Genomic DNA, 243,793 nt, shown 5'->3' on the forward strand with positions numbered 1-243,793 from the left:
ATCTATAACATCAGTACATATTTTTGCGTATATTATATGTTAGTTTTTACAGCAGGTAATCTTTTAATTTTCTGAACAAACTCAGGATGGGTGATAGAATATTGTGGAAAATAATAAACATCTTGCATTTCATTAACTTGAAAAAAGATACAACATTTGAAACCCACAAATTAACATAAATTGCGCACATTTCAGAAGAAAAGCTGCCGATTTCCTCGCCCTTTATTCCACCAATGTTAAACCTTTTGTCATATTTTGGAAAAAAATATACCTTACAAAATTTCGACTATTCTGTTCAAGTTCTGCTCTATAATATTTTCAATAATTGGCTTTCGACCGTATAGTTTTTTATGTAGCAGATGAAAATAATTTCATTTGCACGTGTTTTGTCCAATAAATCACCATTCTGTAACATCACACATTGTACTTCTGTTAATATCATGTATAACTTGTGTAGACTTTCATTTTTAGTAAAAAAAAATATTTGCTATATGATTTTTAATTTCCTATTATTCAAAGGTCATACGGTCACATCTAGATTTCAATTTCATTTCAATATTGACGGTTGGTTGATCGGATGCTTTCCTCGTGTTTAGCACAATTTAGTCGATCGCATTAACGATTCCAATTTTCTGCACCAGATGCACATTTTCACAAAATGTCTCTCCAGTAATGCTCGAGGCCAAACTATTTTAAAATCCAAAACCTTTTACAAACTTTGATTGATTGATTGACTAATTGGTGATTGCTTTAAGCCGCATCAGCACAAAAAGGCTATATCGCGGCGATACAAACTTTGAAATCCCGATATAATTCATACATTCAAAACAGTATGGCCAAACTGGGACAAGGTGTCAGATATGTGCATGAGGGAGATGCATTCCTTAATTTAAAATGTACTTTTATGATTTAAAATAGCAAATAAAATACAACACACTATCCTTATTATCAATTCTAAATGTTTTTTAACTCTCCCTTAGGGACATATATTTAGATAATAAAGATATGTCTATTTTTTGTTTTTCTTCAAACCAAACAGCTGTGTTGGTATTCATGGCAATCAAATCCAATATGGTATGTACGTAACCGTAACAACAATTTAAGCGCACATGTGAAAAAACCAAATAAAATGTTTGCTTTCTCATTGACGTATACCCTACAACCGTTTTCCCCTTATCTAATGGACGGTAAATTGTATCATAGAATAAGAAAAAAAAAAACATTATACCTAAGGTTACATATTGAAATAAATTCTGTATGTGCCTGTCCCAAGTCAGGAGCCTGTATTTCAGTAGTTGTCGTTGGTTCATGTCTGTCAAATTTGTTTTTCGTAAATTGTTTTGTTAAAAATTAGGCCGTTAGTATTGTTTTATATTTTTCATTTCGGGGACTTTTATAGCCGACTATACGGTATTGGTTTTTTCTCATTGTTGAATGCCGCACAGTTGCCATACATCAACTTCATTTGAACTGATGGATAGTTATTTCATTGGCAATCATACCACACCTCTTAATTTTATAGTGAGGTACAAAACCGAAATAAAGGCAAAAGTAGTTTACCGAGGTTTGAATCTCTGCATGAATAATACACAACTCAACATAAAAAAAATATCTGAAGGTTTGTTGACTTGGTAAGAGTCTCCTTATATGTATGCATCATCGAACAAGTGAATACACACTCAGCTTCAATGTTAAAACAGGGATTAGGACACAACATATAAACTTTTTACATTCTTTCATTGTAATGCGATACGCAAAAACCCTTTCAAAATAATGTATTGGTGAAAAGTCTTAAAATAGAACGGTACTACTTTTAAAATACAATTCAGTGCATGGAAATTCGTATCAATGTTTAAAAATTAGTAAGAAATAACTTGAAGAAATTTAATGGAAATCGATAACGTATCAAGGATAAACAAAATAAACCATTGCTAACTTCAATGCATCTCACTACAACGTTTATTTAACTATGACCGAATTATCTGTTTTAATCTTACATCATCAATTGGAAGAAAGAGCAAAGTGTTTATTTTGATATGTTTCTGTCTCAGCAAGGGTTAGTAGATTCATATGCTTTAATCTGTTATCTTTACAGTCTTCTATTACTTTACTGAAGAAAAGAAAGCAACAGAGGGTAATTTCAAGGAAATGTAAGTACAGAACTAGTGTTTAAGACCGTAATACAAGAGCGACTTCTATAGCAAACTCATAATGTATAAATATAGGCTTTAAAAAGTCAATGAATATAAACTTGCAGTTTTACATGCAGGTCACAGGTCAAGGTCATGTTCTAAATTTTAACTTTTGTGAATTATCACTTTTACTCAGAAACGTCATAGGATATCGACAAAACATATTTACTAAATTGACATGTCGTAACATTTTAATTTTGGTTGAAACGGTACGTTGATATTTAATTATAGTTTTCTCCCGCCTTGTGTTTAAAATTAACTGTATGGTGACATAATTTCTTAACTTATAAAGTAGAGACATAGTATCTCTTGATTAGAGTTTCTTGCTTTTTGACCTTGAAATTGACGTCAACTCCAAAGTTTAATTTGACGTTCTAGAATTTAACCTTTGCTCAAATTTCATATTGGTACATGATAAATTCATAGAGTCTTTTGCATTAAGGTTATGAAACATGACAATGATAAAGGTCAACCGGGAGTGACTTTTGTTAACCGGACGTAAAACTTTTTTTTTTAAAAGAATTTCATTTAAAAGTGCATATAATTATATAAATTGGAAATCAAAATAACATATCATTTGAAACAGTAAGTGAAATTTTCTGAACTGGAATTAGCAACTTAATTGCCTTATTTCAAGCAAAAGTTTTAAAAATACATATATTTTTGGAATCAGTGGGAAGTAAGCTGTTATTTGACACCGGAAGTGACTCTGAGTTTACCGATTGAGTGGTCTATTCAATCTCGTATTTAATCAAATAGGTACTTTTAAAAACTACATATCTTTGGAATTAGTGAAAGTGGATAAGCTACATTCTGACACCGGAAATGAAGTTAATATTTTCCATTCAAATGATGGTGCATTTGAGGTGGAATGCATGCAATTGTAAGATTGGGTTATTATTATTATTATAATTATTATTAATTTTATTATTATGATTTTTATTATGTAATTTTCTAACGAGGTCAAAAGGGCGTGTATTATTAGATTTCGTTTATTTTTTGGCGTATGTGTTTCTGTTATCTGCTTTATCAGTCACGATCAAAGTACAAAACGAATACGAAAAGGTGAGAGGTGAACATCAGAAACAACCTTAACAGATAGACCGAAATGTGAGGATTTTATTTTACAGAAATCTTAACTGTACTTGAATGGAGATGAGACGTAAATTCTTTTACAATATTCAAATTAAATCGTAAATAGACTTCATCAGGTATAAAGTAAAATAACAAAAATACCGAATTCCAAGGAAAATTCAAACGGAAAGTGCCTTCTCAAATGGCGAAATCAAAAACGCAAACACATCAAACGAATGGAAAACAACTGTCATATTCCTGACTTGGTACAGACATTTCCTTATGTAGAAAAATGGTAAAGGAGTCCAAGGTAAGTTTTTAAATATAGTTTGTAATGCTTTACATCAAAACGCTTTTGAAGAACTAGTTTTCGTTTTAGAAAACGTAGCCTTTATAGATGAAGGTTTATCAATACGATTGAAAGCCTGGACTATGGCATCATAAATAAACTTATCATAGATACCACATGCGCATTTCGTCTACAAAAACTCAACAATGACGCTCGAATAAATAATAAAAGTTAAAAAGGCCAAATAAAGCTTTAATTTTATTAAAACCGTATTCTCTGAAAATATCATGAAGATGAAAAATATGTTATTCATCAATAATAATACCCCCACGACTTTTATATATGTAAGACTCTGATCGACGCCAAGACAAAATTTGCGGAAACAAGACATATTGATTCTATATTCCGTCATCGGAGTCGGTGTCAGCGTCGTTATTATTTCAGTTCAGGTAGTAGTTAACGTTTTTTTACATCAATAACTCTATTATAATTTTGCTGAAAAATACTTACGGATGAAAATGGATTTATGTGGTACTGTTACACCACTGTCCTGGGTTAGGTTTGGGAGGGTAAGGCGACAGCAAACATGTTTAACTCCGCCACATTGTGTATTAGCCTGTTCCAATTCAGGAGCCTTTGATTCAGTGGTTGTCGTTTGTTGCTGTATATCTTTTTCGTTTTTCGTTTATTGTTTTGTACATAAACCAGGCCTTTAGTTTTCTCGTTTGAATTGTTTTACATTTGTCATTTTGGTGTCCTTTTATAGCTCACTATGCGGTATGGTTTTTTTTTCATTGTTGAAGCCCATTCGGTGAACTATAGTTGATAACTGCTATATCATAAAGTCTCTGGTGGAAAGTTGTCTCATTGGCAATCACACAACCTTTTCTTTTTTTTGGAAATTAGTTTTGTTTTCACTTTTTTGCATTAAACTATTAGATACAGTCTAAGGTTTAAGTTTTAACTGACAACATTGGCTTTTCAAACCTTAATGGAATTTGACGACACTTAGACAGAAACTTCTTCTTTTTCAAAAGACTCTATACATAAACAAATGTTGAAAATATTTCTTTTCATTTACCCGTTTATTACTGAAAAATAGATTTTTTTTTTAATTTAACATTTTGATACAGGCTGGGGTAAATTGTAGAAACCGATAACTGTGTACTCATTCGTGGATTGTAACGAAACTTAGAAATCATGGCCTCTAAGCAAAATTTAGATTTTGTTTACACTGATAGTAGCAATCAGAAGCAAGGCACATGTTTACGTGGAACCAATCTCGATTTTTTTCATTTTCCCTTTCTTTTTTCCCTAAATGATCAATGTTTCATTCCATTTGTGTATATGGTTTTGTCATTTGTAGAGCTTGAATCCCGAGTAGATCTATTGCATGTCGGTCCCAAAAAGTCTCTGCGTTTGGATATTTCTTCTTTTTCTGTCCAAGACACATATTTCACTAACACTTGTAGCAGAACTGCGTCATTGCAACAAGTCGAGAAATTTGGTCTCGATTGGAAAAACCAAAAATTAGACGTCGATTGGTAGGGCAAAGAGGACTTCGATTATTGGATGATGAGAATCGGCCGTCGATTAGAAGTCTTGTTTTTTTATTATAACTTTAGATTGGACTCCAATTTTAGAAATAAATGTCAATTTGAAAAAGGGTTTCGATCGGAGTCTAACATAAATGACCCAAATAAAATTAATGCGCTGCTTACGGCATTACTTTTACGGTTATTGTTTTCCACAGTCATCTGATTACGTTTTCTTATATCAGTAATATGTATTGTATAAGAGAGGTGAAAATACCAAAGGGACATTAAATATCATAAGTCGAAAATAAACTGACCACACCCTGCCAAAAAAAAAAAGACAAACAGACAAATAGCAGTACAAAAAAACACAACATAGAAAAATAAAGACTGAAAAACAAAATCAGAATTATGTATCGTACGTTTGAAAAAGTGACAAACGTTATTTACATTTCGACCGAGAGAGTCTGCTTTCTACAGGTTTTTAATAAAAGTTAACTGCAACAGTTCTTTAAAATATTGTAATTTGTTAAATAATCTATGTTCTATGACAGACAAAAGAGACGGAAGATACCAAAAGAACATTCAAACATAAAAGTCGACGAAAGACTGTCGATGCCGAAGCAAAAGACGAAAAACAATATAAAAGTAAGACGATGTGGTATGATTGCCAATGAGAAAACTCTCCACCAGAGACCAAATGACATAGAAGTTAACAACAATAGGTTACTATATGGCCTTCAACAATGAGCAAAACCCATACCGCATAGTCAGCTATAAAAGGACCCGAAATGACAAATGGAAAACAATTCAAACGAGAAAACTGGCGGCCTGATTTATGTAAAAAAAATCTACATATAAACTAAATACTAACCAACAAGAATGTTTATATTACATGTTTTACATAGGGCTAATTTATCACTCATGACAACTGAATATTTAAGTTGGTGGAGGAAAAGTAGTTTTTTGTACTTAATTACTGAACAGATTCAAACAATTATATGATATCTTCTAACTTTTATGTTATTCTTGAATTTAATTTATACGAATAAAAGGGGATATTGGGAATAGGTAAATAAAACGGCAGCCGATTGAGAACTAAGGAAACATACGCTCTTCGACAATATATAGGTTTTAGATACTATGGCAAGATCTAAAGCGTCCCAAGTCATAAAATACAATGAGAATATTTTATGGAGTCTAACAGAGATATGCCACTAACATTAAATTCCAATAATGTCATCGTAGTCATTTCAAACATTTTAGTTAATTTCTATTTTCGAATTCAGACATTGTATGAATACCCTAAAACAAATAATGGATATACGCGAATTAAAAGAATAAATCAGTTAGATTTTTACCTGAAAAAATTGCATTTGTCAAACTTTCTCACCATTGTTTTAAACCTTTGGCTTTTAAACGTACTGAATTCGGTTCTATAGTTTCTATTGCCTGTGTAATCTTTAGTTCAAATTGAACCTTTGTTAAGGAGAAGACATTATTTGAACTACACCTTAAAGTTTTTTCTATTTGTACCAAAATGACAAAAATATCCAAAACAAAAACATCATTCAAATCACATTGTTAATCTAAATGTTTTCAGGGCTAGAATTCGCTAAATTATATTGAAACATTAGGTATGGAAAAGAAGCTGCTTTGAACAGTAGCCATTTCTAAAAAGGAGGAAGAAGAAACCAAGGGGATATACAAAAGTCATATGTCATAGTTTCTCTTGATGTTATATCATTTGAATTGTATTGGTGGAATACTTATCTATTTGGTATGCTATAAATAAAAATATGAACCAAATATGCCCAATTCTAATGCAATAATCTTTTTCATCAAAGATTTTTAGAATTAAAATAGCTTTTTTGTTACACAATTGAATGAAAACAGAATAAAAAGGTTTTGTGGCGGAAACTTCAGTTGGAAAATTTTAAAGAAAGACAATGTTAATGTTGCCAAAAAAATTCAGATTTTATCAGAAAAAAATTGAGAAAATATACAAAACATACAGCAAGCCCCTTTAGAGTTATAAAAAAACGGATAAGTGTCACTGTAAAACGGACAAGAAATAATAATAAACTGTTAACACAGAGATATGTCTCGCCTTTTTGTTATTTTGATAATGCAAATGTTGAAATTAAAATAGCAATACTTTAACATGCAAGTTATGCAAATATTCAAAGTCAATGAACCATGACTGAAGGTATATGGCTAAACAATCTCCTTGGAAATGAGATGTGCCAATGCTAATACAACTCCATACCAAATACCGTTGACCTATCATAAGTCGTTCCCTTTAAACAAACCTAAGCACAAACATTAACTTGAAAACTATGTAAAAGTTTCAAAGTCAATGAACCATGATGAGGGGGTGGGGCTATATAATATCCATGGAAACGAGACTTGCAAATGCAAATACATTTGCATACCTTATATCATTGACTTAACATTAGTGGTTCATCTTGAACTGATCTAATCACAAACTAATACATGTAAATTAAGCAAAAGTTTCAAAGTCAATAGACCATGACTGACGGGGCGGAGCCAAATATTCTCCATGGAAGTGAGATGTGCTAATGCTTATACAACTGCATATCAATTAAAATAGGCCTACCATTAATGGTTCCCCTTTAACTGACCTAATCACAAACTCATACATGTAAACTAAGCAAACATTTCAAAGTCAATAGACCATGACTTAGGGGGCAGAGCCAAATAATCTCCATGAAAATGAGATATGCCAATGCTTATACAACTGCATACCAAATATCATTGACCTAACACTAGTGTTTCCCCATAAACTGACCTAATCACTAACTAATACATGTAAACTAAGCAAAAGTTTCAAAGTCAATAGACCATGACTGAGGGGGCAGGGTCAAATAATCTCCATGGAAATGATATGTGCCAATGCTAATACAATTGTATACCAAATATCATTGACCTACCACTAGTGGTTCACCATAATCTAGACCTAATCACAAACTAATACATTGTTGACGCCGCCGCCATCGCCGGAAACAACATACCTATGTCTCGCTTTTTGACTCCGTCAAGGCGAGACAAAAACAGATATTGAGATAATTGTCGCTATAAAAATAAGAGATGGATTAAAACAAGAAATGGACTGATCAGCGTAAACAACATGACACCTTTAAATGTTTTCTCAATTCTAAAAAAAAGATAACGATTACTAAATCCTAAATAATTTGTAAATTTAAGAGGTTTGATAGAATTTTCAGCATGCCTATTGAACTTAAAACTAAATTGTCAATACACACTTGTCATAGAAAACATTTGAAATAAATAAACTAAAAATCAAAGTGTCCTAAACCAGAAAAACACAGATTTGTAGTCTTATATACAAGGTCTCAGATTTAACTAACTATAAAAAGTAAAATAGCAAAAATACCGAGGTAAATTCAAAACGAAAAGTCATTTATCAAATGGCAAAATCAAAAGTTCAAACACATCAAACGCGTTTCTTCTACATAAGACTCATCAGTGGCGCTTTAGTCAAAACTATTGGAAAGTAAAATCAAATATAAAAGAGCATTAATAACCGAAAATCCCGAAATGTTGGATGAGGTAATCTATACCAGGGATAGGAAAACCTTATTGTTTTCATTTTTCAAACATTGTATGAACAGTGAATTTACAAAAAATGAAAAAATAGAAGAAAAAAAATTATCATACAAACAAAATCACAGAATGAACAGAAATTGATAAAGATCACAGCATTAGTGCTGCATTTTTTTTTTTTTTATATTATGTGATATCTATATTTTTGATTACAACTAATCTAAGCTCTTTTATTTAAAACGACTTATAGAGTAACTAAAACTGAATTGATTATAATTTTGATCATGTTGATAGTTTAAGAATGACCATAGCATTTACATGAATTTTCTTCATATATCTGCATATAATTTTTACATATGTACAATTAATTAGTCATCTTCTGGAATAGTACAAAATATTTGATCTAGATTACAATAAATCAGTATTTCAACCGATTTTCTGACACATACAATGCTATTGATTCAGTACTCGTTTGATGCTTTGCTTGCTGTAAGTTAACACCAGTTCTTTTTTTTTCAGAATTTTCAGTAGCTTTCATGTTCCTTTGCAAAACATAGTAATGAAATGTCGAAAACAATTATAGAACAATACTGAATTGACTACAAACGACTTGTTTGAACAATATTGAACTTACTTTGAGGAAAATATCTAAAAATTGAGATAAATTCTATACCAAACATAAGATTTTGTGTTCAGACATGTCATTTGATATTTAGATTTAATAACTGTTACTTAACTGTAACTGTTTCTCTCCAAACTCAAACAGCTCAAAAGACGGATTTTTTTTCTCAGAAGTTCACAACTAATTTCGGAAGAAGATAAAGGTTAAATTGGACATTTGGGTATCTCCCTTTGAAACTTCATGAACACATTTTAGCTTAATTATTTTAACGTGAACTGCGTAACTGTAAAGATTTTTTTCATCATGGAGAAGTCATACATCCTTGGCTTTCAAATATTTGACTTTGAGCGGTCTTGATGAAATAAATACAAAATAGCTCTTCGGACGCATGGAATTTATAAAGTGTTGTTTTCATTTTTTTTAAAGTTCAGAAATATTAGATTGGATATTACTGTGACATCATTAATATGTTGCAATTTGACTGAGAAAAAAAGACTTTTACAATTCTATTTGGTTTTTTTCGGGGGGGGGGGGGGGGGCAATATATTCTGGAATATGAGTAGAAAATCATCTGTTAATTTATAGTGATGATGAAGTGGTGAGTATCATAACTTCTTACGCTAGGATTAGTAACATTTTTTCAATAGTCAGAGTTTCACATTATCATTATAGCACTACCTTACCAAGCTCCATGTGTCACATGTTTTTAAGAAATATAAAAGCAAATGACTTTTGTTTTCAAAAGAAAAGAAAAATATCAATTATTTAAAATTTCTTAATATCTCTCTGATTCTCTAATTAATTCTATCTCGCTCTATCTCGTTCTGTTCTTTTTCACATTCTTTTTATAACTAAATATATAAGGAAATTGAATAGAAAAATATTGCTTTTTTTATATTGCACGTTGTTTGCTCTGTCCACATAAAGGTGTAAAAAGATATATGTTAGATACAACATGGTTGTAAAACTACCTTTCCGATTCGGTAAAGGATAAAGATTTGAATAGAGTCCTTTTGTTGTATTTCTTGTCGTATGTAATTCTACACAACAAAAATTGTCGGTCTACATTTTTAATTTAACTACGTGAGGAAGCGATTCTTTATGTTGCAATTATATATTTTGGCAAAATTACAAGAATATTTAAAAATACACTTTCTTTTACAAAACATAGTAAAAAGTTGGGTTTTTTTTTGGGGGGGGGGGGGCCTGAATTCAATGTTTAGTTACAAATGTTTCAGACAAGCACGAAGCATTTACACAAAGAACATATCATAAGTGTCTTTATTTTGAATTATAATCAAAATGCATTTTAGGAGTAATTTTATGTAAAACTCCAATATGGGAATTTGCATAAATATGTATCTCTGCAATATTTCTAACGTATACAAAAATATTTTGACCAGTTTTGAATATTAGTAAGTAGTTTATCTTCCCATTTTGAAAATTTCACAAGCGAGGGATAAGCATGCCTACGATAAGATTATTATATATGAATTTAATATGTTTGCTGCTAGTAGTTTGCTCAAAACAATATCATGTCGGGTAAAATCATTTTGATACGTACCATAATGTTTTCCTGAATACACTGTTTTACCTCAAAAGGTTATTTAATATCAAATTGTAATATCCCATAAAGTTATCTGTCTGAACTTTATGTTTAATCTGTCAAATGCTTAAAAAATGTTTCCTTTGATAGTCAACGATTTAACGAGGTTTTGTACACCAGCAGGGTGCAATTGTTATGATATTGTAACTACCATTTTCATTTGGTTGACCTAATTTGTTTTGAGTGGCCTATTATATATCATTACGTTGTGTTCAAAATAATACACATTGTGTTACAACTATGCAGTTTAGAAATCACTGGAACAATCATAGATACTCATGGAATGATTACAACTTTCTATTTCACTTACATCTATGGGTTTGACTGTCCCTCTGGTATCTTTCGTCCCTCTTTTACATAACGTTTCCAAAATGATCATAACAAAATATGCGTAATTTAAATTTCTACAGTTATCTAGAATTTTCCATTTTCAAGTATTTAAATGCAGACCCTTAAGTTAGACACAGCCATAGAGATAGACATAGACATCAATAGACATTAATATTCTCAGCAGTTGGATTGACACTTTTATTTACAAACTACATCATACTTGATTGTGACCTATTGGAGGTAATACTCTGTGTGGATTCCCGAGAAAATTTCCTGATAAAGAAAAGATAAAAGATTGGACTCATATTTTGACAGTTAAGTTGACATTACTATTTGTGTAATACTTCTTGTAAACTTGTGTATAATAAATCTTGTGAAATTTTATTATTGATTTGAGTCTTTTGTTGGCTACAATTAAAATATTTTTCTGTTCGTAACACAATCTATTTCAATATTAGAAATCTGCTGTTTGTACAAAATTCTAAATATAAAGAGAGAAAGACATTCCTTGGGATCACGTTTAATATATCGTTAAGATGAGTATAAAGATTGAAAGACTTTCTTCCAAAAAGCATTGTAGAGTTTATTACTGACCTCGACTGGTTCGAAACTTTGAAGAAGAAAAAAGATCGTGAACTTGAATATGTTTTCAATGTCACTTTTATAACTCAAAAGAGAACCTTTTGAAAGACTAAAAAAATCATCTTGCAACATTCAGTAATTGCACTGTCAGATATATTGATGAGATCCTATCACTCAATAACCCACATTTCAATAAGTGCTTACATCTCATATACAAAAGGCAATTATGACAAGCGTGTTGATTTCAACCTTCCAATTGTCACCTACCCATTTCTTAACAGTAGTATACCCTCTGTCTCATTGTATGGTATTTGCATATCTCAATAAAGACTTGATGCTCGTGTATGGTCACATTATAAGGAGTTCTTTAACAGTGATTCGCTCCACTAAAAACTGCTCCAAAAGAGTTATAAGGAAGAACAAAATCGACACTCTATAAGTCGTCATCACGAATTTGTTGACCGATACGATGTGTCGGTATCTCAACTCACTAGCGACACGTTTTCGCGGTATTCTACAGATACCAGTAAAGTCGTCTGACCTTTTTACCGACTGTGACATTTTCACTGAGTGTTGATTCGCTTTGCAGGTGATGCATGCAAGGCAAGAGACGCTTACCGTGTCGACGCACTCGGTCTCGCTCCTTTTGGATTTCATGCGATTCCATTAGTTTTTGTTTTTTGTTAACTTGATTTGTCATTTCTTAATCGATTAACGAGATTTGAACATCGGTTAAGACTTGCGCTAAATTAGAATACTTTCCCATTGGCCTATCAAATTAGCCAAAACTCTCCTCACCCGACACATTTTTAAATAAAGGTTAAAAACTGTAAATGAACCATTTTTAATCTATTCAATGCTTTGCACAAATGACTAGACTGTGGTGTCTGAGCAGAAAGTTGATGAACCAGGGGTATGTCAAAGAACGTCTCGTCCTTTTTCTTAAAAAGTTCATCGGAAGTTACCAAGATCTTGTTGATAAATATTCCGTATCAACTTCACAAATAATACATGATGGTTTTGAAGTATAGATTCTGCGTACTGACGCTCTTTATCATCTTAATTAAGTGTTCTTTTATTTGTCTTTATAAATATTACTTTTACTGTTTGGTCTGTTTTTGGTGATATACATTTGACGTGGCTCTGTACTTATGCATCCCGTCATTGTGTTTTTTGTATTATTTTTCATTTTTACTTGTGTGCTTTGTCCGTGTGACTTTTTTTGTTTCTTTGATACATATGACGTGTCTCTGTACTTTAAACATCCCACAATTGTTTTATTGTTCTATTATAATTTTTGCATACTTTGAACGACAAAATTATTTTATATCTCTACCTGTGTGACGTTTACATTCTGACGTCAAACACGCTATTCTACGCCAGAGTTAATGGTAAAATTACGATTCGGTCCCAGAGCTTTAAATCCCTCGATCCTTTATAGGTTGATTTGGCATACATAAATAAAATACAAAAATAAGTAAGCAATGAACGATGTTGTTAAATGTAATATATGCTTTTTTGTGATTCTTTGTTAAATATTTGTTCGTTTTTGTTGTGATTAAGATTGTGACACGGTGTTGACTGCTGTACCCCTATCTTACATTTTCACTTATCTTATGTCTGTTGGTTTTATTCACGCATCGTTGTCAATATAATGGAATTTGATGCTACTGTCATACAAGTGAGAGGTTTAGCACTATAAAACCAGGTTCAATCCACCATTTTCTACATAAGAAAATGCCTTTACCAAGTCAGGAATATGACAGTTGTTGTCCATTCGTTTGATGTGTTTGTGCTTTTGATTTTGCCATTTGATTAGGGACTTTCCGTTTTGGATTTTCCTCGGAGTTCAGTATTTTTGTGATTTAACTTTTTTCTTGCAGCAGTTTGATAAAATGTATAATCAGTTGTACAGTATGTTTTTATGAAACAAATTGCAATCATTATGATGAATAAATTGCAATATGTTGGGTGAAACACGCAGAAAGTTGTAGAATAAAGTTCATTCACAAGGGTATATACATCATTTGTCAAACACTTAATTGCCCGTAGTGAAGGTTACATGCAAATAAATTTAACCAACTACCAATTATTTAAAAGATAAAGAAAGACAGGTACTGAAGAGGTATTGACTTGGAAAGGCGCTTTAACTTGTGACAGGATTAAACTTGTTATTTTCAGTACTCAACCTCCCCCTCCTTTTTTACATCTAAATCAGTATTAAAATGTATAAATGGATGGCAAAATTTAAAAGTGAAGATAAAGTTTTGTAAGAAAAAACATTTTTAAAAACGTTTAAGTATATTAACTAACATTATGCAATACTAAACATATTTTAGAATATAGCAAAGCGCTCTCGACCAATGAAATTGTAGGATTTAGTGTTTCTTAATTGTGAAGAATGAATGAAATCATGTTCTTAGTAAGGGATTATACTATTGCTTAGGCCTACTTACAGTTCAAAACAAAAAGTTCCTATAAATGAGTTACAAATGGCCCGAAGCTCATTTATCAGCTTTAAAAGAATTTGTGTTTAAAATAGACTAAAAGTTGAATTTTTAAATCAAAATAAGATAAAGTTTACTGTTGCAGTTACATTGGTACCGTTAGAATATTGATAACTTCAAATTACTAAAAAAAATACTCAAAAGTTTTGAAATTAATTAAAACCTAAATTTTTTGCGTAAACTCTATCAAAAAAAAACAGATTACTGGATCCGCAATTGGAGAGAATAGTAATTTCCAATATTCTGATGAAATTTGAAAGAAAAAGGAATTTAGTTTAACTTTTGAATATATTCTTAACTTTACGGTGGATAGGGGGTCTTCATTAATATCCATAGAGTTTTTAATAATTTGTCAAAATGTAGTTTATATCATGCTTTAATCAAAAATTTAATAAAAAGTATGGGTCGGCTTTTTTCACGCTACAGGTTGTGCAAAATTGTCAGATTTTATATAGAGTATGAATGGAAAACACAATTTTGTGTGATAAAAAGAAAACTACACTATAGAATTGTAAGATAAAATATGAGAAGATAGCTCTAATAATATGTTAATAATATAAGATAAGAAAAAGAAAAAATTGGGTCATTGGACTCGTTTTCTTGCTACATAATCAAATAGGTAAATTCACAACACATTCTATTATAAAAGTTACTTTATCTGAGTTATCTCCCCTTGTGTGGCAAAGTTGAAAAAAATGAATTAAACAAAAATATTCTGTTTTTTTGTAAAATACAGCCGTTAATATCATAAAACACATAATTTTTCTATAGTTACACGAAAAGTCTTACACATGAATAGATACTACTCCCGAAATTTGCACATTTCATTAAAGATATAGACCGATTGTTATCTGCTATTTCAAAATCCAAGATGGAGAAAGACACCCCAGCCACCTTAAAAGGCATTGTATTTAAACATTTCCCTGACATAATGAATTAGTATTTGATGTAAAGGACTGGGCTAAAAATATTGCCTGTAAAATGAAATTTAGTTGTTACTCAAAATTTATTGATTTGAACTGGAAATAAACAAAAAAGATGATTCCTCGCTAAAATATAACATGATTTACTTTCATACTCACAATCAGGAAACAGTTCTTACAATTTCATTGTTCTGTTGTGTCATCTACTGTCTAAAACACAATCTATTATATTTTCCAAAATTATAAGAAAGTAGTTACATCACTAAAACTAATCCATAAATGAAATGCCTAAAAAGGAAATCCTGCATTAAATACAAACATTGAACTGACAATGAAACTAATTCTGAAATACAATCAATCAAAAGATCATTTCAGCCTTGGGCCCTTTACAATATCCTAAGTTTGTAAGAGAATGATAATCCCTTTCTTCGTGAAAAGTATTCGCTAACGCTCATACTTAATCATGAAGAAAGGGATTATCATTCTCTTACATATACTTAATCGAGCGTGTCCTTACTTTTCAATAGTTAAAAGCCAGTCAGTTCTTATACAAAACATTTGAATTTGTGTTTAAAATGCATGAATATATGAATGCTAAACTTAATTTTATACGTAGTTATTTAGACATAAGTTAAAATATTTGGATATGTGATACATTTCTATATATCGCAAACACATAAAAATTCACACACGGACTGAATTTTCAATGACATATAATTCACTAGTGTTGTTCTTCTTATTAGCTAATATTGTTGAATTTATAGTAGTTTGCGCCCTCAACCGAGACACCTACATTAAGGAGCAATAGCTATACGATTATTTTTTACGATTTTCATATATAAAAAAGTTAAATCACAAAAATACTGAACTCCGAGGAAAATCCAAAACGGAAAGTCCCTAATCAAATAGCAAAATCAAAAGCACAAACACATCAAACGAATGGACAACGTCTGTCATATTCCTGACTTGGTACAGGCGTTTTCTTATGTAGAAAATGTTGGATACCATTTTACTTTGTACTTTAGTAACTTCATGTCTTCTGTTCATGACATCTTCCGCCATTCATATCGAAAGTCTCGAAGCAAACAATATGACAGCGGCTATTTATAGGATGTTTGAAATAGTGTTCGACATTTTTATTTCATTCTACAGTCTTGTTGTATCAAAATGTGAAATGACCGAGTTTGCAACAGCTACAACGGTAATAGCTTGTTTTGATATTATTCTCGAACATTTTTCTGTGTTTCAAAAATTGTTCTGATGTTTGGAATTCCGATCCTTGAAATAAACGATATGATGTGAAAATAAGAATATTGCATCATTATTATAAAGAAAATGTTTGGGTTTTTTTTCAAAATTATTTTTATCAATCTTGGAAGTTTGTAATGTTACAACAGTTGAACTAAATTAATTAGTTTTATCTGAACGAAATGATTGAAAATATATAAATGCATTGGTTAAATAATTTCGATAACATTGTAATTACTAGAAACTCGTTTCATATGTTTTTAATATTGCAAAAAAATGACAAATGTAATAGTATGAGTATTCTAGGACAAAACTTTTTCTGGGTTTTGAATTTCATATGAGTTTATAAATTTGATCCCAATATGAATGATCATTATTCGTTTGGTTTTAATATACACGCAAAATCTGAAAATTATCATTATCTTGTTGTAAGTGTTTCAATTGCTTTATTACCTTCTTCAAACTTTTTTGTCTTCAAATTTCCAGTTCATAAAAGTGTGTCATTGAGATACAATACAATTAACTCTCTTGACAAATACGACCTTAAACAATATTGGCCGTTTTATTTCGGACCTTTTATATTATTATACGAATTTACTAGAAATCATACAAAACCATCTTCAAACCTAAAAGAAAATACATCTTAAAGAGTTCCTTAATTGCACTTTCTGACAAATTGATTATGCCTCGTCACTAAATAACCTACATTTCAGTTAGAGCTTGCAACTCATATATCCAAGTGAGCTTGAGATAAAGGATATTACCGAGCTCAAAGGTTTGCTTCAAATCTTGATCTTTTTCTCGATATTGACGCAGATAGACTTAAAAATAGAATCCATAACAAACGTCAACTTCTGAAATCTAAGCAGTAACATACCATATGCTCAATTGTATGGGGATAACATTTCAATTGTAACCCTACGCTCGTGCATGTTCACACGGACTTCATTAGCAGTTGTCTGATCCTTACACAAAAACCGCTCCAACAGAGGTTGAAGGAAGAACTACTGAAATTGACACTTCAGGGGTTTCAATGCCATCATTAAAATTACTTGACCAATACGAAATGTCTGTGTCTCAACTCACTAGGACATGTTTTGCTTTAATCTTTCATTTTAGCGATTGTGTCCTGTTTCCGATGGTGACATTTTGACTGAGTGTGGATTCGCATGCATAGCGGAGGACTATTACCCAGTCCACACACCATGTCATCCATCTTTTGGAGTACATACGATTCCCTCAGTTTTGGGGTTTTTTTTTACCTTATTTTGTCACCTTTATCGATTTTATGAGATTTGAATATCGGTAAAATACTACTGCAAACTCTATAATTACAAACATTTTACATTTTTAATACTCCAAACTTTTGGATACAGAACATCAAGAGGTTTAGATATATTCCTCAGCGATTGAAAATATCTATGTATCACAGGGAAATAGATTTTGATCTGAAACGACATTTGTTTTAATCTTAATGATTTTTATAGATTGATAAATCAGTCAGTCAAGTTCATTCAATTTACAGAAGTATCTACTGCAGTTAATTCATCGCTGTTCAGACACTTCGTGTACAGTTAATTTATTACTGTTCAGACATTTTTTTTTTGCAATGAATAGTTCAGTCTACTTTCAGAACGTTAATAAGCAGTAATTTACCTGTGCAATAGTAATAGATACTGATTGTCGGTTATTTGGAAACTGCTAGATTGAATTTAACGAAAATATTTGAAAATAATTTTAATCTTATTTTTCTATTTAGAACTTGAGTTCAAATTGCTTTTCAGACTAAATTCATAAACTTGTGTATAAAAAAATTTGATCGACATCAACACCAAATCCTTTAAGAATCTCGATTAGCTAAAAACAAGATAATCACTATTGAGGCTTTGTCTTGGACATCAGTTTAACTTTTGGTTGGCTTATGCTCGCTTTTTGTAAAATAATCAGTGCTATAACAAAAATGAGCAAGTAAACTAAAAGTTAAAAAAATATGTCTTATAACAATACAGCTATTCATAACGCAAATCCCGTAATGACATTTTTTAGTTCACACATTTAAACATATCTTGTACTTACATCAGATCTCTTTATTAAAAGTTTATAAACCAGTCCATTCTCAGACAAAACATTTTAAATCTATCTTTTATGTGCAATGTAATGTACAGTTTTTAATGTATGTACTAATAAAGAAACGTTTTAAAGTTTATTGTTAGAAGAAAATTAACGACAAGAATTTGTACCAAGAACTATAAATAATTGTGCAAGGTGAACCTTTGTATATAATATGGATATAAATGAAATTGCGTTTTCTTTGTTTTAGTCATTTTTGTGCATGGTTTAGTTCGAAATGGTTTGTGATGCAGGATTTTACCTTGATATTGTATCAACTTTTCTTCTTAATATGTATGAAATCTGTCATAGTTCACAAGTCGGCGTTTCGGATGAGCAGAAAAGTAAAAGATACATATACTTAATTGAGCGTGTCCTTACTTTTCAATAGTTAAAAGCCAGTCAGTTCTTATACAAAACATTTAAATTTGTGTTTAAAATGCATGAATATATGAATGCAAAAACTTAATTTTATACGTAGTTATTTAGACATAAGTTTAAATATTTGGATATGTGTTACATTTCTATATATCGTAAAATCATAAAAATTCACACACGGACTGAATTTTCAATGACATATAATTCACTGGTGTTATTCTTCTTATAAGTAAGTTAATTACAGCTAATATTGTTGAATTTATAGTAGTTTGCCCCTCACCCGAGACACCTACATCAAGGAGCAACAGTTATACGATTATTTTCTACGATTTTCATATATACCATTTTACTTTGTACTTTAGTAACTTCATGTCTTCCGCCATTCATATCGAAAGTCTCGAAGCAAACAATATGACATTGGCTATTTATAGGTTATTTGGAAACTGCTAGATTGAATTTAACGAAAATATTTGAAAATAATTTTAATCTTATTTTTCTATTTAGAACTTAAGTTCAAACTGCTTTTCAGACTAAATTCATAAACTTGTGTATAAAAAATTTTGATCGACATCAACACCAAATCCTTTAAGAATCTCGATTCTCAGACAAAATATCGATTCTCAGACAAATTATCGATTCTCAGACAAAATATTTTAAATCTATCTTTTATGTGCAATGTAATGTACAGTTTTTAATGTATGTACTAATAAAGAAACGTTTTAAAGTTTATTGTAAGAAGACAATTAACGACAAGAATTTGTACCAAGAACTATAAATAGTTGTGCAAGGTGAACCTTTGTATATAATATGGATATAAATGAAATTGCGTTTTCTTTGTTTTAGTCATTTTTGTGCATGGTTTAGTTCGGAATGGTTTGTGATGCAGGATTTTACCTTGATATTGTATCAACTTTTCTTCTTAATATGTATGAAATCTGTCATAGTTCAAAAGTCGGCGTTTCGGATGAGCAGAAAAGTAAAAGACGTCACAAGATTGAAACTAAACTTCTATTTGTTCGAATAGCAGTTGGATTTACAGCTAATATTGTTGGATTTATATTGGTTTGCGCCCTTAACCAAGACACTTACATATCAGGATCTACAGCTACAGGATTATTCTCTACGATTATTGTATATACCATCTTACTCTATACTTTAGTAACTTTATTTCTCCTATGGAGTATATATTATGAACATGATGGATTTACACTAACCAAACAAAAAAACAACATAATGACTGCTTACAGGGTTTTTGAAATTGTGTTTGACATTTTTATTTTTTTCTATAGCCTAGTTGTTTCAAAATGGGAAATGACCGACTTTACAATAGCTACAACGGTAATTGCTTGCTTTGATATTATTCTCAACACAACTCTGTGTTACAAACATTGCTATTGTTCTGACGACGATGACTAAAAAACTATTTGGTAAGAAAAAAAAACATATTGCATCATTGTTAAAACCATCCTTTTCCGAAATATATTTTCATCTTTCGAAAAACCTCATTGAATGGCGTTCTCTCAGCGAAATGGCGATCGCGGTTCCTAAGATAATTCGATCCAATAGGCAATGGAACAAGAGCATAGAAATGTTTGACTCTCCTGACATATTTTTACTTTTTAAAAACGTTACTATAAATTGCTATACATATTATAATAACGATAAAGAGGTAACAAGACAATAAATGAGATAATGTGATTACATCTGTTTGACTCACAACTTGGTATCAATCGGTTGATAAATCTACATGAAAGAAAATCACCAAGACGTGAAAGATCAACTAGTATGATGATTATGTACAAATTTTCTTCTGAGGGCAAAATTATATTTGGAATAATTCAGTCCCGGTTGTTTGTTTATCAAAATTTATCAGTCTACTGTAAAGCAATGTGAAGTCTATTTTATTAAACAAAAAACAGTTCTGATCTTTTTAGTGTTTGGAAATTACACAGGAATTTCGTAGTATAGTGCAGTCAATTTTTGAAAAACCATATTCATCATCTTATTCGTCCTTTCAAGATAGCATATACTTAACATCATTGGCAAAATGTATATCTCCACATAGAATTCATCTGTTATTGTGTAAGGAAAGTGTTTCACATGCTAGATATCATGCAAAGTTGATCGCAAGATTTATAGAATATATTTGGATCTATTTGCACCAATGAATAACACTCCCGGAGACAAAATTTCTAAATGACAATATGTCTTTTGAAACCTATATAAAACATTTTTTTTCAGTAAAGGAGTTAGCTATTTTCAATGAATGATGTTCTTTTAGTTTTTAGCACTATTTATCGTAGAGTATACAAACATTATTTTTTGTTTGAACAAGGTTGTTATGAATAAATTAAAATATCACATTTAGAAGAAGAACATCTCAAACCAGTCGATTAGTCATATCATATTTTTTATGAAATGTACCATTATCTTAGATATATATCGTAGAATGTACTCTAGGTTGAAGTAGATTGATTGTTAAGAAGACGGATTAACACTTGTCTATGGACACTTGTCTATTGTTGGAAATATTGTTTTTTTTCTGTTTTCTTGTGTTTATAGTTGCAGTTTCATTGACGTATAACTCAAATTTATGTTTATTCATAACTCTTTGTCGGGTAGTTAAATCATAAAAAAGGGTAAAACAGATACATAGAGAAAACAAATAGGACTAGTTTGGTTCAATATTTTCCAAACATTATGATAGATGAAAGGTTTAAGGATAACGCCCCTAAATTGTGTGGTATTTTGGCATACCAAAAAAAAGGTAATTATAGACATTTTAAACGTTTGAATAACTCTATTGAACAAAAAGAAATCAATTTTCACCTTTCTAAAAATGTATCACAAATTAAAGTCAGCTTTTGCTTTTGTGTTGTTGTTCATTATTTTTTTTCTAAATATATTTTTCCTTTCAGATCCTTTAATAAGAATTTAGTTTCATTTTTTTAGTGAAATGATACAAAATGGGACCTAACAGAGAATAGATTCCGTTCTGAGGGTTACGAATAATGGAATGTGAAACGAAAATGTAGCATAAAATAGTTAATACTAATTAATAATTCATTAGACAAAGGAAGTTATATTCGAATCTCCTTGATTAGACTGACGAGCAATACCGTTAATTCTGACTGAATATTTTGACTTTCTCTTGTGAATTAAATTATATCTGTCAGGTAAAAGTAAATTAATACTCTTGACCTCATCATCACCTTATAGAGGTAATAGTCATAATTCGATTAAACAAAAACAAATCCGGGAAACTAAAACCGCGGGAAACACATCAACTATAAGAGGAAAACAACGGAACAACAGAAACACTGACTGCAACAAAAACAAACGCCAACATAATAGAAACATGAACTGTAGATAGCAACCGCCGTATTCCTGACTTGGTCCAGGACATTTTAAATGGTGGGTTGAACCTGGTTTTATGGCTAGCCAAACCTTCCGGTTATATGGCAATGTTAACAAATGTTAACTACGTGACAGGAATACAGTACAAACAAACGCAAGAACACTCAGCACAGAAAAATACATAAATAAATAATATAATAGTATTACAACATGTAAACCGCAGAATAACAACGGACACCTCCCATGAATTTACGACAGCATACCAGGACACCACAAACGAAATCTAGACTGCGCGTCACATGAATAGATCAACGTCACAAAAAGTGACGTATTTTTGTGACGTTTATATTACTAGTATCACAGGTAAATTTCCAAAAATAAAATAGATTTGTATCATAGCCACGTACAAGAATATTAAATGAGGATTGAGTTTGCAATGGTGTTATTTTATGTATTTTCTTACCATGACAAGAATATTAAATTGAAATTGTGTTTGTAATGGTGCTATTATTTGTATTTTCTTATCATGTCGGTTTTTCTTCTAAATCAAAACTGTGTATGAACAAAAAAATCCTATGCATATATTTGCTTTAAACTGAAAATCATATAGATGAAGTAGCTGATTTTTTATCTTAACTTTTACATACATATAGAAAATAAAAATAAAATAACTGTAACATAAGGCAAGATCATGTAAGACCAAACAGTTAACACACATGAAAACAAACAACATAAAGAAACAAAAACCCTGTAGACGAACCACGGGTAACTCGACTATACTGACAAATAAGAAATATGTGAAATGTACCAAAATACAGAATTAAAACCACAAACGAAATAAACAGACAACAACTCAGCACAATATGACACACCGGACCCACACGTATTAGAAGGTAACAACAAAATGCCCGAAAGCGGGATATATAAATACCGAACCACGTCGTCTCCAACAGCGAACATAAGACATAACAAAATATCCAACAAGACTTACAAAAGAAACATCATAACTAAATACGTGAATGTTAGATATATAAATACCGAGACACGTCGTATAGCAATGCGAATTCACACTCGGCAAAACAGTCATATTCGGGAATATGTCACGTTCGGTACTAAGCAGACCAGACGACGTAGATGGTAAACCACAATCTAAGACGTGGTAAAAACGTCGTTAGTTAGTTTAGACACAGACACATCGTATAGATCAACCAATTCGTGATGGTGTCCATAAATAAAGGCAACAGTAGTATACCGCTGTTCAATAGTCATAAATCGATTTAACTGAAACAAATCCGGGTCACAAACCAAAGTCGAGGGAAACACATCAACTATAAGAGGAAAACAACGGAACAATATAAACACTGAACTGCTACAAAAACAAACGCCAACATACATAGAAACGAACTATTTGATAACAACTGCCATATTCCTGACTTGGTACAGGACATTTTAAGAAACAATGGTGGGTTGAACCTACTTTTATGGCTAGCCAAACTTCCCGCTTATATGGCAATGTTAAAAATACAGCTAAAATGACATCATTACGTGACAGGAATACATTACAACTAAACTCAAGAAGATTCAGGACAGAGACATACATAAATAAATAACATAATAGTACTGTAAGCCACCCGAGAGTATCCTGTCCTATACTGGGCAGTTTACATACGAACACTCATAAAATGCAGTATCTGCTCCCCGGAGCACCTCAGTTTGTGTTTAAATATAGTTCCTCTGTTTGGTTAAAGTATGTGTATTAAACGGCTTCCTTTGTATTTATTTGTTACTGTGCTATTTGTGTTGCTAACGGCTTTCCATAGTTTTTAATTTCGAACGAGCGTCCTCCAGCTCAAGTTGTTTTACCAGTGTAAATGCATATACTTTTTGAATGTATCCAAGTTTGATAAAATAAAGTGATCTTTTCAATGCTAACAGTTTTATTTGCTGAACTGTTAAAAAAAATCATATAACATTATATGATTTTATATAAATAAACAATAGCGTTCAAGTGTACTGAATAATAAATCCTAAAATACATATTTGTGGTGTCCGACGTGGTGGGAGATAGCTTACTGTACAAAAGACGGCTATTTAAACTTCATTATGTTATCCTAATTCTCACCTAAAGGTTATTACTGCTTTATTTGGAAATTTATTGTTTTCTAGGTTCAAACTTGCCGCCAGCAAAACTTTGGGCTATCTGCCATTACTGAATGCTCACGCGTTTATATACTAAATTGTAAGTGTCACGTGACATACTAATCTAATGGTTACTTGTCCTTTCCGGGTAGCCGGAACTATACAAAATTACGATATTGAAAAACATAGAATTGAAATCATCTTGAGTTGTCCTATGATTGTCCTTTAAAATAAAACATTAAACTAAACAATAGAGCTCATAATATCAATAAAATAACTTGAAATATGCAATCGGACACCACTGCGTGCGCATTAATTTAGCAGACGATATTCGCAAGTACATATAAGTAAATAACATAAAACATAGTTCATCACAACCATCTAAATATTTACAATATATTTGTGTCCGGCAGGGTATAACCATAAAATATTAAATGTGTGGTATTAAAAATACAATATTAGATCAATTGTCCAGGGGACGAATTGGTATTAAGAGAGATAAAATCAACGTTTCATTCCCCACAAAATGGCAGACGGCAAAATCGCCGGTCAGTAAACAATTGCAGTTAAAGTATTCCCCTATGTATACCAGGCATATCAGACGTTTAAATATGAATATTTGGTTACCAGAAATGATCCTTAATACGGGAATTATATGATATATAGCATGAAGAAGGTAACCCATGAGTAATTACATACATTCCCTGCCGTAACACTTGTACACAAAAAAAATGTAAACAATGATAAACTCATTTCAAATTCCAGAGCTTTCACATAAAATCAGTTGCTTTACTGGATATATAACACCCTAGTACCAACATATGTACACACCTAACTTGTAAAACTATGTTTTGGCTAATGAAATGCCCCCCCCCCCCCCCCCCCCCCCCTTGTAATTTATTGGCAAAAAGTGAAACTTTGGCCTGTGAAATCCATTAAAAAATAGTAAACTAATGCCATATCTTTGATTACAAATGTAAAGTGTTTCGCTTGCTCGCTGCGAGCCAAGTTACTATGCGTAAGAACACAACCGTTAAGTTTAAAAGATAATATTTGGTAAAAGCTTGAATTTTGACTTGTGATCATAGTAATAAGTATACTGGATTACTGCCACAATTGTAAAAAATCATTATAAAATATTTGTCAGTCTTGCCACAAATTAAGTATTTACTTATAGATTACACCGCACAATTTAATACCTATTTGTTTCAATATAAAATTCCCCAGTACCTTACACTTTCCCCACCTTTAAAGACAATGAATTCTCCTGAATTGAAAATTTTAGCACATAATTATAATGAAGTTTGAGATCTAAAATGTTAGAGTTCAATTGTCTTCTCCAAGTCTCAAGGGAATATCAAGAGCATCTATTCTCTTTATCACATCGTCTGTGGAGTTATCTCTCTCCTTCACTGCAGTTTCTAACATCTTTAATGTTTGTACAGTTGATGCGTCTTCTTTGTCACTCTTTATTATATAAGCCAAAGCTTGATATAAATAAAACCGAGATTTGGTTGCCATTGTGTTTTCTTCACTTCCTGTCGGTGTTTTTGTGCCTGGTGATGCCAAAAAGTGATACTTGAGTAGCAACTCTTCCTTTGTGAATTGTAATTGCTTTCCCGAGTTCAACTCCTGAGCAATACTGGCAATTTAAATACTTTTGCTCTGGAGTCATCTTTTTCCAATTTTTAGGTGGCCAACTAACAACTGCTGGGATGGTAATCAGTGGGATGACTTCTTCTTGATTCCACTCCCTTCTCACTGCTGGGAAAAGTGGCATGCCACCTTTCCCGTTCACTTGCGGTAATGATGCCGTTTAGAGTTGTACAATCTGTGCCCCGATCTTCTGATGCTTCCAGTTCCTTTCTTTTACTTTCTTCATTGTGTTTTTCTTCTTTTATCCTCTTTTCCTCCTTCAACCTTTCTTCTTCGTCCTGTTTCTGTTTTTTCTGCTTCCTTTGTTCTTCCTCCTTCCGTCTGATTTCAGCCTCCTGTTTCTGTTTTTCCTTTCTCTTTAGTTCTTCCTCCTTTAGTCTGACTTCCTCGTCCTGTTTTCGTTTTTCCTGCTTCTTTTGTTCTTCCTCCTTCAGTCTAATTTCCTCCTGTTTCTGTTCTTCCCTTCTCTTTTGTTCTTCCTCCTTTAGTCTCATTTACTCATCCTGTTTTTGTTTTTCCTGCTTCCTTTGTTCTTCTTCCTTCCGTCTGATTTCCTCCTCATATTTCTGTTCTTCCCTTCTCTTTTGTTCTATTTTCTTAGCCATCTGTTCCTGGTGGTTATTCTTTTTCTTTCTTTTCTCTCCATTTTTCTCTCCTTCATTCTCTGTCTTCTTACTTTTCTTCTGGCTTGTTGCTTTCTCGTTCAGAATCTCTGGTTCTTCATTGTCGCTGTCATCTTCCAATATAATATCTGAGGTTGATGGTGTTTTAAGTGGTGATAACGGATTTGTGATGGCTTTTGTCTGTTTCCCTGGGAAGAGTTCATCTGACGTTTTTATGTCTGCTATATATTCCTCTGATATGGATAGTTTCCTAGCTACTACCGGCGTCACTATAGACTTTGATTTACCGTCTATCGAGGCAGAGAAGGTATGTGATCCTGCATACTTTGTGTTTACCAGTGCCGTCATCCTCCTTATTAAAGCATCAAGCATTTTGTGATCTCTTAGAACCAAGTCATTCAAACTTATCTGATAGAATCGTATAGACACTCCAAGGTCTAATTTGAAGATGGCTGTCGAATCCCCAAGTCCTAATGTAAGTTGCTGGAGGGCCAGCCCTTCATAGATGGTGGGGCGTGTTGGTGAATATGACCCATTGGTTTTCTCCTGCTCAACCTCTTCCTCCTGCGTACCTCTAACCATTTCCCTAGGACACTTCCAGCCTTGAGTCCAATCCTCCTTCTTCCTGTTGGTGTTTCCAACCCTGTTTAGGAATTCTAGGACCTCAATCCTGGCTTTCATGGCCTCTTGGGAGTTTTCATTTGATGGTGAGATTACCTTTGCATATGTCTCTGGGTAATTCGACATCCAAAACCCATTGTTCTCACTCAAGAAACTGTACGGCATGATCTCTATTTTGCTGCGGTGGTTGGCCATGATGTGCTCCTTCAGGTCAACCATCCTCCTGTACGACTTCTCTTCAGGACACCAAACACAAACGACTGAAAGCCGTTTGTGTGGGGCAGCTGCCAGATGGTTCTTTAGTTGTCTCCTTGTCCTAAACGTCATGGGACACAGCCAACACTTCACCTCCACTTGTGATGATGGTCTCATTCTGAAATCGAATCAAATCTTTAAAATCCCTCCACCATTTATATAGCATATACAATAAAAGATATGTATGTAGTGTGCTGTTGTGTGACTATATTTGCTTATGTGTTTAAAATCCTCCCCCCATATGACATATGCTGGTAGTAAATGGATCAGCCTACATTTCAATAAAAATATGATATCCACCCCCTTGGTCTCCCTATTCAAAAAAAAATCTCAAGCCTCCTCAAGACAAAAAGTTGTCGTTAATTGCTTTCTGCCGCGCAGCTTGCGCATACAATAAAATGCTTGGCAGTACAGTTTAATCTGCCATTCCCCTGGCAGGAAGGATCATCCTTCCCTTACAGCCAATAATATGTCCTGAGAAACAATGGCCATTTGTCTCCCTTACATATTCTTCCAGAGTGGATCCAACTCTAGGAATTCCAACATGACTTTCTCCAGTCTGAGATAAGTCATACAGTTACTCTTAAACTTAGTAACTCATCAAAACAATTAAAAACGTAACAACTTGTACAACTAATTTCGGCTATTCAAACAACAACTATGAAAGGCATCTCAGGCTTCCTACTGGAGAACCAAGTGGGCGGATTTCGTCCTTGATAGGGCAGTAGTCTATCGATGTGGTAGACCTTCCCTGGCTGTTTCTTTGACCTTTTCACAAGGTAAGTGATGTCATCAATTTTCCTTGTGACAACATATGGTCCTTTCCATTTTAATGTCAACTTATGACAAATTCCTTTTCTCTTTGATGCATCATAAAGCCATACAGCTTGACCTATTTGTAATTCGCGCTTTACTGCTTTCAAGTCATAGTGACGTTTTTGATACTCAGAATTCTGCTTAAGATGTTTCCTAGCCAGTACATGTGACTTTAACATAGCGTCCTGTAATTCATTTATATATTTATCCGTTTCAGGGGTAGTGGATTCATCTGGTCCATCAGGACGTGGAATAACAGCTTCCATAGGAAGAAATATGTTTCTTCCAAACATCATCATGTTAGGGGTCTGTCCTGTGCTGGCTCGGACTGATGATCTGTATGCCATCATAACCTGTGGCAAAATCTCATCCCAGTTTCTCTGATCATTTTGACAATAAAATGTTATCATGCTTAGCAGTGTCCTGTTAAATCTTTCAACGCTTCCATTAGATTGGGGGTGTTGACTTGTACTTCTAGCTTTGTCAATTTTCAGGAGATCACACAGATCTTGGAACAGCTTTGCCTCAAAAGACCTTCCTTGATCAGAGTGAAGCTGTAATGGTGAACCAAACCTACAAATAAATTCATTCACGATGGTACGGGCAATGGTCAGGGATTCCTGGTCCGGAATAGCATATGCTTCAGTCCATTTAGAAAAGCAGTCACAAAGGACAAGAACATAACGGTTTTGTCGTTTTGTTAACGGAAGTGGACCAAGAATATCAATCGCAACACGTTCCATAGGCTCGCCAACCAAGTATTGACCTAATGGAGCCTTGTTTCGTTTTAGTGATTTCCTAGCAGCACATTGGTCACATTCTTTGCAGTACCTTGTTATTGAGCTTCTCATAGCTGGCCAGTAAAAGAGCTGCTGGATCCTACTTAGCATTTTATCTGGTCCTAAATGACCTGCAGATGGAACGTCATGGAAATACTTAAAGACTGTCTTTTGGTGTGATTTTGGTACCAGGAGCTGAAGTTGTCTACATCGTCTTTATCAGAACAATAAAATTTTCTATAAAGCATGCCATTGTTTATTGTCAGCCTATCCCATTGTCGCCATATTGTTTTCTGGTATGATGTTCCTTTTGATACTTGGTCCCAGTCAGGTTTATTTTTCTTTTCTTGAAGATATGTCACAATGAGTGACATGTCTGGGTCTTCCAATTGGCATTGTCTAATACTGTCAGGGTCCCATCCTTCTATGCAATAGCCACTTGGTGTAGCACTAGACTGATTTCCTGTCTGACTTCTTGTACATATTCGTACTATTTCTATTCTTGGTGTTGGCTCCTCATTTTCATGTAACTCCTGGTTAACAAAATCAGATTCTTCAAGTTTAATTTCGTCTGTTTCATCGTCACTTGTGTGGTTTCCAGATTCTTGTTTCTCGCATGATTTACAAGGTCTTCTGGACAGAGCATCGGCATTTGAGTGTTTCCTTCCAGCCCTGTGTGTCACTGTCAAATTGTAAGTTCCCAGTTCTTCGAGCCATCTGGCTGTTTGACCAGAGGGTTTCTTTAGATTTTTCATCCATGATACAGCTGCGTTATCTGTGCGCAGCAAAACTTTCTGGCCATATAAATAATGATGAAATGTCTTTAGTGCTATAATTACAGCAAGTAGCTCTTTTCGAGTTACACAGTATGCCTGCTCATGTGTGTTCATAGATTTGCTCATGTATGCAATAACTCGTTCAAGACCATCTTGAATTTGTGACAAAACTGCCCCGACAGCCTTATCACTTGCATCTGTGTCAAGTATGAATGGCAAATTTGGAAGAGGGTAGGCAAGCACAGGTGTACTTGTTAAAGCATTTTTCAACTGTTCAAATGCCTTTTGACACTCGTCATTCCAAGCAAAACGGCTATTCTTTTCGCAAATTTTGTGCATTGGTCTTGCAATTGCTGCAAATCCCTTAACAAATCGCCTATAGTAAGAACAAAGTCCTAAAAAGCTGCGCACCTGTTTTGCAGATTTGGGGGTTGGCCAGTCATCTATAGCTTTTGTTTTCTCTAGATCGGTGGAAATTCCATCCTCAGACACGATATGTCTAAGGAACCTGACTTGTTTTTGAAAGAAAATGCATTTGGCAGGTTTCAATTTTAGATGTGCATTTTGTAGGCGTATAAAGATTCTTTCTAACCTTCCAAGACCCTCTTCAAATGTTGAACTTACTGATATGATATCGTCCATATAGAGTAATAGTTCTTTCTACTGTAGCCCTCTGAGAACATTTTCCATAAGACGCTCAAAAGTAGATGGTGAATTTGCAAGTCCAAAGGGCATGACAGTGAATGATATAACCCTAAACTTGTCAGAAATGCGGTCTTTTCCTTGTCGTCGGGAGCCATGCCAATTTGCCAAAATCCTGAATTTAGGTCCATTGACCCGAAGAATTTTCCCCCAGCGAGCGAGTCTAGGCACTCGTCTACCCTCGGAATCGGGTAGGAATCCTTTTTAGTGACGTCATTCAAAATTCTGTAATCAACACAGCACCTAGGCCTGCCATTTTTCTTCATTACAAGAACAATATTCGATGCCCAAGGACTAGAAGATGGTTCAATGATTCCTTTGTCCAACATCCGGTTGACTTCTGATTTTTCCATCTCTTGCTTTCCAAGTGGCATACGTCTAGATCTTTGCCTAAAGGGTATTGCATTTTCTGTATTTATTCTATGTGTTACAAGGTCTGTCCTCCCTATGTCATCATCTGTCCGTGAAAAGACATTTTGGTACTGTGAAAGGAGTCTGGAAAGCTTTTGTCTTTGGTCCTCATTTAAATAAGTTGAACTCCTTTTTAATAAGTCAATAAGATGTTCTGGTATTTCTTCACTAGCTGTAAAGCAATCTTCTTGTAGTGTTCTAATCTGCTCTGATTTCAAATCATGCTCAGTATATGATTCACATGTTCCTATTGTTTCCTTTTTATACAGTTTAACTTCGTCGTCACCATAGTTGACAACATTAACAAAGTGTGCTTGATCTTTTGTATTTATAATCCCAGGTATTGCTAATGTAGACTTTGCTGTTCCTGTCGTGCCCTCTATTAATCCGTATTCTGTTAAATGATTTACACCCGGTATTTCTACAGGCATCATAGTACTCGTCATTGGAGGAATTGTCATGTTGTCTTTAATTTCTTCTCTGCAAATCATATTTGCCTTCCCTCCAATCCAACATTGTATTTCCTGGTTATGGATCGTGTGTAAGACCATGCGCTGATAATTAACTTTACTTACTTCCTTAAGTAAGAAATCCTGTCCAAGTATTCCATCCTGATTTATATTACATATCATAAAATTTTGACTGAAAATTTCTAGACCAAGCTTTAGTTCTAATGTGATTGATCCAATAGCAAAAACTTTGTTGCCATTAACGTCAAATACTTCGGACATGTTTGGTACTAAAGAACACCAAACATTTGAAGGCAATTTTTCGTAAACCTCAATAGATAATATTGACGCTGTTGAGCCACTGTCAATTAAAAAGTTGACAGGAAACCCATAGATTAACCCATTTGTATAAAACCCATTATCCCAATTATCATCTGTTTCCCCTATATGTCCTGTCCGGACATGTTTTTCTCCCTTTATATCAGGCATTTTATCTTCTGTCACTAACTCACGACCTATTGAGCCAGCGTTCTGTCGTTTCCCTGGTTATTATTAAAAGAGGTATTGTGTCTTTGGTTACCCTGGAAGTTCCCTCTTACTCTTTGGTTGTTTTTGTGTGGACAGTTCCTCATAAAATGGTCTGGTGAGTTGCAACTGTAACATCTGCCAGTATTTGCCCTCTTTGTGTCCCGATTCCCATGTCCTTGTTCCAGCTTTGCTATCCTATCTTGTAAAGCCTGCAAATTGCTCTGATAATCCTTTTCACTCATGTGTCCTTCGATGTCCTTCGACTCCACAGCTCTGATTGTTGATTTCTTTTTGTCTCCATCCCCGAGTATTGACTCATATCTTTCTATAACATCAACAGCGTCTGCTATTGTTTGACATTTCATTTCTACAGGTATTACCTTAAACAACTGGTTTAATGCTAGAGACTCCTGCGCTGCTAAGTCAAGGTCATAGTACGCCTTTTGCGCTAATTGCCTTATTTCATCCCCCACTTCAGCTATGCTTTCTCCTGGCATGCGCCTGCGCATCTCTAACTTTGAGAGCCAACGATTTTTGTGTTTTGAACTCCCAAACCTTTGATCTAACTTTTGTGTTAGCATTTGGTATGTGCGCCTGTCGTCAGGAGACAAGCTCATGTAGTATGTCCTTGCTTGACCCCTCAAGCTAGCTGCCAAAATCAACAGTTTTGTACGATTTCCCCATTGTCCCAATTCAGCGCAGTCCTCAAAATGCGACAAGTATTCCTCCAAACAATCCTTCCCAGAGAAGGGTTCAGGTTTAAGTGTTACCTTTGGTGGGCCAATTGGTTGCATGTTATGATTACCCCTATCATTCCTATCATCAAAATTATGTCTCTGATATTCATCCCGTCCTTTAGGTCTCTGAGCTATTTCATCACCATGACCTTGTAAAATAGATTCCCTATCAAAGTCGTCATTGTCATCAGTATGTATTTGGTCCCCTTGTCCTAAGTCATCTAAATCCCTTTCCCTACGGAAATTTATTTCAGGGTCTGGGGAGTTCCTACCAGCATCAGCCATATTCTAAATAAAGACTTTTAATTTTATTTGTTGTTTCATATTTTTTTTTTTTTTAAGTTATAATTAATTTTTGTACAGTAAATCCACCACGTCGGGCTTAAACCACATTGTTAAGTTGACAGGTTATTCTAAGGTTCGTATCCTGGATGCTAATTAGAATTTTAGCATCCCACTTCTGACACCAAATTGTAAGCCACCCGAGAGTATCCTGTCCTATACTGGGCAGTTTACATACGAACACTCATAAAATGCAGTATCTGCTCCCCGGAGCACCTCAGTTTGTGTTTAAATATAGTTCCTCTGTTTGGTTAATGTATGTGTATTAAACGGCTTCCTTTGTATTTATTTGTTACTGTGCTATTTGTGTTGCTAACGGCTTTCCATAGTTTTTAATTTCGAACGAGCGTCCTCCAGCTCAAGTTGTTTTACCAGTGTAAATGCATATACTTTTTGAATGTATCCAAGTTTGATAAAATAAAGTGATCTTTTCAATGCTAACAGTTATATTTGCTGAACTGTTAAAAAAAATCATATAACATTATATGATTTTATATAAATAAACAATAGCGTTCAAGTGTACTGAATAATAAATCCTAAAATACATATTTGTGGTGTCCGACGTGGTGGGAGATAGCTTACTGTACAAAAGACGGCTATTTAAACTTCATTATGTTATCCTAATTCTCACCTAAAGGTTATTACTGCTTTATTTGGAAATTTATTGTTTTCTAGGTTCAAACTTGCCGCCAGCAAAACTTTGGGCTATCTGCCATTACTGAATGCTCACGCGTTTATATACTAAATTGTAAGTGTCACGTGACATACTAATCCAATGGTTACTTGTCCTTTCCGGGTAGCCGGAACTATACAAAATTACGATATTGAAAAACAGAATTGAAATCACCTTGAGTTGTCCTATGATTGTCCTTTAAAATAAAACATTAAAACTAAACAATAGAGCTCATAATATCAATAAAATAACTTGAAATATGCAATCGGACACCACTGCGTGCGCATTAATTTAGCAGACGATATTCGCAAGTACATATAAATAACATAAAACATAGTTCATCACAACCATCTAAATATTTACAATATATTTTTGTCCGGCAGGGTATAACCATAAAATATTAAATGTGTGGTATTAAAAATACAATATTAGATCAATTGTCCAGGGGACGAATTGGTATTAAGAGAGATAAAATCAACGTTTCATTCCCCACAAAATGGCAGACGGCAAAATCGCCGGTCAGTAAACAATTGCAGTTAAAGTATTCCCTCATGTATACCAGGCATATCAGACGTTTAAATATGAATATTTGGTTACCAGAAATGATCCTTAATACGGGAATTATATGATATATAGCATGAATAAGGTAACCCATGAGTAATTACATACATTCCCTGCCGTAACACTTGTACACAAAAAAAATGTAAACAATGATAAACTCATTTCAAATTCCAGAGCTTTCACATAAAATCAGTTGCTTTACTGGATATATATCACCCTAGTACCAACATATGTACACACCTAACTTGTAAAACTATGTTTTGGCTAATGAAATGCCCCCCCCCCCCCCCCCCCCCTGTAATTTATTGGCAAAAAGTGAAACTTTGGCCTGTGAAATCCATAAAAAAATAGTAAAGTAATGCCATATCTTTGATTACAAATGTAAAATGTTTCGCTTGCTCGCTGCGAGCCAAGTTACTATGCGTAAGAACACAACCGTTAAGTTTAAAAGATAATATTTGGTAAAAGCTTGAATTTTGACTTGTGATCATAGTAATAAGTATAGTGGATTACTGCCACAATTGTAAAAAATCATTATAAAATATTTGTCAGTCTTGCCACAAATTAAGTATTTACTTATAGATTACACCGCACAATTTAATACCTATTTGTTTCAATATAAAATTCCCCAGTACCTTACAGTACATTACAACATGTAAACCACAGAATAACAACGGAAACCTCCCATTTACACCACAATAGAATTATGAACTGTCGCACGAATGTATCAACGCCACAAAAAGTGACGTCACAGGTAAATTTCTAAACAAAGGCAACAGTAGTGTACCGCTGTTCAAAAGTCATAAATCGGTTGAGAGAAAACAAATCAGGGTTACAAACTAAAACCGAGGGGAAAACATCAACTATAAGAGGAAAACAACAGAACAACAGAAACACTGAAGTCCAACAAAAACAAACGCCAACATACATAGAAACGAACTATTTGATAACAACTGCCATATTCCTGACTTCGTACAGGACATTTAAAGAAAAAATGGTGGTTTAAACCTGGTTTTATGGCCAGCCAAACCTCCCGCTTATATGGCAATGTTAAAAATATCGCTAAAATGACAACACTACGTGACAGAAATACAGCACAAACAAACGCAAGAACACTAAGCACAGAGAAACGCACAAATAAATAATATAATAGTCGTTACAACATGTAAACCGCAGAATAACAACGAACATCTTCCATTAACGACAGCTCATGATCAGGACATCACAAACAGTGACGAATTTTTTTAACGAATATATAATCTTCAAATTCATACAATTATTTTCACAATACTAGTCCAAACAATTATCATGACTATGACAGTATTGAAAGGCTATTTTAAATAAATGCTGTGACAACATCATAATTATTTGGACTAACACAATACTTTATCCATGGAAAATGGAAATTAACTCGACTATACTGACAAATAAGACATATGTGAAATGTACCGAAAATACAGAATTCAAACCACAAACGATAAGACATAACACAATTTCCAACCGAAACCACAACAGAAACATCATACATAAATACATGAATGTTGGATGTATAAATACCGAGACACGTCGTATAGCAATGCAAATTCACACACGGCAAAACAGTCATATTCGGGAATAGGTCACGTTCGGTACTTAGAAAACAGACTAAAAATAGAATATAAAATTTGGATTGAGTTTGTAATGGTGTTATTTTATGTATTTTCTAACCATTACAAGAATATTAATATAGAATTATGTTAGTAATGGTGTAATTATTTGTATGTTCTAACCATGTCAGTTTTTCTTCTAAATCAAAACTGTAAAAACAAATAAATCCTGTGCATATAGTAGCTTCAAACTAAAATCATATAGACTAGCTGATTAATTATCTTAACTTTTTCATACATGTAGAAAATAAAAGTAGAATTCAAACCACAAACGATAAGACATAACACATTATCCAATCAGAATTATAAACGAATCATCATAACTAAATACATGATTGTTGGATGTATAAATACCAAGACACGTCTAATAGCAATGAGAATTCACACTCAGGAAAACAGTCATATTTGGGAATAGGTCACGTTCGGTACTTAGCAGACCAGACGACGTAGATGGTAAACCGCAATCTAAGACGTGGTAAAAATGTCGTTAGTTAAGTTTAGACACAAAATTAACGGAGTGTCATTTTTAATCTTTCCTCCTCATAACTCCGTTAGAGCAGGTTCTGCATAAGGAGCACACTCCTGTATATGAAGTCCGTATAGTGTGAACATGCACGAGCATAACGTATCAATTGAGACATGTAAACACCATACGACGGGACAGAGGGTATGTTACTGCTGAGAAATGGGAAATTGATAATTGATAATTGGGAAGTTGAAATCATCCCGTTTGTCATAGATTTTAGTCTGAAGTCGTCAATCTGTGTCAATATTGAGGAAAAGATCAAGGTATGAAGCAGTCCTTCTAGTATCAGTGGTATCCTTAATTTCAAGTTCACTGGGATAATTGAGATGCAAGTACTGACCGAAATATGGGTTATTCAGTGTTAGGACGTGATCAATATATCTGAATGTAAAAAAAAAGAATTTCGCAAGGTGCTTTTTTCTTTTTGTCTTTTAGAAGGTTCTGAATGAATTCTGCTTCATACGGGTACAAAAGCAAATCGGCCAGTAGGGGTGCACAATAATTACCCATTGGAATACCGACTGTCTGTTGAAATATAAAACCTCCAAACTCAACACATATATTGTCGATCAAAAATACACAGCGAAAGTAATCCATAAATTGGATGATTTAATGTTACCATCTTCCGAGGGTTACACTTACAATGTTGACGTTCTACACTTGTGTGTTGGTTATTTTGTTGTACTTTTTAAAGTGTCGTTTTAGACCTATACTTTCTAAATTGTAACATGTGATAGTTTTACAAATTACTTTTAACAAATAAATATCTAATAATTACAGTGATAGAGCATCATCATTATATCTGAAAAATCCAATGAAAGAACGATGTTTTTTTGTGTCTTTGAGAATATTCTGTATTAATTCTCCGTCACATGAATACAAAAAACAACGAGTCTGAAATATCAATCCACGAAACTCACATATATGAACAAAAATTTCAGCATTTTGATTAAATCAACTTCGTCGTATTTGTAATTGGAATTTGTGTGGTTTTTCACAAAGTAAGATTTTTGATCACCTAAAACATTATTTGAATCTACGATTCCCCAGTTCTGTAGTAAAAGCTCTAATTATTGAGACGATGTAGTCGATCTTTCAATTGAGCATGGGGAATAGTAGTATAAAGAATACAAAAATCAGGTTTTGATAGTACTGCAAAATTGTAAAGATTATAATTTAAGATTTAGGAGTATATCGTTAAAATTTGTAAGAATTGACATTTAATTGACGTCAATGGTTGAAAATACATCATCCCAATATTTCTGCAGGCCATCTTCTACTGTAGAATGAATGGTGGTAAGAACTTTAGAAAGTTGTCGAAAATCTTGACTACCAGGGATATATATTACTTTTTATTCGGGTATTTGTGACGTTAAATTATCCACTTTAAAGATTTGCATTGTTCTTTTTTTATGTTTATGTCAAAGGAGAAGAGGACAGATTTTCTAAAAAAATCCCCTCCTTCGTGAATGGTGTAGGAATATATTTGGGATTTCCAGCTTTGCCGTAAATTTCAGGGTTTTTTTTGTGAAACATACGAAAGAATGAATTTTACAGAATAACAAGATCCATTTAAGATGAACTTTGCTTAAGGGAGTTGGAACCTTAGTTGTTTTTTTATTTTTTCTCAATTTCTATCTGATCTCTTATATTTTCTATGCGAGTTTGCATCCTCAAAAACATTTACCATTGGTTTAAAAGTGGAAGAATATATATATAGGGGCAATAATAAACTACATAAAAAGACAATACATAGACAGAAACAAACGACGAAAAGACAAACGACTGTGAATTTTGACCTCTTTTACAATTAAGATAAATGTTTATAAAATTATTTATTATGAGTCCTTCAGTTTTCCATAATACTAACATAGTATGAATATGATTGTAACTTTTAATACAGTATTGAGTCTGCTTCAATTTTTAACAAATGCTTTCCTGATAATGGTTTTTATAGTGAAAACTGGGCAAAGAAATCGTGCTTTTAAAGTTCGGTTTTATCTTAGGATAAACCTTCCAGCATATAATGGTGCAAAGAAGTCAAATAAAAACAATTATGATGGGGTTTCAGTAATTAACATCGATACGACCCTACATAGACATCATAAACCATGGCAACCACCCATCAGTGCCTACAAATGTAGTAAATATCTCCCAGTTGATACGATATTCCAGAGATTGCGGTTTTAGGTAGGGTTAGTCTCGCGCAGTCTAAGGTTTTTGTAGATTGTTGTTTTTCTTCTTGTTGTTTTTGCCATCGTATTGTCGGTCTCTTTTCGCCTTACGAGTTTTGATTGTCACTTTGGTATCTTCCGCCTCTCTGCTTTTTTTTTTTTATTGCTTTACCTTATTTTAAGAATAAGGCGTGACAGATGCAATATGTATATGTATATTCTAAAAATCAAGATGCATATGTACTGTCTAGTTTTAGGGGGAATGTTTTCCAACGATCCTCTTTGGAAATGTTGGCGATTGACCGTCGTAGTTCTAACTTTGTATATGTACTTTTGTTTGAACGATGTTAACTAGTCTGTAGTTGAAGAACTTCTAGTACCTAATACAAAATAAAACACAGCAGTAAAAGATGGCTTCCTTTTATAAAAAGTTATTATCTAGCACATTACTTAGGTATTTGCTTCATATAATACCAAGGCTGGTCGGCTTTAAATCAGAATAATTTGTGCCAATCGGAAGACACAATTTTTTCTCTGGATTGTTACCTTGTGAGCTACCAAATAAAAAAAGCGTATATGTCTAGCACAAAAAAGGGTTTATGTTTAAAACTATTTGACGTGTTCTTGTTATAAAATCCATGCAATATTTGCCACTGGACACTAATCAAAGCATATCAAAATGATTGGTATATTGTATAAATGAACAACACAGTTGTTAAAATGAACAGTAAATTTTCATACCAGTTTGTTAAATTGATGAATTTTAATACCTAATCCTAAAAATGATTGTTTATGACACTAATATAAAAAAATAGAGTAATTGGAGAAAATAACATACGGAAAAAAGACACTTTATCTTATTCGAATACAATAGCCTTGAAAAAAAATGCCACGTATATGAAATGTGCATAACTGTACTCTTATTTGTCTGTTTATATTTTACATATATAGTGTATATATTGAAGAGTAAAGTGTATCACTGGTAATGCTTTAATGAGCAAGGAATAATATGTACATATACAATGCATTTTCATAATGTAATAATGCTTGAAATGCAGCTTGCAAAGAAAGGGAGCAAACAACTTCTGAAAGAGAGGCGAAAGATACCAAATAGACACTCAAACTCATAAGTCGAAAATAAACTGACAACGCTATGGCTAAAAAAGAAAAAGACTAACAGACAAACAATAGTACACAAAACACAACGTAGAAAACTAAAGACTGGGCAACACGAACACCACCAAAACTTGAGGTGATCTCAGGTGCTCCGGAAGAGTAAGCAGATCCTTCTTCACATGTGGTACCCGTCGTGTTGCTCATGTTATTACAAACCCGGTATAAGTTTAATTCGGTAGGTCACATTCGGGGGAATGGTGACGGAATTGTAGTTACGACATTGGGAACATATCCGCTATCATCTGTGAAACGGATATTCCATAACGGTCAACCAACTCGTGATGGGGTCCGTAAAATTTACGATGGGATGCTTTCAACTTCACCACTTGGAACTCTTGGTTTAATAGCTTCCTTGTGTGCAGCAACCTGAACTGCTGAAGTGGTACCTCCTTGTTAGCCTTAACTTCAAATATTTCTGAACAAAAACAAATATTTTGGAAAAGGGGATATGAATGAATAGGTCCGTAAACCTCATATATTATTCAATATTACAAAAAAAAGAACATTATTTTTTTTAAATCTTATGTTTCTTAGGTAAAACAAAAATTGTAGGGGTTGCATTTAATTCATGAAATAATAATTGCAATATTTTGGCCATTATCACATAGTATATAACATATACAGTGATGTTTTTCAAAATAAAGAATTACTTATCATAAATTGAATGGAACTCGGAGTAATTTAAATGGATTATGAAGTAATCTTATCCTAATTTGCTTAAAGATTTCACCGTAAAAAAAGTTTTTTAAAAGAAAGCCCTGTACTTGGAGTATTTGCATTTAAACGGTTTCTCCACTAAAAGTAGCTTTTTGATCAATTTAGAAAGTAATTGTAATTCATCAGATTTATACAATTGCATATGTTAACAGTTGTTTCAAGTAATCTAAAATTGAATGGGACGATTGGCCTAAGTAATTACTGAGGTTGTAAGTTCGAACTCCGCACGTGCAGGTGCGTTCGACTGTAATTTTAATTGACAAGGATTGTCAGTTTTCCTGCTGCAGGTGGTTTTCTGCGGGCACTCCGGCTTCCTTCACCAATAAAAACTGACCGCCACGATATAGCCAATAGTGCTAAAACTGGCCCTAAACACCAACGATCAATCAATCAATCTAAAATTGACAAAAACATTCCGGCAAAATCTTATAAAATTTACAGTATCTATGGCCTTTACAATTCTAAAAACTCATTCAAGTAGAGAACGCATACAAAATAATCTCTTACAAAATTTAAAGACAGAGTATTTGGTATTAATTTGATATCAGGAATTTAATAAGTGTCTGTCTGTATACACCAGCGACAAATTTCACATGAATAAAATTGTTGAACATAATAAACAGTAGAAAAAGATTTTGTATGGAACGCCGTAGCTGCCTGATGTGGACATATGTTTATATATGCACATACTTTTCAATATATGCACATAGTTTACTTTATATGCACATACTTTTCCTATATATGCACATAGTTTACTTTATATGCACATACTTTTCCTATATATGCACATAGTTTACTTTATATGCACATAGTTTTTCTATATATGCACATAGTTTACTTTATATGCACATACTTTATCTATATATGCACATAGCTTACTTTATATGCACATACTTTTCCTATATATGCACATAGTTTACTTTATATGCACATAGTTTTCTATATATGCACATAGTTTACTTTATATGCACATACTTTATCTATGTATGCACATAGCTTACTTTATATGCACATAGTTTACTTTATATGCACCTAGTTTTTCTATGTATGCACATAGTTTACTTTAAATGCACATAGTTTTTCATGTGCATACTTTTCTATGTATGAACATAGTTTTTTTCAATATGAGAATTACCATCATATGATACTTTACCGAAAGTGCAATTGATAGAAAAAACGAGAAAGTGCAATTTAACAAAAATCAACGTTTCAAACATTTCGGAGGAAGATTTAGATCCATTAATACAGGAGCTAGTTGACAAATTTCCCTGTTGTGTTGAAAATATAATAAAACACTTTTTACTGCAAAAGACAGCTTTACCGGTATATTTATTCCCTCTTTTATAGTGCACGGTTAGATTCAGCATATCAATTTTTCCTCGTCCTGAACATGCATGAAATATTTGCCACTGGAAGTTAAGCAACCAACAATCAATCAATCAATTTTTCAATCAATCATCCATACCGGTATAATAATGCATGAGTAGAAAATTTTATAGTTATTGTTATGAAATACTTTTTTAAAATGACTGTAAATTTAATTGGTATAGGAAATGAATTAAGATAAAGAGGCAATTCAAAAAGACGGAATAAATATACCGGTGAAGCTGTCTTTTGCAGTAAAAAGGTGTTTTATCATATTTTCGACACAACAGGGACATTTGTCAACTAGCTCTTGCAAATCTTCCTACGAAATGTTTGAAACGTTAATTTTTGTTAAATTGCACTTTCTCGTTTTTTCTATGAAATGCACTTTCTGTAAAGTATCATATGAATGGTAATTCTCATATTGAAAAACTATGTTCATATATAGAAAAGTATGCACATGAAAAACCATGTGCATATAAAGTAAACTATGTGCATAGTTAGAAAAACTAAGGGAATATAAAGTTAACTATAAGCATATATAAATACAGTACGTGCATATAAAGTAAACTATGTGCATATATTGGAAAAGTATGTGCATATAAAGTAAACTATGTGCATATATAGGAAAAGTATGTGCATATAAAGTAAACTATGTGCATATATAGGAAAAGTATGTGCATATAAAGTAAACTATGTGCATATAAAGGAAAAGTATGTGCATATATAGAAAAAGTATGTGCATATATTGAAAAGTATGTGCATATATAAACATATGTTCACATCAGGCAGCTACGGCGTTCCATAATTTTGGAATAATATAGTATTATGGTATTATTGGTTGTTGTACGACTTTGCCCCCAGCAGAGCTAAAGAAAAACAGTATAATAACGGGCGACACTTTTTATGAATAGAGTCACTCGTGCATTCAGTGAGTTCATAGACACTTTATAGTACACTTTGTGACCTAATTATCTTGTTTTATAAATATGATTTATATGAAAAGTGTTCATAAAAATTATATTTATAAAAAAGCTAACTATGTTCCAAAATGCTGAAATCAAATAAAGTGTCTTCGAAGTTAATGACTGCAAGAGTAACTGTAACCATAAAATGTTTCTATGTACAAACCTCTCGTGGGTTTGCTTAGCAGATAAGCTGAAATCTTTTAAATCGTCTAAATCGAACTATATGGAGGATTTCTCCTTTTCTCTCCATGTTTAAGGAATTTGCTTAGGTCGAATTGTGATAGCACAAAATCAGTCTCAACGTCAAATAAACTACCCACCATTTGGATATACGGGATGGAAAATGAAAAAAAAATATTGTGTCACGTCATCAATACTTGGGTCTACTCGAATATCACATTACTGTAATGAGCATGAAATAAACCCCAATTTTTTTTTCAAAATAAATGGATCAAATAAATTTCAAACGAGACAAAATCAATTATTTTGCATTACATGTTATTCACCATAAAACAGAAAAGCAGAGTTTTTTTTACATCTATATATTGTTCTTTATTTTATTGATTTTTACAATATTTATACATGGTGTATTTACCTTTGTCTGATTACTCTTTCTTGTTTCATTTGCATACTTCGTTTTATTTTTAAATGTCTTAAATTTGATATTCATATTCTTGTTATTTATTTTTGTTTTTTGTTGTTGTTTTTTTTGGGGGGAGGGGTTATGAGTCGGGGAGGGGGAAACTCCCCTCTCCTCTTTCAATATGAGGAGGGAGGAGGCAAAACATATTTCTTTGTTTGGCTTTGTTTGTTTGTACGTATGTATGTTTTTTTCTTCGTGTGGAGGGGTTTATATAAATGCAGGGGCGTAGGAGCCGGGAAAGGGGACTGTTGTGAATTAGTTAAGTCATATCCGCATTACACACTTGCAAATTAAAGGTAAGGGGCAAAAGTATAACCCCCCCCCCCCCTCAACGTTTTGCAATTATTTTGTTATTAAAATATGAAGTGACTACGAAAGAGGACGGACATTAACTTATTTCTAGAATATTAGACTATTATGATGGAAAATATAGATTAAAGGTTTTTTTTTTTACTTGTCACTTTAAGAAGCCCCCCCCCCCCCCTTCCCCCTTCTCAACTTTTCAATCTACTCCTACTTCACTGATATGTATCAAAGGAATAAGCAATAATTTTACTTGCACACAGCCAATATAATTGAGAAGCGCTAGTGTTAATGCAAAATCCCTAATTTATTTAAGACTAAAACATCTCCAAACATCGTGGTACATAAACGGCATGCAAAGCGAAATGTATTACTTTCTAATTGAAAACGTCGTACAAGTCAGATACAAAACAAAAGTAACAAAATAAACGGGACGGTAACAACCAGTCGTATAGTTTGTCTGCACTTGTAGTCAGGTCAAGGTCCTCGGCTATCGCCTCGGACTTGACCTGAATACTCGTGCAGAAAAACTATACAGCAATGGTTGTTACCGGCCTGTTTTTTTGTTATCTTTGTTCTGTATCTAATTCTTGTTGAATAAGAAAATGGTCTGTATAAAGCATTTGTGGTTAGAATACGGAAGAAAAACACGCTTTACTAAAATTTTACATTTTAAAGACAGAGATGAAGTAAAATATTCAAAAAGTACCAAGCTTCATGTTGCCGAATCATAATTATCATGTTTAAGTTGAAAAAAAAACTTAAAATGATATTTCATTTTTAAAAGCATCCAGACACTCTAAATTAAGTATAGACATATATGTCCCATACATAAATACATAAAAGTTTTTCTCACAATGTCGTTATAACTCCATAGCCTGAAAATGTCAAGGCGGGTCACATTTAGATGTTTACTTGATAAAAAAATTTTTTAATAAAAAAGACCTTTTATGTGTGACTGTCGTGATGAAAGCTTTTGTTGAATATAATGCAGAAAGATTTTGTTGTAACAGTGCATACCATTTTTTTTCTATGACCTAGAATGATTTATCAATTGTGAAATAATTCTCCATTCTTTCTGAGCTTTAATTGCTTTCATTGCCATGTTTGTCAATCTTTAATGGTTTAGGCAAAAACTGTTCATATCAATTGTAATATGTTTCAAATGAAAATGCTATGCTTGTTACAGTTTACGATTATTGCGATTTTATATCAGGTTAAAATGCGGTTTTTGTAATCTGATAATTCCGTACATCGTAATCACTTCGGTAACAGATATACCTATCAAATTGAAACTAAGACTTTTTTTTCAATTGATTGATTTTTGCTTGCATAACGTTAAATGGCATATATATCATGCAAATTACGAGACGAGAAAAAATTAACAATTATTACAATATGTAGGTCTTGGAATACGGATCGACCGGGAAGATGGTCGCAAAATTTGGGCTTCAACTGGAGAATGTTGGATAAGGGTAGAAATTTTGCCTTGCAACAATTCATCTATGAACCAATCTGAATATTGATGCAAAGGTTCTTTAACGTGAAGATATTGTGGCTTTCACCCTAACTGAGGCATCGAATATAACGTTTCCGTTCCGACCAGATTTTTCAGCGTTTTTGCATCCCGCAAAGCCATACGGAGATTTGGAATTTGATATAATTGTTTATTTTGTTCACGAGTACAAGGGATAAAACAGACGTTTGCAAGAAAAATTGGAAAACACACGATATTGGATAAGGAGAATGTAATCTGTTACAGAGAAAGATTAATTTCAAAGTAAATATCAAATTGCGCTATGGCCCATCATATTAAATATTTTTAATATCTTTTAAACACAATTTTATGAAGAAAGGCTTAATATTTTTTTTTATAATAATAACTAAATCATAAACAAATGCGATACCGTTACTGACATTTTTTTGTATTGAATCAATCTTTCTCAATTATCACTCGATGCATCTGCAGCAGTATGAGTAATGCCCATTATTCTTAATTAAAATACTGACCATTCAACTGAAAGATTAATGTTTTAAAGGAATTATTGCATTGATAGCCATTTGTTCTAAGATTGGTTTCGAATGCTATGACGAAGTGTTCTAATTTGAAATACTAGCAAAATCTAAAACAAATGCTATCATCCATTGTGAGCATATATCCCAATAACTTGAGAATGATACTGCCGAAATTAGAAGATCTGCTACATAACTTGATCCATTCTTGAGTATTGACACAAATGAACGACTTTAATATTGAATCAATTCACTAGCGACATATTTTCGCGGATTTAGATCTTAAGATACCAGAATAACCGTCTGCGACTCTTTTCACAAAAAATCTTACGATTAAAATTGATCGTAAGTTATACTGAAATGTGTAGGACTTACGAGTATTTTTACTCAAAAGATTTTTTGTGAAGAGAGCCACTGATCCGTAAATTAACCGATTACGTCGTATTTCTGGTTGTGACATTTTGGATGAGTGAAGATTCGATTGGCGGTCGAAATGTGCATGCTTAGCAGATGACGCTTACCTTTCCGACGCAACCGGTATCACTTCTATTGGAGTTCGGATTCCTTCACGTTTTGTTTACCTTGATTTGTATATATTTAAATGGATTTATTAGATTTGAACATCGGTAAAGTACGGTTGACTCTAATTTAGAGTAGATATTTTGTTTTACCTTAATATGAGTTACCATGAGATAACAAATATTTGATTTTAGCCTGATTGTTTTGATTCGAGTGCCATGCTGAGTCTTATGTAGACGAAACGCGCTATTGACGTACCAAATTATAACCCTGGTATCATTGAGGAGTTTGTTTTTTTAAAGAGCTTGGTCTTGAAAAAAAGCATTTTGTTTTATATCGAAAAGTTTCCCCAAGGAGAAAATGTCGCCTTGTGCAAAATCCAGTGTATGTTTGAATTTATCAGATTAAAATCAAAACCACCTCTTATTTCATGCAATGCAAATTTGTGTACTTGTAAGAAGTATAATTCATCATGCAGGCATAGCAGAAGATGCTTACCTTGTCGACGCATCCGGGTTTTTTTTTTTTTTTTTTTTTTGCTGTTTTTGGAGTTCATGCGATTCTGACAGTTGTTGTTTGTTTGTATCGATTTATAACATTTGAATATCGGTGAACTACTTTTGACTTAATATATCCCAGTGAATTAAAACTTATTTCTTAGTATCTATTTTACAACCAAAATGGTCACAATTTTTGTTCTTAAGAATGTCTCATATCATTCATATTCAGCTATAATATATCAACAATAGGAACACAAACTTATACAATTTGAGAATCTCGTGTGTGATAAATATGTTTTTAACTTTTGAAATACATTAAACTGGTCTGTATTTATTATATTCATTTCTGATGTGGCAAAACACAAGTATCACAAATAGCTTCTCTGACATGGGTAATAATAGAAAAAGTCAAGTTTAGGCAACAGTAGTTTACCGAGGTTTAAATTCCACTTAATAGATTAAGAAGATACAAATAAAGATAACACACATAAATGACGGAATCGCAAGAACTCATAAAGGAGCGCGACCGATTGCGTCATTGGCTTTACCATATCCTGCTATAATAGAAAAAAAACAAAGAATATGGGGTATCCATCCATGACACAAAATCAGTACATCCACAGCAAAAACACACACAAAAAGCAAAGGAACAGCGCTTTTATTACTGTTCTTCATCTCAAAGTCACATTGAGGCCTTCAACACGGTGCGAATAAACAATCTCAACTCACTTCAAGTTTAAGACGGTCCTAGCACCGGTTTGAGCTGAATTATTTGCAAAATGATTTGGAAAAACTACGTAGGATGTAACACCGCCAAATCGGGCCCGGTCAAAAAACATACTTGAAAGGAGTACATATTCAAAACAAAATAGTTCCTACGCATAGGTGTTAATATCAAACTATGTAGAATATATTTTAGTAATTTAGGTATCAAATGAAAGGTGCCGGAAGGACTGGTGGTCCTTGTAGAATACATATTGATTGATAATTTTGAATAATACAAAAATGTATGATTGAATTCTATAATTGAGGGCATATATAGCCTGTTTCTCAGATATAAAGTGCCTGATTGGGTGTTACCAAAGTTCCGGTAACCAGTACGGTATATGCATGCATTACCGGCCATGCGAATCTACAATCAGTATTATGGTATCAAAGATTTGAGACCGCTAAAACATGTCGATAGTGAGTTTAGACGCAGACAAATCGTATCGGTCAGTCAATTCGTGATATTGACCGTAGAACGTATGATGTGTTGATTGAGGTCGTCTCCCTCATAACTCTGTTGAAGCAGTTTTTGTGTGAGGAGTTTACCCTGCATAGCGTAAACGTGCACCACGAGCGTTACGAAACGTATCAATTGCAATATGTAAACTCAAAACGATGAGACAGAGTATTTGTTACTGCCCAAAAATGGGAAGCTGACAATTGGAAAGTTGAAATCATCACGTTTGTCATAGATTCTAATCGTCAATCTGTGTCAATATCTAGGAAAAGGTCAAGATACGAAGCAGACCTCCTAGTTTTGTTTGTATCATTTATCTTAAGTTCACTGGGATATATGAGAAGCAAAGACTTACTGAAATGTGGGTTATTGAGTGACGAGTGACAGGACATTGTCAATTTATCTGAAAGTGAAATTAAAAAGCTTTTTTTTTTTCTTTGAGAAGGTGCTCGGCCATTAGGGGTGCACAATACGTACCCATTTGAATACCGACTGTCTGATAAAATATCGATCCACCAAACTGAAAGACGACTATGCAAATGAACGATTCACAAATTTAAAATTGAATGCTCTTTTTTCATCTATTCGAAATGAGTTCAAATAAAAATAACACTTTATGAACAAGTTTCACTTTTGCAAATATATGACCTTGCACTGAATCCAACTTTATCATAAATTGTCAAAAAGGTAAAAAAAAAAAATAATAAATCACAATTTGGTTCTTACTTCAAAATTCTAAATGCCAAATAAGATAAATGTCTACATAAAATTATATTATAAGCTTTAAAATCATTTTGGAGATGTTGTAGAGAAAAAGGCTGATTTGTGCATTTTTTCAGACATAAAAGCTTCAGAAATACCTTGGGCATGACCTATGATCCAAATTTTGTCTGTGGTCAAAAGGTGTATAAACTTATATTGAATCCCTATACACAACCATTTTCTGGATCGTAGGTTACCGTAACAACCAAAGTTAACTTTTCCAAAAACTGTAATAAATTGTGAAAAAATAGACCAAACATGACATTACAACACAAATAGTCCATAACTAATGGTAATAAATTCGAAATTTATAATGTTATGTTTCCAAAACAAATCTTGTTTGTATTTATAGATATATCATAAGTAAATCTATATCAAATTTGTTGTATTCTGGGCTGTTGAAAAAAATATAAAAATTTAAAAGCCAATGTTAACCCATCGCGAACCTACTCCTTTTGAGCTTCCGAATGGCTTTCTGTGTTTATCGTCGTCATGAACGATCCAACCTAAACATTTGAAAGCCAGGAATGTATAAATACGTAGAAATGTTAGGAGCTATATATATATGACCAAATATTATTGACAAGGAATGAAAGTGACAAATCACATTTTTCACTAAGAGAATAAGTTATTCAGTTGGATACCCATTTCTACGCCAAGAAATAAAATTGTCTGACACATAATGTCGAACGATTTCTATCGGAAAATCTGGAGAAACATTTATCCGCCAAAAGAAATCACTTTCTATGTTATATTAAAGCTACATATAAATCAAAAACTATACTGTGACCAAACTAATTGGTACAAAAAAGTATTACAAAAATACCGAACTAGGTAAATTCAAAAAGGGGAAGTCCATAAAATCTAAATAAAATCAAATGTTATCAACCAATGGAATGAGTGGAAAACAAATGTCATATTCCTGACTCAGAAGAAAATAGTAGGTTGAACCTGGTTTTATAGCTAGCTCAACCTCCCACTTGTATGACAGCTATTTAAAGTTCTCTTATATTAACAAACGTATGTGAGCAAACTCAAACAGATATAGTTAATGTGAGAATAATTGAGCCAAACCACCAAGACTATAACATACATCACAGATATATAACACAAACAACTGATTAAAAATTCAAACAAACATACAAATAAATTTAACATGTCTAATAGTTACATGTCGGATATGATTATTAATGGAGATAGTTTTGTGTCATCATTCTGTCACTGATTCCTACGTCTATCATGACATTGACCACAAAATATGCATTTGCTACCGTTTAAATGAAAAAAAATAATAACCGATATAGCAGATGAATCGATATAGTTACTTAAAGAACAATATAAAAACAATACCGTGTCCAGTTACCTTGTCATTCGGTTTATAACTAAACCGTTCAAATTCTTTTAGTCTTTTCAATGAACTCCTAATGAGCATTTATATAGGAAAGGGCAAAGAGTAGAAATTTGACGATGCCTTTAATGCATATAAGTTGATGCTATATGATTTTAGTTTTTATACAGATTGAGCGGAAATAGAAACTGTGTGGATGTGAATCCATCTCCATTCTAAAGATAAGTAAAAAAATAAATTGAAGGAATATTCTTGTGTATTACCGATTTCAGTAACAATGATAACAGCCACACGAAATGTCTTTTTTGTATCCGAACGCCTTTTGCTAATAACCACAGTAAGCCAGACGCGCATCTGACTGCTTGGCTAGTGGTACGCTCTGGAGACCCATATCATGCTAATAACCACAGTAAGGCAGACGCGCATCTGACTGCTTGGCTAGTGGTACGCTCTGGAGACCCATATTATGCTAATAACCACAGTAAGGCAGACGCGCATCTGACTGCTTGGCTAGTGGTACGCTCAGGAGACCCATATCATGCTAATAACCACAGTAAGGCAGACGCGCATCCGACTACTTGGCTAGTGGTACGCTCCGCAGACCCATATCATGATAATAATATAGCCGGGTAAAATGGCGTTCCGGCTAAATGGAAATCAAGAAGGAATATTTCGCTCCTTAAACTTTTATTTTAGCAGTCCGGCAAGACCGAACAACAAGCTCTAAACCAAATGTAAAGTAACATACAACCAATAACAATATATATAAGCACAAGCAATTAAAGGATTAAGATGATTAACATATGCCAAATAGAAATAACAATAGTTTAGAAGAGTAATTGATGTCCGACACGTATAAGTAAATTATTGTCTAAACTGTTACAGAGAATAAGTAATTAAATGAATAGAGTAAATGAATTTAAGTCCTTTGTCCAACATTATGACACATAATCCGTGTAAAACACTTATGCCTAAATTTACGACAAAGTTCAGAATAATAAAATAAATGCAAAACCTAAATATACATTAAAACAATTGAATAAATAAAATGTTGTTTAAAACTATTTTCACACTGCACAGTCCAAATAGTCCGGTCATATATTCCCGCGGCCCTTGAAGACACGACCCGGGTCTTACTGTTCATCTGAAATTATGGTTCCGAAAGTTTCTTCTGTGATTGTGGCGTCCTCTGTAACGATAGTTTGGTTTGGATGATTATCTTCTCTTGTATTATTTCGAAAATTGTCCAATTCGTCTTCTAGTTTAGTGATTCGATCCCGCATATGTTCTTTGTCGCGTTGTAATTGGTATTGCTGGTCGATTGCTTCGCATCTTTGATCGTAAATCCGAAAATTAGCTTCTTCAAGATCAGTAATGCGTTCCCGTAATTTTTCCATATCTTTTTTATCATCTGCACCTTGTTTTTGAAGTTTTTCTAGATTGCTTACAACACTGGTATGCTTTTGATTTAACTCTTTAAACTTCTTCTCATAGTGTACACTTTTGATTTTAAATTTTACTCTCTCTGAATTCACTCGGTCGTGCCTGTGTCTAACGTTATCTATAAATTCCCTATTATAATCTAAGGTTGGAAAGAAGTCCATCAGTTCAATAGTATTGAGTTCCGCACAAGGAAAAATTGACATAGCTTTCTGTTCTTTGAATTTTCTCATTCTTTCTGCGTCACGACGTAACTTGGATTTCGATTTAACCTTAACAACTTTCACGTCCGGTTGTCTGTGAAAATTACACATTCTGGCGTAATGTCCAAAACTTCTGCACTTATAGCAAAATGACGTTTTTGCTATACATTGTCTAAAATGAAATTGATAGTTCACAGTCTTTCCACAAAACTTACATAGGTAGTTGTCCATATGTTGAAAATTTCTTGTCTGAAAGGTAGTTCCATGATCAGACATCTGGTATCTCCAGTCTCGGCCAAAATTTCTGGCTCTCCGCGTATCCATTTTTCTGTTTGCTGGGGGGGGGGGGGGGGGGGTCAGCTTCACAGGTAGAGTAAGGTATCCGAAAGATGCGTTGCCCGGATGTTCTTACACCAGATATAGCCGGGTAAAATGGCGTTCCGGCTAAATGGAAATCAAGAAGGAATATTTCGCTCCTTAAACTTTTATTTTAGCAGCCCGGCAAGACCGAACAACAAGCTCTAAACCAAATGTAAAGTAACATACAAACAATAACAATATATATAAGCACAAGCAATTAAAGGATTAAGATGATTAACATATGCCAAATAGAAATAACAATAGTTTAGAAGAGTAATTGATGTCCGACACGTATAAGTAAATTATTGTCTAAACTGTTACAGAGAGTAAGTAATTAAATGAATAGAGTAAATGAATTTAAGTCCTTTGTCCAAGATTATGACACATAATCCGTGTAAAACACTTATGCCTAAATTTACGACAAAGTTCAGAATAATAAAATAAATGCAAAACCTAAATATACATTAAAACAATTGAATAAATAAAATGTTGTTGAAAACTATTTTCACACTGCACAGTCCAAATAGTCCGGTCATAATAACCACAGTGAGCCAGACGCTCATCTCGTCTTAACGAGACATATTAGTGGCGCTCGAATCAAAACAGTTAAAAGACATGTTCAATAACGTAGCAATACAGCATTGAAAATTAAAAATCCAAAAGGGTTGTGCCTTATGTCACTAAGAATATTTGTGTATGAGATAAAAAATTTAAAAAATGCTTGTGTTCCGAACGATTTTTAACATTTTTATGAACAGTTTTGTCACATCAATGTTGTTTAAAATTTGTATGTATAATGTATAAAATTTTATACACAAACACAGACAAGACAAGTCCCGGAAAGACACCTGTTTGTAAACATACGGCCTTTCAAAAGGGACAACTATCTAAACAAAAAAATGTAAAGAGAGTCTTGTTTAAAAGCCTATCAAATTCCAAATTCTGACAATGCCCAAAAACATTTAATATCTCAACAGACAATACTTGGTTAAGATATTGCAAAGCCAAAAAAAAAAATGATTCGCACTGAGAGCTCTGATGTGTATGATAAACTATACATTTTTTTTTATTTAACTTTTATTATTATACTAATGACACTGATGTTAAATAATACTTGTTTTACCCGGAACGATGTTTATATGCTTGTGCAAAATCAGGAACTTCGGCATCATTGAAATGTCCATTTGTTCCTAACATTTTAAATCTGTTAAAATCTAGTTATGATCAACGTTCTAGTTTAAAAATTTAAAAGTTGAAGAACCAAAAATGTTTTCTTTGATGATGACTAGAATGTAGAACATAAAAGAATCTCTTTTGATAACTGTATCATAAGTAAATAAGAACATCATCAAAGGCATAAGCACTTTTCGCGTTGAATATTCACCGGAAAGTGTTTTCATAAATTTTAAACATTAAAAACATAAATGAAAGAGCATAACCTGCTGTCCTGATATCAGATGCAAGACTTTATCTTTTGATTAAATAGTCATAAACGGTCTCTAATAGGCATGAGCTTTTACATACAGATAACAAGAAAAATGTAAATAGGAAGTAAAACGTCAGGTATGTTGAACTGTTTCTATTCATCATTTGTGAAATCATTAATTAGATGGATTTGGCTGTCTATGTTTAAAAACACAATAACCATGAAAATAAATTCTGTAAACGACATGATGTACGAAAATCACCTGTCATATATTCAGTTCGCAAAAAGTAGTAATACATGTTGCAATATCACTGCAGTTTTAAACGCTTGATGTTGATCATTAGCGAATGTTATTTAAATTTCAATTAGAAATAACGGACAAATAAATATCAAAAATCGCAATAACAGAAAAATTTGATTTTTGTACATGCAATTACAAAATAACCGTTAGTCAAATTATATAAATCTTTCACAACGTCCATGGCAAGCATTATTGATGAAAAACAAGACTGGAGGTCAGTACGGACTTAAACAATAACAGGTGTCATTTATATGTATACACTGTTAAAACTTAACCAAAGAAGATGTTATTGTAGTTTGAAAGATTTCAAAGATATACATCGTATTTCACGTATGTTTTATGATGTCAACCAACCAATGAAGTATTTCTGTAAACTAATTTTTTTTTTTTTTGTAAGTCGAATAACCTGTAAAGTAATATTAAAGAAAAGTTTATATAAATACTCGTCTACGCTTTATATGGTACACTGCCAAAATAAAAAGGATATCTTATACTTTGGATAATTTTAAGGCTGAAATACTAGCAGTTTACTCGGATAACTATAGTATTTTTTCCGTTTATCACCAAGTCATGTTGACTTTTTACAACCATTTTTTCAGTAGGTTATGAGGTATTCCATTGGGACATAGTACTTGTGAAAAATGATGCTTTGATTAAAATTCTGAATAAGATGTCATAAGTCTCCCATTTAGGAAAAAGGAAACAAAATTATTTCTTCCTTTACAGAAAAAACAAAATAAAACAAAGACGTTTTGCATATGCACATTCATCTAATAGAGATGATAAGCATTATGTTTGCTCGAAACCGCTATTCTTCATTAAATAACTGTCTGTGTCTAATAACAGATAGACGATAGTTGACGAATACGTTTGTTTCGAATGGAATCAATTTCGGAAAATAACAGATTGTGTGCGGCATCAATTGTATCTGAAAGGCATATTATGCTTGCGGTAAAGTTAAGTAATGTAGACATGATCTTATAAAAATTCAGAATATCAAATTCCGAACAAGTGAAATGTAAAAAGTTTATTCAGGTACTTTTGGAAACTAAACCATTTCTACACCTGTGGTCTGTTGTTGAAATAGCAAAACCATAATTAGTGCATGGATACTTGCTTTATACAACGACCTATAAATTACTCCGTAGGGCAGTTATGATTTGAGAATTCCTTTAATTGTAATGATTATCAATTAAGGCCCCACCGAATGGCGTACACCCTATAGTGATCAGTCTGTTCGTCCGTCCGGCTGTCCGTCTGTCCGTCCTTCTGTCCGTCCCTCCGTCCGTAACAAATTGTGTCCGCTCTACATCTAGAGAACCGTTATGATTTCAAAGTTTATATGTATATTAACCAACACCAGAGGGTGTGTCATAATGTATGTACAACTTCCTAGGTCAAAAATCAAGGTAAAAAACTTTGGTTTTAGTTGACAACCCCATGTCCTATGGAAAAGATCGTGTCCGCTCTATATCTTGAGAACCGTTATGATTTCAAAGTTTATACTTGACATGTATATAAACCAACACCAGAGGGTGTGTCATAATTTACGTACAACTTCCTAGGTCAAAGGTCAAGGTCATAAACTTCGGTTTCAGTTGACAACCCCATGTCCAATGATTAAGATAAACATTTTTTACCACACATTATTCACAGCGGGGCCCACATAAATGGCTCCCATCTCAATGATATCTAGTTTGGCTTGTGAAAGTTTGCTCGAGACAGTAGAACAATCGAGGCAGTGGTTCTACCAAGTAAGGACAAATGAGCAAACTACTAAAGTGTTTGATTATGCGAACACCGCATAAAAGGGAAATGATAAGGTTCTCAGGTGATAAAAACACTTCTTTTCAAACGACAACCTTTATATCCCAATTTTTACTTTTGGTATGACATACGATTAAAAAGCATAATGTGCTCTACTATATTTGACAAACGTGGAATAATATACCAAGGAGGGAACACAAAATTGACAACACAATTACCAAGAGAAAAATGACAAAAAGCTTGTTCCATAAAACCGTGTGAACTACTTATCAATTTGTGAGGGACATAATGAGGATGTCAGTGTCGTCAGAATGAAACCCTGATTGAGGAATTTTAAATTCAAGCAACAAGTATAGCAGTTGCAGGCGGGGCATGTGTATTGCCGCGGTTAACTCTTGGTTTGCCAACTTTTAAGTACACCAATTATCCAATAGAAAGGTAAACAAAAAGAGAAAAGGTTTAATGAACATACAACTGTATAGTCTGTTACAACTTTATTTGTATAGTTTATCTGTGATTCTTATGTTTAAACCTACAATTATAAGTTGGCTAACCAGGATGACACCGTTGCCATTTGTTTAATGAAAATTCGATACAATCTTCAATTATCCAACATAAAATATTATATGTTGCCTATTGATAGATAAAATTTAACACTATGGTATCCGTGGTGCATGTCCTTAATTTCGAGCTCATCGGGATAGAAACAGGTAGAAAACTTTGAAATATATAATCTTTAAAAAATGCATTATCTATAAAATGAAAGCTGAGACTACACTATTTTGTATCGCTAATAGATGAATTTTTCTATTTAAAGTTAAGGAGATTATATAATATATAGATTTTAATAAAACCTCCTTGATAAAAGCATGGAAGTATTATATTGACACTTCCATGATAGCAGTAAAGATATCAATCTGCGAGGAGCCAACACAAATCATCCACTTTTCCATCATATAATATTTATACCAATATGTTTGCCTCACTAACAATTATCACTTCTTACTGAAGTTTGTGCAACTGAAGCCTTAATAACACGCATTTGATTAAAGCAATTGTACTCTTTTAAGTTATTGATATAGATCTGCATGTTTATTTCAAGTTTGAAAATATATTACTTAAGCATAAAATCTAATCCCGTGAAATGAAAATGTTTTCCCTGATGTTTACTTATTTGATTCTTGCATTTGCTGCTATTATTGCAATGAAATTATAAATCAAATAAAACTGAAAATTAATTCCTACAATTGTAATTGAAGCTTGTATAAAATAAATAATTTATCTAATATTCATTAAATAGTTAATCAGATATCTAGGTTTTAATAAAAACTTGTTATATCAATTAATTCGTCAAAGCTGTTACATAATAACTAGAAATAGAAGCCTATAAATAATTAAAGCTTGTGTTCTCAAATGTCATTCATTGAAAGTAAATACAAATATTATTAGGAGCACCAGGTGCATCTTCTAACATTAAAGGTATTGGTTGTTAACTTATGGAAATGTTTCTGTATTCGTAAAAGGATGTTGGTTCCTTAACCAGATGCTACAAATTTTAAACGGGTACACAGCTTACATTTTTATAACATAGATCAATAATTACATTACATGTACGTTTCACGAGAATCCGTTAGTTTGATTTGCTAACAACAATCGCGCGTCATTAAAAAATTAACCTTCATATCAAAATGAAATGTTACATTCGTGATGACACCTGCTTCCACAAAAAAGTGCACAGGTAAATAAAAATAAGAAAGACTTGATAACATTTTTTTTCATGGTCTTTGCATAAAAATGTAATTATTAGAAATGAATGCTTCTTTAAGTAATTTGATAGGGTTGTAAAAGTGTTGATCGTGCACATATTTTTAGAATGAAGCGCTTTCGCGCTTCATACTAAATGTGCTTCGTTTAACACTTTTACACCCAAATAAAATTACAAAAAGAAGCATTCATTTCCTAATTGAAAGACATATCTATTAATACAGAATAAAATGAAAGCATTTTAAAGTCATCTTGATATGATTAATTATTTGACGATTTATTCATCGGCCTCGTTTTGAGACAATATAAGAACTAATGTAATAATCACTGAATTGATGTCCCTAGTGAAATACTGACATATAGTTGTACGTCATATTACCTAAAATGTAAGAATGTACCATCTATCAACTTGAATTATATTCCTACTATAAATAGTAGAAAAAAGAATTTATTCAGAAACATTATCAACACAACAGGCAAAGGAAGTCTTGTTCAAAAATTTAGCGCTGATCAATACAGATTTGGGTAATTTGGACCTCAAATTTAATCTGTTTTTTTTTTTAAACCTTATAAACCCTACTTTTATAACAGAGGTGAAAAATACCAATGGCATATTCAAACTTATATGTCGAAATTAAACTGACAACTCCATGGCAAAAACAATACAAAGACCAAAAGTCGAACAACAGTGAACAAAACTTAATATAGAAAACTAAAGACTGAGCAACATGAACCCCACCACAAACTGGGGGATATCAGGTGCTCCAGAAGCTTAAGGAGATTCTGGTCCACATGCGGCCCCCGTCACCCGTTTTATGATAATTCGTTTGGATGGGAGCATAGTTTAAAGGAAGCAAAAACTCGACTCATCATTTTCGCCATCTTGAGATACTGGTAAATTAAGTTATGCACATCCTCTTCAATCTATTGTGAAATGAAAGCAACCAGAACCACGAACAAAACGTTTGAGTTATAAATCCTTGATAATGTGTGTATTCTTAGTAATGAAAATATCCATTAAAATATTTTCATAAAAATTCTTTGGATTTTCCAGATTCCAAAATGTGACACATTGTCGAAAATAATATTGTCAATATTCCAAACATCGGGATGCCAACATGCAGTTGTGTCAGCTCATTGACGTGGACAAGTAGTTATTGAACACACAGTTATCCGAAATGCTTCTCGTTTTACATTTGAAGACCTGTTCTAGGATTCAAAACAAATTTAAATTTCGTTAGATTACCACAAACACATCAATATTTGTTAGAACCATCGTCATCCTCGATCCTTTTTTTAACAGACAAAGACCTATCTATCTTGGATGAAATGAATTGTAAATTCCCATGAACTTTTCAAAATTTTGATGATTACCCATATCCCCTAGTTTGTCTTTTGGAGTGCAAGCAAAATTCTTCTTTTGTTAGGGGAAATTTAAAGAGTTCCAACGAGACCAAGGTGATAGTATTATAATTGGCATGCTCATAATAAGTAGGGGTGTGTAACTGGTTCAACCACTTCTAGTCAATCTAAAGAGTTTTAAATGCATTTCAGCTCTTAGGAGCAAAAGTAAAGAGTATTTTGCTCAGTCCGAATAATGCATGTGAATGGTGTGACAGGTATTTCAAGGGAGTATTTTAAATAAGGCAGGAATATGGCAGTTGTTATCATATAGTCCGTTTCTATGTATGTTGGTGTTTGTTTTTGTTGCAGTTTAGTGTTTCTGTTGTTCCGTTGTTTTCCTCTTACAGCTGATGTGTTTCCCTCGGTTTTGGTTCGTGACCCGGATTTGTTTTCGCTTAATCGATTTATGACTACTGAACAGCGGTATACTACTGTTGCCTTTATTTGATACATTGGGATCTACATGTAAAGCAATATAATTATCTTGCTAAGGATGTTGTTTTAGTACAAAGCAAGAAATATTTACCTCCCTCATTATTTTGATCCTAAATATGGATAAATAGTTCCAACTAGATGTCAAGCAGCCAATAAACAATCATTATCATATAATGAAAACGACTTATATTAAAAGAGAGGCGAATGGATACCAAAGTTGAAAATAAACTGACAACGCCATGGCTGAAAAAGAAAAAGACAAACAGACAAACAGCAGTACACAAAAAGAACATAAAAAAACAAAGACTGAGCAACACTAACCCCACAAAAGACTGGTTGGGATCTCAGGTGCTCCCGAAGTGTAAGCAGATCCTGCTCCACATGTGATATTAAATTTTTATCTTTCAGAGGCATTTTTTGGGGATACATATTTTGATTTTATTCAACATGTGTCATTTACCTAACTTACATAACTCATCTTGTAAAACTGCATGTGCTATGCTTCCTAAATTTTTTCAATAAAAATATAAAAACAAAAACATTTCGCTCGATAACCTCATATTTTATGGAGCTTTTTTCCGAAGAGCTAGACATCAAATTGGTATGGCCTAAACACAACCAAAGTGAACCAATTGAATATACACTACGTACGAAAAAAACCAACAGATTATCACCAAGGAAAAAACAATCAACTTATAAGTTAAAGGGATAATTAAAATAAACCTTTCCAGCTAACCCCTTAGTAGGGATAATACCATAATGATCTATTTGTTTTAAGGAAATTCCCATTGTATGCCAGTGAATTTTAGTTTTTGACATTTTTAATTCTCTTATAGTTTTTTTCAATCTTTCTCGTGTTTCTTGTTTGTTTGTTTGTTTGTTTGTGGTTTTATTATACAACAATCTCCCGTGTTCTTCATTATTAATTGTTTATCATCGGTGTGTTAATGTTTTTCCTTGAATTGCTATTTTTTCTTAAAAACAAATGCCTTCATATAACACCTGGTCACGATACCTGATTAACCAACCTGGGTGTTCTTATAACAGTACTACTAATTACCTTGCCGACATGCACAGACAATAACAACGTATAAACATCTGAAACGGTTACTCAAAATCCATGTACCATCCGATCGTGATGAAATTTCTGATATGTCTTATCTTCTAATCGCTGATTGTTTTTTTCTTTTTCTTTAGTCGTTTTTTGTAATTTTTACCTTGTGACAGGAGCGTTTCATTTAATATGAATATGAAAATAACTAACATTAAATCAATCAATCAACTGATTGTTTTACTGAATGATGATTGTTTTTTCATGCCACTTTTATGACACATGGCTTTTACTTGGCAACCAGTTTTTATTGAGAAAGGAACCTGGAATTATCGGGACTTCGGGCAGTAAGTTGCCAACACCAACCTTCTGAAGGAAAATGCTTAACCAACGGTGTCATATTGAAGAAGAAAAGGATTAGATATATTTGTATTTAAAACTTCTGTTCTGTCACATTCTAGATCTACAGAGACCAAACCGAACGAAAATTCATATATACGATACAATATATTTGATCTTTATTTAAAGCAGTGTAATTAAACAACGTCATAATCAATATTGGAGCCCGAAATTTCTGAATACAATAGTTGACGGAGACGAATTTTAGTAAAAGCTTTTTTTTCAAAATTTACGATTTCTGAATTAAATGGATGTATAGTTATCCAAATAATAAGTGAATGAAAGATACCTTAAAACTTTCGAGTATCTGACAGTACTTAAGTATTTGCGCGAAGAAGTCATAATTCAATATGAAATCGCGGCATATAAGGAAGTTAATTGATGCTTAAAAATCACTCTGTTTTTTGAAAGGCAATAATAAGAATAATAAGAAATCTGTTTGACAGTGTAAAACAGAAATACCAATAATCTTGTCTCCTCAAAAGGCAAACACGAGTACCAAACAATAATCACGAAAATATATGCACGTGTGCATATCTAACATAACTAAAATGTAACCAATTTGAGAAAATGATATGCGTTGAAATTTTCTATAGGACGGTCATCTGCAGGCGAGGATCGTTGGAAAAAAAAGATGTATCACTTACTGTTAACGCCCAAGTTACCAGACAATGATCGCTGGAAAGTAGATATATCTCTTATGATTAACGCATAGGTAACTAACCAATGATCGCTGGAAAAGAAGCAGCATCTCTTATTGTTAACGCACAGGTTACTAGTTAAAGATCGCTGGTAAGGTATATGTAGTTCTTGTGATTTATGCACAAGTAACTAGCCAAGGATCGCTGGAAAAGAAGATGTATCTCTTATGTTTAACGCACAGGTCACTATCTAAGAATCGCCGAAAAAAAGCTGTATCTCTTATTGTAAACGCGCATGTCACTAGCCAAGATTCGCCGGAACTTAAGAAGCTGTATCTCTTATGATTTACGCACATGTAACTGGCCAAGTAACGCTTGAAAAGAAGCTGCATTGCTTATTGTTAACGCAAAGGTAACTATCCAAAGATCGCTGGAAAAGAAAGTGCATCTCTTGTGATTTACGCACAAGTTACTTGACAAGGATTGCCGGAAAGAAGGTGTATCTCTTACGGTTAACGCATATGTCACAAGCCTATAATCGCCGAAAAGAAGTTGTATCTCTTATGGTAAGGACACATGTCACAAGCCAAGGATCGCCGGAAGGAACCTATATCTCTTATGGTTAACGCAAAACTCACTAGCCAAAGATCACCGGAAAGAAGCTGTATCTCTTATGGTTAACGCACAGGTCACAAGCCAATGGTCGTCGGAAAAAAGCTGTAGCTCTTATGGTTAACACACATGTCCCTAACAAAGGATCGCCGGCACTTAAGAAGCTGTATCCAGTATGGTTAACGTACAGGTCACTAGCAAATGATCACCGGAAAGAAGCTATATATCTTATGGATAACGCACATGTCACAAGACAAGGATCGCTGGAAAAGAAACTGTGTCTTTTATGGTTAACGCACAGCTTTATATATACAATATAAGCAAAAATATACCTTGAAAGGCTATAAACAAATTCACAAAATTAATGCTTGATCTCCCGGAAGAAATTATTAACTAAACGTCCATTGTTATACGGGTATTAACACTTATGATCCTACATCTTGTCCAACATCCTGACGTTACATATATATTTTAACATTGCACAATGTCATGCTTTTCTCATACTACTTAACCTGGCGTAACACCTTTCATCATTTAGAGGTGTACAAGTTATTATTTTTGTTTGAGAACAAAGTCTGTTCATATTATAAAATATTCTTTGAACTATATATATATATAGCTTTTTGTAACTGCGAGTAGTTTGTTAAATGTGTTTGTGTTAAGTACCTTTTTTGTTGTGTTTGTGCTTAGTAAAGACCTGATAAGTCTAGACCTTTCCAACTGATGTTTTCAGTTTATTTCAATATTGTTCCGTTACACCACTGTGTACGTTCAGGTAGTTGAGTGCTCACAAACATGTTTAACCCAGAAACATTTTGTATGTACCTGTCCCAATCCAGAAGCCTGTAGTACAACGGTTGTCGTGGAATGCTGTCTCTTATAATTAATTTGTTTTTGTTAAATGACACTATCTGAAATCAGTCGGTTAATTGTTTAGCTGTATTGTTTAACATGTTTGTCATCAGGGGACTTTATGTGGGATAATTGTTGCTCGGTGTTGAAGATCGTACGAGGACACGAAGTTGGATCCATCTTTGTCTTTTTATCTCTGGTATAAAGTTGTATCATTGGCAATTATACAAAGTTTTTATCCTATGTTTGGCAGTTAGTGCGTTATTGGACGGAATAGTGAAAAAAAAAACTATTGAAATGATTGCATGATCGCACATCGACAGAATATATGAAGGTTACGTGAGGTAATTGATCTACTAGTAAATGTTTTCCATGAATGAAATAAGAAAAATGTGCACTCAGCTTATTAGTGATAACGCATTAAATAAACACAAAAAGCAAAATTAACCTTCAACTAAAAATACAAGATAGAAAAATGGCCGACTACTAGACTGCATAAATTGAATCATTTGAGTGATAAAACTTTGACTTCCTGCTTTACAAATGAATATTAAATTGAATTTGTCAATCCATTGGCAAGATAGAAGTGCTAGTGATGAAATGAGTTGCCTGGATCAATCATTACATACATGATTACGTCAACATTGAATTGACTGTATATATAATTTAACAGTGTCTCTGAGCCAACGAAAGAACAAAGAGTAATTTTCTCTATCCGTGTTTGCCGTTTTCATTTTTCCGTTTACGATTATGAAAAATTGTGCCTGCTGGCAGATTAACACAAACGATACACTTTACTATAATTTCTAAATTTGAGATTTGTAAGTTGTAAAAATAAAAAATGCAAGCTTATTGATAAAGGCCATAAGGTTCTTGTCATTTAAAACACCTCTCTCTCTCTCATTGGATTTCATGAGATTTCTGCAATTTGTACTAAAACCCATTAATTCGTCATTGTTAATCATTTCAAGTGTTAATGCTTTTGCCAACCACAGTTGTTAAAGTTACGTAACTTTAATGTTGCATTATAGAACGTGTTATCTAACGAGTATTTCTTGTTTGTATTTGGGTTGTTTCAAACATGCACACTTTCAAACAAAAGCAATGAGAAATAAATATCAAAAGATATATCGAAAATAGACTTGGTCTTATCGTAAAGAGTTTAAAATAAATAGTTCTATGGGGTACAATGATCAATTTATTTTTTTTCAAAAATGGGGGCTGAAATGAGGAGATTATTTTTCTCTTAGTGATGACCCAATCTTATTTAAAAAAAAACAATTTGTTCAATTTACCGATAACAAAATACTGGAATTTATTCTTGTTTGCACATGGCAACACACATACTGTGGATTTACTAGTATTCGTTTGAGAAGACATTTTTTGTGGATTTCGTGCGTATATTTGAGTGTTTAACAAAGTACAATATCCATAAGGGTTTTTGAACAGAATCTGCATGAACCACGGAATTAATTTTCCACGAAAATTCAACCTTTTTGTCAATCCATGATAGTTACCCACGAAAATGAATGAATCAACGGAATGTGTTTTTCTGCATAATGCAATCAGTATCATTGTATTTGTTTGTTACTTATTTCAATATCTCATTTATTTGAAAAGATTTTCACGTATAATAGTTCAAACGCAATTCCACGTTTTTCTTTATTATATATCGCATTGATGGAAAAATATCTAAAATTACGGAAACTTTAATAAACATAGTATTACCACGACGAAATTCTTATTTTTTTCACTTTATAAACATAATATATCCAAGCAGGGTTTTTGAGGTGAAAATTCCTTTATTTCAAAATCGAGTATTTATCTTATTAATGTGAAGTTTTGTCTAATCTTGGATTTAGGAAAAGTTGTAATGTTGAATTTTAGATTCAAACATCCTTAATCAATAATACTCGTATGCAAAATATACGAGGATTTTTTCCCCGATGAAAGGCATAATTGTTTATTTTAGTGTTTTTATCTCACTATGACTTAACATATGGAAAGGGTTAATATTGTTATTCTAACAAATATTTCCTCGATCATACCAATCACTTAAGTTATACAAAGTGCGACATTAATTCAGTAATCTAAGAAATAAATAATTTCTGTTATTAAAATTGATTTATAACAACAAGGTAAGCAATAGGTGCTATCAACATCTAATACCCTTCTGACTGTTTCAAAAACATAGACATGATACCTTAATTCAACCCTCAAGACAGATGGTAACATTACATCATATGCTTCATAGTTGCGCTACGATGTGTATTAAATTTGCAGGTCTGCCTCTAAAAATTATCAAATAAAATTACATGGATGGTATTTTCCCTGTCATTTGTAGATACATAGTCAATATAATTGCCTTTTCAACCAATAATTCATTTGTACATTAAATAAGAATAAAATATGTTAACTCTTTGAACCTCTGCGAATGACTGATACTCTGAAATTATGTAGAGTAAGAGTGTCATTAAAATAACTCATAAATGTAATAACCGTATTAAACTCCGGTCTGGTCTGCAATTGGTTTTAGTGGTTATGCATGAAATGAAAAATATCTGATAATTTAATGTTAAAAAAGTTAAATTTACAATAAAAGCTAGCTAATGACAGTGAGAATTTATTCAAACGTGTGTTCAGAGAACCGGCGACAACATTTCCCCAAATTTATGGTTCATGAAACATTTATGTGATATACATTTAGTGTCGATGTGCTGGCTAATGTGAAAAGGATGAATAGTTCAACGAGTATTAAATTTAGAATACACGCTTTATTGGCCATGCCTAAAACAATAACTACTTTTAGTCTTCAATTTCAATTATTGGTTATATTCAATTTAATCAGAAATGTATCAGTCACATAAAATCAAAATTATAAAATAAAATCAAGATAGTTAAAAATGGGGAGCAGATACCAATGGAGCAATTAAAAATTGTAAGACAACGAATTGTGGATAAAACCATGACCAACAGAAGAAAATGCTCCGCGGGGCGCAGCTTGATACGACCACAGAGGTCGAACCCTTAACAGTTGGGGTATGTATGGATACTACATTCAAGCTTGATACAGCTCTGAATTTATATTGTGATTAAATATTTGACATAGCATAGGTTTCTGACACAGAGTGAATGTGGTCAAACATCTGAAAAAAAGGAAATTGGACATTTACGTATTATGGTCCAATATACAAAATCTAAATACACGGTTAGATTCAGAAAATTAAAAAAAAAAACACCTTAAATTCATTTTTTGCTAAAATCAAACTTGTTTAATTTTAGACCCTTTGGACCTCAATGTGGAACAATTTGAAAACTGGGCCCAAAATCTAAATTACACATTTAGATTCAGTATATCAAAGAACCCCAAGAATTTAAAATTTTGTTGAAATCAAACAAAGTTAATTTTTGGAACCTTTGGACCTCAATGTGGACCAATTTAATATCGAGGCCTGAAATCCAAAATCTAAATACACGGTTAAATTCAGCATAACAAAGAACCCCAAGAATTCAAGACTTTGAATTAAACCCCATGAAATTGGTCAAGAAATAGGCAATTTATTCAAAGTTTTAAAACAAATTGTTTTTGGCCACTTTTTTCTAAACGGTTAGGGTCATAACCCCCAAAATCAATCCCAACCTTCTTTTTATGGTATAGAACCTTGTGGTACAATTTCATAGAGATCTATAGACTTATACTCCAGTGAGTGCCCGGAAACATGAAAATCCTAGTTTTTTGGCCCCCAATTCCTAAACAGTTTCGGCCATAACCCCTAAACTCAATCCAAACCTTTCTTTTGGGGTTTCGAACCGTGTGGTACAATTTCATAGAGATCCATACACTTATACATAAGTTATTGTCATGACGCAAGAAAAATGCTAGTTTTTGCCACTTTTTGGCCCTTAATTCCTAAACAGTTAGGACAATAACCCCCAACTTTACTTTTAAGGTATGGAACCTTGTGGTACAATTTCATAGAGGTCCTAACACTTATACTCAAGTTTTTGTCTGGAAACCAACTGTCTTCGGACGACGTCGCCCGATAACGTCATAACATTATATAAATGCAAAATGTATTCGGTAGTAGGAAAATACCACACAACTCTCCACAAAACTATATCCACAAAATGAATATTGATAAACAAAAGCGCAAATTAACAACGAGTGATCTCGGTTGCTTCGGAAGAGAACATAGTCCCTGCTCAACTATAGTGTTGCTCATTGAACGCAAAATTCACGTGATTTAAGTTGCACTTCGTCATGTCGCAATGAGCAGAACAGAACAGGATTGTGGCTACGACAAGTGGGACGTATGCATGGTCTATTCCATAAAGATCTACCAAATCATGATGGCGAACATAAAACTTTTGAATAAATGACTTAGACTTTACTATTAAAAACCCTTGGTTTAATCGCTTCCTTATTCGTAGCTACCCTCCTTAAGGAATCACGGTGGAAGATTTTCTAGTGAACAAGCGTTATACAAAAAAGAGCAAGTAAAATGTGATGACTGTATATCAAGACTATACAAAATACTGGTTATATGCATAGTTATACCGGTATTAAGTAAAAATATGAAAACAACACTTGATAAATTTCATGCGTCCGAAGCGCTTTTCTGGATTTACCTTCATAAGAAACGCTCAAAGCCTAATTTTTGAAAGCCAAGAATGTATAAGAACCGAAAGAGTTGAAGAGCTATATGATCAAAAAGGACTTAAAATCAATAACCAACTACATCTAAGGTCAACTTTGCCTGAGTGAGTTTAAACCTTAGTTTCTAAATAATTTATAAATATATAAACGTACAATTGTAAGACGAGTTTGTAATAAATCATGGCAGTACTGACCATACTGAGCTGATGATACCCTCTGTGTTTGATAGTTCACAAGCAGTGGTATCGAGAAAGTGCTGTCAAATATGAAAACAACACTTTATAAATTTCATGCTTAAACGTCTTCCGAATTTCAAATATGTGTGCAACTGCATATGTTTCCATTCTTTTGATACAAAGCATTGTTGATACATTGTATGCAGCTTGTTTTAGTACCAAAATAAACTAAAATATATTAATAAACAGAATTAATTTCAATTACCTGGAAAATGTTTTTATTTAATTCTTCCCTATATTAAAAGTATTAATTTAACTTTCATATGCAATATATTCTCTTTGTAGAATACAACGGAAGACTACGATACAACGTTATTCAGTGATTGGTTGCTTTTTGTCATATTTGTCACTTGTAAATTGTTTTGTCATAAATCCGGTCGTTGGTTTTTTTTCATTTGAGTTGTTTTCCATTTTGTCATGTCGGGCCTTTTATAGCAGACTATAACAGTGTGAGTTTTAATCGTTGCTGACGGCCGTAGGGACCTTTTGTTGATTATATATACGTCATTTTGGTCTTTGTTGGATAGTTCTGTCATTGACAATCATACCACGTCTCCTTGTCTATAAGAAGACGAACAAAGGATTGAAATGAGTTTCAATTATATCTTAATGACTTTTACAATGACCAGTTTATAAAAATAATGAAATGTCAGGTAATAAACATGCGCAGTAAATAATAACATTTCTTATCTGATTCAAAGTATATTGATGTAAAATGTTTTTCTTTAAAAAGCTATTCATGTCTACCAATAAATTACCAACTGAGTGTACAGTAATGTGCACATGCATTAAGTTAACACAATATTGTGTTGGCTTGCAGCAGTATTTGGTGCAATGTATGGTGTTTTACAATACGCCTTTTCAGTAATGTTATTTTTAAAGTAACAAATTAAGGTTCTTATTAAAATGTTGTTGCTATATCATTGCTTCTGATATTTTTCGGATGAACATCAATGCGCTATGATAAAAGAGAGGCGAAAGATGCCATAGGGACATTCAAACTCATAATTCGAAAATAAACTGACATCGTCATGGCTAAATAGAAAAAGACAAACAGACAAACAACAGTACACAAAACACAACATATAAAACTAAAGACGACTAGTTCGAAGCAGGACTAAAATGTTCCTTTCCATTTTTATCTGCGTTGAAATTTAGTACAGGTTTGTTCTGAATAACAATGATCATTGTTTAATACAGTATAGTAGTAATGTTTTGTTTTATTTTATTTTTCGTCATCTATCATGTCGACGTTGTTATCTATAGAGTTAACGATGTTTGCGATGGAAAATAATCACTTTAGAGAATTTATCAGCAGGAATAACATCAAATTTATCTTCCACTAAAATATATATGCATTACCTTAATGCACTTTTTTTTGGATGCTTTTAATTTCTCCTGTATTACTAACAGATTAAAATTACATTCAACATTAGTTTAACAGTTTAGTTCTGAATTGATTGTCAGTTCTATGAATAGTATTATTGTTTTTAAAGTGAAATATATACCTTAAAATGTGATTACAAAATAATTTCAAAAAACTATTTCAGAAAACCCGTTTGACGTTACGCACGGTATTGTTATCAATAAATTTAAACTCAACTAAATATATTTGTTATACACATATGTACATTCACGGGCCTACAATCTGTCGATACCTATAGTTTGGCATTGCACAAGGTCATATTTTTCTCTGACTGGTAATGACGTCTTTACACTAAATCCACTAGATGTTGAGTGTGTACTGATTGATACTTTAATCTTAGATCCATGATTATTGGTTGAACTAGCTTTCAGTTACTGCGAGTACTCTCAAATCTTTACTTTGTGTTTTTTTTTTTTATATATATATATATATATATTTTGTTTCTTTTGTATCGATCTGATAAATTGGGCCCTTTGGACTGATTTTTAAAGTTGGTTCTTGTGTTGTGCTGTTGCACCGCTGTCCCGGGTTAGGGGGAAGGGGTGTTGCGGTTGAAGGCGTGTTTTGTCCCGCCCCGTTCTGTTTGTGATTGTCCCGGGTCGGGGCGGTTGTAGTTTGTTGCTGTGTATCATGTTTGTTTTTCGTTTATCGTTTTGTACATAAATCAGGCCGTAAGTTTTCTCGTTTGAATTCTTTTACATTTGTCATTTCGGGGCATTTTATAGGCTAATATGCGGCATGTGTTTATCACATCGTTGACGGCCGTACGATGACCTATACGTCCTTATTTTCATATTGGCATAACTGTTTTTATTTGTTCTTGTTTTCAATGCTCTTCGATTTCATATTTGAATTCGTTTTCTAACAGTTTTGAATTGAACACCACTAATGAGACTATAATAAACGCAACGAACTTTGATTAGCTTGAGACCTTGGACTTCTCAGACTTGTCTTGAAAACTAGTATATAATAACTTTGACTTCTACATAGTATTAAGTTTTGGAATAATTATTGAAACTGTCTATGTACTTGACATCAAATGGCTTATTTCTTAAATATGATAGCAGATTAGCAATACGTCTCCGACTTCAAATAAAAAAAAATAATGTGTTTCAAATTGTCTTCAGGTTATTCTTTGTCTACACAGAATCATAAACAGGGTAGAACAATTTCAAATCACGTAGGTGGCATTTCGTCTGACAGAAAATTCAATAAAGCGCTCTGAAACTGATAAGTTAATACTGAAATAAAATAATTGAATTAATACTAATATATGAGGGTCTGAATGGGGAGGTCCATTATTTCTGTAATATCTATCTTTTAAGACAATTTTCTCTTTGCCCATTATTCTTTATTTTGTAAACCCCATCTACACACTCATATATGTGTTCAAGTGCTCTTTGTATAATTATGATTTATTCAGGAGGTGTGTAGAGCATTATAGCACAGCTAGAAAAGAACAAAAATATTGGACAGTTTGACAGACAACACCAACCACCAACAGCCGACTTTTGAACAGATATATCATGTTATGGAGGGGTATTTTTCGCAAATACCCCTCCATAACATGATATATCTGTTTAATTACACCGAATAGATTTGGATTGAAACTAATTCATTAACATGTTTATGCATAATTTTGAGGATAAGAGGATATTATCATAGAACGGCAGGAATTATTCATGTACTAATACGCGTTAGCTCGCTTTTTCATGTAACGTCCTATCCGAAAAATTTTGGCGGGAAAATGCTCGAGAGGGTAAAAAAGGAATATCCAAAATGGCAAATACCATGGTATTTTATGGAAATTCACCGGCAGTGTTGAAAAACAGGCAAATTCGTTTGAAATGAGGGAAAAAAAATTAGAATATGCAAAAAATACACTGGCTATCAACCAATCAAAATCTGGATTTCTTATATAAGGTGTAATTACGTTTGAAATATACTGACAATGTATCTACTTTGAGCTGGTTTGGCAAAAGAGTTACTGATGAAATAATGATTTACACGGTAGTAGTGATGACTTATATCATTTTAAGATGAGTTCTTGATCCATCAAAGACAATAAATATCAGAAACTGTCATTTTTACACACAAGCAGTAACCAAAGAGCCATATAATTAATGAATACCATATGAGTATAAATATAAGTAATGTACGAATAGCAGCAAATGACTACAAATGAGTGTTAATGCATTAGTTAGCAATATAAAACATACAGTATGATTTACTGTTTGGCTTGTTAATTATTTATAAATGCAAGAGTATAGCTATAGCTGCTGATGAAAACTTCAAACATATTGTGATTTATATTGATAACTTGGTTATTTTTCGCGCTTTAAATAACATAATTCCCATTCTATGTTACTGTCGCATTTTGGTTTTTAATCTATCAGTCTTGTTTCTGAATGTTAAGCGATTGTTGTTCAGAATTTTGTATTTGATGATAACATTTAATTGAAGATAAAATGACAACTAAAAATAAATGACGAATGACATAAGCATATAATTATATAACACAATCTTTTGCGAAAATAGTTTTCTATGTATAAGTGGTATCATCTATTTTCATATTTGACTGTCTGTCAGATTAATTGTGTAAAATAAATGTCAATATCGACACTTCCTCTGTGTAGATTAAACCAGCAACATTTGAAAAAAGACTTTTCACTTGAATGTAGGACTTTACTGTTTCTCGACGTATGGCTTTTCCTTATTTGTGAGTGCACCCTGCCTTATTGTATTAACTTAGTTAATCTAGTGTCCTTTGTCCTTTGGGTTTCGATATTTTATTTACTTTTTATGCAGTTGGTTTATTATCATCGTCTTTGCGTTTTTCTCATAAACGTCAATAACGCTATTTTCCTTTATGAAAGAAAACCGACTCTATAAGATAATGTTGTGTGACTATTACTTATCCGTTTTATTTTTTTTATTTAAAATCGTAGTGTTCATCGAATTGATTCCTTCTTGGTAAACCATTTTTCTATGTCTAATGAACGATGTTCGCATTCATAAATTTCGAAATGTGGATAGTAGAAGGTTTATTTGTGGGAGTTGGCCTTAAAAAGAAAACATTGTTTGATGTCTTTAAGAATCACATCTGTAAACAAGAACAAGAAGAACAAGAACATATTTTATTACCAATTAAGGGCCCACTAGGGGCATATAGAGAATACATGTATAAGGAAAAAGAACATTGATTAGCATAGATACATAGAATTTAAATACACAATCACAACATTCAGAAGATAGGTTTTAGAAAATTTGAATATTAAGCTAGTTTTATGACCTTTTTTCTGTGACGTCAATAATATGAGATTTTTTAAGATTTAAGAAAGCATGAATTATTCAGGAATATTTTGTCAATTAATAATGTAGATCACAAGCTTCACCCATAACCTTTTAATCCAATGAATAGACATACTACAATTGCTAAGACAATAACACCAGGCGATGGATGTGATCTGTAATATAATGAAGGGGTATCATTATTCAAATCAAAACTTCAATGATTTATTTGAGTACACAGATGATTTAACACTTGATTCCTCAAATCGGAAATTGTTTGCCTTATTATTACATTTGATTTTAGTGCCAATTTAATCCAATTAGCACTTTCGACTTTGTTATAGCATGAAACAATTATATTGTCCATATTACTTACATGGACATAGTGAGAAAAGTATAGGAGAATGCAATAATCAGTTCAAAATGACATCTTACAATAACATTAAAAGTCAGAAAACCATAATCTGTGTTTAAACGACAGGCGAAAGATACCAAATTGATAATCAAACTCATAAGTTCAAAACAAACACAGTGCCATGGCGAAAAAAAGAAAAACGAACAACAGACGAAACACAGCATAGACAACTTAAGACAGATCAACTCATACCCAACCATAAACCGGGGGTTATCTCAGGTGCTCCGTACGGGTAAGCAGATCCTGTTCCACATGTGTCACCCGTCAAGTTGCCAATTTAGATGCACGTCGTGATAAGTCTAATATGGTAGCTCACAATCGAGGAAAAAAGGACGGGATTATGGTGACGACAATTGATACATTTCCGTCGTCATCTTTGAAACAGATATTCTATAACTGTCAACGAACTCGTGATGGCATCCGTAAAATTTTCGAAAAAAATGATTTCAACTTCACGACTTGGACTCTTGGTGTAAAATCTTTCGTGTAAACAGCAACACTCTGTCAAGGAAATCATAATAGGAAATGTAAGCTCTGGAATATCGTTTCAACTGGGAGATATCTACTCAATATGCCAGCGCTACTGGAATGTTGCAACAAAGAAATGGCCAAAAGTTCACAATTGGAGTTTCATAGATGTGACTGCATAAACTTCGAACGTACGTGGTGATCGTGATTCAAGTAACAAGTGCCGTGCCGTGTTACACGTTAATATTAAAGAAGCATAACTGTTCTTATAGTTTATTTCTAAAAGATTTTTCGATATTGATTTTCACTCTTAACAAACATCTTCATGCAACAGATTAAACATAAAAAACATGATTGTGCAATCATTAATGCAATATTACACATTATGTAACTGTTTTACAAACCTTTTTGAGTGAATAATCGAAATTGACATCCCAGATATTTTGATAAACTTACAATTATCATTCAGTAATATCTCTACACTTGAAGTCACAATTACATTTACTCATCTTCAGTTTGACATAAAAAAAAATGATTACAGACGAACGAAACACATCCTCTTTATATATATATATAATGTGTTTTGTGAATGAAAAATCACGTTGTTCATTTGAGAAATCAACATCAAGAAAATCAGTTTTAATGCAATTATACAGACATTGTTCTATGGACAATATTTTTGCTGTGATCATGATTATACACTTTTCAAATGTCTCTTATTAATTAAGACTTTTTCATGTCGAAGAAACCTGAAGGTAGAGCCTGTCGGTGATAAATCCTCGTAATTGGTTCGTTGTAGCTTAAAATAGCTCACTGGCGTTTAACCTGCGCTTCTTGTTATATGAATTTACGTCAAATGTTTACTTTTATAGAATCGGGTGAGTAAATAAATTGAACAACGTCAACACACACACACACATACACATAATAAGACAACCAAAGACTTGGGACAGGTACATTTACGAGGACCGGATTAAACTATACAAATCAAATACTAGTAAATCATCAAATGTTTCGCAGAGTGTAATAAAATGTGCAATTCAGCTAGTTCGAAGTATGAGGTGATAAACATCAAATCATTCTATAAATACTATTTGTTTTGAAGTTTAGTATGATATATTCAATTAGCTATAGTCAAAACAAAACATACGTCGCTATAAGGAACTCTGAATTTTTTTGAAATTTCATTTATATTATTCCATATTACATTGATATCGCCGATTTCTTCTTTATATTTTTATTGATTTACAATCCTCAAAAGTTGGTTTTAATAGAATTGTTGGTTGATATAGTGTAACCTTTGATTTTGTCAGGATTTATGGACTTCTCTCTTTTGAATTTACCTTGGAATTCAGTATTTTTGTTAATACTTTTTAATAGAATTGTCAGATTGAGTGAATGGTTGTATGCATACTGAAAGAAACTGGCTAAATGAAAAAATAATATAATAAATTTTCTTTTTTTCAAGAAATAAGATTCATTTCCGATAAATTTACCATATTCTTTTTTTAATTTTTATTGCTTAGTCTAACTCGAGAAAATTTGTCATGTACATTTTCTATCTTTTTGGTAAATCTATATTGAACAATTGTGGCATGTGCAATTACTGCCATGCACTTTCTTTTTACAACTAAAACACAATGCTAACAAAGTTCTGGATTTTCCATAAAGTCTTTCTTAGTATCGACTTTTGGATTAACATTTTGCATTTTCTTCTCTTATTACAATGTGGGGCAAACAGATAAAAAAAAATTGCATCAAAGAGATTCCTCAGCTTTTCTGGATTTTTTCCGGAAATTTTTATTATTTTAATTTGTTGTCGTCTAAATTATCATCATTGAAATCACAACGATATTAGAAGAGTGTATCTAAATTGCTTCGAAATTTGTTACGTCGAATATAAAAGCTAAGCAAATTATCCAATTGGTATTTAGCTATGATTTAACGTATTTTTGATTTGATGAGATTGAGATAAGAACGTGATTTTTGCATGTACTTTGAATACACACAAAAAAAATATTAGGTATTGCATTAAGACTGGCAGGTAATAAGATAATCATTTCAGCTGTACTTACATCTGAACCTTTCAATTTTCCAGTTTAGTTTTGGTCATATATAAACAAAGCTTCCCGCGTACCAGGTATTTATACATCCTTGGTTCTCCTTTTATAGGGGTTGGGCGTTCCTGATGAAGGTAAATATAGAGGGATGACAGAAATACTGTGATATTGTTTACTCGCGTAGTGGCATTAACCATATGAGGATTCTTAAGAACTCAAAAGAACTTCCGGAAAATTTTAAATCTCGGTCTGAAAAGAATTCTATCAAAACCATCAAATTTTCTACCCTTTGCACCACAAAATCACATGAAAAATTGAAAACCGGTCTAAATGAAACATTCCACAAGTTTTTTTCCGTAAGAAGATACCATACGCTACAAATTTATTGTTTTGGGATACAATTCGGCATATGTTGTTTGAAATAAGCCCGAGGATAAAAGATGCTACATGAAGAACATGTTATCAGTTTGCTGGAATTTTGCAATGACAACACATTTATTGAATTTGGATGTAGAATTTTCCAGCAGGTTGTCGGAATTTCCTTTGAGAACCAACTGTGTGCCTCTCTTTGTCGACCATTTCTTGTTTTCATATGAATCGGATTTTCCCCAGACATATGTAAATGTACAAGAAGAGCAAAGAAACTAGATCATTTAATTTGATGATGTTCTTCCCATTTACTATCCAAACTTTTCTGATTGGGTTCAATTGATATATCCACCCAAACTAGAATAGAAAGAAACCAAAGATACAGCTGCCTCAGCCTCATTTTTAGGCATATACTTCAAATTTGACTACAGCGGTCATCTAAGTACCAGAATATATGACAAACAAGACGATTTCAATTTTGATATTATAAATTCTCATCACCTTATGAGCAATATTTCAACTTCACCCGCGTATAGAAAATAAATTTCTCAACTAGTTCGATATTCAAGAGCTTTCAGCTACTACTGAGATTTTGTAAAACGCCATCGATGCCATGAGCAAAACATTAATGAGCAAGGTCTTTGTGCAAGAACGTCTCGTCCTTTTTATTTAAATGATCATGGTAAAGTACAAACACCAAGCAGATAAATTTTCAGTCTCTACTTCTCGATTCTATATGTGCTGACGTTGTGTATTAGTTTATTCTATAAATACATTTTCCCCTTTATTTGTTTTTGTACTATGTTCATGTTGGTCGTATGACTCATGACGTGGCTCGGTATTCGTGCATCCAGCTTTCGGATTTTGGCTTTATAGGCGTTCCTGATGCGGGTGCGGTAAGAGGTACGCTTCGGACGCATTAAGGATTTTATAGTGTTGTTTTCCTTTTGTATATCCTAGTATTTATATTTTACTGAATTTGTACTTTATCGGGAAAGTGTAAATGCCATTATGTTGTACTTTACTGTATGTACTATATAAATAAAAATAAATTGTTGGCGTGATTGTCAGATTTATCTGTTGAATCTTTTAGTTAGTTGTATTGTATGTCTTTGAAGAATGTTTACATGGTTTTGGATCAGATTTATTTGTATGTTTGTTTGAATTTTTTTAGTTGTGTTTGTAACACTGTGATGTTTGCTTACACAGTTTTGGCTGCTGGATCCCAGTTATTGTTATGATAACCAATTATGTCTGGCTTGGTTGCTCACCCAATTTTGTTAATATATCAGAACTATAAACAACTGTCATACAATGAGAGGTTGAGCTAGCTATAAAACCAAGTTTAACCCTCCATTTTTCCGGAAATGCTGTACCAAATCATAGATATGATAGTTGTTTCCAGTGGCGGATCCAGAAATTTTCATAAAGGGGGGCCCACTGACTGCCTTAGAGGGGGCCCGCTCCAGTCATGCTTCAGTGATTCGCTATATAATCAACCATTTTTTTTACACAAACGGGGGGGGGGGGCAGACCCCCTGCACCCCCTAAAGCCGCCTCTGGTTTTCCATTAGTTTCGTTTATTGATATAGTCGATCGTTTGATTTTGTCAAGTTTTATGGACTTTCCCCTTATTAAATTAATCTTGAAGTTCGGTATTTTTGTTAACATTTTCTTTTATAGTAAAGCGCTTCGGAGGCACAACATTTTTAAAATGTTATTCTTATTTTAAGGGTTTGAAATTTTTCACAGCTTTTTATTTTGGCATATCAAAGAGGTTTACTCCTTTATAATGTTAATGGACCAAAACAGTTTTCAAGCTACAGTTAGAATTCAAACTATTCAACTGATGGAAAAATTTAATTCTAGAGTAACTTTGTTTGTATACAGCAGGTGTAGTGTAAACTAATATTCTTACTGTCGAATGGTGACGACTTTCTAGTTCGCATCGACAACAAATCAAACAGCTTAATGTCAGTCTCAAAAACAAGTTTTGACTTCGATATGAAAAGCTTTGTCGCAATGACCTTAACTCTGATTTCACTGGAAAAAGCGTTTATATCCTTTTGGAATTTGAAATGACAAATCGTCTATATAAGCAGGCAGAATGTAAGTTCAAGTGCCTTACTTCAAGGATATCATAATTTCAAACAACATAATAATTTATCAAAAACAATGTACATGTTTTCATAAAAATATTTTATTAGTAAAATTTAAATGTCAATAGAAATCGTTTTCAAATTCAATATAATTTTGTCTCAGTGTCTGTTGTCAGAATTAACAGACATGTCCATAGAAAGCGAACATCTTTGAAAGTGAAAGTAGAAGACTAAATGACTTTGAAAGCCTAGAGGGATGATGAATTGTCATCTCAGATCGTGCTCAATGAGGCCGCTTTCATAGAGACAAATTGAAAGATAAAAATCAAGAGGTCACTGATCAATGTTGCGGTCATAGATTGACCACGGTCAAAAATGATAAACATCAAAAGGCATTTATCATTTTATCTTTGTTTCTATTAAGCAACGGAATTTATAGAAAACAAAACGTTCTTCGTTATATGAGAAAGCATTGTATTCTCATCAAATGTGCACAAATTTTAATTCATAGAATACATTTTAGATTAAAATTTCTGCATCTCTCTATAATCGAATTTCATGTTATAAGATGTAAGGGTCAAAAGAAGGTAGACTAAGTATTGATAAGACAAGATATTAAATATTAAACATGTTGCGTGATTCATCTCTATATAGGAAATACATATGTGTTTCTCTTTCTAAATAAAAATAAATTTCCGGTTTTTGTCTTCAGTTCTGTGTTGTTGTTTTTCAAGACAAAGCCTTTAATTTCCTATTAAATGCGTAATAATACATTTTTATTACAGCATTCATTCAGCATACTATATGGTCTTTTACAATAGCTGATGCTTATAATTATTGAGATTTATAACCATAGCATACGTTTCTTTATCATACGAATGCATGTTATATTTTATGCTTAACTAAACAAAACAATAAAATACAAAATGCAGTGGAAACGAACATGGAAACAAATCCCGAAATTATTCAATTATTTTGCCATTTCCTTCCTGTGATTAGATATTTCTTTACTTAAATAATGGCCAAAAACTTGAGATCAACACAATGACTAATAAAAAAAACGAAAATCAGTAGTATTCGTGAAACATTATCTGTATTCCGATTTTCTTATAGTTGTCAAGAAAAATAATCATTGATATTTACATTTGCCTTATATGGGTTTAAATATTAGCAAAGTTTTAGTCACGATATTTCAAAATCTGTGCAATGTAATGTTTGAAAACAACAAGGTAAATAGATTATATAATAAAGTATGCTGCATGTGAAGTGGTCTACTCATCTTAATAAATATACACTGGTATCTGCACCCATGATTTTTGGGAGAAGAAGTAGTAGAAGTAGAAGTAACAGTAATAATAGTAGTTGTAGTTGTAGTAGTTTACAATTTTCAATTAGTCGTAGTAGTAGTAGTAGTAGTAGTTTCAATTTGCAATTTCCCAATTTATATAAATTCTTTTTATTCTTACAGTTTTGATATAAGCTAAACTTACTACTCCCACAAGCAAAGTTTACCTATTCTTCTCCGACATCTTTTGCTTAAAACACTCCAAATGTTGACAAACACTAAAATACAATATCTCTGGTTCATTGGTCTTAAGATTTGTTATTGCCGTCTTCAAAACAATAATATTTTTTTAGATACTAATCAAATAGTAAAATAACAAAAATACCTAATATATATCGTATTAGGCCACTAGCACACTGTGTAACTAATATTATTGTATTATGGAGAATACTTCATAAGTATGATTTACTTGTGTCTTAAAAGTAAAATAACAATAATACCGAACTCCAAGGAAAATTCAATAAGGAAAGTACCTTATCAAATGGCAAAATCAAAAGCTCAAACACATCAATTGAATGGAAAACGACTGTCATATTCCTGACTTGGTACAGGCATTTCCTTATGTAGAAAATGGTGGATTAAACCTGGTTTTATAGCTAGCTAAATCACTCACTTGTATGACAGTCTGGAAAAAATTCCATTACACTGACAACAAAGTGTGAACAAAACAAACAGACATAATAGGCAAAAATGTCAAAAATAAGGGGGGGGGGGAGAAAGAAAAAGAACGAGACGTTAATTGGCATAATCCTTGGTCATCAATTTTCTGCTAAGACACTGATGACCTTTTATAAAGTCTGAGTAGCAGCTGCAAGCTCCTGAATACCGAATGAGTTGGGAAATGTATATCTCATATGCAGGTGAAGTTGGTATATTGCTACTAAGGTGGGGGAAATTGATAATTTCAAAATTAAAATAGTCTCGTTTGTTATAGATTCTGGTACTGAGATGTCCCCTTTTGTCAAATTCGAGTTATATGTCTAAAAATTAGGTAGAGGAAGCCGAGTCTGTTGTTTCTTTAATTTCTAATTCTGGAGAATATATTAATGGAACCCAATCAGAAAAGTTTTAGTTGTTAATGGAAAGAACATCATCGATATATCTGAATGTGAAATTAAATGATCTGGCTTATTTGATCTTCTTGTTTTTGACAAGTGTCTGAAGGAACTCCGACTCATATGAAAATAAGAAGAGGTCGACAAGGAGAGGCCCACACTCTGTTCACATAGGAATGCAGACAATTTGTTGAAAAAGTCTACCTCAAAATTAACAAATATGTTGTCAATAAGAAACTCCAGCATAATGATCACTTGTTCCTCTGTGTAGCATGTTTTACCTTTTTTTTCACTATTAACAAAATATGCATTTTGATATCCCAAAGTAATAAATGTATAGCGTATGCTACCATTTTTATATTGAAAAGCATTGTGGATTATTTCTTTTAGACGATTTTTCAATTTCACATGGGGAACGGTGGTTTACAATTATCTGTGTGGTTTTTCAGACGACCTTCACGCTTTTTATGGAAAACTTGTTTTTTTTATTTTCATTTCGTTTTTTCTATAACTGTATGAGATTATTTGTAATTTGTTTTGCTAACATTAACTTTTTTTTTTTTGAAGGTCAGACTGATTAAGATCATAGTGTGTTTATCATATGATAAACACAAAAACATAGGAGTCATATCAGTCTATTGACCATGTGCCGTTGTCAATAAACGGAGATACGGGGTTAAGTAACCATGAGACAGTAACACCACAATGGTTAATCAGAAAAAGCACCGGAGGTAAACATACTTTCTTCCGATGATCAGCGACTCATTTTACAAAAGTCTTACGAGAAAAAATACTCGTAAGTAATGAACATTTCGGTGTGACTTACGATTATTTTTTTTTGTTAAAAGAGCCACTCACTGTTTAAATACTTACTGCCCTTTGACAAATACTTCCGATTTCAATTTAACTTTACTAGAATTGCTGAAGCCTGCTATTCTAAATTAAGTGCTTACAATATTGTAAAAACCCAGTACAATATTGTAAAAACCCAGTACATGTAAATAAAAAATGATTATTGCTTTTCTTTTATAATCGAACTGTTTCGTGTTAGGCATTGACAGCTGTTCTAACGTCCTTGGTAAATACATCTACAAATTATCCATACTACACGGAAAAGTGGGCGCTCATCACTTATTGTTAATCGTAAAGTGACGTCTGTATATCTTTTATTTTGTACTTTTGTAGTTGGTTTGATATCCGGTCTCGTTTACAAAAATCCAAAATCGATAACACATAAGGAAAACTTTAAAAGATAAAAGGAACACAGATTCTTACGAATCACTTTCACCATCTACATATGGAATTTACTGACCCCATGTATATCGTTTTAGACCACTAGCACACTGTGTAACTAACATTAATGTATTATGGAGAAACTTCATAAGTATGATATATAAGTAGATGTAAAATAACAAAAATTCTAAACTACAAGGAAAATTCAAAACGGAAAGTCCTTTATCAAATGGCATAAACACAAGCTCAAACACATCAAACGAATGGAAAACAACTGTTATATTTTTGACTTGGTACAGGCATTTCCTTATGTAGAAAATGGTGGATAAAACCTGGTTTTAAAGCTAGCTAATCCTCTCACTTGTATGACAGTCGCATTAAATTCCATTATATTGACAACGATGTGTGAACAAAACAAACAGACATAATAGGTTAAAATGTCAAAAATAAGGGTACAGCAGTCAATTGTGTTATAATCTTAATCACTATAAAACAAACAAATATGTAACAAAGAAGCACAAAAAGGCATATAAACAAAGCACATTAGCAAAAATGAAAGACAAGAATACAAAAATTAACCATGGCACAATAACACAATGACGGGATGTATAAGTACAGAGCCACGTCATATGTAACAAAGAAATACAAAAAGGCATGTAAACAAAGCATATTAGCAAAAATTGAAAAACAAGAATACAAAAATTATCATAAAACAATAACACAATGACGGGATGTGTAAGTACAGCGCCACGTCAAATGGATATCACCAAAAACAGACTAGTAAAAGTAATATTCATAAAGACAAATAAAAGAATACTATAACACGTTATTAAGACGATAAACAACGTCAGTACCCAGAATCTATACTTCAAGACCGTCGTGTAGTATTTGTGAAGTTGATACGGAATATTTATCAACAAGGTCTTGGCATCTTCCGATGAACTTTTTTAGAAAAAGGACGAGACGTTCTTTGACATACCCCTGGTTCATCAACTTTCTGCTCAGACACTGGTGACGTTTTACAAAAGTCTGAGTAGGAGCTGCAAATTACATTATATTAGTAAAAATGTCAAAAAATGGGGTACAGCAGTCAACGTTGTGTTATTATCTTAATCACTATAAGAACAAACAAATATGTCAACAAAGAAAACCGAATGGCATATAGACAAAGCACATAAGCAAAAATGAAAGACAAGAATACAAAAAAAATACCATCCACTTTGCTTTAATTAAGCAAATAAAATATGTTTAAACTAAACTAAAACAATACTTAAAGAGTATAAATTGAATTTGGAAAATTCACCAATATGCATTTGTAATACTGTTTTATCTATTTCTTTTTTCTAAAAGTGACGAAGAACAATAACAAACAAACACATTTTTTGTACCGTTAGTTTGAACGTAAAAGTTATTAAACCTTTATTATGTTTTCTTACAAAATATAGAATTAAGATTTGATGCAAATGCGAATTAGTCAGTCATACAGTAATCATGTCCTTAAATTGAAATTCTTTAAAAGAAATGACTAAAAGTTTAATTTAAGTAAGTAAAAAAATTTCAGTATCAAATTTTTTTTACAGAACTTAAGACTTTACAAAATCATGGTTACAGCTTAAAAATGAATATTTTGGCCCTGTGTGGCTTAAGGATTTCTTAACAAACTTATAAAACCATATCTTTACATCAAAGTGTTACAAGTCCCTTCCTTTCATGAAGTCAAGTTTATTAGCAATATTGGCATTACATCAAGTAATGAAATGAGAGAGACAATTATGGCTAAGTAGGAAATACTATGATTTAAACAAATATATATATAGAGATAGACACTGGTATAATACAGGATTTGCAAATTATATTTCTAATCATAAAAATGCGACGGATGATTTAAGCATATATTTAGTTCTATCCCAGGGTCTTGTATAGCGTAAAATACGGTATGGGTCATTATTACTAGTTTTTACATCATTCTGCTTTGGTCAATGGTAGATAAATTTGTTACATTTGCAATCATACCACATTTAATAGTTTTTTCATCTATGGAGAGATTCAATTCAAAGTGATAAAGTTTCATATTTCTTATGGTATCACAGGAAATGCTATAGTTTATACAAATAGATATACACAGAGGAAGTTATAGCAAGTTCATGTCAATGTCTTTAAGACATAAACAAAGACCGCCATAATCCTTATCACTTTAGTATAAAGTTCCTAAAGTGGGATGCGGGTTATCGTTTAAGATAAGGTCATTTACCTTGTGTAAAACTTGATTTATCGTTTCTAAAATGGTTAGTCAACTGGTTATGGCGGAAATGAAATAAGTTCACGTAATGCATTATCCATTGTAATGTCACACGGAAGATCAAAAGAAGGCAACCAGTGGACGATTGTGATCTCTTAAAGTGCATTACAGACAGGATCTTAAACAAGCAGTTTATTCTAAGATTGTCTACTATATATATGCTTGGCGTACTTTTAGTAACCTTTGCTATCTGAATCGCATAAAAAGTGTACACCCACTTTCGTGTAAAATATTTTTGACCGATGATTATAAGGATTATTAGTACTCTTTGTTTAAATTGATAGTCAATATATGATATGTAATAATTTTGGTGGCACTTCTTTTAATTTTTGATAATTTATAAATTTATCATAGAAGAAATTAAGTACGGTAATATATAAATAAAAGCAACAGTAGTATACCTCTGTTTTGTAGTCATAAATCGATTAAGCGAAAACAAATCCGGGTCACAAACCAAAACCGAGGGAAACACATCAACTATAAGAGGAAAACAACGGAACAACAGAAACACTGAACTGCAACGCCGACATACATAGAAACGGACTATTTGAGAACAACTGACATATTCCTGACTTGGTACAGGACATTTTAAGAAAAATGGTAGGTTGAACCTGGTTTTATGGCTTGCCAAACCTCCCGCTTATATGGCAATGTTAAAAATACCGCCGCTAAAATGACAACATTAATGTACAGGAATCATGTAAAACAAAACTTGTTTACATATCGTATATTTTCCAATCCTCTTTTCCTAGAATGTGATACCGATATACCGAATGATACCTTTAACTGGGTTTGTACTCACATGAGCACCACGACGGAGTCACATGCGGAGCAGGATCTGCTTAACCTTCTGGGGCACCTGACATCAACCGCGATTTTTGGCGGGGTTCGTGATGCTCAGTCTTAATTTAGTTTTCTATGTTGTTTTTTTTTGTCTTTTCATCGTTTTTTGCCATGTCATTGTAACTTTATTTTCGACTTGTGACTTTGAATATCCCTTTGGTATCGTTAGCCTCTTTTCTAGCATGTTAAGTAATATAACAGTTGATACAAAAATGGATTTAGTGGTTTTTACATAAAGTTATAACGGCACAACTAATTAATAGATTGATTTCAAGAGAACATCAATTATGTTTTATATTTCATTGCATGTATTAGTATCTTGTAAATCATAAGATATGCCAATTCATAACAGCGTTTGAAGAAATCTACTGTAGAGCTTAATGGAATTGTTGATGGCTCTGTACAGTAATAAAGATCCAAGAAACAATTGCTTAAGTGCCTATGCTCTTGTAATTCCATTAAAGTGTACCACTTTAGTTTTAATGAGAGTCATTCTTTACATAAGATAAACACAATGGACCTTGAATTAACAAATTGTTGTGTATGATCCCGTCGCTTATTCTTCAAGTTCAAATAATTAAGATATTTTACTCAGCCTACAGTCTAAATAAAAATCATGAGTTTGTGTACCTCCGTTAGCTGGGAAGAATATAGGGGATCAAGTATGCTAAGCTTTTCCTCTACCTTATTGTATATTATTTTCATGTATCGTTTCTATGTCCCTTTATTCGAGATTGACGGTGGATCGAGATCTCAAGAAACTAGTTTATACCTTCTACGTGGCTAAGTGGCTGTCCCAAGTCAAGAACATAGCCAGAAGCTATTTCACTTTTTATCTTTTATCTTTGTAGTGCTTTTTTGTTTGTTTTTTTGTTGTTGTTTTTTGGGGGTTTTTTGTTGTCTTTTGAGGATACTTTGTGTTGGTGATATATTTTTGATATTCGTTGTTAGATTATTGTCCCGTTGTTTTTCTCACTGAGCACTTTTAAAAGTATGACATATTCATGTAGACACCTTTGTATTGGTAATGACCGTAAATAATATCCTATATTTGTATAATTCCCGCAAAGTCAAACAGATCCCATTAGCAAGTTGTCTCCGTTCATACAAAATGAAAAAAAGTGATAAACAATAGTTTACATCAAACATAGAGATTTGCACCGCATGCAACATTCAAATGTACTAAAAATCAAGTATGAAAGATAACGTATAAAAGTAAATTATCAAAGGTTATTTACTTTTTCATTCAAAGAGCGAGTAGTGAATGTATTCAGAGGTAGATTACCGCTATCAAAAAAGCACGGTATCCACTTCATTTGAACTCTACTGGATAGTTGTCTCATTGGCAATCATAACAAATCTCCATTTTTCTATTTTTATATGAATACACTATCAACAGACAACATAGAGAACACATCGCACGAATCGTTTTTCGGGGATTTACCTTCAGAGAGAGCAACTAAAAAATTGACTGCCGATGATATTTAGATACATTTTGAGCTATAAAGTACTCAATAAGTACGAGTATTTTTTGACGGTATTCCGTGTTCAGTGCTGTGGTATTTTACAGCCATTTTGTCATCTGAAAACTCACAAAAATGCTTCACCGACTGATAGACAGGCAGGCAGATATTGGTATTTAACTTTTCTTTAGATAGGTAAAAACTATTTGAGTTAAAAACCATAGTTATATACAAAAATTCGAAGATTTCTATGAGAACAACTGTTACTTCTGTAGGCTGTCCTGCAATGTTAGAAGAGCTGTTGGCGTATATTTGGTTATCTTGTATATAGAATCAACACAGAAACTATGAAAAGCGAGTTCAACATTGAATACACTACATTAGTATTGATTTCTGCATATTGAAGTTCAAGACATATGAAAAGAAGCTGGCATTATCCTTTAACTTTCCGCTATATAGATGATGTCCTTTCACTGATGAACGACTATGTTAAAACTGCATCTATCCAATTGAACTTAAACTAAGCTACAGTTAAGTATGCCTTGCATCTTGATTTGCATTAAGAAATTGACAATTGACAATGAGTGTCGATTGAGAATTAAACTTTACGACAAAAAACGATTTCAATTTCCCTATTGTTAGCTTACCATTTCTGTGTAGCAACATTCCAGCAGCGCCTGCATATGGAAAATGTATTTGATTTGGTTCGATATTCCAGGGCTTGCGTCTTACTATGATTTCCTTAATGGAGGATTTCTGCTTACAAGGAAGCTAATGTACCAAAGTTTCCAAGTGCCATGGTTGAAGTCATTCATTCGAAAGTTTCACGGCCGGACGCAATCATGATTTGGTTGACTGATATAGGTTACAAGATGACTATAGATATGTCCTATTTATCGATTCCCCTTTCTCGTATCTTTTCTCTCTTTTTCTTGTCTGCCGAATTTTTTAGATCTTTCTCCTATATCTAATTCATTGCTTTGAATCTGAAATGTGCAATAATATATATAGCATCTTTCCGGCTTGTCATAAAAAATTTATTTAATGCATCACTTTGTTTTATTGGGTAATCTCAATTTTCAAAAACAGTTTCACTTTTCGAACCTTTTATACCGTAAACCATTTATCAGATACATCTTTCTATTTAAACCTCCATATATTAAACCAAAGATACGTTGATATAACATTTATATAATATAATATGAGATATTTCCTAATCAAGCAAGATATTACTCAGATAGCTGATACACAAATCATATCTTAAAATTAATGGTCGGATGAAGTGCATGTTTTCAAGCTAAAATTGTAAAAGCTCATTTGTTTTTACTTAATAGATGGTTTTCAAGAAGAACATATCAATTATTTGTTTTTGTACATGCTGATATGTTTTCCTTAGGGATTTATTTCAGTATACCAATTTATAATAACATATAGCATGCAAATCCGTTGAATGCAATCTTTGATATATTTTTACAGAAAGACAAAGTATTATTTGAAAAATTCAAATTGTGTTATTCCGCTGCAGTTTAGACAGTTAAATAAATCATTTCATAGGTTTTAGTTTAATGAAAATAATACAAACGCCTACAACACTTCGTATTATTTTCAGTTTTGAAAAATGTAATAAAGAAAGTAAATGTATAAACAACAATTCAGTCTAATGGGTATATCATACAGAGGGGTATTCTTAATTGTAGTTTCTTTAAGACACTCTTTACATCAACGCAGTGTAGATTAACAAACCAGACTGTTTAATTGTTTAACAAAACTTAGCCAATAGGTTGGGTAACGATTTACAAGAAATAAACTAGCTTGTTCTAGTAACTGCCCACATAAAATATAATTTAATTATATCTATTTGTGGTATGTTTTCGGTATCATCGATATAATTAGATCAGAAATGTGCAATCTTAAATATTTTAATTTCTTTTGACGAGTCGCGGTAGCATGCATGGGAAATGTACATGCTTGTTGATCCCTTGTAAAACAGACTGTTTGAATGATAGAAATAAAATAGTCACTATTCTTCAAAGTCTGAGTGCAATGTACTATTTCTTTATTATAATTCAGGATACTTACAATTAAATTGAAATTCTGTTATAAATATATAAGATATCGCAGCTTATACAAGACAACAAGTTTGTAGTTGCCCGTTGCTTTCTACAACGCATCAAATGTCTTAAAACTTAATTACTGAATCATGTTTTTGTAAGAAAGCGTCTCTTCTTGTTATTTAAACAGTTTATTTGTATAAAATAGTATTTTCCTTCTCAAAAGATTATTGATGGTTCAATCTAAATGCCAAAAAACAACGGTTTACGTGTTTATTACACGTTCTTTCTATAACAATCTACTAGTATATCTATATCAAAAAGAGTTTATACAGTGATCATTTCTTATTTATAGAATATTAAATATTAAATTTTCGCGTCTTTGTCAGATTTCCCACGTTTGCATAAATCTTTAATGGGACGAAAGCTGGTATTGGATAACAGCCTCATTCTTGGTGTTTTTCTAAAGACTGTCAATATTTACGTTCCTTTGTAAGAACTTTATAACAAGATTTCAGTATTGTGTTTAAGACTTCTGTCATTATGTGATCATAAAGACCATGGCTAAACCTGTCATTTTCATTGGGTATTGTTGTTAATGAGAATAATTTTGTAATATAGTGATATATTGGTTAAACTTCAAGTAAACTCCGTCCTTTTTTATATCAACGTCTGATAAGTAACTAATTACTTATTGTCAAAGTGTGGAATTATAAGTATCTGGACAGTCGAATCATTGAAATTTACAACATATTCTGAATAAATCTATCAGATTAAGCCTTGAAGTTAATTACCATATTCAAGTTGAAAAAATGTCGTATATCAACATAAGGGAATATCACGAGGTTGAAAAAATGTCGCTTTTAAAAATTAACTTAGTTAAGACAGAATATAATGTCTCCCGTCGTTTTTATAAATGGTTAAAAATATTTGGGACTAACAAGGAGATGGTCAGGTTCCACTGCAAAAAAAAATGAATTCAGATAGTAATTTGAAACGTAAATGTCATTCTGATAATTAATTGATTACACAAAAAGTTAAAATGAAGAAATGAATAATCATGCAAAAAGAAAGAAAAAAAATTACTTTCGTTCCAATATGTACGGTTACCATTTCACTAATTATACAAGTGAACTGCTTTTTTTTTGTCGAGCCTGCGACTTTTGTCGCAGAAAGCTCGACATAGGGATAGTGATCCGGCGGCTTCTTAAAAGCTTAATATTTCAGAAGGTAAAAGACCTGGATGCTTCATACTTTGTATATAGATGCCTTATATTATGAAGTTTCCGTCTGTCATATGTCCATTGTCCTTGGTCTCATTTTCATGGTTCAGTGACTACTTGAAAAAAATAAAAAAAATTGTAATGTTAATTTCTCTCTTATTATGAGTAATAGGATAAATATATTTGGTATGTGCGTACCTTGCACGGTCCTCATGCCTGTCAGACAGTTTTCACTTGACCTCGACCTCATTTCATGGATCAGTGAACAAGGTTAAGTTTTCGTGGTCAAGTCCATATCTCAGATACTATAAGCAATAGGTCTACTATATTTGGTGTATGTAATGATTGTTAGATGTACATGTCCAACTAGCAGATGTCACGTGACATTGACCTCATTTTCATGGTTCAGTGGTTAGAGTTTAGTTTTGGTGAATGAGTAAAACTCCTGCACTGTCGCGGCCAAAAAAATGAATCTTTTGTTATGCTCCCGGACGGGCTAAGAATTCTAACCCAGATGGTAAAGTGTTTCAAAGATTCTCTATGAAAAGTAAGTGGGTGATATTCATGGAGGGAGTGTGTAATTGAGCGTGTGTGTTAATGATGGGAGAATGGGCGTTTGAAACAGCGAAAAAAGGTTGGACAATGAGTGAGTGCGACAATAAGTCAGCAAGTAAGAGAGAGAGAGAGAGAGAGAGCAAGACGTGTGAGAGAGAGATAAAGAGATATGAGTATGTGAGTGAGAGGGAGAGGGAGAGAAAAATCTGAATGAGAGAGAGAAAGAGATGTGTGAATGGGGGAAAGAAAGGTATGGGTGAGTGAATGAGAGAAAGAGAGGGAAAGTTAGTGGGAAGTCTGAATGAGAGAGAGAAAGAGGTGTGTGAATGAGGGAAAGAAAGGTAGGTGTGAGTAAATGAGAGAAAGAGAGGGAGATCGAGATAGTGAGAAGTCTGATTGAGAGAGAGAAAGATATGTGTGAATGAGGGAGAGAAAGGTAGTTGTGAGTGAATGAGAGAAAGAGATGGAGAAAGAGGGGAAAGAGAGACGTGAGTGAGTTAGGGAGTGGTATAGACGTGAGGGGTGTGCGAGAGAGAGACAGTGGTTTTAGGGTCCTCAATGCTCTTTAACTCTATTTGGCCTTTTTTACTTTTTTGATTCGAGCGTCACTAATGAGTCTTTTGTAGATGGAACGCGCACCTGGCGTATAAAATTTCAATCCTGGTATTTACGATGAGTGTATTTAGTAAGAATGAGTGAAAGACAGTGATGTGAGAGAGATGTTGGTAAGTGAAAAAGAAAATGAACATACTTTTTTACTAGCTATAAAACCAGGTTTAATCCATCATTTTCTACATAAGGAAATGCCTGTACCAAGTCAGGAATATGACAGTTGTTTTCCATTCGTTTGATGTGTTTGAGCTTTTGATTTTGCCATTTGATAAGGGACTTTTCGTTTTGAATTTTCCTTGAAGTTCGGTATTTTTGTTATTTTACTTTTTGTTGCATGGGAGTGCATTCGAGTAAAATAGTATGCATATGATAGTGTTAACCAAAACAGGTGTTGTATGTGCAAAAATGTGTAACCTCCGTCATTTTAAATATATACATGTTTAATCTTAAATGCTTTTTTTATAATTTCATATTGATGTACCGTTTGGCGACCTCTCCTTTTTAAGCCACTCGTTATGTGATATGTATATGTATTTAATTTGTTTTAAAACTAATAGCATGCATGGCTTTGCAGTAAGTACTGATTCCACTTCCTACAAAACAGCATAATCCTGAAATCGATGAATAAGAATAAGAACATCTGTTATTATTGCTTTTGTATTTTATTGGTACATTTTCGTAGTTTAGTTTCAATAGTATCAATTATTGGTAAAAGTACATTATACAAGTTCATATTTTTAAAATTGCATGTATCATTTACTGGTGAATTATCACGCCGATAATCAGCAACGAAATAGATATACTATTCAGCTTAATGGAATCGTTTTATACATAATAAATATCCATGTCAACCATATACTAGTAAAGTACTTAGCTCTTGTGTCTTCATAAAAACATAACACTTCAGTTTAATTTTAGTTTAGCCTATCAATGGTTCTAGGAGCAGAACAGCATGTAGGTTTTTAACAAAAAAAATATTCGATAGAAAAAAAAAGCGAAAGGACTATAAATTCCGCAACAAAGCTATGTAAGAGGGTGTTTATTCTTTATTTCCCAAATGCATTACTTAATTTTGATATACAATTTCCGGTACAAGAAACCGCCTATATGCAACCATGAGAATCCAACAAACAAAACAGCTGGGAAGACTAAAACAAATGCACTGCAAGAGAGAGTTTATTATTAATTTCAAAATTAGTTCCTTAATTCAAATATGACTGACAAAAAGTAGTATAATCAGTTTACAAATAGGTGTCGATTGAAATGCAGTCCATTAGCAAATGCAGATTAAATAACATTCCAGAACATGAGATTGGTGGAAACGTCAATCCACCAGAGGACGTGGATTAAATAATATTCTTCCAACATAATTATGTCGATGATATACAACATTACAGCATCAAACGTTGATAAAATAACATTCCAGCAACATAGGTCAATTTAATATTATTCTACAGCAAACGTGTATTTAGTGAAATTCAATCAACAGAGGTCGGATGAATGTAACAGTCTACCATGATACGTGTATTGACTAACAGTCATCTGCAGAAATTTTAAAGCATATTCAGAGTATGGAAATTGAAGTTGATGATTAGACACTTTCTCATTCAACAAACCGGAAAAAAGTTTCATCCGCATGAACCCCGTTTGGTTTTTGAATTTGGAGTCTTTTAACTATTTCTGGCTTTCTTTTGTTTTTCTTTTTAACTTTAGTGTGTACAGAAATGTTGTTTACAGAACAAGGTGCCATACGTGGAATAATTAGTTTCATCTCGATTGTATTTTTGAATACTAATTAAAACTATGATAGATACAATTATCATAGAATGGAATTATTTCTGTGATCATTGCTTTCGTGTTTTATTGATACATTTTTGTAGTTGGGTTTCAAAAAATCATACATCAATTATCTAATAGTATATTATACAACAAACTAATATTCAATTGCATATATCATTTATAAATAAATAATCATAACTCATGTAAATGTCTATATTAGTAATGAAATAGATCTGTTGATCAGCTTAATGGAATTGTTTGTACAACATTAAATATCCGAAGTGACAACCATATAAGTGTCTCAGATCTTGTGTCTCCATCAAAACATCACACCATTCAGTGGGTTGTTCATGGAGCCGAACAATATGGAAACCTTATAAAAATCGAAAAGTGAAACAACTGATGAAAACACTACAAAAATGAAATACAAAAGGTGGTTAATCTTTAGTTTAAAAAAACTTGCTTTTTTCAAATATAATAAACAGTAGGAGAATAATTTCATAAACGTGGGTTGATTAAATAGCAGTCAACCAGCAAACGTGAATATAATATCATTCTAATGAAATAACATTCAACCATACGTATATGGACAGGAAAAAAAAACAAGCGAAAGGACTATAAATTTAGCAAAATAGTTATGCGAGAGGGGGTTAATTCTTTAATTCCAAACTCATTACTAAATTTTGATATAACATCCGGTAAAAGAAATTATTTACACGCAGAGGTCGATTGAATGACATGCCACCAACAGACGTCGACTGGAAAACATCCCACCAAAAGAAATGGATTTAATTGATATCAATCCAACCAGCAGGAGTGGATATAACATATTCCATTAGCAGAAGTGAATTAATTTACTTGGCCCCAACAGAGTTCAACATAGTAGCAGTTCACCAGCAAAACTGAAAAGACATACTAAATTCAACTGAAGATTTGACAGAATATTCAAAAACTACGAAATCGAAAAAAGTTACAGACACGGATGCTGCATGTTCAATCATTCGTTCTACACATTAATCTTGAATAATGTGTTGAATCTTGGAAGTTTTATATTAATATAATTTCGCTTAAAAATTATTGTTTGATGAAGTGTTTGGTGACCTCTGCATCGCTAAGCCAATCCTTACGTTACCATTACAAATTCAATTTGTTGTATATAGCTAAAATCATTAATGTGAACATTATAAAAATGTGGAACTGAGGTATGATTGTCAGTGAGACAACCATTCACCAAAGTTCAAATGAAGTGGATGTAAACAATTATAGGCAACTATACAACCTTCAACAATGAGGAAACCCCATACCGTATAGTCAGCTATAAAAGACCCCGACATCAAAAATATGAAACAATTCATTTAGAAAACTAACGGCCAAATTTATAACAAAACAATTCCTATTCAAGCAAAACAATATGCTTTCAAAAGAAACAGTAAGTTATTGGAGAACTTTCATACTTTATTGATACATTTTGAACTTAGGGTTCAAAAAATATATCAATTACTAGAATTTGAAACAGTACATTATACAAGTTTACATTCTATTGCATGTATCATTAACTGGTGAATGATCATAAGTCATAAAATTGAGAATGGAAATGGGGAATGTGTCAAAGAGACAACAACCCGACCATAGAGCAGACAACAGCTGAAGGCCACCAATGGGTCCTCAATGCAGCGAGAAACTCCCGCACCCGGAGGCGTCCTTCATGTCAATATTCATAACAGCAATGAAGTAGATCTATTGTTCCACTTAATTGAATCGTTTTAATACAACAATATATATCCGAAATGACAACCATATAAGTGTCTCAGCTCTTGTATCTTCATTAAAACACCACACTTCAGTCTTGTTAGTGCTTGGTTAATGGAGCCGAACAATATAAGGAGGTCTTAAATAAAGAAAAATAACAGCAGGAAAACAAAATGCTATGCAAGAGGGTGTTTATTCTTTATTTCAATTTTTTTTAAATCCTCGATTTAAATATGATATAGATAACTATTAAGAGAATCTTTGCAAAATATTTTGAAAAATATTCACGATTAGTGAATTGAAGTAGATGATTATAAAGATTCCTATTCAACCACATTACAAATAAGTTTAGTCTCATTGAAATAAGTTGACATCCACGTTTTTTTGATTTTGTATTTATACATTTGTTTATATACAATGTGATAATCTGCATGAACCCCTTTTTAGCAAGTGTTCTAATCATTTTTGGTTTTTTAATGTGTTTACCTTAATTGTGACCAGAGATTTCGTTACAGATACAGATGTCGTATGTGCACTTATTAGTTTTATCTCGAATGCAGTTTTTAAATCCAAATTACTAAAAATAAGTACGCAAGCAATTGACATAGAATTATTTCTGTGATTATTGCTTTTGTACTTTACTGGTACATTCTTGTAGTTTGGCTTAAAAACAACAATCAGCTATTTATAATAGTGCATTATACAACAAGTTTATATCAAATTGCATGTATCATTTCCTGGTAAACACTCATAAGTCACGTTAATATTCATAAAAGCAATGAAAAAGATCCGCTTAATGGAATCGTTGATGGTTTTACACAGTAATAAATATCCAAAGAAACAACTGTATATATGTATTTCTGTTAAAGCACCACACATTAGTTGAATTTAGGAGATTAAAACAGGTCGAGTATGATCAAAAAAGATATTTGGATATTCGATAATGAAGGAAGTACCCAACGAAAAACAAAAACAGCAAAAAAACAAGATATACGATTTTTAACAATAAAAAAGTGTCTGTGCGATATATCAACTTCTTAAGCGCCCCTTGTGTTCTGCCACTGATCAAAATTAAAAGGGGGTTAAAGAGGACAGAGTACTCAAACACTAGTTTAATCCCGCAACATGTTCATCCAAAATCAGGAATCTCGTCAGTGGTTTCCCGACTAGTTGTTTATTATTGTGATTAAGTTTCATTTCGTAGTCCTATTCCATGCACAACAGAGGGACTGGATGGGGTCCTTCTTTTCTGTATTCTTAGATTTGTAAGGTCATTATTTTCTCTATTTTTTATATATTAGTGCCCCATTATTCTCTATTCTTTATTTTTGGGCCCTTTTTTCTCTAATTCTTTTTTATTGGCCCTTTATTCTGTATTCTGTAAACCCTATTCAGAACCTCATATAACACTTGAATGTGGAATCAGAAGGTCTGTTTGTGACCAGAAGTTTGGAACGCCAATATTATAAAATATTTCAGAGCATAAAAGCCAAAATTTCTAGAATAGATCATAAAAACCGCCCGACTTCAACTGAGAGGGGTGCAATATTCGTTTAAACACAAATTCATGATCTCAATAATGTTATGACAAATTTTATCTTGTGACAAAACAACTCAAATTCTAACAAGAAGACTGACATACAAGAAAATGCTATGATCAATATACAGTACTATTGACTAACAAAACCATCAATTTGACGGATGTGGTAAAATAAACAACGGTTACCAATTATACATTGCGTCCGGTTTCTCGTCAACGCGTTCTTTTGTTACTACAAATTCAACGCGAAGTCTTTCAAGAATAAACAAGAGACTTAATTTTCACCTTAAGCTATATTGGTTTTGACCTTTCATCTGTAATCCATGCTCACATTATTTTTTAGACAGCATCTATCCAGTTTCCCCAATATTAACGAAGTCATTTTGATTATCATAACCTAAATCTGTAACCAAATCTTTAAAGTGGTCAATATTATTTACTCTGTTACAAGTGCTACTTTACAGGTATGACAACTGTATTACCGGTAGGTAAAACTGATCAAGCGTACCTCAGATAAAACACGATTCCAGCTGTTGACGCAAGAAATTATGTTTTCAACAAATCACACTCTAAAAAGGCTTGATACTACCAATTTGAATATAATTTATCACTTGCAAGAAACTTGGTAAAGATATGGATGGCGTATAGTTGGTTTTTCTTCTTCTTACTATTAGCTTCCTTACTATTAGCTTCAGCTACAATTGTCAGTGTCAAGTTGATTTTCGGACAAAATGCACTTTCCTTTTGAAAATTATTTATTTTGCATTCTTTAAAATCCGCGACATCAGGACAGAAATTTTAACCGCTTTGCAGACATAGTATACACTGTTCTTTTTAACTGGATAGGTTATTATTGCTTCTTAGTATTTCAAACTTCCATCATAGTGTAAATATCGTTTAAATTTGTCTTGTTGTTGATTATGTGGTATGGTTAATGTGTTCCTATGTTAGCTAATTATGTGGTACTGTTGATGTGTTATACTGTTGACTAGGTTTTGTAGCACTATTAATGTGTTCTTTTGTTGCCTTGGTTTTGTAGTATAGTTGATGTGTTCTGATGTTGGCTAGATTTTTTGTTCCTAGTATAGTTGATGTGTTCTGATGTTGGCTAGATTTTTTGTTCCTAGTATGGTAGATGTGTTCCTATATGGTTACGTAATGCGGTATGGTTGATGTGTTCTTATATGGCTACTTAATGCGGTATGGTTGATGTGTTCCGGTTTGCTACATTATATGGTATAGTTGATGTGTTCCTATGTCAATTAGATCATGTGGTACGGTTGCTGTCTTGTTATGTTGACTAGGATGCGTGGTATGGTTGATGTGTTCCTATGTTGGCCTGAGTATGTGTCATAGCTGATTTGATCGTATGTCGGCTAGAATATATGTGAAATGGTTGATGTGTTCCTATGTCGACTAGAATATGTGATATGGTTGATGTGTTCCTATGTCGGCTAGATTGTGCGATATGGTTGATATGTTCCTATGTCGGCTAGGTTATGCGATATAGTTGATATTTCCCTATGATGGCTAGAGATTTTGTGTGATTGATGAGATCCTATTTCCGCTAGAATATGTTGTTTGGTAATGTCATCCTATGTCGGCTCGATTATGTGGTGTGTTTTATACGTTTCTATATCTACTATGATATGCGGTATGGCTGATGTGTTTCTATGGAGGTTTGTTTATGTTGTATGGTTGGTGTGTTCCTATTCCGCTAGAATATGTGTGGAGTAGTTGATGGATTATGTAGCCTAGGTGTTGGGTTGGTTGATGTTTTCTATTTTGGCTAGGTTGTTCGGTATGGTTGATATTTTCCTATGATGGCTTGAATTTTTGTATGATTGATGTCCGCTAGAATATGTTGTATGGTTAATGTGATCCTATGTGGCGTGATTGATATTTTCCTTAGTCTACTGTAATATGCGATATGGCTAATGGGTTCCTATGGAGGATTGCTTGTATTGTATGGTTGATTTGCTCCTATTTTGGCTAAAATATGTGGTATGGTTGATGTGTTCTCATGTTGGTTAGGTGTTATGGTATGATTGATGTGTTCCTATGTTGGCTAAGTTATTGGTGATGGTCGATTTGCTCCTATTTTGGCTAGAATATGTTGTGGTATGACTGACGTATTCCTATGTTGGCTAAGTTATTGTTGATGGTTGATTTGCTCCTATTTTGGCTTGAATATGTGGTATGATTGGTGTATTCTCATGTTGTCTAGGTGTTGTGGTATGATTGATACATGTATTTTCCTATGTTGGCTAGAATAATTGTTATGGATGATATGTTCCTGTGTCGTCTAGAATATGGAGTAAGGTTGAGATGTTCCTATATCGGCTAGATATATGTGGTATTAATGATATATTCCTGTATAGACTAGAATGTGTGATATGGTTGATGTTTTTGGTTCACATTATCAATATCTATTATTTTACGGTGCTTTTTGGTCATATAGCTCTTCAACAGTTTCGGTTCTTATACATCCTTGGCTTTCAAATATTCTGCTATCAGCGTTCCTGATGAAGGTATATCCAGAAAAGCGCTTCAAACGCAATGTTTTCGTTTTTTATAGCATGCATGTACGATTACCAATGAAACACCACTCCACTGAAATAATACAACATGTACTAATGGATTATGAGAGAATAACAGCTTATAGATAGATGACTTGCGTTTGACCTAGTATGTTTTTATTTTCGGAATATCTATGGTTTCTTTATATATTATGTCTATAATAAAACTTTAAATCAAGTGGTTTAATGGAACCATAAGAGCAGCGACACTTATGTGTTTGTTCACAATTAAAAAAAAATCATTACTTTGAAGATTCTTTTAAGTTATTTTGCTGATATGGTTTAGTAATAATCAGCACAGAGTATTAGAGTACTGAAAAGCAATAACGTGCACAATGACATGTAGTAAGTGCATTCCTAAAATTAATATATATTCTGGAAATTAACTTATAAATCAAGGGTATCCTTTTTTACATAAGATAAATACAGAATCTATTTAAATGATTTAAAGAAGATGTGAGTAAACGGAAATGATACAGTAAACCAACATCACACGACAACTAAAATAGCCATCTTGAGGTCACCAAGTACGAACAAGCGTATGCATGGCCTAAAGCTTTAATCTCCACTAGTGTATATACAAACTGGAAATAAAATCAACAGATGCAGCCAAATATCTGACAAAAAAAACAAGTGAGGATAAAAAATATGCCTATCGTAGGCGGGGCATAAACAATTTGAATAGATAGAAAATACCAATGTATAAGTATACAGAATAAATGTTTTGAGCTATGAAGTCACTGTGTTGTGCGAAACCATACTATTTTGAACCTATTCGGAAATACACACATCCTAATAAAAGACACTTAAAACAGTGAGGTTATAGAAAATAGGCAAAGTTTGGCTATATCGGCATCGCAAGTCAAAATACTTTTTTTATTTATGTCGAAAATCACACCATTTTCCACAGTATTTTTACAGTAATAGCTTTTAAGCACCAACGTTATAACTGGTGTAAAATATCTTTATGTATATATATGGTACTAATAAGCAAATTAATTTTAATCCTTCAAATTGCGAGCCGTACAGGTTTTACAACAATAAAAGAACTCTTGGTTTTGAACATAAATTCCCTCCTCCGGATGCGGAATTTTCTCGCTGTGTTGAAGACCCATTGGTGACCTGGGTCTGTTTTCTGCTCTTTGGTCGGGTTATTGTTGTTTATCAGTGGACACATTCCCCGTTTCCATTCTCAATTTTATTAACAACGATTCTAAATTACATTACAAAGAATACTGGTGGCATAGACCGTACTTTTTAATCGTGTATGTATTTTCTTTGCATTTTACTATAATACCATTCAGCAAAAAATTAAGCAAATGTTAAACCAACATGTCAGGATACTTCGGAAAAGGAAATGTGGACCAATTAGCACTAATGACCTAAACATGACTCCAATCTCCAGAAACCTTTATTGAGACAATAACAGTCAATGTCCCGATTCGTCAACCATTTAATAAAACATGTTCTTAATGAGAAATCCGTTTGTATCAGAAGTCAGGTTTTTTATGTTACAAATTACTTTTTTTATTATGGTCAGAGTTTTTTTTATGATATTCTTATGTTCGACTTGACATGTCAAATTGTAATTTGGCACTAAAATAATTTTTTTAATTTTGTTGAGAGTTATGTATAATGATTTTTTATAGTGTGCTATTCTGAATAGTCTATTAATTATGAAGGTTTTTCTTCATTTTTTTAAAGAAATAATGACAAGAATTAATACGAAGCTTGTGTAAAAACTGCATAGGACTGATATACTGACTTTCCGTTTTTTTCAAATACGATGTATTATAAGAAACCAATTTGCATGTATAAAATGTTAAGTTAATAATTCAATTGAAAAAAATATCGTCCCAGATCTATGACAAGGTTTTTCTTTTAGAATGTACAACATGACAACGACAACGATTATGAGTTCAAAAGAAAAGATGCAGAAGAAATAATTGTTTTCATGCACCGACACCAGTCCTTTTATTTTACTATTTTGTTCCAAAACGTAATGTTTTTTTTTGTTGTTTCTGAATGTTTAAATTTATTTGTTTATCAGTACAAGGTAAATATAAATGCATTTAAGAAGAAGAATCACTATGGGAAAAAAAACCGCAACAAAACAAAGTCATACCGAAACTGCAGATTTTATGCACGATCAAGATATTTTGTGCATTATCCTTACCTAGATAGTTTGTGCATTACCCTGATCTAAATATGTTGTGAATTTCCTGATCTAGAAAGTTTGTGCATTATCCTAATCTGGATAGTTTGTGTGCATGGTCCTGGTCTAGATATTTTGTGCAGTATCCCGATCTGAATATTGTTTGCATTAACCTGATCTAGATAGTTTGTGCATTATCCTGATCTGGATATTTTGTGCATTATCCCGATCTAAATATTTTGTGCATTATCCCGATCTAAATATTTTGTGCATTATTCTGGTCTAGATTTTTTGTACATTATCATATACTGAATAGTTTATGCAATATGTTGTGCATTATCCTTATTTAGATACTTTGTGTATTATCCTGGTATCTATATTTTGTGCATTATCCTGTACTGGATATTTTGTGAATTACCCTGATCAAAATATTTTGTGCATTATCTTATTCTGGATAGTTGGTGCAATATTTTGATCTAGATATTTTGTGCATTATCGTGATCTAGATATTATGTGCATTATCGTGATCTAGATATTATGTGCATTATCATGATCTAGATATTATGTGCATTATCCCGATCTTAAAATTGTTTGCATTATCCTGATAAAGACATTTTTGCACTATCTTGGTCAAGATATTTTGTACATTTTTCTGTACTGGATAGTTTATGCAATATTAAGTGCATGATCCTTATTTAGATACTTTGTGCATTATCCTGGTCTAGACATTTTGTGCATTATCCTGTTCAAGATAGTTTGTGCATTATTCTGAACTAGATATTTTGTGAATTATCCCGATCTAAATATTTTGTGAATTATCCTGATCTAGAAAGTTTGTGCATTACCTTGATCTAGATATTTTGTGCATTATCTTGTTTTGGATAGTTGGTGTATCATTTTGATCTAGATATTTTGTGCATTATCCTGTTATGGATAGTTACTGCAATATATTGATCCAGATATTTTATGCATTATACTGATCTAAATATTTTGTGTATTATCCTGATCTAAATATTTAATTGTTAGCACTATCCTGATCTAGATATTGTGTGCATTACCTTGATCTAGATATAAGAAGATCTACATATTTTGTGTATTATCCTATTCTGGAAAGTTTGTGCTATATCCTGATCTAGATATTGTGTGCATTACCCTGATCTAGATATTGTGTGCATTATCCTGTTCTGGATAGTTTGTGCTAAATCCTGATCTAGATATTTTGTGCATTACCCTGATCTAGATATTTTGTGCATTATCCTGTATTGGATAGTTCGTGCAATATTTTGATCTAGATAGTTTGTGCATTATCCTGGTCTAGATATTTTGTGCATTATCCTGTACTGGATAGTTTGTATATTATCCTAATCTAAATATTTGTGCATTATTCTAATCTAAATATTTTGTGAATTATCCTGATTTAAACATTTTGTGAATAATCCTGATCTAGAGAGGTTGTGTAGTATTTTGATCTAGATATTTTACAAAAACAGAGCACCAGTTATATATGCTGAAGTATTGTTCCTCTACAGGGAGTTAAAGATGCAAAAAGGATAATGATACATCCCATAGAATACAATCACATCCCATCTTTTATGGCTATATTTTATACAAAGCACAAAAATGTTGTCATTCATCTAAAAAGCTAACCAAACATTTAGACAGACTTATTCACAGGGGATATCGTTACAATACTGTTGTAAAGTCATTAAAGATGGCATTTCCTTTTAACTAATATTTATTCACTCATAGGGTCCTTGCATCAGAAATAAACACATTTATTCTAAAACCAGTTCTTGGCATGATACAGGTTATGTTCTTCTCATGTAATTTATGATGACATGATACTAAACCCTAACGGGAAGGATTGTGGTTGATTTTCATATGATGAAGACATAATCTTCGATCAGTTTAATTGTGGTCTGGAGCTGGCATGTCAGCAATTGCTAGTGGTTCTTTGTTAATTTATGTTGATCATTGCTTAGTTTCTTCTGTTACCTGTTTTAACATCAGACTCTGACTTCTTCTAAACTGAGTTTTACTGTGTGTATTGCTGTGTGTCTGTTTATCACACATTGGCTAGAGGTATAGGGGAGGGTTAAGAGGTCATAAAACATGTTTAACCCAGCCGCATTTTTGCGCCTCTCCCAGGTCCGGAACCTTTAGCCTTTGTTAGTGTTGTGTTGTTTTTTTTAAGTTTTGGTTTATGTATGTTTTGGAGTTAAGTATGGCGTTTATTTCGCTGAACTAGTATACATTATTGTTTAGGGGCCAGCTGAAGCCCACCTCCGGATGCTGGATTTTCTTGCTGCGTTAAAGACCTCTTTAAAACAGTCCTGGTTTCTATTCCCTATTCTATAACATATGTACTCTCAATCAACAGAATGACGAACCTTATTGCATTCCTGAGAACATGAACTTGCATTTGTAACTAGAATCTTTCAAAAGAACATGACATGGCCCTGGCTACCATAATCTTTCCAGAGAAGGTGACATGAGGCTGGCTACCATAATCTTTTTATAACACAACACTACTGAAAATTCAGAAATTGTTGTGAGGTTTTTATCAATGGGAAATAATGTGACTGGGTGAGTATCGCAATAACAACTCCCATTTTGATACCTGATACATATATCTATATTCAGATTTTCCTGAAATCACAGTAAATAATCTCGCATTTTTGTCCATACTTCAAAAATCCTAATAATTTCTGAAATTTAAAGTAATTATAAAATCTTTTTAGAGAGGACATGACACTATCTAAAGTGTAAGTCTTATTACTTATTATTTGTTTTACCTTTAAAACCCACCTTTGTCTTAAATCTTTTGTTGATCATTACAGACTTAATTCTATTGTATCAAGGCACTTTTAATAACAACAATGTCCAAAATAGCAATCATACCGACAAAACTAATGACATCCATACTTGAGTATGACAACTCAGTTCATTTGTGCCTATTGACCTAAGTTGTGTGAACTATATTTCAGTGTATGAAGATGTAGTGGTTAACACAGCTACATCAAAGTTTGTGAGGTGATGCCATAAGAAAGAATATATCTTTCCCCCTAAAAAAATAGGGGTTCTAAACCTATATTATTTTCACCTGTATGATACTGGGCTTTCCTTCATGTACATGGGGTTTACAGATTCTTTACAAGGTTCTCCTGTCTCAAACTGATTACCTATACATAACCACCTGTACTATATGTGCATCTTCTATAGTTGGTTCTCAGGCGAAGAATGTTGCAGAATTTACATTTTCTTCAAATCACTTCACCAATTCCAGATAATACTCATCATAAACTTTAATGAAAAAACAAATATCATTTAAAGAAGTTTTATTTCTATAATAAATATTCAATTACAGCATTATACTGTCTCACATGCCATAATTATTCTGTGTTGATATCTGATTCACATGTTATGTATGGATTCCTTAAATAACTGTCAAAACAAACTGTAAAACTAAAAAGCCATTAACAATTTGCTACTTTTCAATTGCTCAATAAAAATACAAATGCTATTCGATTCCTTTGATAGAATCAGAAATGCTGTATTAAGTAGCTACATTACTGGTAAAAATATACAGATATAAGAACTCTAAAGCATTCTCAATACAGTTATAAAGACTGTATCACATTTTATTGCACAATAATTATTAAAAGAAAAGTAAAAAAAGGAGATAAGAGGTAAGTGTCCGTGAGACATCAACCCAACAACATAATTCCACTAAACAAATAAATGTTATCAGGCTAAGATGTATAAAATGCTCACCAACCAACAATGATGGGTTTTACTATTATGAAAGGAGATCTGGGGGTAAATGTCAAGGGGTCAGCAACCAACCAACAGAAAATCATCCAAAATGACATTGAAAGATGTTTTCCCATTTTTTTCTGTGACTTTCTGAAGGAGAACAACAATAACATGCTCTTGACATTAAATTCTTTTTGTGGACATTTTCATGAAATAAAATGCTGATCTTAATAAATGAGTTATAACCATTCATCAGTAATTTATAAATTTTCATTAATAATTTATAAATATTAATTGAAGAATCACATGTATAAATATTCATGAATGAGTTCCCTGAATATTAAATGAAGCTGATTGTCTTCATGGATTTCATTAGTTTAGCTGTTAAATGGTCAGCTGAGATCAGTTCAGGTCTCCGTTCATATCTGTCAGCAAAAAATATGATTTATTTGCATAAATTTATCATAAATATTTCAAAATATGTTACACATTTGATATGGTCTAGGCTTGAGATTTAAATTTTAAAGTGCCTCAAACTCTAGACAACTTTTTCTGGACTTTAAACAAAAGTGATATGTACTCATCATGTATCTTTTCAAATTTGAAATTTCAACAGCAAATTTTTATTATTCACTCGAAAGAGTCTGAATTTAACCATTAAATTGACATGAGTGAAACATTGCCTGGTTAATCTTTCATACGATAGAATTTCTCAGTATTCCACTTTATGTGTCTCTAATTTTAATTCTATTTTTTTGCCCTTAAAATAAGCAATTGTTTTATCATGCTCCTATCCAATTATAACGCCGATATCGAACTTAATTGAAATTCAAAACATGCATTTTATATGAATTCCAGTTTCCTGTACAAATCTCCAGGCTTTCATGTAATTCGAAAGTAATTGTGATTTTTTATAAATCTACATTTAAGTATCAATTATAACTCAGTTTGAAGTTAGTCCATTTCCTTTGATAAAATGTCACGTAATCATGAATAAATCTCTTTTACCCTACAGATGAATGTTCTAACATTAATATATCATTAAAAACAAAATATACATGTAAATCACCCTAGAGATCAATAAAAGATTGTAACAAACAAGGTACTGCATCAGCTGTGTATAAGACAATAAACTGTTGACACAGATATTTCTCGCCTGTCCACAGAAAATTCAGAAAGACTATCTCATGGACAGCAACAATGCAAGTTAATTCAAAGTTTCTGCCGAAAAAGCCACACCTATGTCTCACCTTGTGCGAATTTTGTCGCAGGCGACACAAAAAGTAATAATAAATACATTGCACTGGCAAAATACAGACAACTCACACCATCAAAAGCAATATGTAACACAATCAATGGACTATATCTAGCAGCATGGTGACCAAATCAACTGTAGCACATAAGTATTCATACCAGAACTGTGATTCTGGTAAAAAAAAAAAAACACCTTTTTGTCCTAATATATTATTGTTCAAGGCTTTAACAAAATGTGGGAAAATATATTTATGGGAGATGTTTATCTTCAAAGTCTATATTATGTCCTAAAATATACTTTCTTTTGAACTATTCAATCAAAATTTTTAAGCAAAATAGATCATTGTTCTCAGGATCTGTTTTCTGATCTGTGTTAGGTGTTGGCATTGGAAAATTGTTCTAGGGTGTTCATTTTTCAAAAGTGTTCATCTTTTTTTCTATATTGTACTCCTTTATTGAATTATCAATAGTCTCTTAATTCATTTTGTAAAATCTGGATATATTGTGCTGTCAAATTTAAAATATTTTGAAATTTGTGTTCAGCTCATGAAAAAAACTCTCAACTTCAATTATTTAAAAAATGTGAAAATATGATGACAAAAAAGCTTCATGAAAATTTGAAAAAAATGACATCAAAAAATATTTTTCTCAAAAATTGTTGGCTTCAAATGAAACCATAAAGGAAAATTTTCCAATCTGTATTCACTTATTCTGACTTGAATATCAATTTAAGATTTATAATGTCCAATGACTTGTGACCTAGATATTGAATTTATGATGAAACATTCTAATATGAAGACAGATGCATACCATAAGTTTAACATTTAATTCTAATTAAAAATATTGCAACTGTTAAAAAACAACTAATATGGCACAAAAATGACTGTGATGAATATTTGTATAATTCACAACCTCATAGTTTGTATGAATGATGGTATTATAATACTGAGAGAAAGAAAAACCTTTCTTCAAAAATTAAACAAAATTGTGTCACTATTCTGGTACTTGGGTAATTTCATTTCATATGTATACACCATAAATTTTATGTAACACAGATTTTTTGAATTTCCATAGTTTCAGATGTCATTGACCAGTAAAAACATTTTGGTGTAAGCATTCAAAAATATTTCCCAGAATGCTTTATATTTTTCATTATGAATCTTCGTTATATAAATTATGCTGCCACCATAAGATCATTCTTAAAAGTAAAGTCCTACATAACAACATCACAGACAAAATTATCTCCCTTTTTTAAGTTCATTCATCTTCTGTTTCACATTCAGGTGGTGGGGCTAAACCTGTCCTGAGTGTCACTTGTACATTTCTATTAATACTGACTGCTGGGAAAAATACCCCGCGGAGATCATTGAAAGCAATTGGTCCATGTGGCTGTTCATCCACATAATAACACATAAGTTGTTTTTCTAAGTTCAATAAAACACCAATGACACTTCCTCGTTGAATACCTCCGTCAGTTCGATTCCGATGTTCATCATTATGTAAGAACCAACTTCTACTGTCATCAATATACATACTCCAAGCTTTGTCATCCTTACCTGTAAAATATAAAAATACAATAAAGGTTATTTTTGTAGCCTGCAAATGTATACAACATTGTCTGTTTGGGGGACAACAGTTTAAAGAGTAAGAGTCAAGATTTGTATTCTTCATAAAATTGTGAATTAAAAGTTCAGCAAAACAATCCACATTACCTGAAACACAAATATCTAGAAGCAAAATGGTAGCAGCGAGCAAAGAGCAATACAATACAGCCATAGAAAAAGAAACCATGTTTGTTTTTTAACATCTTATGTATTTGAAGATTTGTTTTCTATAGTTTTCTATAGTTTTTAATAAACTTTTAACAATATCATGAAATTCATTACATGACGTCACAAAGTATATCGGTTTTTAGATTTTCTAAAAATAACCGTGCAATATGCTTTTTTGCTATGCAATATGCTTTTTGCTATCCGCCGTTTTCTGTCTACCTTCGAAAATATAGTTTAACATGTGACTATCCCTGACAAATCAAATTAGTTAAAATATACGAATTAATAATATTATACAATTATAGCCTTTGTATGAGGTCGATACAAGGATATATTGACCTGAAAGAATTATATTGACTGAGCACGAAGTCCGAGGTCAATATACTTCTTTGGGTTGATATATCCTGTATTGACCTCATACATAGGCTATAATTGTTATATTATTAATTTCCGACCATATTTGTATGAAAATCGTCGTTTGATTTTGTTGGAAATTTATAGATATCATATTGTCTCCTAGACAATAACAACATATTAGTTGTAATTTCATTTATTTGCTTTTTAACATCTTATGTATTTGAAGATTTTTTTTCTTCAAATAATCGATCAAAGATATTTTTTAATAAAACTTTTAACAATATCATGAAATTCATTCCATGACGTCACAAAGTATATCGGTTTTTAGATATTCTAAAAATAACCGTGCAATATGCTTTATGCTATGCAATATGCTTTTTGCAATCCGCCGTTTTCTGCCTACCTTCGAAAATATAGTTAAACATGTGACTATCCCTGAACGAATCAAATTAGTTAAAATATACGAATTAATAATATTAGATAGTACTCCATTACTTTTACCTGAATGGACATGGCTTAAACATGTACATTATTTAGCGACATTCTATTTAAGAAAAGGTAAAAAGTGATACTAATACCATTTTCAGTTACCTTATAAATATCACCATCTGAATGTACTTCAAAATGAGCTTAGTGACTGAGATTATCTTTGCTTAAACTGAAGTATTTACCAGTGAATTACATAGCCTTTTCAGCAAAGTCCAGTCAGCTAAAATGTATATAGTAACATAACCAATCTTTTTATGTCTGCAAAATGTTATTATAGATTAACTTAACCTAAAATTTAGATAGTAACATAACCAATCTATTTATGTCTGCAAAATGTCATTATAGATTAACTTAACCTAAAAAAGGTGATTTGGATTATTTTCCTATTCTAATAAAGCCAGTCTGGTTAAATCTATTCAATAATTTCATCAATCTATGTCTGTGAAACTTCTAATTTAGATTACCTTTCGGTAAATAGAAGTGTCTTTATTAGCCATTTTTTAGCCAAGTCAGCTTAAAAGTTAGTAATAAAATGTATCAGCAACTTATATATGTCTGCAAAATGCTGTAAGGATACGCCCACATCTTTATAACTGATACTCAAGGTAGTAATACATAGCAGTCAAAATATAAATTAAACTACGAAAATAAAATAAAATATTCTGATAAACAGATGAAAGAAATAAACAAAGAAATAAATATCTAATTGAATCCAGAACATAATACTCCCATCTGAAATTCATATGTGAACTTTCATTACTAAATTAAACTATGTATTGAAAGTAGCATTAAACTCCAATAAATGAATTACCGGTATCATAAGTCATAATTTGAAAGCATTCCAAAGGTTTAGATTCCACAGAGTAATTGAAAATTTGCTAACTATTAAAATCCAGATTTTTTTTCTGTAAGGAATTATTTCAAGGATCAAACAACAGGGTTTAGATAATTAAAAGATTTCCTAGAATGATTATAAACTTCAAATATAAAGTTGAAATAAAACTGAGCTTTAATTGGTGGAGGAAATGATTATGTTCATTCTAAAAACAGCTTTCACTTCCAGAACGCCTGGGTTAATCCTTACGATTTTAGTGGGGTTTTGGTTACCTAATCTTTCCAATGTTTTATGGACTGCTGTTTGTCTTTTAATGTTTTCTTTATCAGCCATCGTGCTGTTTGTTCTTTTCTAACTTACGATTTTTTTTTTTAAATTTATAACCCTTCCCTTTAGTATTTTAAAATTTTATCTTTCTATTTTTGGTAAAGGTTAAATGCAATACTTTAAAAAAAAAACCTAAATTGCATTGAAAACCTACTGTAATTTTATTATTCCCTTTCCTGACATGAAGTCACAACTGTACTTTTATTACTCTATTGTCTGTCTTGTTGAAATAAAAACAGTCATTGCAAACACCAACAAAAATGTTTTTAGTACTTATCAGAATGATAATATTTGATATTTTAAATACCAGTCATAATTTGAAAGCATTCCAAAGGTTAAGATTCCACAGAGTAATTGAAAATTTGTTAATTAATATCCAGATTTTTTTTCTGTAAGGAATTTTTCAAGGATCAAACAACAGGGTTTAGATAATTAAAAGATTTCCTAGAATGATTATAAACTTCAAATATAAAGTTGAAATAAAACTGAGCTTTAATTGGTGGAGGAAATGATTATGTTCATCCTAAAAACAGCTTTCACTTCCAGAACGCATGGGTTAATCCTTACGATTTTAGTGGGGTTTTGGTTACCTAATCTTTCCTATTCTTTGCAATGTTTTATGGACTGCTGTTTGTCTTTTAATGTTTTCTTTATCAGCCATCGTGTTGTTTGTTCTTTTCTAACTTACAATTATTTTTTTTAAAATTTATAACCCTTCCCTTTAGTATTTTAAAATTTTATCTTTTTTATTTTTGGTAAAGGTTAAATGCAATACTTTAAAGAAAAAAACCTAAATTGCATTGAAAACCTACTGTAATTTTATTATTCCCTTTCCTGACATGAAGTCACAAGTGCACTTTTATTACTCTATTGTCTGTCTTGTTGAAATAAAAACAGTCATTGCAAACACCAACAAAAATGTTTTAAGTACTTATCAGAAAGATAATATTTGATATTTTAAATACCAATAAATTGCTTCAGAGATAAAACAGAAGATAAATTGTCAACATTAACAGATGAGAGAAGTAAACGGAGGAATAAAGTGTGAAATCTAATCTAGAATGTTTAATTCCTATACCAAACCCTTGTATGGACAACATAATCAGTAATTTCATCTTTCTATTTTCTGATGTAAATTCACAACTGTACTTTTATAGCTGGATTTGATTCTTGTTCAAGTATTTGAGGTGCTAATTACTTGCGTAACAACAGTCGTTAGAATTGCGTAACTTTAACGATGTGGTGAAATGTATTTTACATGTTCAACCTCTGTGGTTATTTAAAATCAACGGCAGAAGTCAGCAAAAAGAGTGAATAAAGCAACTATAATACCAACACAAAAAGAAGAAATAAAACAAACCGTGAATGAATCCTTTGAAATGTTCTATTCATTTTATGGTAAAATGAACTCAATGCATTAATCTCTTGACATTAAAGGAAGAATAAAGAAAAATATTTATTCTCAATTTTTGTCCTTAGGATGGTGAACAGATGGGAAAAAGTTATGGTTTGTTTTCTTTTTCTCTTTCAAAACTTGATAGCGATATAATTAAAACAGTAAAGCATCCATGATATATGGTTGAAGAATTTCATATATAATCTATAACTAATAGGGTACTTTAATAAAAATATGGAAATACTGAATTCTATTTGATGTACGATTTGTGCATTTCAAAAAATTCATAAGTTGTTAATGAAACCAAATATTGTACAGTGCACATGAGCAATGGTAGTTCATTAAATCATTTATTTGATGTTAGATATTCATAAAAGATATTACATTCTGTTTATTAAACATAATTCTCTGATGGTTGCGGCTAGTTATCTATTTCTTGCATGAAGAGATATAAAAGTTATACGAAAGTCTCGTTATTTAAGTCAAATATTAGTAATAAACTCGCTACTCGCCAAAGGCTCGTTTATAATTATATTGAAATTCAATAAGGGTTGATATCAAGTGATATCCAATTCTCACTCATTATGAAACTTATAAGTATTACACTCTCTACTGATACTCTACAATAACATATAGAAACAGATGGCCCTAGCAAGATATTTGTGTATACAGTGCATGAAGTGTAACAAAATATTTAAGGAAACAACAATAACATAGGCTAATTTGGGAGCTGTCCAGGAGATGAGGTAAGGGGTGCACAAAATCTATAAAGTGTTTACAGGGCACTTAGCACTTTTCAAATTGTCATATATTTGTGGTAATTGTAAGGAGGACTCCATTAATCTACCACTGTCAGCTGATCAAAAGTCTTAATGTTTAATTTTTTTAGCTCATATATTAACTAAAAAGTTATATAACAAAAATCTTAATGTCCTCTGCAGTAAATGTGTGCATTATTTCTGTATTTACAATGACATCTTTCGACTAATAATGACCGTTTTTGTTATATTTCTTTACCCTTTAAATCCTGTAATGTTTTAATATTTTAAAGTTTTGTATGGACACAAGTGAAGCTGTAAAGACATCTAGCAAAGTTGTGTTCATGACCATCTTAGAACTGCAGTAGGTGTGTGCTTTTGCTCTGTGTTAAAAGCTTCCCTCAACAATCTCCACAATTGTATTGGCTTAGAGGAAGCTTTCTGACTTAAATACCAAATGAAGCATACATTTTATCATTGCATAGGTTTCCATAACAATGCTAGAATTACAATACTGCAGTGTTTTCCCCAGGAATTTATAGCACCATGGTACTATATATTTTACAATGGTATTCTCCAAATAAATTTTATATAAGGTGCTATAATTCTGAAGGAACAGAGATATTTCAAATCCTATGGTGCTATTTCAAAATATAAGAGAGAATCCTAAGAAGATAACATGGAATTTTTTTGAAAGTATTCCTTTGTATTCATATTTAATACCGTTCTGTTAAGTTCAATGATTTTTAATTTGAAACGTATTCATACAAATGGCATTCATCTTTTACTTACATTCAAAGAGTTGCAAAAAGCTTTGATAAAATGCAAATTTTTAGTAAAATGCACTTCTAAAGTTTTTCCAATTTTTTCCATAAAAATAGGAATTCAGTTAATGCTTTTCATCCAAGGAAATGAAAAATAAAAAGATTCAATTCTTTAATGAGCTGCATTTATCTTTCATATTTCAAGTTTATTCTAAAAAAAAAAATGGAATTCCGTTAATGCTTTTCATCCAAGGAAATGAAAAAAACAAAAAGAACTTTCAATTTCTTAAATGAGCTGCACTTATCTTTCATATTTCAAGTTTATACTTAAAAAAAACAGAATTCCGTTAATGCTTTTCATCCAAGGAAATGAAAAAAACAAAAAGATGCCTTCAATTCTTAAACGAGCTGCACTTATCTTTCATATTCATGACATGAAAGATAAAACTTGATATCATCAATAAAGAACTAATTGACACTATGACTGAAGTGCCAGAATCAATCGTATTATAAATTTCATCTATGCAATTATGTAAAAATGCATTTAGCGCTAGCATGAATATGTCACTTTTACTTTAAAAAACACCCAATATGCTGTGCATGAAATTAAATTTACTAGCTGAACTTGTAAGAACAATAATTTAATTATATGGTTAGGGAAACTAAAAGCACAAATGCATCTGCATATTTTTATCCCAGTCTAATCCATGAAAACTATTTTCAATGATACTCTATTTATACAAATTCGATAAAACAAATGGCAATGTCAGAGATGTATAGAATTATTAATGATTTACGGAATGAACTTTTTTATAATCTTACGTTACCAATTTCTTCTGAATAAAAATACCAATGGCTTGCTTAAATTTTGTCAAACAAAATTTTCTTTAAAGGTACAAAAAAGATAGACTTATGTCGAAAAAATTTGTTACACAAGATTAAAATCAATTTGATTTTAAACATAACAAGTACCATAAGTGTCGAAGTAACCAAAAGTAAACTTCATTCTTACATTAATTGAATGATATTTGAGGATTAGCTACTCCATGTGAATCCCCATTTTGACAAATTAAGTCTTTTAGATCTTTATTGCATCAATAAAACAAACAAATAATCTCCTCTTTCTGTCCTCTTTCCCTGTCCATGACTAGAAACTATTTCTTTACAAATACAATTGAAAAATATTTTTGTCAGTAAATATAGGACTATCCCTGTTATATATCTGGTTAGTTCTATAGGATGTCAACCCTATGCAATAGGAATTGATCAGACTTAGGTATCTTTCTTCATTAAAGAATTAATCATCGTTCAATCAGGAAGACACAGAAACTCTATTTTCATTAGCTTGCTAGATGTAATTACATTAAGGCCAGTAAATTCCAACGAAATGAGACTTTTAAGTAGTAATTAGTGTCTGGTAATCAGAGGTATGGCATGATCTAGCTATAACTTAAAGGTAATGGCTATTATACATCTTTCCCATTAGTAAAGAGTCTATGGTTAAAGAACAAATTTACAAGAAAACGAGAAAAATCTTACAGCTTTTAAAATCTTTTCAGATATATATCTTTTGGAACTTTGTATCTTTTATTCTTATTTTACTAAGACAATTACAAAAAGTTGGATCCCAAATAGAAACAGACCAATTTGGCAATCAAAATCTTGTCCAAGGATTGATTGATTGATTGATTGTTGGTGTTTAAAGCTAATTTCAGCACATTGGTCTATATATCATGGCAGTTTTTATTAGTGGAGGAGGTTGGAGTACACCAAGAGAGAATTTCTTCAGGAAAACTGGCAACCTCATCAAATAAAGATCAAACTTGAATGTATCTTGGGGTTTGAACTCACACCATCATCATGTCCAAAAACAGAAAGCACTACCACCAAAAGACAACAGATGAGGGAGAACAGTCAAGAAATAATTATGTACGGTGACCTCAATTCAAGAGTTCAGTAACATTAATACTTTCCAGTCATGGCTGATTCTTAAAGGCAAGTGACTGAAATGCATTCTGGGTTTTCAGTTAAAAAAAATTGAAAATTTACCAGATCAGCAGTTATATACAGGCTGCACTTTTCACGTTCTTGTCCTTTGAAGTAAGTTCTTAATACCATCTTAGCTACTTACCTAACATAAAGCACTTTCCAACATCAAATCTTGCTATACCAATAGCTGGGTCTGTCTGACAGTCATACCTGTCCACAACTATCTCCCAGTAATGTACACCTTTAGAAAATCCTACACTTCCAAGTACAACTCGGTGGTCATAACTATTACATGTAACTGTCTGATTGTCATTAGAAAATAAGATATCTGGATGTGCTGAGACTGGATCAAAGTGAAACCAGGCCACTGAAAAAAAATATGTAAGCTGATCAGTTTTTGGTTTCTTTTGAAAACTTGTCAAGGTAAAATTAAGCCTCTGAAATTAAGATAAAAGTCAGTGACAGTGAAATACAAAATGTGTGAAAATATTGTTTCTGGATTTAATGACATTGAAACTAAGAATATGAAATCAATATGAAAGCTTGTAGATATCAATGTACTAGTATATACATGTTTATATCAATATGAGAGTAAATATCAATGTGAAATTGAATGTAGATATCAATGTAAAAGTAGATTTCAATGTGAAAGTAAATAACAATGTTAAAGTAAATATTAATGTGAAAGCAAATGTCAATGTAAAAGCAGATGTCAATGTGAAAGCAGATGTCAATGTGAAAGTAGATGTCAATGTGAAAGCAGATGTCAATGTGAAAGTATATGTCAATGTGAAAGTAGATGTTGTGAAAGCAGTTGTCAATGTGAAAGAAGATGTCAATGTGAAAGTAGATGTCAATGTGAAAGCAGATGTCAATGTGAAAGTAGATATCAATGTGAAAGTAGATATGGAATAGAAGAGACATCAATTTCAAAAAATATTATTGTATTCATTTTTAGTTTGAGGTGGTCTTCAAGGTAAACAAGGTTAAGCCATAAAATTTTAAATAAAAATAACAAAATTAAAAAAAGGACTTATTACTTCTTGTCATAAGGATTTTATTGTCAATGGGTGTAAGTAGAATACTGCCAAGAATCATAAAAAACTCATGAATTTTATCAAAACAGCAGACAAAATATTTGCCTTATCAAATTAATTTGAAATCAGAAACATATCCTATAAAAATCTGAATTCCATCAACAATTTATTAGGTAATGTTATGAAAACGAAAATATAATGGGCTTTATGACTCAACTTTTTCATCATAAAGATTCAAAGGCTGCCTCCAGTTAAACATCTTTGAATGTTAATGAAATGGTTAACTGTTATTACCACAAGTTAATTTCCCTGCAGTTTAATTTAAACAGATAGTGAAGGTCCCCCAGGGGCTATAAGTACAGAATCTGACAAACTGTCAAAATCTAATCTAAAGCTCTCCTAGTTCTGATTACTATTTAATGATCAAAGAATCAAAAGTTGGTTTTTTTCCTCTCTGTTGTATCATGATTTTTGTCTGTAAGTCTGTGAGCATGTCTGATTCACTACAATAAGGTTATGAAATGAGCTATGCATGACATGACCAGTTAAAAGGAAACCATGGAAAAAGAACAGAGGGTAGTGGCAATTCATCTCTGCATGTATTCATGTGCACTTGAACAGATGTATCATAATTTTGATCAAAGCTACATTGCATTAAAAAAATTTTTTTTTAGTTAAGTAAAAATTTGTCGTGTAAAAACTGAAACTACAATAAATTCATAAATAAATTTAACTGAGTTTCATTAGCAATTATTTCAATACTGTAAAATTCAGATGCAAAGAAAACAGTAAATGATAATGAACCTGTACCACCGTATGAACACATTTTTTTGGACTGTCTATTCTTTGCAAGATAAGAGTCTTGGTTGTCACATTACAGTATTCTTAGCTCAAGTGTTGGCAGTCTTTGAATCAATCCTAAAATGGGTTTTTGCTTCTTCTTGCCTTGCAGGCAGCATTTAGGAAGAATCACAAAAACTGGTTGGCTAAACAAATAATGTATCTGAGTATGAAGATATTTCTTCCAGCTGAAAGTTATGCTCTAACTTTCCTATACAAGATGTTCCAGAAATTGCCTTTCTTCCAGCTGAAAGTTATGCTCTAACTTTCCTATACAAGATGTTCCAGAAATTGCCTTTCTTCCAGCTGAAAGTTATGCTCTAACTTTCCTATACAAGATGTTCCAGAAATTGCCTTTCTTCCAGCTGAAAGTTATGCTCTAACTTTCCTATACAAGATGTTCCAGAAATTGCCTTATATTTTGCTAAAATCTGGCAATGCTTCCTTACTAAATAGCTTGTTTTTGACAATCATACCACATCTACTTATTTCATTTTTTTTCATGGGAACACTTTCAAATGTTTTATGTAACATGTCCAACCGGAATAATTGCATCATCAAAACCTAACTACAATAGGGCTCTTGGGAGTACTGCATGAACAGAAACTTTGTAAAATAGGGTTTCTGGGAGTTCCCAGAAACTATACTATTATGAGAGCCTTTGTGCAAGACCCTCTGGGAAATATAGCATTCTAAAACCCTTTGTTAAAACATGTCTATGATTAGCAGTCACAGTGTATTCATGTTTTGAAAAGAACTTCAAAGGTTAACCAAAACATTCCATATCTATTGAGACACAGTAGAAGAATTTGTTTCATTTGATGTTTTAACCAATGAAAAGAACAACTGAGAACTTCTATCAAATTTTCTTTCTAATAAAACATATTCTTGTAGACTTTTTTTTACACTGTGCACACACATATCCCTTATGACTATGTCTAATAATCAAATGTTGAAGTCTGTATATTTACAATTTAACTTACTCATTCCAATGACAAGAAAGCATCGTTAAGTCTAATAGTATTTTGCTTTAAATATCTCCTGAAATTTCTAAATAAACAAGTGAATCGTAAAAAAATACACTCTTAATATCATTATTCCTAAAAAAATAAGATTATTGATGATGGCAAGTTTAAAATCATGCTTTGTTTTATATCATTATCTTACATTCAGCTGTCTGGAGGCTAATTGGGTCACTGTAGTCACTTTCACCGCAATAGTTTCCAGCTTTTACTCTTGCATAGTATAAACTGTTGAAATGGAGTCCATCTACTGTACACATGGTCTCACGTCCAACATACACTACCTATAAAATAAATTACTAAACTGTAACAAGAGTGCACATGCTGAAATGTCTCGCCTAGTATACTGAACATTGATTTTATGTTGATAGTCCTAATATAAAGTTTTACAACAAGTATTACATTAACATTTATGATCCAAGGAGGTGAATTCAAGGTCAGATAAACCAAGCTGGAAATACATGAACACCTTTAATACAATCATTCCATACACTGAATATAGATGACCTATTGCTTATAGTATAAAAGAAACAGACCAAACCATGGAAATTTTATTTTGACCAATTAACCATGAAAATGAGGTCAAGGTCAGATGAACCCTGCTAGACAGACATGTACACCTTAAAATCATTCCATGCATCAAATATAGTTGACTCATTGCTTATAGAATCTAAGAAACAAAGTTAACCAGGAAAACTGAATATTGACCAATGAACCATGAAAATGAGGTGAAGGTCAGATGATACCTGCCAGACAGACATATACACCTTACAATCATTCCATACACCAAATATAGTTGACCTATTGCTTAACATTTGAGAAAAACAGACCAAAACACAAAAACTTAACGCTGAGCAATGAACCATGAAAATGAGTCAATGTCAAATAAAACCTCCCAGACTGACATGTACATCGTAAAATATTTCCATACACCAAATATAGTTGACCTATTGCATACAGTATTAGAAAAACAGACCAAAACACAAAAACTTAACATTGAGTAATGAACCATGAACATGAGGTCAAGGTCAAATAAAACCTGCCAGACTGACATGTACATAGTAAAATATTTCCATACACCAAATATAGTTGACCTGTTGCATACAGTATTAGAAAAGACAGACCAAAACACAAAAACTTAACATTGAGCAATGAACCATGAAAATGAGGTCAAGGTCAGATGACACCTGCCAGTTGGACATGTACACCTTACAATCATTACATACACCAAATATAGTAGACCTATTGCTTATAGTATCTGAGATATGGACTTGACCATGAAAACTTAACCTTGTTCAATGATCCATGAAATGAGGTCGAGGTCAAGTGAAAACTGTCTGACAGACATGAGGACCTTGCAAGGTACCAACATACCAAATATAGTTATCCTATTACTCATAATAAGAGAGAAATTAACATTAAAAAAAATCTTAACGTTTTTTTCAAGTAGTAACTGTTGTAAGTTTACAGAAGATACTGACAAATGAAGAATAATGGCTTGAAAAGTGTTGACAACTTCAAATAATGTTTCACATCAAATAAACAGGCCACGTTTTTATACCTTTCATCTTGATTGTACATGTTTCCTAGTAAACTATAAAACTATGACAACTATGTACCTGCATAACCCAAATGCTAATAAATTCGCCAATCAAAATTTAAAAGATATATGATATAAAATTTAATAGCAGCTGAGCAATAATTAATGTCATGCCATGATAAGTATCATAATCATCAAAGACAAGTTAACCTGTTTTTATGACAATCTTTTACACCTACGATCATTAAACCAATCGATGATGTAACATGTTGATTACTTACTTGATAAACATGATAAAAAGAACGTTTTATAAGTAATTATGACTGACTTTTATACATTTACTTAAGATTTGATAGTATATCATCCACCACTGCAGCATATCAGAGGATGTCAATTATCTGTGAATAATTTATTTTAAAAACCTTCAATTTTTGACTTCAGTATATTGTGATTTACACAGAGCTGATTGCATTTTTTGCAACTTGTGTGGTTTTTGTAATTAACTCAATTTGTATCATGGTTTGGCATCTTTTTTTCAGTAAAGACATTTGCTTGCTGGAATACCTCTCTGATCCACAGAATTCATTAGTTGTGAATTAAAATTGAAACAGTACTCCATACTGATCCAACAAAATAATTGGATAAAATAATAAAATTTTCAAAAAGTTATAAATTACACGTATTAATATTTCAATTACAGAACAGTGCAGGATGGTAAGGGAATGAATGTGATGATTTGAGTTGTTTTTTGTTATCTGAGGCAGGGACAGAACACAAAAAATATGGCAACCTTAATTTCGTTTACATAATATTTTGCTTAAATCGAAACTAATAGTTTATTTTTTTGTTTTTGTTTCACATACAAATTTTGCTAGATATCATAATGTGGTGTCGGAAATAAACTTCTACATTTCCTGTTGTGTCTGCTGACTGACCATGGACTTTTATGGACTTTCTTTAAGTAATACTTCCTGACAATGGCCAATATATTTTATGAAAGTCCCAAATACTGCAGTCTTACATTTACCAGATAATTATTGTTTCCCTAATTTGTCAAAACATATGGAAAGGATAGGTAATATAAATTTACTTGTTATTATTCTTCTGATACATAAATAAATGGCTCAGCAGGACAGTTTTACATTTGGGCAGACTACTAGACATAAAAGGGAACTATACAGTATGGCCTTGATCAATGATCTACTTCCCCCATTGTAAGATATGCTTCAAAAGCCTTAAAAAAAGAGAACAAACCCAATTGAAATCTGAACAGACCAACATAAGAAAACCTTATAAAGAGGTAATTGTTTCCTTGTTTGGGATAACATTTGTTTTCACAAAATTAAATATCAATGGGATGTTTAACATCTTCTGATATCTCTGCTAGAAAGTAAAATGCTTGGAAAACATAATATCTAGTTTAGTAGTGACATTGTTCTCTTTTTGGGATACTTATGTTAACTATTAAAATGTTTTTAAGATTAGTAAAGCAACAATTGTTTTTTTGGGACACTTATGTTTATTGTTAAAATGCTTTTAAGATTAGTAAAGCGACAAATTGGTTTTTTGGGACACTTATGATTATTGTTATAATGTGTTTAAGATTAGTATAGCGACAATTGTCTTTAATTCCTAGACACCAGTAATTGCATTTTATTATTTCCCAATCCCTTGTTTGCTCTTCGTTAATGCTTTTACAATTATTACATTTACTGTAAGTTAATTAATATGGTGACGATTGTTCATTACGCGTAGACACCATTAAAACATTTTATTAACCCAACCTTCAGTTGCTATTTGTCAATTAGTATATTCTTCGGCAATAAATCGGGTAACAATTGTTCTTTAAAGACATTAGTAAAACTATTTTGATTAACCGAATGTTTCCACTGCCCTTTACTAATTAGTGTAAATTTAGAACATTTAGTTCGGTGACAATTGTTCTTCACTACGAGACACCAATAATAAAAACATGTTTATCTGCCACCATTCCATTATTATTCCGCCGTAAGTGCTTAATGTTTCCAGTGTTGATTCAGCTTAATTTGCTTTTTTCGCAATGATATTTTTGCCTACTCAGCAATATTGACTATGATGTCGAAAATGTAGGGTATTTCATACATTCTTATAGATTCATTTATAAAGTTTTTTTAATCAATGAAAAGAATCTAGTAATTGACTGATGTCTGATGGAATTTACATTTATAGATGTTTATTCTTTCATTATTTTAGTCAAAGGCTTAACGAAAATATTGATTATAAAAGTTTTAGAAACCCAGGTAGATAAAAGTTTTATTATGCACAAAATTTATAGACTAATTAAGACTTCAATTATGTGGGATAGTCATATTAATGAGAGTACATGAATATATATGCAAATATACAAGAAAAGCACACAAAGGTGAAATCAGTTAAAATCTGATACTGGACTTGTGTAGAAATTGCTTTCCTGTAAGAAAATACTTGTATTGGAAAATATATTTATAACAAAATATCTAATAAATCATGTAAGAGTCAAGGAATTAGCAAATTAACAATGATATATCAATAAGACCAACATTTGATGGTGTGTTTTATCTGAAAGAGGGTTTAGTGCTCATTTGAAACTCTTAACCATCTCATCCAAACCATGAACTTCTCAAAAGAATGAATATATTAAAATAAGTTAAAAATTGGTAGAAATAAGTCAATGAAATTTCAGTTTAATATGTTTCATAATTATTTTTTTTTCAAATAAAACAGAAAAGTACTGGCAGTAACAATGCTCACACAAATGCAAGTTTTACAAGTTTATGGGATACTAGATTAGCAATGATGTTATAATACCATAATAATTTATGACTGGTTTGGTTTTTGATGCGAACAAGTATGGCTTTTAAAAGTTCTGGTCTGGAGCATTTCTGAAGAAGGTTATTCTAGGAATATATGACAGCTGCATAAAGATCAGCCAGTCCTGAATATGCATAAAATACTTGCCACTGGACATTTAGCATGCAACAATCAATCAATCATTGAAATCAGTATCATGTATTTTCATTAATCTTATTTTCAAATATTAAATTCTTGAGAAAATATAGGCCACATTCATGGACCTATGAATTGTTTTGTAAGAGTGTGTATCATACCCATACACACTGTCTATATCAAATGTGTTTTTGGTTCAAGGGTTTGGCAATTATTTTTCAAGAAGACAGAAAACCTTTAAAATGCAAGAAATAGCGTTAAAATGTAAAGTACCATACTTCACAAGGTATAAAAATAGTCTACAACAAACTATCTATTTTGGTTGATTTTAGCTGTTGGGTTGCTGTTTCATTGAAATTTTTCCATTTCTCCTTTCTCTGACTAATTAAAATTTCTGTGTATTGGAATATGGCAAAGTCTAAAAGTTTGAAATAGATTTAAGTCTTTGAAGTACTTTGACTTGGTCTTAGAAATTCAAACTACAAAAAAATAAATTCAATTCATTCCTTTCAATTTAAAAATTATTCAAAAATGATGAATGCATCATAAAAAGAGGAAGTATTATATAATTTAAAAGTTTTAAAGATGAACAATTTTTTTAAGCTTTAAATTTAAAATTTTTTAAATTATTACTGGCAGAGATAAATAGATTTACTAATTCAACAACTTTTGGCATGTGCAAAGGATTCATGGGAAATCAAATTAAAGAAATACTTGAAGAAACTCTGATCATATTACCAATGTGATCTGTAATTCCAAGTTATCATCTTAAAACTTTCAATCATGCAAATGGCACATCCATTGTGGAATAAATTCAATCTGAGGACACGACACTCCTGGTATGTGGCTTCTGTCTTCAAAGGAATTTTAGTCAATATATAAAGGAAGCCATTTTAGAACTACTTTTTGTCTCAACTTCCTTGTATTTAACCTTTCCTTTGATAAAAAAATGCCATTATAAAAGATATTATGGTAAATCATGCACTTTTATCTGCCATAAATAGTATTTTTTTCTATTTTAGATAGCCAAAGGAAGATATGGTCATACATTGGTTAATGGCCAGTACAGCCAAACAGATTCATGTGATAACCAATCTTTATTAATTAATAATAAAACAACGGGGAAAGTCAAAACTGAAGATGAAATAACTTCCACTTGTACAAAATATATGGCCTTCATTTGACTGTCAAATGGACTGACTTCTTCAATCATGGAAGACATGTCTATCTCTTTATTACAGATTCAAGGAAGAACACATTTTTCAAATTAAACTTACTCTAAAATCTCCACTGTTTCCATCGTCAATCTCTAGATAATAGTTGTCAACAATACTTTCTGAATGTGGCTGCCATACAATAGTTACGCTATTGTTCTCAGCGCTACATTCCTCAGGTAATATGGTTGGCTTTCCTGGTGCTGCAAAATAGACACAACACATTATGTGCATTACTGATTCCAAAACAACTCATCATACTTTCACCATAGCATTAATTAAATGACCAAAAAATATATATTGCTAATTATTTACTAATGATTGTTTTGACTAGTCAACTTACAATGCTGTACTTATTAAAAAAAAAGCTGACTGATAAGAACTAAGAGGTGCTTGAAATAATTTCTTGGCATTTTTTGTATTTCTTTTAATTTGGCATTTATGAGATCCAATTGCTTAAAACATATAGATAATTATCTTTGATGAATCCTACACTATTGTAAGTAAAATAAAACTGATAGTAAAAAGAAGGTGGTGCTTCAAAGTCATTTCTTGTTTTTTTTTTTCTGTTTTTTTTTAATTTGGCATTCAAGAGATCCAGTCCCTAAAAAACATACAGCTAATCATCTTTGACAAATCTTATATTATTGTATGTAAAATAAACCTGACAGTAAAAAGAAAAAGGTGCTTGAAAGCAATTTCTTAGTTTTTCAGTTTTTATTTTAATTTTGCGATTATGAGATCCAGTTGCTAAAAATAAATTGCCTAGAAATTATCTTTGACTAGTCATGACACTATTACAAGTAAAATAAACCTGACAGTAAAAAGTAAGAGGTGCTTGAAAGTACTATGTTAGTTTTTCAGTTTTTCTTTTAATTTTTCTTTTATGAGATCTAACATCTAAAAATGTTACAAAATCTCTCTTGAGTAATAATTGCATTTTAATCAAAATTATCATCTTCAAGAAGCACAAGTGCACTATTGATCTGATATCAAAAGATATCAGAAAAGCTATTGAGTACATGTACTTCAAAATAGATTTCATATTGATACACAAGAGATTGAGCTGTAAATAAGGAATGCAACAAATTATTGGGAATTCTGACTATTTTCTAACTGAGAGAAGAAATGGCATGCCATGCAGGTAAAACCTAATTTTCAGATTTTGAGTACTTGTACTTCCATCACAAATTTTTATATTGATACAAAGGAGATTGAGCTGTAATTGAGGAATGTATAAAATCATTGGGAATTCTGACTATTTTCCGACTGAAACAAGCATTGGCATGCCATGCAGGTAAAACAAAGGTATAAACCCACGCTTACATCCAGGATTTTTAAGTAGTTCAATACAGGTATTTCATAATAAATTTTATATTAATTCAAAGGAGATAGAGGTGTAAATGAGAAATGTATAAAATTCCAACTATTTCCGGCCTAGACCAGTAGTGGTATGCCATACAGGTAACAAACCGTGCCTTTACATTAAGATTTGGTAATACCCTTATTAGATGCAAAAAAAAATGATATAAAATACATAATTATGCAAATGAATCATTGAGTTACATATGATATGGGTAGTACCAAATTGATGTAAATAACAAAAAGTTTACTGGAATTTTTGTCCTTGATTTTGAATTGCTTTTTCAAAGATGAAATTTATACTTTTAATAAATGGGGAATGTGTCCATGGGACACAGATGATGCCCCCACTTACATATCATATAAAGTTATAAAGGGACATAACTGAAGAACGATTAAACTGACACTACCCAAATTTGTACTTGATCTGAGTTTTGTGGTAATAAGAATTGTGTATAAGTTTCATAACATTTGGTTGAGACAAACTTCAGTTAGAGAATGGAAACGAAAAATTAAGCAATTTTTCCATTTGTAAAGGGGCATGCATAACTCTAGAACAGTAAAAGTGACACCTCCAAAATTCAAACTTGATCTGTATTTTGTGGTAATAAGCATTGTGTATAAGTTTCATAATATTTGGTAGAGGCAAACTAAAATTAGATAACAGAAACCAACTTTGGGACGTACGGACGTACAGATGGACAAGGGTAAAACTTAATGCCCCCTCCGCTATGGCGTGGGCATAATAAAAACACATTTGTTATCCTGACTTAATGCCAGCTCTATGTCATCTATGGAATTTTGAAACTTTCTATTTGAAATTTAAAATACTACCCAATCATAATAAATACAAAACATTAAGATATAACCATGTAAAATATATCAATATATGCAAAAAAAATAAAAATACTAAAATGCCATACAGATATTTAATAAAATGGATAAAGAGTCATCACAAGAAAAAGTAGGAGATATGTGTTTTTTCAAAAGCAAAACAGAGGCATTGTATATCTTTATCCATAACGTGTCATTTCTATAGACATTTTTTCTTCGATTAGGAATGTCTATTAAAGAGATGACAGTTAGCAATTTTCTCTGAAGGGATTGTAGCTGTTACAATTAGAGAAATGTTCATTAGTGACATACTATTTCAGACCAAATGAATTCCCATGTCTCTCCATTTATCTTTTTGCCTTATATAGATTTCATTAAAATTCTATACACCAAGGTTAATATACCATACAAAGATAATGGAAACGTATTAAATAATAATCTAGAAAAATCATTTTCTATTTTTTGACAAGAGATTTAGGGTATGTTTGCTCATACTGTCTTTAGTTGGATTCAACCAACTCCCCCTCCTTAAAAAAAAATAAAAATAAATGGAGAATGTGCCTGGGACACAGATGATGCCCCCACTTGCATATAACGTTATAAAGGGGCATACTTCAAGAACGGTAAAAGTGATGCCAGTGTGTATAAGTTTCATAACATTTGGTTGAGGCAAACTCAAGTTAGAGAACAGAAACGTAAAATTCACCAATTATTCCATTTATAAAGGGGCATAACTCTAGAACAGTAAAAGTGACGCCAACCAACTTTCAAACTTGATTTGTGTTTTGTGGTAATAAGCAGTGTATAAGTTTCATAACATTTGGTTGAGGCAAACTAAACTTAGAGAATGGAAACCAATTTTGGGAAGTATATACGTATGGATGGAGGGACGGACGTATGGATTATGGACTGACAAAGGTAACACTTAATGCCCCCTCCGGTGATGGGACATAAAAATGGGAAAAAAATATTTAATTTGAGCTAAAAAAAGAAAATGGAATTCAGGAATTCATGCATACCATTGGCAATATTGATTTGAAATAACCAACAGTTCATAACAATACACAACTAATAGTGTTCAACATACAACATAATTTACAGACAAATATGTAACATAAAAGTGGTACTCCATGCAATGGTTACTTACTTGTTGTCCCATCTGATAGATTCAAATTATAAAGAATTTTACAGTGAACTAATAAGATATTCTAATTTTTCAAGAGTAAAACTAATAAGAAAGAAATAATTCAAATCAGTACCATATAATAGGTTAAAATTATATACATTTTGTATATTACTTTAATTTATCAGATGGTTAACCGATTTAAATATGTGGTCATTTTCCCTAAATCTATTGTGAAAATGTTGGATAAGTTTTTAACTATTTATTATGTACTAAGATTATTTTGTGTCACAAAATGTTTCAGCTTAAAGCTGTCTGTCTGCGTTGTGTTACATATAAGTGTTAGCCAGAATTAAGAACGATTTGCTGCTGAAGTGATTACAGAACGTTGAAAGTACATCAGTATTGAACATATTTTTTTTAAATCTTGATAGATGAAAATAAACACAGCTTTATCTAATCACAAGTAAAAAGGAAGTTTTTATATACAAATTCTGATTGTGCCTTTGACAATTGCTGGTTTAATGTCAAGGATAGGATAAATATTTTTGTGATAATCTAGACAAGAAAAGAAACTGATTTTCTTGCTCTGGCAAACTGATTTTTTTCAATACTGAAATTGACATTTTTATCACTTTGATGTCAAATATTAGCAAATTGATAATCATCTGCACAGAATGGAAAACAAAAAAATATTTTTGTTTTATTCTTATAGTGTTTATAAATATTTATCAGTGCTCGTAGCTTCCCTTTCCAAACAAAGTATTGGTAGTCCTTTATATCATAAAGATATATATGCAGAAATTAAAAAGCTTATATTGAAAGTTATAGGGTGTTTAACACAGACATTTAGGATAGCATCATTATAAGATTTTTAAACTACAATGTATATGTAAAACAAATTACCCAGGTTAGGGGGAGGGTTGAGTACTCACAAACATGTTTTACCCTGCCACATTCTTTATGCGCCTGTCCCAAGTCAGGAACCTGTAGTTCAGTGGTTTTCGTTATTTCATGTCTGTCATATTTGTTTTTCATTAATTGTTTTGTTATAAATTAGGCCGTTAGTTTTCTCAATTGAATTATTTCATAATTTTCATGTCAGGGCCTTTTATAGCCGACAATAATTGCTTACATCCACTTTATTTGAACTTTGATTGATAGCTGTCTCACTGGCAATCATACCTCATCTCCTTATTTTTATACCAGTGTGTAACGCTAGCTTACCTTTCATTTGGAAAAAGTTCATTGTCTGTATTGAATGTTGTACTGGGGTAGAATCTAAGGTCAGCTCAAACTCTGGAGAAACTCTAGGTGCCAGCTCTATATCTTTGTTGAAGTTCTGGTTAGCCATATTAACTCTGCTTAGCAATCCATTAGATACCTGCAATAATAGAGGTTATCAAATTTTGAAAAGAATTGAAAAAGAATCTATGGGTTAGTCAGTACTTTTAAAATAAAACCATCAACGTGTTTTTATTATTTCAAGCCATATCATTGACAAACTGAAAACATTGATACCAGTATTGCAAGGTAGGAAATTCTCTCACCATGCTCACTATCTCATATAAATGACAGTAATGCTATCAGGCAAACTAACCTAATGTCCAATGAATTTTAAAATTAAACAAGATTCAAGTTTTTCCATGTCCCAGATTGCTGTTGATGAAGACTGTGTCATGGTGAATATAAATCTTAATATCTTGAATCAAGTTATAACTTTAACCTTTAAAAATAAAATTCAGAGGGATTCAAGCTCTCATCATGACCAAATACAGCAGTACTAGCAAAGCATTGGACAATGCATATTTGATGATGATAGGATGAAAGAATGTATCTCTATAGTGCCTTTAAGAGAGAATTTTAGGGATGGATAGACTGATACAAAGAGGCTTTACCATCTCTTTACTGCAATGTTTTGTTGTTTATCTTTATGAGAAGGTACCTTTAATAAGATAGTTTGGATAAAATTTTTAAATTTACCAGTAGTCAAAATAATATACGTGCCTTCGTTTTAGCCTGATCAAAGGTAACAGGCAGTCTCAAGGCACACACTAAATCAAATTAATTTTCATGGTGTAACTATATAGCTATGTTTTAGTGTATATTGATGGCTATACTAATTTATTCCCAATGCTATTTTTTTCTTTTTTTAAGTGTGTGTGTTTTTTAATGATTCTTGCAAGAACTTGTTTCCTTTCTTTAAATCTTAAGCAGACAACCACCTGCTATATAAGCTGTGTGAATCATGCTGAGATCAGGGACTGAATACTAATTAGCCATTATCTCTTTAACAAGTTAACCTTTAACCTTCATCCATTGTTTAATGTCCGTTGTGGATCATAAAGTAACTATTCGATAATATCCAATGGCTCTTTAAGGGGATTTGTTTTACATTTGATGGGACAATTTAATACCAGCTTGCTCCTTACTTCCCTACAAAAGCAGTCCTGGGAGAAATATTGCATCTGGCCTATGTCTAATAATAAGATCATAAGGTGAATTACATTCTGCAGAAAAGAAACTTTTCTCTTTACACTTTATGATTATGTGCATTACTGCACTTAATGGGGTATGATATAACCTTCTTTCATCTCTCTGACTAAATTAATTTTGTTTTTTGTTAGGCTTCAAAGTTGTCCTGACTATATGGGAGTCAAAAAGTACTTTACTAAAACAGAAACCTGTTACAAAACACACAAATTGACTATGATTGTTGGGTGAATGATGTTTCATCTCTAGCTTTCTGATTTTAGCTTTTCAATTTCTGCTGTTTTATTGCCTTCTTATAAAAATTAGGAGATGTGGCATGATTTCGTATGAGACAACTATTCACCAGAGTCCTTAAGCACCTATAGGTCACAGTACAGCCTTCAACAATCAGCAAAACCCATAGTGAATAGTCAGTTATAAAAGACTCTGACATGACAAAATGTGAAACAATTCAAACAAGGAAAACCAACGGCCTGATTAATGACTAAACAATAATGAAAAACAAATATAACAGACAGCAACCAGCGATTAAACATGCTTCACTGTTTCATGTAATTCAAACCTAGAGCACAGTACTGGCAGCAGTTTGCTTAGGAAACACAGAGATCAAACACAGCTTATTTTTCAACAAACATCAGTTTTAATGATAAAGTTCCAACCATTAAAATCTATAGTATCAATTGGATAAGACAGACTCAGAGGTGCCAGGACTAGCTCTGACAGATGGTCCATGTAAACTTAATAGCAACAAATCACTGGCAAAATCCATTAATTCTTAAGCTTGGCAAGATTTGTTTTCATTCAAAATAAAATCTATTATTTCAATAAATCTTATGAATGGAGACTACTAATATGTAAATATACCAAGTATTTTACAAAAAATATTATTGGTTTTGTTGTTAGGACAGTCACAATATCTAAGATAATTCCTCTAAACAGGGTTTTTTTTTCTTTCATTCTTCAAGATCAAGAACTCTATATGTTTTGATGATTTTCCTTATATCAACCTTTCTTTGATGACCATATTTTTAATTAATAATATTTCAAATGGAAGACAAATGAAAGACTTGAAGGGAAATGTTCAAATGCAGAACTTCAAAGATACAGTTAAAAGGTAAAGAAGAAAACTTAAAGGAAGAGTATGAAGATTGGAGGAAAACAATATCTATGGAAAAAGCTGACAGGCCAAAGGACAGAAGAAGGAAAGAAAAGAACAAAGCTTGAAGTGACAGTGTTTAAAATGGAGAGTGAATTGAGAGTGCAATGGTGAACTGAACAAAACAAAGCAATAAACAGGAAAAAACAAAGAGATGAAAGTGGCAGCTGATCCTTTGAAATATATACCATTTCAAGGATATTTAAGATTTTATGATTCATTGTCATTCCTAAAAACTCGATTTTTATGGTTTCATTTAGTTAAAAGATTCTTCCTTTGTAATTTTGATGAGGTAATATAAGATCACTGACTGAAAAGGCAAATTTGATAAAGGAAAACAAAGAGAACAGAGTTTAGGTCTTCCGAAATAACCATTTCATTGTTAACCAAATAATTTTGTATATAAGAAACTTCTTACAATTCATATACAGTACTATAAATCTAATAAACATTAAATTATAATAAAACAATTATCTGTTGATAAGCACTCTCTCTAAATGTCTCAAGTAGCTAATAAATAAGACAAATTTTGCCATCTGGCCTATCTCATATTTTGATAACAGTGGTCAGTATGAGACAAATTACTACCCATTTTCTTTGACAGGAAAAGTCATTCTTAACAATAAAATGACACTCTCAAAGAGATCTGCCTTATTATCATCCTATAAAGTCCACTGCAATTAGCTCATTGATCAAATATTTAATCTAAAGCATGTAAAAGATCTGAATGCTTCATTTTGTATGGGTGAAAATAACTCATTTCAAAAGATGCTGTCAAAATGTTTGATTTGAAAGCCCACCATGATGAATAGTGTAAACCTATGAGAAAAAGATATAAAATTTATTTGTATTTTATTGGTACCTATTGGTATGACAAATTAATATGTTTCTACTTATCTATACACATTAATCAATGTCAAAAATCAACTATTATCAATGATATAAATATTTATCAAAATATACTGTCCATATGGTTTAACTATTGAATTTATTATTTTCTAAGTTCCAACAGTGCACATATCATTTAATGAAATATCCATATATGAGGTCATTATCTGAAAACAAGGAACTAATGTTGGCCTTTCTGCAATTTTTATTTTGAAGAACTAATGAAGGATAAAGATGATGATAATGCATTGGTGTTTAATGACCAGTAGCAAATATTACATGCAAATCAGAAAGAATTTATACAGGGTATGGAGTGACATAAAACAAGTAGTTAAAGTGAGAAATGAAACTATATTTATCAAAGTACATCAATTTTATTACTGCACTTCATCTTGTAACTGTCTATTATGTAATTGATTTATCTTATTGATTGATGGCCGTCAACATCATTATATATAGGTGCTATGTTTCTACCAGAATAAATTTTAAAATAACTTTATTACTTATAAGTCATCTCTTGATTAATGTCATGTGACAGTTTTCTCAAATCTTTATCCTTTTCTCAAACAATGAGGTTACTATCAAGCAGATTCTCTGAACCAGTATACATTTTTGTTTAGGGGCCAGCTAAATCCTGCCTCTGGGTGCAGGATTTTCTTGCTGTGTTGATGACCCATTGGTGGCCTTGAGCTGTTTTCTGCTCTTTGGTCGAGTTGTTATCTCTTTGACACATTCCCCATTTCTATTCTCAATTTTATATGTTTTTGAAGTAAGAATAAAAGGGAATTATTTGTGATTCATTGAAATATAATGCATTTTTTTTCCATTGGTATTTGTCTGAAACAATGAGTTAAAAATCCAGAGACAAATGAAATTTCTACAAATCACAAAAATAAGAATCCTTAAGTTCAGTATTTTATTAAAATTCATTGTTTTAATCAACATCTAATTCCGTGAAGATTGGCATACCTCACAAATAACAGAAATTAAAGAGTACTTTTCAGATACAAAAGCTCCCACGTACCTTCACAATGAATATAAATTGCAAAGAAATTAGCCAATGAAGGAGATAAAATACCCAGTCTTTCCTGGTGACTTGATTGTTTACATAACCTTACCAAGAACTTTCTAGTGGAAACTTCATCAACTTCTTCCACTAGACCAGTAAATCTAATCTATCATGACAAACATTTAATATCTACCAGACTGGTCAATGTTTCTTCTGACCAAAGCTTGTTTATGTAAGTCTTTCCAAGTTATTTATAAGAAATGTCAGGAGTTTAACAAGCTTTGTCTGAAAATTTTCCATACTTAATCTCTAATAAAATTTGAATTAAAGAGATATATGGGATATATTCAAATGAGACAGGATTAAACAAAAGAAAGTAAAATGCATCTAGGTAAACATACAGTCTTAATGCATCTATTTTAATTTTCCACCCCTTTTTATCAGTGGTCTATTGTGATAGGTTGTGCTCACATATCTGTTGAATCCACCTCGGTAAGACTAACTTCCCTTTTATCCCCCCCCTCCAACTTTAGTCATAGAGGAGAATTTCAAGCTAATAAAAAAATTTTGTCAAAAAAAGACATAGATGCAGAGATAAATTGGCAAGATCCTGGGAGAAAACACAGCTGGTACAAACATAAGTTTCCGAATTCATTTGTTTTATAAATGGATTTTTTTTTTGGTAGGCCTGTGATTAAGGGTTTCTGTCTCATCTTCATTCTTATCAAGAGTCAACCAGCACATTACTTAATTTTATGTTTTTGTGCAGTTTTATCTTACTATGGTGACAATCACATCAAGTCACTTGACCCACCCTATAGTCAATAATACTGTAGATTCATTATTATTCATTGGGTACTAATTTTTGTGAATTTCATGGATTTAGGAAAACCACAACTTAAGTGTTCAATGAAATACAAATTTCCTAAATTCATGTTTTGTCAAAACCACAGAATCAATTATCTAAAAAAAAGTTTTTTCCTTATTCCATGAAAATATATTCCAAGGAAATTAATGAATCCAAAGTAAACAGTTTTTAGTGCATTTTTACTGTTTTATTTATGATGAGATTCAGTATGAATAAAATCTAATGAAACACTTTCATAATACTATCTTATTGATTTGGCTGTCCTGTCGTAGTTCCTTCAAACAATTTGACAGGGAAACATGTGGCATATTGAAATTGCATCAACAGAAGCATTCAGATAAGATGATTTCTTCAATAAAAACTTTTTTTCTTTGAAATCAAATATTGTTTCCTTGTCAACTTTAAAGTTGTCTTTTATCCTCAAAATCTGTAATATTTGATTTACTTTAAATTCTTTAAAATTCCTTTACAAATTTGTCTTCAAATATTTTGATTACCAAAGCACTGGATGAATAATCAACAAATGGGAAGCAATATTATTGATGGGACCAATATTGAATTTCTTGGTTCTTAAATCTGTTTTTGTCACCGTTTTAACTGTTTTAGATCAGCGACAAGTATGAGTAATACTATGGGAGTCTTAATTAAAATGATAACCATTTAATGATTAAATGTCACTTCTTTTAAAGTGTCATCTGTTGCAACACTTGACTGCTTGCCATCTCTGTAATTTTTTCTAATCAAAATAATTATTAGCAATGAGGTTTTTTTTTTGTGAGGTCATTTGGGAAATTTGATGAGATGGCATATCTATGATAGTAACCACAACTTTCCAAGACATGGAGGGAATAAAAGTTTGCCATATTCTATAGAAATTTTATCTATTGTTGAAGGCAGAATTGTGTTGATGAGTCGCTGTCTGATTGACATATAACCCATATCCCCAATTATTCATATGGAATTAATTTAAAACTTTAAAACTTTGTATCAAAAAAATAGTTTATCGCATTGTAAGCCCAAAAGTAAAGATGTATTTTATTCAGTTAAAACCACCCTTTATTTTCTGAAAGTTGTTTTCATGGTGTGAATTCAATTAAGCCAGCTCCATGTTTTTTCTAGGTTAAATGGGAATTAACAGGTTAAGAATTTCTTAAAAGTGTTTTCTACCAATTTTAAGCATTTTAGGGAAATGCATCACAACATAGTCAATAATTTGTTTCAGTGTTCTGTCACCAAATACAGAAGCTGTAATGAAGGAAATATACTCAACAAGATGGTAGTGTAAAGTAAAATCCTTTATGCATTGTGTAATAGCTCAATTTAACCAGCAGCAAATTTTCAAATTAAGAGAAATACAAAGATTTTCTTCATATATAAAATTTTTAATTTTTTATAAGAATCACAAAACAAAGACTTTCAAATGTAAAGGGTATTATTTAGGTGGTGAAGGGCATAAAGGACATTTTGATATCAAACAGATTTTACAGTACATCAAATGCAATCAAATTGGATTCAGTCAACAGAAAAGTCTATTGATTAAATTTGATTAGAGATGTAAATGTTGTCAATTTTCTTCTGAAATCATTACAGGGTTCACTTAGGCTAATATTGTGAACATCAAACACAAATAGACAGAAACCCTGCCTTGTCATACTGCAAAAACGTCTTGCTTCAAACATTTAATACACCACAAAATATATTGTAATGTTCCCTCAATCTTGATTCAATCTACTTTCCTTTTAACATCAATGCAAAGTTATAGATTGGAACAAATTAGATATTTTTTTCTTATCAAACTTAAAAGACTATCTGATAATACATGTCATCTTTTAGATCTAAGATGATACAGGGAGTTATATGTCTTTGTATCATCAAATCAGTGGTTTATTTTCAGAATAATTAAAGCTTAATTTTGACATATCAGAATTGGAATCCTTGAAATGTAAAACAAATTTTTGAATGCTGTAAATTCAGAATTATGAATCAACAATATAAATTAATATGATTTCTCTACTTGTTCTAGTATAATATTACCTATAAAAATCAAAATGTGAGTTTTAGTTATTGTTGTGATTAGTTATTGTTGTAAGCTTAGCATTCTGTCAATTGTTTTTTTGGCAATTAAAAAACATTAAAATTTATTTTTGAATAAATAAAATATATTTTAATAAAAATAACAATATTTGATGTTGATTATCTGTTATGCTGCAGATTACTTATATAATGAAACCTGTTACTTGAATACATTGGTATCTGCTATTAAATATGCTGGTATCTGTTTGAAAAAGGATGCATCTCTAATGCCAAATCAAAGTCTGAAATTTTATAAGTTGAAAATAACAATATTCAGTTGTTTCTTAAATGATCAATTTTTTTTTCCATTTGGAACAAGCACCTTTTTCATTCAAACAGTTTCACACTGTGTCCCATGATTTTTCATTCAAACAGTTTCACACTGTGTCCCATGATTTTTCATTCAAACAGTTTCACACTGTGTCCCATGATTTTTCATTCAAACAGTTTCACACTGTGTCCCATGATTTTTCATTCAAACAGTTTCACACTGTGTCCCATGAAGAAAAATCTAAAAATCTTACTTTTTTTATTTTTGTAATCTTTAATCATTGCTATTGAATATGCATAAAATATTTGCCACTGGACATTTACCAAACCGTAATCAATCAATCAATCAATCAACACTTCAATTTTAATGTCTTTAAAATATGTTCTTGTGAGAAAAGCTGCAGTATTTCTGGATGTAAAACAGAAGCTAAAATGACAAAAATAAAATAATTATAGTCAGTGGTATGGCTTTCTGTCTCAAGAATGCTAGGACAATCAAACACAGCTGGGTGGTGGACAAGAACAAAACAAATAAATTCTAAATAGCTTGGAGGTACAACAATCTGCTATAAATCACAGGAGAATGCAGCAATTAGAGAAATATGACAATGTGTTGGTGCCACACAATCAATAAAACAAGAGACTGACAGACTGGACACTCTGTAGTGGTCATTGATGTATTGGACTTTTAATTGACCCATGGTCAATGAAGATAAACATCAAATGTTTTTGTCTCAGTGAACAAAGGAATTCACAGGAATATTCATTGTATGATGGAGTAGATAAGGAAATGACTAAGGCCAAACATCATAAGATATAAAATATGTCGAGTACTATTCAAATGTACTAGTTTTGATTGAATTTGACTGAATGATTATCAATTATATAAAATTTAAATTCCATACTCAGAGGAAAAGTCAAATCTGGTTCTTATCCTGGATCCTATGGCTTTCTAAACAACTCATTTCTCAGTGTCTACCCTTCAACAACCAATTTGTTAATATTTTATCTATAACATATATCAATATTTCATCTCTTAACAACCTTAAGAAAACATTGAAATGTTTTTCAAAGAAAGTATAACAATTGAATACATAAAATTTTAATACTATCTGATAGATGAGGTTAAGTTCAGGATATACCCAGGAGGAAATCCAAAAGATTGATATTTATGGTATAAACTTATGCACAAACAGTTATAATGAATTCAAATTTTGGAGAATCTGTGTGGCAACTCTTTAAGGAAGACTATATTTGTCATTTGTCATGTTCTAAAACAGTTGACCATGTCCTTTTTGATGGACATTTTCTTTGTTAAAGGATTAACTTACCGTAACTCAAATCTGACAAAGGTCAACAAGAGATTATAATAAAAACAAGATTGTGTCCATAGTACACGGATGCCCCACTCGCACTATCATTTTCTATGTTCAGTGGACCATGAAATTGGGGTCAAAACTCTAATTTGGCATTAAAATTAGAAAGATCATATCATAGGGAACATGTGTACTAAGTTTCAAGTTGATTGGACTTCAACTTCATCAAAAACTACCTTGACCAAAAACTTTAACCTGAAGCGGGACAAACGGACGAACGGACGCATGGACCGAAAAACATAATGTCCATAAATGGGGCCAAAAAAACAAACTTACATGATTGTCTAAAAAATTAATGGACTAGCGGAAAAGTTAAATGGACCAAAAAACTATGGATTGATTACATACTAGTAGTTGAAAATTATATTAGATAATTTCAACTACTATAAATTCAGAAATTATTGCAAGGTTTTTATTAATGCGAATAATGTGACTGGATGAGTATCGCAATAGTAAGAACTTGCATTCTGATAATTGAAACATTTCTCTGTATGCATATTTTATTCGAAATAGCAATAATTAAACTAGCATTTTTGTCCATTCTTGAAAAATCGCAATAATAAATGCCAAAATAATTTCTGAATTTACATTACAATTTTTTGGGGGCAAAATTTGAGCACAGCTCTTCATAAGACCATCCTTTTAACTTATTCTCGTACTTTAAGTATTTCTGTAAAATTGCTATTATATATTTATAAATATTAAGCTACGAAAAACAATCAATCAATCAATGAAGACAACTATTATTATAAAAAAAAGCTTAAAATAGAAGTATAGACCAGAGAAAACCTAGGAATAGGCAGCAGCGAAAATCAACTGTACTTTACAAAACAATAAATCACAGAAGCAGGAAGCTTTGAAAGTCATAAAAAATAAAACTTGCAGTCTACAGCTTCACAACAACTGCAGGATATCTCAATTAAAATGTGGACATAGAACTCAAGACAAAAACTAATAAAAGCAGTCACCATGGAGGAGGAACAATCAGCTATAAATAATTACAGAATGCCATCTTTAGAATCAATATGAAAGGTGGATGCTTGATGCAGCCATTGTCAGGGTGCCAGACAGACTGGACAAATAATAAAAAGAGGTCACTTATTAATGAATGGTCAAAGGCTGACCATGATCAAAGAGAATAAACATCAGAAGAATGATTATTTTTTATCTTCAAGCCTACTGCACATTGTGATTTATAGAACTGGCCATTGTGGTTGAATAGATTAGGGCTCATTGTAACTTAACTAGAACCTTAAGAGATGGCTGCAGGTCATCTTTCATTTGTCAAGCATTATTTAGTTTACTGATAACAGAAAAGTATTTTTTCTCAAGAAAAGTTATTTTCATCTTTGTCTTTGTAAGAATGAAATCTCTCTTATCCTCATGGGGGATGAGGGCTATTTCATTTTAATATGCTCCCATTAATAATGTCAAATAGACAAATCTGATTCTTATCCTAGGCACTTTACTTTTAATAAACAACAATAAGTACACTTCAGAACATTCAGGGTAACATTCAGGGTCTATTCAAAAAATAAATCAAGATTTTAATTAAATTCCTTCCTTTTTAATCTTTCAGAAATCACAATAAAGTATATCTTATATTGAATCTTAATACTTTTACCCAGAAATTGTCATTTGAAGTTCATTGTACAAAAATATTACTTAAAAACTTGAAGCAATACTTGCCTAGTGTATGATTCTGCACAATGCATCCAGAGGTATATTATATCTCTTCACAAAAGACAGTTATGATTTTGCATAATATAATGTTTATATATATTGTTGGAAATAATGTTTAAACATTTTTAATAGTTCATGTGAAATAGAAAGTGGTTGTTAGGATATGTGATTGTTTTACTATTTTTTTGGCAAAGTTATTTTTCCTTAAAAAATCTGCAATGAAATATTTTTAAGAAAAGATATACTTTATGTTCATAACAATTGCATACTTTATATTTCTAATTTTAACTACTACCATAATCATTTTTAAATGATGGGGTGTTCTATTTTATGTGCATATATGTATAAATATAGATTGCATTAAAATCTGTAAAGTCTCTCATAACTTTTTTTAGAGTGGCTCTTTTATAAATTATTTTGTAATATTATTGTATTTTGTAAATATAGCTTTATAAAAAGGTAAGACTTTAATCAAGTATTTGTCTCGTCTTACCTTATATGGGATGCCTTTTTACACAATGACCAAGGCAGTGAATGACAAATAATTTCAATTTCATAATTGAGTTTTAACAATTAAAGAGCTGAGGACAACCCAACAATGTTCTTACACAAAAGCAAGATCACATATCAGCTAAGAAATTTGAAGTTTTCTTTTCAAACACAAGGTAATATGAGAGGACAACAAATTCACACAACGTTTATGAAAAACAATCGGCTTAAAGAAGAGTATAAGTCCGGATAGAATTAAAGAAAAACAATAATGAGGAATTTATGTCGTAAATCTACAATGTAGTAATATTGCTTTTTTCTTAAACAGTGCTTGTCATATCCTGCAAAAGTAAAACTTGTAATTTCCTGGTCCATATCAGAAAACCATCAACGTAATCATCTAACAGGCCTAATATTTACAGTCGAATAATTTAATATGACAACGATTGTTGCTGATAAATCACAAAACATCACATTCAAAATGGTGATTTATTTCTCTGTCATAAATTTTTTATTCCTATAAATGCATATAATATTATATGCATCAGCAATCAAAACAATTAAAAGGAGAAAACGATACAAAAACCAGTATGGATATTAAGCTGACAAATTATTTTATCATTTAGAAATTCTTCTCCCCAGGGAAGCTGTTTCTTTTTATTTTTATCAAAAAATGATTAAATGGAAAAACATAAAGCTGAGACAATTCTTGTCAACTGAAAGCAGTAGACATTTGATATCATCTGAAAGGGAATAATTTCTTGTGCAGTAATGAACTTTATCAGGGTGTCTGGGTATTAACAAAAGATAGCTCTATAATTAAAACGTTTGAAGTCCTTACATAATCAAATCATCAATCAGAGAAATTGTATAAAAATACATCCAACTGAATGCCATTAAAGACATTATGTCCAGGAATTAATATAATTAATCAGACCAGCAACTGATGCATTTAATTATTTCTTTTCTGTTGTTTTCTTAATGGCATTGAGAACTGATACCAAAAAGTAGTTAGTACATCAAAACAGTTATTAGTTTTTAAGAAAGTAATGGTGCGGTTAAGTATGCTAACATTGAGTATGCTATCTGTGAGTAACCACCTGAGAATTAAAAAAATATTGAAAAATTCCTGACACCTTATCAAAATATTTTGTTTTTCTTTATTTAAAAAAATATATACTTTTTCTAATTGGCATTGTTCAATGCCATCTGATCATCAATTATTCACTTTCTTTCTTGGTTTCATTGTATGACATTGAAACTTTTATGACATAATGATCAAAAATTCATTGAAATGTAAGACATCAATGGAATGTATCCACTTTTTAACATTAACATAGCAGTTGTGGATAGTTTGTGTGAAAAATCAAGGAAAGATACCATCACATATTTTCATCATATCTGAAAGCTTAAAAAATGGTTAAAATATGTATAGTTTTTACACAAAACTGTATGTCAAATAAAAAACTTCTGTAAAAAAAAGTATGATATGATGTCTTTATAGGCAACACAAGATTCTAGATCAATTTGATCATACTTAAGATTGGAAAGCCAATAATGTAAAACGTTTGGAAGCATAAAAAACAAAAGGGCTCTATCAGCATGACTAAAACTTAAAATTATGTAGAAAACCCGACATCTCTTAGACCTGGTCATGACTGTATTGAAGTAAGGTTTTTTGCATATTTAACAATAAACTAAATTATTTACCTATCAAAAACCCTCATTTTATCAAAAGCAAAGGAAATAAAACTAATTAAATCTGTTTTTATTGATATCAATATTCTATGCAGAACATTGAATTTAATATAAATTTGATCTGAGGAAACAGTTGGTATATTTGGTTTTCCAACTTTTTTATGGATGCAAGTAAACAAAAGTTGATACTCTTGAAAAAAAACATTTTAATATTTTTATTTTTCAGAAATCCTTAGTAGCCAGTGGTATACTATATTAATTTTCCAATAATGATCATTATCGTTGATTTCCTGTGAATTTGACCATAAAATGTAAACATTTGTTGTTTTTGATAGACATTTACACCTACTCTATTACACCTGACCACATCAGCTGATCTACCTGGGTGTTCTCATCCCTGTATGAAGTAAAGTAGATCTCTGTCTGACAAGTGTAGGGAACTACTACACCATGTAAAACATTGATAGATACATCATCAACATCTGAAATAATATTTTGACATAACCTCTTCTATTTTTAATGAAAAAGTCTGTATAGTTTCTTTCACTTTGTTAAATATTGGAAGATAGTTTTGCACTAGTAAAACACAGTCTGTCAAAACAAATTAAGTAAGAAAGTGTCAGTGGTCAACATCAAACCCTACTCATCTAAGAATGTCTCACAAGGTAAAAAATGTTTGCATGTTTATTGAACAGATACCTGGTGTGTATGCAGGTTTTATTAACAGTATTTTTGCACTTATTATGCAATGAATCACATCACCTGGCACCATATTGTAAATGTTCAAATAATTGTAAAGCAAAAACAAATATCAATTAGTGGATCAGGAAACAGTTGCAAGATTATCAAACAAAGCATATCATAATTTGTGTATGCAAATATAATTAAGGTAAAACAAAGCATATTATGATTATAAATGTACTTTTTTTTACAAAATCTTGTCAGAGGAAATTATAAATGATCAAATAATAAACAGGCTAAAGTAAATATCTATGACTGCATCAGGAAACTAGCAGAAAGTTTATGTACATCAATGCAAAAAGCAACTTCTATTAAATCTGGCCATTAGTTTTCTCTTTGAATTGTTTTATGTTTGTCATTTCAGTGCCTTTTATAGCTTGCTCATTGTTGACGACCGTAGAGTGACCTATACTTGCTTACTTCAACATCATTTGGTCTCTGGTGGACAGTTTTCTCATTGGCAATAATACCACATATTTTTATTTTTATATTCTATGCTTTCTCCTCTCCCTTTATCATTGTCTCTTTCTTCCAGATTTCTATTTTTCATTCCCTTTACCTCCAATACTAATTTCTGCTTCCACTTTGTCCTTTTCTTTCTCTTTTCCTTTTTTTCCCCTTGAATACTGGTCATCAGTCAGTCAGTCTCATATTACCTTATTTACCCTTTTATTACATGGTTCAGTAGAGCACTTAGGGAAACCACACAGGCAAGTTATATGAGAGATTAACCTTGGTCAGCAAGGTAATTAAAAGAGAACAATAGCCAGGTATGAAAAATACTAATAGAAAATATACATTTACTGTATGTATCAGTAGTAGTACATGCATGAACAAATCCATACCAATAATTGTCCACATCAAGCAACAAAAACATTTTGATAAACTGATTAATGGGGGTTTGGAATGCAATTAAAAGAAATGTTTGATAAATATCATTTCTTGACATGGCTTTCAGGTGATTTAAAAGAAATGAAGTGTTTACAATCCTATAAACTCTCAGCTTTACATGGACATTATAAATGGCCAGAAGGCCAGTCTTGTCAACAACAATTATCATGGTCAATGATTAAAGTGACGAATTTACCTTGCTTGACCTGCTGATATCTTGAGAAAAGCAAAAGGATATAGTCTAAGAAATCATATACAAACCAGATGTAGCTAATGTATTTACAACAAACATCTGTATGTACAAGTATAGGATACTGTGGTTTCATTTTTTTTGTGGCAACCAATTTTCTTGCATTTAGAAAAAAATATATATTTGTTGCTCTTAGCATTAATGGCATTTATGGAGAACTCTGTAGCCTTGTAAAAACCACAAAATCATGTATCCATGAAAATTGTGGTTTTTACAAGGCTACAGAGTTCTCCATAAATGCCATTAATGCTAAGAGCAACAAAAATATAACAGCGTTGGAACTTACCTGCAAAAATGAAGCCGGGTCACCTTCTTTTAATACTTCAATGCAGAAATGTAACAGTCCAGTTGTCTTTTGTAACAGTGAAGTACAATGCGTCACTTGTTCTTTTAGTACTCTGACTTTCATCTCTCTTTCTTGATGCACATTTTCAATCAATTCCAGCTTTCTTTTCTTTAAAGCTTCTATTAAAGCATCACACTGGGCAACAACTCTGGCTTCAAATTCAGTACAATTGCCCTAAAAAAATTAAAAAACAATTGTTCTAGAAAATTCATGTGTATTTTTTTTTTTCTTCTGAGAATGAACTAAAATTCATCTTGTAATATGGGTAAAGAGAGATGTTGGATATACGTATACACCAAACTTATGAGTTATTGAAGGAAATAAAAAATCTTTGACTTCACAGATCCAAATTCCAAATTGATTGTTTTTTCTAATGTCATTCGGTCAACCTTGTCTTTTGTTATATCTAAAACAGTTTTTCCAATGTCATTTGGACCACCTTGACTTTTGTCATATCTAAACAGTTTTTTCCAATGTCATTTGGTCCATCTTGTCTTTTGTCATATCTAAACATTTTTTCCGATGTCATTTGGTCCACCTTGTCTTTTGTCATATCTAAACAGTTTTCCCAATGTCATTTTGTACACCTTGTCTTTTGTCATATCTAAACAGTTTTTCCAATGTCATTTGGTCCACCTTGTCTTTTGTCATATCTAAAGTTTTTCAGATGTCATTTGGTCCACCTTGTCTTTTGTCATATCTAAATAGTTTTTCCAATGTCATTTGGTCCACCTTGTCTTTTGTCATATCTAAACAGTTTTTCCAATGTCATTTGGTCCTCCTTGTCTTTTGTCATGTCTTAACATTTTGTCATTTGAAGAATTGGTGTTGATGGCAGATCTTCAATTGTTTTTGTTAAAATAATTCACTTTTTTTTTAGACTTAGGGTGATCTAAACCTTGACATACTGTATAGACATGAATGACACGTGTTAAAATGATTCACAATTTGTTTAGACTTGAGGTGATCTAAACCTTGACATATTGTATAGAGATTAACGACAATATCTAGCTCTGCAAAGCACTTCATATTGCTATAGACTGAATATTTAGCTCTGCAAAGCTCTTTATATTTTGTGTCTTTGGGTTACTGTCTCATTGATATATATACTACATTTCATTTTATTCATATCAAAATTAGGGTCAGTTGTAGTAAAGTCAAGAACTAGAGGCTCTAAAGAGCCTGTGTCGCTCACCTTGGTCTATGTGCATATTAAACAATGGACACAGATGGATTCATGACAAAATTGTGTTTTGGTGATGGTGATGAGTTTGTAGATCTTACTTTACTGAACATTCTTGCTCCTTACTATTATCTCTATCTATAATGAACTTGGCCCAGTAGTTACAGTGGAAAATATTTTGTAAAAATTTACAAAAATTTACAAAATTTATGAAAATTGTAAAAAATTGACTATAAAGGGCAATAACTCCTTAAGGGGTCAATTGACAATTTTGGTCATGTTGACTTATTTGTAGATCTAACTTTGCTGTACATTATTGCTGTTTACAGTTTATCTCTATCTATAATAATATTCAAGATAATAACCAAAAGCTGCAAAATTTTCTTAAAATTACCAATTCAGGGGCAGCAACCCAACAACATGTTGCCTGATTGGTCTGCAAATTTCAGGGCAGATAGATCTTGACCTAATGAACAATTTTATACTATCAGATTTGCTCTAAATGCTTTGGTTTCAGAGATATGAGCCAAAAACTGCATTTTACCCTATGTATTATTTTTTTGCTATGTCGGCCATCTTGGTTTGCGGGCTGGGTCATCGGACACATTTTTTTAACTAGATACCCTAATGATGATTGTGGACAATTTTGGTTAAATTTGTCTTAGTAGTTTCAGAGGAGAAGATTTTTGTAAAAGATTACAAAAATTTACGAAAAATGGTTAAAAATTGACTATAAAGGGCAAAAACTCCTTATGGGGTCAACTGACCATTTTGGTCAAGTTGACTTATTTTGTAGATCATACTTTGCTGAACATTATTGCTGTTTACAGTTTATCTCTATCTATAATAATATTCAAGATAATAACCAAAAACGGCAAAATTTCCTTAAAATTACCAATTCAGGGGCAGCAACTCAACAACGGGTTGTCCGATTCATCTGAAAATTTCAGGGCAGATAGATCTTGACCTGATAAACAATTTTACCTCATGTCAGATTTGCTCTAAATGCTTTAAATTTGGTTTCAGAGATATAAGCCAAAATCTACATTTTACCCCTATGTTCTATTTTTAGCCATGGCAGCCATCTTGGTTGGTTGGCGGGGTCATCGGACACATTTTTTAAACTAGATACCCCAATGATGATTGTGGCCAAGTTTGGTCAAATTTGGCCCAGTAGTTTCAGAGGAGAAGATTTTTGTAAAAGTTTACGGACGACGGACGACGGACGCAAAGTGATGAGAAAAGCTCACTTGACCTTTCAGGTCAGGTGAGCTAATAATGAAATTTTTGTAGTAGATATGCACGGCTGTAATAGTTTTAAAATGTCACTTTAAAACCTTATCGTTTTTTTTTTCAACTTTGATCAAATACATGAATCTTTCAGATAAAAAAACACCTCTGAGATCAAGACATACAAACAATAAATCTAATTTTACCAAAATTTGTCTATGCAGGACTGCAAAAACGAAATTAATTACAGCATATCAGGAAACATAAACCGGTTTTCTTGACACACTATGCACCAAAACTAATAGACATTCTACACAGAACCCATTCAATATGTATAATATTTCTCTGCTTAATCAAATATAAAGGCCGAAAATAAGTTTTATTGTGACATATCAGCAACTAGCTGCATACAATATTGATACATGATAACAAAACATGAGAAAAGTAAAAGTAACCTATTAACATTGTGGCATATAAATTTCTTATGCAAATATATCATTTTCCCTTGAGTTTTAAAATTAATCAAAATAGGTTTTTTAATATGGGTTCATTGAAACAGGGATTCAAAAGAAATGTTTGATATTAAAACAATATATCACACTCCATTAATACTTTTTATCCATGAATAACAGTAAAACCATTCCAAATGACATTTTTTTGTGAGAGCCCTTGTTCCAAGTTTGATATTTGGTTTTAGTATCTCCATAATATCACAAGTTCCTTTTCAGGTTTCAACACTGACAAAATTACTGTAGTCTTTTGATTTTTTACTTCAGGAAGGAATTTTTTGTCTTCAAGCTAGTCCTATTTTTTAATTGGAACACTTAATTCATTACAACAGAAATATTTAAATACATACATTTTGGTATGACTACTTGATTTCAATTGTATCAGTCAACCAGAAAATGGTAAAAACTATTTGGAAATCTTTGATAAGCCAATACCCTTTGAAGGTCAGTTGACCACATTTAAGTGCCAAATCCTGATTTGAATTGCCATCTATCTAGCTGATGAAAACAATATCAATTAGTAAAAAAATTACTGTTTTTAAACTGTTTCATAACCAACTGAGTTTTATTAGTACATGTTACTTTTTTTTTTTATAGAATATTGGTTTACAGCATAGATACTCATAGAATCCAATTAACAGTCACTCAAATACTTCGGCTTCTCTTACTCCATTAAACTATATTTCGCTTATTTTTTCAGATCAATCAATAACACATAGAGACACATTCAGAAAAGCAGAGCAACCAGCAATTATCTCACATTTAAGTAACCTTAAAACGGAAATGGCAAGCTTGGATGGAATCAAAGATAGAAAAGGCTAATCTGTGTGCAATAATATTATTCAAACCATAACAAAAAGTTATTGAATTTAAATTCTTTACTGGTAATTAATCCAATATATACTATTGCTGTAACCTAGGAAATATCTATTTTCAAAAGATCTATTAGGAAACACTATGTAAATTGCTACTTTAGAAAACTAAACAATGAAGAAATAAAGTTGCTTATCTAACACAAGTTACAAGTTTACCATAACATGGTATTAGCAAACAAAGAAACAAAAGTTCACAGTTATAAAATTGTGTTCTATTGCACAACAAAATTATTGAATAATATTTTTGACAGCAGAGCATAAATACCACTTTATACCAGTTGGGATTTCAACACAGGACCCCTTGCACAGTAAGCCATTGCCCTGCCAACTAAGCTTAAGAGCACAGCTAATGGTGGGAGAAAGGTTATATATCTACTAGGTCAAAGGAAGCACAGCTTCACACTTAAACTGCTAAACAAAGACCAACACAAATCAAACCAAAAAACAATGTTACAAAGTGTACAAAGGACTCAAATGGCAGGGTTGCACACAATGTTTCTTAAACAATGAAGAATGGTCTATAATGAAGCACTGATATAGCATAAAGCAATCATCAATCAATCCATCATGAACAGGCAAAACTGAGTTTTACTGTGGGTATGGCTGTGTATTTGTTTATTCCACATTGGCTAGAGGTATAGGGGGAGGGTTGAGATCTCACAAAACATGTTTAACCCGCCGCATTTTTGCACCTGTCCCAAGCCAGGAACCTCTGGCCTTTGTTAGTCTTGTTTTAATTTTTTAATTTTGGTTCATTTATATGTTTCAGAGTTTAGTGTGACGTCCATTTCCGTTGAACTAGTATACATTATTGTTTAGGGGTCAGCTGAAGCCCACCTCCAGCTGCAGGATTTTCTCACTGTATTGAAGACCCACTGGTGTCCTTGGGCTGTTTTCTGCTCTTTGGTCGGGTTGTTGTCTCTTTGACACATACCCCATTTCCATTCTAAATTTTACATATATAAAAATGTTAAACTGAAATAAAATATTAAGTTCCCAAGCAAAACTGGAAAAAAATTCTCAAACAATTCTAAACAGCAGGTAGACAACTTTAATATGTGTGCAATCTTTCTGTGAAGTTAAAGAACTGGGTTTAAACCCGTCAGAGGAGTTGATTACACAACATAGGTACATTTGTACATACTTGCTCTGCCAACGAAAATCACTATACTATAAGCTGGTTTTGCACTTTGTGCAATTTGGCCAAAAAAGGTCAAATATTATGGATGGAACAATTTCTAAATCACTAAGAATATAAATTTTTATTACTTTCCATTGAATGAATTGGTAGGCTTTATTAATAATATCCAGCTATGCATAAGTTTTTAACTGTTGTACTGTTACTTCAGGTGGGTTGATTGATTTATTTTTGGTGTTTAACACCACTTTCAGCACTCTTGGTTAAATCAGGTAGCCAGTTTTTATTGGTGGAGGACAGTGGAGTGCTATTGGAGAACAACAGACCTTTGCAGGAAAACTGACAATCCTAGTCAATTAAGAAGTGAGCCAAACACACCTGCCATGTGTGGGGTTCGAACTCACAAACTCAGTGTTGACAGGCTAGTGATACAAACTACTTAGAGATACTTAAGAAAAGCACCTGTTGTTAAAAGTAGCATTGCATGTAAAATATACAGAATTGATTTACCTTTTTCTTTCTTCTTTATGATTTAAAACAAAAATTATCATGTTAATAAATTTTAAATTTGCATTTTAAAATCCACAGAAAATTGTATAATAAAGAAAGTGATGATTAATGTAGATAGTATGAATTGATATCTTTCACCATTGCACCTACTGTTAATATCATCACAGTGCTGAATGAAACTTTCATCTAATTTAAAGGAAGCTGTTCTACACCTCTCTGACATGGCAAAGATCTCATCAATAATAGATTTACATTATTTACCTATCAATATGTGAAATCACTTATCACATTAAAATACAATTTACTGTCAGGTAAAACAACAGATATATCGGCTAAACTGCTGGAATCTGTAAGTTCTTCAATCCTCAGAACAAAAAACATGAGAACAAATGAAGAAGCAATACAGACTACAGGGAATGCTGAACAGTTACAATTCTTAGATAACAGATAAACAAATGGAAATCTCAGATACTCCAGTGGGGATACAAAAACATCTCATCTTGTTTCATCATCTTTGTATCCTCATTATTATATACATAAACCTACATTTTTTATCCTTCTTTTGTATATTTGATGAGTTTAACATAACAGCAATACAATACAAATCAAAGATGTCCAATGGGAATGCAAAAACTGTCAGTAATCTTATCAGATGCCATAATTTTTTGATGAGCATCAATCTCACATCTTAAAAATTGTGTATCTTTATTTAATAAGATGCATATCAAATTCTGAACAACCCTAAGAAAACCTATGGTACAAGTCATATTTTGATTTTAAATAAAAAGATGGCCAAAGCATACAATCTGTAAAACATCAGCGAAACAGAGCTTAAAACCTTATTCATAACACAAACTAGATTAACAAACATACAAACGTAAAACCAAAAACTTGTTAACACAGTATTGCTGCATGGCCGATCACTGTTTTGTTTATCAACATGGTATGTCTACGATTTCTCAAGCTTCACTAGCTGTCTGATGATGCTGTACAGTGTAAACAACACCAGTATCCTTTGCTGTCAATGAATTGGAACATCAAATCAGATGTGGGAGTGAATGGTTCAAAAAAGAAGTTAATAAACTCTTATACATAAATAAGATGTGATGTTTAAGTTTTTACTTCAGAAATGTTCAAAGTACTCCCTAAAGCTACAAGATTGAATCGTTGATTGTTACTGATAGTTGCCTCAAATATATCACGACTATTCAGAGAATAAGAAGACTATGACAAAAATCTGTTTAGGGTTAAGCTGCAACTCCTTACATCTTTAAATATTGAATTAAACTAGAATGATAAAATTTGTTTCTTAAAATAAGAAAATAAATTAAACCAAAACCTAGAAAGAGAAATGCCCAATATAAACACAAAAATTAAGAATAAATACAAAGTGATATATTTTGCAGGAATTTTTTTTTTACAGCAAAAACAATTGGAGAACTAACTATGTGTTCTAAGCAATTCCAACAATGCAGATCAGGGTATTTGTCCTTTGTACTGTTATGATGCTTCACATAAAATCTAATGGAACTTGGTTTCCCAAAGATGTTGAAAGCAACATTTCATAAATAAACATCCAGTTGATAACCTGAAATTAAGGTTTTATTTATTCTGAATGTTGGTGTTGACACAACTCCAGTTCTTAAGGAAAACTTCCATATAGATTTTCTTCCTTTAGTCAGGATGTGATTGATTGATAGATGGGGGAAAAGATTTATGAATGAAAATCAAATCAATTCATAAGAAGCTTTCAGACTCCTAACAGGACTTAAATGGATGAAAATTTTGAGCCTTTATGCAAACATTGAAAAGCAGTGATAAGAAGAATCGATACATCAGCTAATTTTGCATGAAATAGAGGGCTTAACTTCCACTTGCAAAACCAGGCTTGCAGAGAGTTATGGCAGACTGTTAGACTCCACAAATCTGAATCATCTGAGTGATGAAGATTTTACTTTTGTGTTTTATCAGAGTTGTTATAATTAAATTTGTCTATTCATTGTTAAGATAAAGTCTCTATACTGGGTGTAAATGTACATTTTATTCATTTACTTGTCTTCACAATCAGAGATGAAATGAAAGATGGCTTTTTAATGGCGATTCCAGATAAACAATTTCCACCACTGATTTTTGGAAAATTGTGCAGCCCACTATTGGCAGATGAGAGATTTATAGCCATTTTGCAGGAAAGGGCTCATTACTTATCAATTTTTCCATATTTGCCATTAATGTTTTGAGTTGAATAGCGTGTTTAAAGTAGGAACTATTCTAATGTTCTGCTTCTTACTTCTATTGTTAAAGCCACAATGGGTAACTGTGATTCATAATGTGAATATAAAAATACATTGTACATGGGTCTGTTATTACTGTTTTTTCAGTGTAATTGAAAGATGCATGCAAAATGTCATGATTTTGGGTTTTTCTATGTTGTTTTGCTGGTATGTTAATTCTATCAAACACAAAGATGTCATGACTTATTGAAGTCATTCAATGTTTTAAAAAGATTTCTTTTCAACAATCTCTTTCTTGATGTTCTCTGATTTGACTACTGTTATGATGATAAATTCATTTCAAATAATACTTTAAATAGAGGGGTTTGAATGTAGATATGGTAGATCAAATAAAGGAAATCAAATCAAAATTGGATGAAAAATCAAAAAAATTACAGTAAATGTGAATGAAAGTGCAATTTTCAGGGCTTTAACCCATCATTATTAATAAAACTGGGACTTTGAACTCTTATAATTCATCAACAGATTTATCTTTAAATAAAGCTTAACAGGGATATTCACAAAGAATTTCAAAAAATCATCACAATTAGTCTAGTATGCCAGTATGCGAAACAGAAATTTGTTGATTTCAAAATCTGAGATCAAAACTACCAGCCTTATTTTTGTGCCAATTAAGATAGATAGTTTTAAAATTCTATATTTATCAGAACAGTTTTCACGATAAACTTTTAAATCTACAGGCAAGGAGCTAAATTTTTTTTGGAAAATTTTAGTTAAATTCTGTTGGCCTGTAGAGATGATTTTTACAGGCTCGAAAACAATTTTACAAGCCTGGGCTGCTGGGCCTGTGGTTAAGCCTGGGCTGCTGGGCCTGTGGTTAAGCCTGAAGACTGGAAGAATAATCAGACATAGCAAATGGAAAACAATATGAACATAATTCAGCAATATAAATTAAGGGTCATAAAATAAAAAAAAATAGACTGTTTATTAAAATTTCTGTCCAGAATTTGAAAGAAGAATACCTGTTTACATAAAATATATTCAATAAATTGCTTCGCTGAGCGCAGCTGGATACGACCGCAGAGGTCCAACCCTGAACAGTTGGGGCAAAAATGGACGCAATATTCGCGCTTGATACAGGTCTGAATTTGGATTGTAATTAAATATTTGACACATAAAAGATTTAACTGTAGTCAAAGAACTTAGAATTGATTATATGATTTGAATTTATATTCAATTTTTTGCTTTTGTGCAATACACTTTGCTGTTGCGAATTGACCCCCCCCCCCCCCCCCTCCCCCCACAAAAAAAAATAAAAAATTAACCCCCCTTTTTTTTTTGCTTTTGTGCAATACACTATGCTGTTGCGTATTAAATACGAAGTATTTGGATTACCTCCCTTACACTGCTTTTAATTGTTCATTAACCATTACTTAATACATAATTTTAAAGCAGTGTAAGGGAGGTAATTCAAATGATGTATTTGAATTACCTCCCTTACACTGCTTTAAATTATGTTTTGTACTAAAGTATTTGTCCATTAATATAACCAGGACACCCTTGTTTTTCTCCCTTTTTTGCCCCCAATTCCTAACTGGTTTGAGCCATAACCCCCCAAAGCAAACCCTAACCATCCCTTTGTGGTATGGAAACTTGTGGCATAATTTCAGAGAGATCCATACACTGTTCCACAAGTTATTGTCTGGAAACTAGAAAAATGCTTAATTTTGGCCCCTTTTTGGCCCCTAATTTCTTAACTGCTGGTACCATAACCCCCAAAATCAATCCCAACCTTCCTTTTGTGGTATTGAACCTTATGGTAAAACTTTATAGAGATCCATTCACTTAATCTAAAGTTATTGTGCGAAAACCAATGTGTCTTTGGACGACGACAATGCCAACGTCATACCAATATACGACCGCAAATATAAAAAGATGTAAATTGATTTACTGTAAACTTACTAAACCAATTTTGAATTAGATTGTTTTGAAAATTAAAGTACTTTGAAACATACCCTGTATCTGACGTGTTTTTGAGTAAAATAAAGTAAAAAAAAAAGATTGATCTTAGGCATTTGATTACAACTTGTAGTAGAGCTATGCAAAATCAAATTTTCTCAAACTGATGAAGTTTTAATACTGTTCTTATTAGGAGAAAAATGCATTAGAAAACTTTCAATCATCTCTTTTGAACAATTCCCAAAACATCAATTCCACAAATGTCGCCAAGAAATGTTCTCATTAAGGATGTCAACCCTACTAAAATGAATTCTAAATTCATGATCTTCAAAGTAATTTGTTATAAATATATTGATTGGTATTTACAAGTATAACATTACTTCAAAGTTCGTTCAAACTCTGATCACCCTTCCTGTCTTTATAAATATCTAATCATATTATTTATTTATGAATTGATGTAAAATGCTTAAAAAGATTTGTTTGAAAAAAAATTATTGATTTTCTTTTTTTTCCCTCTGTTCTTTTTATTCATGAAGCCTTCAAATATTTGAGGAGTATAATTGACAAGGCTGCTAAAGTAAATGAGCTGAGGAAATGGGGACCAATTAGCACTAATGGTTGTACTACAATTGCAATTCTCTCCAAGTAAGAATTGGTTTCTAGAATACAATCAACCTTCCATTTCTTAAAAATTTCAATCCATGCTGTTCTTAATGAGAAATCAATTTTAGTTTGAAGTATTTTGTTCTCAGCTAAGCTCTTTTGTTACAAATAACTTTTTATTATATTCTGAGATTTTTATGATGTTTGGCTTTTTTGATTTGACAGTTTTATAGCGTAAATTGAAACTTTAACTTCTTTTTCCTTGAATGAAATTATATGAAATTAAACGAAAATTTGTTCATCAGCTTAAGGCATTGTATCAAAGAACCTCCATCAATGTCCTACAGGAATCAATGTCCTACAGGAAAACAATCAGAACAAGAAGATGCAATTGAATTTGTAAGTAGGCAGTAGGAAAAATGCACAACAAAATTCCTGATAGAATTTTACATTTTAATCATTTCAAATTGAAACTAAAAACTATTAGCTGAATTAAAACACATAAATTCATATTGAAGCCCAATATACGGCATGGTTTTATTAAGAGAAAAGGAACACAAATTATTACTAGTAATAATAACTTTTTAGGTTACTAATATGTGTTTGTCACAATAGTACACAACAGCTCATCCTAGAGCATTTTACAAACATGCCAGATATCAAAAGTGTATTTTCTTTACTTATGATAAAATTATTCTGGCATGGTCAAAAGTAAAAGGTCAGGCATCATGGCAAAAGAGATATTGTCTTGTGGAAATACTTAGCAGATATCATAAGTCTATTGCAAATGGTAAGAAAGTTCTTGTTGATGTCTTCTTGTAAAAACAAAATCTTCATCTAGAGGTCAAAGGTCAAGGTCATATGAATATGGTACATGGCATGTTGTCTTAGGGAAATACACCAACATTAGAAATCTACTAAACAAATGAAATCAAGGATTTCTATGCAATTCCTTGACAAAATGAAAACAAAAATAACAACATTTAGGTCAAAAGTCAAGATCATGAATCAGTCTTGCATTCATTTTTTCTTCTTAACAACATTGCCAGTAAAGGCATCTTTGAATAAACTTACCACAACTGAACTTACTATTCAGGAGTAACCAGTTGTTTATAGAGTAGTTTGACTCAAGCTTATGAACATGTTTTGCATGTTCTATTTTAGTGAACTTTTTACTGTTTAGTTTGTTTATCTACTGATTATTATTTTGTCTGTCCTTTAAATTGGTCCTCGAGTCCAATAATGACCTATATTTTTACAGATTAATGGATAAGAGAATCCCAAGACATTTTCTTTCTCTATTATTGAACAATCTTATATTAATAAACTTGAACAAAAAGGGTAAAAAAATACTTGGATAACTAGTTTCTGATTACCAAGATTTGTCATGCTCCAAAAAATTAAGATGCCAAGGTCTTTTTTAATGAATAAGACTGTGTATCAGAGGCACAAATTCAATATTTATAAACCTACTTGCACAACACATTAATTGTAGATGAGCCAGAATTCAACCATCATAAATCTGAATCTCTGAGACAATTCTATGATGCATGCAATTAAATGTTTACAACAGTCACCATTATTTTCCTGAGCTTATGACATTCAAAAAGCTCATAAAATTTTGTATCAAAGTGATAAAACATGCAATGTCCTGGAGAGATATAATAAGATAAACATATTTACATAGCACATGAAAAATGTGATTATTTTGAACTAAATGTCTTTGTATGATGTCATTTACCATTGTCTAGAACAAAATCAGATGACAGCATTTTCTTAAATTCCTTATAAATTACATTAATTTAACTGACAAAAATATAAGTGCAAATGAGCTACAGTAATCATTTCTTAGCTGCTTATATATCTGCTGTCTAGAATGAGAAGATTAACTCCCCTGAGAATCTAAACCTGTCTATATCAGAGATATCATGCACTCAGCATTGTAATAATGGTTTTGGTTTTGTCAAAGTGACAATATCTAATTATACTGTGGTATTTATCTTCAAAAATATTGTCTTCGATCTCAAAAAGAGGAGATCCCCTGTCAAACTAATGTTGTTAGCTAAATAGATGCTCTCAAACCATTCAAAATGTTTCCATGGAAATTTAACTTACGTGGACTTTTTCTGACATTCCTTTTAATCTTTGTATAAATTCTGTCCCAGCTTTGGCTTTCTCTGATAATGACTGTAATCCATGGGACAGTTCTGTCTGTAAAGAAAAATTTACAATAGATGAAACATTGAAATACTTTTACTTCATGCTATAATTTTTTACTCCAATTTTTTTAATATTTTGAAGTAAAAAATGCTAAAAGTTGAAGCTACAGCCTAAATTACATTTTAAAATCTTACTGCAATAAAGGCAATTATATTAAATAAATGTGGATAGTGTCCACATGTGGACACAGATGATGCCCCCACTTGCATATCATATAGTTATAAAGGGACATAACTGAAGAACGGTAAAAGTGATGCTACCCAAATTTGAACTTGATCTGAGTTTTGTTGTAATAAGCATTGTATGTAAGTCTCATAACATTTGGTTGAGGCAAACTTAAGTTAGAGAACAGAAACTAAAAATTTTGCAATTTTTCCATTTATAAAGGGGCATAACTCTAGAACGGTTAAAGTGACACGACCAAAATTCAAATTTGATCTGTGTTTTGTGGTAATAAGCATTGTGTATAAGTTTCATAACATTTGGTTGAGGAAAACTCAAGTTAGAGAACAGAAACCAATTTTGGGACGTACATACGTACAGAAGGACAAGGGTAAAACTTAATGCCCCCACCACTACGGCTAGGGCATAAAAATCTTGTGATAAAAATCACTCATAAGTAAGGAGTATTTCTGTATAACTTATGATGAATTTTAATAAGCTAGTAAGTCAAGTCATTGAATTTCTATTCCACTTAACAGAATATCTTCTTTAAGCTCCTAATATTATTGATATAGGATGTACCTTACTTTCTTGCATGAAGTCAATTCCTATAAACTCTATCAGTACCGCAGGCACTTGTCTCAGAAAAAAATTTCCTATATACTTTAATGTATATAGGAAAATTTTTTCTGAGACAAGTGCTTGTGATCAGTACATGAAGAACAAGCTGTAGTCAATTTATAAAATCAACATTGATCAAGTGGAATTTTGGTAAATCTAAGTCACCTGATGAAAGCTGGCTTAAAAACAAAGCATTCTGGTTAATATTATCAGGTGTACACAAAAAAAAAAATGATTGGATAAAAACATCCTAAACAATTGAAATTCAACCAATGATGTGATGCTTAATTCTTATTTTAGGAACAATAAAAAAAAAATGAGATTCTGAAACGGAAAAATAAACCTTTTATCTTTAGATATCTTTTCATACCTATATCTTAACCCAATGGAATTGTCTGCCTGTTTCATTCATCTTTATTATTTAATTCCAAAGAAAATGTATTTTTAACTAATGATCTGCAAAAATATCCAATATCAGTTCTAAAAAAAGCAACATCAATTCTACCCCATGTCTCCTTTCATTCATAACCTTATTGTGCATATATAAAAAGAACAAAGTTGTGGAAAAAATTACATGTACCAAAGAATTGACAAGACAGTAATACATTCATTGTAGACATGAAAAGCAATATGTATACATCAACCCCAATTGATAGACTTCTCTTATTTACAGATCTTTCCATTCTCTAATATCAAATTACTTAATGGAAAAGAATTGCTTTGAGGCCTTCACACTGTCAAGTTTACAGCTTGTATGTATTAGATACAAATCAATATGTATTTAGTAAAAAGAATACATGGCAAGCTTAAGACAAAATCTATTTGTAAGGTTTCAGTTCTACTTTTGAAGTACTAAGCAGAGAACTTATAAATCTTCTCACGAAATGTTGAAGTATTAATGTTTTACAGTAATGTCTAAATTCCTTAGACGTTAAGCAAGCAACAATCAATCAATCAATCAATCAATCAATCTAAAATCTTTTGTCAGATTTCCTGGGTGTCATATGCATTAACTCTTAAGTTGGAATCTTATTTTTAGTTCCATAATGCTCAACAAATATGTACTTACTTTATGTAAAGCTTCCATGAATGACAATTTAAGATTTCCTAGTTACATATATCTCAAACATGCTGAACTGAAATGTTGTTAAGTCTTTTACAACAACATAAACGTAGGGTTAATTGAACTAACATCATTTTTTTAAAACCATTAAAATAGCATTTTTGTCAGTCAGATACTACTCTATGGAGTATATTCATAAATTCACCTATCTTTGCCATACATATTTGTGTCCAAAAGTACATAACCTATTTTATACACACACAAAAAACTGAGTTCCTTTTTAAGGCTTTTATCATAACATGTATACAATGGCCCCAAGAGTTTAAATGTTTCTAAATTTTCATCATTTACTCATAGTTAAGCAATAAAAACATTGCAAGATATTTTTAGCGTAAGCATTGATAAGTATAAGTATATATTTAACCAGCTGCCTATGTAGATAAGGACATCTAAAGGGAATTACTTGTTGTAATCAATTTCTATGCTGGCGCCATGATGTTGTAAATCAGACAATTCCCTCAACACCTTGTAATTTACATCAAACACACTGGTCAGTCAATACACATCTCAGAAATGACCAATGATTAATTACCTAGTGGCCAGCTATGACAGAGACCATGTACTTTATAGAAAACAAATCACAATAGCAGTCCTTTGTGAATCAAGCTTATGTTTTGCTGTTATATGGCTGACTACTTTTTTAATTCTCCATCTGTTTCCATTTTATCATAAAAAGTCAAATTTAAACAAAAAGCTATTCAAAATAAATTTAATGGAAGTAATTCTCAATTGGTTTTGCCTGTTTCATTGCAAGTGATTTATCTTTGGTCTGAAACAAGAACCTCAGAAACCAACAACCAAAAATGTCCAAAAAAGATGATGGTGTTCCATCAATCTATTATAAATAACATTTCATCTTTGAAAATCTGGAAACAATTATTTCAGACTTTAAACCAAAGCATAACATTTGACAACCAATTTAGATTTGAAACAAAAGTTGTTCTGGTGAAACTCTAGTACAAATGTAAATCAGAGGTTATGGAACCTAACAGGAGCTGGTTTTTTTTAGAAATATTATTTCAATACCTACTTTTTCTTACAACATGTACAATATCTTTCAACATTGCAAGTTCAAAGAAAACTGATTCACACATGTTTGGTTTTGGTTGTAAGACCTTGTTTTCTCATTCTTACCCAGCCAACAGTTCATCAAGTTTACTTTGTAAAATTATAGTTTGAAGAAGAAATTTACTACCGCTTTTAGGTGTGTATAGTATTATAGCGATACCTAATAATTAAATGTATAGGAAAACCTGAAAGTGCTGAATTGTATTGGAAATCCAAAGATGTAATAGACACATTACCATGAGAAATTTATTTCCTCCGGAAATATAAGTCTTCTACAATATACCACTGATGGTTAATAATCACTGAGGCTATAAAACATTGTCAATTATATTATCTCCTGATGGAGATTTTATAACAATTTGTCTGGAGTAACACTGCTTCAACATAGTATGAGATAGGAAATAAGACAGGTCATTTCACTCCTATATGTAGGAGATTTTAATTAGATATAACAGACCTTGTAATTCCTATCAGGATTATTTTTAAAGAGAGATGCTGCTTACAAGAAAGCTTCTAAAGGAAAAGTTGAGTTTACCTCTTCCAATGTTTTATGGACACCGTCATAATTTGGTAGGTCCTTACAAAATATCTGTGGCACATATGACCAGATATTTTCCTTTTGTTGTAGCCACAATTCCCTGCACATTTCCTCATTTATGACTTTTGACTTAAATAATGTGACAGGTGCCACATGCACTTATAGATGAAAATAAATGGGGAATGTGTCCATGAGACACAGATGATGCCCCTGCTTGCATATATGTTATAAAGGTACATAACTCAAGAATACTAGTAGTAAAAGTGATGCTACCCAAATTTGTACTTGATCTGAGTTTTGTGGTCATAAGCATTGTCTATAAGTTTCATAACACTTGGTTGAGGCATACTTAAGTAAGAGAACGGAAACGAAAAATTCAGCATTTTTTTCACTTGTGAAGGGGCATAACTCTAGAACGGTAGAAGTGACGCCACCAAAATTCAAACTTGATCTGTGCTCTGTGGTAATAAGCATTGTACATAAGTTTCATAACCTTTGGTCTAGGCAAACAAAAGTTAGAGAACGGAAACCAATTTTGGGACGTACGTACATAAGTATGTACAGATAGATAGACGGACAAACAAGGGTAAAACTTAATGCCCCCTCAGCTATGGCGGGGCATAAAAAATGCTTGACCATCTAGGGCACCCCAGTTTACCATGATTTATAGCTGGCTTCATGATGCTAAATATTTGTTTTTTTGTGGGGTATTTTGTTGACTGTTCAATATTTAAAAGTAAATGAATGCATCTCTCACATTAAAATGAGCTGGTAACTTGTCAAAACCTATGTTGCATTCAATATTTAAGTTTCATATTCAATTTTCGTTATAGATATAACTGATGCTTATCCTAGAGCTTGACTTTACTTCAAATATTTACACTTCTCAATGATGCTAACATGTTTAAAACATGCAATTTAAATTCAATAACATCAATTTACAATGTAAAATTCAAATTAATGTGCAGATTTTTTTCCAATTCAAATATTTCTATAATTTCTACAACTTCTAAAAAAACTATTTCTTAAAATGAGAAAAGCCAAACCTTTAATTAAATACTTCAGCATAAAGTTGCCTTTCATATCATGTCTTGAAGATAAAATGACTTTACAGCAATTTTCTATGTATATCTCAACAAATGACAAGACAGTAATTGAAGAACAGTCCATGACAATACCCTATAGACATAAGTAACAATGATAAGTATGCTTTCACAATACTTGGTATTCTCTAGATAGACCTCTCTAGACTAAATTTCTATTCATGGCACTGGCATCCAGATATTTTATGGAAATATAAGAAAAGCTTTGAGCGATTGTATAGTTTAAATTCACCAGGGTATAGACAAATAAATTGTTGACAATATAAAGACATATTGCTAATTTCAATAACCAAACGATTCAATGATGTACTTCAATCACACTACAATATATTCTGAATGGTAATAACTGTAATAGTGTACAAAATGTAAGGTTCAATGTAATTGCATGAAAATCCGGTATTGAGCTCATGTGCTATTGTTTAAAAAACAAAAACTGAGAAAAGGATGAAAAAATTGGTTAAAAAAAAACTGAAAGGGAAAGTCCATAGATTTCTATACAAAAAGAGGCTGCTAATATAAAGAATTTAAGCTTTACAATCTTCTTACATTAATTTATTAAAATTCTAATAAAACAGACTTAAAATTTATTGATTGTAACCTATATGTAGAGATGCAAGACAAAAAAATATGAGGGTCAATCAAATAAATATTGATATATTTTCCTACACCTACAATATACAGCTCACCAGCTGTCCATCTTGATATGATATTACTGGCTATTTCTGTAAATCTGGCAATTCTCTCTACACCTTGTAATTTACATCACCAAAACACTTGTCAATCAATCTCATCATAGAAATAAATGATAATCAATTATTACCAATATTCTGGTTTTATTTGCCTTCACTTACTTACATGGTCATTGATCTGAATTAATCCAGTGAAAAAGAAAAGCAATAAACCAAAAATAAGACTTAAAGACGGTAAAAATCTCAGATTGGATAATTTGTCTAATTTTAAGTAACTTTTTGCTTGAAAATATTCAAACATTGATTATTTCTAAAAACGATATATGTAATTGTTAAAGAAATCAGAAGACAAAAGATTGGTCTAACTTTAGTTAGTCTCAATTGCAATGGCCAACAGAAATCTCCACAAAAAATGTCCTGATAAGAAATTAAACAATTCAATATAATTTATATCAATTTCAAAATATCTTTTTTTTTTGTGAAAAGGTAGTCATACATGTACATGTATATTCTACTGTACTGGAAACTTGGGAAAACAAGTTTTGGTATGTTAGTTTTGAGAAACATTTGAACTGACTGAAAAATTAAAAGTATAAATTATTATTCCAATATATATGCCAAATGACAAAACCTTTTAAGACAATCAAGCAATTTGAAATTTTCCATAAACTAAATGTTCCCCTAAGGTAGAAAACATGTATGCATGTATAAACTTGGTTTTTCTGTCAAAAAATCAAATTAGAAAGTGACATAGATAACAAAATATAATTGAGAGTAAACACATGCAAGAATCATCAATTTGATCTGGAAATTCCAAGACCAATGATATTATAAACATTATTACCATTAGAAATTTTATCGTCAGTGGAATTATATGACTTCTGCAAATATACCAGAGATGGCAAATGATTACTGAGGCTATATACATCATTGACAATAATATTAAGATCTGACAGAGATTTCATTATTACTCCGTCTGGACTAACACATCTTCTAGTATTGATATTATGTAACAATACAACAAACTGTATGTCTAACAATACTGCCTAGAACTAGACAAAGAAAATAATGTATTGTTAACTGGAGAGATATTTATCCACTTTCTGTTCTGATTATGGACCACCACTTCTTCAGTAAGGTAACAGAACGTATGCATGTGATGTCATATATTCATTACTTCTGTTCAAAGATGTTTTTTTGTCATAAAGAATTACTTTAGGTGTCAAAGGCTGCTTCTATAGTTTGGTATGTGATAGGACCGATTAGAACTTACACTTTATGAAACTTTTTTATTTGAGGATACATCAAAGATCATTTACATGTTTAATATGTACTTACTGTTACAATGTATATAACTTTGCAAGATTTAAAATATGTAGTATGCTGTTGGTGAGAGAAAATGACTAAGGATCAGAAAAGTTAATACATGTATTGGTAAGAAGAAGATCTTCAACTAGAATTCCTGGTTCAAACTTCAGATTACATGTACATGCACAAAAATAGAAAATGTAGTAGAAAAAACTAGAGATAGAATAATGCTACATGTACATATAATTCAGTGTGAGGAGATTTGGGCAAGCTATAGTTGTACTGTATTTCAAGAAGTCTTTTGAAGCAGTTAAGTTAAAATCAAATATATGAAATCATGATTTTGCTTCAAAATTTCTACATAGTGTAAAATGAACAGACCAACAGTTTTGTTTAGACTTTACATTGAATGCCTTAAATGACATGAAAACCAGCTCAAACATATATTATGTCGCAAAGAAAAACTTTGCATTTCTAAATTATATTTTATACTTCAACTTGTAACCTAAAACATCTGCTTATTTCACAATTTTCTTTGCAAAACTAAGATTTGCACATAGACCAAAACTGCTAAAAGAGTTCAAATAAACCTCTTCCCTTTTTCTCTTTAAAATTCAAAGTAAAGTAAAATAAATAAAAGAACTTAAAGAGAACGTAATGCAATCGTAATGTTAATGAGTATTACAGAAGCTAAAATACCGTACAAAATGTTTGTATACAAAAGAAAATCAGTGACAAATGAGTTTTTATAATGACTACAATGAGTTTTTAATTTTACATTGTAGGCAATGGAAGGTGTAAAAGAGAGTTAAGTTACAGAAGGCGTAACCTGGAGCTTAAAGTCACTTTTAACTAGAATAGCCTTTTGTTAAGCTTAAAGTATAACGTTAACATCAGATATATTGCAGTCGCCAATTAGTTGTGAAGAAGAATGTCAAGCTTGTTAGATGAAAATTATGTTTTATATCAGCATAAAGAATTGAAGGGCGAATGAAATTAATGACATAAACAGTGCAGGACCTTAAAGCAATTTCAACACTCTAAATACAGCGTATGGCTATGACATGTACATTATGACCTCTGAAAACTGACCATCAGCAGTGTTTAGCAATAATGCAATTGCTACACCAAATAGTCTGACAAAGTGACCTGGATATTTGGTGTGAAGTAAAAAACCACTTTTTAAGACCTAATATTATTCCAAGCATTTCACAAATCTTAAATTTGAAGTTAATTTGACAAGTCCAAATCAGTCCAAGACTCATCTAAATGAGTTTCAAGGAAGTTTACACATCAATTTGGCCCTCTTATAATAATACATGTAATACAATTGATAAGTGTATTAAGATATGTTTAATAACTGAATACAAAAACATTATTGCAGGCTGTTGTAAAGTCATAATTTGGCCTTTACCCTCATAATGCCGTTCTCCATCTCAAAGTAAGAGTTAGGCTTTAAACACTAAAAAAACTAAGCAACCCCTAACTGCAAGCTCAAGACAATATGTTCCTCAGATGGATAAAATCAACCCAAGGACACATCAAATTTACAATGCAGTTTGAAAGATGCTTGCCATGTACATTTCTTATCTAACACTTTAATTAAAAAAAAAGATAATGTGAGTGCAGCACTTTTCATTTTACCAAATTAAAAGATAGCAAGTAATTGCCATAGTATAACAATGTGTTTCACATTTTTAAATTATCATAAACACCCTGTTATCATCTTAACTAAATTTATATTATATAAGTTTTTGGATATTAACATTTGTTCAAGAAATTAAATTCTGATAAGATTTTGATTTAAGATAGCTGTACTTGAGGTACTTGGATCATAATATCAAACCAAAATTACGTTCAGAAGATTTACATTCTATTTCCACTTTAATCGAAGGTTTATTAAATATATTTTGAGTAAAGTAATATCCTTACAAAGAGGGCATTTCCTGTTCTTTGACACTGGAGGTTTTCACAGGTGAGCTGGTTAAGTGCACAGGTGTTTTTTCTTACAAACTGTACCTGTCTTTTTGAATTTATCAATTATGGTAAAAATCATACAATAAATTTTGTCAATTATCTTTTTTTCTTTTTCATATCTTTTCAATCAGTATTTAAGTATTTTAACAATAATCTGAACAATATACATTTCATAAACTTTTACATTGTCACCAGAAAAAAAAATGATATTTAAACAAAAGTCAATCCCATAAAGTTGTAATGTAATTTGTAGATCATACCCTAATAAATTTTATAAATATACCTTTCAAAGTTCAAATACACCAATCTAATCATCTGCTTTAATAATCAAAATTTAATTCATGATTTTAGAGACTTAAAAGCTTTGCAGATTCAAATTCAAGAAATTTAATAAAATATCAGCAATCTCGTTAATCATCACTGAAAAAGGTGTTGATGCAGAAGCCAACAACATTAAAGAGCTACCACCGCTATTAACAGATAACACTTTGCAGAGATGATCCACTTAACCTCAAAATATCAAATATCAAATGAAACAATGTGTCACCAGCTAACTTATAAAAAATTCATATGTGATTATGACTGCTCATTGATTCCTGATTTTCTATTTACAAATTTAAATGTAATTTTAAGCTAATATAAACAATGACTCATTGTGTACACTTCCTCAAGTATTGCTCTAAACTTGTTTGAACATTCAATGCCCAAAACCATATGAATCGATTTTGATTAAACATCTAAAAAGTGACGAGACCTCAGTCGCCAGTGATTGTAAATTACGTTATCGTTACATTGGCTGGTGTACACATCTTTTTTCACAGTTTAATATATGTGAGAAAGTTTGCTGAAGCCCATCATTTATTCATTGTGATAGTTCAATTTCTTTCTTTGTTGTTATGGTCATCTATGGGGAATTTAATCCCGCTTCACTAGTTATCATACTATCAAATTACAAATTAATTCGTCAAATTTGAATAATTTGCATATTGCAAGATATGGGTATAATGTGACATGTCAATAGGAATGTTGAATAATGGATGTAATTTATCAGATGATAATAGATTGGTCACTGCTGGTCAAAATTTTTCAAACCCATCCAATGGATGATAGAAAATGTGATAAAGGAATTCCAAAGATGGTTTAAGATAATCTTCATTTTATATTTTTCTTTATGAATTGAATTTCTTTTCAAATTGCCCTCATGAATAAGTATTCTTTAAACTGAAGAAATAGGAAAAAATTTTCCCACATAAGCATGATAAGAAAACAAATTAATTTGAATATTCAGTTTTTCTTTTCTTTTCTTTAGTGGAGGTTATGAAATGTTGGAAATCAACATTTTATTGACAGATTTAAGACTGTTAAATAGCAGTAAAACCCCTTTTAATTTCTAAGACACGTATCACTTTCGTCATAATTGCTGACAGTCTAACATAAATGCAAACTTAATACAGACAAAAGACTTTTTCCTCGTTATATAAAGTTAATAGGGAAAGCTTTTGTTTTAATAGAATTTATTGTGCATATCATGTATATAGAGATGAAAAATATTTATCTTAATTATTGTCAGCATTATCACTAAGTAGACTTAATTAGGATCACATGATACCTACTGAGTATGTTGACAGTTTGCTTATTTTAAATTATCAGATACTTGTGTCAGAATTCACAACTCATGCTGTTTCATAGCAAATAACAAATTAACACTCAATTCATAAACGATTTTGCATGTATGAAATAGATTTGACATCAATGAATAACATGATGTAGAATTTATTGATTTAGAATTACATAAATTCCTGTATACAAAGAAATCAGTTTGTGTCTTTTTAACAATTAAAACATTTATAAATATATTTTAGGCTTATATCTACAAAGAATTTTTGTGGCTTAATTTTTCCCAAATAGAAATATAATTTAAACTTGAAATTTCTTTGTGCTCTTTAAAGTAACTGTGTTATCTACATATGTATTGTTAAAGACAAAACACAGTCATACATTGTGTGTATACATGTATAATTACCCTGTATTTTTTGCTAGATATTGTCTTTGGTTTAGTTTTAAATCTACATTGTACCAATTATTTTATCAATTTAATGTTTATTTGTCATGATAACCATGGAAAATTGGGTAAAATCCCTCGTAAATAATACTTCCTAAAACTTAACATTGATTTATGGCAACAAATTAATTTTATAAATTGTTTATTGAATAAGAAAAAAAAAATATGTGTATCACTTGAAAAATGAATTCTTTTTATAAACAAGTAACACATGCTGGACTCTTGTATCTTGACATTAATGTTTTGTTAATGTGTTGTTTACATGACATAAAGGATGTTTTTAGTTATGTTCCTCTTACCTTGTGAGTTTTTGACATAACCCCAAGGGCCTGAACATCATGATCAACATGACGTCCCTCTTGTCGACACACATAACACACAGGCAGTTTACAAAATAAGCAGTACATGCTTAGATGTTCTTCTTCATGATCTATACATTTTGCCTCACTAGCTTTATTTTTGGCCCGTAATATAGCTCTCCCTTGAATTGGTCCCACCATATTATGTTTTGCCAAAGGTCCCCTTGAAGGGTGGCAAACATCTTTACATGTATCACAATAAAAAATTTCACATTGTTCACACATGCTGCATGCATCTTTAGCATCAGAATGATCAGTTTGTTCACACATTTGACATTTACTTGTATTATTTTGTAATTGTTTACATTCATTGCAATATTTCTCCACAATAGCCTCAAGAATAGTATTTTTGGGTAGAGATTTATATCCACTTTCATCTAAAAATACAGGTTTTTTACAGACAGGACATTTCACAATATAAGAACTTCCCTGTACTGAAGGTAAAATATTTCCACTGCCAATGTAGCTACTAGGTCTACTATTACATACAACTCCACTGTCAGTTTCACTAACTAAACTTAATTTATCATAATCTTTAAGAAGATCTGTATCCCCTAAAATTTGTAACAAAGAACTATCCTCAAATTGAGACATAAATTCCTGTGAAGACTCCTGCATATTTCCAGCACACTCTAAACAAACAGAGTGAGAACATGGGAAAAAGACGGGCTTGGAATAAAATTTTCTACACTCAGGACATTTAAGTTCCTCATCCATAGTCGCACCTGTATGAAGTGCAATGCCGTTTCAAAGGAAGCGGTTGTTATCATCTGCTATCTCGTGGGTCACGAGATGTTGCGAGAGAAAATGACAACAACAATGGCAGCCTCCAGGATCTCTAGAAAACTTTTCAATCTTTTACCAGTTTGTAAGAAAAGACAACATATATCAATTCAATATTTAAACTCACAGATTTCAAACTCAACAAATCACCGTTTTCTATCAAGGTAAGTTCATATATTTAGTTGCAAAATGAGATAAACTAAAACATGTCAGTGTGATAGAACTAAATACCAACATAAAAAGATCAAAAGGAACCGTGTAGGACTAGAGTGGAAAGAAAGACAACAAGTACTCACAAATAAGTTCTTATGTAAATGTCACTGCATTAACCTTTGAACTGCGTTTCCTTATTATTTTTTTTTTTGCAATTAAGAGGATCAGTCCAACCACAAAAATCTTAAATATTATCCCCCCAAAATTAAAATAAATTAAAAACCATGAGTCGATGAAGGACAGGCAACTCTTACAGCGACAAGAAGAAAAAAAGGGGGGGGGGCCAGAATACAATTATAGGAACCAGTTTCGCTAATTAGAGAAGAAGAATTTAAGCGACAAAAGGCATCAGGAAGCAACAAAAAGAAAAAAAAAAGCAACTAGAAGAAAAATGAGCGACAATAAAGTTTATATACTATCAAAAGGATAAATTATTAGAAAGTCAATTGATTACAGCTGATTATTTGTTGTTTAATGATTTTTCAAATTTTGTTTTATTTTAAAATACACTTATATTAAAAAAAAACACTCTTTAATGCATGTTTCTATATTTATTTATTTTAAATAATAAATATTAAGATTTATTGGCACTTTATTAGTCTTCTTGTCGCTAATTTATTTTTATTGTCACTAAATTATTCTTCTTGACGCTTCTTGTCGCAAATTAGTGAGACCCCTATTAAAACAATAAATTTATAGAAAAGTAAATTAATTGCCGTTGATTGTTAGTTGTTTTATAAAGTTTCATATTTTGTTATTCTAGCACTACAGTCTAGTAATGATTTTTTAATTGAAAACTTCGTTAAGGTATGATTTTGTAACAATCTTAGAATCTCATTATGACAATTCGCAAATCATTGATAGTTGAATTATATAGATAAAAGAACATGGCAATTATTCTTAATATAAGAGCATAAAGGAGGAGCTAATCCTTCAATCATTTGATCATACTTATGTGTCCATAAATAATAGAGAAATTTACCTAAAAAATTAAAGAATAAAGAAATGGTGAATCTTGAACAGAAAAATTATTTCTAAATTATCAAAAAAGTTGTTTTTCAGTACCCTATTTGATTTACAATCTAATATAAAATGTTTTTCATCTTCTAAAATACAGATCCTGTGTGTCCAAGCTTTGCCTACAAGGATTTGCTTGTAAGCAAAGCTTAAACAAAGGATCTGTATTTTAATCAGATTGGATTACCTTATAATTTGCTTATAAAAAAGTTAAAATTTATCAAATGATTTTATCCACTCAAACTCCCAGGTTTTGCTGGAGTAGCATACATTTATTTTTGATACTAGAAAATATTTTTTATAAGCTCTGCTGCCCAGTTGAACTAAATAACCCTATCACCTTGTACTTAATATAAAATCTTCAGTTTAAGATTCATAGAAGCAAACTGCTATTGCATTGATTTTTTGTTTACATTTTTTTTTATATATAGTTTTATTCTCATTTTTGTAATGGGACTTCTAATTATGATAATGAAGTGAAACATGTAAAAGCTTATACTTGTGTTCTTTTTATAGCATAATCAATCATGCAAACATTTCTGAAATTATTTACAACTGTCATGCACCTTCTGTATAGATACATGTTGATAGATTTATTGATTGAATATCAACATAAAAACATTGCAAAATTAGTGTAAAACAATAGCAGACATGTAAACATACTAAAATCATAAAATTTTAAAACAATTGTTAATACCAAATCTGGATTGCCCATGAAAGCCTTACAACTTATTTTCAGTTTTGGGTCCATTTATTTTACATTCTTAAAAATATTAAGATACAGTTATAAATAAGAAATCATGACTTTTGCAGGTTTTATACTAATTATACTAAAATCATAATTGATAATGACATTGACTGGAACATTCAAGCATTCAATAAAATATAATTTGCTAATAAAATTGTTGCTTTCCTTTTATGATAAAAAAATCTTTAACACCAGATTTCAAAGATTCAAAATTTTTGTTGCTCTTTAAATCATTTGGCAACAACTTCCAATCCTTTATAGCATTATAATAATAAAGTCTGTTGCCCTTTTATAGGAGGTATAAAAAATTATAGTCACTAGATCTTGTTGAATGATTATGACAACCTTTGATCATAGTAAAATTGCCTGGGTTCTTTGAGAATCTATTAGGCAAAAAAGAGGATTCATTCTTAAAAGGTCTGAATAAGTTAACCTATCACTCTTTATGGAAGTATTTGATATATATGAAACCCTTTATGCATGATAGATATATTTTCTTTGATACTACATGCATATTAAATCATTTATGTATAAGTGATGTCTTTTTTAGTAAAAATCAAAATATCTGTTGTTTAAGAAAATTTTAACTTTTTGCATGTAGAGTTTGTGAAATGACTGTATTTTTTATTTACTTAGTTCCACACAAGAAAGTTATGACATTGTCATTGTTGGAGGCGGTATTGTCGGTATGGCAACAGCAAGAGAAATACTAGGACGACATCCAAATTTGTCAGTTGCAGTACTGGAAAAGGAATCTAAAATATGTAAATAATAAGTTATTAACTACCTATATTTACCTGTGCCACTCTTGAAACCTCTATTTTAGATATTTCCACAATTGCCAACCTGTAGAAGTTACTTTGGCAGATCATGACCCAAAATAAGGATTCAAATATTTCTTAAAAAAGCAAATTCTTATCTGTTTATTGAGGATCTTCTTACCTATCAGTGAGGGGTGGAAGAACCTGGGATGACACCTCTCCTACTGCCCCTCATCAGTGTTCTTCCTTGAATTATCAATTATAAACAGGCAGGCAGGCAATTTTTAAACAGTTTTGTTTCTCTAAATTATAACGAGAAATTCATTTCTGATAATATCAGAACAGGTTCTAGCACATTCCTCTGTTTTTTTTATTTTTCTTGACAGAAAGGTCAACAAAATCATTTTAAACATTGATCATGTTGCTAAAGCAAGGTTAGTTTTAATTGCAAAAAATAACTAAAAACTTGTAATCTACTAAAAAAGCATCAGTATTGTAATTTTTGTCATAAAGATTCAGCCAATAGTTAAAATAGTGCAGAAACAGAAACAAAATTCATTACAAACCACCATTCGGGAGTTTCTAATTTAAAGTACAATACCACATGATTATAGTTTAAAAGATCCTGTGCACAATAAGACATGAGAAGTTATTTTCCTGTCCCATAGCAGTGCTCCAGCTAGAAATTGAAAGTGGTTGGGTGACAGTGGAGGACAGGGCACATTTTAAGGTTGGGAAAGGATAGTGTGTTTTGAGTTTATTTTCATTGTTTAAAGTGCATTATTTACACAAGATCTGTTTCAGAAGGGCCAGGTAGGGTGCTTATTTTATTAATGTATAAACATTCCTCTAGAAAGACCACCTCTATTTTGAGTCCATTTGTAGTTGTATTATGATGCAGATAGTCTTATAAGAGGAGGTATACTTTTGCTTCAACAAGTCTTCTTGTGATTGATAAATGGGTCAATGTTTAATGTATAGTGGCAAAGGATTTATACAAGATGTCAAATGGAATTATTTTTTTCAAAGACTTCAAAGAGTGGAAATATATATGGATAGTAGACCATTAAAAGGCTGCTCTTTCATGATCATTTACTAGCATAGATAAAAGCTGCTAGAGATGGCATTTTCTTCAACTGAAACACCACATTTTTATGCATTATTTCAGTAAATCTTTTAGTTTTACTAGCAAAATTAGACAAAAATATTTTTATACATTAATTTAATCATGTTAGTGAATTAAATCAACAATTTATTTTTAATTATGCATTTTTTAAGTATCACTTTTAGTAAGAATGCACATCTAATATATTTTTTTTCTTCAACTGAACACAACATTTTTTTTTATACCTGTAGTCCTTACTGTTTGTGTGTCGTTATTTCAGAAGAATTTTATGTCATTAAGTCATTGTTTTGATATATTGTAGCCCCTCACCAGAGCGGACATAACAGTGGAGTGATACATGCTGGTATATACTATACACCTGGTAGTCTGAAGGCCAAGCTGTGTGTGGAGGGTGTAGAACTTCTGTATAAATACTGTGATGAAAATAATGTGCCATATAAGAAGTGTGGTAAGGTAGGTAACTGTCTAATATCTCAATGTGTTGATGACATTTTTAAAATATTCAATCAGAAATCAGTTTGTGATAATTTTTGCTGAAAAAAATCAGTTTGAATTAATTTTCTACATATAAAGATTTAAAGTTGTCAGTTACTGATATAATATGCATTGTCTTTGACTCCAAGATCTGCTTTTGAGCAAATTTGTTTTAAACTTTTTTCAAGGATGGCTTTTATTAGTAAATGAAACAAATGCATACTGTGGATTCATTTATTAGTATTTGGATACAAATTTTTATACGGCCGCAAAAAAATTTTTGTGGTCGTATATTGGTATGACGTTGGCGTCGTCGTCGTCGTTGTCCGAAGACACATTGGTTTTCGCACTCTTAACTTTAGTTGAAGTGAATGGATCTCTATGAAATTTTACCACAAGGTTCAATACCACAAAAGGAAGGTTGGGATTGATTTTGGGGGTTATGGTACCAACAGTTAAGGAATTAGGGGCCAAAAAGGGGCCAAAAATAAGCATTTTTGTAACTTCCAGACATAACTTGTGTGTTAGTGTATGAATCTCTCTGACATTGTACCACAAGGTTCCATATCACAAAAGGAATGCTGGGATTGATTTTGGGGGTAATTGCCTCAAAATTTTAGGAATTAGGGGCCAAAAAAGGGGCAAAAAACAAGCATTTTTCTAGTTTCATGACAATAACTTGTGTATAAGTATATGGATCTTTCTGAAATTGTACTACAAGGTTCCATATCACAAAGGGAAAACTGGAATTGAGTTTGGGGGTAATTGCCGAAAACGTTAAGGAATAAGGGGCCAAAAGGGGGCCAAAAATAAGCATTTTTCTAGTTTCCAGACAATAACTTGTGTTCAAGTGTATAGATCTCTCTGAAATTGTACTGCAAGGTACCATACCACTAAAGGAAAGGCTGGGATTGATTTTGAGGGTAATTGCCTCAAAATTTTAGAGATAAGGGGCCAAAAAGGGGCAAAAAAACAAGCATTTTTCTAGTTTCATGACAATAACTTGTGTGTAAGTGTATTGAAATTGTACTACAGGGTTCCATATCACAAAGGGAAAGCTGGAGTTGAGTTTGGGGGTAATTGCCCAAAACAATTAGGAATAAGGGGCCAAAAGTGGGCCAAAAATAAGCATTTTTCTAGTTTCCAGACATAACTTGTGTGTAAGTGTATGGATCTCTCTGAAATTGTACTGCAAGGTACCATACCACAAAGGGAATGCTGGGATTGATTTTGGGGGTAATTGCCTCAAAATTTTAGGAATTAGGGGCCAAAAAGGGGCAAAAAAACAAGCATTTTTCTAGTTTCAGGACAATAACTTGTGTGTAAGTGTATGGATCTTTATGAAATTGTACAACAAGGTTCCATATCACAAAGGGAAAGCTGGGTTTGAGTTTGGGGGTAATTGCCCTAAACGTTTAGGAATTTGGGGCCAAAAAGGGGCAAAAAAACAAGCATTTTTCTAGTTTCCAGACAATAACTTGTGTTCAAGTGTAGGGATCTCTCTGAAATTGTACTGCAAGGCACCATACATTGTAACACAAAGGGAAGGCTGGGATTGAGTTTGGGGGTGATGAATCATAAGGGGGTTCAAAAAATTTTAAGTTAGTAGACCACATTCATTCTGTGTCAGAAACCTATGCTGTGTCAAATGTTTAATCACAATGCAAATTCAGTGCTTGAATGTTGTGTCCATACTTGCCCCAACAGTTCAGGGTTCGACCTCTGCGGTCGTATCAAGCTGCGCCCAGTGGAGCATTTAATTGTGGATTGAGGAAAAATTGTATTTTTGTGGATATTTAATTTTTTGGTATTCTCAAATTCTGTATACAAGCTTATGGAAAATGTTTTCTTCATTGAACATTTTTTTTAAATGAACCTTAAATTTGTGGTTAACTTATACCTGAGGAATCCATGAAAATTGGTGTCATTGGTATTACACGAATAATAATGAATCCACAGTAACCAAATTGTCTTGCAAAACAAGACACAATGCTTAGACTTTACCAATTAAACTCTTACATGCAAGAGTAAGCATTTACAGATATATTTTAACATGACATGTATTTATGACTGGCGGTGTACATCTTTAATGAATAAAAGGAGGTGTGATGTATAAAATAACTGAGAGAACAACACAACAACACAAAATAACAAAAATAAAGTCTCCCAAAAATTATTTTGAATTTTAAATTGGATCAAAACTTAATGATTTTGAGGGTTCTTACATTAAAAAAATTAAGTGCTAAAAATAGATATAGTCGTAAGAAGTTTTAACACCTAGCTTGAACTGATACTTTATATTATTAGCTGATTGTGGCAGTCACACCAGAAGAAATTCCAAGACTTGAGGGCCTATTGAAAAGAGGAAATGAAAACGGGGTCAAGGACTTAAAAATGGTTGAATCCCATGAAATTAAAGAATATGAACCGAACTGTGTAGTGAGTATAATGATCAAGCTTTTTTTATGCAAGTTTAATGCAGAAGATGATTAGAGTGCCAGCAGCAACTTGAATACCAGATCATTGCATACCACAGGAAACTGTGCATACATTTATCTTTGATATGAACAAGACTAGGGCCATGCAAAATTACATGAGAAAACCTTTCCATCATTTAAAGAAGTTAAAACCCTATATAATATATTTTTAAGAAACAAACTTAACTTCCCTGCTTCCAAGAAGTTAAAAGATGTTTTAGAGGGAAAAAAATCATGTTTTCATAGGCTGGAAGTTGAAAATATACATTTAAAAGAATAACAACTTTAATTTTGAATTATAGAAATTGTTGGTATTCATACATTTACAGTACCAAAGAATGACTAATTCAAATGTAAAACAGTGATGTATTTACATGTATAGCAATAGTGTATAATTTTTCAACAATTTCAACTTTTAAAGGATTTTAATCAATGAAAATTATTCATCAGCTAACACAAATTCTCAGAGATAACCAAATATGCTCCTCACTTTTATGTCATTAGGCAGATTAAAGAGAAAAATACTGATTGCTACCAGCAGAAAGGTGAAATTTGTGCTAGGGTTTCAAGAATTTGACATTTCATAGCAAAAAAGCATTTTTTTTTCAATTGAAATTGTATTCAAATATTGATTAGATGATAATTTAATTGACTTTATGAGTAACAAGGGCACCTAATAAGGTCATCCTCTACCTAAAAAAAAAATTGAGGTTAAGGGGAAACAGCATTTTTTCTCCATATCTTTGCTGTAAAGTAGTTATATGCACACTTGCCTGGCAATTCAAATTATGTATTCTTATTCCAATATGAAAAAGATGAAAAATCAACTTTTCTGAACAAAGCCTATTCACCATTTATTATCAATAATATTTTCGCAAATCTGGAAATTTGCATGAAATGATGTTATACCAATTCAGTGTTCCAGCTAGCATGAAATGGAGGGGCGCCGCGCCCCGCCCCCGAAATTTTGCGCCCCTCTGCCTTTTTTAAGCGCCCCTGCTCCCCTCTGTGCCCTTTTGAAAAAAGTTTTAAAAAAACCGATCTTTTTTACCTCATATCGTCGCCATTTTGTTGAGTTCTTTATACACACACTTCATTAAGATAACAGATCAAAATTGTTGACACTTGTTACCTGTATATAATCACCTATTTGATTAGAGTCAATTACTTAATCAGGTGAAATTTACGACCCTGTCTAATCCCTTTGCCCTGAAGCACCAAACATCCAAGTTAAATGAATTGTTTTTTTAACACCTGACGATGCAAAATAGAATTTATAAAATAAATGTGAACGATGTCCATTTCTATTGTATTTGTTATTTATAAAATAACGTTCGTTAAAAAAGAATCATTCCAATAGTATATTGTAAATCGTCAACACGCAAAATGCCGACGAAAAAGAGAAAAATTGACCAACTCGAAAATGACAAGAAGAAAATATCAAAGACTTGTCAGTCAATTACATCTTTTTTCAAGAATAATGACCATCAAAGGTAAAAAAATAATTTAATTCTTTACTTTTATGAAAAATCGAGAAGAAGAAAGGTTTCTATCAGATATCGCAATTGTTCTTCTATTGTAAATTCCGCCGATTATGGAGCACTCGAAAGTCCGATTTTTATATCATTTTTCTTAAATTGAAATCCGTTTTGACTAACTTTAATATTGATATTATTAGATACGCTCAACATGAAATATACGGAGATACTTGTTAAATTGATAATAAACTTTCAAAGTTGAATTAATTTATTATTGTGCCGATTACGGAGCTATCGAAAGTCCGATTTTTGTATCAATTTTCTTATTGAAATCCGTTTTGACAAACTTATTGATTTTATTAGATACGCTCAACTTGAAATATACGGAGATGCTTGTTGAATTGATAATAATTAAACTTTCAAAGTTGAATTAACAAACTTATTTGTTGAATTAATCTATTTCTCAAGATCGAAATAAAGACAATTGTCTCATTGGCACTCTTATTTAAATTCACAACCAAACCTACACAATTTTCAATGTATGTAATAGTATAGAGTATTTAACTTAGCTACATGCTTGCTAAAAATATGTCATTATGTGGTAATATTAAGTATTTGATTTTTTTCAATGAGAAAGCGCTAAAGTGCCCTTTTTTAAAAACGCGCCCCTCTATTTTCAAATCCTAGCTGGAACACTGCAATTGAGAAATATCTTTTTTTAGGGATTGAAAGCCATACACTCCCCTCATACAGGGATCATTGATTATGCAGAAGTAACAAGATCTTATGGAAGGACATTTGAGAAAGCAGGTGGTAAAATCTATACAAACTTTGAAGTGAAATCTTTGGATGTTACAAAAGAAAGTTCTCCAGAATCATCAAGTGGCATCACACATCCTGTTACTGTGAGGGGAGATAACCAAGTAAGTGTCAAAAATTGACTTCATATTGTTTTCAGAATATTAATATTATTTCTTATTTCTGATGTTTAGCATTTAGAATGCTTCATATATTATGTTACTTTTAGATTTTTGTGGATCACCACTATAATAGTGAAAACAAGAACTGCAGCAATAAGTTTGTATTTGCATTGACAGAGAATTTGTTTAGTACATGAATATGTTTATCATTATTTACTGAATGTTTTTAATCATAGATCTATGGAATTCAGCAAGCCATTAATAGTCAGCCTTTTTCAATATATTTAAAAAAAGATTTACACAGCATAGATTAAGGACCAATTATGAGCTTTATAAATAATTGAAAGTAGTTATATGGAAAAGAAGTGTTTGAAACATTCTGAATGCTTTGGGATATCTATATTTTATGACAATATGCACATTTTGAATATGGGCCACGAAACCCAAATTTCAAAACTTTGTACATGTACTTTGACTAGGTCACCAAAAATGTGTTCATCTGACTTTAAAGTCAGTATGTCTGTAAATGAATGAACGATCTTTGATTTTCTTTTATGGTAGGTAGGCAGTCATAAATCTTATTGTTACACAAAAAAATAAAACTTATGTCCCTGAAATGGCCAAAATTATATTTGAACATAGATTTTGAGCATGTTACAAAATTTGAATGACAATGTTGAATAAAGTTATTTTTTTAGGCAGTGCAGTGTAGATATGTTGTGACTTGTGGAGGACTACATTCAGACAGACTGGCAGAACTATCAGGATGTAATAGGGAACCAAGAATAGTCCCATTCAGGGGAGATTACTTGTTACTAAAACAAGAAAAATGTGATCTTGTTAGAGGCAATATATATCCAGTATGTAAACATTGGGAAGATGTTCAGAAAGTTTGTAACAAGGGAGATAATTGAACAATATCTGGTCTTTACATTTGATTCTCCGTAAGCGTGTTATAAAGGCCTTAGTTTCCTAAAAATGCATAAAAGATTACAAGTAGTATGTACAAAGTTTTCAGCTGCAATGTCTTTGAAATTTATATGAATATTCACCTATTTTTCAGATCAAATGATTGTATATATATACAGATATAAATTTTCTAAAAAAAAAAATGACAAAAAATGCCTAGTTTTGAATGATATTTTTGAGTTGGAGGCATGCAAGATTCAGGTAAAAGAGAGGCGAAAGATACCAGATTGACATTCAAACTCATAAGTCGAAGACAAACTGACAACGCCATGGCTATAAAAGAAAAATACCCACAGACAAACACCAGTATACAAAACACAACATAGAAAACTAAAGACTGAGCAACATGAACCCCACCAAAAATTGGGGGTGATCTCAGGTGCTCCAGAAGGATAAGCAGATCCTGCTCCACATGTGGCACATGTGTTGTACAAGCAGACAATCACTATGATAAATTAATTAGTTTTAGTATGGTATTATCTCAACTTAAGAATAGTCATGAACAAAAATCTTTCATTATTAGTTTAAATCATTGTTGAAAAAAGGAAGAATAAGTCAAATCTATCCCTTACTACAACCTGTTCTATGTAAAGTCAAATCTACCCCTTACTACAACCTGTTCTATGTAAAGTCAAATCTATCCCTTACTACAACCTGTTCTATGTAAAGTCAAATCTACCCCTTACTACAACCTGTTCTATGTAAAATCAAATCTACCCTTTACTACAACCTGTTCTATGTAAAATCAAATCTACCCCTTACTACAACCTGTTCTATGTAAAGTCAAATCTATCCCTTACTACAACCTGTTCTATGTAAAGTCAAATCTACCCCTTACTACAACCTGTTCTATGTAAAGTCAAATCTAACCCTTACTACAACCTGTTCTATGTAAAGTCAAACATTTTGGGAGACTTTTCTGTCAGTACATAAACATTGTTTAAAGTTTGTAATTGGTTTTTTAGTTTGTTTGTTGGAAAGTAGGAATCCAATTGGGACGATTCATTACTCATTCAAATTGAAAACAAAAACAGGTAATCTGAGATTAATTCACTGCCAAGCATTGTGTTAGAATATGCTACAGCCAACACTTTTATATCCTAAAAATACTTCAAAACATACATTCATTTCATTTTCTGGAACAGGTTTTGTAGATGATATTATTTGTCGTGCTCTTTAGATTTACTAATTGGTAATCTTAATTTCTAGGTACCAGACCCCAGATTTCCTTTCCTTGGAGTTCATTATACACCAAGAATGAATGGAGATGTGTGGTTAGGTCCCAATGCTGTGTTGTCATTTAAAAGAGAAGGATACAATTTAACAGATTTTAATTTGAAAGATACATTTGATGCTTTAAGTTTTAGGTATGTATTTGTAAGACAAGAAAGGTTTAAACGTATTAAATGACAATAAACAAAAACTTGATTTAAAAAGAGACAAGACAATGTTTATAAGAGAGAGAAAAAAATGTTTAAGACAAAACAAAATGTCATGATGGCAAAACACATAAAAAATTAAGATTGTGTTAACTCTATGTGTCCCAGAAAATTAGTCAGATAAATGTGAATTTTAAGGGTAACTGGTGATTAATTTATTTTTCATGGATACCAATTTTTATGGATTGAGGAAAGATTATGTTTTGTGGATATTTGATTTCGTGGTTTTGCCAAAGTCTACACACAAGCTTATAGAAAATTTATTCTTTATAAACATTTAAACTCTAGGTTTACCTATACCCACTAAATCCACGAAAATTGGTATATAAGGAATGATAATGAATCCACAGTAATCTGGGTGTGTTATAATGAACAATTAAAATTATGTGAAAGTAGGATTTTCTTTCAAAAGGAAAGCTGAACTCATTCTGTAAGTCACCAATGTGTACTAGATCATTACACACTTGTTTACCTTAAATTAACTCATATCTACAGGTATTATTTTTAAAAAAAAAACCAGCTGTTTGAATTAGGTAAAGCGGAATGTCACAACATAGAGAATGCTATATGCCCTGTCCACTGATTGACAAAGGGATAAAATAACATACAATCATTGCTACCTTGATTGTATGTACACCTGTCATGTATTACTGTTATTATGAATAAGATAGAAATTTAAGAAAAAAAAAATTATTTATTCTTTCTTATTCCAGAGGTTTGAGAAAGCTTGCTTTAAGAAATTTAGCTTTTGGTATAAAAGAAATGTATCGTGGTTTTTATATTGGTGCAACAGTTAAACAGTTACAGAGATATGTACCAGATCTTGCCAGGGAAGACGTCATCAGGTAGACATATAATTAAATCTTAAAATATTGTATGAAGATATAAACATGAGCAATTTGTATAATCAGTATTCAAAGCTCATTTCAAGCTTCATAACAAGCATTTGAAGTAGCAGCACAGATCTAGAGGTGGGATGTGTTATTTTTGTTTTGACAGTTGCAGTCAACAGCCAGACATTGGTATTCCTTTTCAGTGGTGATTATTGAGTTAATAGTCTCATACTTTCATATGCTATTCCCTTTTTCACTAAGGTCAACCAAATTTTTGAAGTGTTTTTGTTCTAAATAGTACAAAAGTGCAGAAATAGAGGAATCTGAAGATATAAAGTCCAGTCTACTGATGATAAAAAAAAGGGGGAAGGTGTGTTTATGGTTTCTAAGCAAATATTGATAAGGAAAGTAGTCTCTGGAGTTGTGTTTTTTTGGGGGTTATTTTTTGTGAAGTGCGAGAAATGTCACAAGACAGACAATATCTTTTCTCTATATAGTCTGGTGCCAATGTAAAATCTACTGTTTTACTGTCAGCTCACAGTTTGTAATCTGTCAATGAACAAATTGATGATAATTGATATTGCTTTGATCAATTTTGTATTTTGTATTTTCATAGAATAAGCTTTCAGTAGGAACAACTGAATTTATTCTTATAGTGAAAAATTGACGGTTGAAAAATCCACATAATATCATTAGGGTTGGTTGGAAAACCCTAAAATACACAATTTTATTTTTTATAAGCTATACTTCTGCTGCCAACTACTTCAATTATGTCTTTTTAAATAAAAAGCATTGGATAAATTTTGTATACTTTCAGGGGTCCATCAGGTGTGAGAGCTCAAGCATTAGATAGAGAAGGACAGTTAGTAGATGACTTTGTATTTGACAGCGGTACAGGAGATCTCGGCAGTAGGATATTACACGTAAGGAATGCTCCGTCACCAGCAGCAACATCGTCTCTGTCTATAGCTAATATGGTTACAGATAAAGTAGAACAGACATTCCAATTATAGTATTAGTCTGCTTTAGGAATTATGGTGCAATATCCAGCAATTTTTTATATTAGTTCATAGCCTGTGATAATTATTTAAATTTTTTATGATTATTGTCTGTTTTTGATAATTCATTCAAGGGGAGATAATTATGTGACTGTAATATAAAATAATCCTTCATTCAAGGGGCGATAATTATGTGATCATAATATAAAGAAAAAAAACTGTTTTCCTAAATTTGTCAATTGTTGATGCATGTAAACCAATTTTAAACTTTAGGTAGCAATACACAGTTAGGAAAAAACCTTAAAAATGACACTCATAATTTCTAACCACCTTTTTTCCCTTCCTTTTTAATAAATAAAACTTTATATTTGTGTTATGCATGTGTATATTTATGGAAAGAGCATCTTCCATAGATTTTATTTCAAATAGTTATAATGGTGAAATATAATCTCTTTTTGGTGTAACCATGGCAACAATCTGCATTTATTTGATACAAAATATTGCAAAAAGGGGGTGAACATGCCACAAAAGTCTCAAAATTTTGGTCCAAAGGAAAATTCCAATCCATTAGAGTAATACCTTTCCTGAAACCATACACATGTATCTATCAAAAGGTCAAATAAAATTTTATATGCATTTCTGCTCGTTTTCCTTAAAATTGAATTGAAAAGATCGAGGGTCAAATCTTTGTTGAAAATACTACACTAATTTCTGGACCTATGGATGTGAAAATACGGACTATCAAACAGACAAATGGCCTATAAAACATGCTAAAAACAATCTAAATGTTCATATAAACCCACTTGGAAGGCCATATTATTCTTCAACTATCTAAAAATCAATTTTATTGTACAAAAACTTTCATATTTAAAAAATTCACCATGGCCAAAATGCGAAACTAAACTTCTAACTGTGTATTGCTACCTTAAAATGTTAAAAAAGGCTGGTCAAGCAAATAGTTGAGATGTACAAATGATGACTTTATTTAACATCAATCATGTGATTATTTATAGAATAACTAAGCCTAGAATTTAAATATAGAAAAATAATCAATGAGCAATAAAACAAGATATTTATTCATGAATGCCTGTATTGCATGAGTTAATCATCAGTGTTTGGTCACGAGTTTAATTTTTAGCTCACCTTTCCAAAGGAAATGTGAGCTTTTGCCATCACTTGGCGTCCGTCGTCGTCATCCGTCCGGTGTAAACTAAACTATTTCAAACATCTTCTCCTCTGAAACTACTGAACCAATTCCAACCAAACTTAAGTTGAATGATCCTTAGGGTATCTAGAATAAAGGTTGTGTTTTATTTTTCTGTTTCTTCAAAAAACATGGCCGCCATGGCTAAAAATAGAACATAGGGGTAAAATGCAGTTTTTGGCTTATATCTCAAAAACTAAAGCATTTAGAGCAAATCTAACATGGGGAAAAATGTGCATTAGGTCAAGTTCTATCTGCTCTGAAATTTTCAGATGAATCTAACAACCCATTGTTGGGTTGCTGCCACTAAATTGGTAATTTTAAGGAATCTTTGCAGTTTTTATACGACCGCCAAAAATTTTGCGGTTGTATATTGGTATCACATCGTCGTCAGCGTCGTCCGAAGACATTTGGTTTCCGGAACAATAACTTTAGTATATGTAACTAGAAATCTATGAAATTTAAACACAAGGTTTATAACTACAAAAGGAAGGTTTGGATTGATTTTGGGGGTTATGGTCTTAACAGTTTAGGAATTAGGGGCCAAAAAGGGGCCCAAATAAGCATTTTTCTAGTTTCCAGACAATAACTTGTCGAAAGGTGTATGGATCTCTCTGAAATTAGACCACAAGTTTCCATACCACAAAGGGATGGTTAGGATTGGCTTTGGGGGGTTATGGCTCAAACCGTTTAGGAATAAGGGGCAAAAAAGGGGGAAAAACAAGGGTTTCCTGGTTAATGGACAATTACTTAAAAGTACAATATTATGTTTGGATTACCTCCCTTACACTGCTTTTAAATTATGTATAAAGAAATGTTGTATTGTCTTGAGGTGATTAGCTGTCAATTTATTTTTAGAAGATACTATTAAAAATGCTGATTAAGGAATATTAATTTTAGCCATGATTATGTATGTCATTTTCTATTTTAAGACTTTTATTATGTATTTAAATGGGTAATTATGGTTGCAAACTCAATTAGAAATTTGAATTGAGATTATGACCATATCTTGAGGGAAAGATTTTTTTTTTTTTGAAAAAGGGGGGTGGGGGAGGTGAAAACAAATTGTGAGGGGGGGGGGGGGGGGGTAAAAAAGAAATTGGGGGGACAAATTTTTGTCATTTCAGATTTCAGAAATTAAAAAGAAAATTTCTTCAAATATTATTTTTTTTATGCAAAAAAAAGTGGGGGGGGGGAGTCAATTCCCAACAGCATAGTGTATTGCACAAAAGCAAAAAATTGAATATAAATTAAAATCATATAACCAATTCTAAGTTCTTTGATTACAGTTATTCTGTGTCAGAAACCTATTATGTGTCAAATATTTAATATCAATCCAAATTCAGACCTGTATCAAGCGCAATATTGTGTCCATTTTTGCCCCATCTGTTCAGGGTTGGACCTCTGCAGTTGTATCTAGCTGCGCTGGATGAAGCAATTTATTGGTTATTATCTTGAATATTATTATAGATAAAGATAAACTGTAAACAGCAAAAATGTTCAGCAAAGTAAGATCTACAAATAAGTTTGTTTGACGGAAATTGTCAATTGACCCCTTAAGTAGTTATTGCCCTTTAAGTACAATTTTACACAATTTGTTTATCATGTTTTCTAACTTTAAAAAATCTTCTCCTCTGAAACTACAGAACCAAATTAAACCAAACTTAAGCTAAATGATTCTTAGGTTATCTATAATTAAGTTTGTTTTATTTTCTGTTTACTCAGAAAACATGGCCGCCATGGCTAAAAAATAGAACATAGGGTAAAATGCAGTTTTTGACATATCTCAAAAACTAAAGCATTTAGAGCAAATCAGACAAGACTGTCATACAAGTGAGAGGTTTAGCTAGCTATAAAACCAGGTTCAATCCACCATTTTCTACATAAGAAAATGCCTGTACCAAGTCAGGAATATGACAGTTGTTATCCATTCGTTTGATGTGTTTGAACTTTTGATTTTGCCATTTGATTGGGGACTTTCCTTTTTGAATTTTCCTCAGAGTTCAGTATTTTTGTGATTTTACTTTTTATACGCCCGTCAAATTTTTGACGGGACGTATTATGGTATACAAATGTCCGGCGGCCGTCCGTCTGTCTGTCCGTCTGTCTGTCCGGGGTAAACATGTCGCACCGTAACTTGAGAATGACTTATCCAAATTTCATGAAACTTAAGATAGTTGTTTCTTATGATGGTCAAACGATCTGTATACTTTTTGGTGAAAATAAGATTAAAACTTTTTGAGTTACGGGACTTAGTAACTAAAACAGGTGTGTGTTTTTTTTCACATGTCGCGCCATATCTCAAAAACAATTTATGATTATTGCTTAAAACTTTACACACTTCTTAGTTATATTAATCTAAAGATCTGTATACTTTTTGGTGATGATTCAAAATTTTATTTTAGAGATATTGAGTATTTTGTTAAAAAAGGGGAGGGGTTTTTCACATGTCGCGCCGTATCTCAAAAACGATTTATGATTATTGCTTAAAATTTTACACACTTCTTAGTTATATTAATCTAAAGATCTGTATACTTTTTGGTTTTGATTCAAAATTTTATTTTAGAGATATTGAGTTTTTTGTAAAAAAAAAAAGGGGGTTTTCGCATGTCACACCGTATGTCAGAAACTATTTATGCTTATTGCATAAAAATTCACACACAAGACGACGGGCGTATCATGCGCTCATGGCGCAGCTGTTTATTAAAGTATTCATTAGGTCAAGGTCTACCTGCCCTGAAATTATCAGCCAAATCGGGTATCTGATTTTTAGGTTATTGCCCCTGATTGATGATTTTAAGGAAATTTTGCAGTTTTCGGTTATTATCTTGAATATTATTATAGATAAAGATAAACTGTAAACAGCAAAAATGTTCAGCAAAGTAAGATCTACAAATAAGTTTTTATGACCAAAATTGTCAATTGACCCCTTAAGGAGTTATTGTCCTTTAAAGACAATTTTTCACAATTTGTTCATCTAGTTTGCTTACTTTAAAAAATCTTTTCCTTTGAAACTGCTGAATCAATTTCAGCCAAACTTGGGCTGAATGAGTTTCAGAGTATCTAGTATAAATTTTGCATTTATTTCCTTGTACGTCAAGAAACATAGCCACTATGGCTAAAATGGAGCATAGGGGTAAAATGCATTTTTTTGCTTTTGAAGAAAATATGACAGATACAAAGAACATTTAAATGGCATTTTTAAGCCACTCGTTAATATATATTGAAAAGCAAAAATAATCATTGATGAAAGATTTAAGCAAAAAATTACAGGTGAGCGATTCAGGTACTTGAGAGCCTCTTGTTTTTTGTTTTTTTTTTAATTTGACTTTGGGTTTAATAGAAATGGAACAGTAAATGCAAGGAACTATGTCTTTTTCTATGCATTCTCAATTTGTTTTGATGCGATGTCACCCAGAATGTCTTGACCTTGTATTCAATAGCAGAAACTGAATTTAATCTTTGTTTTTCATATGAATATTATTTAATTGTGAATTTAATCTTTGTTTTTCATAAGAATATTATTGTCGAGCCTTCGACTTTAGTCGAAAAAGCGAGACATAGCGATCCTACATTCCATCGGCGTATTCGTCGTCGGCTGCGTCCACAAATATTCACTCTGTGGTTAAAGTTTTTGAAATTTTAATAACTTTCTTAAACTATCCTGGATTTCTACCAAACTTGGACAGAAGCTTGTTTATGATCATAAAATAGTATCCAGAAGTAAATTTTGTAAAAATAAAATTCCATTTTTTCCGTATTTTACTTATAAATGGACTTAGTTTTTCTGCCGGGAAATATTACATTCACTCTGTGGTTAAAGTTTTTAAAATTTTAATAACTTTCTTAAACTATCCTGGGTTTCTACCAAACTTGGACAGAAGCTTGTTTATGATCATAAGATAGTATCCAGAAGTAAATTTTGTAAAAAAAAAAATCCATTTTTTCCTTATTTTACTTTTAAATGGACTTAGATTTTCTGCCAGGAAACAACACATTCACTTTGTGGTTAAAGTTTTAAAAAATTTAATAACTTTCTTATATTATTTTGGATTTGTACCAAACTTGGACAGAAGCTTGTTTATGATCAAAAGCTAGTATCTAGAAGGAAATTTTGTAAAAAAATAAATCCATTTTTTCCGTATTTTACTTATAAATGGACTTAGATTTTCTGCCAGGAAACAACACATTCACTCTGTGGTTAAAGTTTTTTAAATTTTAATAACTTTCTTATACTATTTTGGATTTGTACCAAACTTGGACAGAAGCTTGTTTATGATCAAATGCTAGTATCTAGAAGGAAATTTTGTTTTCTTCCAGTTAACATTACATTCAGTCTGCAGTTAAAGTTTTTAAACATTTATTAGATTCATAAACTATCCTGGATTTTTACCAAACTTGGACAGAAGCTTCTTACAATCAAAAGATAGTATCAAGAGGAATATTTTTATTGATTTACTTCCTCATTTTTGTTGAGCCTGCGATTAACAGAAAAAGTAGGCGAGACACTGGGTTCCGCGGAACCCTTACGAATTTTTTAATTGTGAATTTAATCTTTGTTTTTCATAAGAATATTATTTAATTGCTTAAGGTTGTTTCGTATTAAGTGCCTGATATTAGAAGTTTATATTAAGAAATCCAACAGAATTTTTCATATTAAATTACCTACATTAGGTATTAAAGTTGTCTGAAGAAACATGTATTTTATATAGAATAGTGCCATGTTGTAAATGTATAAAGTAGATGAAAATATTTTTTTACGGATCTTTGATAGAAACAGATTGAAATAAACATGCTTAAAAAATGATAAGTACAGTTTTTGAATACATTTTTAGCCCATTTTTTGTATGAATATTACATGCAATGTTGATAAAGAAAAGTGGCATATTATAATGCATCTTGTATTACATATTTGTTGTTAAAAAAAAGTTTTAAGCTATACTTGTTGAATTTTTTATGAATTCTGTTTATGAGAGGTAAATTCAATGATATGTATATATCGATTTATGATAGAAATTTATGTTTTGACATTTTTGGAGTTTATATTATTATTACATATTTTTACAACTATATGTATTTGTTACATTGTTTTGTGATACTATAATTTCATTTTGAGTAGTAAGGCCACATATCATGGTATTCTTATCATTGTTTTGGATTTATTTTAGATCAATTTTTGGTTAAAAATGGTTTCAAGTGAAAATATATCCCCTATATTTCACAAAAGTATTGAAAAAAAGTATGAATCCTGGCCCACAATTTATACTTAAACACTAAAAATGCTTTTTCTTTCTTAAAGGAGCATTAGCTGTCAAATTCATGTTCACTGATTTGACTCAAATTCTCATATTTGATTTATAACACTAAAACGTATATCCAAGTTATAAAACGTCTAAAATAAACAATTTAAAATGCATGGGCTTGATAATATTTATCAGCACTTCGTGTGTATTTTAGTCTAGACGCCATCTAATTAACCATGGAGGTGATCTCCGAAGACTGCAAATGTTTCCCATATACTGAAATGCCAAATAATTGACCGCAGAAAAACATTAAAAGCCCTAAAGTTTAAACCGCTTAATTGCCAAAACACACTGCAGAAGGTACAAAATAGAACTCAAAACATGCCCAACAGAATGGGTTGACCATTCTGACAATCATTTTGACGTTGGTTACAGGCAGTCATTGCCTTCGACGGTGACACATCCATTGATAAGGGGGAAACCAGGGTTTCAGTGCATACCACATGATTTGAACATTAAAATGACATCATCAGTTCAACTTTCGAACTGCAAACTTTTTTTAGACATTAAAGAAATGAATGAAATTTATGTTTATACATCTATTTTACAAAAATTGCATATTTGAAAATGGGAATAAAAAAGAATAATCTGGTGTTGTGTTTTTAAAGGCCGTCAGTATAGTAGCTAATGCCCCTTTAATGATACCAGGTTTTGATTTTTCACAGAAAAGTTCATTTATTTTCTGCCTTTGTAAATCCACAAAACTAGAAATCAGTTTAGTGTGGCCAAGTATTTTGGAAAGAACTGTCAACGTAGTTGACTCTTTTTTTACGTTAAAATAAATGGATGAGAAGGGATATGGTGAATGTAGTTTTGCTTTGATGCATGGGTCCTTTTCATTATGCATTCTATAAAATGAAAAAATTAAAAATTTACATCGTTTATATAAATATGGCTTATATTTCAATTTAGAAATGTAGAAATATTTGATTCAGTGTTATAATATTGTACTTCTGAAACAAAAACAACCAGTTTCCAGAAGTCACAACTGTTATAACTTATATGTTTGAATTATTTTTTTCTTCACATTTTTGTGGGATACACAACATGTTGAATTTTGTTTGCAGACTTTCTTGTCTTATATATCCACCCCATATCCCTTTTCTTTATATTACACACATAAAACCAGCTATAAAATTATGTTTTTTGTTGATTATTTTAGTAAATTAATTTTCATCCACCTGATAAATATATTCAAACTTTGTGAGTCTTTTGACTCAACCTAGCATTATTGCTTGCCCTTTACAAGAAACCCTTTTTAATTTCACGTTCCAACTAGTAAAGGTGTCAACTAATTTTTTTTAAAACTGGTCACGTTAATATTACCTAGAACTATTAAAATATTTTTATTCTGCAAGTGAACTTTCTACTATACAAATACAGGATGGCAGATAACATGAACCTATAAGCATATACTAGACGTTTATAGTCTCCTGGTATCCTGCTTCTGTTGTGAGTGACCACTTATATTCAATTACTGTTTACGTAACAGTTCAATTTGGGATTTTAATACCCTATAGTTTTACAAAAGCACTTCATTTAATCCAAATAAATTGAGTTTACCTCTGTATGAGTTTGGATTCAGATTTAATATTTTATTAGAATCTCACCTCTAGTTATGCATAAACATACAGTGCATACAAAGTATGTAATCAGTTAAAGCAAACAATCTACAAAGACAAAGTACATGTGCCATTCTATTTAAAAGAATTATAAGAGACTTGGATATAATAAATATAAGCATTCTTAGAAAAGTATATCCAGTGTGCAGATTTTTTAAAGAGGGTATTCAAAATGTTTGAAATGTATTTGTATTTTTTACAATCAATCATGCACAAGTATGTGATCATATTTAAGTGAATAAACAGAATCAAAATAGTGTGTCCTATTTTATTTTTTGTTATAAGATTGGTATATGGCATTAGAGAGGAAACTCTGTCTTCATTTTTGATGAGTGTTTGACTATTGGTTAACTGCTACATTAAACTGTTTTTTGAAGTGATTTCTTGACAATGATATTTTAATCAAGTGTTGGTTATTAATAAAATATATATTTATCTTACAATAATTCCCATGAGGCATGTTTGCGATAACAGCTGGACTAAATATTGGCATAAAGCTGAAAATTTAAAATGGAAGAATAATTAATCTAGGAAATTTAATGTTCACATTATCAAGTCACTGAAAGTGTGGGGTGTATTTGAATGAAACAGCATCCCAACTATACAAAAAAATCAAAAAATTATTAGAGGTCAAAACACAGTATTCAATGATAGATAATTCTCCATACAATATATAAAGCTCTAAATATGGACTAAATTGACTAGGATTGTCAGTTTTCCTGCTGAATGTCAGTGGTTCACTCTGGAGGATCAGGCTTCCTCCACCAATAAAAAAACGACACCTCAATATAGAGCCAATAGTGCTGAAAGTGGCGTCAAAGACCAAAAATCAATCAATCTGGATCAGGAATGAAAACCAGTCATCAAAGATCTACCACCACAACCCAATTTCCTTAGTGACAAAAATACCACAACTAATATAACAAAAGATAACCTAGTCCTGCCCATCTGTCTGTCCATAATCAGTTTGATGTCCACAAAATTATTTTTGACGGTTCAAAATATTTTTATGCATATAAATGTGCGTTTATTTATATCAACCCTATTTAAATTTTATAATTAAACCTTACATAAACCATTCCATCTTGGTTAATGTCAAAATTACAGTACTTGGATAGCCTACTGCTAAAATGCCCCTGAGGAAACATTAAAGACCATACTGGAAAATACTAAAAAACTAGTCTGTTCTATTTAATCTTTTAAAAACAGTAAACAGTCAAGGTTTCTAATTTTAGAAATAGTCAGTTCAGGCTCTTTGAAGTCTGTAGTTAGTTAAGGTGGAAGACCAAGGGAGTTTAACTGTAAATTTATTCCTGGTTGAATAAAAATGAAAAATTAAGAGTACCTGCTGCTGATATGCCCTTTGGAGAACATTGTGTTGGGTTACCTCATACCACATTAGAAAATTCTATGAAAATTCTATGAAAGAGCTTCTAGCTTCTAGCTTCTCTATTGAAATGTCATGTAAGTTCTAACCAAATAACCTGAGGACAATATCAGAACTAGGTTTGGTGCCAACAAACTAGTTTAACCCTGCCACATTCTGTATGTGCCTGTCCCAAGTCAGGAGCCTGTAATTCAGTGATTGTCGTTTGTTGCTGTATATCATATTTGTTTTTCGTTTTTTGTTTTGTACATAAATCAGGACTTTAGTTTTCTTATTGCTTTGTTCTTCATTTCGGGGCCTTTTATAGCTAACTATGAGGTATGGTTTCTGGAAAGATTGAAACTATGTTCCAAGTCTTCCCTAAGGCACCGGCCTCCCAAACATGAAGCAATACAGGTTAGCTACTAAATACAGAATGTATACACACTGAAAAATAGTTCCCTGTAATTCTCATCCCTATGTACATATGAACAGTGAAAACAATTGGGTTATATCTTTGGAGCAGTTCATTCAAGTATGTGTGTCTTTAGTTTTGTCATTTACAGGCTAGTTTTCTCATTTTAATTTGTTAAGAGTAATGATACATTATCATCATGATTGACAACTACCATGATCACCAAACAATCAGAGACAAGGTGAGGCCTTAATTAGAATGTCCCGCCTCCTTAAATGACAGTCATTTTGATCAAATTACTTATCAACCTCAGTCTTACATATTAAGCAGATCCTTCATTATACATCTCAATACACAAATACTTGACCTCATTATTGAATGTTTATATTAGATGTTTGGTATATATTGAAAATGATAGATTTATTCATTGACTATGCATTACCTTTGATCTGCACTACATAAGATGATTCTATAAATTACATCTGAAAGATAAATGATTAAGGATTAACAAGATCTTTTTTTTTCAAAAGAAAAGACAAAATATTAATTATAAATATGAAAAAAGGTATTCAATTAAGGTTTATATTTTACTTCATAAATTTGTGCATTAATCATCTGTAATGAACCAATAATTTAGGTTACACTCATCAGTGATTGGCTTGAAACAGTTAGTAAAATTTCAAAACTCTTAACTGAGCAAACCAATGTATTGTTTTAGTTTATTCCCCATCAAATTCTTTTGAACAATATTAGTCATTTGAACAAGGGGAGTGTATTTTTGAAATGAAGAATGAATCCCCATTTCAATAAAATAAGTTTTTTAATTTGTTTATGTTGAAAAAATACTTCTGGAAAATATTACATTATAAATTGAATTAAAATACATCTTTCAACTTTTAATCTTCAATGTCATATAATCATGATAATTGTTTTCATATTCAATAAGCAATACTTAGAAGAGAAATATATTATACCTATGTTTTAACTTAAAAAAATGTCCCCAAAACAACCTTTTTATATTAATTTTTGGGACAATAAAGGTCTTAGCTGCAAGTCTATCTGTTGGTCCCATGTCGTATAAGGATAACTGATAAACTTTATTAGAAGAATCTTTATTTGGTAGTTTCTTCTGGTTTTTAAAGATAAAATGCCAAAGGTGAAACATGTAACATGTAACAAGGAACATTATTTGGCTAAGATATTAATTGCAATTTAAACGAAATTGTTGACTCACTCTCACTGATTCATATTTAGCTCATTTTATATACAGAAAAAGTGCTTTTATTTCTAAATACCTGTAGTAAATGCAATTGTCTGCAATAGTTCTATATTAATGTTCTTATTTGTCCACACCATACTTAAATTTAATTTGAAATTATTCAAACTACTCTTCCAATCTTTCCATGAGTGATTTCAATCACTTTTATTGCTCATTGTTGAAGGCCGTACATTGACCTATAGTTGTAAACTTCTATGTCATTTGGTCTCTGGTGGAGAGTTGTCTCATTGGCAATCATACCACATCTTCTTACTTTTATATATGATAAGGTAACAAAAATTGTGTGAATGAGCAAACAACTCTTTCAAAACTTGAATGATTTTTTTCGTAATATTAGGGTTCACAGTTGTTTAATATCTACATGTACAGGTGACAACATGGATCAAAAACAGAGATTTTGTTGTTTCCATTTGCTTGTCTCTTTAATGAGTTAAGAAAAACAAAATCAGGTATCAACTATGGCATGTTATTGGTTGCAAAAATTTGATATTTTTCATTTAAATGCAATATTTTTTATTTAATTGATATATTTCTTCATTTAAATGCAATATTTTTTTTATTTGAATGGTATATTTTTTCATTTAAATGGTATAGTTTTTTATTTAAATGCAATATTTTTTATTCATATGGTATAATTTGTCATTCAAATGCAATATTTTTTATTCAATTGGTATAACTTGCCATTTTAATGCAATAATTTTTATTCAATTGGTATAGTAGTTTTTTTATTTATATGCAATAATTGCATTACGGGAAATTCTTTGACGTCATAAGGTCAAATTTGCAACAACGTTTGTGATTGGTCGGTAATTGTTTGGATTTCTCCCCTTTCTTTCTAAACATTAGTGACCAAGAATTAAAAAACGCGTCAGAATATCGCCCGTCAAACTAAATCTGGCGTTCGTGCGAGTCCTGCATTGGCTGTTAAAATCTTCTGGTCCTAACTATTATTTCTATTGCAAAATTTCGATGGTCAAAACGTTCGGACCACAACTTTTCAAAAACTTTCATTGTATATGGATCTATATGCAAGTACTAGTATATCGTTTTTTTTTTAAATAGATTAGACGGCACCGTTGGTTTTCCCGTTTGAATGGTTTTACACTAGTCATTTTTGGGGGCCCTTTATAGCTTGCTGTTCGGTGTGAGCCAAGGCTCCGTGTTGAAAACCGTACTTTGACCTATAATGGTTTACAAATTATGACTTGGATGGAGAGTTGTCTCATTGGCACTCATACCACATCTTCTTATATCTATATACAACGTAAACCAGACGTTTCTCAGACTGTTTTCTTTTTTTAATAAATCCTTTGCCGCACGTTGTATACTGATTTATACTTCAGTCTGGGAGAACAAGATTTATTTCAGTACTAGTTGTTATTAGCTTTGAGCAAACTTCCACTGAGTAATTGAAAATACTCTAATGTCGATGCTTTGTGTCTATTGTCTTAATGTTATTTTTTTTTTGTGTGTCTCGTACCGATCTTTTGACTAATTGCAACTGATAAGTGCAGGTTGTTCTTTTACTGTACTGTTAACCACCGTCCCAGCTTCGGGATGGGTTGAGTGCTCACAGACATGTTGTTGTACTGTTCAACCACTGTCCCAGGTTAGGGGGAGGATTGGGATCCCGCTAACATGTTTAACCCTGCCACATTCTGTATGTATGTGCTTGACCCAAGTCAGGAGCCTGTAATTCAGTAGTTGCCGTTTGTTGCTGTGTTATACATATTTGTGTTTCGTTCTTTTTTTGTACATTAATTCGGCCGTTAGTTTTCTCGTTTGAATTGTTTTACATTTGTGATTTCGGGGCCTTTTATAGCTGACTATGCGGTGTAGGCTTTGTCGAAGGCCGTACGGTGACTTATAGCTGTTGGTTTCTGTGTAATATGGTCTCTTGTGGAGAGTTGTCTCATTTGCAATCATGGCATACCATATCTTCGTTTTTATATCAACCCTACCATATTCTTTATTTGCCTGTCCCAGGTCAGGAGCCTGTAATTTAGTGGTTTTCGTTGGTTCATGTCTCGACTCATATTTGATATTTTGTAAATTGTTTTGTTATGTATAATTAGGCCATTAGTTTTTTCGTTTGAATTGTTCACACTTTTCATATCGGGCCTTTTATAGACGACTTTACAGGATCAGGTTTTTGTCATTGTTGAAGGCCTTACGATTGTCTATAATTGCTTACATCCACTTCATATTTGAACTCCGGTGGATAGTTGCCTTATTAGCAATCATATCCCATTCCATCTCTTCGCTTTTATATTATATACGGTCATATACCTGACTTCTAAATTCGTGTTTTCCTGAACAAGCATGAAATATATGTCACTGGGCGTTAAAAATTAGCAACACTGAGACAATCAATCAATTTAAAATTGTGTTAAATAAGTGGAAAACCATTTGATATTTATCTATTTGTTGGGGTGGGGGACAGAAGGATTTCATGTATGAATATGGTTGCCTGGTAAGAGCTGAAAAATATGCATGATTAGCGACAGATTAAAATGAATGATAATACCCTCTCTTCCCTTCCCCATCCTTCATCTATAAATTTAAACTGACCACCACGGAATAGCCCAATAGTGTTCAAAGTAGCGTTAAACACCAATCAATCAAAATCCCTTCCCTAGAATATCAAATAATCGTCCCCTAACTGTTATTGTCCGACGGTGTAGTTCTTATATTTATCCAGCTTATCGTCCTACAGGGATGTCCTACTAAGGCTGTCATACCATAAAAACGTTTATAACACAGCTCACATTCTAATATATCTGCATTCATAAATTTAATAGTCATTTAGACTAAACGACGCCATATGCTTGTTATGTGCCTATGCCGTCTAAACAACCTATCAAAAAAGAATAGGTGGAAGAGAGCCAGAAGATCTTCCCAATGCAAAAAAAAACAGAAATGGACTTCTTCTGGCTCACTACCGAAGAACAAAAAAACGCGCCCATTAATATGTTTTGAAAACGCCTTGTCCCTACCCTTTTTTTCCGAAAAATTGGCATTGTTGAATATATATACATTATATATAATCATCATTACAATGCTATTGTATTTTTATAAGACCTACTTTATTACATGATCTTGGACTAATGACATCTATCTATAAGTCCAAGCATACAGTAAATTATTATAATATGAATATGTTTCGTGTTTTAATAACCACATATGATGCTATGCATGAGTCACCATTTATCAGGACAGGAATTGGGTTTACATAGAGAGAATAATGTGCAAAAAATAGATAAGGGGCGGGACCAAACCTATAGATAACATAATAAAGAAATGATGAAATATAAAGAATACGTTGATTGTTTTTTGGTTGCCTTATGTCCAGTGGCAAACATTTCACGCATGTTTAGGACAAATATAATAGAGATCAAAGGATAAAGAAAAGAGTGAAATGGTAAAAACTAAAATATTTAGAATTATAGAAACGATCTTTGATCTGAACCCCTCCCCCTCACCTCACACACACACCATAACCATTACTGCCAATACTCGCATATATACATCTCTATACAAATATCTAAATCTGAACCCCCTCCCCCCTAGACACCGAGGTTCTGGATCCGCCCCTGTTAAATGTATCTTATTATATACATTTTGTACGGGTCTAGATAATAGCTAAACTTACAATCCTACAATTTGTTGCATACAAATCATTAGAGATTTGTATCTAATTATATTATATACTGTGTCACAAAATAAAGTTACTTGTATACCCCTCCCCTCCCTTTCCAAATGCAGTATTGAAAAGTAAATCAATTAAAAGTCCTGAAGAAAAAATATGTTTTGAAATATGCCCTGCATACTTATTTATGCAAAGACATATAGTAGTTATTGAACTACTGTGGGGCTTGAAAAAAAATTCTTTTTAAGGGATTCGGAGATGGGAACAGTAAAAAAAGCTCAGCAACGAATCCTCAGTAAATGTAAAATGATATGCGGTATAAGACATGAGAGCACATATTATAGATAGTCCAAAATATGAAGTTCACGCCTTCATATACAGTGTACGTCCTATGTCATAGGACTATTGTTGTAACATGGGTTAGTAACTGGTTCCAATTTATCCCGAATTGTCTTTATTAAAGAATTAGTTCCGGAGTATCACAGCTCAGGTCTCTTCTTGTGGGTCTCTGTGAGCTGGTTCTGCTGTTGTAATTAGGTGATTTTTTTTCTACATGTAGCAAAAAAGAGGGGACTTAGTCCAAATAATTATAACGTCCTTGAAGGCTTTTTATTCTTTTTTATGTTTGCCTTCCTGCAATGTCTCTGAGGATCATGGCAAGAAAAGTAAAAAATTCGTAAGGGTTCCGCGGAACCCAGTGTCTCGCCTACTTTTGCTGTTAATCACAGGCTCAACAAAATTGAGGAAAAAAATTATTAAAAATTCTCCTCTCTATACTATCTTTTGATTGTAAGTAGCTTCTGTCCAAGTTTGGTAAAAATCCAGGATAGTTTATGAATCTAATAAATGTTATAAAAACTTAAACTGCAGACTGTTATGTAATGTTAACTGGAAGAAAAACTAAGTCCATTTATAAGTAAAATACGGAAAAAATGGAACAAAATTTTCCTTTTAGATACTAGCTTTTAATCATAAACAAGCTTCTGTCCAAGTTTGGTACCAATCCAGGATAGTTTAAGAAAGTTGTTAAAATTTTAAAAACTTTAACCACAGAGTGAATGTAATGTAAACTGGCGGAAAAACTAAGTCCATTTATAAGTAAAATACGGAAAAAATGGATTTTTTTTTTACAAAATTTACTTCTGGATACTATCTTATGATCATAATCAAGCTTCTTTCCAAGTTTGGTACAAATCCAGGATAGTTTAAGAAAGTTATTAAAATTTCAAAAACTTTTACCACAGAGTTAATGTAATGTTTCCTGGCAGAAAAACTAAGTCCATTTATAAGTAAAATACGGAAAAAATGGATTTTTTTTTTCACAAAATTTACTTTTGAATATTATTTTATGATCACAAACAAGCTTCTGTCCAAGTTTGGTAGAAATCCAGAATAGTTTAAGAAAGTTATTAAAATTTCAAAAACTTTAACCACAGAGTGAATATTTGTGGACGCTGCCGACGACAACGACGCCGGGACGACGACGACGGACGACACCGACGCCGACGGAATGTAGGATCGCTATGTCTCGCTTTTTCGACAAAAGTCGAAGGCTCGACAAAAATGATATAGCATCAGAGAACGTCATGATTACATGTATCTGGACTTAGAGGGGGGAAAGGGGGGGGGGGGGGGGGGGGGTAGCTATGTATTTTTTTTTATTTCAATGTGTAGACTGTAGGGGAGTTTCTTCAGAAAGGGTTTTCATGGGAGGCGTTTTTGCCATGCACGCAGGTATCTGTTTCTATCCATGAACAGGTTGTGTGTCAAATTAATTATTATTACTTGTCACTCGCATTTTTTGTTCGACCTAGCCATTATTGGCATTAACAGCCAGTACACGAACTCGCACGAACGACAGATTTAGTTAGAGGGGTGATATTCTGACGCGTTTTTTTAATTCTTGGTCACTCATGTTTAGAAAGAAAGGGAAGAAATCCAAACAATTACCGACCAATCACAAACGTTGTGGCAAATTTGACCTTGTGACGTCAAAGAATTTCCCATAATGCAATTACTGCATATAAATAAAAAAAACTACTCACCATACCAATTGAATAAAAAATATTGCATTAAAATGACAAGTTATACCAATCGAATAAAAAATATTGCATTTGAATGACAAATTATACCATTTGAATAAAAAATATTGCATTCAAATGAAAAAATATACCATTTAAATGAAAAATTATACCATTTGAATAAAAAATATTGCATTTAAATGAAAAATATCAAATTTTTGCAACCAATACCATGCCATACTCCAAGCCATTGTTCCACTACTAAACTGTCTGTTCTACTTACTAGTACACTTGGTACTTATTTGTTTTTATAATTCTTGAAACATCTAAATATGGTATTTGATTTATTGTACTATATAACCTAGTTTTAATTTATCTGTAAAAATCATTCTACAACCAGGAAGCAAGTCAATCATATGAATTTGATAACTTATTTTAACTGGACCGTAGAGGTATTTTATTGTTGTATTACAAACACAAAAAATGGCGTTTTCTCAGTCTGTAGGGATAGCACAGACTCCAACTGTGTGTCAGTTCTGCGAAGAATCACCAGAGATTAAGTGGAAGTGTGTTAACTGTGAACTATTTCTATGTAACCTGTGCTGTTCAAAGATTCACAGTAAAAGTAAGGCATCAATGGAACATGCTATTATAAATCTTAAAGAGTTTGGAACGGAGAATTTTATTATGTCAGTGCGTAAAGTTGACCTTGACAACATGGAATGCATAATGCATACAAAACGAAAGTGTATTGTCTACTGTAAAGATTGCCATAAGCCTGCTTGTTCCAAATGTTTAACTGAGACTCATAAAATGCATGACTATAACGCTATTGATGAGGTTTATTATGACATTATTTCTAGAATGAGGGAACTGATACATAAACTTGAATCTGACCACCAGTCTCTCAGAAATGAAAAGGACAAACTACAAAAAATACTTTCAGATGGTGACAAAAATTTCCAAGAAACAAGGGAAATAATTCTACAAACAGAGAAAGAAATGAAAGAGGCTATTTCAAAATATGCTTATAACCTTTTGCAAGAACTTGAAGCAAATTGGAAACCTTTAGAAAATATGATCATAACGGAACTGTCTTCCCTGAGAACGAATGCGGATGTGTTGGAAACCAGGAAGAACAATCTAAACCAAGTCCTGCTGTCTCATCAAGTGGTAGACATTTTTTCTACAGGCCAAACCTTATATGAGTCATTGTCGAATTATTCAATTAAAAAAATTAAACCTTATAAGGCAAAGTTTATTCCTTGCAATCTGCAATTGAAAATAGGAAGTCAGATGCTTGGTGATCTTTATACAGTTCCAGAATTTGAACTTATAGACACTTGCCAAAGTACTAACAAAAGTGTGACAAGTATACTATTCTGCAGTGACAAAACTGCATTGATAGGAAGCTTTAACTGTGAAATACTACAAAAAGTTAAATTTGAAAACCATCACATGACAATAAAGAAAGAAGTAAAGATGAAAGTGTATGATATGGCAAAGACAATGGATGGAAAAATACTTGTATCAGCTGAAGAATCTGATCTAAAAATATATATCAAAGACAGGCAACTTATGACATTTATTTCTTTTGCTCCATTAAAAACTTTAGGTCTTCATGTTACGAAAGAAAATAACATAATAGTAGGGTTGGTGGAATATTTAATATTACCTGCATCAAATGACAGTATCAGAAAACTTCTTGTTATTAACTCTGATGGTGTTAACGTACAACATACTATTGAATATGACAGGGACAATCAGAAAATGTTAACTTACCCTCATAGAATCAATACTTTAAATGATAAAATAGTAGTTGTAGACATTATAAACAAAGAATTTGAGGGTAGGGTAGTAATGTTAGATCGTGGGGGACAACTCCATTGGACATATAATGGTTATAAAACTATAAATTCTAACCAGGTTCAATTTTATCCTGGAGATGTGGCAATAACTTCTACAAATATGATTCTAGTTACTGACTGTGAGAATCATCGTATACATGTATTAAATTCTGCTGGGGAAGCTGTTTTATCTAAGGATGTGAAAAGCTTAGGAATAGAATTACCTTTAAGTCTTAGTATTGACAAAAATGAAGTTTTATGGGTTGGATGTAATACATGCACAGAAGACAAAAATATAACTGCAAAAATAACTTGCGTTAAACTAACTTAACTTTGAGGTTTCGTATCAAGATAGATCAATTCATAGTTTGGTTTGGTATCTTGCAGTTACTTTTTCAACAGGTACACCTGGGGAGAATGGTTCACGTTTAATCCATTTTAAGAGAGACATGTTTACACTTCTTGTTACAATTAATGAATGATAAAATGTAAGTTCCCAAAACTAAATTAGTGCTCACTGTCACTATTAAATGCATTATTGATTTTTCTCAACGGCGAAAGTTAAGATTAGTTTTATTGAGTATTGTCAATTATAAAGTGACATTTACATATTTTTTTTCTCAGCTTAAAAACCACGAAAATTAATCCCCACGAACTTACTTTCGGATACAAAACCACGAAATTTTAACCCCACGAAAATTAATGTTTATACAGTATATATGAACATGCGTTTTTGACCGAATAATCATATCATACACAAGACTCACAAAGTAAATAAAAGTCAAAGTCGGATTTAGGGGGCCGAGCCCCCCCCCCCCCCCCCCCCCGCCCTTAATCGAGCTACATATATGATAAATGCATAGACTTTTTATTTCTCCAAACGTTGGCTTTCCAGGCACCCCCTTTTTCAAAATCCTAGATACGCACCTGAAAGTAACTTTTGTCTATGTGATTTTAAAAATAAAAAAATTGTTAAGTGTTCCGCAGAAAAAGTGTTTGTTGCCTGCTACTGGTGTTTGTCATTGTAAAAGTGTGATGTTGATGGTTAAAAAACTTAGTCCATTTAATTGTCAGTAAAACACAGAAAATGAACAAGAAAAATACCAAAGACTTGCTCCAAATGCTATCTCTTGATTATTAAGAAGCTTCTGTCCAAAAAAGATGACTGCAAAATAAACACCAAAACAACTTTCATTTATTGGCAAAAAATTGAAATATGGGATAAAATTTCATGACTATGAAAAAGCTGCTGAAATTTCATGATCGTTTGAAAAATGGAATTGATGTTTTGAATTTTAAACTCTAAGACTTGTTTATGAAGATTCACAAATTTCATGAGGTTTCACAAGGTAAAAAAAAACTATACCAAAGACAGGATTGTAGGATTGCCATGTCTTACATTTGCAACTTTTAGGAAGCTATTGAATCAAGAGTTACAAGTGGTGAAGTTGAAATCATTCCTTCGAAAATCTTACGGACGCCATCAAGAGATGGTTGACCGTTATGGAATACTGATTCTGTTTCACAGATGACGACGGATATGTTCCAATTAATTTTACCACAATCCCGTCCTCTTTTCCTCGAATGTGACCTACCGAATTAGACATCACTTGGTTTGTACTTACATGAGCAATACGGCGGGTGCCACATGTGGGGCAGGATGTGCTCATCTCCTGAAGTACCTGAGATCAACCCCGGTATTTGACTGGGTTAGTGTTTCAAGTTCTATGTCGTGTTTTGTGTACTGTTGTTTGTTTTTCGTGTTTTGCCTTAGCATTGTCAGAACTGAGGTGCATTGAAGATAAAAAAGTTTTTTATGCCAAATAGCAGCATTAAAATGGGACAGCAACCAAACCAAACATTTACAGTAGCTAAGATTTAAGATAAAGGTTTCTTATCATTAATATTTCTCATCACTTATATCTAAAGTTTAAAATCATGTCAACCACAATGAATAGGTTTTTTTTACTTTGTCAAACCTCATGAAATTTGTGAATCTTCATAAACAAGTCTTAGAGTTTTTTCATATTATCAAAAGGCAATACTTGTATTTAAATCATTAAATGATATGATTCCTAACTATTTACAAGAAAACTTTCATTTTATTGGTAATCAGAATTATAATTTACGTTCAGGTGATGAAAAACTATTAAATCTTCCGAAACCAAAAACAAACTTTTTAAAGAAAACATTTACATATTCAGGTTCTCAAAAATGGAACAGTTTACCAAATGAAATAAAAATGAGTAATACACTTGTATCTTTTAAAACAAAATGTTACAAATTTTTCATCAATTGTGCAAATTAATATGCTTTTTTATTATTATCTAGATACAATTGTATATTGTGTATAATATATCATTATAATACTGTATGTACTTATAAATATGTTATTATTATTTTGAGGACTCTCAGGAAGATTAGTTTTAACTAATGGGATTATCCTCTTGAAATAAAGATTATTTATTTATTTATTTATTTATTTATTTATTTATTTAAAGAAGTATATTTGACGTTGGTGGCGTTACTGTCGGCGCCTTGTTTATGATGTAAACGTTACCATCTTATAGTAACGTTTTTAAGATGTCACCAAGAAAGAAGATGTACGTTCAGTGATTAAATGGGAAGTGTCTAGGTAAGAGTATATACTTTTAAGTACTAGTAAATAACCTAATTTCAACCTTTTGAAACTTGAAACTTTTTACTTCACTAAAGGCCTCACATGAGGCACGATAGTACAAACAATACAATATAACAAATATAATGCATGCACAAAATTAAACATATGTACATGTACAGAATTATCCAGGAAGGTAAATATCACTTAAATATTGACATTATAATTTTACAGAATTTAGACAATCCAACAAGAGTGAATTTATCATAATCATAGACTTATTACGATATATGAGTACTGTTTTCTTGATAAATATGATTTTTGCTAAATTTTCCTTGATAAATAATTACATTTTGAAAAACCTAGAAAAACAAACCATTGTGTCGCCTAATGTATTAGTAATATTTTTTTTTACATTTTCCATTTCTTTTCTACAGCTCCAGTGTTTTTTGACAAATTACAGCATGTGCTCTGTATCCTGGCAACGTATTTCATATTTACCCTTATAAAGGAACAGTTGATCTACTCAAAGTTGCTGAAAGGTTTGTAAGACTAGAATATAGTTTTATGATTGTAGTTGAAAAGAAAGGATACGTGACGTTTTAATTGCCAAAATCTTTAAACACACTTGATGAAACCTTAAGAGTGGGAACAGCCACTTTATTGTCGTTCCTCATTCCTCATTGAACAGTTAGGCCTTCAATAAGTAGAAAAGGCTCATATACCCTATCGAAGTTTAAGAAGGAACCTAACACGCTATTAGTACATGAAGTTCTTTGCTAAATGTGAACATTTGAACATAAGTGCCTCGAAGAACTAAGATGCGGGGTGTTATCTATCATCAACGAATAAAAAAACTACATCGATCAAAGAAATCAGACAATACTGTCATAAGACAATAATTATATTGTTCTGACTTTTTATTTCTGTTACACGTTTCAATTTGGTATATTTGCAGAGATGCAATTAAAAATCAGCAAGATTGTAACATCCTACAAAATGACCTAGACTGCCTAGCCAAATGGGAACAGACTTGGGGTATGCAATTTCACCCAGAAAAATGCAATTCACTTACTGTAACAAGACCACAGTCACTATACAAACATAACTATATACTTAAAGGCCACATTTTAGAATCCGTCAACACAGCAAAATATCTTGGTATCACCTTATCCAACAACATGTCTTGGGATACTCATATAAACAACATTACAGCTAAAGCAAATAAGATCTTGGGCTTTTTAAAAAGAAACCTAAAAAGAAACCAAAAAGAAACAAAAAGTTTGGCTTATGAATCTAAGGTACGTTCAAACCTAGAATACTGCTCTTCAGTTTGGTCTCCCAACACCCAAAAACAAAAAAAAACAACATCGAAAAAGTACAGAGAAGGGCAGCACGCTACGTCACCACAACACCAGTAGTGTCACTTCCATGACTGACCATCTTAAATGGAAGTCACTAGAAACTCGTAGAAACATCAACCGAGTAACAATGATGTATAAAATCACACACCACCTTATAGCAGTAGACCCAAACCTTTACCTTTCACCACAGCCAGTCAAAAACACCAGATTCACAAATTCACTACAATATCAAACATTCAACAGCAGAACAGATTACTTTAAGTACAGCTTTTTCCCATACACAGTTGTACTTTGGAATTCACTTCCACAAAACATCATCAGTGTCAACTCTTTGGATCAGTGTAAAATACTGATCCAAAGTCAGTATATTTAAATATCTACCCTGTTTGTATATATATGTAAATGTGTTTATTTTTATTTTTGCACAACCTTATTTTTGATTATTGCACTCTTAAAATTGTTATCTTTTAATTAGTGTCTGTTTGCGATGCGCCGACGTATAGTCATCAATGTGCTGATGGATCGTCGTACGATGTAGATGCAGATGTAGATGAGAATTGTAAAAAAAGTTACAGACCATGGACAGTGGCAAATTGATATGTCTACTGAAGAAATGACTGGTAAGTTATTAGATACAAAATACAAAAGGGTGTGGATGGGGGTTTACAGAATAGAGAATAATGGGCAAAAGATATAAAGAATAGAAAAAAATGGAATAGAAAAATAAAGAATAGAGAATAATGAGATACTAAAATATAAAGAAAAGAGACTAATTGACAAAAAGAAAAAAGAACAGAGAAAAAAATTAAAGAATACAGAAATGAAGGACCACCATCCAGACCCGCATAAAACAGATACATAGTTGCTTTAGAACATAGTTTCAAGCAACTAAAATTAAGATTTAACGAGAGTTTAGCATGCTACTAATAATTTGTTCAGTCTGGAACTACTTTTTTTAAATATTACGAACCTTCGTGGTTTTCAATATTTTGTTTGAGTTTGGTTTTTCAATCGCAAACGTTAAATAGATATTGGTATATTAAAACTTTTATTCACTAGCGTACCCGATATAATATATTGACGTTAGTATACTAGTTCCAGATTAAACTATCTTAAATCACTTCTTCTTAGAATTTAAATAGCTATTCATTTATTTGACAGTGTTTCATTCATAAAGACAAACAAACAATTGAGCAAACTATGTTGGCAATCGTGTAAATAAATTTTTAGTTTGACTCGCCATTAAAGTGACAAGTTTAGTCATACTGCAAACAAACTCCTTTATATTTTGTATTCTTTTAAACTTCCCCTTAAACTTGTAGGTCTGATTTCGCGGTTGGACTAACAAAACTGTACGAATGTCAAATATTCGACAAGAACTGGAGCGGATTAACGGTAAAAATGATACAAAACAGGAAGCTAAAAATAAGTTAGCATGCGAAAAAAAACACGTGGCAAAATATTATCACTGCTCAGACGGGGAAACTCAGAACATTGAACAAAGCCATCTACAATGAGAACACACAATCCGTCACTGGTAAGAAGATTAAAGGAACTGGGATGTACGCTGGTAAGTGTTGATAATTTTGCCATTGATCTGTAAGAGTATTACACAATGTATGATTCATAGAAAATGTCTCTGCATTTTATTATTTGTTTTAATTATAATTTTCTTCTTTAGACTTATAATCTTACTGTTGCATGTGTACATACCAATTCACTATATACTAAGTGTCAATGGAAATGCAACATATCATACTACAAGCCACCTTTGTCCCTTTTGAAATAACAATTGCATGTGTATTTTTTTTTTACAAATAACCTGGAGAATTATAAATACAGTGGAAAACATCCACGAACATATACAGATTGTTAAAGATGTGCTTAAAAACTCATCGAAATTAATGGATTTAAAAGATAAATAAATGAATTTTATAGATAAAGATAAATATGGAAACCAAAATCGACCATAAAGGATATAAAAAAAACTTTTATCTTAATAAAAGTTTTATAAAAAGAAAAAAATTTGAAGCCACTATGGTGTACATATATAACCCTTGAATACATCTTTTTGAGTCTGAAACTGTAATTCAAAATTTGACCGAGAACATAGATTTTGTTCCCGTTCAAAGATTCATGGGATCCATAAACATAAACAGAACACAAACAAAGGATGAAAAAATGAAATGATAAAAAAACACAAGCAAATAAAGACACATAAAGTTTTCATATCTATAGCACTATATGTTAATGTATATAGTAAACATTTAAATGTGTGTTCTACTGCTTTTAATTGTGTAACAATATTACTAACTACTTACATTATTTTACTTTTTTGTAGGATTACCAATGAAATGTAAAAATGGCAATAGTCAAGAACTTTGAAGAGAAAGGGATATTTGCACAATTTTCCAGACTTTCTCTATTTCCTTTTTCTTTTCTTTATTGAGTATTTAATTGAATTTGCAAACTATTATGTATTTTTTCATGCTAAACTGTATACTGCATGTTAATGTGATTTCAATGTTTATTCTATACCTGCTTTTTTCATTTATTTACTAAAAAAATTAATGTATGCCATCACAAACGACATATGTATTTAGGAATTTCTGTATTTACTATTTCAGTACATGCATCTAATTTTAGCAGAACATGATTTGCAGAACAGGATGCAACCCTCTGGTGCATCTTGAAAAGTCGTAAGATTGTAATTCCCTGGCGTATATGGAATATGCTCGTAAACTTGGCCTGCTGCAAATCAAATCATGCACATGTTTTTTTTTTGTTATGTGAGGGTTGGGAAGAGGGAACATTTGATTAAAAATCAAGCTTGTATATATGTCGTTTGGTGTGGTATATCATTAGTATATTCATTTGTTGTTCTTGGATCTTTACTCTTTAAACACAAAGACATTTTAAAGGATTTTTGTCAGTCTGCGAATTTTGTCGCAGAAAGATCGACATAGGGATAGTGATCCGGCGGCGGCGGCGTTAGCTAACTTCTTAAAAGCTTTATATTTTAGAAGCTAGAAGACCTGGATGCTTCATACTTTGTATATAGATGCCTTATGTTACGAAAGTTTCCGTCTATTATATGTCCATTGTCATTGACCTCATTTTCATGGTTCAGTGACTACTTGAAAAAAAAGTCAACATTTTTTGTAATGTTAATTTCTCTATTATTATGAGTAATAGGATAACTATATTTAGTATGTGCGTACCTTGCAAGGTCCTCATGCCCCTCAGACAATTTTCATTTGACCTCGACCTCATTTCATGGATCAGTGAACAAGATTAAGTTTTCGTGGTCAAGTCCATATATCAGATACTATAAGCAGTAGGTCTACTATATTTGGTATATGGAATGATTGTAAGGTGTACATGTCGAGCTGGTAGGTGTCATCTGACCTTGACCTCATTTTCACGGTTCAGTGGTCAAAGTTAAGTTTTTGAGTTTTGGTCTTTTTTTTCTAATACTATATGCAACAGGTCAACTATATTTGGTGTATGGAAATATTTTATGATGAACATGTCATTATCGCAGGTTTTATTTGACCTTGACCTCATTTTCACGGTTCATTTCTCAGTGTTAATTTTTTGTTTTTTTGTCTGCTTTTCTTCAACTATAAGCAATAGATCAACTATATTTGTTGTATGGAAGGATTGTAAGGTGTATATGTCTGTCTGTCAGGAATCATCTGACCATGACCTCATTTTCATGGTTCATTGGTCAATGTTAAGTTTTCATGGTTAAGTTTGTTTTTTAGATACTATAAGCAATAGGTCAACTATGTTTGGTTTATTGAATGATTGTAAGGTGTACATGTATTTCTCGTTTCGTTTATCTGACCTTGACCTCATTTTCTTGGATCATGTTAAGTTTATGTGTTACTTGTAGTAAAGCTTTATATTTAGGACTATCAACATAAAATCAATGGTTAGTAAAGAAGGCGAGACATTTCAGCGTGTGCACTCTTGTTAAAAATGTTATTTGGTGTTTCACTGGTTGCCGACAACAACGATTTCACGCAAATACAGTATGTCAGGGGCCAGTTTTTTCCATTAAAGGTTATAGGGATTTATTTTGAATGGATTTACATATTCACAAACAAATGTTTCTTTTGAAAGTGTAAGTATATTCAGAGGTGAAATCATCAAGTAATCGAGAGATCTTTGCACAAAACTTAAGTTCTGTGGCTCAAAAAAAATATACAAACAAATTGTATTCATATCAGTTGAAGATGTAGAGTAGTAACCTAGTATCTATTTTTATCCTAAGATATTTTTTGTAATAAGAACCCCTGACCTTCACAAAAATTAGATAAGTCTCCCGGTCTACATAATTTTTTGCTACATTTAAATATGAGAACAAAAAATAACTCGTTGAAATATTATTCAAGAATCATATGAATCCAGCGACCCATTTCAAACGTGAAAAAAAACTCGTTTATGATGAACACTTCAGTACAACTTACGATCATTTTTTGAGCAAAATTTGATGGTGAACATAAATCGCAGTTCGTTATTTTCAATGTGTTTCGTTGTAGTATATGGAAAGTAACTAGGGTTTTCATTGCTGAAGAATATTGTCGATAGGTCAATTTATCATGTTTACATTTTGTATTTTTCAAATTACTATATATATGCAAATGTATTCTGACGTCAAAATTCTAGTGGTATCGACCTGTTGCAAAAAGTCTAAATCTTTTAATTTTTACTATTTTTACATTTCCTTTTTCTGTATATTTTTCTCAAATCAAAAGCTCAAACGAATGGAAAACAACTGTCATATTCCTGACATGGTACAGGCATTTCCTTTTATAGAAAATGGTGGATTAAACCTGGTTTTATAGCTAGCTAAACCTCTCACCTGTATGACAGTGTAAATTTAACACTGCTTGGCTGATCCTTAAAAATAAAGACCGGTATAAGACCGTGGCCTGAGGCGTGCACCTTCTCAATTGACAAAATTTTCTCAATTTTAAAGGCAAAAATTAAAATTGCCGAAAAATTTAGTGGCGCCACGAGGATTTCTTGAAGTGCACCTTTCTGTTTGAGAAATCTACTATTATGCCCCTTTTATATAAATGGAAAAATTGCTGAATTTTTCTTTTCCGATCTCTAACTTAAGTTTGCCTAAACAAAATGTTATAAATTATACACAATGCTTATTACCACAAAACACAGACCAAATTTGAAGATAAAATATAATACTTTAAAGACTTCATTAAAGAAACGTATACACAATGCTTATTACCAAAAAAACATTGATCAAGTTCGAATTTGAGTGGTGTCACTGTCAACGTTCTCAAGTTATATCCTTTTTTTAACATTATATGCAAACGGGGGCATCATCTGTGTCCCACTGACACATTCTTCTGTTATTTTTTCATATGCCTATCGAAAACATATGAAAAACGTATGGCAATCATATGCTTTTCATATGATTACTATAGGTTACAAGAGCGCAATTATTCGTAATGCATTTTCCATAGGGTACCAGTGGTGCTCCGTATTTTATTTCTCGAAGACTACACAAACTAGGAAAAAAAGGGTAGCAGTTCATGTTATTAGAAATGCCAGTGTTGCATAATAACTAAAAAAATATACATGGTCATGCGGCAAAAATTAAATTTAAAATGCAGTTGAAAAACATCGTCTATTTTTTTCGCTTAATGAAAAAGGCATATTTTTAATGGCTCCGACGTGCAGAAATGGAAGATATTTTCTATACTTTGTAAAATGTGAATTTGATTTTCTAGATTTTTTAAACCTAGTTGGATAAGCTTTCGATTACAAGTAATTCCAATCCCGTATCATCCAATCAGAAGCCGTACAAGATTCTATTCTGAGTAAAATGTAAATAAATAATTGCGCTCTTATACCTTACCTATACGGTAATGCAAATTTTTTTCTAAATTTAAGCGACCGGGCCAAATGAAGTGCAAGCGTCTATCTGGCTCATATCACAGCTTTAAAACATTATCTGATCACTCTCTGAATTTTGAGAATTATTTATTGGACGTCGATCCGGCCAAATTATTGAACTGATTTTTTTTTTTACCAAATACGGTACTGTTCAAAAGGACATGAAGATAATGTTTATTTACTGCCCAATTTTTTAAAGGTCATCTAGCACTAATCATTTTGCCGACAAAACCGTTCTGATATGGACAAGCTACATAGAATTTTGAAGAATGGCTTTAAATGAAATTATTTCTTGAAAAAATACGTTTTTGAAACAGACTATAGTTTTTCCAAATTTCGAATATATGAAAATCTTACTACTTTGGCACGAAAACTATTCTTTTACTACAATATTTAATGCCAAGTTTAATTTTTCTACTTTGCAATTCAACTCAATCATTGGTGTTTGCTTAAGGGCTCTTTTTGCCAATTTTCACCAAATTGGCTTTTTGCTAGAATAGCAATTGAGTCACGATCATTATGTTTAAAAACCAAAATGTATCTCCAAATTCAAGATATATACATGCTTTTCCCAATAAAAACAGTAGATATCACACAAACGTTCCATTCTCTTCATACTGTGTCGACATTCGAGCCCACCCAAGTTTCAGGATATGGTAATCAATACAAATAGGAAACAGACTATAGCTTGAATGCACACTGATGAAAAGTCCATTTGACCCCATAAATTACTGTTTCGCATTTTTTACAAGCAAAACGACAATTTTTAACATTTTTCAAAGCCTTATTAAAGAAAAATGCCATTTCCTATAGTTTACAAGATCTCAATTATTCGTAATCCATTTTCCATAGGGTACCAGTGGTGCTCCGTATTTTATTTCTCGAAAACTACACAAACTAGGAAAAAACGGGTAGCAGGTTCCTGATACTAGAAATGCCAGTGTTGCATAACGATTAAAAATTGAAGTATTCAAGACTCTTTGCCATGGCAGTATTAGTGGGTAGGGCATTCCAGTCTCGATTAGTCTTTGAATAGAATTCCCACCGAGCAACGCGCTGCAAGATGTACTTTGAAAGAACTGCTATGCATATTTCGACTAAATTTTGTTGGTGTTATTAGTCTATCAGAGGCATCTATGTGGACTAGTCTATTCACGATTTTGTACATCAGAACTAATCTTGATTATTTTCTTCGTTCTTCAAGTGATGTCCATTATAATCTTTCTAGCATGTTTGTGACAGATGAGGTGTTGTATTATCTGTTTTCAACGTATCTGACCACCCTTCGCTGAACCATCTCAATCCGATGAATATCCTCCTTCAGATATGGATCCCAAGTAAAAAAAGGCCAAGTTCTACAGGCATATTCTACAATGAGTCTAACTAGTGCTTTGTATGCTCTTTCTTTTAGTGTAGGGTTTCTTATATTTAGGTTTCTTTTGAGGAAGCTCATTGTGTTGTTCGCTTTCTTACAGATGCTTGTAATGTGTCCACTCCACTTCAAATTGGACGTTATAGAAACACCCAGATATTTGGCTGCTGTTACATGTTCTAGTTCATGGCCATGGCGTACATACTTGTTTATTGATGGTTCTCTCTTTCTTGTGATGGTAAGTACATTACATTTTTGTGAATGATAACTCATTTTCTAGGTTCGTTCCCATAGTGCCAGTTTGTAAAGGTCGTCTCGATGCAGGATTCTCCTTCAACGATTACAGCTTGTTTCCGGTCTCTTAGGAAATTTTAGATCCTAATGTTGCCTTTTCTCTTTCATACCATAGTGGTCAAGTTTGTTTGTTAATACACTGTGGAACACTTTGTCGAATGTTTTGCTGAAATCCATAATTAGACAATCTGTTTGTTGACCTAGATCCAGGTTTTTTGAGACGTCATCTATGAATTCCACTAGCTGGGTGTCACAGGACAGCTCTTTACGAAAACCATATAGTAGTGGTTTAAGATATTATGTTGATCAGCACGAGTCATGATGTTGCTAGTGACAATGTGTTCCATAAGTTTGCAAGCAATACAAGTCAGCGACACTGGTCTAGAATTCACTGCTTCAAATTTCTTACCTTTTTTAAGATGGGACATTCATTCGTTGATCTCTATATGTGTGGTACGTCTTCAGTGTTGTATGACTCTTAAATATCAAAGTTAGAATGGTTGATATCTCAGAAGACAGTTCTTTTAAAATTCTAGATTTTATATTGTCTGGTCCCGCTGCTTTAATTTGTGTACGTTTAAGTAAGTCATTAGTAGTTTGGTGCCTCCATTTTCTGTTATATTTATTTCAGGCAAAGTGTGAAAATTTCCTGTCATCTTAAACTTGTCTTTGAATTCTTTTTCTGTTACATCTTATCTTGATGAAAACGCTTTTTGAACTGTGGGATTTAGAATGTTTGCCTTATCCTTTGATTCTGTATGGAGGATTCCCTCCGATTTAAGGTGAGGGATGCTGTTATTATCAGATTTTTTGTGCTTGATGCAAGTCCAAAAGCGCCTCACGCAGTTTCTAGTGCCACTATCATCCTGTTGATGCCCTCTATATATTTCCAGTAAGCACGTAGAAGTTTTCGCTATGTATCTTGTTTTAATTTTTTTTTTTGTAATTTACCGTATCGTCATGGTTCAAAGGCGATGCGGCAAAATACAAAAAAAAAATAAAACAAGATACACAACGAGAACTTCGACGTGCTTACGATTGCTACATTGGTTACAAATAGTTTTTAAATCTCTTTTGTCGTAACGACATCATACAATACCATTCAATACAAAATATTAGATTTAGATAGTAGATAGTAACTATAGCCATGACTATTTGAAATATGCGACGATACAAACATTCAAATGTCTCCATTCACCTCAAAAGCTAACTACACCTTTAAACAGTCTTATTCACAAGAGATATGTAGTTACGATACTGTTGTCAAGTCATTAAAGATGGCATATTTTATGTTTCACTCATAGGGTCTTTGCATCGACAATAAACACATTGACCCTAAAACCAGTTGTTGGCATGATAATGGTTATGTCCTCTCGTATAATTTATTATGGCATGATAATAAACCCCTAACGGGCTCCTAACTAGGAGACAGATTAATATTAACAATTTTTCTTGCTTCTGAATCCTATATATTTCATGTATCAGAATTATATACTATGTATTAATTTATTCAAATGAATAGGGTTAAACTATCCCCTAACGGAAGGGATTGTGGTTGATCTTCATATGATAAAGACATAATATTTCAATCAGTTTAATTGAGGTCTGGAGCTTGCATGTCAGTAACTGCTAGTAGTCCTTTGTTAATTTATGTTGATCATTGTCATTTTGCTTAGTTTCTTCTGTTACCTATTATAAAATCGGACTCGGACTTCTTTTAAACTGAGTTTTACTATGCGTTTTGATGTTTATTGTTTATTCCACATTAGATAGATGTATAGGGGACGGTTGAGAAAACATGTTTTAAACCGCCGCATTTTTGCGCTTATCCAAAGTCAGGAACATCTACCCTTTGTTGTGTCTTGTGTGTGTGTTTTTTTTTTTAATTTTGATTCATTTGTATGTTTCGATGTTTAGTGTGGCGTCCATTTCGTAAAACTAGTACACATAATAGTTAAAGGGCCAGCTGAAGCCTGCCTCCAGGTGCGGGATTTTCTCGCTGCGTTTTCTGCTCTTTGGTCGGGTTGTTGTTTCTTTAACATATTCTTCGTTTCGTTTCTCTATTCTATCTGTGACATTTAAATACATTTTTATGTACATGGATCAACATGTACAATGTTACGTAAAAGGTTTATATAGTATTAACAATTTTGGTTCATATTGGGTTCATTTTCTCTCCTTTGTCAATAATGAAAATGTACAAAATAGAATCCAAGTGTTCCTGATTGATGTGAATTCTCAAAATTCACGATAAACCGAGTAGAAACTATGTATCATTTCGGTGACCATACATTCACTTGGGTCCACCGACTGACACTTCAGCTTTTTATCTCCAAGGATGTTATCATTTTGATGTCTTATTAATTTATAAATTTATAAATAATGCAATATCTTATATTAGTATTTTTAGTGATTAAGCTGAATTGTTAAAACAAAAATACCGAACTCCAAGGAAATTTCAAATCGGAAAGTTTCTTTTCAAATGGCAAAATCAAAAGCTCAAACGAATGGAAAACAACTGTCATATTCCTGACTTGGTACAGGCATTTCCTTATGTAGAAAATGGTGGATTAAACCTGGTTTTATAGCTAGTTAAACCTCTCACTTGTATGACAGTCGCATAGAATTTCATATATTGACAACAATGTGTGAGCAAAACAAACAGACATACTAGGTAAAAATGTCAAAAACAGGGGTACAGCAGTCAGCTTTGTGTTATAATCTTAATCACTTTGACAACAAACAAATATGTCTACAAATAAAAACCAAAATGGCATATAGACAGACCAAAAACGAAAGGCAAGTATACAAAATATGACCACAGCACAACAGAACATTGGCGGGGGGCATAAGTACCGAGTCACGCCAAAAGGATATTACCAAAAATGGACTAAACAGTAAACGTTAATAACTTACAAAGACAAATAAAATAACACTAAAATACGTAATTGAGATGATAAACAACGTCAGTTCCTAGAATCTATACTTCAAGACCATCATGTATTATTTGTGAAGTTGATACGGAATATTTATTAACAAGGTATCTCCCGATAATCTTCATGATTCATAAAAAAAAACCTCATAAATTTTCCGTTGAAAAATTCAGAAATTATAAAGAAAACATTAAAACATCTTTTATAATATCATTTGCTTATTCATCTCTGCACTTATGAATCAAATATAACAAGCTACCAAAATTAACTTAATGCACCATAAACACATTTCAAAGTTTACGTCTCGTCAACTGTGTTTTAAACCCAAGATTAGAAATATATAAAGTATAAAACGTTGAATGAATTATATAAAAGAAAAACACAAGTCGGCCATAAACCTCTTTCTCTAATTCTTTGGTAATTTTACCCTTTCCGGACCCATTGTATCATTTTTTTAATCAAAGTGTGGTTGCCGATGATCCTAGAAGATGGTTGGATGAGATTAAGGGTCATAACCTTGATCAGCTCACTGGATGAACCAAAATATACTAACAGGTGTTAATGAAATTGACAACTTTGTGGAATGTGGTAGGCACTCCAAGGGTTCTTTCGTTTATCAAAAATGAAAATTTATTTGACTATCATTAGAGAAACAGATCATTACATAGTTACTCGTGGATTATCGGATTTATCCAATTTCGATAGTTAAATTAATAATTTTAAAAGCCTCGCCGAGGCTCAGACTTTAAAGTTGATGATTTACCTTTCTCGATTGGATAAATCCGATAATTCACTGGTACCAATGTAAGAAAATATATATCAGGATTTCTATAGATTGAATATAAAATAATTACATTACATGTATGTTTCATTAAAATACGTTATTTTGACTGGCTAACAGCACTCTCGATCGCGTTATTCTAAAATTAACCTTCATTTCAAAATGAAATGTAAGATTCATGATGACATGAGCTTCCACAATAAAGTGCACACGTAAATAAAAGAAAAACCTGATAGAAATCGTGTTTTCATGATCCCAGCAAAAAAATGTAATTATAAGTATTGAATGCTTCTTTTAGTAATTTTATAGGATTGTAAAAGCATTGACCGTGCACACATTTTTAGAATATACTTCGGTCAACGCATTTACACTCCAATAAATTTACAAAAAGAAGCATTTGAAATACATGTTTGTAAACTGAAAATTTTATACTAGTAATGATACCCATCAGGCTTACAGACCACCAGCAAGTAAAATCGATATTGTGGTAGTGACACACAATTACCAGGAACGAAAATTAATTTCATAAGCACTTTATTCAGTAGCCAGTGCTTCGGTACTGACATGATTTATAAAAAACCCTTTCTTAAGTTTCATGTTGATAAATTCAGAAATAAAAAATAAATTAAGGTTCAAACATCCTCAGGTAAAGTTGACCTTAGACGGATTTGGCTATTAATTTTTTGTCCCTTTGATCTAGAACTCTAAATTAGCGTAGTTCGGTATTTATACATCCAGCATTCAAATTTTGAATTTTGAGCGTTCCTGATGAAGGTAGATCCAGGTAATCGCTTCGGACGCTTAAAATTGATTTTAGTATGTCTTTCATTTGTATATGCGTTTCATTTTTGTTTTTTAATTACTCATCAATTATGCTTAATAGTATATGTTGAAGGAAAATAGACTGAAAATGACATTACTAGGTCAAGAAAGCAGTTGAGAGAAACACGAACATACACTTTGAGGATTATCCTAGAATTTAACAAACCTAAGAACTGCTTCAATATACCCTACAACAATAGTATCGATTAAGAAACTGATCCCATAAATGCGACTTCATATCACGAAAGCAGTTCTGTTGTTGAAAACTTTTTTCGGGGAATGACTTTTTTTCGTTGTGTTTGCTGGACTTGTAATTCTTAGAAAAACGAAACGGTTACACCTTTATTTAAAAACAAACTAACATGAAATTGACCGGAAAAGCTTTTTCATTGAATGTTCATCAAAAAATGCCACTGGCTTCTTTGCCAAAAACTCATCTGGCAGTTTGTCTTGTTTTGTCATTAAAACTGGAATTAACTGTCCATATTTTTTATCCTTTTCTAAACACAAGAGACATTTTTCGACTATGAACTGAAAATCTGCTGACTTTTTGTAATTTTTAGATATTAAAACAAAAATATATTGTCTTTCCAAATACGGGATCACATTAGACCGAAATTGTCCTGGTAAACACACTTCAGCTTGAAATTCTATTTTCATGTTTGGAACTCCTATATTCAGTTCTCTTTGAAAATGTGCAGCATTTTCATTGTCGTCGTTGGAATGGAGGACAACTGCAGTTCCACAGTAGCTCTTAAGATCTATAATAAAAAATATAACATCTACATAAACCATAAAAAGTAATATAAGCATGTCATGCTGCTGGTGAAAAAAGGCAACATTGTTGCCAGGCTGCATTTTGGGCTTCACCATGTTCCTGTATCATATATTAAATCTGTCACAGTGATCAACAACATTGTTTTTCTTTTGTTTAAATATTTTCTTTTTGAAGAATGAAACATTTCAGATGTGTTAGGTTTTTTTTACTTATTGGATGACAAAGGAGGAGACAATTTATCGCGTCTAGATAACTCAAAGGATATGGCAAATCTTTGAGAAAATATATATTTTTTTTGTATTCACCATGATATTTTTCATTCTTTTTTTTTTCTATTTGTCAGCTTTTCTATTGGATCAAAGCTGTAATGCAAGATAATGTCTTACCTGAAACGTACATTTGAGCTCTACTTATTAGAAATCATCAAGACTTTCACCGGCGATTTCAACAAAAAATACAATCATTACTTGATATTTTTAAAAAATTATACCATAAAATGATTAAAGTGATAGACTTTTTTTTTGTTTTTCAAGTTTGTTACTGGTTTACCTTGATTCATGTCATTTTTAAATTCCTTATTCAGTTTTTTGTCACCCAGTCTCCACTCTACACCAAGATCATCCAAACTGTCTTTTCTCTTTCTTCTCTTCATTCTTTTCCTAAATGCGGAAGTATTTAGATTTACAATTTCCTCATTGAAACAGTGAATACATAATTCATCTTGTATCATATGTTATGTATTGAGATATTTTAATGTTATTTGTCACTTCGCCGACCTATAGTTTAAATTCACATATCTTGTGTACTGTTTCAATTATGCAAATGCGTGTTAAATAAATTGTGTATTTTTTTTAATTATCTTACTTTGAAAACTTTAAGCATGCATGCAGTAATTATTGTGCGCAGCAATAAATGTTAAAACGTTCGATATCAAAATAAAAAGCCTCGAAATTGTATTGCTTGTCCAAATTTGTAGACGGTGAAAAACATTGATTAAATTTCAAACGTATATTCCTTCAAGCAAATCATAAATGCAACATGTTCCATACCTGTTTCTCTTAGATGAAAATACGAAGTCACACAGTTGCTTTGGTTTGGATGGTAACAAAGATAATAGTTTTGTCAACAAGTGTGGTCTGGATGATTGTTTTTTATAATTTTGATGAATATCAATACCATTCGAGCTAGAAACGTTGCCCTGAGAAGGAAGTGGATATCCGGAAAGCAGATCTGTTTTTGCTAAAGAATCTCCTACTTGTATCTGTTTTCCATTTGAAGTTTGAATCGCATAGTATTCTTCTTTGTGTGTCTTTGGTAGCTTATCATCCTGACTCTGACTTCGACAAGCCCCGAACTCTTCATCTGAAAGTTGAATAATCGTATCAACCGACGTACTAGAGCTTTGTAAGACTCTTTTATTTTCAACAATTTCCACGTGGGAGGAACTTGACTGACCCAATCCAAATCTATGAGTAGTTCCATCTTTTAGATGAACCACCGACCCATCAATTTCATTTGAACTTCTTTTATCACAAAACACAGGTTTTATAGTTGGAAAAGCTGCTGAATGATCCCTACATGTTCCTATGGCAGTTGGATTTCTATTAGTACTTGTTCTATAACCATGGTCTCCACATGCATTTAAGGACTCAAGATATGGCGTTGGTCTGAAAATTAAATCATTTGATTGAGTTAATATCATGTACAAATGATCAAGATAAAATGATTTGTGGAGGAGACTCTGTAACTTAGTGGATGCATATCTGAAAGCTTCACACTTGGTTTTATGTTTTATAAACTTTCCAAAGCGTCAACAATAGGTCTTGTACAAATAAGTAACTGTGCTTTGAAACGTTAAGCATTTTCAAACAGATATGGACAATACAAGCAAATTAATCATTCAATATATAATGTATAAAAAAATCTATACCTCATACCGTAGTACTATGGTTCAAAATGTATTTTTTCTGTGAGACTACTCCGTATGTTTATACGTTAGTGTTACCATCAGTAGTATCAATGATATGGGGATATATGCTTACGACTTGAAGGTTTACTATTTGTTTCCAAAGCTTATGCAAAGTTTGTAATTTATTCAATGTGTGTATATCATTATTAGTTTGCTTGAAAAAGTTTTCATTAAATTATTTGTTTCGAAGTGGGTAATTTTGATAAATCTCACCTAGTAAATGGAATACAATGCTGTATATTTTCATGTCTTTCACAACTTTCTTTTTCAACTGTTGTTACTTCTGCTGTTATGTCCAAAAAAGAACCTTGTCTAGCCTGTAAGAAAAGAATTTAAAAAATACCAATTATTAATCAAATCTGTAACTCAGGAATTAATCAAAGTTGAAGGGAGTCCATGTTTAGATAAAAAGTTATTTAATTGTTATACACCTTTCTGTGTGAGGAATTTGTTAATTTCCTTGCCATTTTAAATAGAAATGATAATCAGACTGATAATGGCTTGTTTTTTAACATTTACGTTTTATGCTTTGTTTCATTAATTCTCTGCTTGATAATTTAAGCAATAGCCTAGCCCAAATGTTTAAATTATTTTTGTATATTTTGGAGTCTTTTCATTGTTGTCAAATGTACTCCTTTGTAATAAAACGCGTTATACCTGATGATCAATCTAGTAGTGCAGTGCATATCTTGATAAGCAGTAATTGAGATATGTCATTTTAAAGGGCAGACCTTTTTTTCCAATTTAATTTCATCATTTCATGAAATGATACTAAAATTAAGTTGACATTTGTGGATGATATCTTTCATGCCATGTACTTAACACATCGTCTCTCCGCAAACATTCGTGTATAATTTTCTGTAAAATTAATTCACCACTGAAAATCAGCTTCTTATTGTCTTGACCTTTTATTCAATTATTCTTCTCAATTTGCATATTACCAACACGACTACTTCACCAATAACATATTAGAAAAAGATTGGTCCTTACCTTATCAGGTGGTTCTGTCTCTCTGTGTTTTAGAGAATCAGGCTCGATATATAGTCCTTCTGAAATAGATATATCCTATATGCAGAAGTATTTGCATCTAAGGAAAGTTAAATCAACAAAACGAATAGTACATACAAATGTAATCCGGAATGAATTAGTTTGACGTCTGTCGTTTTTTTTTTGTCAGACGACATACTTTACTCAGACACACACAAAGTAAACATTGATATAGACTTAAATAGGGCATTTCAAATAATATTTGGTCTTAATGAAATTCTTAAATTCTCATTTGAAACGATCGCGATGGTTTTGAGTACTCACAATAGTAGTTCATTGTGTTGATACCAATATTCACATTCTTAAGTGTTTGTAATTTCATTTCGTTCAAAACTTTTTACTATTTAATACTTGGGTTTTTTAATTCCAGATTTGTTTTTTCTAGAAAACTGTAGTCACTTTCTCCCTCTGTCTGCGTGCGTGAGTCTGTGGGTGTGTAGGGGGTTATAAAATATATTACCTTATCTGTATTTGGCAAAACCTTTCAGATTTTTGGACCTTCGAAGCTCTTCAACTTCATACTTATTTGGCTTGTTTCGAGCATCACTAATGAGTCATTTGTAGACGAAACGTGCTTTTGACGTACATAATGTTAATCCTGGTATCTATGATGATTTTATTGGCATGAATTATCATTGATATTGTTCTATTTAGAAATTACCAGTTTACAAAACTTTGAATAAGTCAAAATACTAAGGATTTTGTTCTACAAATATATATCACCTAAGCTGTATTTTGTAAAACTTTACGGATTTTTTTGTTCGCAATGCTCTTCAACTTCGTACTTTTTTTTAATTGTTTTATTCAAGCGTCACTGATGAGTATTTTATAGACAAAACTGGCGTCTTGCGTACAGAATTATAATCCTATTATCTTTGATGAGTATTTTTACAATCACTTGCTCGATGCCACTGCTGGCGGAGGTCCCCCGCCCCCGAAGGTATCATCAGCCTAGTAGTCAGCACTTCTGTGTTGACATGAGTTTTCATTGTTTTGTCATATTTCGAAATTAACGGTTTACAATACTTGAACTGGTCGAAAATCTAAAGATTTTCTTCACACAAAAAAATGGATCACCTTAGCTGTTTTGGCAAAACGTTTTTGGAATTTAGGTTCTCATTGATCTTTATCTTTGTACTTAAGATTAACCACCATTACATCTAGGTTTATATGAAATACAATATAAACGAAACAAAAGAAGAGAAATAATTACTTAATTATTTCATATTTCTTAGTGGTTAATGATGGGAAGACTAGAATGTAACTCATAGATAAATGTAACACTTTCCCGTATTTTAGAACTGCGCGTAAAGTTACATTTAACTCATAAAAGCCTTATTGGACATGCTGTCAAATTATCACAAACTATTCATTGCATTATAAAAATGTTACCTTGTGCATTTTGATTCCAATAGCCTTCTTCAGGTGGATCAAATTTTTCATGCACCTGCAAATACAAAATTATCATTACATATGATAAATTGATTAGGTTTACAAAGTACCATTCCCTGTCAGGGAAAGATGTAAATTTTATGTATTTTTACATATTTTTCATAAATTTCTTTTAATTAACAATTATTGAGGTTTGGCTTTACATTTATTTCTTTATTCAAGAACAAGTTGACATATAGAACTTACTTGCTGTACAACTGTCTTCAAATAAACCACTTGTCTGTGTCTTTCATCTGTTTGTCTATCTATCTGACTAATCTGTTCCTCCAAGATATAAAGTCTTTCTTCCAAGTCTGAATAACATATTTCCTCTACCTGAAACTTAAAAAAAATATTTCTATTATGACCACTGTCGGTTAACGTGTAAACTTTAATGAACAAAATTGAAATTACTACTGTTTTTTACTTGATTCAAAATTTGCAGTTTCACAACTACACAATTTTCAACAAAATTCCAATGTTTACAAATAAAGTCAAACATTTTTCTTTAGTAAGATTAACTTTGAGGTCTTCTAATGCCTTTTTGTGAATATCAATAACAAAACTTACTTCAGTATTCAGTTCGATCAATGAGTGATTTAATGCCTCTATTTGCAAGTCAGTCCTACCTGTAAAACAAAGCAAGCAATCAAATAAATCTTATTTTTTACAGTTATACCTCCTACAATTAGTTACCCTGGACATAGTTTGTGTCTGTACACTTGAGTAATGGCGAATTTCAAAACAAAAAATTGTGAAACTTTTAACACATTGATTTCATTTTCAAACATTAAAAAGAACAGAAGCACACATAAGGAAACAGGGTAAACAAGCTTAATACTTTTAGTATGTTACTTTCGTACTCAGGGATCGAGTCCGTTTTTCTTATTCTTTACTTTAATAATTTATATACATTTATAAATGACATGTATAATTAATATTACCTTCTTTGGAACGTATGTTAACTTCGTATATGATCTGGAATTTCTGTACCAATAACTTTGGTTTCTTTAGATAGTCCTCCAAGGCGGAGGCTATGTCACAGCACTCATCAAAATAGGTCTCAAACTGTGGTTGAGTAATATCTGTGTTTGGTAAATGACAAATTTCATTTCTTACTCTGGCTAGTGATGACAAATGTGTTTCAAAATGGATTTTTTCAGGTAAATGTCGAAGGAGTTTTGTTATGATTGTAATATCGAAACATTTGTATCCAGTTCCTACAGCATTAATAATGAGTTCTTCTTCTCTCTGTATAAACCGACTTGGAAACTGTCCCCTAACTGCCTTGTAATAATCTTCTACCTGAGAATCAGCAATGGAGTGTTGTAACAGTTCCCTGAGCAACTCAGTCAAATCATCAAATACTATTTTGTGCAAAATGGAAACATATGTATTACACTTCAGTAGATTAAAGTCTGTTGTAGAAGTTATAGGAAATTGCATCTTATTGTCTTCTGGATTCCTCAAGTCAAACCATCATATTTAAAAGTGACATGTCCTGAAATACATTATGACAAAATGTCAGTGTTCTGTTTAAAACATGACATTCGTTAGGTATTGATTTTGTCAGACATTGCATAAAAGACCATACAGCAGTAAAATTATTAAATAAGTTTGATATAATATATTCTGTACTGAAATTGAAACTTTTTTAAAAGCTTCAATAAAATACTTATAGTTTAGAGAAATATAGGAATAAAATAAAAAGGACTTAACAGAAAAGCCAAAACCATTAAGGTAAACACGCTTATATCAATACCTGTTATACGGTAGCAAACATTTACTGGTAGAAGTCCATTTCAAGTCAGTGGATGTAGACATTCATACATCATGTGCATTATCATATCATTTCCATATCTAACTTCTCTTCCTAACGTATAACCACAAACACTTTGTTTCAAATTTGAAAGAACTTTTTAAACTTTTTTCCGATTTGTGAAAAATATGTAGACAATTTATTTTCCGTCAGTGGATACGTATCTATCGTACTAAATTATGAAATCTCGTATCTTTAAAATGAGTTTTGATTTTATAAACAACAATTGAGCTCATTAGAAATCACATAAAGATCTACATCAATATAAAAAAAGGTGTAAAATTCATAATACATAGATAGTTCAACAAATCGGGATCAAAATAAAAAAATGACTTACGTTCATACATTATAATAATGATAATAAACATAGATATTAAAAAAATTACCTGGATTAAAAAAGAAAATGACTGATTTTGTCAATACTTGAAGACGGTTATTTCGTCATAATCATATAACTGTGCGTGACTCGTAAGTTTTTTTTACCTTTACATATATATTTCCATTTGATTGCTCACTTTTTGTTGATGACCTAGCAATTTTCAATGCCACTGATCCCAACAATATCAGCAGAAATCATGTATGTTTACAATGATTGCTGATGACAATAAGCCACATTGTGAGATCACACCGTGCTGGGGTGCCCTAAATCTTTAAATAGACATACGATAGATTAAACGAAAGCTCCCACCTGTGTTATGACTAAGATAATAACAAATTACGTCATAATACAGGTAAACTGACAGATACACAACTTGTCATAAGCGCGAATTTTAAAAATAATTTGAATCTTGTTTCAGATATGTTGAAAAATGATAATGTTATTTTGGGAAGGACATATAGAAAAAGATTTCCCGGATAGATAAAAACACTTAAAAATCGAATAAAATAAGTTTGGACAAGCCAATCCAACAACCATCTGGTCAAATGTTTAAGAGAAAATTTCTAAATTTGATTTACAATTAAGAAGTCCCAAAGCAAGGAATTGTTTACATGATTTCTTAGCTATATTTATTCATATTTCTTGCCTAAAGTAAAAATGAAGTTAGCTCTGAAACAACTCTCATATATATGTGTCATATCGTCAAAAAGGTATGCATCAGGCGCTCATAATAAACTATATACTGTAAATTTTTTTAAAGCTTCATTCAAACACTTGCAGTTTCAAGAGAATGAGTGAAATAAGAGGTTCTAAAGAGCCTGTGTCGCTCACCTAGGTCTATGAGCATCTTCGTCACTGGATTTTCTCCACCATTGTAGAATAGAATTTATGACAAAAACCTTTTTTTTTGTTGATCTTGTATTGCTGATAATTTTTTCTGTTTACAGTTTCTCTCTATTTTCTAATGTTTTAGCCCAAAACACAAAAAACAGAAAAAAAATATCATTTAAGGCAATCGCTCATATAAAGTATAAATATCAAATTCGGCAAAATTTGACTTATTTGTAGATCTTGTCTTGCTGATAATTTTTGCTATTTAAATGTCTATCTATTATTAATAGTTTTCAAGATAGTAGGTAAAATCAAGAAATATTGGTAAAAATCGTCATTAAACAGCAAGAACTCCTACAAGGAGACAACTGACGATTTTGGCTTTTTGACTTATTTGTAGGTCAAGTCTTGCTGATAATTTTTGCTAATTTAAGTTCCTACCCATCTATTATAGTTTTTCAGATATATAATCAAAAACGCAAAAAAAAGTATGAAAATGGTCATTAAAGGGCAATGATTTGAATAAGGAGTCGTCTGACTATTTCGACCATTGGACTTATTTGTAGATATTGTCTTACTGATCAGTTTTGGTATATAAAGTTTCCTATATCTATAACAGTTTTTTTCAGTAAAATTCATCATTTAAGAGCGATAACTCCTATAAGAAGTCGCCTGACAGTTTAGAAGTAAATTGACAAAAGGTAGATCTCATCATTTTGAACACTTCTGCCTCTTTCACAATTTTTCTATTAATAGCAGTTTTTTAAAATAATAGACCAAACTTGCATTTAACCCCTATGTTTTATTTTTAGTCATGTTTACCATGTTGGTTGGCAGGCGGGTTCATTGGACTCATTTATTAAACAAAATACCCTAATGATGATTGTGACCAAGTTTTGTAAATTTTGGCCCCGTTGTTTTAGAGGAGAAGATTTTTGTAAAAGTTAAAGACGACGGACAACAACGACTGGCCCAAAGATAAGATAAAACAAGCATTATGTGAGTATTGCATGGCAATACATAGTCCGCTACCGGTTAAAAATTCATTGTATTGGAACAAAATTCTAACTAGATCTATAACTTGTCATGGTGTACAAACTATACAACAAAAATCAAGTCAATATCTTCAAGCATGACGAAAAAAAGAGTTGAAAACTGATTATTTAAGTGAATTTTCTAAGTCCAAGGACCATAACGCTGCACAAAATCATCAGACCGGAACAAAATTTGAACTTGATCTGTAACTTGTCATTATAAAACTATATACCAATTTTCAAATCAATATCTTCAAGAATGACAAAAAAAAGTTGAAAACTGATTATTTCATTGAATTTTCTAAGTTCAAGGACCATAACTCTGCACAAAATCATCAGACCGGAACAAAATTCGAACTTAATCTGTAACTTGTCATGATAAAACAATACACCAAATTTCAAATCAATATCTTCAAGCATGAAGAAAAAAGTGTGGAAAACTGATTTGCCGGACTGACGGATGGACAGACGGACGGAGTGCAAACCTAAAGTCCCCTTCGACTTCGTCGGTAGGGAACTAATAAGAAATTTTATAGGTTTAAAATCCAAAATTACAGTATTGTTACCAAAGACAATAAACATTGGTTATACATAAACATACAAACATTTATCTGTCCATATGTATAAATATTGTTTATAAATGTATATATAAATATTTATGTAACAATATTTTCTTTTTATATAATTAGAATTGTACATGTCACTATTGAATTTTACAATAATTCTAATTTTATGAGAAAAGCTCATTTGGCCTTTTCGGTCAGGTGAGCTAATAAAAAGGACTAAACAGCAAAGCCAAAACCATTAAGGTAAACACACTCGTATTAATCCCTGATATACGGTAGCAAACATTAACTGATAGAAGTACATTACTAATTCAGTGGTTGTTGACATTCATACATGATGTGCATTTTTTTAAAATTATTTCCACATCTTACTACTCTTCGTAACATATTTTAAACCACCGTAACTTTGTTTCAAAATTGAAAGAACTGTTTTACACCTTTTTCCGATTTGTGAAAATGTAGTTTAATCCCGATGGCGATGATTTTAGACCAACCAACCAGCCCAACTATTGAAAAGTAGGTTAACCGCGATGAATAAAGGTCTGCCAGCTCGACCCACTTAGGAAAAGTAGTTTAATCCTGATGATTTTAGACCAACCAACTCGCCCAACTTATGAAAAGTAGTTTTTAATCCAGACTGCAAACTCAGCCCACTTATGAAAAAAGAATACAATGAATACTGATGAAAAGCTTAGGAAGGCATCTTGTTTATTTAGCAGTACAGTTGGGGAAATTGTGTAGATTACACTACTTTTCATAAGTGGGGCGAGTTGGCAGGACTAAATTCATCGGGATTTTACTTTTTTTCATAAGTGGGGCGAGTTGGTAAACAAGAGTGGGGCGAGTTGGTAAAAAGTGGGGCGAGTTGGTAAACTAGAGTGGGTGAGTTGGTGGATAAGTCAGGCGATTTGGTCTAGGGCGATTTGACAGTGGGGCGGAATGTCTTGCTTCCCCAGTGGAAACGTATATGCCGTTCTAAATTTTAAAACCTCTTATCTTTAAAATGAGTTTTTTTTTATAAACAACAATCGAGCTCATTGTAAATCATATATAAATCTATATCACTATACAAAAAAGGTGCAAAATTTATATAACATGGATACTTCAACAAGTCTCTAAATCCTGATCAGAATAAGCATTTGAATAAATACTCATACAGTAAAATAATAATAACAATGAAATATGAATATAAGAAATGTACCTGGATTAAAAAATAACCAATTTCGTCAATACTTGAAGACGGCTATTTCGTCATAATCATATAAGATCATATAACTGTGAGCGACTTATAAGTTTTTTACCTTTACATATATATTTCCATATGATTGCACACCTTTTTTTTAGCTGACCAAAGAAATTTTAATTGCCAATGATCCTAACAATATCAGCAGAAATCATGTATGCTTACAATGATTGCTGACGTCATCTAGTCACACTGTGTCAAACGAGATTACAACGTTCTGGGATGTCCTTAATCTTTTCTTTGTTGTTAAGCATTTTTATATCATATCCACATCTCTAAACTACTCTTCCAAACATATATTAAACCACCATAACTTTGTTTCAAAATTGAAAGAACTTTTAAAGGTTTTAAACCTTTTTCCGATTTGTGAAGACCATTTATTTTCTGTCAGTGGAAACGTATCTGCCGTACTAAATTGTAAAACCTCGTATCTTTAAAATGAGTTTTTTTTATAAACAACAATCGAGCTCACTGGAAATCATATATAGATCTATAAAACTATACAAAAAGGTGCAACATTTATAGTACATGGATATTTCAACAAGTCTCCGAATCGGGATCAGAATAAAAAAATGACTTATGTTCATACATTAAAATAATGATAATATAACATAGATATAGACAAATTTACCTTGATTAAAAAAATGACTGATTTTGTCAATACTTGAAGACGGTTATTTCGTCATAATCATATAACTCTGCTTGACTCGTAAGTTTTATAACTTTTGAATATATATTTCCATATGATCGCACACTTACCTAGCAATTTTAAGTGCCACTGATCCAAACAATATCGGCAGAAATCATGTATGTTTACAATGATCACTGTGTCTAAACTACCCCGGCAAAAAATGTTTGGACTCGATAGTATCTAATGTCCGGTACGGTGACGGACAATCAACAGACAGAGAAAAGGTAGAATTTCTGTTTATTTATTTGTTTTTTAATGACATTGAAGGATAAACATACACATATAACTATTTTCGATTGTGTGATGTAATATTTTCTACAACCGTTCTAGATTAATGGAGAAATAAGTAAAAAGGCACATGAAAATGGTGAATTGAGTGACCCTTGCTACGAATTTGTTTAATTTCTTTTTAAATTGTGCACATTGTACGGAAAGAAAAGTACGGAAAGAAAGATATTAACACAGAGATTGCATGGCTAGTCACTATGAGCACCTCAATATTTGCATTTCTGTGCATGGAACGAAAGAAATGGGTCATGTCAAAATTGAAGGACCCTGTTTCGTCAGTGTTGTTTATTACACAAGGACCCTGTTTTGTCTCAGTATAGGACCCGGTTTTGTTTTGGTTTGAAACCACAAATTTATGGAAAGCTACGTTAGCACGGATCTGGACATTGCCCATCGGAAGAAATTAAATATTTGAGTCAAAAAGATGTTATAAAGATGTTATTGCAATACAAACATGTGTTAAAATATATTTCAAACGGGAACTTTTCGAAATAGGGAGTAGACATTTTTGAATACTATACGTATTCCTTATTGATCTTATCGTCGAACTAAGTTTAAATGGAAATAAATACTTTATATCATGTACTTACATCAATTCTTTATGATAGAAAAAAAGAAGATGTGGTGTGATTGCCAATGAGACAGCTCGTCACAAGAGATCAAATGACACAGAAATTAACAACTATAGGTCACCGTACGGCCTTTAACAATGAACAAAGCTCATACAACATAGTCAGCTATAAAAGGCCCCGAAATGACAAGTGTAAAACAATTCAAATGAGGAAACTAACGGCCTAATTTATGTACAAAAAAATGAACGAAAAACAAATATGTAACACAGCAACAAACGACAACCACTGAAATACAGGCTCCTGGCTTGGGACAGGTAATTATATACAGAATGTGGCGGGGTTAAACATCTTAGCGGGATCCCAACCCTCCCCTAACCTAGGAAATTGGTGTAACAGTACAACATAAGAACGAACTATAAAAATCAGTTGAAAAAGGCTTAAGTCATCAGATGGATACAAATAGAAATACATCTCAAAAATGGTTGTTTGTTTTCTATACTACTGTAATGATGTAAAAATGAGAAGATGAGGAATGATTGTATTACCATATCAATTTATCAAAAGAGTAAGGATAGTATGCTTTACTACACTATACGCTATGTTTACAATATATTTACTCATTCGTTCATCCATTGACGGACAGTGAGAGAAAAAGCTCCGTTTTGAAGGCCGTACTTTGACCTATAATGGTTTACTTTTACAAATTGTGACTTGGATGGAGAGTTGTCTCATTGGCACTCATACCACATCTTCTTATATCTATTAGAACGCTTTGGATATCTCAATCAAAATGGTTGCCTTTCGAACGTGTATTTTATGTCCGCTTCGAAATACACAAGTTCTAAACTTCCCCATTAGAAACAAAATAATTCTATCATGCCATGCTCTACGCTCATTTTAACATAGGTAAGCATTATATTTGTCAATATTTTATACCTGGCTAACGCTTGGTTTAAACATTTTAACAAATATAATGCCTTCCTATGTTAAAATGAGCATTGAGCATGGCATGAAAGAATTATTTCTTTTTATAAATAAAAGTTGGTTTGCAACATTATTACGTCCAATATCTTCGTCTTCATAGAACAACCTAATTGGCAATTTAGCCCTTGAAAAATGACAATGAGACAGCTTTCCATCAGAGACCAAATGACGTAAAAGTTAACAAATATAGAACACCGTATGGCATCAAACAATGAGAAACGTCCATACGGCATAGCAAGCTAAAAAAGGCCCCGAAATGAAAACTTAAAAAAAAAAACTAATGTGGAAACTAACGACCTAGATTTATGTACAAAATAAAAAACGAAAAACAAATACATGTATGATATATAGCAACAAAAGACAACAACCGATTTACAGGCTCCTGAATTCGGTACTGGTACATACAGAATGGCGAGGTTGAACGTGTAAGCCCCCCCCCCCCCCACGCTCCCCCCTCAAAAAAAAAGAAAAGAAAAAAAAGTGGTAAAACAGCACATATGAACAAACTATAAAATTCAGTGAGTTGAAAAAGGCTTAACTCATTTGATTACAGAGCTCCTATAGTAAATATGCGATTGGCGGCTGTCTCTGTTTTTTCGTCTTTTATTAAATTTTATGACGGTATACGATATAGTTACATTATATCAGTGGCGGATCCAGGGGAGTAGAGGGAATACGCCGACCCCCCCTTTTTGGTGGCTAGAAATAATTATTTTATCATGTTTTTTAGCATAAAATCGTTAAAAAAAGTTCCACTTGCTGCGCTCGGCGGTATAAAATCCGTTTATGAATACGCCCCTTTCAAAAATCATGGCCTCGGTCCGCCCTTGCATATTGACAATTTTAAACTCGACCAAATTGCTTAAATTGTAGAACATTTGTCAATGTACGATAATCATTATACAATGAAGAGATAAACCTATATATAATAGTTGTACTATATAGGGCAGTTGTTAACAACTTGATACTAGTGCATTAAAGAATTTGTTAATGTTAAAAAAAAAAAGAAAAAAAAAGAGAGATAAAACATCGTTTATTTATAAAAATTACTAATCAAATAATCATTATTGCAATTTCCGGATGGCCTAAGACTTTTATACTAATTTATACTTAGTATTATTGTAACAAGGAGGGGTAAACAGATTTTTAACGCACTATTATTGTGATCCTTTGCGCCGCATGGTAATTCCTTTTCTTGAGCGATTCTGCATGCACATACATTTGTCTTATTCTCTTGCTTTATAATGAACGTTTAGTTTCAGAATATTTATTTTCAAACGATTATACTGTCTTCCCTCTAAGTATAGAGGGGCCTCGGTGGCCGAGTGGTCTAAGTAGTTACTACTGTAATCATTAGCCAGTCAACACTGAGGTTGTGAGTTCGAACCCCTCTCGTGCGGGTGCACTCGACTCCAATCTTAATTGACTAGGATTGTCAGTTTTCCTATCGAAGGTCGGTGGTTTTCTCCGGGCACTCGGCTTCCTCCACCAATAAAAACTGGCCGCCACGAAATAGCCCAAAAGCGGTGCTTAAAAGTGGCGTTAAAACACCAAAAATAAAAAAAAAAATAAAATTTTTAAGTAGAGCGGAACACTAAGATAACCATCTTGTTGTCCCAGAAAATCACATATCAAATGTGCGTCCTTAAATTTTCAAGGCCGTACACTAATTAAGTTTAAACACTTAAATTTACATAGATGATATAAAAAAAATCCAATTCCGTTTCAAAACCTTCATTTCTGTTTAATTTTTCCTTTTTCTTTTAAACAAAACAAAATTGAAATTGCTTTGTTCTAATATAGCAGGAATTCAAGTGTTTACGGATTCAAAAAGGTTATAAGTTATCCTCTGAAAGAAAATGTTTTTCAACGATCCCTCAAACTGCTGTTGAACGCCATATTTAAATTTTCGTCATGCGATTATGCATTATTTTCTATGACAAAACCGGGTCTGCACTGTGAAATTTAAGGACAAAACCGGGTCGTACACATTGACAAAACCGGGTGCTTCAATTTTGACATGACCCACTTCTTTCATTCCATGCACAGACATGCAAATATTGAGGCGATCATAGTGAAAAGTCTTGAAATCTCCGTGTTAATATCTTTCTTTCCGTACCTTTCTTTCCGTACAATGTGCTCAATTTAAAGAGAAATTAAACAAATTCGAGGCAGGGTTCACTCAATTCACTATTTTGATGTGCTTTTTAACTTATTTCTCCATAAATCTAGAGCGGTGGTAGAAAATATTACATCACACTACCGAAAATAGTTATATATGTATGTATATTCTTCAATATCATTAAAACAACAAATAAATAAACAGAATTTCTACATTTCTCTGTCTGTTGATTGTCCGTCACCGTACCGGACATTAGATACTATTGAGTCCAAACATTTTTCGCCGGGGTAGTTAAGATACAGTGATGATTGCTGATGACATCTAGCCACACTGTAAGAACACACCGTGGGATGCCCTAAATCTTTTAATAGACATCCGATAAATTAAACGGAAAGCACCTACCTGTGTGATGACTAAGATAATAACAAATCACGTCATATTACAGGTAAACTGACTGATACACAACTTGTCATAAGCGCGAATTTTAAAAATAATTTGAATCTTGTTTCAGATATATTGAAAAATGATAATGTTAAAAACACATCTAAACAACAAAGGTAATGTAAAAGTTTTCACTTGTAAATATGTGGATCGATGTTCTTAAATATTACTTTTAAATTGCATAACAAATAGAACTGACAAGTAGCTTGATAAATATTCTAGAATAGTTCACATATTATCATATTAGGATCGCTGCCCATTTTGGGAAGCACATTTAGAAAAAGATTTCCCGGATAGATAAAAACACTTAAAGAGGAATTAATATAAGTTTGGACAAGCCAATCCAACAACCATCTGGTCAAATGTTTAAGAAAAAATATTTTATTTACTATTAAGAAGTCCCAAAGCAAGGAATTGTTTACATGTTTTCTTAGCTATCTTTATTCATATTTCTTGCCTAAAGTAATATTGAAGTAAGCTCTGAAATAATTCTCATATGTATGTGTCATATCGTCACAGGTATGAACCAGGCGCTCATAATAAACTATATACAATTATGGCTGTAGAAAATGTAATTATCCAAACTTTTCAACACAAAAAGGTTTATTTCTTGAGGTCGCAGCCCGAAGTGAAATAAACTTTTAAGAGTTGACAATTTGAGACATTCACCTTTTCTAAAGGGTCGTAATTTTAATAAAACATATTTTCGATAATTAAAGCAAAATATGGTACAATTCTGTCGTGTGCAGCTAACACCGGACCTGCCGTTACCGCATGTGCTTCGGGCCTAATCGGAGAAATCAAGTGTTTAAGCAGATACAAGTTTATCGGCTGTTGCATAAGTCATTACTTTACGCTTACTCGCTGAGAATTCTTCTCGAAATTATCAACGCGTCTATACGTAATTCACTTGTGGATGTCATAGATGAATTACCTTTTATTTGACAATCTTCTACAGTGGAATTTATGTCCTTTATTTCATCACTTCACTGAAACATCATACTTTCCGAACTACGAATTCCAATTGAGTGGGGTTTTGTTACAATTTTCCAGAACCATTTATTTACTGAATCTAGTTTCGCATTTTGAAATAACTGTTGCATTGCTATCAATAGTAACCCTGAGTTCTTTTTTTTTCCTGTCAGCTGAGCGGACTAGTTTCAGTGGTATTTAAGTTCTCGCCTGCTAAATCTACTTGAGTAAGTAACACACTTTTAACTCCCACAAGCAAAACTATCATTTAGTTGATCGATTGCAGTTCTAACTAATTCAGTTGATTTTGAATATTATTCATGCTTTCCTTTTACTTGAAATCATTATAAGTTTAACTTTTGCTTTTGTTAGTGTCGATTTTCCACAGTAAAGCAGACTTATGATTCTAGTTGGCAATCTTTAACTCACTAATTGAGCTCTCGACATGTATCAGAGCGTCTCGAAGGAAACTTTAGACAAAGAGCTGCGGGTTGATGTGACAAAGTCATCCACATAAGAATTGTTCCTCATAAATGGTTTAATACTTAGAGCTTCTTTTAAATCATCGCAAAATTCGCTTTTTAGTTGAAAGACGGAGAGTATTTAGCAATTGCGACCCATTCTATTTACTACTGGATCTCAATTTTTCAATTTTAGTTGCGTTCGTTATTTTAAGTTGCGGATGCAAACGGAAAGTCCGATCTTTGCTTTGCTTTGATAAAATATTGCAATCGTAGTTGTTCTAGAGCAATTACGTCATTGTTGAAAAAGTAAATCAATCAAGTAACAAAGGGTCTTTGAGCATGCAATGTCTTATTCATTATTTACACTTTTGTCACAATTCATTTTGAATTAACAGTTTAACTGGTGGCTTAAAACAGTTCACTTCTACTAATTATTAACTAAATGAAGAATTTTGTGTTGTCGATATACAAATTCCAAAGTTCTATTTATTATCACAGTATGTGAGTGAAAATATTTTTGTTTGCACAAAATTTTCTTTCTCACCAGATATATTGACGAAATTCCTGGCGGAATGCTTCAAAATCACAAGAAAATTGTCCCTGCATAATATCACACAAACAACCTCATTGGAGACAACCCACAATTCCAATGAATAAAAGATAACTTGATAAAGATTCAAGAATATTTCACATATAACTATTTTTAGAACCGCTGCACCGTTTTGGGAAATACACTTAAAACAAATCCCGCATAGATAATACACTTTAAGATAATAAAAATAATTTTTGACAAGCCAATCCAACAACTTTCTGCTCATATATTTGAGAGAAAGAATCTATTAGGATAAGAAGTCCTAAAAGCAAAGAATATCTAACTTATCTAGATACATATTTCTTGCCTATATTAATATTAAGGTTCATGACCCATCTGTAGGCCTCTGTATCGCGAAATTTCCAAAGTGTTACAATATCAAAACAGCAAAAATACAGTATAAACGTGGCGTGCTATTTTGTACATATAACAAAAGAAAACGTTGTTCAACGCAAGACTGTTATTGTTTCATTGCAATTAATAGAAAATAAGGATTTTGAGGCAAATATCAAGCCAAGATTTTTGTAGAAAATCCAGACTTTATTACAGAGATTTTCGTTTTTAAATTTATACATAGATTACTCACTTGTTTGTCCATGATGTGCTAGCGTTTATTGTTTACAAAAAGTCATGAACAACCTTAATCCAAAAATACTCGTGCTGAGTCACTAAAGTCGAGCGCACTCTAGAGGTTGTACTTGAATAAGTCCATATATTTATACTTGTTTTACCCAATATCTTTATCAATATACTTGTAATAGGAAAATCACTATTAGCACTGCATGCAATAATCCTATATCCATTAAGAACCAGATTGTCAAATAGAGAAGTACAAGGGGAAAGGCTGCGGATTATTTTTTTTATAAAATGTCCATATGTTTAGCATTGAAACAACAAAGGGTACATACACTTAAAGCAAGGTCTAAAAAAAATTTCATATATATGTGTCATATCGTCACATATATGCATAAGGCGCTCATGATAAACTATATACAATATGGTCCGTAGAAAAGGTATTTATCTAAAATTGTCAACCCATAAAGGTTATTTCCCTGAATTATATATTACCATACTTGAAAAAAAATCATTTTATTACAAAACAGTGAGTCAGATGTTTTCAAAACTATAAAACATTCTAGTATCATGAACCTTGTTGTGTCTAAAGGACAACGTTTGCATATTGTATTTGTAGGGGTGCATATATGTTGGGTGCTAACCAAAAGGGGTAGTTATACTGCATGCTTAGCAAATATCTATTTTAAGTCTTTGGTTTCATCCGACCAGTGATCGAACTCATAGCCTTCCGCACTCTCGATTCGATCACCATCGAACCAATTCTAATTTTGGCTGAGATATCAAAATAATGATAATTGCGAAAACCACCTCACAAACATATCATATGGAAAACGTTATGACCACAACTTATTGTTATTTATTTATATACTTATTGTATATAATAATAAGGAGATGTGGTATGATTGCCAATGAGACAACTATCCACCAACGTTCAAATGAAGTGGATGTAAGCAATTTGGTAGGCAACCGTATGTATGTTATACATGCAACAATTGAATTTCAAAAGTATGTAATTCCAATTTAGGTAAATTTCTAGAAAGATTTATGGTCCACTAATCACACGGCATTTATGAGCAAGAACAAAGACTGGTTGATATGGGGTATAGGAGATTCGTGTAAACGTTCTGACACATTGTTCCTCTGTTTCATGATAGTCCACAACTTACAATTTTCATTTTCTTCTTAGCCTTTTGAAGCTTAATGCAACATTATACCCGTGCTTATAAATTCTAAAGGTCGTCTTAAAAGTTTCAAAATTACAACAACAAAAATAAGCAGTATAAATTGGCAGCTGCTCCCCAGACCAATACTAAATGCAATTGAAAACAAACTAATTTTTTTCACCTCACTTCATAAACTGATTTTTTTTCTCAAGAAAAATAGAATCAAACTATTCATGTATTTATTAAAAAAAAATGGTACTCAATATCAAATTGTCCTTCACAGGGTACTGTTTCCATTTTCACATCGTATTGGAAATCCTAAAAAATATATAACAAATAATCATAGCTTAAAAAATCTCCCAAAAAAATAATTACAAAACAATGTTGTATATGTAGGTTATACGAACTATACTATTCTTTTTTTACTTATTTGTGTTACAAGAACTATTGTAAAGGGCGGGTTGTCAAATATGAAAGCACAAAAGTGCAAGATTATAGCGAGTCAATGTGTAGATTAGTGTGTTTAAATGCAGGGTTTCAAATTTTTCGTTGGTTCATTTCGAAAACATTTATGAGTTTTGTTTTTACCTTTGACATCCATCGACCTTAACGTATTATCTAGGACATTCTTTGCAACTTCAATCTGGTCATGGAGATCTTCTACTGTCAGTATGATTTTCCCAGGTAAACATAACAAATATATGTATATACATATATATGTTAAATTAAGACATTTAATAATATGGAACTAAGATTCTAACTCCCTCAGGCAAAGTTGACTTTAGATGAATTTGGCTATAGTTTTTATGTCTCTTTTGATCATATAGCTCCTAACGTTTCAACAAATTTGTACATCTGTGGGTTTCAAATATTTGGGTTGAACCGTTCCTGATGAAAGTTAATTCATACTAGACAAAGTGCTGCCCCCGCACTCCACTCTGAAGTAACTGTATTATAACAAAGTCAATGTAGGACTTTCTTTGAGATATTATTGTGTCTGGGGACACAATTGATGCCCCCGCAGATGCAAAGTGTTATTTTAAAATACACATAGTTTAGCATTAGAGCACATAGGTCTATGGTTCACTGTAGGAGGAGTTATCCGGAAACGCTGTGCACTTCTTATGCAAGTATATACTCCAAAAATGACAAAGTTCAACTATCTCCCAAAAGAGCAAATATCAATAAAAATCAAAAACCTGACCAAAAGCATACCTTCAATATATGTACAAACAGCCAGCAAAGTGAAAACTTCCTAGCATTCAAAATGTAGGAAGAGTTATCTGGAATAACTATATACTAGTACCCATAATGGGACGGACGGACGGACGGACAGACGGACAGACGGACGGACAATTGAGGGGCATAAAAGGCGCTTCAGACGGACGAAATTTATTGAGAGTTGTTTTCATTTATTAACAATGTTCACTGGTTTACCTACAACAAAATATGTCTTTCTTTATGTTGAAATTCACTGTGTCATTCTCAACCTATCAAAATAGCTTATCGGGGAAATCGGAAAAAGGCTGACGAGCATGGTGATGCATTAAAGTTTAACCATAGCACATCTTTATGTGTTTGTCCCAGTTAGGAAACTCGCCAGAGATAGTCTGCATGATATCTTTTAAAATGATTTATTATTTAGGGAATTTGGTATAGATGACAGAACTTTGATAGTCTCTGTGAAATTCATTCACCTTTTTCGGATTCGGGGAAATCTAGAGCTGGACATATTGTATTATACATATCTGTTTATTGTTGGCAACCGTATAAAGTAAAATAACAAAAATATCGAACTCCAATGAAAATTCAAAACGGAAAGTCCTTTATTAAATGGCAAAAGCTAAAGCACAAACACATCAAACGAATGGCAACCGTATGTAACACTCTGGATGTCTATCCTTTTATACCAACAACAACACTACACAGAAAATCAAAGATCGACGCATATTCCATATTTCGTGTTATTCACATGCAATATCGAATATGATTATAATAGAATATATTTCATATCACTTCTACATGCAAATTACTGCGTAAAACAAATACTGACCCGTGTCCAGTGTCCTCAATCCTTTTAATTTCTGCTGAATCTGGATGTTCACATCTATAGCTGATGGTTCAATTGTCTCAGTTTTCTTATATTATGCATCATTGTTTCTTTCCAGGAATTAATTTCAGACAGAAGTGTAATCTCATTCTGTGACTATGCATCGAGTTTGGTGTAAATGTCCTGAAGACTAGTCACGATGGCAGGGATACGGACATTCCAGTTTGTACCTAGTCTGAACATGAGAGCTGCAATAATCATTTTAAAAAAAGCAAAAACACAACAAAATAAAAAAAAATAATAAAAACTACCTATAAAAGAAGACCAAATGATATAGATTGAATGAATACTTCAGATGTAACTTAGCAATATTAAGGCCAAATATCTTCAACAGAAGAATAAGAGGGAATTGAATTTGTCAAAGACGACATAAACTCGCTGAATTAGTTTAACTTCGGTTAATCATTGCGCGACAAGTGACCCAACTAGAAGAATTTGTACTCACTGAATAACTTTAACTTTGCAAATGATATGTCGTTTAGTGTTGGAATCAGCGAAGTAATGTCCCTTGCACTAAAGTATGAGTTTTAAAATTAAAAAATCATCTTAAAAAATATGTATGTTACTTGTAATAATTAAAAAATTAGTTGCAGACTGAAATTATTATTGGTAACAAGCTAAACTCTCGTTAAATCTTGATTTAGTGGAAAATATTTTCCAAAACAACTAACGTCATGTGTCTGTTTTGTATGTTGTACCGGATAACTTACCATTAATTTCTTCGGTAGACCAGAGACATATAATACATTGTATTATATGTCTCTGGGTAGACATATCAATTTGCCATTGTTCATGTTCAATAACTTTTTGTAAAAATATCACTTCTGCAAATAAACCAAATTAAAACGTGTAACAAAAATAAACTAGAGGCTCTAAAAAGCCTGTGTCGCTCACCTTGGTCTGTGCATGGAAGTAATATTTCAATATTAATATTACTTCCATGGTCTGTGTGCATATTCAACAAAGGACACTCTCCAACATTGTAGACAAGAACAGAATTCATGACAAAAATCTGTTTTGTTGATCTTGTATTGCTGATCATTTAGTCTGTTTAGTTTCTCTATATCTTTTTTTAGTTTTTGCTCAAAACACAAAAGAGGGTAAAAAAATCCTCATTTAAGGGCACTCACTCCTATAAAGAGTGACAGTCTACTAACTATATCGGTAAAATTTGACTTGTAAGTAGATCTTGCCTTCTTGATAAGTTTTGTGATTTAAAGTGTCTATTTATCTATTATAATTTTTATCATATAAGGCAAAACGCAAAAAAAAATGGCAAAAATCGTCATTAAAGGGCAATTACTCCAATAAGGAGTTATCGGATGATTTCCTCCATATGTCTATTTATTATAATATTAAAGATACAAGGCTAAAAAAGCAACAAATTGGTAAAAATCGTCATCAAAGGGCAATGACTCTAATAAGGAATCGACTGACGATTTCGACCATGTGACTTATTTGTAGAACTTGTCTTGCTGATCATTTTTGCAATTAAAAGTTTCTCTCTATCAATTATAATTTTCCAAATAGGCAAACATGAAAAAAATGGTAAAATTTGTCATTTATGGGCAATAACTTCTATAAAAAGTTGTCTGGCAGTTTTGACGTATATGGACACCTGGTAGATTTCAACATTCTGTACATTTTTGCCCTGTCAGATTTTCTCTATTATAACGGTTTTCATTATAATGGACAAAACTTGAATTCCACCCCTATGTTCTATTTTTAGCCTTGTCGGCCATCTTGGTTGGCAAGCGGGGTCATCTGATTTTTTTAAATAGATACCCCAAGACGACGACTGACGACGGACGCAAAGTGATGAGAAAAGCTCGCTTGGCCATTGGGCAAGGTGAGCTAAAAAGGCACAGCATCATAATTATTGTCTTATGGCAATCATTGTCGTTTAGTAAAGATTGAGTTTAAAATTCAACTTGAAAAATATGTATGTTACTTGTTCGAAATGTCATTACTTTAATATAACCAAAAATTACCTTTCATTTCCTCTGAAGATTCGACAATTTGCAACATCCCATGTTGCGTTAGTTTTTGATATATTTCTGTTAATAGAAAAGATAGGTGATTTAGTATAACAACACATGTTTTTTTTCAAATTAAGGCATTATTTATGCAGATGATGAAATGCATGAGGATATTCTGAATAGTTAATAAGAGCAGAGGACGAAGAGAAGGAGAGAAGAACAAATAACAGTTTTAAAGAAATACATATCACATTGATGGTGGATACTTTTCATGTTTCTTGTTTTAATCACAAGTCCTTCTGAAGCAATCTAATTAAAATATAGAACTCGGATTTAGTTATACTGCATACGTATACATCTCACACTCACCTTTGAGTAAATTTGAGTTGATCAGGTTTTCATGCAGAAGATTGCAGAAAAACAATGAAGAAGAGAATCATCTGCATTTTGTAAGGGTTCAGCCACTGGAAAAAGAAAAAACAAAATAGAAAAATATCCATAAGGCAACCGTACACAATATGTTTAAAATAGAAAAGTGTAAGTAAAACAATGAAAAGGGTCGATACAAAGTACGTACATAAAATATAAGACTCATGATTACACAAACAACAAAAAAGTCATCAAAAACGAATGAACGCTTCATCGATGATGTTTTGCTGCCTCCTGTTTATTGACTGTACATTTTAAGCTGGTTCGATATGCTCGTGTTTAAAGTATTTTAAATGAATTTAATATTTGCATTAATGTAAAAAAAATTAGCAACGGTGCATGTTGAAGATATCATAAAATGATCAAAACGTTTGTTTTAAAGATTTGAAACACGAAGTACAGGTTAATATAATCACAAGTAAGAGACGTTATTTTTTTTTATATGTATATAATTATACAATGTGTGTAATTTTGCCAAAAGAAAACTACCCCGAAGTACAGTCGCCTATATTACAGTTAAGTTCGGCACTAATTTTATATTAGTAGGCATGACAGCTGTTAGTGAATGGAGAATATTCTTTGATGCTATACCAAGGGTTAACATTTTCATGTGTTTTGTTATACCGGTAGGATAAAAATAAAGGCTTTTTCTTTGGTGTATTTATTGTAAGTTTTTCTGTCTATCTTTTGTTATTCCACATGCAGGTAGAAATAAAGAAGCAAAGATTTGAGTGCCATATAGACTACTTTAACCTCACCACTTGCCTATGTGCTCTTGCTAAATCATGTATATCTGTATCTTCTTTTACTAAATAAAAGAAGATACAGATATACATGATTAACTTTTATTCATACTTACATTTTCTAACATGTCCATAGACGTTTTCAGGAACTGTTGCAGGAAAATCTTGTGACATTGTATCTCCTTTATCAAAACTTCCATTCGGCCAGTACTGTTTATTTGTGATGGAGGGAAACTATTCACAAAACCACTAAAAATACACGAAAGTAGTTAATTAGCGGGAGACATATTTTTGTTTTTAGCACACCTCTCCTCTGCACATATTTTGAATGATACCCTCACGTGCAGACCAATCAAAAATCGATAATTTAAAGGACAACGAATTGAATTTACATCGATAAATATTAAGCCAATGCTCTCAAGTTCTAAGTTTTTGCCTCAGAAATTTTTCATAGACTGTCAAAATAAAACAATACATCTTGCTTCACTTTTGTCGTTTTTCTAATAAATGTAACGTTGTTATGTACATGATGTCATAGTAAAGTATTTTCAATTTAAAATTTATAGACAATACATATGTATATATGACTAGTGACAGAACATTCAGTTTAATAAATTAAATAACACATAGCTGAGAGGGTGATAGAGCAGATTGTTACCCCTTGCAAAAACATTGTCTTTTGGCTTCGCCTCAGTTGACAATGTTTTTCGGGGTAACAATCTGCTCTATCACGTATAGTTATTACTATACTATATATAAAAATATTAATTTTCGCGAACCATTTAGGTCACAGAAATTCTAAAATATGGCATCAGTAAGGAGAGTTGTACAAATAATGTCAATACACAGAACCCCGATCCAATTTATCTTTTGCTAAAAGTATTCATCATTTTCTGTTTTATATGTACTAACAGCATTCCATTTTTCTATAATTTCGATTAAAATATTCTAAAACCTGCACTTAAAATAGGTCACATGCCCCAAATAAAAATTCCCCGATTGGTTGAACTACTGTGGCCTCGATGTAAAGCAACGCAAGCCTCGATGGAAAGAACACGCTTCCCAAGAGTAAAGGAGGGTTGTACAAATAATATGAATACACAGAACCCCGATCCAACTCATCTTTTGCTAAAAGTGTTTATCATTTTCTGTTTTGTATCTACTAACAACATTTCATTTTTCTATAATTCCGTTTTAATTATGCCAAAACCTGCAGTAAAAATAGAGGTTTGTCCCAACTTAACATTCCCCGATTGGTTGAACAGCTGTGGCCTCGATGTAAAGCAACGCAAGCCTCGATGCAAAGCACAAACTAAATTTTCTGTTGATACACAAAAAAATTCCGTTAATATGTTGAACTTCGACCCCGGGATTCAATCGATTCACAAACAGAGATGTTCTAGCGCTCAAATGTAATTCTAAGTGAAGTATACTGGTAAAGTAAAATTCTAATCTTTTGCCATTTGATTGGGGACTTTCCTTTTTGAATTTTCCTCGGAGTTCAGTATTTTTGTGATTTTACTTTTTACAGTAATATATACACATTTTATCATTAATATATTGTCATGCTTCTGCATATTAACTTTCATTTACGCTGAGCTATAAGTTAATTCTATACAAATTTTGTTACGTCAAGCAATAGGAGTAAGAATATTTCGCGCCAAAAAAAGAAAATAACCTGCAACATTAAACTATTTTATCATCATGTTTTTGACATTTCCATTAGAAAATAGCCTTTGGTATCAGCAATGGTGGTAAGTATTACTTATTATTGTTAAGGTTCTCCAGATCTAGTTCTCTTGATCTTCTTGACGGTCAATTTAATCCCATTTATCAATTATCCCCGATGACACTTTTTTTGACAGAAATGTCAACCCAGTCGATTTGTGTCATGGGTGAAAATCTGATCTATTTGATGAAATAATTTCTTCATTAACTGTACTTACAATATTTTTGTTAACCGTATATAAACCCTTTGCATGTCTGCAAGGTAAATGGGTTATGTATGTGTTAATTGTGTAATGATATGTACAGTAATTGTATAGATTTTGTCGTCAGTGCAGTGCGTGATCACGTGATATTATTATTTGTAAACAAACGGACTCCCGATGTAACACGTGTCGGAATTATCCGTACAAGGTTCAAACAATCTTATTTTTTCACTATTTTATGATATTTCTATGAGTTTTAGTAAGTGTTACAGATCAGAAGTCATAGATCCATATAGGCTCCCGATGTAACACGTGTCGGAATTATCCATACAAGGTGCAATCAATCTTATATAATTTCACTATTTGATGATATTTCTGTGTGTGTTAGTAGGTGTTTCAGATCAGAAGTCATAGATTCTTAGTACCATACTAGTGTTCCAGGGTTGCGTTCTTTATCCAGAGGCGGATTTAGGGGGGGGGGGGGGGGGGGGGGGGGGGACAGGGGTTGATTATAAAGGGAATCACTCTGAAGCATGACCAGAGCAGGCCGCCACTTATGAAAATTTCTGGATCCGCCACTGATATCTTAGCTGCTTCATAGGGCTACGAAGATTTTTGACTACTGAACATGCAGCTAGCCTAGCTGCTAAATAGATAAAGTCAAGATAGCAGCTTATAGGCTAGCTACATGTTTAGTAGTGAAAAATCTATGTAGCAGCAGTGCTACTATATTGAACGCAACCCTGTTCAGTAGTTAAATACATGTACACGTAGTTGTGAAATTTTTTTATATGAAACTTCTTTGCCTTTGAAAACAGAGAATATAATCTTTTTGTTTTCAGAAATTCCATTGATGAATCTTGACAGCATGGAATAATCTATCACGAGATATTATTATTTGTAAACAAATGTTGAAACAAACACGTGTCGGAAATTTCGATATCATTCTAAATTTTGGATTATTTTTACAGATTTCGCAAAATATACTACATTTCACCTATTTGTCTAACCAAATTTTTGTCTTGAACTAATATGCCCATGAAACTTATTCAATAGACAATTCATTATCATCATCCATATATATACATGTATGTAAAATAGCTATACTATAGTCTGCACAAAGCAACACATTGAAAATATAATTTCAACAAACATGTTCAATACTTGAAAAAAAATACATGCAGTGAAATTTTTTAGTTAAAATACATACATGTATATATGGTTGCATATAATTTCTGTAATGCTTTTTCCCTTCATATTAGTATTACAAAATGTACTAGTCGGAGATTACTGTTACTTCCCAGGCCATGGCCCCAGCTTGTCTGGCAAAACAGCGAATGTACATGTATGACAGTATGTATACTATAAACTACATGTATTTTTAAAATGCACATGGTGGGGTCTAAAGTAAGGAGTATTATGTTTGTAACACTCAGAAACGAGATGTTGATCCCCCAAACCTGTCCTTTTTATAATTATGAATACTAAAACGCTCCATATGAAGCCAAAATGTCTTACTTTTTAGTTTTATGAATGCTTAGTCATGTCCACTGTTTTAAATAGTCATTTGTAAATTCAATAACAAATTGACTTATTTTTTGGCAGTCACCATTACACATTAACACTGACAGCTGCAATTGTAGGTGAGGAACCCTTTCCTTATATATATATATAGGTAGACCTCTTTAGAGTTAACGTTATGTTTGTTGAAAAATTTACAGGCCTTTATGACGTCATTTACTGGATAGAGGGGACCGCCTGTATCACTGCACTATTAAAGATCATCTAGTGTCTTTGTGATCGT

At 31.9% G+C, this 243,793-nt stretch overlaps 4 protein-coding genes and 2 long non-coding RNA genes across 9 annotated transcripts; 3 read left to right on the top strand and 3 right to left on the bottom strand.

The window, feature by feature from the left end:
• Positions 1–18,995: 18,995 nt before the first annotated feature.
• LOC127698776 (uncharacterized) lies at positions 18,996–21,856 on the top strand. Its single transcript, XR_007980953.1, has 2 exons — positions 18,996–19,212; positions 19,827–21,856. It is a non-coding gene; the product is annotated as an uncharacterized LOC127698776 (long non-coding RNA).
• An 81,915-nt stretch (positions 21,857–103,771) lies between these two features.
• On the bottom strand, positions 103,772–166,499 carry LOC127738564 (E3 ubiquitin-protein ligase TRIM9-like). The gene is made up of 8 exons (XM_052249853.1): positions 165,723–166,499; positions 154,668–154,763; positions 142,255–142,488; positions 127,311–127,467; positions 122,828–122,967; positions 117,192–117,330; positions 114,290–114,514; positions 103,772–107,016 (listed from the first exon to the last, which is right to left on the bottom strand). Exons 1-8 carry the CDS (start codon positions 166,497–166,499, stop codon positions 106,718–106,720), a joined length of 2,067 nt encoding a protein of 688 aa, XP_052105813.1. The 3' UTR covers positions 103,772–106,717.
• Positions 166,500–166,511: 12 nt separating this feature from the next.
• On the top strand, positions 166,512–181,102 carry LOC127738570 (L-2-hydroxyglutarate dehydrogenase, mitochondrial-like). The gene is made up of 9 exons (XM_052249862.1): positions 166,512–166,729; positions 169,180–169,307; positions 170,732–170,883; positions 173,212–173,343; positions 175,582–175,782; positions 176,478–176,639; positions 177,958–178,115; positions 178,901–179,032; positions 179,838–181,102. Exons 1-9 carry the CDS (start codon positions 166,512–166,514, stop codon positions 180,031–180,033), a joined length of 1,479 nt encoding a protein of 492 aa, XP_052105822.1. The 3' UTR covers positions 180,034–181,102.
• A 16,188-nt stretch (positions 181,103–197,290) lies between these two features.
• LOC127738568 (tripartite motif-containing protein 45-like) lies at positions 197,291–201,194 on the top strand. Its single transcript, XM_052249859.1, has one exon. The coding sequence runs from the start codon at positions 197,361–197,363 to the stop codon at positions 199,053–199,055; it is 1,695 nt and encodes a 564-aa protein (XP_052105819.1). The 5' UTR covers positions 197,291–197,360; the 3' UTR covers positions 199,056–201,194.
• Positions 201,195–215,163: 13,969 nt separating this feature from the next.
• On the bottom strand, positions 215,164–226,749 carry LOC127738565 (uncharacterized). Of its 4 annotated transcripts, none has more exons than XM_052249856.1 (10): positions 226,564–226,749; positions 221,005–221,561; positions 220,631–220,689; positions 220,268–220,402; positions 220,022–220,076; positions 218,573–218,631; positions 217,796–217,899; positions 216,663–217,280; positions 216,163–216,272; positions 215,164–215,596 (listed from the first exon to the last, which is right to left on the bottom strand). In XM_052249856.1, exons 2-10 carry the CDS (start codon positions 221,504–221,506, stop codon positions 215,193–215,195), a joined length of 2,046 nt encoding a protein of 681 aa, XP_052105816.1. In that variant the 5' UTR covers positions 221,507–221,561; positions 226,564–226,749; the 3' UTR covers positions 215,164–215,192. The 4 variants fall into 4 exon arrangements, with proteins under 4 accessions (XP_052105816.1, XP_052105817.1, XP_052105815.1 ...); XM_052249857.1 differs by lacking the exon at positions 226,564–226,749 and adding an exon at positions 225,991–226,052; XM_052249855.1 differs by lacking the exon at positions 226,564–226,749 and adding an exon at positions 222,363–222,536.
• Positions 226,750–235,022: 8,273 nt separating this feature from the next.
• On the bottom strand, positions 235,023–239,350 carry LOC127738573 (uncharacterized). The gene is made up of 3 exons (XR_008000115.1): positions 239,256–239,350; positions 236,851–238,964; positions 235,023–235,115 (listed from the first exon to the last, which is right to left on the bottom strand). It is a non-coding gene; the product is annotated as an uncharacterized LOC127738573 (long non-coding RNA).
• Positions 239,351–243,793: the final 4,443 nt, after the last annotated feature.

This window comes from Mytilus californianus, unplaced genomic scaffold (genome assembly GCF_021869535.1).
Source record: "Mytilus californianus isolate M0D057914Y unplaced genomic scaffold, xbMytCali1.0.p SCAF_4, whole genome shotgun sequence".
Classification (NCBI taxonomy): domain Eukaryota; kingdom Metazoa; phylum Mollusca; class Bivalvia; order Mytilida; family Mytilidae; genus Mytilus; species Mytilus californianus.

Excerpts from the sequence above, each read along its gene's own strand:
- LOC127738565 (XM_052249856.1), bottom strand. The coding sequence starts at position 221,506 with ATGCAATTTCCTATAACTTCTACAACAGACTTTAATCTACTGAAGTGT. Across the intron at positions 220,403-220,630 it reads TGATCGAACTGAATACTGAA|TTTCAGGTAGAGGAAATATG; the intron begins GTAAGTTTTGTT and ends ATTTTTTTTAAG. Across the intron at positions 216,273-216,662 it reads TTTTCATCTAAGAGAAACAG|GAAAAGAATGAAGAGAAGAA; the intron begins GTATGGAACATG and ends TTCCGCATTTAG.
- LOC127738568 (XM_052249859.1), top strand. The coding sequence starts at position 197,361 with ATGGCGTTTTCTCAGTCTGTAGGGATAGCACAGACTCCAACTGTGTGT.
- LOC127738570 (XM_052249862.1), top strand. The coding sequence starts at position 166,512 with ATGAAGTGCAATGCCGTTTCAAAGGAAGCGGTTGTTATCATCTGCTAT. Across the intron at positions 169,308-170,731 it reads GGAAAAGGAATCTAAAATAT|CCCCTCACCAGAGCGGACAT; the intron begins GTAAATAATAAG and ends GATATATTGTAG. Across the intron at positions 176,640-177,957 it reads TTAGAGGCAATATATATCCA|GTACCAGACCCCAGATTTCC; the intron begins GTATGTAAACAT and ends CTTAATTTCTAG.
- LOC127738564 (XM_052249853.1), bottom strand. The coding sequence starts at position 166,499 with ATGGATGAGGAACTTAAATGTCCTGAGTGTAGAAAATTTTATTCCAAG. Across the intron at positions 114,515-117,191 it reads TAGCCTCCAGACAGCTGAAT|TGGCCTGGTTTCACTTTGAT; the intron begins GTAAGATAATGA and ends ATTTTTTTTCAG. Across the intron at positions 107,017-114,289 it reads TGGAAAGTGCTTTATGTTAG|GTAAGGATGACAAAGCTTGG; the intron begins GTAAGTAGCTAA and ends TATATTTTACAG.